The 243,793-nt window shown below is 33.8% G+C and overlaps 7 protein-coding genes across 8 annotated transcripts; 4 read left to right on the top strand and 3 right to left on the bottom strand.

Moving 5' to 3' along the window:
- Positions 1-705: 705 nt before the first annotated feature.
- LOC111050214 (WD repeat-containing protein 48) lies at positions 706-29,615 on the bottom strand. Its single transcript, XM_039430342.1, has 13 exons — positions 29,509-29,615; positions 22,639-22,729; positions 20,919-21,148; positions 15,681-15,826; positions 14,722-14,876; positions 13,287-13,472; positions 11,212-11,412; positions 8,816-8,923; positions 7,386-7,488; positions 6,170-6,314; positions 4,776-4,967; positions 4,046-4,229; positions 706-1,637 (listed from the first exon to the last, which is right to left on the bottom strand). Exons 2-13 carry the CDS (start codon positions 22,684-22,686, stop codon positions 1,518-1,520), a joined length of 1,818 nt encoding a protein of 605 aa, XP_039286276.1. The 5' UTR covers positions 22,687-22,729; positions 29,509-29,615; the 3' UTR covers positions 706-1,517.
- A 2,054-nt stretch (positions 29,616-31,669) lies between these two features.
- LOC111050211 (sialin) lies at positions 31,670-82,195 on the bottom strand. 2 transcript variants are annotated; one of them, XM_039422010.1, is made up of 11 exons: positions 82,024-82,195; positions 61,546-61,666; positions 57,434-57,654; positions 55,724-55,960; positions 55,029-55,113; positions 53,601-53,809; positions 49,572-49,721; positions 41,999-42,131; positions 37,502-37,657; positions 36,383-36,468; positions 31,670-34,611 (listed from the first exon to the last, which is right to left on the bottom strand). In XM_039422010.1, the coding sequence occupies exons 2-11, from the start codon at positions 61,622-61,624 to the stop codon at positions 34,396-34,398; spliced, it is 1,572 nt and encodes a 523-aa protein (XP_039277944.1). In that variant the 5' UTR covers positions 61,625-61,666; positions 82,024-82,195; the 3' UTR covers positions 31,670-34,395. The 2 variants fall into 2 exon arrangements, with proteins under 2 accessions (XP_039277944.1, XP_039277937.1); XM_039422003.1 differs by having other exon boundaries at positions 53,589-53,809; positions 82,024-82,190.
- A 3,782-nt stretch (positions 82,196-85,977) lies between these two features.
- LOC111050215 (protein bicaudal C homolog 1) lies at positions 85,978-104,777 on the bottom strand. Its single transcript, XM_039421995.1, has 15 exons — positions 104,688-104,777; positions 103,909-103,978; positions 102,971-103,050; positions 101,131-101,343; positions 98,213-98,452; positions 97,425-97,643; positions 96,912-97,074; positions 95,734-95,835; positions 94,624-94,818; positions 93,854-93,982; positions 92,985-93,056; positions 90,008-90,114; positions 87,973-88,141; positions 87,208-87,327; positions 85,978-86,744 (listed from the first exon to the last, which is right to left on the bottom strand). The coding sequence occupies exons 2-15, from the start codon at positions 103,973-103,975 to the stop codon at positions 86,650-86,652; spliced, it is 1,971 nt and encodes a 656-aa protein (XP_039277929.1). The 5' UTR covers positions 103,976-103,978; positions 104,688-104,777; the 3' UTR covers positions 85,978-86,649.
- A 4,381-nt stretch (positions 104,778-109,158) lies between these two features.
- Positions 109,159-132,518, top strand: LOC111049495. Its single transcript, XM_039429477.1, has 14 exons — positions 109,159-109,449; positions 110,332-110,496; positions 111,427-111,744; positions 113,010-113,186; positions 114,409-114,594; positions 115,071-115,235; positions 116,168-116,485; positions 117,749-117,925; positions 119,121-119,306; positions 119,930-120,151; positions 122,752-122,947; positions 124,527-124,660; positions 129,342-129,492; positions 130,034-132,518. Exons 1-14 carry the CDS (start codon positions 109,378-109,380, stop codon positions 130,183-130,185), a joined length of 2,619 nt encoding a protein of 872 aa, XP_039285411.1. The 5' UTR covers positions 109,159-109,377; the 3' UTR covers positions 130,186-132,518.
- A 20,894-nt stretch (positions 132,519-153,412) lies between these two features.
- LOC111049496 lies at positions 153,413-164,907 on the top strand. Its single transcript, XM_039421962.1, has 2 exons — positions 153,413-154,092; positions 163,758-164,907. Exons 1-2 carry the CDS (start codon positions 153,552-153,554, stop codon positions 164,147-164,149), a joined length of 933 nt encoding a protein of 310 aa, XP_039277896.1. The 5' UTR covers positions 153,413-153,551; the 3' UTR covers positions 164,150-164,907.
- A 10,284-nt stretch (positions 164,908-175,191) lies between these two features.
- LOC111043591 lies at positions 175,192-179,799 on the top strand. The gene is made up of 2 exons (XM_039421985.1): positions 175,192-175,444; positions 178,365-179,799. The coding sequence occupies exons 1-2, from the start codon at positions 175,258-175,260 to the stop codon at positions 178,655-178,657; spliced, it is 480 nt and encodes a 159-aa protein (XP_039277919.1). The 5' UTR covers positions 175,192-175,257; the 3' UTR covers positions 178,658-179,799.
- Positions 179,800-195,556: 15,757 nt separating this feature from the next.
- LOC111043593 lies at positions 195,557-203,600 on the top strand. The gene is made up of 2 exons (XM_022328579.2): positions 195,557-196,183; positions 203,165-203,600. The coding sequence occupies exons 1-2, from the start codon at positions 195,682-195,684 to the stop codon at positions 203,485-203,487; spliced, it is 825 nt and encodes a 274-aa protein (XP_022184271.2). The 5' UTR covers positions 195,557-195,681; the 3' UTR covers positions 203,488-203,600.
- Positions 203,601-243,793: the final 40,193 nt, after the last annotated feature.

Genomic DNA, 243,793 nt, shown 5'->3' with positions numbered 1-243,793 from the left:
CTTTCCTTATCTATACTTTCCTAAGCAGTTCTTTTCTTATCGTAATAGGGCAAGGAAAGTAAAATTGCTTTACACATGACCGCCAATGATTGCTCTCTTAATCTCTTGGTGTCTCACTGCTCACTGGCGACCCAGCCTGCTGGCCTAACTTAATACTACTCAATACTCGTAACTGAATTTAAAACAATTCAACAATTTAAAGTGAAAAGAAAAGCTAAACACAGTGCTTCAAGTCCTCTTTCATAATATGTACTTTTTACAATTTATTCTCCCCTTAACTGTTTTTGAAGTAGTTTTACAAGTGTTGGTAATTCCTCACCATTTCCAGTCAAAATAATAACCGAAATATACACCATTAACTACTTTAACAAATGTGCATTCACACTTACAACAGCAGATTGATTCCAAGAAATTTATTGAAATTGCCAAAACATTTGCTGCTACTATTCTTCCCTTCCACACCCTATTCTTTGTTTCATGACTGGACAAACCATTCGATTTCGAACAAAGAAAGCCGATGTTAGGCACCATGCCCCGCCCTGAATAAGTAAAATTCGCTGTAAAATTATACACAAAGTATGTTGGACAGATACAAATTGCCCTTAAAAATATAAATAATCATTTTTGCTAAATAAACCTAAAATTGTTCATAAGTATATTCTAGAAAACAAGCTGTATGATCCTTTTAAATGAAGAAGACATTGATACAGTTCATTACGATGATTTATTTTTCAGATTTTGATAAGAGTAATGTTGAAACAGAAATACAATAGTATCAGTCTTGTAAAAAGAAATCTGATTATGATAGAGCCTGGCCACACTGAAAAAGAGGTCAAGCTTTTTAAAAACAATAGTACATAAGACAATCAGACTTTTTGATACTTTTAAAGCACATAAAATCTGATTGATATTTAGAAAATACCATATTGATGGTTGAGCTATATAAAATATGGGTTTTCAATTTCAATTTGAAAATGAAAGTGAAAACCAAAACTTATAAATAGAAAATTTAATGTTTATTTACAAGTTCCAACAATCATTGAACGGAAGTTTCTACAAAGTCGATTCATTTTGATTTTATGCACATAATTAGAAAAGTTTTTTTTCGATTAGAGTACATTAAGCTGCGTTTACATAAAATCGTTATAGTTTCTATTAGATTGAACGGAACTCGACAAACACATATGTTTATCATGTGTATGATAAGTTATGTTCAATCTAATAGAATCTATAAGGATTAAGTTATTAAAATTTTGTTAATAACTTTGGAGTAAACGCAGCCTTACACGAAGTGGCAATCAAAATTAAACTTCTTGAATACAACTTCAATACAATTAATATAAAGTATCAAAATATTTTCATCTAAAAACTAATACATACATACAACCTGTATCACCTAGGGACACAGTTCTTGTCAAAGACAATTACATTTTACCAAAAAATATGATCACAGTACAAAAAAAAACACTTTATCGGAACACTAGCTTTCAATAACGAAAAAATACTCTTTGAGGTCATCAGGGTTTCTGCACTGAATTCTGGGAGCTTTTCAAGGGCCTGAAATGTAGTGTAAGGTCTGTAGGAGACTTCCAAATGAAATATTTAACAGTTCGCAAGTCCATATTCGAATCGAGGACCTGAAAGAGATAGAAAACACAATGAACGGTACGAGAATATCAAACATCAGTTTGGAAAATTTATGTCGAGTATCGATGAAAATCATTCATTATCTAATTCCTAAAAAAAGTGATATTCAATCCAAAAATTGACTTATTTAGTTTTAACAAGACTATAGTATTGTTTCCTATATTGGAATAGATTCCAATCATCATCCATAATGATGCTTGATTGAGTTTAAATTTAATCTAAATCTATTTTTAAAAACATCAGTGGAAATATAAAATCAATTTCTATCACAGATCACGTAGACGAGAAAATTAAAAAAAAAAAAAAACAGTTACAAATTAAATAACTGTTTACTTGATGAGATACGGTGAGATGCTGTATAGAGTGATTACCAGGTAGTGAACGTCTTTCAAAAAACACAAAACACTCGAACAGAAACACTTTCAATTTAAATGGTATTTTTTCACGTACATGAAATTTACAAGTAATACTACTCATGGAATTTAAAAACTAGTAGTTTGTGATAATTTTGATGTACGCCGTTGTACTTTTACGTAGACGTTCAAAACTATCTTGATCACTTACTGCCATGTCAGTCTTGCTCTGTCAAGGTATAAGCTTTCTGTAAACTTGTGATTTGAGGGACCAAAACAAAAAATTCACTAGTCCTTAAATCTGCTGATCTTAGGGTCACAAAATGTCTCAGAAGTGTGGTTGTGGATGCAACCTGTATCCTTTTTCAAAGGATACATACTTGCATAGAAGGAAATGAAAACAACCTTATTAATTTTTATTCCATTCTTAAGGCTAGCTTCACACACATTCGGTTTAATTCGGTTCGGCTCGTTGTCGAATATGACGAATGAGGCTTTCATACATATCAGGTTTTAATTAGGTATTTTCTTTTCAAACATAGCTGTGCTTGGTTTTTTACAATAATTCATGCTGGTATCAAAATAATATAAAAGTTGGTGTTCAAATAGTAAGATGTGATTTCTTGAAAAACAAAATTTTCAAGTTGATTAAAATTTGTGAAATATTTGAATAGTTTATTTCTGATTATATTATATTAATTTTGGATATTCAGAGTGATTATTTTTTTAAATCGAAAATTTGTTTCAATTTTGACAGATAGTACATAACGTTCATCTTTTCTCATTTCAGACGCCCTGAAATTGATCAGTTGTGACCTGAAAACTCTGACACCAGATCTGAGCCAGCCAGGTCACTCAATATTATTATTATCATCTCTTCTCTCCATTAATGAAATCATGTAATTTTCATGGAAAAATGAAAAAAAAATAAAAATTCTCCCTGAGTTTTAATTAATCCTTCATATTTTGTTTAGCAAACTATTCATTGAAAAAAAATGCTCTAGTGAACTAACAGAAATGGATTGACCAAATGATCTCGACATGGAAGATTTTTGACCGAGCGAAGTGAGGTCTAAGATTCAAGTTGACGGTTTGGCATTTCTCTTAATGTTTAAATGTTTGAATGTTTATATGTTGCGCATTTACGGCGAAACGCAGTAGTAGATTTTCATGAAATTTGACAGGTATGTTCCTTTTTTAATTGCGCGTCGACATAGGTTTTTGGAAATTTTGCATTTCAAGGATAATATAAAAGGAAAAATGAGCCTCCTTCCTACGCCAATATTAGAGTAAAAATCAGACTATATCATTTATTATTAATCATAAATCAGCTGACAAGTGATTACACAGATGAGTGGAGAAGCCAGTCTATTGCTGTATTTCCATAAGATCTATAGTTTCAATCAGGTACTTGTTGATGAGAATACTGCGTGAGGTCTACTGTTCACAGAACTACTAGTTAAACAGATAATCACGATATCAGGTTAAAATAAAAACAAGCGTGTGTAGAATACTTTGTTTTTATTTCCGGTTTCTTGGCAACAAATTCAAATATGATAAAGCCTATTTCTGTCCGGTGCTAAGCGGTTGCTATTCGGAACCGAATTCAAACCGAATCACCGTTTCACACTTATCCGAAATTGCCGAAAACGAAACGAACCGAATGTGTGTGAAAGTAGCCCTTCGCTAGAAACGAATTTGAACCTGATGGAATTTATTAGTCAAGTGGGTGTTCGGTTCTATGCGGTTTCTATTCGGTACCGAATTCAAACCGAATTACCGTTTCACACTTACCGGAATTTGCCGAAAACGAAATGAACCCGAACCGAAACGAATTTGTGTGAAAATTGCCTTACAATCCTCTTGAATTGTATTTGATCACAAACATTTCTAAGTAACGGATTTTTTTTTGTTGAAAAACTAGTAATCTATCTTCATTTAGAAACTCCCAGTTGCTAGTGTATATGAATAAATCTGAAATTATATAAAGCAGCACGTATATAGACTAATCGATTCTGGACAATGATTTGAATGACAAAAATTACCTCATCGCTACACAGCAACTCAACCTTGTCCTCAGCTAGAGAATTAGTTTCCTGGTCATCAGTTTGCTCCGCACCAGGAGAGCTAGAAACTGCAACAGTGCCACTTTCCGCTCCCAAAACCTTTTCAAATACGTGCTCAGCCACTTTGTTCATTTGGATGAAATCGTTTGCAATCAATCGGTCTCTGGAGATTAAGATAGAAAAGGTTCAGAATAATAATGACTGGGAAAATGATTAATGTAATAAATATTCCTAAGTCCCTTCCATTACATTTTTCTATAAAACTACGGACTCTCGAGTTTAAGTTAATGTTATAAAAAGTTACAAGCATAACCTACTTTTGAATTAATTCTATCAAAACTTGAAAAATGAATCATGCCTAACGCTCCGCTTTAAACATGATTTTCATATTCTCACAAGAAAATATATTATCTTATAAAAATGGTAGTCAATGCACAAAAATTATCAAATTGTCTGTACAGCTACTAAAGGATGAAACAGAAACAGGAATTTCAAACGGTTTGTAGTCGAGCTTGATATTAATAAATTTATACGAAAACAAATTTTTATACAATGATCAACAAAAACTACTATTGAATATAACTAGTTTCTAATTTCAGAATAAGTAACCATGAGAGCCCGTAGGTCACTGAAATGCTTCATGACAATAATTAACTCATTAATTTCTTCATGCATGTTGACAGGATAATTTTATATAAAACATACTCACTTCTTCAAAGTTTTGAAATTGCATGTACCATGTGGTTGAAGATAGAATGATATTTTTGTGAATTTTGGCATGTTCTTCTCGACAACTATATCTTTGACCCATTGAGGTACAGTCTCATTCAAAAGAGTGGCCTCATTATCACCGCCTACATCTTTCACAAGCAACCTGTACAATGTTCGCCCACCCACTTCACTGTAAAACACAATAAATTATATTAATAAAAAAACAGAGGTAAACGATAAAAATATAAGAAGCTCTCAAATAAAATATGTCTGCCTTACTACATGTACTAAATAATACTATATTACCTTACATTATGATGACTGATTACATACCTGTACTATGATTTACCTAGTACTAAATATTACTTTATTAACTTTGACTGACTACACAGGGCGATTTTAAAAGAAACCCTTCACTCTTTGATAGCTATGACTATGCTAACGACTCTGTAGAAGAGCGATAAGGTCTCATGCGTAATTCTAAATTAGGGTTCAGAGCAGTTTTGGGCGATTTCCTGCTGTTTTTACCTACGTATTGTCTATGAATCGATAAATAAATATGACAAAGTCAAGGCGATCGGTACTAGGACTCAGTCTACGACGGATTAAAAAAAACACAATTTTCAATCATTTAGATATTCTTAATGTGTATATATTTACGTGGGTACTTTATTACTTCATAGTATTTCAATGTAGTGCATTATTATTATTATTATCAGTAAGCACAAGTCCACTAAAAGTTGAAAAGGTACTAATAACACTTACGAAACATTGCTTTCCTAGCAGAAATTGAGTAAAAATAATTGAATGAAAAAGAGAAACTTCTATTTCTAGACATAATACATTTTTTAAGTTTCTAGAGAAGTATATGAGGAAAAAGATTTTTCAGTTTAGATTGAATGGAATTGTACGGTGTAAATTGAATGATAGTGTAAACCTGCACTGATGATTAACTTCGTAACATAACATACTTCGCAATGCAAGGCATATAGGAAAACACAAGTTGATGACCGAATTAAGAAACATTCTAATAATTAAAAACATTCTTAGCCAAGTACAAAACAGGAATCAATCCTGGTAACAGGAATTCTAGTAGCAGCTTGAGTGGTTCTAATTGGTTCTTAACCCTGTCTACAATGCAACCAAGTGATTGGCTGAAAACGTTCTTAAGAATCGTTAATCATTCACCAAGAAGCGGCTCTCACTTTCTTGGTGAAGACCTCCAAGTTTCCGATCTTCACTCTTGTTGAAGATTCATGAATGTGCTGCACAGTTATTGTATTGTGGACCAATGTAAAAAGAACAAAACTAAATACCAAACATTGGATTAGAATCAAACATTGGCACATCTCCTGAAAGGCTAACAGACTTCAATAAAAAAGTTGGACCTACCTGAATATCAGAGGAGTATGATCAGGAACTTTGAAATAGTCGTTATTTGTACGGCCATGTGGAACACTCTGATCATTTGTATCATTGGCTATTTTTATCCACCACTTTTCAAGCAGTGCTCTCAAAACCATGCTCCCATAATTGACTGGAACAGTAGAGAACAAACTTCTTAAATCACCAGTGGTACTTCAAAATTGAAGCCAGTTATCCAAACTAATAATCCCCGGACGGATTCAAGGCTGTGCAAAGGCTAAAAATGAACTTTCTACTGGTAATACTTTTCAAAGTTTTTCGATTTGTATATCATCAAGCTATCAAAATTGAAATGTTTTCTCAGGAAAAAATTTTTCCGATCATTAATTTTTGAGATAGGAGCACCTAGTTTAGATTTTTGGGACAGAGCATTTCAAATTCGGTAAGAGATAAATTCATCATGATTGAATTGTTGATGAATTGATTGTATTGTTGATTGAATAAAAAAAATTGGAAAAGCAATTTTTGAGAAAGTTATTCAATTTACCAAAAATGACCAAAAATAACTCAACTAAAACTTACTTTTAGTCATTTATGGTAAATTGAATAACTTTCTCAAAAATTGATATTTTCAGAAAATTTTTGTTTTTTTCAATCAACAATACCAATACCATGGAGAATTTACCCTAAGAGTCTCATGGATTTATCTCTTATAGAATTTAAAATATTCTGTCCCAAAATTTAAACTTTATGCGCCCATATCTCAAAAAGTAATGATCGGAAAAAATGTTTTCCTAAGAAAATATTTTCATCTTGATAGCTTGATGATATACAAATCGAAAAACTTTGAAAAATATTACCAGTAGGAAGTTTATTTTTAGCCTTTGCACAGTCCTAATCCATGGGGTAAATCTGAATAGCCGACAGAATAATTTTAAATTCTTTTTGTTTGTAAAGTATTAAACATCATATATAGGCATTCTCATTATTATACTTAATTATCATCATGATTATTATTGATCAAATTCATCACTCAAACATTTTCAAAGATCTATGAACAATCAACTCAATAGGAGATAAGGATTTCTAATCAAAGATTCTCTTCATACTAATTTCATAAAGGAAGTCTATTTAAAAAGAAGAATTATAATATTTGCAACTAGGAGTGATACTGCTGATTAAAATGTATATTAATCACTTCCATTCAGAAGCAGTTTATAAAAAAAAGATATATTTTAGTCACCTTTCTGCTCCATGTTTTCACTCATTATCAATTCAGCTTCTTTAGAGGAGACCCATGCTGAAAAGCAGTCCGTTTCATCTTGGCCCAAGTGTATTGTAAGCATCTGTGCGGTAAAAATTACAAGAATTATTATTTTTCATTCCCAGTTGAGGAATACATTGTGAGAAAACTCAATTGAAACTTCGGTAGAGTAAAATTTAAAAAAAATCGTAAGCTATTGAGATCTGAAAATAATTGAGCTAACACAATCTTGATAGTATTATATTTGATATCAATACAGATGTTAGCAAAAAAAATCTAAGAAAATTTAATAAAAATAATTAATAAAAGTTAGAACTTCAGACCAATTGAAAATTTTGAATTACGAGGGTAATTTTTCTCAACCTCCGATCACATATCATAAGACACATACAGTGGTAGAGGTGCGACTTTACAGAGATGAACAGTTTGTCATCCCCACCAAACGCCCTGTGATCGGCGCGGTCAGTTCGTCAATTGTTGTCCAGTTATACACCCACAAACATGGCCGCCAAGTGCTAGATACATAGCGTTATTCGTTTTTGCAAGCAAAAGGCAATAGGTCCGCATAAATGTAAGGAAGAATGATTCAATTTTATGCAGGAAACGTTATGAGTTATGATTTTGTTCGTGAATGGTCTCGGAAAATGAAAGACACGTCAGTTGGGATGATTATCGGAATCGTTGTGATGCATGTTAACTGGGAATCACAGTGCTGGTGCAACCAAATGGCTTCTCCAGCAGATCAAATAGGGTACATCACCAACCTAATTCACACAAACCTAACTTGGCCGCTAGTAACTTATACCATTCCCCCAAACTCGAGACATGACTTTGAGGGCAGAGTTTTCCAAACTAACAAAGAGCTCCAAAACAACGTCATAGCCCACTTAAACTAATTTGGCAGCAGCATTTTATGAAGAGGAGTTTGGTAGACTGGTTCACTGGTATGACAGATGTATCTACCTTCACGCCAATTAAGTTGTGGAATAATCATAAGTGAGAAAAACTTTTGGTAAAAAAAATTCTATATACATTCGTCTTCTATGTATGGCCAATCGGATGTTGAAAAAATGACCACCGTATTGTCATTATACTAACGTGTAGCGTCACTAACAATATCCAATCCAATATACAATATACTGTACGTTATTTTGAATAAATCTTATCAGTGATACGTGGAATAACAGTCTCCACGCAGCACGCCACCAAAACTATTTGGGACACGCTGAATTGGATTATACTCAATATTTACGTAAAATTGAAAAATAAAACATAAAAAGAGGTAACACCCTCATAAGACTCAAAAATTTAAAGCACATAAATATTTTTAAATTTACACCGCAATGGTCCTAGTGACTATGTAATATATATTATAATACGTATTAAATAATAAAGAAAGCATTACTTACTCCAGTTTTGAGATCAACACTGAACCAAGTAGGGACGTACACCTTTTTGAAGCGATTTTTTATTTCTGTTTCAAAATCAACTTGACCAAGATCTTTTTCTTTCCTAACCTACATAAGAAAGAGAAACTTAATTATCGATAAATTCGATGATTCATAAAAAAATACACTGTGAATAGTAAGTTTAGCCAAGTACATGCCAAATCACGGTTGTTTATTCTATTACAAAACAAAATCAACAGGGAAACTCGTGGAACCACAACCTTTCAATATGTAAAATACAGGATAACAATAATTATGAATTTTTATCCGATTAGTCGATGGACTCATTTCAATAAATAATTCTTATCAGTACTTGTGAACTTCTCATGCAGTTTCTAAATCCTTAAAATTTTAGGTTTTTATAAACATTCAATCCTCCTGAGAAAAAAACATTTATGCTAATATTAGAAAAATCCAGGTTTCTTTTCAAAATCTTTAATGCAATTTATCCAATATTTTTTAAATTTCATTCATTTTTTCATTCCAATAGAAGTTATTTTGTATAGTTTTGTAATTTCAATTAACTTGATTTCATCGTGGAATGATAAATACTACCAATTTAGAAAATAGATAATTCAGTATTTGTAATTGAAATCAATTCTAGTTTATGTTATTGAATTAACTGTTCCTTAGAATAATATTTGAGATGCGTGAGCTAACTTAGCCACCAAGGCATCAATAAATCATGGTAATGGTTTCAATGTGTTTGAATGACATCTTAGTTATAGCCATTAGTTTGTTACGAAAATAGCAGTTTAAACCATCTTTTGAAAAGTTGGTCATTATAGTAATATTTCGAGTTTTAATGTGTTTGAATTACATCTTGATAAGTCATTGGTATATGATACGGGTTGCCTCAGGGAACTGTACTTTCACCAATCCTTTTTATTATTTATGTGAATTATTTACTGAGCCTGAAACTGAAAAACTCAACAACTATATCATTCGCAGATGACACAGCAGCTGTTTTCTATGGAAAATCGTGGATCGAGGCTGATGAAATTGCAGAACAGAATTGTTTTCTCATTAAAAAATGGTTAGACAAAAACACTTTGAGCTTGAACATTGATAAAACCAATTACATCACCTTTGCACTCAATACAACTGGTAAACCCGACGAAAATATGAATCTGAGACTACATTCAAACTGCAACATGAACTTCAATAACTGCACTTGTCCCATAATAAAAAGAGTAACAAGCACAAAATATCTAGGCGTCATAATAGATGAATATTTGAAGTGGGACATCCATATCAAATTTTTATGCAAAATAATCAGATATCTTTCTTATAATTTCTACGAAGCAAAAAAAATTCTAAACTCAAGTCATCTTAAAATGGTATACTTTGCACTGGTACAGTCCATAATTTAGTATGGTATTTCAGTATGGGGGGGCTGTTATAATTCCCACTTGGAAGAGCTTTTCATAATTCAAAAATCAATCATTAAAACAATCTTAAATAAGCCTAGAATTTTCCCAATCAATCTGACTTTTGAAGAGTTTAACGTGTTGAAAGTTAGACAGTTGTATGTAATGAATGTAGTGAAGTATATATTTAAATATAAAAATAATTTCATTTGCACTAATAATACTATCAATAATCAATACAATTTAAGACCCACCTCGAATAAGTACCTAATCTATCATACTAACATTGAAAATATTAGAAGACAACTCATATATTTAAGCACTAAAATTATAAATAAAATTCTTGAACAAATTATTAGCTGTGCCAAGATAACAAAAAAAGTAAAAACAGATATCAATGCTTGGATCAAAATTAACTACTTTTTCTACCTTTGAGAACTATAATAAGTTAACAGAGAACTTTTCTGATTAGTGCGCTCACTTCCCCTACTTGTGCTCAATCACATCCCTTTCCCAATCCTTTCCAAAAATTTCCAAGGATCAAAAGCCTTCCTATGACATGGATAGCCATAGTTGGAAGAACTTTTGATTCTCTACCCTTCTTCACCACATAACATGTATAAATTGCCTTCTAATATTGTAATGTGTTCTCATATTTATGTTATTTATTTTATACTGTAATGTTTTTTTATTGATGTAATTAATTTTTATTTCATATTGATGTATCTTATGTGTGTGTGTGTGTGTGTGAATAAATAAATTGAATTGAATTGAAAATACATCACTCTCAATGAAATTGGTTTAAACCAACTTTTGGTTAATTATTTTCACATTTAAAGATTTATAGTGAAAATACTGGGAAATGAAAAACTGAATGCTACCGAGTAGAAACCATCAGTCTCTTCCCAATATTTGAATAGTTGACAATTGTTGGACGCGTTCACTAATTAACTTAATTATAGAGTGTACATGAAATAAGAAACATACCTGTAATACATCATATATAGCAACATTATTTTCAGTGTCGCAGGTTAGTATGTGCCTTTTGTCGTTCAATATGTGGAACTTGCGAACGGCAGGACCACCTTTGATGGTCGCCTCTGGTTTGCTATTCACTGGCTTCACGTTGCCACACTCTGTCTCATCACCGCTGCCTATTTCTGTCAGCGAATCTCGTTTTGGAATGCTCTGCAATCGAAATTACTTTCATTTTCTCAATCAAAAGGTTCCCTATATATGATGTATATGATTCAAATTCAATTTATTCACAGCCAACAATACAAATCGTAAAACAATATCAGTTATTAGAACTTGAAGACTGAGTGTGATACAAAGATATAAATAAGATGGTATAATAATAATAATATCGAGTGACCTGGCAGCTCAGGTCTGGTGTCAGTCGCAACTGATCAAATTTCAGGGATTCTGACATGACCTAACGGCTGCTTTTTAGGCAGCCGGGACCCACGGCTTAACGTGTCCATCAGAAACACGGGAGTGGCTCGAGAAAAATATCTTACCCGGGTTGGGATTCGAACCCGGACCTCTGGATTATAAAGCCAGCATCTAATCCACTCGACTACGGCCACTCCCAAGAAGATGGTGCTTTGAATGAACAAGATTATTCTAAACGCGACAGGCGTCATCGATTACAGTGTGAAATAATTTATGAGTGTACTCTATATTATTCTACAATTTTACTCGGGTACAAGAGTACCCGATCAGCACAGTGAAAAGTATTCAACAATAAATGCTACATCATACCAAGTTACAGCAATGTGAATGCTAGTTAGATTCTACAATAACATTTTTAAAATCTGATAGCCAACTTCGAACTAGAAATGAGTTATTCTAAACAATTTAGTAATTTCTCTTATTTTTTCTCTTCCGATCATTTTCATGTGATTTTTGTAAAAGTAAAGAATAAAGAATGAAATTGAACGTACTGAATATCGTGTGAAATATTGCTCTAAACTTTGTTGATGGAATAATTTGTTATACAGAAGATATAATGGAGGCTCAATAAAAACATTCAAGATTGATAAAAATTGAAATAATTTTATCAATGAAGACAAACATCCACTAATCATTAATGAAATAATTATTTATAAAAATTACCTAGACAACGCGACACAAGAACAATTATTGCATCTTATAATTTATTATTTTATTTCTTATTACGCACAGTAGAATAGTCCACATTGCCATTGAATGTGAAGAGTACACAATATATTTATAGAATAATTAACTCTAGCTATTGTAAAATTTGCAAAACGTATCCTCATTTCTTACTATCATTAGTGGCAAAAACGCAACTGGAATAAAGCTCACATCAACACTAAGGGCCGGTTTCCGAGCTCGAGATTTAGCTAAGTTCTACACTTTAACTGGCTTTATTCTCTGGAGTCAGAAAATTAGCTTTCCGAGTCAGAGCGTTAACGTAGTCGAGGATTCAAATAGACCCTGGAGTTTGGAGATCCCTTTAGACGCTTGAGTTTATAATTTCGTTTTTTGAGTGAAGGGCTTAAAAGTCCAGGACTTTAATTAAATTCTCGCCTCTTTCCAAGTCAAGGATTTATCTAAAAACGTTAAGTCCAGAGCTTAAAAAAGTGTGATTCTAAACCCTAGACTGAGGTAGGTTTTGAAACACATCTCAGTTATTGTTTTGGAGTAGATGAATAGCCAAATAAATGTCTTGGAATACGTAAATTATTTGGATTAGTACATCTAGATTCTTAATTTATAGTTTGCAAGTATATTTTAAAATATAGTTCTATTAGATTTATGCGTAAAACGAACCTTATTTTACGACTAGTGTGACATAACCTTAAAATTTTCAAGAAAAATAATACAAGGATTGCCTTGGAATTCTATCTTTCAATGTGAGTGTTACTAATCAAGTCGAGAACTTAATAGAGCCCTGAGTTTAGAAGATAAACCCGAGACTCAGAAAGTCGATTTAGACCCGAGTGCTTATTTCAGTCCTGGACTCTGTAAGTTCAGAACTTATAGATCCCGAGCTAGGAAACCGGCCCTTAATGTTAGACTAGAGCATATCTTACCCAGTAGTTGATGGTAGAATCGGACGTGGCAACCCAGAGCCCGCTGGGGTCGGGGGTAGCCACCATCTTCAGTATTGGTGCTTTTTCTTCGCAGATAACTACTTGTCTCTTTTGATTTTTCAAATCAGTCATGACTACTTTTTTGTCCCTACCCCCCGATATCACATGAGAGAATCCTTCGGTTGCCTGAAATATCATCAAAAACAATTTTCAATAAACTGACCCGGCCAAGAAAAATTATATTGTATTTATCAAATAGTGATAGTATAGTCAGAAATTTATTCATATGATACATAGAAAAGGCTCACAGACAAATTCCAGTACAAATCTTAATGACTTATCTAATAAACTATTAGATAAGTTTATTTAAAAAAAATAATTTATTATTTTTAATAAATAACATGACAGTACAAAAGGTAAACAAAAGAAATTACTTCATTGCTTCAAATGTTTCTACCGTTTGATACAAAACTATTTTCAACTTAATTCATGTAGTGAGTTTTAAAAGTGCATTTCAAATTTCAACTGTTTGTTTTATTCCGATTCATAGTTTCAGATTGATGTAGGTGTAGAAATTGAAATGAACATAACCTACATAATATTTGGACAATTTTAAACTAAATTGGGAAATTGAAGAAGTTTTGGACAATAGCCTGTGTTTTCTTTTCCGATCATTGTATTGTTTGTTCTATCTAATAAATAAATTCAATTAAATTTGTTTAAATAAAGAGGTTAAGTAAGAGCTGGGTAATAGCCGCACGATTTATAAATTTCAAACAATTTTTAAAATATATAAGCTATAAATTGTACCCCTGGCCGACAGAATGCAGCAAAAGACTTTCCAAAGATGCATAACAATAATACATCCAAGTATACTTTTATTGTTATGACATGAGATTTACAAATGGTTTCATGCTAAAAGCTAATAGCTGAAAACTCGGGTTTCACACTAAAATTTAAGATCGAAGCAAGCGTAGTAGATAATTTATTCTGTCAGACAATGGTGATGCTTCTACTATAACTAAAGAGAGATCCAAAAGCTGTATACAGTCTGACAATGAATATATTCATTTTTAACAGTTTTCATTTCAACACAAAAAACCATCACTTCGTATTTTCGTACATTTTTTTAAAATTTACCTCATTTTTTTTTATTGCAGATGCCCACATGAGCTTTTAGCTTGTGCCTGGGTAATGGGAAGTGCATAGATGATCAAACGTCCATATCTACCGGCGGGATACGAACCTTAATAATTGGAAATAAAATGTGTTTTCGAAATATCAAACTACGATACCAAGTAATATGTATGAATGTAACGTTATTCAAGTTCTGTTCACGTTCAATGTCAATTAGTGTATACTTTTGTACTCCTCATAAGTTATGAAAATAGAAGCATACTACATATTGAGTACAGTGAGTTGTGAGAATACTGACGAGAATGGCCCAGACACCCTCGTGGTGCGCACGTATCGTCTGAATGCACTGCTGCTGACCCAGCGACCACAACTTGATCGACCCATCCGAGCTGCCCGACAAGCACTGTGTTCCATCTCTATTTACAACTAAAGCTTTTACATTATCACTATGACCTGCAAAAAACAAATTTTTATTATTGTATATCATTGTGAAGCTATTAACCTAGAACACTAAGGGCCGGTTTCCGAGCTCGGGATTTAGCTAAGTCCTAGACGTTAAACAGCTGGAGTCAGAAAATTGGTTTTCCGAAACGGGGCGTAGTCGTAGTCATTGTCATAGTCACGTTCGATTTAAATTTCAAAGAACTAGAAAATTAAACACAAAATAAAATAGAGAGAAAATAATGTAAAGTTTCAGCTATTTTGAATTATTTAAAAATGTTTAATTTCGTCAAGGAAAAACGTTTCCAATTATAGAAATGAGAAAATAAAAACTGCGACTACTGTTATAAAAACTGCGACTACGCCCCGTTTTGGAAAGCTAATTTTCTGACTCCAGCTGTTTAATAAAGTTTAGAACTTAGCTAAATCCCGTGCTCGGAAAACGGCCCTAAACGTTTCACACTGAAGCAGCCTCAACACAGAAACAATATTAACTTCCACTATAGTGAGGTCCACGTTATAATGACAGTATTTGATCAACTTTGGTATTGCTATCCTTGTCTATCAACCGACAAAGGCAGTGGTACTATCCTTTTCGAGGTCCACAAGGATGACAATAATGTTTTTGACAGTGTAGAAATATAATTAATTAATGCAGAGAATCGGCATCGCTATTCTTCTATCTTTATCCACTGCCATTATAACGTGGACCACACTAAAGCTGCCGCGGGAACACGGGATTGGAAATGCCATGTACATTTGAGTATTATTGTATCATTTCTTAGCATCATATATTGAGTAAATTTGCGCTCTTACCAATTAATTTCATTTGTTTAGCGCAGGTCCTTGGATCCCAAACCCTCAGAATCTTTTCTGTACTTCCAGAGACAATCACAGTGCCAGCAGGATTCATTGCCAGGCTATAAATTGAGTTTTTACTGCCAGTCATAGACGACGCTGGAAAACAAAACACAAGTTGAATACATTATAAACGAAATAATTAACTTCAAAGAAGTTTTAGACTATCAGTGAGAATAGAATCATTATTATCTGCCTTCAAAATTTTAATGGACTTGGAATAGCATTGAAACGCCATAATATCAATGTAGGCTATTTTATTACTGGTTAAAATACAAAATGTTTTATGATTGATCAAAATATCAATACTGTCGACCCTCTCAAGAACGAAATCTGTCAAAAATTTAAAATGTTATATACTCATTAAAATTTCAATACTGTCGAATCTAACCTCTCAATAAATAAATCCTCTCAGAAACCTCTCAATAAATAAATCCTCTCAGAAACGGATTTTGTCACATAAAATTTTGGATTTTTTAGAGGAATTTGAACTTTATGTTTGATTTTTCTGTACATGAATTTTTTCAGGATAATGGACTTTGTTAAACAGAAGTTCAACCATATTTAATAAACTACTCCAAATGAAGCATTTTATATGTCATTTGAGGCTAATTAATTCTTAAAGTAATAACCGATTGAACAAATTTTTATGTATTTGAAGAAATGTATTTTCATTAACACTAGAGGGGCGTTGAGCGTCGTGACTGTAGATTGCTTGGAGCTGAAACCAACGCCCATGCTTGGAATGTGGACCATTTACGACACTTCTCACCAGCTTTGCTGGCCCACAAGAAGAGTGACACAACTCAAAATTAAATCTTTCAGGGGGGCCAGAGTGGAGTTTTCTTTTTTCAACATCTTGTAAATCTTACATTTTTTTATTATTTGTGAAATTTTTCCCTGAAGTTTGCTCTTAAAAAGTATAAAAATTAGAATTAGGCAAACATTTTTTCTCAGTAAATGTTTTTCAAACATTTCATTCTCAGGAAAACATTTTCTTCCGATTATTACTTTTCGAGATATGAGCGAATGAAGTTTGAATTTTTGGGACAGAACATTTCAAATTCGTTACGATATAAATCCATGAGATTTTAGAGGATGGTTTCTTCATGGTATTGTTGATCTAGTAAAACAAAAATTTTCTGAAAATATCAATTTTTGGAAAAGTTATTCAATTTACCAAAAATAACTCAACTGAAAGTTATTTTTAGTAAATTGAATAACTATCTTAAAAATTGATATTTCCAGAAAAGTTTTGTTTTACTAGATCAACAATACCATGAAGAACCTATCATTTAAATCTCATAGATTTATCTCTTACCAAATTTGAAATGTTCTGTCCCAAAAATTTAAACTTTAGGCGCTCATATCTCAAAAAGTAATAATCAGAAGAAAAATGTTTACTGAGAAAAATTTCTCATTTTGATAGCTTAATGATATACAAATAAAAAAACTTGAAAAATATCACGAGTAAAAAGTTTATTTTTAGCATTTGCACAGCCTTAACAACGCATAGCTGCGACCAATAAACATTACTAACTTGAAATGCTTATTCGTAGGAATGTCAATAGTAAAAAATGAATAGCTATTGATATTGATATCATTTCAGACTATTATTTCTTCTTATTTTCTTATTAAGAATTCTATAAACTTGAGTAAAAATAAGTACTAGGAAACATAAGTGTACAATGGAAAAACAAGTAATTACAAAATCTAGTACAGTCACCAGGTACTTTTTGCTGGAAAAAACTCTGAACATGCTAATTTTTTCGTGCAATTATTCTGGAGTATTGGACAGCTAAAATACAAAACGTTGACCTAGCTCTGGAGTATTTTACAGGGTGCCCCAAAAACCGCGGATTCTCAGTTTCTTTTCTAGTATTCTGTGTTTTTTGCCGAATCGAGTTTGAAATTATTATCCTTGAGGTGCCCTTATGCGCGCCTATCCACCAGGAAAAACTGAAATCAAGTGCTTCTAACGGGTGATTCTGATCGATGATGATCTCAGAAACCTATATTATTGTGAAAAATATGAATGTGAGAACAATTAATTTAATGATGGTTAAAGCTAAAATTTGGATGTTTTTAGAAATGCAAGAAAGATTGAGTACGATCTGGGAGGACCTGATCCACTGCCCCTGGTGCACCGGGGCAGGCAAACCGCGTTCCATGGGAGCTTTTGACAGTTCATAAACCGGTCGCCTACTTTGATTATCATGCACTGGTACAGAATTCATGAACCGGTCGGAAACAAATGATCCACAAAAGGCTAACCGGAACCGGAGTGCTACTATTGGTCGAAAGTTTTAGCGTCATTGAAGTGAACAGTAGATGCCTACGAAAAATGTAAAAGTTGAAATGGAGGAGCAAAGCAAATATTAGGTACTTCATTCTTTTGTAAATATATCCCATTATAGAGAACGAGGAAGTTAATTCATTGGCGGGTAAGTTTATTTTGTATTATATTATCGACAATTATTAACTTAGTTTGGTATGACTATCTTATTGAAATAAGTTATGTATGTGCTCATTACGGGATCTATCCAAAAATGTCTTGGCGTTGATTGGGAAATTGTAAATATTAACGCTTTGTCAATATTCCATAAGGACATGATCATAGAATAAATTTATTTGTTCACAGTAATTGTAGAATAGAAGAGAGCATAAGTTTGTTTGAGAGCATAAGCATGTTTGTGTTTTGTAAGACATAACCTACATTTGTGTGAAACTAAACAAGATCTGACAGTGTTTACACTGAATAAAATAGATTTCAAAAATGCGCGCCAAACTGCATGGATCAGTTCATGTCAGCCATCCCATGGGAACACTAGCGGTGCACCATAAAAAGCTGGTTTGGCAGCCATTTTGTGGTGCACCAGGGGCAGTGGATCTGGTCCTCCCAGAACCTACTCATTGTTATCAGGTGTACCTGGAAATCTATTAGGAGTAGAACGGTCTACTTGGTCTCAGGCTAGAGTACAAGATTACGCCCAGAGGGATTTTAAATCATGAATTTAAATTATAGAAATCGGAAGATATAGTTGATTAAAAACGGAAACTCCTCCAAATTTGGACTTTTTCGAAAATGTTGAAAAATTGTAACTGCACTCAATGCAGATAGAGAGCTCCGAATTATCTCATTTTATTCGAAATTTTATTATCTAAAAAGGCAAAAGTGATTTTTTTCTGTCCGATTTGGCAAAAATCACAGAACACTGAAAAAGAAACAAAGAATCCGAATTTTTTGGGCACTCTGTAAAACGTTTCAGGGCTTGAATGTCAACTTTTTGTAATTAAGCTGTTCAATACTCCAGAATAATTGCACGAAAAAATTGGTATGTTCGGAATTAGTCCCCCCAACAGCCCTTTTCACTAATTCGTATCTGGACTATTTCCAGGCCCCTCACAATAAAATACTAGAATCAGGAACTTGAAGCTACTTTTTAGTCTTAACAACGCATAGTTGTGACTACGTTCAGATTATCATTTTTATCTACGACAATGTTATAATGTGAACATTACAACATACAATCCCATAACAGGGGTCTTTTCGCAATAGATTTTCAAAACTAAACTATAATGTGAACATTATGCATCGACGTGAGCATTATAACACGATTTCTGATGCTGATGGCATCAACATTGAAACGCTGTTTCAATGTTGGCAGAAGGTTTCAGTTTATCAAGTTTTCATTTCGTTTTCAGTACGTCAAATTTTCAGTTCAAGTTTTTTAGTTTATCAAGTTTTCAGCAGGTACGTCAAAATTTTTCAGTACGTCAAATTTTCAGTTCAAGTTTTTTAGTTTATCAAGTTTTCATTTCGTTTTCAGTACGTCAAATTTTCAGTTCAAGTTTTTTAGTTTATCAAGTTTTCATTTCGTTTTCAGTACGTCAAATTTTCAGTTCAAGTTTTTTAGTTTATCAAGTTTTCATTTCGTTTTCAGTACGTCAAATTTTCAGTTCAAGTTTTTTAGTTTATCAAGTTTTCATTTCGTTTTCAGTACGTCAAATTTTCAGTTCAAGTTTTTTAGTTTATCAAGTTTTCATTTCGTTTTCAGTACGTCAAATTTTCAGTTCAAGTTTTTTAGTTTATCAAGTTTTCATTTCGTTTTCAGTACGTCAAATTTTCAGTTCAAGTTTTTTAGTTTATCAAGTTTTCAGCAGGTACGTCAAAATTTTTCAGTACGTCAAATTTTCAGTTCAAGTTTTTTAGTTTATCAAGTTTTCATTTCGTTTTCAGTACGTCAAATTTTCAGTTCAAGTTTTTTAGTTTATCAAGTTTTCATTTCGTTTTCAGTACGTCAAATTTTCAGTTCAAGTTTTTTAGTTTATCAAGTTTTCATTTCGTTTTCAGTACGTCAAATTTTCAGTTCAAGTTTTTTAGTTTATCAAGTTTTCAGCAGGTACGTCAAAATTTTTCAGTACGTCAAGTTCACAATTCTTCAAGTTTTCAGTTTGCCAAGTCTATGTTCGTCAAGGTTTCAGTTTAAATAGTAAGTTTTCAATTCGTCAAGTTTTCAAAAAGTCGATTTTTCAGTTTGTCTTATTTTCAGTATTTCAATTTTTTTATTTCAGCAAGTTTTCAGTTTGCTGTTCACTCTCTGAGTAGCTTTACACCTATTGTTATTTCAATCTCATATAGGCTCTAGTTGAAATTACTATATGAGGAAGTTACTACTTCTAGTTACAAGATGAAGTTGGTTGATTAACATTACAACAAGTAAACTCACTTTGCTTGAATGGTCGTATATAGAATATAAAACAGTTTTATATGGTCTTTAAAGCACACGTGAGATGTTTGAGATACGCGTTTGGTTGCTACGCTTACTCACTTGTGTTTCAACTCTACATCTAACTCGTGCGTTATAGATCCTCATTATAAATTTGTTGTTTAAACTAATATTACTGTATTAAAGAACATTAAAAAGCCTATTATGAATAGATAATTAGCATAAACCAGTACGAGAAGATTTCAGTGAACGAATGAATCATTTTTTCACTTAATAAGTTGATTTCATTCAATTGTATTCATCAGTAACAAGAAGTACTTGGTAGATCAACAACATAAAACATTACGAATAATCATAATTGAAACATAGACAGTCAGAAACAAACGCACACATATATACCTATGATCACCCAAGTGAATACACGCATACATTTTCATGAATGGAACACTAATGTTTTCGAGAAAACTCACAATTTTTGCCGCCACAGCAGAGAACAATGTCATTGACCCAGTCGGTGTGGTGCTCCATGGAGTGGATGTAGGGGTCTTTGCCCAGCTTGGCATCCTTGCAGTTCCATGTTCGAATGATGCTGTCTTGCCCGGCCGAGAACAGCCGATTGGTGGCCAGGTCCAGCTGCAGCGAGTTTACGCCTGCTCTGTGCTGCCTCTCCACCTCATCTCGGATCACAAATGATACCTACATCATAGATACATTTTTACAAGTGAATAAATGCATAAATGTTAAATTGAAACATTTATCTCCCTATTGATCAATGAAGGGAAACAGCAAGATTGGGTTCATTGAAATTATTATACACTCGTCAAGTGAATTGGAGCCATTAAGGTTTGGAAGCATGAATGCAGTTTGGTATCAGATATTGGAATTGAAGAATATATGCGTCATTGTATGCAAAAATGGCAACTATCCTATTTTGAAAAACGAGCCTTGTAACATCTAATCTTATATAATAATCTAGTTCTTTTATATCAATCTAGATTTACTGAAAAATAAATTCATAGAACATAAATTTAGATAGATAGATAGATATATTTCTCGATCCATGAAACATTTATAGATGCATAAGATCACGTCAAAATATAAGAACACATACATAATAGAGTACAAGTCAAATTATTATATACACTAGACACACTGGATGTATTTTCCCAGTTTTCTTCTTTCTTGGTTTGAAATCCAAAGAAATTGACTTATTAATTAATTATAAAAGTACTTTAAAATGAATTGGCGGACTTTTAGGGGCACCAAAAATTTCAAGAATGAAAAATGGCATCCAAAAAATCTGAAGTTTGTGAAACTGACTCTTCAGTTTGAGTTCTGTTTCGTATCATAATTGTATTTTGAGAACATTAAGAACACAATACGAATTACAAGGGCAACGTATCCAAAGAAAATTAAACTAGGTACATGAGGCTCAACTTACACTTACGCGAATCAGGTCGAGAAGAGACTCGACTCTAGTCGAGAGCATTTGTTTTCAAATGGTGACGTCCCGGAGACTAGAATCGACTGGTCTGAGTGTCACCATTTGAAAACACATGCTCTCGACCAGAGTCGAGTCTCTTCTCGACCTGAGTGGCGTAAGTGTGAGTTGAGCCTAAGAGGCAACAAAATGATGTATTGTATTGCACGTGTGTTGGGGTGAGCGCTGTGCCGTTTACACACTGAGGTCCGGTTGCACTAAAGCCTGTGAAAAGGTTTTTCTGATTAGTTCTCGTGGCATTTAATCACGATTAAAATTCAACAGGCTTTTATGCAACCGGGGCCAAGACTGAAATGGATATGGTAGATGTAGCTTCTATGCAGGTGCTATGCTCAGTGTGCAAACCTCAAAATTCAACGTTTCAGTTTTCAAACAGTTTGATAAACTTTAAGAGCTTTTATCCAATGGGTGTATGGATAGACTGAAAAGTTTACAAATTTATACATATTACCAGTCTTTAGTTCTAAAAAAATACAGTAGGGTAAGTCTTACCTACATTACACAGTAAATAATAACCATATTCTATATTCAATTTCAAATAGCAATGATAATCTGCATAATCCTACTCGAGTGAACAAATTCGGTTGTTATAAAGTGTATGAAAATAGGCAAATCTTTGGTAAATGAGAAAAATGTAACATGCAATGCTGATACAACTATAGCCTAATAATGTTTGAAAACATACCTGGACTTTCTTTCGTCCGGGCTGTCCTCCTGCTTTATGTGTGGTCATCGTGAAACCACTAACTAGACTCTATTCAACTGAGGAATCACATCTGAAAAAGACAGGTTAGTTCATTCATAAATTCAACTAGTTACAATATTCAGTACAACAAGTTAATCTGAAAACATGAATAAATGATCGGTTGTATTGTACTACTAATATTTTGAATCATAAGTTACAACCTAGAAATGAGGATAACACCATAAAAAAATGGGGCAATAATATGAACAGAATATAAATAAACTCCAAAATCAAACAATATTCCTGGGATATATGTTCATTTTTTTTCAACTTCAAGATTATTAACTCACTACCCAGTAGGCTGTTTTTAATGGATAATTGAGTTTAAATATTATGGCATTCATAAAAATATTAATCTTTTTAAACTGAAAAAGTGCATCCAAAGCATTTTACAGATATATTGCAATATTATCTGAATTAGTACTTGAGTCACACATCAAGATTTTCATTACCTAATTTCAAGGAAATAAAAGCAGGGTTCTGCAAGAAGTATTCTAGGACCAGTCCATTACCTACTTTATAGTATACTAACAATATTTCCAGCCTTGATGAAAATGCTGCAATATAATTTGCAGACTATACAGCCGAATAAGCATATTTTTTTCGTTTCTTCTTTTCCGGTGTCTTCGCCATACTCCATATATCGGGGGAACGTCATCTTTTTCGGAAGATGAACTTAATCATATCCTACAGTGTTTGAATGTATTTTTGTCAATGAATTCCGATGTGATGTAATATATCTCATCAAGGAATGAATTCCCCTATGGTGTATTATGGAAGTATAAAAAATACTGTTTCAGCTTTAAATTGCAACAGAAAAACTGCAGAGATTCATCATCAAAATTGATGATTGAACTAAAGTGGTGAATGAAACTAGATGAAGGTAAGTCGGTTCATATCGATTCCACCAACAAAAAACTTAATCAGTTGCGACCTAAAATCTCTAACACAAACCTGAGCCAGCCAGTTTACTCGATAATATTATTACCACAAAGACAAACGCACACAGCAGCATACGGACGTATACAGACAAACGGATAGTCCAGGCGCTAGCTTACATTGAGCATACATGAGAGAGGCAGAGAATTTGACTTCGGATTATTGTTAGGGGATCTTTAGTGTATATGAAACTCGATGTCGTCACGTCCCAGGGTGGTCGACAGCTTGGGGGGGAGGGGGGTAAGTTGTAAAAAACGCGCGCTTATAAAATCGCCTGCCCTGCAGTTACTATTCATAGTACATCTTTTAATTTTTTCTCAATATTATGTACACATAACTGGCTTTCAATGTGGTCCTCTACATTTTTGCGATAAACTGCATAGTTTTTCCGTAAAAAAATAAAATATCTCGAAAAATGTATTTTTTTATTATGGACTTTTTGTTATTTCTCAAATATTGAAGTCATTAGCCGACTTAGAGGAAAAGGCTTCCAATAAACGTTGTAGGCCGTTTCTTCCTGAATCCAATGATATATATAGTTTGGGGGTTACGATCATAGATGCGGCGTTGGGAGGGGGATAAGTAGCACTGTTACGCTGCGGCGCGGTCCTCCCCCATGATTGATGCTCGTAATGGCCTGTCGATCGCATCGCTCCTACTAGTCTGTGCATTCAAATTATGTATTTCAGGAACGCTATCTTATGTATTTTCGGTCGCTGAACACGATTTTTCAACTCTGAAGCTCAATAATTGATAATTTTCATCATAATATACTAATTATGGTCAAAATTACAAACTTCATCTCATTATTATTATTTATGATTACATTGTAATGATAAACCATCTTGTTAGGAATCCTGTATGTGTTTCTCAGTCAATAAAAAACTGATATTCCTTTAAGAGAGAATAATTATTCGATTCAGTTCAATGATCACTTTGGAATTACGAAAGTCAAGTAATGGAGTAAGTTAAACAAATAATATAGGCTACCCCATATAGAGCACCGTGTAACAGGAGTAAAATATTTTAGTAATATAAATTTACAGTTGAAGCACAAATAATGCCAATTACTCCCATGTGATATGACTAAATATTTTATTACAAAGGAAATACAACTCTAATGCAGCGTTTACACCAAAGTTATTAACGAGATGTTAATATAACTTAATCTTTATAGATTCTATGAGATTGAACATAACTTATCATATATACATGATGGACATATGTGTTTGCCAAGTTCCATAGAATCGAATAAAGATTCTAATACAGGGTGATTTTTTAGTCCTGTTACCCTATTTTTAATACATGGTAATTTTTCCCCAATAAAGGGAAATTCTGTTTTGTTGCACGAAGTTTGTAGCCCTACTCACTCAGTATACACAAGGCAGTGCGAGTTTATTATCCTTAAGCTGTGTAACATTTTGTGATGATTCTGGTCGTGTTATGAACAGAATGTCTTTTACCATAGAACAACAGGTTTTCATTCTGGAACAATATTTTGCTACGAAATCGTACGCGAGTGTAAAAGAAGCATTTCAAAATAAATTTGTTGGTGTACCTCCGTCAGAAAAAATGTCAATTTCTAGGTTAGCAATCAATTTCGAGAGACAGGTAGTGTTTGTGACAGAAAACGTAGTGGTCGACCAACTGTCTTGACAGATGACTTTTTAGAGGATGTAAAACAAGATTAGTCAATTCTCCACGGAAAAGTTTACGAAAACTTTCCTCACAAGTGTTGGTCTATCATATTCAAGTGTTCAGAAAGCTGCTAAAAAATTAAATATGTATCAGTATCGCGTACAATTAGTCCAAGAGCTTCAACCTCCGGATTTAAACAAGCGATTGCAATATTGCCATTGGTTTAGGTCATTCGTAAACGATAATGGAATCGAATCTTTGAACACAGTGTTCTTTAGTGACGAAGCTTGGGTTCATCTAGACGGTTATGTAAACAGTCAAAACCGTCGAATTTGGGCAACTGAAAATCCTAACGCTGTTCAGGTAAAATCTTTACATCCTGCAAAAATTGGTGTGTGGTGTGCGATATCTTGTCAGCATATAGTCAGACCCATATTGTTTGAACAGACTGTAAATGGTGAATTATACAGGAATATTGTGCGTCAATTTGTGGCTCTACTGGAACCTCAAGAAAGATATTGCTGGTTTCAAAAAGACGGCGCTACCTGCCACACGTCTCGAGAAACCATGGATTTTCTGCAAGAGTTCTTTGGTGATTGAATAATAAGCAAGGGTTTATGGCCTCCATGGTCTCCAGACCTCACATCCCCTGAATACTTTTTGTGGGGCTACATTAAGTCTAAGGCCTTCAAAAACAATCCTCACAATATTGATGAACTGAAAGCCAATATTACAGACTTAATCACGATTATTTCCAATATAACTCTGAAAAAGGCTTCTGCTAATATGGTGAAAAGAGTCCGAGCGTGTATAACCTCAATGGGTGGACATTTTGAGCATATGGTGTAATAATTTTGAGTAACTAAGAAATGTGAGTAATAAAATATCAATTTTCTTTTGTAAATAACAAATATTCTTTTTTTATTAATACCCAAGTTTCCGTTTATAAATTACATCAAAAATTGGGTAACAGGACTAAAAAATCATTTCCAAACAGGAAACATTAACTCTATACAGTCAATACATTGACTCTCTGTCAAATGAAACCTTGAAAATTTAATAAATGTGACAACCGATCATGCTTTGGAGCAAACCCTCATTCGATCATCCAAAACTGAGTGATTGGAATAGCTAGTTCTTCAAAGGCTTTCCTAAAATGACTGCTACTATATAAATAAATCTTCCATCAAAGATATTCTGTTCAATTATGTTGACATCATTATGGATATCACTGGAGATTGTGAAGAAAGTCATCGAATGAAGTAAAACAAGAATAATGAGAGATGTGAATGATTTCCAGAAGCATAACCTTCTCAAGGGAACATAACATTTTTCTTCAAGACTCTGATGGACAACAGAATCTGCATAATGTTATCAATGGTCTGGAAGCAAGTGAAGAAGTGTGTGATTCTCTTTTGAACGTATAGAAAGAAATAGTTATTCGGTCTCCAATGATTTTTATCTGAACATATTTGTGGCAAATTGTAAAAGTGTATTCTCACCTATAAAAAGAAACAGAGTTCTTTCATTCTCCACAATGCAATCAAACAAAAATCCTAGTCTTAGTTGATTCTAGAACAAAAAGATCTGATCTCTGTATTTTTACTAGGCTATTAAAGATAATTCAGCATTGAAGTTTTAGTGCAGCATGCATTTCTACAATAACCGCAATCTCTGTCAACATCTGATGGATATTTGAAAAAAAACTCTTAATCTCACTTGGCCCATGAAATTGTGAATTTGTTAGTTGTGGATTTGACTAAATCCCTAAATATCGTTGACAAATTCGCATAATGATGACATGGCTCTCCTGAATTCAACTCCTACTTCACTTTTCAAAACTTCAATACGCTGCAAGATTATGGAAACTTTGTGATGAGAAGAGTTATGAAAATTCTTAATAAAGATGGAGTGATACAGATGGACATAGCTTTTCATGTCTATGGTCTTAAATCAAACAAAGGTAGTGAACATATTAGAAGCAGCAGAGTAAAAGAATCACTCCAATAATATGCTCTCCAAACCATCGAGACTTGATTTCTAAATCTGTGGCAGAGATTTATTAATGTGACATGCAAGAATCTATAAAGGAATAATCCATACGTTATGTACGTGCAGGAATACATACATTCATTCATTCATTTGTGGATGAAATTACAAATCATATAAATATGTTTGGGAAAGAATAACAGGCATGGCAAACTATTCGAATCCCAAATTTTGATACTGAATAACTTGTTACCATTTCAAAACAGTCTGAACGGGAATACCATAATGGATGAATCAATCAAAAGTTAGTGAAATATCATTATAATAATACTGTTAGAAATAATATGAATGAATATTTAAGTTTTAATTTCATTTTGATTTGACACATATCAATTTCTCAAAAGTTCACGACAAACTGAAGATTCACGAAAGATTAACATTTTCATACTAAACATAATCATTATGATAATGAATGAATGATGAATTCCATTTCCACCATGAAGGACTAAGAAATTCCACAAATATTTCTTGGAAATTAACTGACCACTATATCAAGTAAGCGTGGCCAGAGTGCAATTTTAATAATATAATTTAGCCTGCAGTGCATCACAATAAATTAATTTGAGATACAAACAATAGAACATAAACACATATAAATATTATCATTATTCTATCCTAATATATTTCTTGAAACCCAAGTTTCGTTTATTTCAAACAGTCATTTCTTAGTTTCCTTGCAGAATAAGATGAAGTTTGTAATTTTGACCATAATTAGTATATTATGATGAAAATGATCAATTATTGAGACTTCAGAGTTGAAAAATCGTTTTCAGCGACCGAAAATACATAATTTGAATGCACAGACTAGTAGGAGCGATGCGATCGACAGGCCATTACGCGCATCAATCATGGGGGAGGACCGCGCCGCAGCGTAACAGTGCTACTTATCCCCCTCCCACCGCCGCATCTATGATCGTAACCCCCAAACTATATATATCATTGGATTCAGGAAGAAACGGCCTACAACGTTTATTGGAAGCCTTTTCCTCTAAGTCGGCTAATGACTTCAATATTTGAGAAATAACAAAAAGTCCATAATAAAAAAATACATTTTTCGAGATATTTTATTTTTTTACGGAAAAACTATGCAGTTTATCGCAAAAATGTAGAGGACCACATTGAAAGCCAGTTATGTGTACATAATATTGAGAAAAAATTAAAAGATGTACTATGAATAGTAACTGCAGGGCAGGCGATTTTATAAGCGCGCGTTTTTTACAACTTACCCCCCTCCCACCTAAGCTGTCGACCACCCTGGGACGTGACGACATCGAGTTTCATATACACTAAAGACCCCCTAACAATAATCCGAAGTCAAATTCTCTGCCTCTCTCATGTATGCTCAATGTAAGCCAGCGCCTGGACTAGGAGGAAAAATCCCTCCCCAGATGTTCGAATGTTGTAAATCACATAGACTTTCGTCTGTATTGCTGTGCTCGTTGGTCTTAGAAAAGATCAGCCGATATACCAATAACTATCAACAAAAAACGTATGCTATATGATGATAACGATGAGGACAGTTAGAACTTGCTATTTTTGCCTATTATGTTGTAATAAGACGGAATCACTGGAAAATCGAAAATTGGTAATGTAATGTATGGCAAATTTTAATAATAAGCCAACAACTTTAGGCAAAAAGAAAGAAAATGAGTAAGGTAAGGTTTTAACTATAGAATTGAAAAGACGAGAAAATTTAGAATGTATGGTTTCTTAAGGAGTAGGCCTAATATATTCTGCCCATATAGTTTTCAAGAGGTCATGCATCCTGTATAGCTGAAAAAATCAGCACGATTATTATGCTCGTATATTTGGAGTCTTGACAAAGTTGCTGGCTTATCATTCATAGTTGGGTCTAACAATAAATAATGAAGATAAATTTTATCAATATTACTTGAAGTAAAAAATACAATTTGGAAAGCGTTTGTACTTTTAAATTCATAATAAAATCACTTGAATCTATCTATCAATTGGAAATAATAATAGAGCTAAAAACAGAAAGTTAAATATGAGAATATTGACAAATTGTTAAACAAGCCAACTGTCAATAAGTTAGGTTAAGCTACCTAGTAAATATATATAAGTAAGAAATTAAGAACAATTATCCATTTTTATGATGAGTACTCAATGATAGAGCAACTAATCATCTCTTTAAACGCATAATTCACATGTATAAGAAAATCATACCTCAAAATGCCTCCTGATAAAAGAGAAACATAGTCCAATTTTAACAACGCCAGACATTTTGATTTTTATCTTGATGACTTGATCTTGATTTCTCAATTCAATTCCACAAATTGTAAACTCAAACTTCTCAATCGCAAAATTTTTGCGCATGCTCAGAAGGCTTGAAGTGTCTAATGAGGTTAGAATCTCGGAAAAGTCAAAATCTGTGTTTTTATGTGATAAAATAAATTATTTGACTACCGATCTGAATATTATTTTAAAAAATATATTTAATTAAGAATTAGGAATGCTGTCATTGTAGTTGATAAAACAATCACATGAAACGCTGAAACTTATCAGCACATGCGTATTATGATGCTATTTCCTTGAGAGAGAGAAACAATAATTATGAATCAACTATCAGCTTAGAGTATAAATTAAATAGAGTGCTTTCGGTTTTATCTTAGACCAGTTATAGAATAGACACGGCCAATTGTATATTCATACTAAAAGTTGATGAAGCCAACATCTACCGTTGTGACGTCAAGGTGGGCGAATTTGGCAGTAGATATTGGCTTTAGAGGCTAGACTTCCCAGTGTGTCTACTCTATAACTGGTCTAAGGGTTTTATCTTAGACCAGTTATAGAATAGACACGTTGGGAAGTCTAGCCTCTGTAGTCAACATCTACTGCCATATTGCCAAATCGTGACGTCATCATCGGATAGAAAACTTCCAGATTGTGTCTATTTCAGAAGGATGTGAATTATTATTCATTAAAATGGTTAACTCCCGCTGCGCTCCCGCTAAAATAGACACAATCTGCTATGGAAAACAATGTAAACAAACTCCACAGAAAAGTTTTCTATCTGATGCTGACGTCACGATTTGGAGATATGGCAGTAGATGTTGGCTTCATCGACTTTCAGTATGAATATACGATTGGCCGTGTTTATTCTATAACTGGTCTAAGGGTTTAATCTATGGATGCTAGTTTAAACCAATGCTGTCTAGAGGCATCAATTTTAAAAATGTCAATTCTACGTCGTTAAAGTGACAGAATATTAATGTCTCTGAAATTATACTCCTATTTCTATATTCCTTATATAAGATATGCAGAGCTACTTTTGTGATAAATAAAAGAATATAACCCTTACCATTCTGCGATTCAAAAAGCAACACAGATTCTTCTTGAAATAATTTTTAAAATTCAGTATTTTTTCTATCATTGACTTGAGATACCATTGCTGAGGCTGGCTTGAACTGGAAATGTAGTTGTTCTGCGAGTAGTAGTTGTTCTAGCTGATTGAACACGAAAATTTACACTGCAGATTTTTTTTCATCTGAAGCCATGAAAAAAAAGGCAAACTTTTAGAATGCAAGTCCATCTAGCAAAAATTAATACAATTCTATAAGAATTTTAATTGGCTTGATCGCGGTAAAACTTTATAGTTCTAGTGCAGAATAAAATATTCAGTGGTTTTAGTTCTAAGTAAGTCTGTCAACTGAAGATTATTTCACATTGCACTATTCTATTTTGTAGATTTACAAAGAGCTGCTATTTTGATCCAGTGAACAACCAAATCCTTTTCTTTAAATTGTTCATGACTGGCATTTCTTTTTGAAATGCGTAATTGTTCCATACCGTACTTATAAATGCGGATGCAATATGCTGCATATTCAACCATTCTAACAAACTGCAAAACTGTATTTCAATTGAATTTGTTTTTAGAACTTTTGGGCGCAATCGTAAAAAACGTCAATCTGTTTTGAACAATACCTCATCAATAAAAAAATGTGAAGAAACTAGATATACAGCATTTATAGAAATGATTTTATTGCTGTAATGTTAAACAAAAATCCAAATGAATAATTTCTGTCAACCCCTTCTAGCAAATCAAGATTTGTTGTTAAATTTTCCCCTGTCACTTTATTCTTCCAATTTAATTGCAGTTTGAACACTTTTTGTGTTCACTGTCAATGAGAGTACAAGCAACCACAGGTACTGAGAAAATGTACAGTATCCTAAGACTTTCTTCACAATAATATTTATTCACTTATTCTCACGAAAGAAACCAGTCGCCCAAGAAAATTCCGTCTAATTCGGTTTATAATTAGGTAACTGTAATATACGAAAAAATTTATTCGATTTGATAAAATCCTTGGTATTGAAATAACATGAATATAAAAATATTTGTTTATTGTTATATATATATGTAGTATACAAATATCATTGATAAAGTTTAACAATCATCCTGAGGATAAAACGTTTTTATATATTGTCTAGTATTATCAATCACTATTCTAATAAAATAAAGAACTCTTAGTTATGTAATTCCATATCAATTACTATATAATTTACATATTTGAATATGTATACTTATAACATTTCTGAATGGTGTAAATATTAATTATTTAGGATAAAATATAATCAGATAATGTTGGATTATAGAATGTGAATGGACCACACATAACATACAGCAAAACTATATTTTTTCCAATCCAAGTAGCTTCTCACTCCATTAAAAGCTGAATATATTATTACGTTTGAAAACAGGCTATAGGCCTATTGGTATCCAGATAAACTATTAAGTTAATGATGATTTTCTTACTGCTGAATCCAAGCAAAAAGTAAACTCCTAGTTCCAAAATTATGGTTTTGGATGAGATTTTAACACAACATTTGTAAAATATGTGTAAAGCTGGATGATAAATAGGTCAACAGCTTAAAGATAATTACCGGTATTGGATAACAAAATTCTTCACTTGAAAATGCTTTCCAATATGGGATCAAACACACATATTAGACTTATCATATTTTTCATACAATTTTAAGAAACGACCGTACTGTATTTCTGTATAGTAATGAGAAAAAAGTAAAAGATAAATTAAAAAACTATTTTGTACGGAATATAACAGTAATTTCATGATAAAACGTTTATTATGTAGATGGAATGTAATTCAATTTAATAGGACATTTTTGGAGACAATAGTGAATGTGACAGAATGTTTTGAATGTATTATTTAAGTTAGTGAGTGTTCAATTTTGAATTTTCCTATTCCAAGATTTACGAGCTCCATGTTTTTCACAATGAACATTTTTGTAAATGCTCCAGATTAAGCGATCTTCAAATACTGAAGTCTAACATGTTAAAATCCGAGGACCAAGAGAGAAGTATTTCTATTGCCGTAACCATTCCTTCTCAATTCAACAATAAATATCATATTATAGAGTAACAAATCAATGTTCACCATATGAAAAATTAATTTACAGTTAGCATATACAGTTCAAATAAACCAAGGTAATTGGAATACGAATACCGTACATGCATTCTAATTACCTTAGAATAATCTACAAAACACGGCTTTAAAGCTCAAGTCTATATTCAATAATTCGTCTACTAAGTACCGTAATTTATAGTAATCTTCCATAATTATGCTAATTACTTTTGAGAACATTACTTTGATTCTTCATTCTAAAATATATTTTTTATGGTTTACATACTGACAAATGTTTCTCAAATATTTTATTGTGTTACTGGAAAGGTATTTTGTTTTTTACACTGTTGATATCATAGCAATAGCATTCTATTACATTGTGTTATTACAATTCTAAACTACAGTATAATAGTATAATGTCTTGTGAAAATATTGTCAGAAGAGAAAAATTGTTTATTCCGATATTCCTAGTGTACGAGTAAGTTTATTTCAAGAGGAAATGAAATCGAGCAGAAACAGCTTGAACGGTTATCAAATCAACTCAACACCTACAGTACCAATAATAGTAGATGAATTCAACAATGATTCTTTATTTCCTGCGATGTGGGTACGGTAACATGGAAATACTTTCATAGACAGTTTCTCCTAAAAAATAAGACTTGCTATTAAAAGCATGCGGTGAATTACAGCTTGAACTATCAGGATAAAATTAACTTATTAGAGCAGAATGCAAAGACCCGCAAATATGCGTGATCACTAAAAAATTACGCCACAATATAATAATAATTATCAATATTAGTTTGATTATAGATAGATTAGTATAGAATAAAATGTTGGACTCAAATAAGATGATTAGTGATCTCCGAAGAACCGCATCACTAAAATAACATTATTTACTAAAAAGAAAATTCTGTACCCTGTTCACAAATCATATGGAAATGATAAAGTCTAGATACTATTCATTCTTTTAACAATGGAATTGTTCATTTGAAATGATGAAGCATTCTGTTAAAAATACGCTTATTTAATACTTTATAGTATTGTGCACAAACATCTAACCCACTATTAGAAAAATAGCCTATATATCAAGGCATAAAACATATTGCCTTTCATAATAAAGTTCAGGAAGGCTAATACAATCAATTCTTAATCTATCTCTAAAATTTACAATAGCATTATTTTGATTATCTCCTACTTATCGAAATACCAGAAATCACAGTAATAGCATCGCGCAGATGTATTAATATTTTGATAGTAAGAGCTGTTCATATCACCTAGATGCTTTGTAATATTTTCCTCAGTGGATAACTTCACTTAATTTTATTAAAAAATAACAAGATGAGTAAAAATAATAGAAAATTGCTCAACTACTTTCCAGTGTCATGAGGGCAATGTAAATCATTCAAACAGGCTGATTGACCCTAAAACAAAATTATCATCATTTTGATGTCTTTTTAACTAGTATCATAATAATAAAACACCATCAACACTTTCAATTTTTTTTATAAAACCCAAGTACTTATAATAAATATATTCTATTTTAATTTTTGAATACTGAAGCAAATATACTCTATAATCACGAATCATACAGTGTAAGTAATTGAGATCTTAATTGTCAAAGATCTAGTAAGACGACCTTTGTGATTTAATCGACAAATAAAATACTTAGTTGAAAATATACAGGTTGTGTTTATTCTTCAGCCGGATCTTCTTTGTCGTCCTTTTTGCCATTCTCCTTTGATTTGAGCGGATGCAGATCACTTTCAGTGTGAGGCGGAGGAATGTTGCCGTCTGGATAGTTCCAGCTCTGCACCTCCGCTGTTCCAAACGCCTGATAGAAGAAGTACGTGCCCACTGATATCATGGCAGTCACTGCGAACACCTTCCGCCATTGCTCCAACGAGGTCTGCAACCAACAAATTAGTGCCGATGCAAGATTTTATTCACAGAAAGAAAAAAATAAATAATGAAACTAAAAAAATCTACATTACTTACTAACTTACTGCCATGACCATACATATCTAAGTAGATATTCAGCCGCACCAACAAAGCCCCTCCACCTCTCTCGATTCTCCGCGTCCTCCTCGGTTGCTCCAAATCTCTCCATATCGGTCTTCACTTGACTCCACCATTTCCGACGTGGTCTTCCTCTCGGTCGTCGTCCTTCCGGATTGCTTTTCAACACTTGATTGAGATTGCTGTCATGTTTTCTTCTCAAAACATGCCCAGCCCATCTGTTCCTTCCACACTTGAACTCGCATACTATGTCTGGCTCCCTATAAAGGTCTCGAAGTTCTCTGTTGTGTCTCTTTCTCTACTCTCCTCCCTCATTTATTGGTCCATAGATTTTTCTAAGGATCTTGTTCTCGAATACAATTAATTTCCTTTCCTCCCTTCTATCTGACTTCCATGTCTCAGCACCGTAGAGCAATATTGGACTGATAATTGTTTTATAGATGTTAATTTTCGTAGATAGCAATTTTGAGGACATAAGTTTGTTGCATGCATAGAAACATCTGTTTGCAAGGTTTAGCCTATTCTGTATTTCTGTTACTTCGGTGTTTTGTTCAGAAATGACAACGCCTAAATACTTAAAAGTGTCTACCTACTTTTTCAAAGTACTGACCGTTCACTTGGAGAGGACCTTGGTTTTTGTTATTTCGATTTCTTGTGAAATGTACATATCAAGTAGTCATATAATATCTACAAATTATCCTACACCTTTTCATGAAGATTAATTTTATTTTAAAAGTTCAAAAAATAGAAATTTCACACTAATAACATTTTATTTGTTAGAAGGTCGAGGGCTGGAAAACCTAAGTAGTTTTATTTTCAGTTACCTTAGATCTAACATATAAAAATCGACATAAGTAGTCATAATAGAGAGTATAAAATATCCTTGGAGTTGAAGCTTTTTCCAATAAACTAGTAATTGTTATTAAAATAATGTTATGATATTGATGAAAGATACGGTATGGATAACTCTACTTATATTTGCGCTACTAATACAAATTTCCATTAATTTCGATTTTCATCTATTAAAATAAATTCTTGATGATATTACTCATGCTATTCATCCGTAACTGAAAGTAAAGTTACTTAGGTTTTCCAGCCCTCGACCTTCTACCAAATAAAATGCTATTAGTGTGAAATTACTATTTTGAACTTTTAAAATAAAATTAATCTTCTGAAAAGGTGTAGGATGATTTGAATGATTCATCCACTTTCCTATTTCTATTATTTTCCACAAAATTCTGGTTCAATTACTTGTACGGGAATAACCCTTTATAACATTAAACAACTCATCATTCACATCTTGAGTCGTACGGTGATATTTGAATTGAATATAATTTCATATTGCACTATCTTGAAGAGTGTTCTAATCAAAAAATTATAATCAAGGGGTGTGAAATAATTCCTATACAAAGGTTCGCATGTTCTAATTTTAATATTAAGTATTGGTAAATGGACAGAAATTCACTTGGCTATTTACCGATTGGCTACAAGATTTTTAATCTTGAGCTTTAAAATGAATATTTTTTTTATCAAGATGAACATCATCTGATAAAGGAGAAAATACACTGATTCAAGATTGACACTGAAAGATTTATTGTAGCCCACTTAATCGCAGTTCAAAAACGTCTTATAATTTTATTAGTCGTGTAATAGGTACTCACATTTTCTTGGAGGAAAATTCCAGCCACAAGGGGCGAGAGGAAGCTAGCTGTCATGTGGATTGTTTGCGCAAATGCCAGAATGGGACCTTGAAAAAATCACAAGCAAATGTAATTAATCAAAGTATTCAAGCTATAGGTGAATAAATTGCTGTTCTTTTAATATTGATTTTTAGTTCAACAGCTTCCATTGCAGTTGAAACTGACCATATTTTTACTATCTATTTTTGACTGTAGTATAAACTATAAACAGGGTAACTAAACTTTACTGCAGTACCTTCTAATAGATCAATTAAAATTCTCTGATTGAACCAAAAAACTAATGAAAAACAACGAAATAAACGCCTTTATTATTAAATGAGCTCATATCGAATTGAATGGCTCATATCGAATGGCTGTGTTTTCAACTCAATAATAGACAGTCACACACAAGATGAGTTCTGTTTGATAGGCTTACATTCGTGCGTGAATGCATTCCCATCCTTTATGGGGAGATTAAACTAATAAATAAAGGCCTAATTGTTATTGAGATTTGGTTAATTTGTCATTTCAATAGACTCCAACTAAACAAGAGAGAACTAACCGTAAGAAGTTTGTTCTTTGTACTCATAGAGGTCTCTTGAATAACTTTGTTGTAGTTCAGACACTGTGTTACTTGTAAATATTTGAAAAACACTTACTTTTCTTTGAGTATTGAGGAATGCATGATGAGTATTGAGTCTATGAGGCTGATGAAGCTCCTCCTCAGGAGTGAAATGCATTCCTCAATACTACAAGAAAAGTAAGTTTTTTCAAACAAGTAACACAGTGTCTGAACTACAACAAAGTTATTATATAGTGTTTCGTCATGGAAAGAAACATCAATCTCTTGTATAGTTGAGAAAGTATCTTCTTCCTACTTAGGATTCAAGATTCAAGATTTGTTTATTGTCAGAACATTAAAAACAATAATGCAAGACATCGTCAGAAAACATACAAGCAATCACAAATTTAACAATAAATCACAGGTCATAAAATTCTATCACATTATTAAATATTTCAAACTGTAAGGATAGCAGTCAATTAAAACAAATTTAACATCAATATGTCACAAGTTTGGTACCGTAGGGAAAGAGTCCTTACCAGCGAGATTGGGTCCAATATCAACAACATTGGCCATGGCTCCTCCATAAGACGCAGTGATGAGTGTAACGGCTAGGAACCACAGCACCAGCACGGAGACGATGTCGCAACCCAAGTAGCCGATTATCAGCACCAATATTCCCGGTATCACTTGAGCTGAAACCAAAATCACATTATTCATAATTCGGCATTTTTCAAAGTAGGTACTGTAAGTAGTTGTTCAATGAATATTAATGGATTAAGTTCGCATTCAGCCTACCAAAAATGCTGAGAAATTATTAGCCTACGGTAATCAATAGGCATAGTTGGCTTACCAATGGATGATCAGTTACTTCATTATTTATCAACTAGAATGCAAAGTCAATACTCCTCCTGTTATTTCAAATAAATCCCACTAGTCGATTTATTCAAGATACCCAGTAAAGATACAGTAATTATTTTATTTATTGACACTCACAAATAAATCACATAGTATTTCCCAGCCCCCGGGCTTAGGTGAATGGCGCCCTGGGCAAATGTTCTATTGGCGCCCCCCTTATTACTATAATGTAAAAGCAAATAATCTATGTCACTTATATCTTATATGAGGTGAATAACAAGAGATAACAAAATCTCGTATTTCAAACACAAAACTGTAGACCTCTTAACATTCTTCAGACGATTCAAAGCGGAAAATTCTCTCTCTGTAGAGCAGTTGGTGACTCTGCTCTGCTTAGAAAAATAGACTGTTGAGAAAAATGTTCTAACAGCTACTTCAAGATTTGAGAAAGTAAACGTCAATTCATGCTCTATAATTCATTCAAACACATCATGGATTCCACGAAAAGTTCTTCCTGTTCTCCATACATTTTGAAGTGCAGACATTCATTTTTTTCAAATTCACTTCTAATGTCATTAGGGCGTTGGAGGCATAAAGTTTGTTCGCAGCCTGTGGTATGTCCTCTTTCTGTGATACTTTTTGAACAAGAGCAGAGTATGGTATTCAAATCTTATCAGATAAATTTTCAAAAGCTGATAGTTCATAAGATATCAGCTTATAATTCTCATGTTTCTTTCTAGTATGGTACATTTTACATTTCCGGTAGCCTGTATTATATTATTTGCATGTTCTGTTCTATGTATTTTTGAAAATATTGTGTCAGATATTTTTAGTGGGTATTTTGATTCTCTAAATTATTTTTATAATATCTTATTTGCGCCCTCAAAAATTTGGCGCCCTCTGGGAAAATTCCCAGTCTGCCCATTTATAGCCCGGGGCCTGGTATTTCCTCTATAAGAGGGATATCGCTTTCCATTTTGCTACCCGTAAGTAGTAAAAAATGCATTGTAGCCTTTTGCATCAAATCAATCTGGATTAACAGTGAATTTACAATCTACATTTGTTTTGTAAATTAGAAATTTGTTCATTTCTAGATGAATGTATTTATTTTGCAAGATTCACAAGAGTAGCCCTATAAATATGATACTTTTTATAATTAGTAAGTGTTTAAACCTTTGAAACCCTTTTTTATTCATACGACTTTCACAAGATATGGAAGTATTACCATACTTGTATGCCGTAGCCATGAAATATACAATTTACCATATTTACAAGATCAAATATGTTGTAAGGAAGGCATGTTCTATAAAGATCAAGAAGTTTTCTTTTGTTCAATTCACTTGGTATCAAGTGGAATACGTGCTTTTCACACTGAAGATGTGTGCATCAAAGATGAACTTTTCACATCTATAGTGAACTTGTTGATGATTGCACCCTCTCATCCATCTGAACAAGGTAAAAGCACAGATAAAAGATAGCATAAAAATATATCCAATATCTATAGGTCGTGTAAGTTCCAAATTTCAAGCAGATTTTTTGTCAACTCAAGCTTATTACTGTCGATTATTATTGTTTTGGCTGCTGGGTAAGAGTGTAAGAACGGCGGCACAGTATGAGAGGCTACCAGCGTCACGAAGAAGAACTATAAGAGGACTTTCGGCTGGGAAATTTGGAACATAAACGACCTATATACAATGGAATATCTTCTTATGCTATATCTTCTCTATGCTATTACCTTGTTTAGATGGATGGGAAGGGTGCAATCATCAATATATGCTCTAGATTTGATACCAAGTGAACTGAACAAATAGAAACTCCTTAATCTTCATGGAATGTATCTTCTATCAGGATCTCCTATACACCTTAATAAGAGGTCCTGTTTCTATACTGTATATTTGATGTTGTAAATAGTATATGGTTTCTTGCAGGGCTTCGGTAATGGATATCTTGTGTAAATGTCGTGTGAATGAAAAGGGTTCTAAAAGTAATTATCATCAAACGAAAATCCCAATTAAATGGGATTATTCCCATCTGGTTCTAAAAGTGTTCAATCTTGTAGTAACATGAACATTACCGGTACTCTTTAAGGCTGTGCAAAGGCTAAAAATAAACTTTTCACTGATGATATTTTTCATTGTTTTTCGATTTGTATATCATCAAGCTATCAAAATGAAGAAGTTTTCTCAGGAAAACATTTTTTCCCATCATTACTTTTTCAGATATGAGCGCCTAAAGTTCAAATTTTTGGGGCAGAACATTTAAAATTCGGTAAGAGATAAATCCATGAGATTCAGTGGATAAATTCTTTATGGTATTGATGATTGAATAAAACAAAAAATTCCTGAAAATATCAATTTTTGATAAAGTTATTCAATTTACCAATAATGACCAAAAATGACTTTTTTGAGTTATTTTCGGTCATTTTTAGTAAATTGAATAACTTTCTCAAAATTTAATATTTTCAAAACATTTTTGTTTCATTAAATTAACAATACCATGAATAATTTATCCTCTGAATGTCATGGATTTATCTCTTACCGAATTTGAATTGTTCTGTCCCAAAAATTTGAACTTTAGGCGCTCATATCTCAAAAAGTAATGATCGGAAAAAAATGTTTTCCCAAGAAAACTTTTTCATTTTGATAGCTTGATGATACATAAATCGAAAAACTTTGAAAAATATTACCAGTAGAAAGTTTATTTTTAGCCTTTACACAGCCTTAAAGCCATGTTTTCCAATGAATTTTGGCTCTGATGGGCTGAATTATAGAACAATATTGGACCTTATATGAATTGGCCAACTGGAAATGTGTAAAAACTCCCATTGAAATTTATTGTTGGAGTCTATGGTATTAGCATAGAGAAAAGATAGCATAAGAAGATATCCCATGGTATAGGGCAATTAAGTTTCGAATTTCACTGTTAATTCAATCCCACAGCCCTAGTAGTTATTATTCGTGAAACTATGTGACGCTGGTAGTTTCTCATACTGTGCTGCTCTCAGGTCCGCCGCAAAGTAGACCCACGCTAATCCACGAAAAGCAACCCACGCCGTGGGATGTTTTGTAAACCATTGCTATAGAATGATTCATAATCGATCAGCTGACAAGTGAATTATTCATTGCATGTATTACACAGATGTTTGGAAAAGCTTAGCAATGGCGGTTTACAAAACATCCCACAGCGTGGGTTGCTTTTCGTGGATAAGTGTGGGTCCACTTTGCGGCAGGCCTTACTCTCTCACTCGGCCAAAAAGTAATAATAGACAGTAGTCGAGAATAATATTCTTGAGTTAACAAAAAATTGGCTTCAAATTTAGAACATTAACTACCTACCGTACCTATAACCAGGGGTCTCCAATCTATTTTATCCAAGGGAAACATTGTTAATTCTTGGGAGGCTTAGAGGGTCAATAACAATGATGTACGTGGAATTTGACTTGTGGGGACACACGCGACGGGAGTTTGGGGGTGTAAAATTATTATATTTTAACTAAAATAATATAAGAAGTTTTAAGAAGGTTTGATAAAAACAAAGGAAGAAACAAACCAATTCATTTCATTTTAATACAAAGTCAAATGGTCAAAGAGTAAAAAGTAAAAAGGCCATAAGAAAACTTTACAATTCATGAATCTAGCAAGATAAATAGAATAGTAATAACTTTTTAATAGTAATAAGACAACATGACAATACACTAATTTACAAAAAGTTACCAAGCTAAAAGAGAATACTTATTTTTAGTGAGAAGATTGCATTTGTTTTCCACTTAAAATGTCCGCCCATTTAGGATCTTTGTGGTTCCGATCATTAAAATTGTTTTCAAATGTTCATCTGACAAGGAAGATCTGTATTTGGATTTAACAAACTTCATTTTTGAAAATGTCTGCTCACACTAAGGTAGATCCAAAAAGCTGCTTGTTTACAGCTAATTTTACACTTATTAAGAAATGGAGTGGCTAGTGAGAGAAGAGTACTGAACTCACAGTGGTTGTTGTCAAAAATGTGTATAAATATATATTTTAAAAAATCTATTGCAATAAATCTCGGCGGGCCGGACAAAATCCATCCGCGGGCCGGATGTGGCCCGCGGGCCGTAGGTTGGAGAGCACTGACCTATACCATGGGATATCTTATGCTATGTTTTCTGTATGGTACCTATTAGAGATGTGAGTACTCACAGACAGCAGTGAAGAGCTTGCGCACATTGGTGAGCCCGATGAGGTTGTGGTTGACGAGGTAGTCGGCCAGCAGACAGAACACCACCGACGACAGGTAGCTGCAGAGGAAGGGCAGGCCGCTCATCACACCGTTCTGCACACAGACAACACAGCCTGCCGGAAACACGCATCACACACTACAAATCAACTCGACCCCAACACACACAACCCATCCCCCATCCCCCATCCCCAATCTGTTAGTATTCCTACAAAACTAAACAGCGCCTCGCCTTCAAATTGGTTGTATAATTTCTATCCCACACTGTTATTATTCCTAAACTCTTTTGTAAAACTAAACAGCGCCTCGCCTTTGAATTGGTTGTAAAATGTCTAGGATAAACTTTTAGCTGACTGAGTTGGATATTACTTTTGCACTCATCAAGGATTGCGATTGGAATGGGCCAATGTTTCATAAAGCAATTAGTATTAGAAAGTAAATAGAAATATAAATCTGAGTACCCTTATAAATTATTTCGTCACGGCATGTTTCGGCTATATAATGTCATTATCAAGTGATTGGAAATAGTTATTTGTGCAACTAGTGCGCAAAGTGACAGTTTGCTGCACCGAAAGAAACGTTTACGCCCGAGCCGTAGGCGAGGGCGGAATGGTTTCTTGAGTGCAGCAGAGGAACTTTGCGCACGTATTTCACATTAAGTTTTTCCTACAGTTACCATTGAATATGAAAAGTGGGTAATTATGGGTAAAATTGCCTTAAATCCATCAAATAACTTAGTAGTGTTTGAATGGCGGGGGGCAGCTGTGTGGTGTGTGCTGTGGTGGCACTGTGCTGTTGCTGTCCTCGATATAATATATAATAGTAATAATTAGCGCGTTGTGCTTCGTTGCACCTCTGCTCACTATAGCAGCCACAGCAGTCACTGTTACCAACTTCATTTTGATTTTGCTGCACTTTTGCTCCATATAACCTACTAAGTATTTTGCGTTGCCATGTTGCAAATCTGGAGTGCAGAAAAATTTTTCCCGCACTAGAGCGGAAAAGTGATTCTTTGCGTTCTGTAATCAATGGCCACTTTTCAACGTAACTGTAGGAAAAATAAATAAACACACTATTGCAAGATTTTTATTTTCCAAACACTTGATAATGGCATTATATAGCCGAAACATGTCGCGACAAAATAATTTAAAAAGGGTACTCAGATTTAAATTTTTATTTATATTGAAAAGTAGCCCTAAAGAAAAAAGACAGTATTAGAAAGGTTTTTATGCAAATCGTTACAGTAACAGTTTTGCAAAACTAAGTTCTAAGAAATATTTGACTTTCAACATGTTCCAAGTTTGAATGCATTAAATATCAGAATAGTTTCAATACCTACTCGTAAACTGTTTTGCAGAACTATATTCAAACAATTTTTAGAATATAGATTTAGATAAATATACCGACAATAAGAAAATTGTGTGGTTAAATTGCTTTTGTACTGGTGGCTTAAACTATGTATGGATCGAATTTAACTTGTAAACTTACTGTTCTGCTGAACCAAACTCAACAAGTTAAACTGAACACTACACCAAACCTTTCAAATTGGTTGTAGAGGATAATTTGGTGGTTTCTAGTTCAAGAATTTACATTAAAAGCCACTAAACTAAATAACGTTTACCATCAACTTTTCCTAAAAACTATAGCAATCCCATATTTTTGAAAAATTTGTTCTGTGAAAGGAGCATCTCAATGTTCATATAGTGAATAATACAAATGTGAAGGGCTCACAACTTGTGTCAAGATTATCCAAGAAATTCTTGCTTTAAAATAATATTTGCAGCCTCTTCTCAAGTATGAATAATATACGTAATGCACGACCCTTTCATTATTAAAGACTATTTTATTATGTCCACATAGTACGATACTTTAAAAAGATATGAACACATTGACTGATTTCTATATTGCCATCTTTGATGTTTTTTAAAAAGGTTTTGTTCTTGAGAAATGTTGAAAATTTCTTCCATTTCCCCTTCATTCGAATTCCACTCCTTTTTTGAAAAAATCAAAGTAGTTTCAATGTACTCCATATCTTGATATCCAATATACAATACCAATCATTATTGACAATCTATCATTCTATAGTTACTAACCATCCAGTAACTTGCAAATTCAATTTAGGTTTTATGAGGTTCAGAATGGAGAATGTTTATAGATTCGATAACTTTATCATATTGAATAAGATGAAAAATAATGGATGAAAATAATACTGAATATGGTGTAGGCATGAAGTTTCCAAGATGAAAAAGTACCTGACAGATTCTCCTTTTCATATTTCAAAAGTTGAAGTGCACAATTATCTGCATCAATATAGCTACCGTATATAAATGAAATAAATCAATTCAGTATCCCAACTATTTTTCCTCTGACAATAAATTATATTAAGTAGAATTATTAGGAGAAGATCAGCATGCGATGAGTACGGAGCCATAAAATTTGCATGTGCATTATTCGATAGTCTTATGACTAAGTTAGGTTATTATATGTTTGTAAGTGTATATTGTTAGTAAATTGCGGCTGTTTACGCTTATTTCCACCCGGATTGACCGAAGCCGTCAGTCATAACCAACGATAGGATCTGCAACACCCCAATTACTGAAATAAAGATTCAAAATGCATCTGGAATAGAATACATAAACCAGATTATCAAATTTGATAACGCATACTTATACAATCATGTGAAAAAATAATAATCAAGAACTCATACTGCAAAAAGCTGAAATTATGATATCGGTTAACACTTTTCAATATTGAGCTCCACACAACCTAGCATAGCGTGTAAATAATGTGAATAAATGAAATATAATTGAATGGCACAAGAAATAATTGGGCAAATTCAAGAATATAATGTACCGTATGTCATTCAGATATTACTAAAGAAGTTGTTTAGTCAGCTACAAGAGGTGCTTGAACGAAAGTTCACATAGGCCTATGATATAATGAAGAAAAAATGGCAAAAGATTTCTAAACTCTCTATGAAGAGCAATAAATGTTTATATTTACACTAGAGCCATTCTCACTAACGATACCGTACATAAAAAGTAATTGGATTAATATTATTGTTTCGATACCGTACCTGAAGTGAAGACAGTAAACAATATTATTGCTGTTCAAAAAGCCTCTAACTTAGATGCTTGGGGTAGATCATAGAACCATGATTATGTGTGCTGGAAGAGATCTAATATTTTATTCTTTCTGGTAGTACCGTAATAAAGTGTTTAATATCAGTGTGGATAAAACTGCATCTCATACTTCTTGTTCATAAAAAGTGTCAGTAAATGAAGGCTGATAATATCCCGTAGGAAAGAAACCTTAGTTATTTATTTATCAGGTTAGCAAAAACAATACAATGATCGGAAAAGAAAAAACAGGCTATTGCCCAAACTTTTTCAATTTCCTAATCTAGTTTAAAATTGTCCAAATATTACACAGGTTTTGTCCATTTCAATTTCTACACCAAATCACAATACCTAAATCATTAGCGAATAGATACAGTTTCAGAAAAAATATTTTTCCCAGTTTTAGTCAAGTGACAGCTCAATACAAAAAGTGCCAATAATTACAGTTTTCAATTTTTGCAGTATTTATTGAAAAGGAGAAAAAATTGGTTTAACCTGCTATAAGCGTCATTGATTCCATCCCAAATAAACCTACAACAATTTTCCCAAAATAGAAATAGTACAAAATGTGAGAGATTTTAGAGAAGAAATAATTTTGAATTGTTCACTTTTCAGATTAGATTTTATCATGCAACTTTTGAAAAAGGAATTGAGAAACTTTCAAGAAATAGTTTTGTAAATCTCAATTTTTTACAGGCTGTGGATTAATAGTTTCGAAAGAGCTGCTGTTTATTATTATAGTATTTTAGAATGTTTATTTCTTCAAATGTCAAATATTTTTCTCTATCCTTTTATGTTTGTGAAGTCGTCATTCATTGCTAACGTTGTAGAGTCATTCTAAGGCAGTAGTAAAAAATCGAATCTATAATTGTTTATAAGAGAACATTACAACGATTGTGAAAATCAAGAATTGTAGACAATATTATTTATAAAATTAGGTAGGTACCTAGTTTGAAAGTAGGCAACAGCAATTTAATTATCTTACTGTATATTGGAAATACTATTATAGGTACCATAAAATCAGAAAAAGGGTATTATTATTGCGTGAACAGCATTATTATACTTCAAGTTCGTAAAACAATAATTACTGTATTGCTTATTCTCCAGATTTCAGCCATTCAGAACTTTTATCCTCATTGAGTAAACTTCAACTGAGAGTTATAATAATTTCCGATTTCAAATAAAACAGCAATATTTGAAGGATCTATGATCATAGATGCTTACCCAATCGCTCAAGGTATTCTCTCTCACCCAGTCACTCAAGACATCTCCTTCCATAACATACACTCATTCTATTATAATCTAGTAAAGTAAATTAACTGATAAAGTTTACCCACAATACCGAAGATGTACATAGCCCTTGATTTCGTAGAGAAGATGATCTTTTGGCAAAATTGATTACCAAGGAGTAGAAGGAACGAAAGTTCTATGCTATTAATGGACGTTTATAAGTAAGCTACATAATTGGTACGAATCATTCAATTAGGATGGTGATTTCAGTTAGTCAATATTTAATACTTTCTAAGAAATTGATCTTCAAGTTTTGAAGGACACTAAGATTGATAGAAATTCCAAAATAGATTTGGATTTGTTGATTCACGACTGGTGTGGGTGTCTCGTTTGTACTGTACAGGCTTTTTGAATCATGAATAAACTGATACGGTTGTTATATTACTGTGATAGAAACTTTTCATTATGTCTGATACAGAAAAAGAAGCGATAGATTTGGGAATTTGAATTACATTTATTCAATTAATCTGAATTAAAATAAATAATGAGTGTATGAATGAACTTCTTTAAATTTTGCACAACGTGTTATTTATTTGAGATAAACATATCCAACCAACTAGAGAAAAATAGGTTCAACAAGGGAGTGAGAAGGCAAGCTGCTTGCTTGGTTATAGTCAACAGAAAAATCGATTAGAAATATTTCTTTCATTTGAGAAAAATTAAATTGACAAATTTAGGAGGTGACTGTGTGATTTTTGCATCTAAGAGAAAACTCCGTTAATGCTTAACAGATGTTCTCTGTTACATGAAGATGGAATTACATTGCGGATGAGTCCACAGCTAGACAGCAAACAATTCTGCTGCCTGGAAATAAGTGAAGACAACACACATTCAATACACAGCTCTTATCAGAGTCAGAGCACACCAAAAACATTCGTCAATCTAGTAAAGAAATAAATCGATGACTTTTCAGAACACACAGGTAACAGTTTCCTCTGATTTGAAATGATTATTAACTATACGATACTAGACAGTGTACGGTAGTGAACTCGTAAAAGCATTGTTTTGTTATTATGATTATCAGAATTGAGTATTCAATAAACCAATCCAATGACCTCTCAGAACTAAAGACAATATTGCTAGTGATTAAAGTAGAGTATGATTGAGTTGAAAAAAATTATCAAGTGAGACTTGTATTGATTGATAGAAATATCTCATTTGGTAAAATATGACTAATAGATATTGACTTTGTAAAATATAAGCTAGAAGTATATAAACTTCTCCAAATTTTCATATTACCCTATGAGAGACTAGGATGAGATGATTTGGGATGATTCTAATTTTATCATTTATATTTGTGTCCCTCTATACAAATTTAAAATATAAAAAAATTATAATTATAAGAAAATTTCTTATTTAATATCCACAAGTCATTAAAATCAGAATCGCGATTGTTCTTTGACAATTATTACTGAATGAAGAAAAAATCAACTTACCAAATAATTGAAATGTCTGCAATCTCTAATTTCTGCTTACACATTTTAGAACTTCATGTATAATTTCACCCTTTACAATGAATATAATGTCTGAGTCTCATTTTTTTTTGGAATTTTCAAAAGAGCGGTATATATAATAATTTAGCCGATTAGTGAAACACACAAGCATTAATGTAAGCTACATGTACAAAACACATGCGCATCCAAATTTTTATTGTACCGGGTTCAAATATTTTTATGGAGAGAAAATAATAGTTCTTGATTTATGAACTTTCAATTTATAGCCTAAATGGTTTTTGTCATAATTATCAAGTAGCTGTATGAGGACGAAATAGAGATATCGAATGTAGAAATGAATATCGAATGTCTGTAGTTTTGTTTCCTTATGCAAAAATGTTTATTTATCGAAAAAATCAACTCAACACTTTAAAATTCCTACTACCCCCAACGCAAGTGGGTCTGATTTCAGTACGGTATCGTAGGCCTACCGGTAGAGGGGTATATTTGGAAGCGTATCTCATTCACTATTCACTATACAGAAATGAACTCTCTGTCTCAAATACTCAAATCTGCATTGAAAATAATTTTTCAAATTCAACAGTTTCTCAATATTATTTATAAGTATAAATATATAAGAAGAAGTTGCTAGGTATTTTGCTTTTTAAATATATGGATAAGATGGATGTTATAGTTATTCCGTGAATTGACACAGTCACATAAATAAATAAGATGATTGGATTTACTTTTTGCCATTTCATAAAAGCAGACACCATGTTTGATATACAATTTGTAGATAGAGGCGTAATGAACTTAGGATTAAAGATATCGAGCGACAATCATACCAGGCTGAATTTTCCACCAGTAGAGTTTTGAATGTGATGAGAATTTTTCAAGGGAATGCACAATGTAAATCCCGAGAATATCAATGTAATAGAGCATTATTATCGTAGAAAAATTTCAACACAACATAAATTTTGATCTTGGAACAATTACACGAAGGTATTAATCCAAAATAAGAGCCATACTATTCATAATGAATTAATAATTTTCCAGAAAAACTTACTTCTATTCAACTCAACAATATTCTGAGTTACTCTGAGAAGACTATTTTATAATTTCTCCAATATCAATAATAAAAGTAAGCAAAAGTATCCCACATGTTTCTTCATTACCGAGGAAATTACTCAAATCATTCCAAGCTAATAAAATAGTAGGCTACAGTAGACCTAGCCTAGTAAATAGAATAATTGAATAACTTTTTCAATAATAAAGAATGATGATTGTTTCAACTTGGTGATGTTTTATCACAATGAAAATATGATTGATATGATATTTAACTCATTATACTGAAGCTAACAGGATAATGAATTGAATATACCGATTGAATGCATATATAGAAATAGCACACACGTTTTTAAAAGCAGGCTATCAATTTCCAAGTAAACAGAATATATTTAATACACCAAATGAATGTGAAGAAATAGCACATGATAGTAATTTATGTAGGCTATTAATTTTCTTGGGAAAGACTAATCGTTATTTTCGAGCAAACACATTTTTAACAAACTGAAGGAGTTTTGTGAAATTGAGACCAACATAGTGTACAACAAAGTATATTATCGATAAAAAGTTATACCAACCTCAATCAAATTCTAATGGATGAATAAGAGAGAGGCAGGAGGTTTTCGTACCTTTTGGATGCTGAAGCCGAGGACAGTTTTCATGTAGAGCGGGCCGGGAATGATGAAGGTGTAGTGCACCCAGATGCGACCAAACGTGGTGATGCCAATGGCCCAGGCAGGTAGTGACGTCATAATGGACCACCACGGCACGCGCATGCCCTGTCAAATCACAATGTCACATGCAGGGAGACACAGGACTAAATCAACATCACATCAATAGCATTTCTCAACCTTTTCACTAGCCTTCAAGAATGCACCAACTCAATGTTATATGAATTGCATAATTTTATTTGAACTTTAAGTGATTGTTCTGGATGCATTAAGTTGAGTGTTCTTAAAATGGATTTCATATTTTTGTACTTCGAATAATGATGTTTTGTTCTGAATGCATTTTGTTGAGTTACAATAATTGTAATAGATGAGTCGTATGAGTGTAAGAGAGGACTGACTGTTGTATACTGCCGCTCTTTCTCATAGAATGAAGGCAATCATTTCTGGGCCCGGCCTACTGTGAGTTGTGCCCTGTGCAACCTGGACTCATTTCCGTCTTTTTTCTTAATCCTATTAAATTGTTTCAATCAATTTCTTGTTCAAGTACAATATAGTTTTCTTCATTAAGGTAGTAGACTTTAGTATAGTACTTTTTCATATTTCACTCAAATGTTAAGCTACAACTCCTGAAAATACAAGAAAAAATTCCTTCAACTGAATAAAAAATCGCCCCTAGAAATTTTGCCCACTGGTCTCATTTATACACGGTGGGTGAAAAGTCCGAGAACGGCTTAATATCTCATAAACAAAGGTAATTTAACGGTGGGTGTGATTGGGGATCCTACTCAAATTAAAAAAAAAATGCTTTACTATGACTTTAAAAATCTGGTCCGCCATTTTGAATGCAACTTTATTTTTTAAATAGGAAGGTGGTCATGCGATACATGAATTCGATACGGAATTTCAAGAAAAAATGAATGGCGAAAGCCGCACATCGATATTTCAAACCGTTTAGAAGATATTCACATTATTAATCAATACCACTCATGTATTCCATTTCTGATTTGCATGGTATTGATTAATAATGTAAATATCGTCTAAACGGTTCGAGATATCGATGTGCGGTTTTCGCCATTCATTTTTTCTTGAAATTCCGTATCGAATTCATGTATCACATGACCACAATGTATCACAATGACCATAGTAAAGTGTTTTTTTTTTCAATTTGATTAGGATCCCCAATCACACTCACCATCAAATTTCCTTTGTGAATGAGATATTAAGCTGTTCTCGGACTTTTCACCCACTCTGTATACCGGGCCTGAGTAATTCTATTCTGATATTTGTTCAAAAGGTATTCTCATGGGACGATAATATTCAATACTTGAGTTTAAATAGAGTAAATTAATATATCCAATTTCACGGAGTATTTCCTATCAAAGTGTAAATGGATGTATTTGTTTTTAAGAGGAATTATTTCAAGATTTCTGCTAGTTTAACTGAAAAATTCAGTTTACAAATCACATTAAAGTGAATAGGAAATCCTCCTCCAATCTCTCATCATACTGAACCATAAAATAAATTAAATACAAAGCAATTATGTTGAGCAGCTATAATATGTGTTATTTTTTCCGTTTGCTTTGGCAAAAGAAATGTGATTTGCTATGTAAAATTTGTTTTTGCTATGCACAATGTTCTATTTTGAAAAATAGTTCTATAATAAAATGCCTTGTTCACCTGAGAATACTATTTTGGTGAGTATATAGCATATGTACTTGTCTGAGATAAAACCAAGAAATCACTCGATTTTCAACTAATTTCACTTCTCATTAATTTTCTTATTTTCATGTTAATAATTCTTCTAAAGTAGGCTACAAAAATGTTTTTTTTTCAGCGCAAGTTAGGTGTTTCCAAATGAAAAATCAACAAAATTGGAACGAAATATTTAAAAATCATCAACTGTTAAAAGGTGATCTTCAAATACTTTGAAAACAGTAAGTTAATGTACGGTAATTAAAAAATCTACACTTCCAACACAGTTGAAGGCGCTTTGTGTATTTCACGCGTCAGCCTGGTTCTTGCTTAATGAATCTTTCAATGACAAATTTCCAAAAAAATGACAGAATAAATAATTTATATTTTCTGAGAGCTATTTAAAAGTGCAAAGCAGCTTCCATGAATATCATGAGAATGAAGTGTAAAATTGTAGATCTGATCGACGCCAATTGTTTTCAATACAATTTTCAATAGTAGGCTATACTTGTGTAGTAGGTAGGCTACATGATTTTTAAGCCTTTGCAAATTCCAGATATTTTTTGGTTCAATGATTTGAAATCTTCAGATAAAGCAATTATAAGCTTCTTGAACAACTCTTCCCAAGCTAATGGTTGAGTCTGTTCTCATGCTTCTAAATCAATAAATTATTAAGCTATGAGTCAACTGTTCGCACAAATTGATTAAACTAGTTTTTTAAATGCAATACGGTACCAAGTTTAGCTCACTATTGATAATAATCATTCTACACTCCAATAAATTTGTCTAAAGGCTGAAAAATGCTAATGACTACTGAACCAAAATCATGCAAAAATAAACATAACTGTGGCAAGGAAGGGAAGGGATGACAACAATCAATTAGTTTCAATAGAAGATGAATATTTGCATTAATCAATAGCTGATAGCAACAATTATTATGCAAACTATATCACTACTGAAAAGCATTGTTGATTGAAAATGGGATAAGTTATAGACCTGGTGCAACTTTCAATTAATCTACACTAAGCTATTTGCACAATTGCATATTTTACCAGTCTAGTCCCATTTTAAACGCTATGACATTTTAGAGCATAACTCATGTATTCTATACTAACTATAGAGACTAGAGAATGAAAAAATTCTATGCTGACAGACGTTTCTATCAGTTGTTGAAATCTGATTGTCAATATTTAAATGAAGCTGATTAAATGATACAAATACTTCTTCACTTTTCAAAGGAAGAATTGATTTTTCATCACACTATAGCCTAAGTGAAATACAACTGAGTACAAACTTGAAACATTTTTTTTGCAGTTGAAGAACCAAACCCAATAAAATAAAATAATTTTTAACATTATAATGCTACAATTGGTGGTGAATGTGAGAGATGAATCATATTTGAAATATATTTTCACAAGATTATCAAAGCTCCAAGCGTAGATAGCTTTTTGAAATCAATATTTCCTTCTACATTTGCATTGTGAAATAAGCTATAGGTACTACTATACCAGAAACCGTAATCTATAATCACATGATATATTTATTATGCCAGTAGTGATATTGGAAATATACTAAAGCCTACCTACAAGACCTACTAGAGGTCAACTAAATTATAATCAGCTACTTAATTGCAGAAAAGTCATGATCAATCAACGTTCGAGATTTGATCTCTCAATGATGTTTGATGTTTCCGATGACGAAATACTAACTTCAAACTCTTTTACAGACTAATACAAGTTTTGTATTTCAAAAATTGATTGGCGTTTAAAATTCTACTTAGATTACAACTCTATTCATATGTATTCAATAACCGTAATAAATAAAAAAGAAAAATGCTAGTCTCAATCCATACACTAAATATTTAAACTTCTACTTATTTTACAATTGGTAATAAAATTTTAGCGTTCGATCAAATATCAAAATTTGATTGACGTCTGCTAAAGCGGTCGCACAACTGTTAAGGTCTCTTCACACTGAGACTCTACGCTATAAGATACGTCCTATCTTCCAATGTAATAAAAAATAAAATAAATACATTTTGAATCCAAGCTACGAATCTGTCCCGTTCACATTCATAGCTTGGATTGAGCATTGGGAAATAGGACGTATTTCAGCGTAGCGTAGCTGAATGTGAAGAGAGCCTTACAACAAGAGGGAGTGAAACTTTAGAAGGGAAAGGAAATTCGTAAGAGATGCAACCCTGTTTTGTAAGAGAGTGGAGCTCTCTGACCGCATAACTTCAGAACAAGGAGCGAGACATTTTTGGAAGGGAGAAGGACTTACCTTGCTGCCCACCATGGTGTTGCCGACATTGGACTGGATGTAGGAGAGCTCCTTCATGGAGATGCGCGGGTGCTTGTCGGGTGCGTCATAGGCCAGCAGCCACCAAAACACACACCAACACAGGCCGATCGAGCCCGTCGTGTAGAACACTATCGGCCAGCCGTAGCGCGCGATCAGAAAGCCACACAGCGGGTACGTCAAGCCGATACCAAAGCTGAACCCTGCAACAATTTATTTCTTTCATGGGTCCACAACTGCTAAAACAACCCCCATATACAAACCCATTCCATAATTTTACAAAACAAAAATTACCCATCAAGTTAATTAAATGCCATAAGAGGATAGTGCAAAATAGTTTTGTTGTCGTTCGATAATTACTACTTATAATTATTCTATTAAGTTGGATTTCCAGATATAAGTATCAAAGTCAGTGTCTGGTTCTTTAAGAATTCTTGAATCCCAATGGGACTCAGCCCAGTCGAGCGAGTTTTAGAATTCCTATTAGAACTCATGGGAAGAATATTTTCAGTGAACCGGACATGGACTCTGATACTGCTCCGATAAGTGAGAATCCAGCTAAGATAGGAATTGTATTTCTTAGTAAATGATACAAGAGGCTGACGAAGTTCCTTGTCAGGAGCAAAAAGCTTCCCAAAGCTTTGAAAATAGCAGAAAGCTTTGTAAATTTAAAAAAGTAAGGTACAAAGATTCTTCACTAAAAAATACAACTCGTGTCTAAAACTTGATAAAAGTGTCTATGTAGATAAAACTTGAGTTAAGTTTTAGTAAGCTTTCTAACTTTTGAAGTTTTATCCAAAACTAAACTTCAGTTTTATCTATAATAAATTATGCAGTACTAAATTTATAATACAACACAGTATAGACACTATGTGAGAAAATTAATTGGAATTAGTTATTCAGTCGTTTTTAAACACTACTGATTTCTTTTTGGGACCCCCCAAAAATTTCAATAACTCAGCCTGCGTATCCGCTCCCAAAACAAACAGCAATGAATAAGCGGGCACTGGAATTTATATGCTTTCACTTCTTGATTTTTTAATGTAAGATACAATAAATAGTTTGAAAGAGCTGCTAGAACTGTAACCAAGAGGAGAAAAAAGATAAAATTTTTAAAACTGTGAAAGAGCTAATAAAACTGTAAGAGGAGACCAAACATCTTAAGTTGGATCTCACAGGTTGGATCACACATAAAAGTGCGATGTATGTAAGAGATCAGAGTTAACAATAAATTTCTGAAGCAATAGGTGGAGTCACATCATAAACGAAAATTCCATTAATGATACTAAAGGCCTGCTTGATTTCTTATCATCCATAAATTATTTCGTTCATTGTTGATATAATGTGGTATAAAACTTAGATTATAAATTAACTAATATTACAGTTTTATTAGTCTATTAATTAGAAGCTGTGGTACCGTACCTTGGAATGAGGACATGAATCGACTTCTCTCAATGGCCGGAATCCAATGACCAACAATGGCGTACATCGCTGGCCAAGTTAGTCCCTGAAAGAACAGAAATAATTTAATAGATTAAACATATTAGATAGGTCTATCAAACCTTTTGTTGACATGAAACTTATATAGAGTTGGTGGACTTGGATTGATTGATTATCAATAATTGAAGTTGAAGGCACAATAGCAGATGTCTTGGATTTGAAAAGAATAGTTTTTAATCGAAGTTTAACACACTTTCCTACCTCAAAAAATGCTTATTCTAAGAATGATTGAGAATTTGGAAACATTTATTTGAGAAGAAATAAGAATAGTGTTCTAATAAAAAAGCATGCACAACAGTACCTACTACCTACGCTTATTATAGTGATTGTAGTGATTGAATGAGATCATGATTTAACTTTTTGTGTAGTTGAGAAGTTGATATTGTGGTAATTATTCATATTAAAGACTAAGAGTTTAGAAAAGACTATTGTTTTTGACAATTTCTTAGTCTTTTCATTTAGTCACGGTATAACAACATAATATTTGATGGAAGATTGTTTTTTATTCTTTAAGGAGGTATGATAATATTAATTTACTGAAGTTTTAAACTTCATGGATTGAGATTCTTGCGAAAAAGTTATGTGAAAGAATTCAGATGCTTTTGGAGAATACTTACTGAAGCAATTCCTTGGATAGAACGGAGAAAAATAAGAGCGGAGTAATGGAATACTGCAGCTTGAGGAATGAGGAGAGAGCAGATGGCAGTCAATAGCTGAGAAAATCCGAAAACTGCTTTTGTTCCAAACTTTTGCGTTAAAACTCCACCAATTACTTGAGACAGTATGTAACACCAGTAGAACGATCCCAAAATTGTTGATTGTATGGTTGGATTCCAGTCAAATTGCCCTTCTTCCTGAAATTTATAGTAAATATATCACGAAATATCTGATAATAAATTCATTTAGGTATACTAAGGCAAAAACTGAAACAAATTGCAAAAGAAACGTCTTTGTAATAGAGTATTTTTTAATATAGGAGGATATACTTAGCACAATTATAAAACTATCAACAGCAGAAACAATTTACAATTTATTATCTCACAATAAATAGGAAAACTTACAAACAAAAATATTAGTTCAAAACTGTTTTATATTCAATAGGAAAATCAGTTATGAACTCTTACAAAAGGTTTTCACAGATATTGCAAGCTTTTATCCAGTTAGTAGGTATCCATAAAAACTCCTCTACATTAGTCCAATATAAATGTTACGATCTTCATAACTTGTTGAACAATCTTGGTAATACAATGTACTTGCGTGATCAGTTACGACCTCTTGTACATGAAACAATTTAATCACATTAACAACTTGTACAAGGCGATCAATCCAGTTTTATTACGGAAAAAAGACCTAGTTAGAATAATTGAAAATTGTATGAATGTTCGATTAATTTATTGAAATCGATAAAACAACAGAATCAAGAACATTTAGGTTACTTATCCATTTTTTTGTGTCTCCCCTATTTTGGAATGAATGAAAAACCAATATATATTACGGGCAATTAGTTCAATGGTTTTACTTGAGTCACAAAAACAATATGAAGGAGTCAATAAATCCAAGGATATAGGGAGAATACTTTTGTCAACTTATTAGAATAACTTAGTGTGATTGATTTATTAATTATATATTAATTAAATTATATTATATTAATTAATATTATTATATATTATTAATTAAATTATATATTATTATTATTAATTATATTTAGAATATAATTCATTTATTAAAGTACTCCGTATGTCTCAGCATTGAACGCTTCTACTCCATCATTTATTATTTGAAAATACTGTTTCGAAATCACTTATATGGCTATGTGCATTGAATGTACTTCAATGTGCATTCAATTGAAGTACATTGAATTGCTGCTTCACATACTTTTATTTTTTAGAATAAGACTTATTCTAAAAAATAAATGCAATCAATTCAATTGAATGCACATTGAATTACATTCAATGTACATAGCCGTAAGTGATTTCGAAACAGTATTTTCAAATAATAAGTGATGGAGTAGAACAGTTGAAAGAAGAAAGTTTTCCGACCAGGTTAGCCGAGACGCCTTTAGGCGTTGCACCCTTCTGTCTGCTAAGGCAACCAGGGTAGGCCTGGACGTTTGATCATCTCATCAAATCACTCACGCAATAAATTTCCATCACCCACGCACAAGCTTAACGCTTGTGGGCTTCATTCGTTATAGAAAACTTACGGTTCCTCTTTTGGAGAAGCTAGGACTATATCTGATTTTATTGATCAAATATCTCGACGGGAATATTGTAAGAATTGTCTTGAATAAAATTCTAAGGAATTCTACAGTAGGATTGATAACTGACCAGCGATGTGTTGTTAGCGTCACTGTCTTCGGTTGAGTTGGGTGCGGGAGGCGTGTAGCATATGAGAGGCTCTTCAGTCTTGTTGAGCAGCTCAGCTGGAATGGGAGGTGGCAGCTTGACCATGGCCACTATTGCAATGTTGATGTCGGTTCTCATCATAAAGCTAACTAAGAAACCGGTGAACGACAATAGATAGAGCACTAGCCGAGCTGGAATCAAATCTGAAAAATAAATATGTCAGAAAATGCGCTTTTCAACATTTTTCAATATCTTACAGTAAGAATATGATGAAATAATTTGGTGCAAAAATACAGATAAGGTGTATAGAATGGTGTAGCCTATACACAACAAATTGTTATGTGTGAAGAAGTGCTTTGAAATAACGCAAATAATAAGCTTGAAATCGGTGTTTTTCAGCTTTTTTCTCAGTTTTCGAGAACAAATTGAAATAAGAAGTTCGTATTTGGTACAGCTGGGCTCAGCTACATGAATAAGGGCCGTTTGCACAGTGTAAGTTTAAGCTACAGCTTGCAAATCTAATCCAGAGTTAGATTTAAAACCGACCTTCAAAAATATTTTATAGACAAAGCCTACTACACGGTGCAGGAGTATTTGGAGGATCATTGAAGGAATCGCTACTATTTTAATTAGTAGACTATATTTATATTTGTAATAATTTGACGACGTTCAACTGTTTACTTGTGTAATAATGAGTACACTGTGTTGAATGGATTGAATATCTATCTATCTATCTATCTATCTTGAACCAAATCTGGATTTTTTTTTGGTTTAAACTAAAATTCCGTTTGCACAATATCAGTTCAAACTCTGTATTGAGTTTAAACTCTTGGAAAGTTTAAACCTCCAAAGCAGGAGGCTTAAACCAAATAATTTGGATTAACTGGACATCTGTAAAGATTTGATGGGGAAACAGCTGATAGTAAATTATTTATAAATGGTTGTTTTTAATGCTTCTGTAGACATATATAGATAATAGTTATTAAGATTTTAGTGAACGTGAAAATAATTATAAAAATAATAAGATATTTGAACGTGAAAATAATTATTATGAAGGAATTGATAGAAGTTTTTTATTCGATTGATAAAGATGACTGTGAAGAAATTTTGGAACTGAGAAAAATTGGGCAAAAAATGAAACATTTAAATTTCTGGGATGATAAAGAATTTGCTCAACGGTTTTGCTTGAGTTAAGCAACTGGCAATTTAGTATTTGATGAAATAAACCACTTGATAGAAAATAGCACAATTTTTAACAGTGGTCTTTCATTAGAAAACATGTTTTTAATAACACATAACTGAGATATTTTGCTTTTGAGAGATTTCTAAAAACGAGGAAGACAGTAGTAGATTTAAGAAGATCACCTTTTTATCTTACCTACCTTCTAAAATATATTCTTTGGTGCCAACTAAATATAAGTTTGTATTTAATAGTAATATAGCATTTAATTATTTTTTGAAGAATTTCTTGATAGCTTTTCTCTTCTGTTGCCGTACAGCTTACAGCTCTGTGGATTTTGATCAACGAAATTGTATAGCTATATAACCTCAATTTACTGATGGTTTGTGAGTAAACAAATAACAAATTTTCTGTAAAAATCAGCCTTCCAGATATTATAAACGATAACATTCTATTACCAACTTAACGCTAAACTAGTTTAACTTAAACTGGATTAGTAAATAATGCACTGAGAAAACCGATTCAAGTTTAAACTTTCAGAGTAACTTAAACTCGATTAACTTAATCGAGTTTAGCAATCTATACTGTGCAAACGGCCTTTAGACTACTATTTTGAAAGTTTTTCTGTTGTGAGAATGAATACCTTAGTGAATAAAAAATCATGAACATAAGTTACATAGCCTAATGGTGATAACGTGAATGAAGAGAATCATTATGAACTTAGGCTACATTGCATAATGGCGATAACGTACAGTAGGCCTATGCTACTTAATTATTGGGCTAGTCAGCATCAGCAATAGTGACACATACGGCTTCTCTTATGAGGTGAGTGACTTCCTATCACTCGAAACATAGTACTGTCGTGTATGAATAAGGAATACATTACTTTTCTTCAGTTTATATAGTTTATATTACCGTATTGTGTAATAATGTAAAAGAAAACACATTTCCTTGTTTTCGGGTAGCATAACGTCCTACACGTTATGTAGCTTTTCTCAAAACTAGTTAGTTCTCTGTCACACACAACACACATTAAAAATGTATTAATAATAAAAATATAATAATTCCAATTAGAGCATTTTTAGGAACTAAATTAAATGTGCAGTATAATTCAATTTTTCTAGCAACATTTAGACATGAGAAAAAAATGAATGGGGAAAGTATATATTGAGTTGGAAATATAAATATTGAATAAAAAATCACTTTTTTGGATTCAGGGGCCTTGAAACGTATAGAAATTTGAAAATTGGGGTACCTTAATTTTTTCGGATTGCAATACCTTCCTTACCTATGGTAATAGGGCAAGCAAAGTAAAAATTGAATATTAGATAGGTAATTGAGTCGAAAACAAGTTGAATATTGTTCAAAAGTAGATAAAATGATGAGTGAGTCTCATCTTGATTGCTTTACTGATAAGAATTTAATTGATAGTAACATGGGGGTATTGAGTGTGTTACTACTGAACGTTGAATTTTTCTCGAATGAGATTTACAGAATTTATCATAGATGGGTCATAGTGAGAAAATGTAATAGATTAGAATTGTCATTTCTAATCGGCTAGTGAAAGGAAAGAGGGTGAAACTAATCTTTCAGAATAATGAAACGTTTTCCCTGCTTTCATTCAGAGAATACACTACACAACCTAGACCACAGTAAGTGAAGCTTTTTTAGACTTATCAAAATAGAATCAAAGCTGTTTTGTAAGTAATTTAGTAGAATAGCAAGAGTGCAACAATTGGAATCGATGGCATATCATTATAGCTGCTCTAGTAGGATATTGTATTGTCAGAGTGAGGTACTCGTTTGCTTAACACTTCAATTTATTCATATCAAGTTCGAATATTGCTCATCAGTAATCAGTTTGTCCTCGTTGGAAAATTGATAGTGCTAACAACTAACAAAGTTTCTTAATGAATGAAAAGAAGATTTTCACCTTGCAGGGTTTCGAAATAGTTCTTATGATATCTCAATATGAGGGAACCTGGTTTAGTCTCTCCGCACCGAGACAAGACGTAAGTCTACATAAAGAATGGATTAACAACATCTTCAACTGATAGTTTCTTAGTCTAGAGGAAATAATTCCTTAAATTCAGCTGTTACCAAAATTAAAAGAAGAGAGGTACTTTGTATACTTTGTATATGCTTTAAACAGTAGGAACCATTTTGTGAACTATATGAGAGTGATTGCGTACTATAGGAAGAGTTGTTGTGATATTCCTCCACAGTAGAAAACAAAAAACATTGATGTCAATACCATCATATATTTGAAAACACTATTAAAACTTTTCAGTACCCAGGTTTTTTGAAAACCTGGTTTTTGCCAAACCTGACACATCCTCAGCAGGATGTATTTAAGACAATAACAATAAAAGATTAGTAGCCTACAGCTGAAGAGCTGAGGATGGGGCAGGTTTTTTCTACCGTACTGATAATGTAGTGTTTTCAAATAGTGTTATTAACGACATCAATGCTCTTTTATTTATATATGAGAGTGGAATATCATATTCCTTTAGGAAAAGTACTAGACTAGGCTTACTATTGGCTATTACTATTTAGTACTAAACTGTAAAGCTTATAAGACCAATTATTGGCATCAGAAAGTTGACTTGCTCTCTCGTTATTATATATATAAGGTTTGTAAACAAATCGACAAAAAAAAACAACTATGATTCATTTCTGCTTTTCCTGTTCCACATCAAAAGAATGTATATCTATACAATCTAATTGATCATTAGTAATCAGTTTATTATAATTGAAGTCGTTTATTAGGCTAATACAATGTAATTGCTTATCAATTATCAGTTGATCATCATTGGAGTCGATAGTAGATTAAATTCAAGGTTTTTAAAAGAATTCAAGATCATGGTAATTGTGAGTGCTAACAAGGTTAATGGATGAAAAAAATGCTCGTTACCTTGCAGGGTTTTGAAACAGTACTTGGGCTGTCGCAATGAGGGAACCGGGATTTCCTCCCGGAATCCTCCGTCGTCCATTATGCGGATGTTATTTCCTGATCTGGGAGCTGGTTTGGCCCCCTGCAAACACAAATAAAAATACAATTGTTATATTTTCTTCATATTTTAATATAGAAACTCCACTACGAAACTGAAAATTAAAAAATAAAAATACGGTACCCTTCTTCAAAACTTTGATGAGAAGTTTCTTCAAAACTTACTCATGACAAAAAGTGAGTTTGGAAGTTAAAAATAAGGAACTTTGATTTTTTCATTTCCAGTTTAATACGAGTAGCCCTCACCAAAAAGGTTAATTTACTACGAAACTACTACGAATCTAAAATAAAATCAGAATGCTGATTATACTGTCACTCTCATTGTATGTCAAACTAAGACGATATTGATTTTAGTAAATTATGTCAGAGAAAAGATAGAATGAGAGGAAATATAGCACAAGGTAGCATAGAGAAAAAAATGGCTTAATAATCTATTTTTCTCAATGATGATGTTTTATCTTGTTCTACCAGTTCTAAGTTTAATATTTGCGCGCGGAATCATTCATTCAAGACCGAACTAATTCTGCAAAAAAATGGTCTTCTATTGATTGTAAATGTACAAATCTATAAATAAGTTGACGTCTACTGCAAGAGTCAAATAACTGTGGCGCGTGAAAATTTTCAGAACTCTCGCCATAAATGGGTTGACCGAGTTATGTGAGGGTGCAAATATGAACATATAGAATGCATCTTATTTCTCTATTCTTCGCATCACAATTCTCTTCATTTATGCTTTTCTTAAGAATTGAAGTATGATTCATAGCACTTAACGTTATAACTTTATTTTTTGTACGAACAAATTATACAATTTATACGTAAAATAATTTGTACTAGTACTGCACTCTTATGAACCGTACAGAACACGGTTAATTTTATGAAATAAGGAATTAATAATTATTATCAAACGAAAATCTCAATTAAATGCTGTAAATCACCCTTAGACTTCTGCTACTGCAAATTATTATAGACAACAGGGTAAACATTGCTATCCAGAGATTGCCAGTCTGGTGTAAGCATTCCTGACCGGCAATTAGGAGGTACTGGGTTCGATTCCCGGGCTGATAAATAATTTTTGTATAGTAGTAATAGTTTTGTATAATTTCTAAAAATTTCCATCTAGCTGTTTACCCTGTTGTCAATATTTGCAGTGGCAGAAGTCTTCGGGGTGATTTACAGCATTTAATTGAGATTTTCGTTTAATAATAATTATTTATCAATCATCATTTGAACTAATGCAACTTCAAATTTGTTTCCATCTGAAAATATAAGGTAACCTAACCTATCTTCAAGTTAATTTATTATTCAACTGCTATCTAACCATTCTGCTGAGTGACTTATACACTTATTGTTGAAAATAATATCGTTCCCTACATTCATCATTGATTTCTTGGGAAAATAAAAGCACAATTTTGAGCCTATTGCAACATTACAAGTAATTGTGCTGGCTTTATTATGCAATGTCTGTTACAACATCGTGTATCGCCTGTGACAATGGAAATGTTTATGATAAACCGTTCATCGTTTCCCAACTTTCAGTAACAACACAAATCTGACAATAGTTACTGAGCTGAATTTTACCTGATAAAATAGGCTATCTATCTATCTATCTTAATGCAATATTTACGAAATAGACTTGGAGCTTACGAAAATAATTTCAAGTCCCTAATAGGACTTTAAAGCAAACACCTTCATTCCAATTCACATAAGTTCATTTCAACAGAGTTTAATACTGTAAGTGAATCCATCAATAATATTATTTCAAAATTTTGTATGCTTTCCTTCGATTTTTTGTTTTTCCTTTTCAACTTTTTTCTGCGCGATCGCACAAGAAAGATGTTCAAATATAAATTCTAGTAATGTAAATTCAATTCTAAAACCATAATTAGTATTCGAATAATCAATTATTGATATAATATTACGGTTCGAGTTGTCGAAGTTGAAAGGGGAAGAGGAGTGGATAAATCGCCTCCCAAATTTTCTAATTGTTTTGAGCAATACAAATAGCTTAGCAATAAAACATTTAAATAGCATATACAATGAATATTGTGTGTTCTTACTTACAAGTTTTCGCTTAAAAGGCATTATAAGATATATTCTAGTAATAATGCTATTCCAGTTTGGAGTATAATGATATGCATCATGTTGTTGAGAAAGGCCAGTTTTCCAGTTCAAATCAATGATAGTTGCTTTCATAATAATATGTAACTTGACAATAAATTATAAATTCTTACCCGAAACACTGAAGTACAAATAACAATCTGCTCAAACAATTGGCTACAGACTACGCTATCATTGAGAAAATATAGCATAAGAAGATATCCCATGGTATAGGTCTGTAAAGTTACAAATTTGATTGTCGGAACAGGCAATAGCCTAATTCTTGCAAGTAAGATTATGATGATGAATTTGAACGTTTGTAAACTCAAGCCGATTACTGTCGACTACAGTCTATTATTACTGGTTTGGCCGGGTGAGAGTGTAATAATGGCACAGTAAGAGAGATCAGGTACCAGCTTCACATAGCTTCACGAAAAATAACTACTAGGACTATCGGCTTGAGTTAACAGTGGAATTTGGAACATATACATGAATATATTTGGAATTCTACAACCCAGATTAGTTAGCAATTGCAATAGATTCAATAGTCATTACATATGCCACATTCTTTATAGAAATATACCCGCCTACATAAAGCAAATAGAACCCCTTAGCCTTAACATATACAAACGATTTTTAAATATGTGGTTATTTGAAACCGGCAGGGATGTCGCTGATCAGCTCATCTACTCCTCTTACCGATTTTGATACTATGTATATATCTTTCTTGTATTCATCATCATATATATCATCAATATATTGCTCATAACTTATAATTGTTCAAGTTCTAAATTTTATCTTGTGTGCCATGTTAAACTTTTATTTTTCAAGTTATATTGTAAATATTTATAATTTTCTTCTTAGTAACAAGTTGTTTTACATTAGAACTCTTCTCCACACACAGACTTGTCTATGTGGGGAAACTTCACAAGTATTTATATTATTTATACATGTGTACTGTATTTGTAATGATCTCTGTGAATAAACTCAATTTGAATTTGAATTTGAATACGCCTATACCACGGGATATCCTCTTATGCTATATTTTCTTTATGGTACGAGAAAAGATAGCATTTGCACCGGTAGCTTTTGTCCTACAGTCCTAGCTATATGTGAAATTTTGATGCCCTAGGTTCTCAGACCTAGTTTTTTCTATTTGCTTTTGTAATTTTACTATTATGTCACCGAATTCGAAATCAATTATATATTGTTGTATAATCCCTTCGGGATATTATTAGTAAATAGTTACCAGCAGTATTATCCCGTTTCGAACAGATACATGAAAGAAATCAAGATTTAAAAAATAATGCTTATTTTGAAAATCAAATGATGAGGAGATTGATGTTACTAAACTATTTCTATATTCTAGACAATTAGTACCAAAAGCGATATATTTATGCATACTGTAGGATTAAGGTTCAATGGCAAGGACCTTGAAACGACATGCTGTCTAAAGGCTACTGTGATGTACAGGCCACTGCTAAAGTAGCCTTTCCATCAAAATTGATTGTTTATTATTTCATAGTCATAGACAGATACATCAAGGAAATGCGAGAACGGCCATGACCCACTTTCAGTAGTTATCTGATATCTGTTACAGCCAATTGGACAACTTAATGCTGATAAAAGTTCGTTATTTAATTATGTTAAAACTGTTGCCAATGGAAAGTTTGCTTGAATCCTTGAACTCCAACTACGAAATAGACGAAGTTTAGCAACTGAATGACAGCTCATCTGCTACTCACAGCAACAACACTGTATTCTGTTAACGGCTCTAAAACCAGGAAAACCGATCGTATTTATCGCGGTTTCTCAAATATGGAGCAAGAATAGCTATCAGCAGTGAGTTAACTACATCATATGCTAAATACGCTGGGCGAGTTTCAAGATCAATCACTAGAGTTTCAGCTGACAATTTCATGAAATAATCACGGAGACGTAAGTAGCCTACAGGCGTAAATAACAGGTTTCTATTGTCGGACAAGAATTGATGGGTTGGTTTGGGAGATATTGGATAGAAAACAAGAGCCTGAGGCCATAGACACTCTTTTCATGCTTCAAATATAGATAACAATTTTACAATTGATTTGGAATTCAATTCGGATAATCGTTCGAATTTTGGCTATTCTACCTTATAATGCAAAGTAAAATAAGTTTTCATGCTTCAAATATAGATAACATTTTTACAATTGATTTGGATTTCAATTCGGATAATCGTTCGAATTTTGGCTAACCTACCTTATATGCAAAGTAAAATAATGAACTTTAATTAACGAAATACGAAGAGAAGAGGAAGTCTATAAATAAGAACGAAGCATTATTGTCTGTTATTGTTCGATGCAAGTTCAGGTGTCTCATTCATTTCGGAATATTCAAATTGTGTCGTTAATAGTAAAACATGTATTAAAACAATTAAGTATTTCTCATTTTATATCCTACACTCATTATAACATTGTCATTTAGAGTCACGAAGTATTTTCTCGATACTCAACGGAACTATAAAATTCGTGCTTTTCAAAAAATTACTGATTTTGTAATGTAGTTTCATTCATTCTCCAATTGATATAAAGCCTCCTATTGGTTTTTAATTCGATGTTCAATCCTACAATGGTGTTTTACAATGGTACAGTATTTCACAAACGATGTTTGATTCGAAGGCCAATTACAATGATTTGTATGCTCTATCATTAGAAATTGAAATTTTCCTGAACATTTCTTTAGATTTCCCGACCAACTAATAGGAAGGGAGCAAACGCTCTACACCCTATGCTCCCCTCAAGGCACGACAGCGCTCTTCAGTTCTGTCTCAAGTTGGTATGTGGGAGTGATCTGGGAGTGAATGAAAATTAGCCTATACCCTTACTGAGGTAATACATATTGAAAGTTGAAGCTTTTTTAGTATAATTCAATCAAACCGAGAGTGAATTATGTTAGTCTACACCCTTAATGAGGTGATAAATGTGGAATGATGACGTGTTTTTAGTGATTGAATCAATCCGGGAGTGAATTATATTAATCTACACCCGTACTGAGGTGATAAATGTGGAAAGATGAAGTGTTTTTAGTAATTAAATCAATCTGGGAGTGAATTATATTAATCTACACCCGTACTGAGGTGATAAATGTGGAAAGATGAAGTGTTTCTAGTAATTAAATCAATCTGGGAGTGAATTATATTAATCTACACCCGTACTGAGGTGATAAATGTGGAAAGATGAAGTGTTTCTAGTAATTAAATCAATCTGGGAGTGAATTATATTAATCTACACCCGTACTGAGGTGATAAATGTGGAAAGATGAAGTGTTTTTAGTAATTATTCAAATTCAATCAATGCTAGAAATGATTGACTCGACATAATTTACCTCTTACCTATAACACGCTCACATGAAATTGATTGTTCTAGTCGAAACAAGAGAAGAATGGATAAACACAGAATGCAGTGATGTGTATCGTTAATCAAGCACTGAGTGTTTTTTATTTATAGGGTTACGTAATAGAAACAACCAGAACTTCGCTGCTATTGACATAGGTCATTGAGTCAAATGTGATTACTGATAGTTGAGAGTTTTGGTTCGATGTGTTTATAATGTAATGTCGATAATTACACTTCCTGCAATGGAAATGAATCGGACAGGAAATAAGGTCTTTATGGGCGGATCTCGAATGAAAATGAACAATGCATTAGCATTAAGCTTTAAGCTCCATAGTACGATTCACTTCAGCTGTCAGCATTGATTTAATGGGAAGTATTGATTGTATTAATGAGGAATGCTGACAGTTTAAAGTGAATTTCACTATAGAGGGTAGGTTGCTCACAGATCAATTTGCCAATGACCTTAATCCTTGATAAGGCAGAAAAGGAATGGATGAATGTCTAGACGTCGTTCCTACATTGACTAATGGCTTCCAATAAGCCTCGCACACAGCACGACATAGTTGAAAAGACACTAATGGTGATGATAAAAAAGGAGGATGGAATAGTATAACTAATTCTAATTGGGGTAATGTGTGCAGATAACTAGATGATGTAGATGAATGCTGTAATAGAACAATAGTCTAGTTCAGGAGAAAAGAAGAATTATCTAGGTTCAAAAAAGAAAGCCTACTTTTATTTCACCACATTTATAAAATAGTTGAATTACTCTTCACGTTGTCTACTATAACTCAATAACAAAACATATTTCAATGCAAATAAACGAAAAAGATTCAGAACAGTTGGAATAAAGGTTTGACCCTTTAAGCGTTTTGCCGTTCAACCCTTCATACTGGGGGTTGTGGAGGGGGAGGTGAGTCAATTAACCCATTTGAAAAATCATCACTAGTAGTCCAAATCATTAAACATCAAAAGTAAAAGCAACTTGGTTGGTGGATAATGAAGGGTTCAACTGACAAGCATTATAATTAAGGTAACTTAAACATCTCCTGGTTTCACATGATATTATCAACTCAACTCACTTTTATTTATCACATTACTCAAGCTATTTGGATTGTTTTAGTTCATTCAGATTCTTCTTCAACAGTCAAACACCCCAAAAATAACCTCAAGTTTATCAGAAAAGCCGCAGAGGAACCGTTGTACCTACAGTATAACAAGGGAAGAGGTCAATGGTTTCGCTTTGAAATAGCTCCTGAACCATTTTAGAAATCGGGAAGTGGCTAATATGCATTGAGCACAGAATTTACACTTTCCAAACACGTAAATACTTTCCACGAACACTGAATTTCTTGCGGAACTTCACGAATTTACATAAGTAGAGAAGTTATTGAACTCGAACTTATTTGAACGTCAAAAATTAGCTGCTCACGAAATTCTAAACTCTCATGCGAAATATTGACCTACCAATGACTCACAATACATAACTTATTGAAACATTATTTAAAGTATGCGCAAAATTAATTGGATGAGGACTATATCAGACCATCGCTACGAATTTGAAACCTAACAAATTTTGAAATATGCTGAGTTTGATAGAATGCAATAAAAGCAAATTTATAATTTTATAAATAGCTTGCGCTAGTTTTTCCACAAGAAATTAGTTACAGTAAAATGTCACATGACAGTAGGTCAAAAGAGTGTTTGGTATTGCTTTTTAAGGTCGCTGACACTACTATTTGACTTTTACTTTTACTCTTCTATCCTAGAGGCAACTCCGCTATAACACTGATCTAGTTCCTATTGTTATGTCAAATTTACATCATAAAGCAAAAACACAAAGAGCAACGTTTTGAAATTTTACATGCTTCTTTCTACGAGAGCTGTCTAAAATTTAACTAATGAATAGTTTCCAAATGAATGTTTCCTATGTGATCCCACATTTTCTTTTCAAGTTTGTAAAATTTCAGAAATACCATGGATTTGGAAGTACCGGTAGCAATAGAAATAACCAGTGAGCCCCTGGCTGGAGAACTCGCTCGAAATGCCTCTGATATTCTGTCACCTGTTCTATTGAAAACAGTGGAAAGAGAAGAAAAGTTGAAATGTGAGTTATGCATTACTGTACTTGAAAGTTATGTATCAATTGTATTTTGATAATTCAGCTGACCGCTCATTTGCGATTATTTGTAACTAACAGGTAACCCGTGCTTTGCAGTGGAGTGTTGTAAAATGCAATCTCTTTATGTCCAGGAAATATAAATAAATAGAATAATTATTTATTATTTTGTTGAAAGTCACGTGGATAATCTTTATAAGAGTTGAAATTTCCAGCAGTCTCAAACCCGCAACACATTCATGAACCGCGTGCACTAACAATTAAGCAACGGATTCACTTGGAGCCGGATTCGGCCGAAAAGCTATATTTTCCCATTCGGCCGAAAAGCTATATTTTCCCATACAGCCGAAAACTACTTTTTCCCATTCGACAGAATTAAAGAAATATTGAAACTGCAACTCTCTCATTCAGCCGAATCCCAAATGACCGAGAACTTTTAAGAATTTCCCCAATCGACAGAAAACGTTGTTTTTCACATTGAGCTGAAAGTGTTGAGAGTCCCAACTGACCGAAAGTTTTTATAATTACGTAAACTTTGAATCACAAATTGGATAAATTTGTTTTAATAATAAAATGTCCATCCTCGGTAAATTCAGAATTTTTATGCAAAATTTCAAGTTAATCAGTTCAGTAGTTCATGCGACATTCATGTTTTTCCTACCCCGTACATGTATAAGACAATTCTATCCTTTATTATTACTATAGATGATATTCTTCTAATGCACTCAATGTTCACACATTAGCAGACTGAAAATTTTCGAACACTCCCATAATAGCAAATACTATTCATCTTCCATGAGTGAGAACTTCCCCGAAGCCCATGGGCGCAACCCCCTAAATTTAGAAAAAGAATCAACTTCCACCACCCCCCTAAAAAAAATCCGACAATAGTTATTTTACACAATCCCGACCTTTTTTGGGGCCTCCCCAAGCCATTTGGGAACCCCCGCTGGATTTTCAGCCATCCCCACCTCAAGAATTTCAAGAACGCGTCCAAATCCCCCCCCCCGCTGTGGGTACCCCTGCATTTCCTACATAAACACGAAAAGACAAAAATTCATTGGAAATCATGACTCCAAGCTCATTAACGAGTTTCATGGACTTTCTTGATTACACTTGAGATTGTTTATCAACAGACCGTGGAAAAATATTGCTAGAAAAATTGATATAATTTTTTCAGTTTCCAAATAGCTGTTTCCGTTTTATAGAGCTGCTAGATTTCTATCTTAGAGGCTTTAGAATTCATAATATGATAGCCTGATTGTTTCATTTCGCGTTACTTCCATAGACCGCCAGTTTCGTCAATGTATTCTAAGAACTAAACGAAATAAAAGTGATTAATGATTAATCCCACTATACCTTGAATCAAGCTAATTTTTCCAAAAGTCAGATTAAAGAATAATCTTTCAAGCTCTGATTGAGTAAATGATGATCTCTGTGCTGCATTGAAAAGCAATTAACTTAGGTACCGTCATAGCCACCTCTAATACATATATTGTATACATAATACAGTATACATAATACTGTATTAGAGGTGGCTATGGTACCGTACATAGTCTACAATACTGTACCATATTTCAAGATAAAAAAAGCATATTTATTCAAAGAAATTATAAAACCTTGAACTATTCAACATCAATATTAAAAAAAGTTGAAGAAAGATGAAAAATTAAATTTTTAACAACAAATACATGAGTTACGTAATAGAGAATTGAATCAGTAAGGTGCTGGTATACTGCAAATGAAATTTAAAACTTATCACAATCAGGTACGAAACCCTTTGAAACAAATCAACCAAGAAATTTTTCGTCATTTTCGTATGAAATAAAAAACTAATAATGTGTAGCGCAGAGACCCAGACCTTCACAACATTCGTACGCAATCGCCGATGAAAGTGAATTCATAGAACTGACAGCACCCTACGTTGCTACGTAGTAACTTGGTAGCTAGTAGGCCATTGATAAAGAGCGTGCGTTTCTCGAATCAACTGAACGCTATACTAAAAATACACACATGGCAAACTGTTCTCTACACCAAGATCTGCGTAAGGTTATGTAACGTGGTCCCAGTTTATTTCAAAAGGGATAACTCCTTCCAAGTGTAAGTACACTGTATGCCTTCGAAGTACAGAATTGAATGGGAGGAGGAGTATGGAAACAATATTAATCACAATTAAGTTGAGATATTACTAACGTTGAAAAACAAACTTACCATTCTGCTGATAAAAATGTAACCAAGATTACGTTCAGACTGCTTCAAATAATCATAGAAAGTTTATTTCTGTTAGTTCAAACACTAAAAGAGCAGCATGCTTTTTGGAAGCTATTTCTATTAGGATTCGAATAGCTAAACACTCATCAACAAAGAAAAGTCAACAGAGCTAAAAAACATTGACAGTGATAGCACGACACAGACACACTCCTTGGCTCCTGGCACGGCTCACTCGTTGCAACTGAATTCTAAACTGAACTGAGCCCCACCGCCTGTGCTTACCGAAGCGACGATCATTGCAACGCACGTGTTGACTAGGTCATGTGACCGATTGCAGCGCTGTCAGCTGTTTATTCTGCCGGCTCTTTATCAGTCTCTTTGTCGAACTCTTTTATTTAATTTCTTAACATTTTATGGGTGAAAAATTTGCTACGATAATCATACATTCTAAAAAAAAACGATTTTGGAAATAGACTACTTTTCTAAAGAAGGAATATGATTATTCAATGGAAATGGTTGACATTTTTATGGGTGAAAAATTTGTTACGATAATCATACATTCTAAAAAAGAAATGATTTTGGAAATAGACTACTTTTCTTAAGAAGGAATATGATTATTCAATGGAAATGGTTGATATCCATGTTTAAAACAGGGGTGCTAACCAAGCTCATGGATGAACCTCCCCCCCTAAATTTATATAAAAATCAGCTCCTCCTATAAAAAATGTTGTCTTATTTTTTTTGGACCCCCCCGCCGAGAATTTGAAGTTTGTTGTGTCCAAACCCCCCTCCCCTGGTGGGCACTCCCCCTGTCTAAAATATATTTATTTTAAAATACGGTAATCTTCAAGACTGACAATTAGAAACAAAACACACCAAAAAGATGAAAGAAAGAATTATCTAAAAATTTCTAAAGCTCCGTAAAAAAATATTCCTGTGTATGGAAAAACCTGTACAGTAGTTGAAAGAACATAACATATAGGTACCGTACGTTATAGAAGCTTCTTATTATTATTTATTTATCTCAATATTTATCTATTCAGTCATGTACAATATTATTACTTATGTGAGAAGGCACAACAGACTTATGTCCAAAACTGCCCCTTCTCAAATTTCTACTGCAGTCCAAATTAAATTGTAGGTTAAGCTACTATCACTTATTACATAGAAGCTAGATTCCTACATATAGGACAATATTCACACTCGCTCGACTCTGCTGAGTGGGAACAGTCCAATCAGAACTCAAGGAAATTATAATTTCACTGTGCTGGTCACTGATATGATATGTCACTTATGTTTTCCTATTTCTGGGATTGATTCATCAACTTCATTCCATATTTAAAAGTAACAGTCCGTAGTTGGAAGAATATATCCGTTGAGGAGAACTGTTATAGATAAAAATCCGGTAATCGTTCACACTTACATGATAATTATACAGAACTGGATGTGAAATTGTATCAACTGCATATATAATACGTATTGATAAGTAGCTAGAATAGTTTATTTCCAATCTACCTATTCTCATTATAATAATTGGAAAAGCATGATAGTACACGTGAGTTTAAGAATAGTTTTACAATATTAACTTCAGGTATTCTGCTTTGCAAGCTGCAATTAATACTGTAATAGCATATAAATTGCGATAAAAAAGCTTTGCATTTACCTATATAATACTGCACAGTGGAATTTTTCATTGTATAAGATTAACATCAACACTATTCAAGACTGATTATTAAAACACTAGAGATGCATAATTTATTGCCTAGGAAGACGTGATATGCTTGTGAGCATCTTAGCAGAGATCTGTTTATTTAGTCTATGATCTTATTTAGTCTCTGACAACTGCTTTTTTGAAAACATCACTCTTCTAGCTGATGATGCTGAAAAATTAGTCTATGTCTTTTGAGTGGATCGTGGCTGGGGTGATGAATCATACAAACCAATGCTAGAAAGAATGAAAATCGGAACCATGTGGCCAGTTTAGTGATAGCAGACTGAAATTGCGAGTGCGACGCTCTCAACTACGAAGCTAAGCCGACTCCAAAAACTACAAGAACACTTGCTATCTTGCTTGATTGTTATTATTTCAAATCAAATATTGTTTACTACTCTGATATTCTTATATTCAGACATTAGCCTCGTGTATCGACCAGAGAGCAACCATTGGCGGCCAGTGTAAAGCACGCTGGAAAATCAGAGAGATACCTACCAGGATTGGCTGCCGGGTTAGCGACACAATGTAATATGTTAGGCTTCTGAACAAGGATTTTGCAAAACACATTCTCTCTCCTCAACTTTAAATGCAAAATCTGACATTGGCACTATTTCAAATTCTCTACGAAGATTATCAAAATGGAAAATATGAAATAAATATTATTATGAGACTCATAAATAAGGAGTGTTTAGTGGGCTATAGGATACATACACAGTTGACACCTCAATCTAAAAGAGCCAATAGGATAATGATTTAATGAACAGCCTTGTAATGAACGTGAATATAATCAGCCTCAATATTCATTCACGTATCCGAGTTTTGGCGCCTTGGTGGATTTATTGTGAGTTATGACGTTACAACTCATGTACGAGTAATATAGGTCAGGCATTCTACTGGCCTTGCTAATGCTAATTCGCTTAGGCCACGCGTAACCGAACCTTATAGATTATGGAATTTATTTGAAGTTGGCCTACAATTTCAAATTTTGACTATCAATCACTCTTTCTGCACTGAACTCGATTGACAAAACTGAGTTGAAAAACTAGAATAAGCTAGGTTAAGCGTGAACTTCAGCGTCATTTTTGAGCTGGAGACTTTCGTGTTTCTCGATTCCCTCTTGTGAGTTTAAGAGCACGAATATCCAGTTTTATCGAATAAGTGAAACAGTCCTGTTATTTTTAGATGGTGGAATCATATTTATAGGATTTCATTTATTCTTTCACGCAATTGTCCTCCTTTTTACTGAGGGTGATGCCCCCATGAATCCTCAAGGCTTGCACGCACGTATGGGAAGATGGTGAGAAGGATCATTAATGGACCTTCGGATCCTAATGAAAGATGGAGGAGGAAAGAACAATGATTCCGTACAATAAGGAGAAACAAAATGAAAGAAAAATACATTATAATGTGATAAAAATGAACACTTTTCTAAATAACTTCATCTTGGATAATAAGTGAATAACTGAATAACTGAAGTGAATAATCGTATAAGTAAATAACTCAATATTGGTTTCTCATCTGTCAATATGAATTATTCTTCCAGCATTAGATAAATTGAATCAATCTTGGTAGATCAAAAACATGTCTCAACTTTGTTTTTGTAGGCTACATAAATGATTATCACTGTCAGACATACCGTAATAAATCAGACGTAAGACGTACTGTATACAATATTATCTGATAAAGGCAGTTATTGGCGTCTGGAGCTGAAAATATTGCGGAGAAGTCGTAACGTTTGGAAAGATTCATACGGGGAAATTTCAACGAACAATAAATTATGAACTTAGAAGAGAAGAACTATTGCAAACTTGAAAGTGAAAAATTCAATTAGGAACTCTTTGTTTCGGAATTGAACTCTCTCATAAATATAACCACAGATATGTTTACTTAGTCTATGATATAACGCATACATTGATATTAGTCACCAAATTGACCAGATGAGATGGTTGAAAGAAAATACTGTGAATGAAATTGGCAGTCTACCAAGGCTCCTTCCCATGTAATATTATAAAATTAGCGTGCAGAGTGTTCAAAAATTAGATGAAACTTTACTAAAACGAAAGTATAGAAAAATAAGGTTCACTCCAACTTCAAATTACTGGAAGTTCAAATATTTGAGAAGATTTTTGATTGTTGAAATATGTAATAAAATCTCTTTTCAGGACAAATTTATCACTTATTTTTACGCTAGATGATGTCCACGTAAATTTTCACTTGATCATGGGTAATGTGATGAACATACGCTTTTCGGGATTCGAACTCACGGCTTTCCCATCTAATCAATGGCTGATAACGAGCCATATCCAACTAAGTTCCGCCGTTACTAATATTAGCCTATTTGAAATGCATAATACTGTCCCTCTTCGCGAAATACGGTACTTCACCATCATTCCATCAAACTTCTTTCAATTTCGAGTAATTCTCAAACAATACTGTCTCAACTTTGGTACCTCTCTCCCACCAATAATTTTAACATCATGATAATCATAAATATTTATCATTGTCACGAATAGAATATTCATAGAGAAAACATTAGATTTTTTTGTAGGGACTACTCTTAATTATCAAGGAATAAAAATGAAAAATCCAAGTGCCCTTTTATTAAAAACAATTTGTGAGTAAATTAAAAAAAGGAGACTTGGATTTTTCATTTTTATTTCTTGAGAAAACATTGAGTATTTATAATATAACAGAGAAGATAATAGAGAAAATAGAGGAAATTTCCAATGCAATACATATAAAACAGCAATATTATGTGATGACACTGTGAAGCCCTTCTAGTTCATCAACGTCATGAATCTTGTTCATTAGAAAATAATTGGTATTCTAGTCTAGACCTTGCACTTCATTGTTGATTCTAATCTAGAATGACAAGGAGGAATGTTGATTTTTCAATTGATAATAGCACGCCCTTCAATAACAGAGATCTTGTTTGTACAACAAAAACACCGAAACACTCGAGTAATAATCAGATAAATTCATTCAAAAATAGAAATGTTGTGACTCTAAGATCCATAGATTGAACAGAGCTGTTAGATAGCAAGTGGTAAAATATGAATGAGTTGAGAAAATATGGTACCTACGGGGAGTACGAAAGCTAAAAATTCCTTGGTTTTCTCAAGTCAATAGTCAAATATAAATAAAATTTTATAAAACTTTTATTATAAATAAAAACATAAAACTCAGTACCCTTTTGAATTATTTTGTCACAATGTCCGAAACATGTTGTGACAAAATAATTTGAAAGGGTACTGAGATTTGTATTTTTTTTTATAGATAACTCTGTTCTACATATCTTGAGAAGAGAAGAGATTCATATTTCGTGAATACATTCATTAGAAAAGTAATCTGAAAGCGAAAAGACATTCAATTTGAAAGTACAGAAAACGGTTACCTACTTAATGAATCAAACCACACTTTGTGCAATAATCAATTTCCATTGAAAATTTAATTTGAATTATCATTCAAAATATTTTTTTTCATCGAGGTTATGAATAGGAAACTGAATCACAAAAATCAGTTGCAAATATCCTCTTCCGCAGGGATGTAGTGTCTTACTATGACGTCGTAAAAACTAACTTTGTCCCGGTTTCTAATCTTTGAAGATTTTCATGAGAACTGAATTGGTCTCCAATAATCTCGAATGAATCGATCTGCAAACGACGGTATCATCGTTGATGGAATGGCCTATCAAGTCTAGATTAATAGTGTTTCAGCTTGAATATTTCAGTGTTAACGACTATTCTGAAGAGTTATAAGTACGGAGCTACAGAGCGATTATCACGAATTTATATTTGGGATATCCGGAGCTTGATTGCAGCTATTCTGTAACTCTGGTGTTACGCAATCGTCAAAAAGAAGCAAATCATCCATAATGATAATAATTGGCATGTGTATCAATTCTACACAGATGGCTTGTACATTGAATACGTCAATCATGTAATGCAAATGAATGTCCGCGTCCAGCAAATTTCGCACGCCATCAAGTTTAATGCTTTGGAACTTGTTTGCGAATTTGCATAAACTTGTTTTTTCTATCTAAGCTCCTGTTGACTGTATGCTAATATCCGATGTTTCGCTTCAGATTTAACACACAATGACTGAATTATGTTCGATCTGCCCCTTCAAGTGCAGTCACAGTCAGGTCAAGATCTTCCACAAGGCGTTGTTTCTAGCGTCGCCTTATTTGGGTCAGTTTTCCTTGATAGTAGAAAACTTCGCGCTCGATAAACTTCCAATGGAGGTTGACTGTTCCAGTAGACATACTCTGACAATGCTGCAGCAACTTAATTTGTGATTTGTGACTCAATCTAGAGCGTTTGAGCGAAAACTAAAATTCATAAGTTGCCTTTATTCATGAAGAAAATTATTTGTTTCAGTAATCATACAGCCGGTGGATGAGTCATCAAATATTTAGAGTGAATTGTGAAAATAGCTTGTTGTCTCTAATAAGAGGAATTTTTCCACTAGAACGTCTCATCCTGCTACTAATCTTGCATTCCCAACACCCCTCCTCCGCAAATGATCACCAACTATGCCTGTAGCCCACTCCCTTTATTGATGACGAACAGAATTAAAAAGTAAATTAATAGCTACCGGTAAAATGCTTCTTCAGGAGATTATGCTATTCTGACATCAACAATTGAATGATAAATGTCGTCTATATTAATTCAGATATAGAGAATCAGTGAGCTCCTAACTAATAGCCTTTGATAAATTGGAAATACCATAATAAGGAATTCCATAATAGGAGTGTAAGAAACTCGATGCCAACAAGTACGAAAATATCCAGTAGAAATACTAGTGTTTTTTACTTTCCTTGCCCTATTACCATAGGTAAGGAAAGTATTGCTTTCAAAAAAAATTAAGGTACCCCAATTTCAAGTTTTCTATACGTTTCAAGGTCAATGTGTGTATGACTGTGAACACGATAACTCCATCCCTAATCAACCGATTGACTTGAAATTTCAAATTTAAGGTCCTTATACCATGAGGATCCGACAATAAGAAATTCAATGAAATTGAATTCAAAATGGCGGAGAAAATGGTGGATAATTACTAAAAAACCAAGTTTTTCACGGTTTTCTCGAAAATGGCTCTAACGATTTTCTTCAAATTTATACCATGGATAGCTATTTATAAGCCCTATCAACTGACATGAGTCTCATTTCTGGGAAAATTGCAGGAGCTCCGTAATATTCTTGAGAAAAATGGCGGATGATTACTAAAAAACTACGTTTTCCACGATTCTCTCAAAAATGACTTTACCGATTTTTTCAAATTCATACCCTGTATAGTTATTTATCAGCTCTATCAACTGGCATGCGTCTCCTTTCTGGGAAACTAATGGGGGGTCCACCCCATCCTTGAGAAATGGACTTTGTAACCTCCTTCTCGTGCATGAGGTAGGTAGGTAGGTAAAGCAGTTCATAAAAAGAACACATAGTCGATAGTCACATAGTCAAAAGAACACATAGTCATATTTCATCTGTAGAACAGCTGTTTTGACGACTTTTAAAAAAATCATCGAATTTCACAATTTACACAAAGGAAAAAGTACTCTGAAAACAATTATATATACACATATACAGAAGTCTGATCGTAGTTTCAAATATGTTGCCGCCAATCGTCATCATGTTATACCATTAAATTATTCTCGTTTAAGAATGGGGCTCACAGTTCAATGAGCAAGGAAAGTTGTGTGAGTGTACCACACCAGATTTTTTATAAATACTAGATGGTTTATTGTATGTATACAAAAGGTTTAATTTCATGGGTTGGCATTTCATGTCCAAGGTCCGGGCGGATGCTGACTGACGAATAAAAAAAAGAAGATAATGACTGTTTTTCACGTTTTCAATTAGTTTTATCTAGTCTGTTACGTCATGCCTGTCATTCAAATTATCCACAGAAGCGTTAATGATATGTTGTGCATTTTTTGATCAAGTGTATGAGTAGCAGACCCAATTAATTTTTACAATGTGTGTCGTTCATGCTTCAACTAGTGGAACGTTCATTGGCCGTCATCTTGTATTAAATATCTGTTCCACATGTCAGACCCGAAAAAGATTTTATCCAGAGGAAATTTCCTATGGTTAATCGAGGATACCGCCAGCTTTTCCAGCCGTTTATTTTGTAATCATTTTTATTTTTGTTTTTCAGTTCTTGCACGATCTTCAATCAATGTTGCTTGGGTTATATAATATGGTGAGGCTTCCACAGAGGAACTAGCTGGCTGGTTGCACAACTAAGCTTAGTTAAGAACAAATGGCAACATTTTTATCCTACTTTGTCTGAATATTGGGAGTTTTAGCAGATAGAATGGGTGTCACATATCTGCCGGTACTGAATGTTTCAAGTTTCCTTACTTCAAGATTCACTTCATGGTGGCGGGTGAAGCTGAAAGTGAATGAAAATAATTTCTCCTACAACTTGTTAACTATAGTTCCTGTTATGTTAGTTCTTCCCAAACTAGGGAAGCGTGAAATAAAAGAATCGAAACTGATAATCTGTTGACTGCCCTCAAAAACATGATAAAACGATTGGCTTTTTATTGTAGCAATATTGCACGCGATTGGAAATCCAATTGAGAAGCGATTGACCATGTGTTTGCGCTTCTAAGCTATCGATAAGATAAGTTAAGTATGCGCCTGCTATTCCCGTTGAAAGGGTGACTACTCTAAGAGCTAACTCCACTGAATATCATTTATGAGTTTAAAAATCGCTCCCTGGTGGTTCGAAACCCACTTAATGCTGTAGGTCCACTTATCTCTCATCATAATCCGTCTCATTACTCACTTAAGCCTGGAGCTCATGTGGGCATCACCATCCTCTGATAAAAATACCTTGGTTTAGAGTGGTCAATTTCTTATTTCTATGAGTTATTTTCTACAAGTAAAATCTATGAGCTATGTAAGTTTAACCACTGGTTTCCAAATCACGTATATTGATAGAAACATTTCATCTTCTAAGAAATAAAATTCAATAAAAATAGTCAGTCCTTCGAATAAAATCAATTCATATCAAATCAAGCTATTCTATTCTCTATAAGAGATACTTTCTAGTGAACTAGCATATTATTCAGTCAGATCGTAATCATCAAATAATGTAAATGAATACATACTCCAATCAATATATACATAAAAAAGGGGGTGTGCTTGCAATTTATATTGTAGTTCTGATTTTTATATATATTATTTGGGTACATGAGAGATGTCCAGAACCAATTTCTTCATGCAAAATTTCCTTGTGCTATATACAGGGTGGCCCAAAAACCTCGTGATGATGGTTGAAGCTGAAAATGAGGTGTTTTTCAGAATACAAGGAGCATTGTTGTCAGGTGTACCTGGAAATCTATATGAGATAGAGCGCTCTATCTGATCTCAGATTGTAGAGCACAAAAATACGCCCAGAGGGATTTTGAATTACAATTCTGAATGGTAACAATCGGAAGATATTGTTGATCAAAAACTAAAATTCATCAAAATTGATTTTTTTCTTCAAATTTCACTCATTTTTGAAAAATCATAACTCAGTACTCATTGGAGATTGAGAGTTCCGAATGATCTCATTTTATTCAGAATCTTATGGTCTAAAAAAGAGGCGGTAACAAATTTTTCTGTCCGATTACGATATTTGGCAGAAATAGCTGAAAACTGGAAAATGAGCCGAAAATACGAGGTTTTTGGGCCACTCTGTATATAGCACAAGGAAATTTTGCAAGAAATTGGTTCTGGACATCTCTCATGTACCCAAATTATTAAAAAATCAGAACTACAATATAAATTACATGCACCAATGTATATAGTGACTGGACTAACAATGTATTGTAACGAATACGTTATATACACAGAATCTGGTTAATCTTCACACTAGACTCTCTTATCCACACAAAAGAAACTAGTATCACCATCATCAGATTATGATAAATTATGTGATACTAATGTACTTAAAAAGAAACCCTTGATCTCTTCAGTAAATCATATTCATTCAATTCAATTCATAGAATCCATTAATTAATTTGAATCAATCGGTGTAATTTATTAATCAATTGAAACAATTGATCAAGAAGTTGTGGAGGAACTCTTTCAAACATCCAATATTAAAAAAATCGATGTGAAAAATTGATGTATAGGCTACTAATATTTCATGGATTTACATGTTAAGCGGGTTGCCTAATGGCTGGAAGAAGGGGCAGAAGGTACATAAGAATATTATACAGTACAATACATAAGAAAACTTAGGAACTTTCAGGAGTTGATAGGTTTTTTGCGACATGATTATAAATTAAGCTGTTACCTACAGAAAAAGACGAATGCAATATTGAATATTTGAGGAAGAACCGGTTAAAATTAATTTCATGAATTATAGATAATGGAGCCAGAAGATTTTTGTTACTGGCCTAATAACATGCAGTGGTTTGCAAAAATGTTGGCAAAAGATGAAACTTATGAAGAGGGTAGAGTTATAATTGAATCAAGGGTCGGATCGATTGAAGTAGCACTAGCACTAGTGGGCTAAGTTGACTGCTGTTGAAACGCTAGTAGGCCAATGAGTAGCCTACAATCTTGATAAAGATGGTGCGTAGTGTGTGAGAGTGTGAGTGCGGCGCGGCGTCAACCGGCAACCGATCAATCTGATTGTTCAAACTACGCAATTGCTATTTCATCTGAACAGACATATCAATCAGGTTTAACAAGTGCGCTGGTATTTTATGGAAGCTTACAAAGTGCCGGTCGGATGAATAAGCGTGCATGGCGTGTGTGTGGGGGGAGGGGGATTCCTACTCCTACGACCTCGGTCAACGACACAGGAGTTAAGCTAGTCAAACTAGTGTACATGCCAAGAAAAGCGGAGATGGTACTGACAGAGGAGCCTGCTCTGCTATGTCCAGTCGAGGGTTGTAGTCATCGACAATTGTCTGAGTGGCATTTCCATAGCCACAAACCACCAACAACGAAGTTTTCCACGTCGAAGCCCGGCAAAGACTGACTCGGTCTCTGACGTCACAAAGATGTGGCTGACAATCGATCTCATCTAGTTGGCAATTTGGCCGTCGCAGCGCCACCTCTCTGACGCACACTCGCACCTACGTTGCCTCATTCAGCTCACTAAACACTGGTCGGTGGTCGGTCCTACTCCACGGCGCATGAATTTATTATCGATAGGCCGTGATCCATTTTTCATTACCAACCTCAATAATGTCGTCTACAGTTAACATCAATCAATAGCCTATTTTTTCTCACTTGGAGGTCAATTATTCTTCCGGTATTTGTAGCCTTTTACGATTGTCGGATTATTTATGTGGATAAGCAATAAATGGTGAGAAGGATGGAAAGGAGAGTAGAAAGTAAGTGAAGACGACAAAGTCGGTGGATGTGGGGCATTTTCGAATTAGATGCGACACATGATTAAAAACCTCACACTCAGAAATAGATTGTAGCTCTATAATAGGGCTTACTATGAATGTTTTTTTTATCAAGCTAAATTTTCAACTTTGTCTGAATTGAAATCAATCAATGACATGAGTTCAATCGGAAACTGTTTTTTTTTGTTGAATTATTCCCATAAATAAGCTCTCACTTGTGCTTGGTAATGAGATAACGAGATGTTCTAACAACCATGCCTTTAGCGGGATAAGAATCTACGACCAGGGCTAGAGTCTGAAATTGCAACATTCCAGACCACTTGGCTACGCCGGCCGGCAATATAAAAAATAATTCAGTTGGAACAAATAATCGTATCTTCCAACTCCAACTAGGGCACACTGAGCAATCCAACTATTGCTGAGCAATAATTAGGCTATTCTAGCTATTTCTCCAATGTAAATACCATAAAATAGAATATTATGATAGTATGATAATGAAATCTGAAAACTAGTGCTATTTTCATCAACTGAGCTTTATCTGTGATATCTGGATTGCGCCCGCATCATATCATTTCAACCTCATATTCTACAGATTAGGTAACTTTATAGTATCCTACTTCCGGCAGGCTCGCTTCGCTTGCCTTATCCGTCTAGCACTAAAAAGAGGGAGCTCCTTCCCCTGAATAATCCAGAAATGAGACCAGCAGGCTAGCTTGCTCACCTGCACTTTTCATTTGAGCTTGTTTCGTTCTGAAATTTAAGATATGAATGATTTAGAGAACTTACGAAACGTAGGACCAACATATCTAACCCTTTGAAGTTTGAAATTTACTCGATAATATAGAAAAACGCCGGTTCCAGGCTTATTTCGCTTATTTCTGGTTTAATTCAGACACTATGGACACAAAACTTGTACACTTCAACTGAACCTGTTTACCAGATTAAAAAATTTCTGTTAATTGATTTTTCAAAAAGATGGGAAAACGCAGAAAAATGCAAGGAAATGTAGGTATAGTGTGGTCCACGTTATAATGGCAGTGGATAAAGATAGAAGAATTAATACGATGCCAATTCTCTGCATTAATTAATTATATTTCTACAACATCAAAAATATAATTGTCATCGTTGTGGACCTAGAAAAGGATAGTACCACCGGCTTTGTCGAATGACAGACAAGGATAGCAAAACCGAAGTTGATCAAATACTGTCATTATAACGTGGACCACACTATAGTAAAAACGCTGAAAACCCACAAATTCTAGACGTATCTTTGGCGTTATATCCAAGTTCTTCTAATACTATAAATCTTAACACCTTAGCTGAACTTTAGTACTATTTTTGAACATGTTCTGCTTATTTTTCTTCTCGCAAAAAGCTGAGGAAACACAGAACAATGGTGGAAAACGCGATTCTGGGGATATCTCTGGCGTTATCCCCATCAAGTCCTTCTAGAATAACATTTTTACACCTTAGCTGAGCTTCAGTACAAAATTTGAACATCTTCTGTTCATTTGTTCTCAGAAAAGCTGAGAAAAAGGAAACTTGAAAACGCAGGAGAAACTGAAAATCTCTAGTGTATCTTTGGCATTATTTCAAAGCTCTTGTAATAAAATATTTATACACCTTAGCTGAACCTGTGCCCTATTTGTCATTTTCTGTTTATTTTTTCTTGGAAATGCTGAGAAAACGCAGAAAAACATTAGTAGAACGCAGTTTTTTGGGCGTATCTTTGGAAAATCTACCAAATCTGTTCTTAATGCGCCTCCAAAGTGCCAACTGAATATATCTTCAAATTTTAAGCGTCTCTGGTCTTTAGTTCTCTTGATGAGCGAGTGAGTGCCATTTCGTTTTATATATCGATTCAGTTATTCTGAATTCAGACCTAATACTGTTCTATTCTGTATGAGATACTAACCAATTTTGCATAATCGGATTAATTTCTCAGGGATTTCATATATTTTTTGCACAATACCAGATGGATTTTAATTCACTTAACAGAATACAATATATTTGAAACATGGGAATTAACATGGATGAATTGATAATGGATATTGTTTTCTGATATCACACTGATGATCCACATAGATAAAACAGAACCGTAGTTGATCACTTTTATTTCAGTTCGTTGATCTATGATAGTCTACCTGGCAATTTTCACATGCAAAACGTCATGTGACAGAGCTATTTCAGTAAAAAGACTTTCATCACGCGATTGACTTCCAGGAAAAATTCGCCTGTTATCAGAACTACAATAATCATAAGTAGTGTTAGCATCATTACTGAGTTGAATGACTACAACATTAACTTATAAAAATTCTGGAATAAGTTCATTGTAGAAGTGGAAGAAAGTTAAATGGATGTACTTTTGCTGTAATAAGACTGTTTCCCTATTTCCTAATCTCACATAAATGTTAGAGCTTTAAATAGTTTTAATTGTATCCATCTTATTAATTAAGTACAATAGGCTATTTTAAAATACCTAAGAAATCTAAGGTATCTAAGAAATGACTCTATGAATGTTATTACAGTAGAATATAAGTTTTAACTCTATTAGTTGATAAATTATCAGTCCATTCTTCGTAAAACTTTCAGGTCTAAAAGTTTGAAAACGAGATCTTTTGGTTGGGTCACACCATCTTTAGGTTATTAATTTTTAGTATACGTTTTCTTACAGACGGATACCGGCATAATGTCTATTGGGTGATAGCAGATGTGGAATTTTGATCTTATCAGTATAATTTTTTGATCTTATTATAATTTCTTGAGCTTGAAGAGTAATTTAGTTCAACCCTTAGCAAGGAAACAATAATTGATCACGTGTGAGGATGATTCATGATGCAAACAATAATAATTATAATAGGCTACTTTAGGATCATCGGATAAATTCGAGATTGAAAGTAATATGCACAAAATATTTCAAAAGTTTGTTATTGTAACATTTTGAAAGCTACTGATAATCAGAGAATCGAAATCACTCCTAGTAGTGGCGTAGCCAGGATTTTTAAATAGAGGGGGTGGGGGTGTGCCAAAAATTTGGGCCCCCTACAGACTTCATCTAGTGAAGTTTGATGAGAGGGGGGCTGTTACCTTGGATTTTTGGGCCTCTTTTTAGGGCTCATGGGGGGTAACCTGAAAACCACCCCTTTGCTACGTCACTGCTACCTAGTTTATCAAATAAGGGGATGTCATTTTGAAATAATAGTTCGTCGTTGAAGATTTAACATCGAAAATAAGATACCACATTATAAATTACGACCTGATTATGTTTTGCAATATATTTACTTACTACTGTGAGTATATTCAGTAATCAGTGATGCCAATTCATTGATTAACTTATGGTTATTGAGCTAATGTAGGCCTACACAGCTCAATACTTAAACCCAATGTTAATAAATTAACTATTAATTATAAGATAAAACTGTAAACCATTGGAGTTGAAATGAAGCGACTTGTATAATATACTGTATTATATTTGTGATGCTTGATATTTTTATTTACTATGCCAGTCTGTATAAGTGACACTGCATATTAAATTTTCGTTTTATAGCCAATCTAGAATAATTTATAATATTTTACTATTCATATTTATAAGGTTATTAGTATAAGACAAACATAATACATAAACATTCACGATCTTTGCAATATGAAAGATGTTTTGAAACAGTGTTATCACCATATTAAATAAGAACATAGCTCATGACAATAAAGTTATAACAATTTTATAAAAATTCTCATACAAATTTCCATACAAAAATACATAGTATTTACATGCAATAATTATTATTAAAATGTTAATTATTCAATCAATTTTGAATGTTCTACATTGCAGCTTACAGCCGCTTTAAGAGTTGATTATTCACCTAACATAGGCCACTTACCCGATGATTGGATCCCAATCGCTAATCTTTGAATACAGCGTCTGTATTGAGTTAGTAATATTATAATGATGAGTATAAAATGAGTGCAAAGTTAAATGAATACAAAATATAAGTTCAATCGAACTTGTGGAATTGGAATTCCAGTAACACTTAGAGATTACCTAAGCAGTTTAGAGATAATCAACATATCTAAAATGACATACATCTTATAAGTTATAGAATCACAGTAATTATGACTAACAATACATTTATTCTAGACCATTCGAAGAAGCGTTGGAAGAGTTTGATCTCTCCATGTAATCCCAAAGACCAGGTGCCAAATTTGACTGAGAACGATTCAGTTCTGAAAAAGAGAAAATCATACTCTCATTCATCTTTTTAATTTAACTTCACTACATTTCGAACAGATAAGGACATTTTTCCATAAATTATATTTTCTTCAAGATTTGGAAGTTTTAACTTTTGTAGAATAGCTCTTTCTTTCTGCAAATAGCATACCGTATCCAATATTGGATAGAAAAACAAGAAAAAAACGGGCATACTGTAATACAAAATTGAATGACTTAGGTACAATATTTATATTGGAGCGCAAAAAAATTATGAAAACCTTGTAATGAGGAAGAATATTTTGTGCAAAAAATATTTTTTTATCATTGAATCAATAAAAGAATAGATACTATAAATGTGTAATTAACCATAGTACACTCATTTTTGACTATTTTTTTTTTAATTTGACATTTTTTTAAAATTTCTATTCTCACACAAAGGGGAAGACAAAATGAAATTAGTGAAAGAAATTAAATGACCTGCTATTGAAGCCAGAATCCTACGTCGAGCTCCTACCAGAGAAACGCCGATTTCTTTCAAGTCCTGTTCAGTTAATGTGCGAAACGTCGGCAGATCAATGTGATGCATATGGAAAAGAGCTGAAAAATAGAAACATATTCATAGAATTTTTACACAAACCACAAACGCAATAAATGTGAATAAAAATATGATTTCAACGTTTTCTTGATTTATGAGCTAAAAAATATTGAACAGTGTATATAAGCTGCTCTCGTTTACCATAAATAAGTTATCCATATTTCTTGAGTGAAATTTTAAATAAGAGCTTCCTCTATTTTTGCTTTGTGCCTATAAGTATGATGATACTGATTACATTTTACATCAATTACAAAAATTAACTAGGTATATAGTTAATGCCAAATTTGCGGGTTTCCAGTGTATTCACACATAAATATCTAAAAGAAATAAAAAAGATTGATTAGTCATTGAAGGCAAAGTGTACGTCTTATTGCTCATCAAACTATCAGCTTGATTTGTAGTAGGATGATTTTGGTAGAGTTATGAATCATAACTGATTGAATTTTCACAAAATCATCAATCAATATATATCATAAATTCTACCTCAATCAATTATATTTGAATCACACCATTTGATGTTTTTGTTTATTTAAAAATGAAATTTATTTATTTATTTACTCTTCACTTTCCTCCTGCTACAACGAGGAACAATAATTGAGAATCTACTAGAGGAGAAATAAAGTTACATAAAAATGTTAATTACTTACGAATATACATTTCGAGATTGAGAGACGCCAAGAGAGAAGGAATCGTATATGACTCAGAGCTGGTGATGACCTCCATGTGTTGACTGGAAACAGCTTCCAATATATTGCTGTTACCGTACTGGTTGCCCTGGCTTGCACCTCCCCATGCACCATCAACATCTGAAGAGTTCTGAAAATAACAACACAAAAATAATTGAATAGAGACTATATACACATTGTGGAATATTATTAGTAACAAGAAAGAGAATATCTTAAGATCATAAATCCCTCAATTATTGTTCAGAAAGAAACATTATTCTAATAATATATGCATTCCTATAACATTAATTAACTATATAAAAACCCAGAATAATCTAACTTGAAAAATTTATATTAGTGAATGATTGTAAATCCTGTTAAACTATAATTAATTAATATTTGATTTTGATGCACAGTTTGCAAGAATGTGGTTGATATCCCTCAAGGCTCTCCTAGCCATATTGATGGACGCATATAGATATTTCAAATATATTGTATCAAATGTAACAGTTAAAAAATGGCATGTTATGATGGGGTAAAAATGTTTACACCAATATCAATGTGGAAATTTATATATTGAAAATGAACTTTATTCTGCCTTTGAATAATACAACAGTTAAAACAACTCATCAACATCATAATTATGCGTATGATGAAAGGAGTGAAGTCAATTTTGTTTATATCTATTTTCTCTGTAAGGTCATAATAAATTGAATTGTTTCAAGAATGAAAATGACTGTTATAGGTACCTAATTATTGTTTATTAAATCTGTTCTTCAATAAAATTATACATTAAATAAAAACGGTCCACATCAAAATATGTTTGATGTATATATTTGTACTCTTTGAAGTGTACAGTAGTGTTGTTTGTTCTTGTCTTTCTTGTACTCTTCATCCAAACATGATGTCTTCTTCCAAACTCTGCCTTTCATCACAGGATATACTGTACAAGATCTTGTGGAAGGAATCAACTTTGATGAGCAAAATTGGCATACAATTATATTTATAATTGTGTGACGTACCGGACAGTAAGCTTTTACAATTGCATTACGTTAATAGAGAACAATTAATATGTATCACCATTTGTAACCAAGTTATAATTTTTTGTAAATATTGGGGGCTCCACCACTTCCCAGATGGGAAGAAGAGTTACAAAGGAGATACATAGCTGAAGATGGTAGAGCAGATTTTTTAAAGAAATAAAAAGAAGAAATCATTCTAAGAAATAGAAAATTTATTGGTTTACAATATTTTAAAAAGAAATAATTTGAAATGTATAAGTTAAAAGTTATATAATTTAGGCTATGAAGAAAAGGAAAACAGGTTATTATCGAACAAGTCTCAATTATCTTATTTAAAAATGAGTTTCTATTTATTTCAATTTGATTATTTTTTGAAAACTATTTAGGTACAGTATTTAATATTTTGAGGATTTTCCTCTTGGTTTGAATTCTCTACATTTTATTTATTATTTTTAAATTCCTATAAAAAAGAAAAATAACATGACATTATAACTAATAAAATGATGAAAAATTAATTGAGTACGATACCAATCCCCTTTATGATGACCATCTCGTCAGCTTGGCTGGAAGGTGAGGTCTAGAGGAAGGTCCAGGTCCTGGCCAGTCAGAGTCTTTGAGTGTTCGGAGGAGCGGCACAAAAAAGACTGATTCGAAAAAGTGGGAAAATTTAATATGAAAATGCCGGCTGGTGGGGAGACTGGAAAGTTCCACCACTCTGAAGCTCTGCGATTTTTCATTCAGTCAGCGCAATTTGGCTTTCTAGTGATCCTGATTTTACTATTGAAAATTAAAAAGGGAAATAAATTAAAAATTTGATGTGCTTGAGGAGCTGTCAAAACCCATGGTTTATGACAATTGTAGCCAGGAGATGGGCAGTAAATTTCGTAGTAGGCTACCATAATATTTATAGATTTTGGAAAAGTGATTAATTTCAATTACACAAACATAGATGAATGTGTCTTGGGAAAAATTTATAGATCTATGAAAACACTAACCTGCAGCTCATTCATGACAACGGCTGGGCCTGATCTGCTCAAGCCATAGCCGGCCCACGTTGACGTGGGCACTCTGGGGTCATCGGGATGTGGTTTCGTCTGAAGAGCTGCCAACCAAAAATAAATACTACATTTGAAAAGTTATAAAATATCATTCATTTTCATGATCTATTTATTGTATTGTGATCAAAAATACATATACACACTGTATTCAGTATCTTATATAGGGCCTACTTGATTACTTTAGTTTTGATTTATGCCTCTATCAATAAATGTAGGGATGAATACTAATTATAATACTAGTTCTAAAATACGAATTTTCATTTTCTGATTCATTATCTATGTTTCTTCTCATAAGGTAATATTGTAGCTTCTCCTGAGGAATTAAATTGCAATAGATTCAATGCTCTGGAATCTAAAACCCATCTACACTGATTATTATAGGTAATTTCGAATTTTCAATGAATGTCACATTTGAAAAAGATGTTCAATAAAAATGCACTCATATTTCCAATTGTAAACATTTGTATAAATTTCCATTTTTCTGTGAGTCTTCAAGAAATATGTGAAAGAATTCTTGATAGTATGGGAACAATTTATATATAAGCAACTGTATGAATAATGTATAATAATGAAATCTCTACATTACGTAGGCTACTTTTATTTTTGAAGATAATTTGCTAACTAAGTTATTGTGAATTATTTAAATTCAAAGCTCTGCTGCTACATATTATTCTAAATTGGGTACGGGAAAATAAATATTTAATTAAAATATTAGGGACCCGCTCTTTGTATTGCTTGTTATTACAGTTGAATTAATGTGTGTTACAGTTAGGCCTAAACATAAATCATTCTTTTCAAGTTCTACTAACATAATTATATTATCTACTGGATGTAGAAATATGATTTATTATGACTTTTGAAAAAATTAGTTAATCTTCTTCCCAATCCAATACTGTTTGCTAAAGAGTGAACTTTGTCTGCAAACAGGAGCATATCTCACAATTGAAAATAAAATAGGGAATTCGCTTAGCGTACACACATGAGATATTATAAACTGAAAATAATGGGAATAAAATAATAATGACAATGAACATGAATGATACCAAATAGTAAATATAATAAATAATTAAAACCACACACACACACACACACACACACACACACACACACACACACACTCATACAACATGGAGCTGATTTTGTTAAATCATAGCTTACACCTTCCAATGGTGTATCAAAAAAAAAGAAGAACGAGTGAATAAAGTTCAGATTAAAATTCCAAAAAGATCCTCAATCTCTCCCGGTGAACGATTCATCAACCACAATCTTAATCTAGATTTAAAAGAAGCAATACTAGCTACATTTTTGACTTCAGTGGGAAGACAGTTGAAAAATTTCGGGCCCAAAAAAACGAAGCTCTTCTGAAACAAAGTACAATGAGAACGAGGCAATGTTATGAACCCCCTCTCAGCATTCCTAGTGTAATAGGGTAGGCCTACATCAGGTCCATGGTTACCACTTTTCTTATAAAATAGTGCCAGAACCTTGAAGACATACAGATATCTCAACGGCAGGATGGATCTTGCTTTAAAAAGTGGGAATGAGTGGACTCGCCCACCCTCACCGCAAATAACACGGATAATTGCCTTCTGCAGCCTAATCAAAGGCAAGAAATGAGATATATAAGTGGATGCCCAGCACGAAATACCATACCCAAGTCTGGACTGCACAAATGCATAGTACATATTAGTGACAACATTACCGGGAAACAGATGCCTTATGTGATAGAATTTCCGCAGCATCAGAAAGAGAACCTGCTTCAGCTTCTTGATATGGAGCCTCCAAGTTAGAGTATCATCTAAAATTAACCCTAGGTACTTGATAGAATTGGTCCGGCAGACAACATCACAATTACAATTCCGCTGCCCCATCAAGCAATCCATATCATGATACCTGAGCGGGGTAGGGCGGTCAACCGAGGTAGACAAGGAAAAGCACATATACTTAGTTTTGTTCGAATTCAGAGCCAACCTGTTCATTCCAAACCACAAGCTAAGATCATTGAGATCTCTCTGCATCATATTGCACAAAATATGAGAATCCTTAGCAACATAAACCAGGGCTGTGTCATCAGCAAATGATGTAACACATCCCTTGAATTTATGGTTGAACAAGTCATTAATATAAACCAGAAATAGAACCGGGCCCAGTACAGATCCTTGGGGAACACCACAATTCAACAAAGTCAAAGTATTACTTTTTACTCCTTGCACTGTAACACATTGCTTTCTTCCACTCAGGTAAGAATGGAACCACTGGAGAATGTTTCCTCTAATTCCAGCCCTACGCAGTTTCTCCAGCAATATAGAGTGACAGACTGTGTCAAAGGCTTTTCTAATATCCAAGAAAAGGCCTGAGACCCTGCAGCCTTCTGGACTATTCAAACCTGTATAAATACCCTTCAAAAAGCAGTTCAATGCCATTTCGGTGCTTAAACCTTCCTGAAATCCAAACTGACATTCATGAATAAGTTTTGTCTTATCGAAAAATCTAATAAGGCGTTTCTTTACCAGTTTTTCAAAAATCTTTGAAAAAACTGAGAGAAGAGAGACTGGTCTAAAGTTACCTACATCATATTCATCACCACTTTTGTATATAGGTACTAACTTTACTCAAATAAATTGTTACACATCTACAGTAGACAACCACTCACCTTTTATTCACTGAGAGAATGTAAAAATTAACTTACCAAGGAAATGAATAGCTTGCATGATTTAATACATTGAGTAGTCTACTGTAATGAGGCAAATCATAAGGATTAATAAGGTTCCCCACAAAAAAATTAATTGATCCTATCCAAGTATCACAATAACATGTATACCTTCTACAATGCCATGTTATTGAAAGAATTATTTGACAATGATCAATTAATACACAAACAAATAATACCACAAATTATAATAATTATTATTACCAAGTAGAGCCTGCTGCTTCATCTCTTGGTATTCTATATGTGATTTCCTACCAAAGCCAGGAGCTCTCCAATCTTGATAATAAAAAAATGTTCATATGAAAAAGCGAAGAAAAATGACATGGTATATGGTAGCTCTAAAAAATCAACATTAACCATTTTATGGATTAAACATATTTATCCGATTTAATACTTTGATGACAGCAAGTTACTTGATGAAAATCTGAAGTTTTCTGTGAGTATCTTTAAGTCTGTTAAAGTCGAAATAAATTTTCTCGAATAGTTCTCAAGTTGCGGATAGAGTGGTGGATCCGGATTAAATAAATTGAAATAATTGACCCTATCATGGTATTTGTGCATGATTCAATCAATACTATATACTATTTATTGTTTCAAATATCTAATATGAGAAGATGAAAGATTTTTGTGTATAGGGGGATCAAGTCTTCTGGAAGATCTTAGAAAGTCAATGGAATTACTATGGACAGCCTTTCTGCTACAAGATGTGTGTACGTAGTTTATTTTGTAACATATGAATTGATGAGTATTCTCAATAAAATCCTCAACAAATCAAAATTTCAAATCTATACAGATCCTGTTAACATTGTCCTTCTTGTATTTTCAATGGTTTTTCGTGAAATTATAGCAATATATTCGTGCATTGAAATTTCAATTAAAATGAAATTATTGAATTAGACAAGTTCTCACTAAAATCACAACGTTTAGAACATATATGTTTGTGATGCACTTCTATTTCACAATCTTCAATGGCTAATATAATAACAATGATAATGAAACTAGAATAAAACAAAAAGTAAATGAACAATTAGAAAAAAAGAAAAAATGAAAATTTTAATAGATAAATGACATACCATTGCTATTGGCACTGAGGCTGAGATCACTGCTTATGTTCGGTATTTGTCCACTGCCGTGAGCTGACTTGGAATTAGGACTGAGCATTGGACTGCTGCATCTACTGTTCTGTGATGAATGTGTCTCCTCTGCAACATCCAATCAAGTACAATTAGTCTTCACTATTCAGTTTCCATTGAAAATTAATAAAGAGAAACAGATACGAGTAATATGGTAGGTAACAAAATAATGTGTATATAGTCCACAGGGGACAATATTGAAAAAACTAATAATAATTTCATAATTCTTGGGTTTACCCAATTGTGTGAATGAATGAAATGAGGTTGTAATAATAAATGTTTTTTTTTCAAATTGTACCAGACCTTTAATATTGATAATGATTGATTGTATTAATAAGACATTTTACAGTATTAAATAAACCAACAATAGTTATAGGCCTAATAATCAGGAATATATTGATGACTAAAAGAGCGTGAAATCATATTATATATTATTGGTCTTATCAAGTTACTAACTATATAGTCAAGCGGACAAAAATAGTCCGATTGAGATTGTAACGTCTGAGTAGGCCTACTCCCTCACCCCCTATCACCCGCTCTCAGACGTTGCCAATTCGTCTGGTGTATTATGAAAGATATTCAATTATTCTAATTTATAATCAGCAGTGGACAACGTTGATCAACTCTTATTTGGCAACGTTGCACTCAACTGTTCCAATTTCCATTGGACTAATTCTACATAAGTATTGAGGTAGCCTAATCTTACTCACTGAAAATATCAGGAAGCGATAGTGAAGAAACTTGTCCAAGAGCATTTTCGTTGAGACTTCCCTGCTGTTGATGTTGAGAGAAAAATTGTGATATTTGGTAGAATAGTTGATTAAGATCTGGTTCAGGCAGATTCCCTGGCAGCCCTGGTATGTTTTGGCACCCCATCGGTGGTTCATTCACTTTTACAGGCTTCACTAGAAAAACGAAAAAGAATGCTCAGAAAAAATAGGTTGGAAACGGAAATATATTTTTGTTAATTCCCGAACGTCTGATTTCATGTGTAATTTGAATAGAATACTAGTTTTATTTAAATCCGTTATCAATAACTTATTATGATTCATATCTCTGGTTGTGGGAAACAATAAATATCGCCACCAGAGAATAAGAACCTTACCACAAGACCTTTTAGAACATAAATAATATTATCTTAGCAATAATAATTTATTGCCTAGTTTTTTCAATATGAATAATTTACACAATTTTTACGGTAGTGTAATTTATTATTAATTGATCATTGGAATAGCCTATGTAAGAAAATAGTATGATAATATTCAATAAATTTGAGAATCCCAATAAAGAATCTCAATTCGGAGAATTGAACATCTCAAAAAGAGAAAGATAAAAATAAAGTTCATAAAAATTATTTGCTTTACTTTAATTGTTCAAATATACCAGTACCGTATTTTATTAATCCAGATTATTCCTAGACTATTATAGTCTAGAAATAATAAGTATATCTCAGACAAAACGTATCCTACGGTTTCAAAATAGGCTAGTTACAACGACATGATTTTAAATCAACAAGCTTACGTTGTCTTATAATCTTCCATACAGACAGTTAGTTCCCTCTCATTACTGAATTTATAATATACAATCATCCCCTTTTGTAATTAGCATTACTCATTCATCAAATATAAAGCAAAGACCAGTGGCCCACCTTGCAGTCATTCTTAGCTGAACAAAAATGAGCATTACAAAACTCAATTATATCAAGGTAACTAGTCACTCAATCATGTACCTAACTCATATAACATAATAAAAATAATACTTTTATTCACTTCTTGTCAAAAGTTGAGAGTCGAGAAAATAAATCACTAAATATTACTTACTTGGAGTTGGAAAGTTTGGAATGTTATACGTTGAAGGGATACTTGCAACAATTCTTTGTTCTTTCAGTCCCTTTAATTGTCGGTAAGCTTCATAAATATTGTCTGCAACAGAAATAGAATATTATTGAAGTCTAAATTCAATTACATTTTTCAGAAATCATTTGATTCCAAACTTTTAAACTGAGAGCAAAGTTGATCTGATTGAAAAATAAGGTAAAGACAAAAAATACATGCCATTCTTCCACAGTCTGAAAAAGTACAATTGAAATAATAATGCGTTGATGTTGTCAATAACACTTTATTTGTTCAAAATCGATTTAAATTACAAAACCAGGTTTCTAATTTAAATTAGTTTTGATCAAAAATAGTGGTAGGGACAATATCGACGTCTTATTATTACAATTATGAAGAAATGCCACAACATATCCTACCATACAATTAAAATATTATTAAGTAAAATTGAATTTTCTCCATTACCGTAGGCTACATCTAATCTAATTCACATTATATGTAAACTTGAGCTCTAGGAATATGCATTGAATGGGATATTTAGCATATAAAATTAATTTGAAACCAAAATAAAGATGTTGAAATTTACACTATGAACAGAGATATTGTGGAATTTCTAAATATTAAGGTGGAATAAATAATATAGGGTGAATGTGGAACTGACAATATTGCTTTTATTCCACCTCAATAAAGATTTTGATTTCTTGAATTCTTGATTTCTTGGAAATTTTAATTTGTGTTGAAACTCAAACACCTGAATAAGAAATGTGTGAATGAGTAAAGAATGAAAATACAACAGAATTAAGTCGATGACTATTGAAAGAAAACTCTTAAGATAATAGAACCTGCAATTTTCAAAGCCCTGTACTATTATGATTTTGATAAGAGTGGATAATATAAATGGGATAAAATCGTAAGTTTGCTGTGTTCACCACTGGGAGCCCGGAGATCAACTCTGAATGTTTCTGTGTAAATATAGAGAAACACTTCTTGAAATGTATTTAAAAGAAGCACATTAATTTTGTATTAAATTACGTTCTATTGTATGTATCATATAAGGTTCATTCACTGATTTGATTTTTCATTTGACTGGAATAAATAATATGGTGATTTTTATGAAATGAATAGGCTATATTTATATTCTCTGCAAATTAATGTTCGATTCTTACCTGCTTGTCTCTCAATGCCCTTGATGATGATTGAGATCGAATTTAGACGAGGTTTCTGTTTGACAATGATGGATAGTTGTAAGTTGTACATGATAGTGTTTATTTGGTCGGTGCTTGGAAATTTGTCCTCCAATTCAAACATTAATAATAGCGGTAAAGATCCCTAAAACACAAAAAATCCAGCAATTCAAGATTATGAATGGTGTATTGTATCCGAAATTTATATTGAATGTGGAAAGAAAATATTGAAAGTAAAAAGTAATGTTTCACTATCGATATTTCTGGAAATTTTTAGATTCAAAGCACAAGGTTAACTTGTAAAAAATAGAAATTGATTGTTGATCTGGAACATGTAAACTCATCAAAATTCTGCTGGCAAAAGTAATAAATGATCCTGCTCATAAGCAGGGATGCTTATAAAATAGAAAATTCTAAAAGATAGAATTCACGAGGTATATTATGAGAGATTTTCACAATATTAACCAAAATATGTATGAATTATTGAATTCTTACCATGAGCATTTGACGAGCTAAATAAACGTCATGAATTGCACCAGTAATAGAAACATTGCTCTTTTTAAGAGTCGGAACACAGGGGTTATCCACATCTGGGAATAAAATTTTAGTTTTTGTCAATCCCATTATCTTTAGTAGATTACTATCACCATTTCCACGAACAATTTGATGATGGTGCGGTGATATCTCCATGAACATTTGGATTTGAACACCAACCTATAAAGAAAATAATACTTGAGTTAAACGACAGTGAGTTAATAGATGAAGACGCAAGAATGAATGAACGAAATGAATAATATATAAATATAATTAAATCATGAAATAAAAATATAACGTATTAAGTATAAACGACACAAGAATGAAGATTAAGGTGTCATATTTCTAAAACAAAGATATTTTAGTTTTTTTTATGCACTGATAATTGTCATTAGAATTGATTCGGTGCAGTATCTCTAGAGTAGGCTATCTTCCATAAATCCTATTGTTATGTGAATAATTGTTTAATTAATAATACATACGAGACCTGAATGTGTAAAGTGATACGTCTGTATGTTTGTAAGAAAGAAATAAGTAGCCTATAGAAAAAGCTGTTGGTCAAAAGTTATTAATTATTACGAAGGGAGCCTGTTGATAATTAACCATAGGACAATTGTCTTATGCTATTATTTTTATAAATTTCCACAGTGTCATAATGATCCAAGCTACAATTTACAATCATCCAATCATTAGAATAAGTATGACTTAACAATAATATTTTTGGAAATAGTAGTAGGGTAGTTGCTCACCGCCATTGGTCCACAAAGACGATGGACCAGTTGAAGAGTGGCCTCCTCCACTTGTTTCACTTCTTGTTCACAGCCTTTGACCACAACTAGAGTCGAGTAGAGTTTCGATTGTGTTTGAAATTTGACATGAACGTTGTATCTCTCTTGTAAGCCAGTGATGTATGAAGACGCCAGCTCCGATGCTGAATGAACTGTTCCCATCACTGGAAGTTGGAATGTAAATGCTAACGATGAAAGTTCCTAAAAAAAAATGTTTGTAAATATTATGGGTGAAGGATGAAATAATAGATGAACTGGAATACTTCAATACCGTAGTTATACATTTTAAAACGTGAACTATCTAGAAGAATGTAATATACATTAAAAAATCTCTCTCTTCTGTACATAGGGCTACTTGTAATATAAATAGAAATAAAAATCTCAGTACCATTTTTTGGATTATTTTAAATAATGTTTTGTTGTTTCGATTTAGTACCATTTTTTTGAATTATTTCAAATAATTCAAAAAAAGGGTAGGCCTACTGATTTAAAAAAGGGTACCATTTTTTAATTATTTTAAATAATATTCAAAAAGGAGTACCTACTGAGATTTTTATTTCTATTTATATTAAAAAATCGGGTCGATGTCAAACGAGGCAAACGACAGAAGAGTCCTGCGACAGTCGAGACCAGCGACGGTAGAGACCTACGACATTCGAGGCCAGCGACGGTAGAGGACTCCTGAAAAAGAGGCTCAAATGTCGCCTGCGTTAGGCGACAGTTGAGGCCTCTCTGATTTTTGTACAGCCCCGACAATCGAGACCTGCGACGGTAGAGGACTCCTGAAAAAAGGCCTCAATTGTCGCCTGCGCTAAGCTCTCCAGAATGGCAGACAGCACCAAAAGAATTATCATTTAATTAGTATGGATACACCAGCAATTGAATAATAATAATATTAATATTATATATTATATCTTATTATTCCTTCCATAATTATTATGAATAAGTATTGCAACTTTACAACTGTAAATATACCTTTAAATTGTTTTGACGTTGACTATACATTGAAAAATTTTTATGTCAATAAATGAACTTTTATTTCTATTAAGTTCAGCATGTAAAATATAGAGACCCGCATCTTTCCACCCTTCAATTAAGTTTTGTCAACGAAGGTGGTCAAGTCTTATCAAATTGAAAAGAGCATTCAGTTCACCCGGTAGTATGTTTGATATTATATACATTCCATTTACTTGGATGATGGTCCCTAAACACATTATGCTGAATATTTATCTATCTTCTATCTATCTATAAGACGAGATGGTGTCTGTCTTTCTGTCTGTTTGTTTGTGAACTCATCACGCTTGAAATACTTGACTGATTAAGCTGTAATTCTTCACAAAGATGGCCTGTATACCGACAAGTGTCATGGGCCTATTTTCGTTTTGAAAATCCTTTAAAGATAAGCCCTACGATCCTTCAAAGTTCATATGCTTTTTTATGAAGGAAGTTTCCATTATTTGGTTTTCAAAAAATCAGATGTTATAATCATTACAAAATGTATTTCATAACATCTATTATACACTAGATAAAGATACACTATTGACCCATTAGTACAGGTACAGTCTGGTATCGCAGTAGGATGTGTCCTCAACTGTCGTCTGCTGCAGGCGACTCTCTAATTTTTGTACAAGCCCGACAGTCGAGACCTGCGACATTCGAGGCCAGCGACGGTAAAGGACTCCTGAAAAAATGGCCTCACATGTCGCCTGCGTTAGGCGACAGTTGAAGCCACTCTAATTTTTGTACAGCCCCGACAGTCGAGACCTGCGACGGTAGAGGACTCCTGAAAAAGAGGCCTCAAATGTCGCCTGCGTTAGGCGACAGTAGAGGACTCTTCAATTTTCGTACACTCCCGACAGTCGAGGCCTACGACCGTAGAGGACTGGGAAACAGTCGGTCTCGACTGTCGCGCCCCCAAAAAATCTATCTACGAGTTCCTGTGCTCCTAAAATTTATATCATTCAAAAAATTCATTAATAACGGAATAAGAATATGTTAGGCCTACTCCTTATTTTCCGTAGATTTTCCAAATTTCAATTATCTCCCAAATTTTGCCACATAGTGTAGTAAATACAAAGAAATAAATAAATATACATCACAAATTATTCTAAGAATATATTTTCAAACATCAGCCTGAACACAGAGGCCGAGTGTTTCAAAATGACAGAAAAATGAGAAGAAAATATTTTAATGTTTCAACGTAGAACGAGTACGGTACCTACAGTACGGCATTATAAACATAAAATGAGAAATATAATATTTTTTATATTGTTGAAAAATGAATAAAAATCATTAGTTGGTAGAAAAATGAAATTATAGAGAAAAACAGAAAAATATAGAATCAACAATAACTTAATTATTAAAATTTATAAACCCTGAGAAAATTCAAATTATAGCGTATATTATGCAATGTAAACAATGCAAAAAAGAGAGATTCACTGGATTCAAATTTTAAAATAAGTGTTGAAAGGCAAACTTTATTATTATGGATGTGCATGATACTGTAAGCAGTATTATAATTATGTTACTGATAATTGTTCCCAATTATTCATTAGGAGAAAACTATATTCTCATGAGTTATTGCTTGCTAAATTTATCGTGTAGGCCTATCTCATAGAATTCAAAACTTGAAAATTCACAAAAAATCCTGGAGTAGCCTACTGTAAGAGTCGCTCGCACTAGCTAATAGAACATTGGAGATGTTAGTCTTCATTTTTTGTGTGATATTTTATAAATAATCCATATAACATCTATATTTCATCTATTCTGAGTTCTATTCAATATAGCGAGTTCTTATAGTTAGATTATTCTGTTGAAGTTTGAGATTTTCGTACTACTTGCTAGTATCTAATCGATTGAATTGAGCCACATTCACCTACCCTTATCCTAGATCTTGCTTTCTCCACTTTGCTGATTTCGCCGGCTATCGACACCTGGTTGCTCTTCTCGTTGGGGTTGTTCCGGTTCGAGTCCGGAAAATGGATGTGGCATCCCGTCTCCTCCATCACCTCCTTTATCACTAGACCTCCTTTGCCAATGATGTGCGAGTGATCCGTGTAACTCACCTCCAGTTTCATCATCACTCGACTGCCCTGCAATAACAAAATGCTGCTTTTCAACTATGTATCGTCTCAATATTACTTCTCAACAAGATTAAAAAGAGGAACTATTTGAAAATATAATATTAATGTTTTGAAATTAAAAAAACTGGAAATATTTGAAAATATAATATGAATGTTTTGAAATTAAAGAAAGAGGAACTATTTGAAAATATGATATAAATGTTTTAAAATGTTAAAATCGAATGCAATTAGACGAGAATCCAAATAAGCATTCCTCTGATCACTTCTTCACCAAAAGCGATAGTTAAAAATTTTCCTTAAATTGATTATCGTCATTCAATATTATCATTGTTTATTTCATTATTATTGATTCATTTCAGGATATTAGCAACTAATAACATTTATATGATGGAATAGTGTTGATGTGGGATTCCCCATATTTATTTATTTTTTTATTTATACAATATCATTCTCTACTATGAATGATTGGGAAAGGAAAATTACGATAAGTAATAAATGATAAGTACTCTAGGCCTACAGTATTATATTTTCTGAGTTCAAGAGTTTAGGATTGTCAAGAATATATTACCAGAGACAATCAAATAACTGTATTCTATTCTCTCTGATAGTAGAGAGTTAGTAGAGAGATTTTTGGTAGAGAGTTAGTGTTAGATAGGTAGAGAGTTAGAGTTAGTTATACTTCGAATATTCTTTCCGAAGAATGGACTTTGATATGTCCAAAGCTCCGCCAATTTATGTAGATGCATAATAATATTATCTATTTTATCTATAGTTATTACAAATTGCTTTATTTCATATCATATACAGCTCAATAATTATTTTCTCAGTTTATATTTTGTAAATTCATCTATAATTTTGCTGTATTGTAAGCTATTGTATATAAGTGTACATAAATAAAGTACTCAATCAATCAATAGTACATAACTTAATCCTTTTCTCCATTAAAAACCTTTTCTGTTCTATGATAATGGTTGTAAAACTGTTAAAATTAATGAAGTCCATGAAAATATCAATTCACTAAAAAATTGATTCATTAAAAGTATCAAAACTTAGCCTCTATAGAAATTATTATTATTCTTGAGCTTCAATTCTTTATAAACCTATGAACCACTTTAAACTGTGATCCATTTTCTTAGAATGAAATAGCGACTTGGAATGTTAGTGACTGCTTCTCAATAAATAGCTGTTAAGTTATCCTACAATTTTTGAATTGACAACACATTGAACATTATCGACGAAAGCTGTTTCCCTCTGTTAAAGCATGTTTCAGTTTCTTCAGTCTGAATTTACTTGGTCTGATTAAATTGCAAGTTCAACCAACTAAAGACTAGGGTGGAAAAAAGCGTTTTAATCATATTGTCAATTAGGCCTTCTATAATCATTAAATACCCATTACAATCTACTGGGATAAATACTGGAAAACTGTAAATGTTCAAGTTATAGGGAGCCACAACTAAAAACATTTTCAATGTTCAATAGATACCGGTATATGTTATGACAATTATTTCTGTTTTAGATGGATACATTCCTTTGACGTAACAAAGTAAATAAGGTACGTAAAGTACAGTATTCAAGCAAGGACAATAAAATGGAATAAAAAGAGATAATTTGATTTTAAAAAATACAGAATACATACCCTAGTGTCAAGAACAGACATAATCTTGTTTTTCGCAATCTTAATATCGTCTAACCGTCCAAGAACTCTTATATAGGGGTCTGAAAAATAGAAAAAATAAAAACCAAAGTTTTATAAATAATATTAAATTTCAGTCTCATAATATTTACATTCTGTAAGCTTGTAGTGCAAGTAAAATGCATATCAACAAGTAAAACAAGAGAAAATATCAATGAAGAATCATCTACCGTACTATAGATGATTTGATCATTAATTAACAATGATAGTCATATCTCAGAATTCCTAACACTAGAGGTACGGTACTGAAGTAGGAACCAACAAACATTTTCATTCAAGTTTTGGTATTCAATAAGGCTGATACAGCGAACTGTAGTACGGTAGGCTATTACTTAAATAAGATAAAATTATTCAATTAAACTAAAAATGATGAATTCTGTCAAATATTAAATTCCATTTTTTATGAACAACATAAGATTCTTTGGTTAATAGTTGTATGATTGTTATACCACTTTCCGATATAAGAAGTGTTATATAGAATTATAAGATTTATATAGAATTTTTCGATTTATTTTATCCTATATGCAAGACAGATTTGTCAAAAATAGAATTAAATTCAAACGATACTGTTCGTTTATCGATACTAAATTCATTGGTATAGCTCCAATGATCAAGCATTCCAATTTGATTTTGGAACATTGGCTACAATAAAAAAATAAACTCATAATTATTTAAATTTTTGTTCATTGAAGAAATAAAGATAGAAAACGAAGGGAAACGATTGATGGTTTGTCCATTCACTTCCAATCCACTTTTATCAACTTGATTCCAGCATGAATTTTGTTTGAATATAATAATTTATGATATATATTAAATATATTATATTAAGTGAAAAATTAAATGATGTCTGTTTGATATGAGTCAAATAAAATTGGACTTACCTTTGTGTGACTTTGATCCTATTTTCAATCTGGATGGCCATAAGACATGCGTGTTTGTTTCAGTCATTATCTAAAAAAATGAGTGAATTTTATTCTAGATTTCTTACAATGATTTCATACTTTTTAGCTTCGAATTGCAATTAAAATATTCATAAATTGTCAATTCATACAAATAAGAGCATATTTTTTGTTAGAGTATTGGTTTGTGATTGGAGTTCATTATCAGGATATTCAAACGTAGTTATCATAATTACTGTATTTTGTAGCTTCAGTTGTAGATAGATATAGAAAAATAAGAGTTGGTGAAAAAAGAAACAGCTACCTTAAAAAACTGGACTATGAGAATGAATGAATGTCTCCTTCTCCAAACACAGACTTGTTCCATATTAGAGAAGAAATTTTCAAATAAATTCACCGAATCTGAATTTGGATTAATTTTGATCTCTCCAACTTCAACAAATCATCCATTCCATTCAACAACACTCTCATCTATTGAGACAAAGATTCAGGAAATTAGCGAAAAGAAGAATTTAAACAATGATAGAGGGTATTAATTAGGTGATGTATGAATTAGGAATTAGTAGTCCACTATAATCAATTACAATCAACATATATAGATCCTTAAAAAAGCGAGCCAGTTGCATGTTCTGATAATGTGATAATATAGTGCTGCATATATTCTTTGAATTTTTCTACCAAGTTGTAACCTACTTCAATTATCATTTAAGAGAAATGGTGGAAAAAATGAAAGAAGCAAGAAAACGAACACAAAAACTTACTTTTTGAAAGAAATCATTGGCTGATATGTCAATATCACTGGATCCTGTAAAACAGAACAAATATTACCAGATGAAAATAGAAATAAAAATAAAAATCTCAGTACCCTTTTCGAATTATTTAATCACAACATGTATTATTTTCTTTTTCTTTCTATTTTTATTACAAGTAGCCCTATACAGAAAAGAGATAAATTACCAGATGAGTATTGAATTGCCATTAGCTTGAGGTAGGAAAGGGTGGGGTCTTAAAAAATCTTGAATATACCGGAATAAGATAAATGAATTGAAAATGAATGATTGAATAGACGAACTACTAAATTGAATAATGAAAAAATATGAATTAGCACTATTTCTTTGGATTCTTTAACTATATGAGTACCGTAGGCTACATTATTCACCAGTACAGTATGGTGACTTTTCACAGAAACTTTTATTTTATTTTCATCTGCTCACAAGATTAACTTTCTTAATAAACGAATTGAATAATATTGTATGTTTTTAATAATACCGTGTTCGAAAGACGAAATTTTTTGCCTTCAGCTTATGCTATCCCAGTAACATTCTCCATTGTGAAGTGATCAAATTATCAGTTCTCTCAGCAAGAAGAAAATTGGATATGATAAGAAAATAGTTGATAAATGACAGCTCAGTTAATAATGAAGCTTTATTTTCAACTGTCAGATAACAAACCACCGTTAAATCCCAGACGGAACATGAATCTATGGTTTGAGTGTGAGCTGGTTTTGCTTTTATGATGATGATTTTATTTTACAAACTCGGAATGATATAACACATAAACAAGAATTCAAATGTAAAAATGAAAATCAGAAATATCATAGATTATTAATTTTTAGGTAATTAAAATAAGAATAATATAAAATTCAAAAAATATTGAAATTGAGATTTTTTTCATATATGTGTGATTCCAAAAGAAGCCCTAGAACCAAGATTCATGAGAAATCAGCTAAGAGAGAAAAAAAATATTCTAACAGTATCAAAGAATGTGCGGTATGTCCCGTTTTGAGATTCACGGTACGAGTATATTTTAACAAATCGGATTTCAATTGAGTCTCCAATTAGTAATTTTGTGCTGTTCCCTTGTAACATCGAGTAAAGAGCAACGATAGATTTTACGTAGACTCTAATTCAGCACTGGATTAGAAAAAATAAATTTATAGTGGAGAGTTAAAAAATAACTAAATCCTTCTTTTTTATGGTAGCTCATTCTACTAATTTATATTGAAGTGTATTCTAAGAGCTCTGGGGATATATTTTTAAAGTTTCTTTTTCCGCAAATATTTGATTACCAGAAACTGAGAAGTATACTATACATCTTCATCTTCTATTTTAGAATATCACTATATTCGCACAGTATTATTTCTATGGAGGAGGTAATTAATTAGGTAAGTAATTCTTGAATGAATTTTCATGATTAAATAGACTCAATTCAATTATATCAATGATAAGTTTCTATTGTAATGATCTTAAAAAATCCAAAATGTCTTAGCCTTAAAAAAGTTCCATAAACTCAAATTTAAGCTGTGAATTGAACAAATAATAATTGTACGGTAATCTCAATAAGAATGTGATCTCTTTGATCATTGATATCAAATTACAATGATATATTATTTTGATAATTACAAACACCCCTTTTGAGATTGAGTCTATAGTTGAATTATCATAATGTCCTCAATAAAAATTGCAAATTAAGAATTTTTTTGCCTCAAGTACAAAAAAAATAGTATAAAATTATAAGCAATAATAGCCCCTATATACTGTACTTTATGTCAAGACATTGGAATCAAATAATGAGTAAGGCGTATAACTCATTGGTTTTCTATTAATCGTTGCTCTTAGCTTAAAAATACAGTATAATAATTTTAGAAACGAAATAATTTAATATTTTATTAAAAAAGTTAATATTTTTAATTGGAAAATTTTATAGTATTGAATGAGATAAAATGATAGCCTATTTTTAAAACTAAGTTTATTCTCAGATAGAAAATAATTTATAAATTTGGATAATAATTAGGATCAGTTATTAGACCGGTTGAGATTATTCAATAGCAACTATTACTCACGAAAACCCATTACAACTAGAAATGTTTATGCATTTTCTTGTCAATGAGCTAACCGATTGATTGAATGTTCGATTCCAACATGGACGTCGATTTTTAGCCTACCAGCTTATGACATGACAATTAATTTTCTATGTTGAATTAAAGCTCTTTTCACATACGGTGACCAGAAATACACAATTTAACTTGATTTGAGTGATCATTTATCAACTGCTTAAAATCTACTTTTCATCAATCATCATCATCATCATCTTACTTGCAAGGATTGGGCAAGGATTGGCCTGTTCCGACTTACTTATATACAGTAGTTATTTGAATTCCAGTGAGTTATATAAATTTACATTCCATACATAACATTCCATTTATTGTCATCTCTTTCTTTTTATTAATATTTTGAATAATTCATGAAGGCTAAGGCACCATAAGCCAAACTAACTACAAAAAGTTGGTTTATGCCTCTGAAAATGAAGCCTAAATTAAGCGAGGGTATCGAATAAAATAAATACAATTTGAAGAAAAATTGCGGCAAAGATGATGCTGGGTGATGGCTGGAAAAACGTATTTAAATTTCTTTAGGGCTACTTTTGAATATAAATCTGGGTATCCTTTTCAAATAATTATCTAAAAATAATTTAAATAATTCAAAAAGTGTACCGTACTCAGGTTTATATTTTTATTTATAGCTTTGGTAAGCTGAAGAAAATTGATTATAAGAGATTTGTAGAGAAACGTAGGTATTCAAATATATAGACATTCCTCAATGGATAGCTTCCAGCCTATGTATCATTGAAAAATGTGCAATAAAATAAACATACAAAATACGATCATTACAACATCTACTACAACATTAAAATGTTGAAAATGATGAACTTAGAGGTCGATATATCAACATTGTTATATATAATACAATTTTTTACATTCAAGGCTCTGCAAAAGGCTACAAAATACTTTTTACTGGTGATATTTTTCAAGGTTTTTCGATTTGGATACTATATAGTTTTCAAAATGAAAAAGTTTCTCAGGAAAGAGCATTTTGATAATTACTTTTCGATATATGAGCGTCTAAGGTTTGAAATTATGAAACCTATCATTCCAAATTCGGTAGGGGATGAAATCATAAGTTCTTGAAGATAAATTTGTCACTGTTTTTTGATTACGGTACGGTACGTAAATAAAAAATAAGAGTATTAGTTTCTGAGAAAGTTATTCATTTTTCAAAAAAATGACTAATAATTACTTAGAGTTCACGTTATTTTGAGTCAATTTTTAGAAATGTATTTTTCAGAAAAAGATCTATTATTTTATCAACAATACAATGGATTCATCTCTCACCGAATTTGAAATTATCTGTTTCAAAAATTTAAACTTTATGCGCTCATATATCAAAAAGTAATGATCAGAAAAAATTTTACCTGTGAAACTTTTTCCTAAGAGTCTTTTATAATATCAAAATTAAAAAAATGAAAAACATTACCAGTGGAAAGTTTTTTTCAGCCTGTTGTAGGCCTACAGCTTTAATAAGAAAAGGATCCGCTATACACACTAGGTAAACTAGGTATTTCTTAGATAGTTTTCTGTGCCGTAGTACTCCCAATTAATATGAAAGTCACTTGCAATACCAAAAATGAATTGAAATTGTCTATCATCATTCAATCAATATATCTTAGTCATACTTTAGAATGATATTTCCATTACATAATTAAATTACCATTGGTAGAGTTGGCTTGCAGATAGAGTTGGTAGAGCAGAGTTAGTAGTGCAGATATTGGTAGAGTTGGCGAATTGTCTATCATCATTCAATCAATATAATCATAGTCATACTTTAGAATGATATTTCCATTACATAATATTGAATTATCATTGGTAGAGTTGGCGTGCAGTTCAAACACTCATCAGCATAAATGTTTCTATTCTTAAAGTTTGTAATGATTTAATTTATAAATTGAAAATAAATTGTGATCTATACAATAAGTTGAGAAAGTTATTTCCAGATTTCTGAAGTTATATTATAGTCATCTCAGATTGTTATCTTTGATGCGATAAAAATAGTGAATACTTTTTCCAGATTTCATCCTGTTTAATAAATTGATAAAGGTCATCAATTCCCACATTTTTGATCAGGTTTAGTATTTCATTAACAATGAATGCCCATAGCCTGTAAGGAATGATTCATTTCTAGTCTATGATGTTCAAACATTGAAAATCTTTCACATTATTATTTTGTGATTGATTTTCTTTATTTTTTTAGATGCGTCCAAGTATTTCCCACTCCCAGGACATGTAAGTGCAGCTTGCTAGTTTTATTAACAAATCGAAAACTTTCTTTTCCATTGAATTTTAGTTGGCTGTCAGGTGCTGTGGTATTTTTATCAGAAAGAGGAGTTGGGGGATTAGAAGTACGGTAGGGTACCTATATAGTCACCGTGGAGACCATTCGTGCATTATCAATAGCCGACACATTCTGAAGCAAAGGCGCTTCGGTGTCGGTAGTGATCAGTAGACAACCCTTACTTCAGTCAATGTCAATTACGTACCTTAACTATTCAAATAATTAACAACATAAACTAATAATAATTAGTGTTTATATATGTGTTTTAAATTAATACTCTGAAATGTCGCTGGTCAGTAATACTGGGTTACTCGCTAGTATTCAAAATCTACCTTATAGAAAGAGAAATAATGAGGTGAGCGAAATGGACTTATGGTAGAGATACGGTACTGGATACCGGCATCTATACAGTTTATTATGCACTCATTTATCGATTTCATAGGCTCAAGTAGAATAATTTATACGAAAGATGCACTGATTTATCGATTATATTGGCCCAAGTGGAATATTCATACGAATGATATGATTAGCTAATATCCTTTCCATTAGGTCTACTGCATGATTTGCTGTTATTTTCAATGTATGAATATGAAATGAACGATCTTTCATCAGATAATACAAACGACCTTTCTAATATCGAATATAGGAATAATTTATTTTTTAATAGCCTGTTCTAAAATGATAAAATAATTATTAGTATTTTAAACATATAAATTCTTATCCTAGATTTAGCTGAATCAATGTGAGAGTGAATCATTATCAATTTCTAATAGTTTTATAACGCGGGTTCTCAAATAATCAAACAATGCATGATTTTCGTGATATTTCAGCATTATTATCAATGTAAATCATCAGTTTTAGTGTCGGTTGCACTAAAGCCTGCTAAATTTTTATCGTACCTAATTGAATTTTACGAAAACCAATAAGAGAAGTCTTCTTATTTTTAAGAAAGCCTTTATTGGAAGAGCTAATCAGAGAAGTCTTGTTTCCAAGAAAGCCTTTATTTATTGGTTCTCGTTGCATTTATTCATTGAAATTAAGCAGGCTTTTGTACAACCGGGCCTCAGTCTTTCAATCATGATAATGAACATAGATAGAATAATTGCACACCATCTTCAATGCACAAAAATTTAAAATTGTTCATACTTACTATTTGTTTTTGATGTTCTCAATTTGAAAATATTGGTGTAAAAACTACTGTACTGTGAATGATTCGTGCTCCTGAAATCTATTACAGGAGCATCAATATCTGAGCTTCAGTAACATAACAGGCCCAGCACCTTACGCGTTGAGGCCATTTTCCGGCCTCTACAATCCATTTCCTTATGGATGCTCAATACTCTGCAATCATCCTGCCGACTGTGAGGTTAAGGACATCGTTAAAAAAGCCAAAGATGCATGGGTGAGAGATTATCAATTTCACTTTATTCGACCTGATTCAGCTGATTCTCAAGTATAACGTTTGAAAGATCCTTTGATGTTCCTTTTGAAAGTAATGCCCTGGTAGGTAAATTTCATCATAAATGGAGATATCAAAGTTGTCGAAAGAGATTTCAGAATTCGTTATCATAAAACTCTATTTTTTACATTATTTAATTGCACAATAACACTATATTATTGAACGATTATGGAAGTGTCATTTCCCACAGAACCAAGAACTCTACCATATTATTCTTAACTGTCACCTGGTGACGTGATTTAGTGGTGATTTCACACACGTATTTACTATTTCCAATAGAAACGATTGCATACAATTATATCCTGGTATTCACTCTTTTTTATAGGGTTACCGATTATAAGAACAAAATAATAGTTATCAAGCACTCTTAATTTTATTGCAACACAACCAGTTTCAACTCTTCAAGAACCGTTTTCAAGTGTAAAATGAATTAAGCTCTTGAAGAGTTGAAACTAATATTGTGGTGTAATAAGATAAAGGTTTCTTGATAATTTTTCTTGTGTTTCCATTAATATCTTGGGTTTAAACTGTTTACATGAATTGAATGAGTAATAGATTTCAAGAACTGTTGGTATGTTGGCAATTATGTAGCAACAACTTAATACGTGTTGTTCTTCCTCCGATAATAATCAGTCCCTTTTTCACGAGGCCTGTATATTTTTTGCAGCTTTAATATGTAAAAGATTCAAAACTCACTCACCTTCTCCTGTGTTGTTTTTCCATTAATGATCAACCTATTTTTCAATACATTCATCATTGCATTCAAAACTCACCCACAATCTTCCATGTTGTTATTTCTCCGTTAATGATCAACCCCTTTTTCAATAAATATTTCTTTGTAGTCATAACTCACCCACCTGGCTTTGTCTCCAGGGCAATGATTGCAAAACAACACTGCAAGAGGAGATAGCAGCCCTGAGAGCAACGGCGTTGAACAAACATGCTGACGACGGCGACGAAATAGTTCCCGAAGAGCTGTTCCGTCGCTACACGGAGACCGACTCAAGGCCGTTGACCCCGGCGCCCACCCTGGCCAGTGTGATGACCCACAGCTCCAATGTGAACAAGGGTGGTCGCCGCTGCTTCACCCCTGACCCCCTGCCATCACACGGCCGCCACACCAGCGAGCGCCCCTTGCTTGTGCTCGACCTCAGGAGGACTCAGAGTCAGGACACCATCTCCTGGCATGGGGTAAGCGATCAGATCATCCATATCTTTTATAATTCCTGGAAATGATATAGAACAAAACTAGCAATAATATTCCATGCATAGTGCAACATGAGGCTTTCAAGTTATACTGTACTTGAATGAATGTAACTTGAATGTATTGGAGAGGTGTGTGTGCTTGTTCCCTTTGAGTAACTCTCCGTCCATATCTTCGATGATTCCTGAAAGTGATATAGAACAAAATTGGATACTCGTGATAATACTCCATGATAGTATCATAGGACAACATGAGGCTTTCAAGTTATACTGTACTTGAATGGATGTAGCTTGTGTATTGGAGAGGCGTGTGTGATTGTTCCCTTTGAGTAATACTCTCCAAATAAAGTCGAATCTAGGTTTGTTTCTTGTATTGGAGAAAAGTGATGACGAGAGAGAGGGAGTGTCGCTTGACAGTAAGGCTAGCTACACACACATCGATTTTTGCTCGTACGATATTTTTTCGTCCTTATAAATTCTATTACATTAAACAGATGATTTCAAACAGATAATGTTTGTCAAGTTCCGTTTAATCTGATAGAATTCATAAGAACGGCAAAATATCGTAGGAACAAAAATTGATGTGTGTGTGCAGGGCTCAAGTCCTAATATGATAATGATGCTTTCCAGAAACGATTTACCATGATGGAAAGCTCTGAGCTGTCAAGTTAGCGAACTGTGTGTTAAGAAAACAGTCTCAGTCAACCAATTTAATATCTCGAAAATGGCTCAAAGAGTTAAAACTAGTTGTGATTTCATAAAAAAGGGTACTTGATAACTTTAGTTGTGTTTCAAACATATCTTGAACTATTTTACTGTATTTAGCGTCACTCAAAATTCCAATGTTTCAAAGTGGTTGTAGTAGAGCAGTACAGCATGTTTCAATTTTTTTTCCTGACTCTCCAGTACACTTCACCTATCCAGCATTTACGATTCAAAAGTTTTACAAACTCGAGTAGTAAACAGCTAACATACAAGTTTGACATAGCCTGCAACAAGGGGTTTGAATTTGAATCATGGAATCACTCTTATATTCACTCTATAATCTTCTCATATCTCTTTGAATGAATCAAATTACTAACTTTTAATGAAGCTAGCTTTTTTCTAAGTTTATTGTTGTATTTGTTTCACTACCCTATATAATTTCCTCCAGCTCTCTAGGCAATATTATCTCTGTGGAAGTCCTCGTGGTGGGTACTTGATGGTAATAATTTTGATTGCGTTCTATCAATGACTGTTTGATTTTTGTTGAGGGACCGGGAGGCCCAGTGCCGACAACAGTCCTGCAGCCACCCACCAGGTCCCCCACCCCCAACTCGACGTCGGCTGGCGCGGGCACGAGGCGAAGTAAGAAGTCCACTTCACCATCGAAGAAGTCCGCTGCTTCCGACGCCAAAGCCAACGACGACTCTAACAGCGATGGAAATAAGGTTATTTTTATTATCATTCAAAATTTATGTGATTTCGATCAATAGAATAGAATAGAATTATTGATTCTCATGAACAACAATACAATATTACAAGAAAAAACACAACAAAGATATTAAGTTATTAGCCAAATTTATCAAATGCTATGGCTCTAAAATATAAATATGAAAGAATGCAAAGAAATATTTCTCATTTACACATATACAATCAATACTATTAACACTTCTATTCTATTAAATACTAAAAATGTTATTAAAATGGAAAAGGAGTTCTTCATTAATTTATTAGAATAATATTCATCAACTCAATCTTTGTCAGAGATCATGGACAGCTTCAGACTTTCTGAAAGTTTAGGAGCTTCAGTTAAGAGTTTGGTACAGTTAAGAGTTTTTAGTTTAAGGTTTAGTTGAGAGTTCTGCGAGATATGAGTTCCAGTGAGTTCGTTCTACAGCTCTTGTGCTATGAATTTAAAAGGATTGCAATAATCAAAGTATACATTGAAAATATTATTATTATTATTATTATTATTATTATTATTATTATTATTATTATTAGCGTATGGCAAACACATAGACACACACACATACACACACATAAATTCACAAGAATATTCAGGTCTTTGACCTTTATCAGCTGGATAAAAAAATAAAATAAAACCATCTATCCAGGTTATAGCATACCAGCAAAAAAATATATGACGAAGGAAAGTGTATATATGCACAAGGAAATAATCAAGTCAAACTTGGATGTCCAGGTTGGTTATGTAAGCTATTGCTCGTGGAGAAGCTGCTATAAAATCTTCAGAGTCGCCCTGATAGGCTCGAATAGCACAATGGTGGATGATATGATTCATTGTTTGTCTAGCCTCTCCACATTCACAATCAGGGGAGGGCAATCTACCTCAGTCACTAAGAGATGCTCTACATTTTTTAATTTTTTCATACTCTACATTGAAAAAGAAACGTACCACCATAGTCAATATGAATAGTTAAAATTATTTCATTCCTCTACACTGTCACACAATGTTCACTCTATATTTCTCCTTCTGTTCAACTCATTCATATTACTCTTCGAATAACAAATTTTTAAGTATTGATGTAAATGATAAAATATCAATATGGCATGGAAGGAAAGGGGGGGGATAGGGTGTAGTAACTCCTCAGACCCTTGCCCTTCCAAAATGTTTTCTGTAATGAGATAAATGTGTTATTCATGTTCTTTCAGCTTGAACAACAAGTGATGAAAACATTGCCGGCGCCAAGTGCTGATGGAGGAGTTGACAGCAATGAGGCTGAAGAGATTCAACGTCGCAGAGGTCGTCAACGCAAGAAGAACAAGAAGCATTCGAGGGATCTTTCAAGTGGAGTGGAAAAAGAGTTCAAAGGCTTGCCTGAGCCTGGAGAGACACAGGTGAGTCAATTCAAACCATACGATTTTCTCAACTCTTGGGAGAATGGTGCAATCCGAAAATATTACAATCAATATAATGAGGTCCACGTTATAATGGCAGTAGATAAAGATAGGAGAACAACGCTGCCGATAATTTATTAAATTGATTTATTAAATTTCTACATTGTTAAAAGTCTTATTTTTAAGAAAGCCTTTATTGGAAGAGCTAATCAGAGAAGTCTTGTTTTCAAGAATGCCTTTATTTATTGGTTCTCGTTGCATTTAATCATCATTAAAATTAAACAGGCATCTGTGCGACCGGGCCTCAGTCTTTCAATCATGATAATGAACATAAAATGGAATAATTGCTCACTATCTTCAATGCACAAAAATTTAAAATCTTTCATACCTATTTGTTTTTGATGATCTCTATTTGAAAATATTGGTGTAAAAACTACTGTACTGTGAATGATTCGTGCTCCTGAAATCTATTACAGGAGCATCAATATCTGACGTTCAGTAAGATAACAGGCCCAGCACCTTACGCGTTGAGACCATTTTCCGGCCTCTACAATCCATTTCCTTATGGATGCTCAATACTCTGCAATCATCCTGCCGACTGTGAGGTTAAGGACATCGTTAAAAAAGCCAAAGATGCATGGGTGAGAGATTATCAATTTCACTTTATTCGACCTGATTCAGCTGATTCTCAAGTATAACGTTTGAAAGATCCTTTGATGTTCCTTTTGAAAGTAATGCCCTGGTAGGTAAATTTCATCATAAATGGAGATATCAAAGTTGTCGAAAGAGATTTCAGAATTCGTTATCATAAAACTCTATTTTTTACATTATTGAATTGTACAATAACACTATATTATTGAACGATTATGGAAGTGTCATTTCCCACAGAACCAAGAACTCTACCATATTATTCTCAACTGTCACCTGGTGTGACGTGATTTAGTGGTGATTTCTCACACGTATTTACTATTTCCAATAGAAACGATTGCATACAATTATATCCTGGTATTCACTCTTTTTTATAGGGTTACCGATTATAAGAACAAAATAATAGTTATCAAGCACTCTTCATTTTATTGCAACACAACCAGTTTCAACTCTTCAAGAACCGTTTTCAAGTGTAAAATGAATTAAGCTCTTGAAGAGTTGAAACTAATATTGTGGTGCAATAAGATAAAGGTTTCTTGATAATTTTTCTTGTGTTTCCATTAATATCTTGGGTTTAAACTGTTTACATGAATTGAATGAGTAATAGATTTCAAGAACTGTTGGTATGTTGGCAATTATGTAGCAACAACTTAATACGTGTTGTTCTTCCTCCGATAATAATCAGTCCCTTTTTCACGAGGCCTGTATATTTTTTGCAGCTTTAATATGTAAAAGATTCAAAACTCACTCACCTTCTCCTGTGTTGTTTTTCCATTAATGATCAACCTATTTTTCAATACATTCATCATTGCATTCAAAACTCACCCACAATCTTCCGTGTTGTTATTTCTCCGTTAATGATCAACCCCTTTTTCAATAAATATTTCTTTGTAGTCATAACTCACCCACCTGGCTTTGTCTCCAGGGCAATGATTGCAAAACAACACTGCAAGAGGAGATAGCAGCCCTGAGAGCAACGGCGTTGAACAAACATGCAGACGACGGCGACGAAATAGTTCCCGAAGAGCTGTTCCGTCGCTACACGGAGACCGACTCAAGGCCGTTGACCCCGGCGCCCACCCTGGCCAGTGTGATGACCCACAGCTCCAATGTGAACAAGGGTGGTCGCCGCTGCTTCACCCCTGACCCACTGCCATCACACGGCCGCCACACCAGCGAGCGCCCCTTGCTTGTGCTCGACCTCAGGAGGACTCAGAGTCAGGACACCATCTCCTGGCATGGGGTAAGCGATCAGATCATCCATATCTTTGATAATTCCTGGAAATGATATAGAACAAAACTAGCAATAATATTCCATGCATAGTGCAACATGAGGCTTTCAAGTTATACTGTACTTGAATGAATGTAACTTGAATGTATTGGAGAGGTGTGTGTGCTTGTTCCCTTTGAGTAACTCTCCGTCCATATCTTCGATAATTCCTGAAAGTGATATAGAACAAAATTGGATACTCGTGATAATACTCCATGATAGTATCATAGGACAACATGAGGCTTTCAAGTTATAGTGTACTTGAATGAATGTAACTTGCGTATTGGAGAGGCGTATGTGATTGGTCCCTTTGAGTAATACTTTCCAAATAAAGTCGAATCTAGGTTTGTTCTTGTATTGGAGAAAAGTGATGACGAGAGAGAGGGAGTGTCGCTTGATAGTAAGGCTAGCTACACACACATCGATTTTTGCTCGTACGATATTTTTTCGTCCTTATAAATTCTATTACATTAAACAGATGATTTCAAACAGATAATGTTTGTCAAGTTCCGTTTAATCTGATAGAATTCATAAGAACGGCAAAATATCGTAGGAACAAAAATTGATGTGTGTGTGCAGGGCTCAAGTCCTAATATGATAATGATGCTTTCCAGAAACGATTTACCATGATGGAAAGCTCTGAGCTGTCAAGTTAGCGAACTGTGTGTTAAGAAAACAGTCTCAGTCAACCAATTTAATATCTCGAAAATGGCTCAAAGAGTTAAAACTAGTTGTGATTTCATAAAAAAGGGTACTTGATAACTTTAGTTGTGTTTCAAACATATCTTGAACTATTTTACTGTATTTAGCGTCACTCAAAATTCCAATGTTTCAAAGTGGTTGTAGTAGAGCAGTACAGCATGTTTCAATTTTTTTTCCTGACTCTCCAGTACACTTCACCTATCCAGCATTTACGATTCAAAAGTTTTACAAACTCGAGTAGTAAACAGCTAACATACAAGTTTGACATAGCCTGCAACAAGGGTTTGAATTTGAATCATGGAATCACTCTTATATTCACTCTATAATCTTCTCATATCTCTTTGAATGAATCAAATTACTAACTTTTAATGAAGCTAGCTTTTTTCTAAGTTTATTGTTGTATTTGTTTCACTACCCTATATAATTTCCTCCAGCTCTCTAGGCAATATTATCTCTGTGGAAGTCCTCGTGGTGGGTACTTGATGGTAATAATTTTGATTGCGTTCTATCAATGACTGTTTGATTTTTGTTGAGGGCCCGGGAGGCCCAGTGCCGACAACAGTCCTGCAGCCACCCACCAGGTCCCCCACCCCCAACTCGACGTCGGCTGGCGCGGGCACGAGGCGAAGTAAGAAGTCCACTTCACCATCGAAGAAGTCCGCTGCTTCCGACGCCAAAGCCAACGACGACTCTAACAGCGATGGAAATAAGGTTATTTTTATTATCATTCAAAATTTATGTGATTTGATCAATAGAATAGAATAGAATTATTGTTTCTCATGAACAACAATACAATATTACAAGCAAAAACACAACAAAGATATTAAGTTATTAGACAAATATATCAAATGCTATGGCTCAAAAATATAAATATGAAAGAATGCAAAGAAATATTTCTCATTTACACATTGCCATATGCAATCAATACTATTAACACTTCTATTCTATTAAATACTATAAATTTTATTAAAAATGGAAAAGGAGTTCTTCATTAATTTATTTGAATAATATTCATCAACTCAATCTTTGTCAGAGATCATGGACAGCTTCAGAGTTTCTGAAAGTTTAGGAGCTTCAGTTAAGAGTTTGGTACAGTTAAGAGTTTTTAGTTTAAGGTTTAGTTGAGAGTTCTGCAAGCTATGAGTTCTAGTGAGTTCGTTCTACAGCTCTTGTGCTATGAATTTGAAAGGATTACAATAATCAAAGTGTACATTGAGAATATTATTATTATTAGCGTATGGCAAACACATAGACACACACACACACACATACACACACACATAAATTCACAAAAATATTCAGGTCTTTGACCTTTATCAGCTGGATAAAAAAAAATAAAACCATCTATCTAGGTTATAGCATACCAGCAAAAAATATATGACGAAAGAAAGTGTATATATGCACAAGGAAATAATGAAGTCAAACTTGGATGTCCAGGTTGGTTATGTAGGCTATTGCTCGTGAAGAAGCTGCTATAAAATCTTCAGAGTCGCCCTGATAGGCTCGAATAGCACAATGGTGGATGATATGATTCATTGTTTGTCTAGCCTCTCCACATTCACAATCAGGGGAGGGCAATCTACCTCAGTCACTAAGAGATGCTCTACATTTTTTAATTTTTTTTCATACTCTACATTGAAAAAGAAACGTACCACCATAGTCAATATAAATAGTTAAAATTATTCCATTCCTCTACAATGTCACACAATGTTCACTCTATATTTCTCCTTCTGTTCAACTCATTCATATTACTCTTTGAATTACTAATTTTTAAGTATTGATGTAAATGGTAAAATATCAATATGGCATGGAAGGAAAGGGGGGGGTAGGGTAGTATTTCCTCAGACCCTTGCCCTTCCAAAATGTTTCCTGTAATGAGATAAATGTGTTATTCATGTTCTTCCAGCTTGAACAACAAGTGATGAAAACATTGCCGGCGCCAAGTGCTGATGGAGGAGTTGACAGCAATGAGGCTGAAGAGATTCAACGTCGCAGAGGTCGTCAACGCAAGAAGAACAAGAAGCATTCGAGGGATCTTTCAAGTGGAGTGGAAAAAGAGTTCAAAGGCTTGCCTGAGCCTGGAGAGACACAGGTGAGTCAATTCAAACCATACGATTTTCTCAACTCTTGGGAGAATAGTGCAATCCGAAAATATTACAATCAATATAATGAGGTCCACGTTATAATGGCAGTAGATAAAGATAGGAGAACAGCGTTGCCGATAATTTATTAAATTTCTACATTGTTAAAAAAGGATTTGGAAACGTTGCGGAGCTATAGAGAAAGAAGATAGCGCTATCTTTCTACAGATGGAAATAAATTGGAAGTTACATTTGTTCAATGCTAATTAATGAAGACTCTGCTACTATACAACAAGCGCTACTATACAAAAATTATTTGTCAGCCCGGGAATCGAACCCAGTACCAGTACCTCCTAATTGCCGGTCAGGAATGCTTACCCTTACACCCTTAAGGTGTGGTCCTGAAAACTCTGACATCAGACCTGAAACAGCCTGGTCACTCGATATTATTATTACTCTACTTATGGGAAACTAGCTACAGAGAACCATAAAAAACGCTCCACATATCTTTAAAAAATAACTCACAATAATTGGCTATGTTCAAGTTTACTTTTATCTGACACCAATCTTATGAAAACACCCATTCAAGCAATGCTGACAATTTGAAGTGAATATCTCAGTACTCACCTGGCAGGTATCGGCGTTTGGGAACGAGTCGCGCGTGGGCAGTGCGCGCCAGTCGCTGACAGTGCAGGGCGCCGACGGCCAGATGACGCCTCACTCGCGGGCCAGCATGTCGGCGCGCGGCAGCCACGGCGCTGCCTCCCTTCAGCCCTCCTTCGTCGACCACCATGTTCTCAAACTGCTCAGTCGCGAACTCGACAGAGAGGTCATTGATAATGAGTTCGATGTCATGGTAAGGATGTGATAACATTGAATGCGAGTACAAGTCGAATCATGTATGAGCCGAAAAATAAATTTTGAAAAGTACCATCGAGTTGTTGATTGCATGTAGCTGCTCATAATGAACGCACCAGCAAGTGCAAGCGTTCAGTGTGAGTACAAAAATGTGTAAATAAAGAATTTGATTTGATTCCTATTGCTCTTTCCATATTTTTTGTCTCATCTGCGAGCTTTTTCATGTATAACCCAGCGTGCACTTGCACATATACGCACCTAATGTGATTACACACTAAGTTGGAAACACCATTTGCAGAAAGAGCAATTGCAAGTGCAAGCGTTCACTGTTAGTTTTCTTATTTTTCTTTTTTACATTTTGTTTCTCATCTGCAAGCTTGGTCATGCATAACCAAGCGTGCACTTGCAAATATACGCACGCATCCAATGTGATCACATACTTAGGGCCGTTTGCACAGTCAAAGCTTTAACTGAATTCAATCAGCTGGTGGCTTAAACTAGAAATGAACCACATTATAACGAAAGAGACTTGATATTGATTTAATCCAGTTTAAAAGGAAATTTAGTTTGAATTGATATTGTGCAAACGACCCTTAGTTGGAAATACTATTTGCTCTCGGCTAAGTGCCGTGTGCAGTCTGTGCTCAATCTTTGTTCAGAATAGAATAACATAGAATTCATTATTGTCATTAAACACATAGTGCAATAGACATACATCAGGAAACAAAATACATACAATAGTCCCATAGATAAATACAAAATGAAGAAATTTACTCAAGTCAATATGTAGTCTAGACACTAATCACAATAATCTTGAACTTGAGCGTAAATGGATTAAGAGTTGGTTTTAGCTCGAAAAGCAACAAGAAATGAGAAATAAAGAATTAAAAGAAATAATTTAAAAATATAGCAACGATATAACAACAATATATAAGCAGGATATCAGCATATGTAACATATAGAAATGTAAAATTTTAATTTTAGATCATGCTTCGTTCCGATCCGACTCATGTTCGATCACGGATGACAACGGCCAGGGATGCTGCATGCCACACATTAATAGTCATGTGATCTGTCCGATTACCACCCCTCCTTCACACAGAAATATCGGACATGAGTCGGATCCAGACAATATAGAATTTGAATTAATATGGATGTTGTGTAAAATGAGTGTCACACTAATAAAAACACTATATGTATTATTAACACACAATGACACTAATAGTTACACTCATAAAAATGAGTGTATATTTGTGTTATGAGAATTACATTAATTTGATACTCTCTGGTCGGATTGAACAGGTGTGGCCCTGACATTAATTTAGGTACACCGGCAGATCAGATCAGCGTTAAACATAGTTGCTGCATGTGGCCCGTGTGTTAGCATGCATGGGATTAAGCCGTTCAAATATTGAGTTAGGCCCTTGAAACAATCATGATAGTTTTCAATTCCATAGAAGTTGATGTGAAATAGAAATATTTTTATTCCAAGAACATCAGCCCATGGATGACGAGCTCATATCCTTGCATGGCCATGAATAAATGTCCTTATTTTAATAAACACGATGTCTTCAAAACCCAACGACCTGAGACTCAACGATGATTATCAAGTTGTACTTTACTCTTGCTCTTTGAATTAAAGTTCAACCGAATGTAGCAATTATTTCAAGAATCTTTTCTTCTCTTTGACTTGACATATGAAATCTACATCATTCTCTACCCATTGGTTTTCACATGAAGTTTCCAAAGTAATATAACTATGATGGTGAGGATTCTAATGAACTTCACTATTCACGACGAACTCTTGTGTATAAGATGTTGAAGCACATCAAGAAAATTTGCAATTGAGAAGTAGCAAACAAAGTCTTCTGTTTCTTACTTCTGAGACTCTTAATTTGAGAAAATATTGGACTTTATCAACCAGGAATCAAACCGACCTCAATCAATTTTTATTGTAACTGTTTATTCAAAGCTACTCCGTAATTTTGAAAGCGCAATCTTCATCTGATCATCACAATCATCATTATTCTATAGGAGGTTGATTATGATCCGGTGCTTCGAGAATATGATCTAATACTACGTTATGTTATCAAACAAGTCCGCGACAATACCTCGGCTCTGGTTTTGATTACTGTACTTACTGTCTAGAGGGAGCAGCATTCATACTATCTTCCCACCTGAAATTACCACAAGAAACAAGTTTCTCGAAACTGTGTCATCTAGTATAAATGCAAGGCTCAAACTTATTTAGAATTCACACTTAATAACATTCTTTAACAGTATTGAATTATCAGTAAACATTCTAATTTATTGTTATCAGTAATGATTATAATCGACATTCTTTAACAGTATTGTATTTCTTTAACAGTATTTTCTCATTGTTGAATGAGAAAGATATCACAAAATCTGTCTTCGGTGATGAATTATATTATATTGGGCCATTGTAACATTATTACTATTTTTCAAAGCATTTGTGCCATGCTTATTATCATAGCTTCATGGAATTGTGAGTGGAAATGATCAGAATTTGTATAGTGGAATCAATGAAAAAGTGCAAACATCTTGTGGAATTCTATTATTACTTTTATGTTGTTACAGCGTCGTATAGCCTTAGAAGAAGCATACCGAGTTTTTCCTCCAAATTCTCACCTGGGCCAAAGTGAGGAGGTGACCAAAGTGAAGAAGGAATTGCGCCTTCCTCCAACCGACATTGAGCTGTGGCTGTCTCTTCCTCGCACATTCTCCAGACAATCTGCTCGCTTTGAACTACCTCTCGATAGGGAAGTATTCAACAGTAAGTACTTGATCGATTATGGTGTTGAAGATCCATTTTTATTCCTAATCTATAATAAAATAAAGGAAATAATTGAATTGGCTTATACATGCACGGGATAGGAAATTGACGAATAACGCATCGTCACGTCTGAACTACTGAACTGATTAACTCAATTTTGCATATAGATTCTTTATTTACCGAGGATGGTTATAGGTCTATTTTCAATTCTTCAACATCTTAGTGAGTCCAGTTTGTTAAGTTTCGAATTAGACCCTTACGGAGCACAGGTAGAGTATTGAATAAAGTAAACAATTTTTTATTATTGAATTTAGAAAGCATACACCTGTCTGGTGACGATCTTTTTGTTATGGTGTGATAGCATTTCGTTCAACAATTATTTTAGCTGATGATGAGTTTATTTTTTGAGAATACAAATTTGAGATTAATTCTTTTGCGAAAAATGTAAGTCATTTTGAGAATAATTCATTTTTAATCAATCCTATTCCCTATTATTTGTAAAAATATGACTTCGCCTGGATATAAACACAACTAGAGTAGGCGTCTGTAACTATCTCTAACAAATTCCCACCCTTACTTCAATCTTTATTGATCTATTTACTGGCAATAGCTATTAAAGAAACAGTTCCAATCAATTCATTCGAATCGAAAACAAAAAACTGGCTCCTGTACAATAGAATCAATCATGGAGAACAATTAGTTCTATGAAAAATTTTCCATACTGTTTCATTCTTATTTTCTTCATTTTAATGATTTTTTTCTCATGAGTGTTATAAATATTTTTTATGTTAAATTTTTATAAAATTTCCACATCTTAGATTATCAATTCTCTTTTTTAAATTTGTGTATATAAATGTGGTTTTCATGAACTTCTAATGACTCGCAAGATGTATCTTTATTAGATTTATTTTACTTTTGGCATAAAATCTTAAACAATAGCAAAAATAGTGGCATCCCGACACATATTCATATATAGTGGGGGCCACATTTTCTTAGATCAGCAAGTAATCAACCAATTGTATTAATACTTTATAAATAATTGTACCTTATATGATTTTTGTAATCATGTCTATAATTTGAATAAACTCCTCTGGTCGTGTTGTACCTTCGACCAGAGACATTATTATTATTATTATTATTATTATTATTATTATTATTATTATTTATAGTTGTTCTTTCCTGTTATAAAATTTTGTATAATTTGAATCCTATTTCTCTTGGCATGCTCTCAATGAGTTTTTTGAGCTTCAAGTTTCATGCCCCGTAATAACAAAACACAAGATATTTTATATAAATTTAGTTTAGAATAGGAGAAAACAGTACTCCTGAATCAAATTGGCAAAATCTTCAAGTAATCTATAGTCACTTGACCAGACTTACTACCATAAGTAGTATGGAAATGAACTCGTACTGGAAAGTGATGTGTTGACTTTTTCAGATGTAAAAACTATTAGAAATACTTATTCATATAAAATTAATATGATACTGCAATTTATGGGATAATCATCACAAGCTTTATCTTGAATAGTTGAGAATCAATGATATTCATCGTATTCAATATAGGCCTCTTTTCTTCTAGAAATGACTCCATTGGAATATATAAGACAGCATGTGTCTATTACAAGTGGGAGAAGAATGCTGTATAATTTAGTGTTCAATAGGCATCGAGAGAATGCTGACATGGAGGTGGAGGATAGAAGAATCTCTGGAGAGGTAAGGGGGCAATTGACTTAAAAGCTCACAAAAGAGTCCATTCATGAGATTATTTCACTCTTCAGAGTTCTGGCTGCTGTCCTGATTAATGTGTAATGTATACGGTACGGTGCCTGTTGATTGCTTAGCATCCAGATTGAGTTTCAAACTGTAGTATAATCCTTGGTGTAATAGTTCCTGAAATAGGAATTCTCAAGTGATTATACAATTTATGGATTATTCAATTTATTGAGAGATAATAAATGAATATCAATCACTACTCGATACCGTACTTGATGAAGATCCGTCCATAAAAATGTATATTGGACAAATTGTACAAATTATACAAGTAGAATAGAAAATAATATCATGATGTGAGAGATTTCACGTTTTCGATTGATTTATTACACTCCAAATTAGTGAGTTTATGCCTTTTCATCTAAGTATAATAGTGTATAACTACACAAAAAGTGTGAGTATAATAGTTGTACATAATATAGCTGATAGGTTGCAGTGATAGTAGTTTTAATTTTTTTGCTCAAAATTTTCAAGTTTATTTCAATATTATTGAAACTTTCGGATTGTTTAGTGTTATTTCCGGCTCTTATCAACCCTTCGAAATTCAAAATCCATCAGTCATATCTCGAATACGTATTCTCTGAGTGTTAATCTTTGGTGAAAACAGAAATTTTAAACTTAACCTCACTTTGGACTATTTATGTGCCAAAATCAAGGAATTGAAGAAGTTTTGGGCAATTGCCTGTTTCTCTTTCCAAATATCGTGTTTGTGACTGTTCTAATAAATAAATAAATGAATAAAAAAAAAATAAATAAATAAAATAATTGAATGGATGAATTGGCGATAACACTATTAGTCCAGGCAACGAATGCTCAAATAAAGGTATAGAGGGAAAAGTTTGGAACACAATTTTCAACTCCACAGCTCTTTCAAGAGTAGTTAGAGGATTAACATATCAAAAGTCCTCATCCATACCCCCTGTGCTAGAGGGGTGGGGGTGGTTTGAAAGTACCATTTTTTCATTTTTCGCATATATCTCGTAAACTATGCATCTTATGAACATTTGTATTCTCTGTAAAATTGAAGCTTACAACATTACCAACAAGTTTTGTCTCTTACATTTTCTCCATATCTCTCATAGTTTCTGAGATATCTGCTCTTGAAGGTGAGACATTTTTTTGAAAAAACACTTCTGCCTTCAATTTTTTCATCCTTTCGGCCTTATAATTTTTGAACGATTAATGAAAAAAATCCGTGCTGATTATGAGCTGTTAGAGCATCAAAGTATCTTCAATTTGATGTATATTCTTTACTATTTACGCATTTCCATACGACTGTTGCAGCAATTTTAGTGTTGAGAGTGAAATTTTCTGTTCAACAACAATAGATCAGTTGACAATGAAATTTGAAGGGAATTTTTGGAACACAATTTTCGACTTTGCAGCTTTGTTGAGACTAATTTAAAGGTGAGCATAACAAAAATCCCAACCCCTACATCATGTGTTGAATGGATGAGGGTGGTTTGTAAGTTGAATTTTCCACTTATTACTTACTTGCTTATATCTTGGAAACAATGTGTTATATTGACATAATCAACTACATAAAAATGTAGCTTAATAAAATTTCCTACAAGTTTTGTCAGGTAGAGATTTTTGATAAATTCTATTTGTTCGAGATATTCATGTTCTAAAGCAGGGGTCTCCAACCTTTTTTATCCAAGGGCCACATTGTTAATTCTTGGGAGGCTAAGAGGGCCAATAATAAGTATGTACGTGGAATTTGACTTGTGGGGACACACACGACGGGGTATTTGGGGGGTGTACAATTTTTATATAATATGAGGGGTATTAAGTAATGTTTAAGTAGGAAGAAACAAACCAATTAATTTCATTTTAATACAAAGTCCAATTTATTGAGTGTAAAAAGCTCATAAGAAAACTTGACAATGCATAAAAAGTTACCATGCTAAAAGAGAATACTCATTTTTAGTGAGAATTTGTTTTCCACTTCAATTGTCCGCCCATTTAGGATCAAAACTTTGTGGTTCCGATCATTAAAATTGATTTCAAATGTTCATCTGACAAGGAAGTATTTTGATTCAACAATTCAACAAACTTCATTTTTGAAAATGTCTGGTCACACTTGTAGGTAGATCCAAAAAGAGAAAACATAGCTCAAGCATGGTTTTTTATATTTGAGTCTTTTTCTGGGAGAGAACTATAAAATGGAAGTAGGTTACCTTCTTTGTAGCGTTCAAACAGGAACATGTACAGTCCGTGCAGACCATTTGCTAATATCTCACAATGGTTGATCGCTGCTTGTTTACAGCTAATTTTACACTTATTAAGAAATGGAGTGGCTAGTAAGAGAAGAGTACTGAACTCACAGTTGTCAGAAATGTGTATAAATATATATTTTAAAAAATCTGTTGCAATAACTCTCGGCGGGCCGGACAAAATCCATCCGCGGGCCGTTGGTTGGAGAGCCCTGTTCTAAAGTGATGCATTTTCGAAAAACCAGTTTTTCTTCCATTTTTTCGCTCTTTCAAGTCTTATAACTTTTCAACAATTGATGAAACAAGAATGTGCTCAATACGAATTTTTAGAGCATAGAATTATCTTTCATTTCTTGTATAATTCGACTATTTCCCGCATTACCATACGACTGTTGCAGCAGTTTTAGTTTTGAGTGTCTTTGTTTGGTAGGAAGTATAGAAACAACCCCTGTGTTTAGTTCCGCAGACGTTCCAATAGTTACTCAATATGAATGTTCATACTGAAGCACACTGCCAATTCATGATGACAGAGTACTGTGATATTTGAAAAAATTCACTTGTTGCAAATCTTGAGATTTGACAAAACTAAAACTGCTGCAACAGTCGTATGGGATTGCGTGGAATAGTCGAATTATACATGAAATGGAAGATAATTCTATGCTATACAGTTTCGTATTCAGCACATTCTTGTTTCATCAATTGTTGAAAAGTTATAAGACTTGAAAGAGCGAAAAAATGGTTTTTCGAAAATGCATCACTCTAGAACATGAATATCTCAAAAAGTATAGAATTTATCGAAAATCTCTACCAGACAAAACTTGTAGGAAATTTATTAAGCTACATTTTTATGCAGTTGATTATGTCAATATAACACACTGTTTCCAAGATATAAGCATCTAAGTAATAAGTGGAAAACGCAACATTCAAATCACCCTCATCCCTTCAGCACATGATGAAGGGGTTGGGATTTTTGTTATGCTCACCTTCAAACTAGTCTCAACAAAGCTGCAAAGTCGAAAATTGTGTTCCAAACATTCCCTTCAAATTTCATTGTCAACTGATCTATTGTTGTTGAACAGAAAATTTCACTCTCAACCCTAAAATTGCTGCAACAGTCGTATGGAAATGCGTAAATAGTAAAGAATATACATCAAATTGAAGATACTTTGATGCTCTAACAGCTCATAATCAGCACGGATTTTTTTCATTAATCGTTCAAAAATTATAAGGCCGAAAGGATGAAAAAATTGAAGGCAGAAGTGTTTTTTCAAAAAAATGTCTCACCTTCAAGAGCAGATATCTCAGAAACTATGAGAGATATGGAGAAAATGTAAGAGAAAAAAACTTGTTGGTAATGTTGTAAGCTTCAATTTTACAGAGAATACAAATGTTCATAAGATGCATAGTTTACGAGATATATGCGAAAAATGAAAAAATGGTACTTTCAAACCACCCCCATCCCTTTAGCACAAGGGGTAGGGGTGAGGACTTTTGATATGTTAATCCTCCAACATAAAAGAGCTGTGTAGTTGAAAATTGTGTTCCAAACTTTTCCCTCTATAATCTTTCGTTGACTGGACTATATGACAAAGTATGATTTATCAGACATCTTATATTTAACAGACCGAAAAAATGTTTCATTAGACAATGTCCTTGAAGTTGATCACTCACATGTGATATTTGAGAAACTAATTTTCAGCAGGAGTATTTATATCTTAATCTGTGACTTATGTTTTGTTTACTAGTACAGTACTATAAAGTATATTCATCTTCTCTCTATGAATTTCCTACAAAAATCAACAATAATTTGTTTTTAACAAATAAACACATTTAAAATGAACAGACTCTCAATCAAATAAAGCTTTGTATATTGAATTTTTGAGAATATTATAACATTATAATTTAAAAAACAAAATACTAATTCTTATGTCATATTTAGGTTATTATTAATGACATAACAGTTTATATTTATTGCACACTTCCATTCAAATTCAAATTCAAATTTATTCATCAAAAAAAGACATATTGACAAAATAATAGTGTAACAATAATAAATAAAGAATATACTCCCTGCGTGGATGATTTGTCCGTGTGCAGGGAGGAGTCGAACTCTAAATCAGACAGTTAAAATACACTGTTTTGAATTAAGGAAATTATGATACTCAAACATAGTTTGGAATTGAAAGTAAGATATGAAAAAAAATATTTATATGATTGCAGTATAAACATGAAAATAATAATTTTCAGCTCAACGGCGCTTAAGGGTTTCACTGGGCAGTCTACATACTTTACCTACTTTAATTGTAGAGAGCGTGTGGTCTCTTACTGTATGTAATTTCTATTTTTCTCACTAAGTTCTCTCGAACAATGCTTTAAAAATAATAATATCATATTTATTTATTCTTTAGAAAATTATCGCAGCCCTGGGAGAAATGATGGGAAGACCAATGACGGAAGAAGAGAGCAATAAATTTCAAAATCTGGTTGGATGGACAGATGCCGATCTTCTTGACTTCAGAGTGTGGTGTGGTCTATGTGCACTCTGCGAAAGAATAATGGGTGAGTTTTATAGGTTCAATATAGACGAACTTCTCTATTGCTGAATAACGAAATTTCAGAAAAATTCAATCCAAGTTACTCAAATCTACACGTCATGAATTTATCAAGATGGCGCAAGGAAACAAGAATCACATCTTATTAGAATTCGTGTAATTAATAAAAACGCTTATCAGCGGCGGCAATGTATGAAAATGCTTTGCTACTGGTTGAAATAACAGTACAATAGATGTACTAAGTGGGTTTAATTCTGTAGGAATTGGAAAACTTTGAAGGTTTTGACTTGAAATTCTGAGATTCTAGATAGTTTGTCATTATTTTAGGAAATTCTTTCCGAATTCCTCTACAAAATGAACAACGTTCTCAACTTCAGCAAATTAGTTCTTTCATCACAACTTTCAATCATGAGTTCATCTTGAAGCGTCTCAAACTGATCTGTCCATTTGTTTGTTTATGGCATAACATTGAATGTTTTCATACATGCGATTCTCCATGTAATCACATTTAATATATTATCATGTCTTATCTATACTCATTTTTCTAGGTCCATCCTTCTCATCACAAGTTGTTTCCCAAGAGATTGATGCAAGGCATGAAGTGGAAAAGGCAGATTTTGATACATTGCCGAGGAGACTACTCAGTCTAAAACCGGACCCACGGCTATTAACTATACTAATGCAAATTAGAGACTGCTAAGTTGATGATATCTCTCAATATACGATGAATATTTCAGGAGTATTGTTACAGTACCTGAAAATTTCTTTCTCTTTTCTGGGTGCCATAAAATACCGTGGATATTAATGTTAGTAGGATGAATTACCAAGATATAATGCATGAAAAATATACTTCTAGGAAGGCTAAAATGCATTTCTAATGGATGTTTCCGAATAAATTTGAGAATCACGTTTGAAAAACACATCTCTCAAGTTATAGAAAAGAATAGGCAAATATTTCATTGATTTCTAATTGATATAAGCTGAGATTATCTAAAAACAAAACTGTAAAAAATAATATGAAACTTAATAATTCAACACTAGAGTCAATCCTATTAGAATGTTCCAACCTGGAATTAGTATTTTTTTGCGAGTATATTGAGGACTCTATGCAACTGTACAATGACATCAAGGTCAAGAGAAAATTTCAATTTAGTAGCAAACATGTACCGGTTTTTGAGTGCAGTTGGCAAGTTATTTCTGTAGTCATTCAACGGGTCTCATGTATTTTATGTCCTCAAGATTCCCTATCAACCTGCTTATGAAGACAGTCTGTGGATTGTTTTTCAACTACATCTATGGGTTGGACCATTTTCAACTTCACAATGAACTACCAATATATTGTAAGACGATTGATTAAAATGGGACTAGAGACAAATTTTCAAACTCCCATTTCGATTCAAATGTAAAAACAAAAAACAAGAAATGGGGTGTTCACCCCCGCCCCCCCAAAAGCCAATGGATGCCCCCCTCCCCAGAAAGTCAATGGATGTCCCCCCTCGAAAAAAATTCAAGGACAAATAGCATAAAGAAAGAAAAACCCCTCCTGAGGGCTCCCCTGCTTCAAACTATACTGACACCGTGCAGAGCGCACCTTGATTTGTAAAATAACACATCAGTTTTCAATTATCTTAGTTTAGAACGCAGTAGACATCATTGAATAGAGTTGTTGAATTAATTAACAACTGAAAATCTTGAAAATTGTTTGACTGTCTCCTAAAATCTAGTGCAAGTAGTAGCCTACATAGACTACAACATATGTAGTACCATCAAAGCCAACAGAAGGCATAAATAGAAATCAAACCCACTCTTTTTTAATTTTTGACCAAAACTAACATATTTTGAAAAATACAAACAAGAATTGATTAGAACTTAGGATTTATCTCACATGGTGGACTGATAGCTTCTATTTTATGGATGCTGCAAGGAATGTAATCCAATCACACAGTCACCGTAATTATTTTGCAGAAGTCATTTAGTAATAGATAAGGATTGATATCACAAAAATTTAAATTCTTCAGCATTCAACCCACATGACCAGCCCAAATCTCCACAATTCAGATCTTCAAATTATGATGAAATTGTTCAAAAGAATGGGAAATAAATGAAAATAAAAATAGTCAACACGGAGGTTGAAATTTTGTATTGAGAAATAAGTTATTAATTCCAAGTTGATAGCAATAGCCCTACTTCCAAATTACTATATTTTACTCACTCATGGGAGGAATGCATGCAATTCCTTAGTGGCTTCCTGGACGCATTGGAAACAAGGTGCTTCAGCTCACTTGTTCAGTGCTATTAACCTGCAATAATAGGAAACTGATTTAGTGGCGTGAGTGGACCCAACGCTATTCCCATCTGTTCAGTCTCACCGAGAAATTATCGTAGAGTTGCGATGAAACTGTCTCTCATGCATTGCCGTCCGGTTTATTTCTGTAAAGGAATTTGAGTAACCGACATTAAAGGGGAATCCAGTGTAGACAACACTTTCACAGTAATAGGGGCCGACTCAAATTGAATAACCGGCAGTTATTTACAAGTTTTGAAGAGATGTGAACTGAGTGATTCCGTATCTTAGTTCTCAGCTCTACTTCCACATGCCGCAGGGATCGGCCAAGCCTTGTTCGAGTTCCTCTCGTTTATAGGGCACTAGATGAATGCCTGCATCTCTGCCTTGCCAATGCCAAAGCCAATGCCTCCCAGGCTAACATAGCAAGCGCTCTCTGTTGATCAATTTTTTTCTCAGTTTTTTGTATGTTTGAGAATGATTGCAACGAAAGGCTGCTTTGATTCCTGTTATTATCTTGTAATTTCACTTTTTCCAGCCATTTAACAAGCAGCGTGACAGTTCTTCGTGATCACAATTCGAACTTGCGCTTAATTCAGGTCACTTGAAAAAGTGCAGATTTATGATAGATTCTTATCTATCAGTTTTTCATAAGATGATTGTGAACCGAAGCTAATAAATTGATTATTAGGCCTAGAAGTAACCCTTCCCATCATGCTGTTGGAAGAATGCTATCTATATAATTATAAGCAAGTTATTGTTCTAGTTGAAATTTTTGCAGATTGCAAAATGGAAATATAGCATTCAATAATCAATACAGCTGATCAATTATTGTTTTGAGAATGAGCAGTTGAGTATGCTATCAATTGATAACTGATGGATGCTTTCGATTCTCTCTCCTTAATATAAGGAATAAATAAAATTATATCATATCTTTTCTGTAAAGGGCTACTTGTAATAAAAATAGAAAGAAAAATAAAAAATCTCAGTACCCTTTTTGAATTATTTAATTGTTGTGATTAAATAATTCAAAAAATCTGGTGTGGCACACTCACATAACTTTCCTTGCCGTTATGAAAATTGGTCACCTGACGCTAGTGGTCCCGCGCATCTCAAGTCTACTATTCAAAGATTTAAGCCAGCTGGTGACAGGGCAATAACGCTGGAGACACACATGAGGTCTGCTATCTCTTCATAGTGAATGATTTAATAGAATCAACAATAATTTTCTCGAATCAATCTGTGAATCAATCACATTTTCTCGAATTTAAAGCTAATTTTCAATTTTAGGTGTTACTGAACATTAATTGTAGAGATTTTCATGATCAATCTACTCCACTTGATTTTTTTTGTTTCAATTGTATCTGAAGCCTGATAATTGGTAATCTATCTGCATTGATGGGGCGGAGCTCCTGAACTTTTTACAGATATGGGACTTGTGGCAGTTGATAGAGCTTATCGATGACTATTTTAGGTATGAATTTGATCAAAATCGTTGAAGCCGTTTCCGAGAAAATCACGAAAAACCCTGTTTTTTACAACATTTTCGCCATTTTAGCTGCCATCTTGAATTGCATTTGATTGAAATTGTTCGTGTCGGATCCTTATAGTGAAAGGACCTTAAGTTCCAAATTTCAAGTCATTCCGTTGATTGGGAGATGAGATAACGTGTACACAGACGCACATACACTCACACACACACACACACACACACACACACACACACACACACACACACACACACACACACAACACACACACACACACCACACACACACACACACACACACACACACAACACACACACACACACAACACACACACACACCACACACACACACATACAGACCAATACCCAAAAACCACTTTTTCGGACTCAGGGGACCTTGAAACGTATAGAAATAAGTTATTAATCCCAAGTTGATGGCAATAGACCTACTTCCAAATTACTATATTTTACTCACTCATGGGAGGAATGCATGCAATTCCTTAGTGGCTTCCTGGACGCATTGGAAACAAGGTGCTTCAGCTCACTTATTCAGTGCTATTAACCTGCAATAATAGGAAACTGATTTAGTGGAGTGAGTGGACCCAACGCTATTCCCATCTGTTCAGTCTCACCGAGAAATTATCGTAGAGTTGCGATGAAACTGTCTCTCATGCATTGCCGTCCGGTTTATTTCTGTAAAGGATTTGAGTAACCGACATTAAAGGGGAATCCAGTGTAGACAACACTTTCACAGTAATAGGGGCCGACTCAAATTGAATAACCGGCAGTTATTTACAAGTTTTGAAGAGATGTGAACTGAGTGATTCCGTATCTTAGTTCTCAGCTCTACTTCCACATGCCTCAGGGATCGGCCAAGCCTTGTTCGAGTTCCTCTCGTTTATAGGGCACTAGATGAATGCCTGCATCTCTGCCTTGCCAATGCCAAAGCCAATGCCTCCCAGGCTAACATAGCAAGCGCTCTCTGTTGATCAATTTTTTTTTCAGTTTTTTGTATGTTTGAGAATGATTGCAACGAAAGGCTGCTTTGATTCCTGTTATTATCTTGTAATTTCACTTTTTCCAGCCATTTAACAAGCAGCGTGACAGTTCTTCGTGATCACAATTCGAACTTGCGCTTAATTCAGGTCACTTGAAAAAGTGCAGATTTATGATAGATTCTTATCTATCAGTTTTTCATAAGAGGATTGTGAACCGAAGCTAATAAATTGATTATTAGGCCTAGAAGTAACCCTTCCCATCATGCTGTTGGAAGAATGCTATCTATATAATTATAAGCAAGTTATTGTTCTAGTTGAAATTTTTGCAGGTTACAAAGATTGGAAAATGGAAAAATAGCATTCAATCAATGCAGCTGATCAAGTACTGTTTTGAGAATGAGCAGTTGTATAGCCTACACTATAGATAGAGTAAGCCATGGCAGTTGAGTATGCTATCAATTAATAAATCTTCCCATTTCCCATACAACAAAGTGTATTTTAATCATTGTAGAACCATACTTCATGCTGGTGGATGCTTTCGATTCTCTCTCCTTAATAATTAAGGAATAAATGAAATCATTTTATTCGCAAGTCTATTGTCAGGTCCTTCGTTGCATACTCTTCTGTATAATTAATTATTGATTCTATCCGTGCATTTTCCTCTGCTTCTTTTCAGAGTTTATGTCATATCAATATGCTATCACTAAACACTAATAACTTATCTTATTTAATTCATTGTACCCGCAATATGTCAGGCTTAGCTTCATTCTCTTTCCTTTATCATTTTAACATTGTTTTTTATGCTTGTTTCAATTCTTATCCATGATTTTGATTTCTCTGTCATTTCATTCCTCTCTCTATTATAACTTTTCTAATCGACTTTATTATTATCTTGTCCATTATCATGAGAGCTCAGGCACAGAAAAGAGTAACAACGTCGTCCATTACTCCGTGGCTCAGATACTACAGAAACACAATAATTTAATGTTTTATAGTCATTCCTACAAATTTTAGGATTGTATAGACAGCTATACTCATTGAACATTGATCAATCTGTCGAAACCAATTTTAAAATAATCTGTATTTTCCCCCCAAGCTCTGTTTACCATATAATGCTTTTCGTAAATGTTTTGATGTAAGACTTTTTCAATTCTCTTATTCTTCTTTACTTACAGTAAAAATATTGTGAATATTGATAAATCATAACTATTGATTTATAAATATTCAATAACTATGCCACACTTCCATCTTTTTCATCTTCAGACTTTTCTCTTCTTCAATTCTCTTATTTCTTCAACTTGGATAAAATATGTTTTTCTGAGCCATTCTTTCAATAGGGAGTCACAAAACTCCCCAAAGATGTTTTTCTATAAAATCAGTTTGCTGATACATTGTTAAGTTTTGCTTTCACCTGGTTATAGAATTTGGATTATTTTTTAACGATATTACAGTATTTTGAATAAATTTTGTGCAATAAATGAAAATGTGATACTTACTCTGTATTTAATCTTTTCCCTTTCAATTAAACCCTTCAATTCCAATTGACATCAAGAACCAAATCAAAAGTCATTCTCATGACTGAATCTCAAACCGCTCTTCAAAACCAGTGAGAACTGCGATAGCACTCAACAGGAAATCATCAACATTGCAAGACCGATCGAGTTGAGCTTCCACTGATAAATAATAACAAGCAAATGTGACTACTTTTGATTACCACAAGAAATGCAAGCAAGCTATATCCTGGATAATTTCGCGGACAGCTTAGCGATGGACAGATCCATTCCAGTTGGTTTTCACTTGATGTGTGTCTTCGAGAGGCGGCTGTTGAAGGGATGGGCGGGGAGGGGGGTCGTAGTTAGCTCGTTATGCGCTGACCTTATCCAAGAAGCAAGACTTCTCCTTCGTTCAGCTACTCTTCTGCTGCTCCTTTGGCCTTCAGCCGCACCGCCGCTACCGCTGATCGGATTCTTGTTCGTGGCTCGATGATACACATGACTATCGCAGTTCTCACCCTACATCCTGCAGCAGCCACCGACATTGCCCGTCAAACGAAAGTTCAACTAATGAGCTGTGCCGCACTGGAACACTGCTCTTTGCTCTCTGCTCACTGCACTTCACCGGCACCTACACTTTCACCCGATCGCATACCTTCACACTCAATTCCTCTCATATTACTCTTGAAAAGTCTACAAGTCATTTTCTAACCTTTGCCATAAGCAATCGTATATGGTTTTCGCGATTCCCTCTTCTACTCTCTTGAAACACTGCAGGTTTCACACGAGCCATTTCCAACCTTTTTCACATATCTATCAATGTGGAATACTTTTCTTAGACTTCACATAGAAATAAACGGTTGCAAAAAGAATTATTGACATCTCTTTGTGCACTGCTGTGATACAATATAGAACAAGCCCACATTACGGAAATTAAAAGTTTTCAATCATTACTCACAGAAAATACGAAGGTGATGATAAAATTCATTTTTTGAATGTCATTGATAACTAAACACATTGATAACACTGGTTCCGAGATTGACGTTCTCCTGTATCTTCGGAACGATCTCAAGATTTGTAATCGGCTGAAAAATTCAGAAATGAATAGTAAATATTCACAGGTGAGTTGAAGAAGCCTCCTGGTTCTCATTGGGTCGACCCACATTACCAGATAGTACATCAACCACAAGTTGAGAGTGAAATTCTTGGAAAAAGTAATTGTTATCTATTTTATATTCTGTGGTATAAAGATGCTCATAAGAAAAAACAAATACGCTTGTGGCTTATCAGCTTGTAGTGAGTGAATTTCATACTCATCTCGGATAAAAATATGAAGCCGAATTTATTATTATCCTCCTTTCTTAAAGTATCTGTCGAACTTGAGCTCCAAGCAAATCTCTTTTTGAGCTTTGGGCTCAGCAATTAGACAAGAAATATGCTAGACGTCCCTCCTACCATCCTACCCACGCAGAGTGGAGCTTACGTTGAGAGTGACGAGCGAGGTCTTTACTGATGAGTGTGAACAGGGCTTGGCTTACTGATTTCACTCTTCCAGTTTACGAGATCAACAGTAACTAAAGCAAATGCACCTGCAACCCAACTTATCTGTACTTTCTTTGCTTATGCATTCTAAGTAATCTAACCTATGGCTAAAGAGTTTTCAATAGTCAAAATCTGTCAATAGTACTCAACCTTTTACTTAGATGATTGGCCTCATCAAGATTCGTTGCTCGATTTGAGTTCTAACTCTACCTCGTTATCTGATTCATTACATGAGGAGCATTTGAAATATATTCTCATCGAGCTCTGAGGCAACTAGTCAGTGATTGAATAGAATGATAGTGATCGGACAATAATCAATCCCGTATGAAGAGGATATAATGAAATAATCAAGCGGAATCAACATAGCCCTTTATTGAAGCAATTTAGTGATTGTTTTACATCTGAACGGTTACCATTGCTCTTAGTGACTCCTGGAGATGTCATTTGACAAAAACAACTTTGATGGAGAGTCCGGCTTCACTCCCATTAAGTAAGAAAGCTATAATGGATGAGTATAATCAATGTTGGAAAAAGTACTAATGCACAATGAAATAATGCAATCTGAAAAAGCTCAATATTAATACTACCTTATAATATATTAATTTAACCATTTTTCAAACAATGTTATCGATTTAAATAAAATTTTAGTTTCTCTTTTCTCGCATTCTATTATCATTTTGTTTCCCACAGTTACATATTTTAGTGTAGGACAGCTCTAGCTTACATATTTGGTCTTGGGGATGTGAGGAGAGAAACATTATAGAAATATTTATTTATAGTATATTCAAACATGGGTTCTGGCTGTGGAGAAATGAGACATTTAAGTTTATATAGAAATTATCTCAATTTTTAATAGGTGGAGACCGCAATTACATTAATATGAGCTGCTGTCGTTTTTGGAAAATCTATACTGCTACCTGAACTGACTCCGCCAACGCGAAAATGAATGCACTCATTCCATGAATTTGCGACTAAATCTATGCTATTACACCGTGTGTCGATCTGAGTCGCACCACACCAACTTTGGTGAAAGCTATAATACCGTCTCGTAAAATTTAATGATCACCGCATCCCATCTCCGAAAAAACTGCTCCGAGCTAATTCCTCGGCATTCAGAATTAAAAACTCAGAAACCATTCAAATTTACTCCTCTAATATTATCCTGTCAGTTTCATTTATTAATGGCGTTTAATAGCCCACTAAAAAGCTGTAACTGTATTTCACAAGTGAGAACATTATTCAAAATCATAGATGGCGTAGTTTAGTGTTTAGTCGAATAGACAAGCTTTCTGCAATTTCTGGAGAAAAATCGGTGTTACGAGCTTTCTTTATGCACTTCATTACTTTCCACTAAGCTTTAATATTGTATCTGCGAAATCAAGAATGAATACATTCAAATTTTCTACACATAGGAATAATATCTCCAACCAACATGTTTGAAATTTTTATGAGGATGCTGCTTGATACATAATTTTCTAGAGCTCAAATGTACGGAAATCGTGAAATATCTTTGAGAAAGATTTTAGAAAGGGAAGCAAAGGGGAATGAATGGACGTGTAAGAATGTAGGAATATAATGGTAAAAAAAACATGCAGAAATATCCACAATTTACGACTAAATAACACTGAAGATTCAACTTACGATTTTTTCTCTTAATCAGTAATGAGATTAGGATGTTGCGAAAAAATAATGCAACGGAAGAAACGTAAAGGGCAAAATACAAGGAAAGCATCTGAAAAAAGGAAAAGTCTTTATCTCGTGAGGAGATAAGTTCAGGTGAAGAAATCGAGGTTGCAGGAAAATAAGGAACGAGAAGGAAACAAACGATGCGGGAAAGTCTCAACAATATCATTGTGGAAACGATGCAGGGTCATATTGTTAAATATGGTAATGTCAAATTTGAAATACGACATTTAATATAGGATTCTTAGAGGATTCTAAGATCAAGCCACATTCCAAAGGGTGTAAAAAAACAAAAAAACTAATGAGAAGAGAAGAAAAATAATGAATGAGATGAAGGAAATTGAAAGTAAGGTTGAGGGAAGGAAAATTAATGGAATTGAAAAGAAATTTGGTATGGGAGACAGTTGAAGAACCGGGCTTGCATGCCTGGGAAAGTGGTCGGTCGTCTGGCCGGTAGACCCGATGTAGCTCAGAGGTCAGCTGCAAAAAATTCAGAACGCACATTTCTAAAAGATTCCTCAAGCAACTGAGTCGTCGACGCATGCGCACAAGCGCACATTTCACCCCGACACTGCGCATCCTTCAACCTTTCAACTTTTCTCCCTGTCACTGAACAGTATTGTTCCAGTGATCTTTCGGCCAGGCTCCGGTCCAACCGTTTGACGTGACATTTGGCGACACAAATTTGATAACAACAAAATTTAAAAAATGCGGCTCTCACAAAAAGGTTCCTACTAGCACAATGAACTTTGCTGACCTCTATACATATCCTACAAAAAAGTCAAATGACAATAGTGAAGGGTAAGGTCAGTGAAGAGTCAATAAAATATTACTGGAAAAATATATGCTTCTGTAGAAGTTTTATAGCAGTTATGAAAAACTTTATGTTGTTTGTATGAAGGAGCATACTGTGGATGTTTAAAAATATTTGATGATTGATAAGGAAATGGTCGATTATTTTTATGATCAAATAAAAGATGATTTACTAAAAAAGTCGTAACTTCTGACTCAATCAGATATCACATACTGGAATTTGAAAAATAATCATAAACGAATGATTCTAATGGCCTGGTTTAATGATGTAATTTTGGAAGAATCTGATTTTTTCTCAAAAAGGGCATTCATTTATTGCTTTTATCAAAAACCTTGAACTATTTATCGAATTCACTATCATAAGGATGCTAAATTAGTGACATATGATCAAATGAATTTGTTAATACTCTTCTGGAGAGGAATTCATGATAAAAATCATTCAAGATACTTAATACTTCTTAATCCCTCAACTTCATGATAACGGTACCTGATCTTAATTTTATGACAATTCGTGACCTCTATTAGGATTATGAAAACACATTGCAGAAGAAGCATATGTTCGGCTCATGTAACATAAAGTAGGCTATAAATCGGAGAAGAGTCATGAGAGGAGATTGAAGATTGAAGTTTGATGGAGTGTACAGCCTAAAGACCCTAGTCTGGAAAGTGACCACTTGTAGAGTGATTTAGAGATTATTCTAATATATATACATTATCCTAATACATACATTTGAAATTATAGATAAGAATCTATCGTTGACGTGATTGACAAAATTCAATAAATTATTCAATCAATTGACCAAAACTACTAAAAACTCAACGTTTCCCATCCAATTTGTACTAGATCAAGAACAAGGTTCAAATCTAATTAGCAGTTGGACAAGAGCTCCACGCCTGACGGAAGAGCAAATTGAATCTTCCTCTCCCGTTGGATTTCTTTCACTTTTCACTAGTGTTTGCTGATTGCTGGAGGATGGTCACTATCACCCGCTTCCTTATCCTGGGATCATTCTGCTTTCGTTTCGATTCGGACGGAGTGACCAGTGTTTTGCTCTTCGCTGTTATTGGCTTGCTTTCTGTGCCGATCGTTATCGATCATGATTCACAGCGGTCCCATCTCAAATTATCGATCCTTGACCGCCTCTGTCTGGACTGGCCTATTTTTAAGTGATCCTAGCCTTAGGACGATCAGATTCTCCTCTTTAATGTCTTATGATAGTTACAGTTACAATCACTCTCGAGTGTGGATTGCCAGCTTCAAAGTTTTGGGCTAATGTGTGACTCTTTGGGCTAATTTGTTCTTCTATTACCTCCAACGACAACTTCAAATACTATAGCCTACTCTGTACTTTGCTTGAAGTGAACAATCTGGTTTAAATATGGTTTGAATTCGTTGATGCTTCACACTTGTAAATAGGGACATAAATAAATAATTCGATTTAAATTGCAGTGAATATCGCATGGGTTACAGAAGTTCACCTGCTCCCTTCCAAGATGATGTAAAACAATAAAAGTACCGTAATATGATGCGTTCTTATTATTTTATCAGTTGTGAATTTGAGATTGGTGTGGATTACAAAATTATCTACTGCCCACAGTTAGCCAGCTGGCCAATTATATTAGTTTTTGTTGCCCTTTCTATCGTATTGGAGGCCTTCTCACTCAGTATAAAAGACCGGAACGGCACCAATAAAATTTCAAGAAATTCACAGTAAAAGCTTTAAATTTAAGGAGCCAAACTCCTCTAATAACCATTTATGAGTTTCAAAACCACTTCCTAGTGGTTCGAAACCCACTTAAAGATTTAGATCCAATCATCTCTCATTATCATCCACCCAATTACCACGCACAAGATTAGAGCACATCTGCTTCATGTTCAGATGTAGGCAACACGCCACAAAACACGCTTGTGTCTATGAGACTGTACTTGTCTGAGTGAAAACTTGCTTCTGTGAGACTGCCATCTATAGAATTACTAGTTTCTACGAAACATTGTCCCTATGAAACTACTTGTCTCTGTGAGAACTTCTTCCTGTGGGACTGTCATTCATAGAACTACTTGTTTCTACGAAACATTGTCTGTATGAGACTACTATCGTTTAAAAGCACTACTTGTCTCTGTAAAACATCCCCGCTTGAGTCCCGCTCACGGTTGAAATAGCTCGCAACATTTATTTGAATTATATTATAATGTATTTTGTCTGATATCCACTGTTCTGTTATTAAAGTAGCATTTCAGCTATGTATCGCTTGGGCTAGTTTGAAGTTACCGAACATGCCAGGACTATGGTATGCTCCTCTCAATTGGTGCGTGAGATTAACATGTTCATTACATCGGTAGAGCATCAATCCAGACATCGGTTGTTCGGATGACAGCTTGGTTATCCGAACGTCTCCTGGTTAATTGAATAAAATTATAAGATTTGAAAAAATAGAATTTGAGTTACTGTATCTTATTGAATCAAATGGTGTGTATTTCAACTAGAATGTAAATTAAAAATAAGTATTTTTACAATTCATATCATATACATCATTTACTACTAAATACTGTAGACCTAAATGCAAAATTTCAATAATTACGTCCACACTTTAGTGCTAGGGTGGAATTGAGTTAATCGATTATTTGGATTTAAGTTATCCATGCACTGTTATGAATCAATTAGTCCGAATAATCAATGCTCTATGTACTTCTTTCCATACAAATTGATTTATATGATTTAATATTTCTCATTACATTAAAAGCAATTATTGGTAGACTCTGTCACATCTGACCCAATGGATGCATGAGAAAGACCTTTGTACTGCATATTGAAATTCGATGGATCATGACTTCCAGTATTATCACTATTCAATTGTTAGTAAATCCATAAAAACACGATAATATAATTTCATTCAATCATTTTCGACACGAGTAGGATATAATATTTGTACAATATTATGGATGAATAACCAATACTAATATTTCCATTGATCTTGTTGGAATTAGGAACAGAGACAGTATGACGGTAAATGATTTAATGTGAAACATCTTACAAATCTGAGAATAATCCTATATAATATGATTGTTGAACTGTTAATAATAAGAAGAAGGAGGATCGAAGATGTAGAAGTGAAGATCAATTGATTGATTGATTTATTTATCACATGCTAGGTCTTGAAAAACCTATTGCATTTATAACATAACAACATTGCAAAATTACAAAATGATAATGGATTAAAAATATTATTATAAATGTACAAAAGAAGAAATGAAAAGTAAACTAAGTTAAAAATAACTGAAAAATATAAAACTAAAACAAAAAAGTATAACCTCATTACAATTGAAAAATAATAAGATACATATGATGAAGAAGGAAGAACATTGTTGTAACAAATTAAAGAAGAATAATAATAATAAAAAAGAAGAGGGAAAGAAATAGACAAGTCACTAGATGTGATCCTCATCCCACTACTGTCCTTCACCTCTAATTATTTTGTTGAACATATTAAGCTGTTACTTTGATAAATCGCAATCAATAAGACCATTACAAGTGAAAATAATTGCACTCTTGTTAATCCATCAACCTTGATTGGCATGGTACAACTTAACTTCACAGCTGACATGCCTTCATTAGTTGAGTATCTCCGTCCGATTGTTGCATTACAAGCAACATGTTGGAGCAAGATTGTTGCATTTTGCAGCATCGATGGTGGCATTGTTTGCAATTGCAAGGAGAGTGAAGCAGAACTGCGGCGCGTGCTGTTAGGGGAAAGTATGACCTTAAGCTCGTGACTACACGAGAACTTTTCCGATTCAGCCAGAAGCAGATAGTGTATATGGTAACCTTCTATAGGCTACTCTCCTTCCTATATAATATTCTATACCTATAGAGATTTCTTGATACTATAACTATAGAAGGTTATTCTCTATATTCTTTGGGCAGAAGCGAGAAGCGAGACTGGCCAGACAAACAACAATAGAAAGTACTCAATTTATTCTTATCGATTTCATTCATCGTTAATGTTTTCATCCTTCCCCACTTTAAAAAAGAACATGGTTAAGGAAACATTGATATTATTTCAAAATAGATTGAGTGAAAAAACTTTCTTTTTTAAATCAAGGATACTTATTTTATCTCTTCTTAATTTGAAACTCATTTCACTGTTCATAGTGAAGTTATTTCTAAAACACTTGGAGCACTGTGACGAGGAGTCAAGGGTTAAAAAATTGAGTGAAAAATAACCTTGTTTTGAAAATCAAGAATATTTATATATTTTCTTAACTTGAAACTCATTTCACTGTTTATAGATGAGGTTATTTCTAGAAGTCTTGAGAACAATCTTCTAGAACAATTGTTCTAATGAACAATTTAGGATTATTAGCTTACAGTAAGATCGTCGATCAAGAGTAATTTGTATAAATTCTTATTCTAGTTGATGAAGGTTTTAAATGATGTCAATGTAGCAGAACAATGGGTTTATCAATGCATAGTTACTCACATTGATGTATAATTCCATTTAAATTGTATAGTACAACTGAGACATTTGAGGTAATATTTGAAAAAATAACTGACTTGTAATTGTCATAGTAAAACAGTGTTATTCAACCAACAGGAGCTACTGATAAGAGAACATGATTCAATATGACACAAAATAGCTTGTCTTGATACTCATAACGTGAGTTTCAAATGTTTACACAGCATCATGTGCTATTCTTGTTTCTTGGACAGTCTGTAGTCAACTATGTGACTACAGCCTGTCACGAAATTGACATGAAATCCGAAAAGCATATTATCAAATAGTATAATAGAGAAACTTGGAATGAGTTCGATAATTAGTTTTAACGACGTCCATCATCTAACCAGTGAATTACCCTTCTAAATTTAAATTACCCTCTCTCCAGCTAATATCAAGACAGTGTGGATTCAGGATATACAGTTTTTCATTAATAGACTAATTCTTGTGGATGCATATAATGTATAAAGTAGGCCTATTATTGAATAAAAAGACTAAGAAATTGTCAAAAACCACAGATTTATTGATACTTAGAAAGACCGGTTTCGGTTATAACACCATTGTCAATCTCTGATAAACAGAGATTGTCAATTGTTTATCAGAGATTGACAATGGTGTAATAACCGAAACCGGTCTTTCTAAGTATCAATAAATCTGTGGTTTTTGATAATTTCATAGTCTTTTCCATTCAATATGAATAATTACCACAATATCAACTTCTCAACTACACAAAAAATAGGCCTATTATAGTATGATTCAAATTCTCACATTTCAAGATAGGAACACAGTTTTTTGGCTTGATCAAAAACAGATTTCGAAATCTTATAAAAACCAGCATGCAACCAAGAAAAATTCATTATCAATCCTATGTGAATGTGAATAACGTAAGCCTTTCCAGAGTGTTTTGAAAACAAAATAAACCTGGTTTATGTTTCAAGAAAACAGATTTTATCGCTTGTGATTGATGATTACTGTAATTGATCACAAACTGACTATATTCTTGTGCTGTTTACATAATGAATCACTCATAATCGTTATGATCTAATTGAATTAGTCAGATGAAGCACGCGTGAAATTGCGGTTGGTTTTCTGCATCCTCACGCTGTAACAGGAAGCTCAGTTAGCGGTAAGCTTCCGTTTGTTATTATTACCCAATGTCGGTGAATAAACAAGGCCAATGTCACTCACTGGCTGCAAGCTGCGATTCTTCAGTCGAGCGTGCCACGGCGGCCAACAAAAAGAGCTACAAGAGACAAGCAGCAAGAAAAGGTGAGTGAAGACAAGTGGAGAGTATTTTTCTCCGAGTCCAGGTGGCAAAAGCTTCCGCCGCACCTGAGATTCAGACAGGTTTATCTGACACACTTCCTCCTTTATTATTTGATTCGTCTTGTTGTCCATTTCCTCTTCGGTGCCGCTCACTCACTCACTTTCCCTCCTCACATACCCTTCACAAACACTATCGACATGTGTCGCATTTTTCTCTCTTCCAAACGATTTCAGAAATTGTTTCCGTTCGCCGAACTCTTTCTTGATCTTACCGTGCAATGATTGACAGTTTTTTCCACTAAGAGTGGTTGTTTAGCTTTTCCGACAGCTAATTCATAAAATGAAAGTCGAAATAAGACACTTTCTTCATATGAGAAGCAAAAAACGCTTGAACGAAAATGTGGAATTTGGTAATTCAATGTAGTAGCCAGTAAATTCATATACTCTGGAACTTCGAGGAAAGGAAAGTCCATACGATTATAATCAATCGTAAATTTCAACAGGATATTGTTTGGTGTAAATCAATCGGTAAACTTATTACAATATTTCACAGTTTGACTGACAAAAAGTCATTGATTATCTTATGCAGACTATACCTAGGCAATAATGACCGTGAGAAGGAAAAATAATTATTTACAAAGATATGTGTATCCATATTATGGCTTTTTCGTTAAGGGTGAATTTATTGCCCAATATTCATCCATGTTGAGAGTTTGATTATCCCACGAGATTGACTCATTCTACTACTAGATTGACAAAGGAGAAGATTTTCTTGGTTGAAAGAGAATACAATTGGTGAATTTCTCCACTTATTGTCTTATCTTATGTTTCTTTTCAAAAAAGTTATTATTCATATGAAGTGAGTGATCAATTATATTATATTATATTCTGATATAATATATTATATTCTACATCCGTGTGTGAAACATATTATTTGATACTTCTAGCATGTTATTCCGTGAATAGAATAGATGAACAGATGAAAAATGCAATATTGTTCAATTATTTGACGGTGCATTAACATCATCTTTATTATCCAATGTTAATTGATAGACAGCAGTCTATGATGGTAAATGAAAAGGAATTTTCCCTGTCATTGGATAATATATTTTCTCCAATGTAACGGTTGTGTGTTGGATGGAAACTTTTAGTCATCGGTCCCAGCTGCCTAGAAACAGTTGGTACGTCATGACAGAGGCTCTGAAATTGATGAGATATCAGAAACTCAGACACCAGTCCTGCCCCAGCCAGCCAGATCACTCGGCTCATCATCAAATTCATTCATCTATGATGACTTACCGTACATGATAACGATGACCAATAACGTAATTTTTCTAATAGTTAATTGGTGGTGAAGATTATATTAATGATAAGTGTTGCACAATCTGTTATGAACGGAGAATGATAATTTGATGACTCCGATGCATGAAACAGTTCATTGAAATCTACGATCTCATCCATGACAATACTAATATTCTTCCAATGATGACTAGGATATCAGACTATATTCAAAAACAGCATTAAGAATTTCGTCTTTTACAGAAGATGATCATTTGATGTTCCATCCCCGATATTTATCTACCTCACGAAAAACTTTTACACTTTCATCATTCCGGCAGAACGAGTCCAGTACATAAGTGAAGGGACTCCGAAGTGATGCTGGAGGAAAAAATTGTGTCCATTGTAGGAACTTTCACTCTCTCTGTATGTGGGTTACACCATATCAGCGAGAGTAGAGTGAATTCCGTTTTGGATTACAGTGCGAGGGGAACTATACTTCCTTTGCTGAACATGAGCATACCGGTCGCGGTCCAGGCGGAGAATCTTAACGAGCTTTGACCACCCGGGTCAATGACCCACTCAATGGAATTATCCTTATTCGTTACTGAAGAGAATAACGCAGATAAATAAACAAGTGAAAACCGCTGGGAAAGAGGCAAAGGTTAAGGGAATCGAAATGACCTACTATCTGACAGTTCTTTGCCGATGGACAACCAACACATGAGTGATGATAGCTGCAGCGGCGAGTCAAGTCATCCTCATCTCACAGATGATACTCTTCATCCAAGCTCTCAGACATGCCATTCTAATGACTGCGAACAATATTGCGATTGAAATTGATCACGCAGTACAGTTTTTTCTCAATCTTGCCCAATTCACGACTCGTCAATTTATGCCCATTAGAATATCGTTTTTCAAATCTGAATGTTTTCCTCATATTGCTTGAGAGCTTTAGAGATTTAATGATAAGCTTGTCCACATTTTCGCGAAACAGGTATATTTGAATCGCTAATAATACCAGAATTTTCGGAGAAATTCATAGCTGGGAGTTAATCCTTTCCTCTCAGATGAGGTGGTACAATTTCCTCAACACAGTGACCAAATTTTCTACATAACTTCACTGATTGTGTTGAAATCACTAGGAGACAGCTTCAATTCACATTCAGGTCGATTCTCTCAATTCAGGTCAATTAATGTTTATTTCTCCCAGTTTTCATTAAAAATTTCATTCATGATCCATCAGAGGCAGATATCATGAAAATAACTATAATTTATTCATTAATCAATGACTTATAAATTCTCAATAGAAGTTGGATACTTATATCCCACAGCAGTCAAATTAATTATAAAAAAAACTACGTATCCTTAAAATATTATTTCATTATTTACAAAAAACGGTTCTTTAATTCTATTTTATAAATAAAAATAAGTAGCCCTGGTTTCATACATTTTAAGAATATAATTTCCGACAAATTATCGTACACTTCTGTTAACATTCCATGAGAAGTTGAAAATACTTTATCTGAAACATTCTACATTCTGGAATTCGATTGATTCCGCATGAAATGTTTCACAGGAACAAATTTAAAGCTTCAATTTTAAAAATTATTATAATTTATGTGATTGTCATTTCAAATCATTGTACCTCTGTGCCTAATCCAGTCCAAATAAATGAAACTTTAGATAGAGATGACAAGAAAAGGAAAATGTACAAGGAAAGGAATGAGGATAAGAAGCATGAAAGACATTCAACCGTATTAGAAGTGAGATTTGAAAAAATTAAGATGGAAAATGAAAGTCGTATATGGGTGAAATATTATCACTCTCTCAATCTGAAAAATCGGATACAGAAGCGAATTAAGAACAAACACCAGGGTCTAAATTTGCACTGAATCGTCGCATCATACTTACTGGATGAAAAAAGCTGTCATCAGGTTGTCAGTGAGTGTAGCAGTAGTCAACCTGTGCCACCTGTCTCCATGATTAACGCTGCTCTGCCGCCATCCACTTTCTACCGAATAATATGGATCTTCCGTGACTCTTCTCAGCCATCAAATACAAATATATCACGCTGATGATAATTACCACGAGACAGAATCATTTGAGAAGTCATCTTTTAATTGGAGGATTGAAAATATAGTTGTGCTGTGTGTGCTACTTGAACTTGACCGGTTTCCCTTTTTTGTCACATTCATCAACAGGACGAAAGATCAAGAAGGCTGTGATCTAGTCCTAGATCCATCACTCTCTGCATCATAAAAAATAATCACTTTAGATTCATTGCTGTTGCGAGTGACACTTTTACTGTGTCTACATCCATTCATTATTATCACTGCCACTAGTAAAAGTTGTTCTATTCTTCTCACTATGTCTGTACGTGAATGATGTTGCCTGCGATTTACTTATTGTGATATTGAGGAATGAAAGAGAAAGCAATATTATTTTCACTACTATATTGGAAAGGTCCAAGGTCACCCTCAATAAATTCGTCCAGCTCTCGGACACCACGTGTTTTGGTACTTTCACATTGGTTCAATCTTCCAGTATACAGAAAATTTGAATTTGTTATCAACTTTTTTCTCAGCTTCGATAGGCTCACCTTCATATTTTCCAATCCTGTTATTTACATGATGATCTGTCACTCTAAACTAACGAGCTTTTTTTCAATCCTTCATGATAATATTGTATGATTGTATCAATGTATAAATAATTCATGGGAGAAATTAATTAGAGGATTATTTCAATTATATGTTAGTGTCTTCTTCAAGTGTCTGCCCGCTTCCAGACGTTGGCTACCATGGTGGTAAGCTTCACTTTTATCCACAGCTGCAAGGAACAATTCTTCAGTATTCATGGAGAAGCAGGCTCTCAAATATTTCAGCAATGGGATTCTCCTCCTGAAGACCTCTCTCCTTCCCTTGCCGTATGCACTGTAGGAGATCATAACGGTGTGGGTTTATCATATTTTTCCAAGTAGGCTACTGCAACTTTCTCGCTTCTATGATATTCAGCAACATCCTTTTTCACACATTCTTCTAGGAATTTCAGTATCAGTCACAGGATCCATCCATGAAACTTTGAAAATGAAAAACTTCTTTACAGTCACTTTTCATACGTCTTTAATATTTTAAAATTTGTATCTGTTCAATTTGAAATATCAAATTAGACCTAACTTTGATAAATGGAGTTTATCATAACTTAAGAACAATTTTATAAACAAACAGACAACACAATTATTGTGTATACTAGTAAGTAAAAAATAAAAATAAATATCCAGAGAGCAAAAAGCATTCCCAGGATCACTTACATTTCTTTAAAAATGTTATTCCATGAATTTTTTCTCATACCTTTGTATCACACTTACCAATCGTCTATATACAAACATGAAGAACCTTTATGAATTGGAAATCAATCAGAGACAAACCATCGTTACATAAGATATCTAGGCTAGCATTTTGAGTACACTATTAATATATTAATATCGGGGCACCGAGCTTCGCTCGTTATTTATTTATTGATAAACAAAACACAATTCTTCAAAATGATTGGGGAAGGACTAACAGGCACAGCCCAAAACTGTTTCTTCCCCGAATTTTGATTTATACACTATAAATAGACCAAAAGTAGGTTATGTTCCATACACTTGATTCCAGGTCCAATTTTCAGTCCAAACATTTGAAAACAGAAAAATTTTAATTTAGATTGTCTACAAACCAAATTGAATAACAAAATAACATTCACTAATCACTTATGTAAAGCTGTAAAATAATGATTAACTTTGGAAATTCTGATATACTTTAATTTTAATTATATACCATGTCATGTCAACAAATAAGATATTTTGATCAAGTTGATTAAAATTTCTAGATAATATTTCCCATGAATTATTTCCCATGAACATCTTATTGATTAAGAGCCACTCAGCTTGATGAATTTGGAAACATCGCGAAAATATGTTTTTCTTCTAAATATGATTATTATTTTTGATCAATTATGAATAATTTCACCTTTCAAACCCTTAAGGTTTCTGTATCTTTTAGGTCCTGTTTTATTTTACAGCTGGCTATACACCAGCTTATGAATTTCGGGGATGAGATATTTTGATTTCCATAGACGCACTCGTTCACTCACTTTTTCACTATCCACAGACGACGAAAGTCTCAGCTGTTTTTCCAAGGATGGATTATCCTTTTAATGTCGTTCAGCGAGTTTTCCCAGGGATGAGACCTAGTGCAATCGAATTTTTATATCATAAATCTACTATGTTCCAAATTTTGTGAAAATCGTTAGAGCCGTTTTCGAGATCCGTTGGACATAAGTAACCATATAGACAACCAGACAAATAACCATATAAGAAAAATATAAATAACCGAATATATACAGAAATTGCTCGCTTAATATAATAGGATTACTCCCGGTCATGATTAGTAAATTATCACTCTCCATTCAACTCCTCTGGATGATGAGTTCAGTTGTATGATTGATGATTGCCTCTATGAGAAAGATTAATGATCATTTCGCATCGCTTCTTAGAGGGAGTGAGCAGAAATTCACATCTGATTCACTATAGGGCGTCAAAGAAGAAAAATTGACACCTTTTTAAAAGCACAGTAAACCATTTTTATACAATTTTTACAGTGCAAAAAATTTGTTTCTATAATGTTTATGCCTGTTTGTTACAAGCTTGTTACAGGTTTGTTACAGGTTTATTGACATTCAATAAGGAGGAAGTATTGAGTTCCGATACAGCTATTACTTTAAAGCAAAAAGGAAGACGAAATTTACAGAGAATCATTTGATACCTACGATGATTGAACTTATTTGGAACGATTCACAGATAATTGGAAGGGAGGAAAACGAAAAAGATTTATGAATTCAAACTATTGTGCTAATTGGAAGTTTTGTCTCTCACATCTCACAACAATATCATGTAAGTGTAAACGATCACCTGGATAAGCTTTCCTGTTGGGTTTTGGAAAGGTAAGAAATGTATAATCTTGAAAAATAACTACTGTAATGAATTTAGTAAATGAGTAACGATCACTAAAAAACCACTCAAATCTCATGTTTTGAAAATAATTACTTGATGAGGTTTGGGTGTGGTTCCATTAATAGTAATAAGACTTTTCACAATTTTCTAAATACGGAGAACCAGCAAACATGTTAGAAGTCAGGGAGAGGAGTGCTTAACCCAAGTTAGTACATAGAAAGTACTCACCTGTTTGTGGTTCTTGCTAATACAGGAATAGCTTGGTCTAGATTTCATTCAGCCTTGATCTAGAGCTTCCTTATAAGACACTGGTCAGCTGATGCAATTCATGTAATTATGCAGTTAACGCCAAATACAGATGCACCTCATCACCATTTATCGAATAAAAGAATACAGACGAATAAAATCTACAGACAAACAAAATGCAGAGAATAAACAATTCTCCACTACTGCAACCGATTTACCACAATCACTCTGCTGAAGTCAGATGAATTTCCATTCATTATAATATCCAAATTTAACATTTGAATGAAGTATTATGCAGGTCATGAAACTAAAAATGATAGAAGAGAAAATACAAGCAGAGGATCATATCATTTGCTTGCTGTGGAAACGACGGGTTCATAACGACGCTGTTTGATGAATATAGTTACATTCTTTGTTGACTAAGGAGATACTTTCAAGTAAGTTAATACTCTCGGAAGGAGATAATATTTATACGTTTACAATACCGAAGACCCAGAAGAAAAAAAGGGAATGAGAGAAGTAGAATTTGTTGAATATACAGCAATTTGAAATAAGAAGAATAGTTGAAAAATCAACTATCAATGTAATAGAAGGAGTATGAAGAACAGTGTAGTGACAATCTGTTTTAATAAATATCTTTGTGAACCAGCCATAGATATTTTGTTTCCAATATTTTTTCTAATTCCATCATAGAATAGGAAAACAAATTATATAGAAAATTTTAAGTTGCCTGAGGAAACGAATGATAACAGAGCAAATGCAAAATACAGAGTGATGCATAGATTGTTAGGCTATTTGTAGTGATGATAAAACTTTTCTGATGAAGATAATTTCGTGTGAGCAGCCCTTTAAAATACCAATACCATGGAATATCATGGAAACTTCGATATGATATTGTTGTGCGTTATAAAAACATTTTTTTAAATTCTCATAGAAACCGACTACTTGGTCATTTCGAAATATGTTCACCTTCCCAAAAATTGAAAATCATACATTGATTTGAGAGTGGATTCGACTGCTGCAACAGTTAACTCTAAAAGGTTTGATTTAGAACGAAGTTGAGCTTTACTGTGAATCGGTAAGTTCAGTATTTGGAACGTTTTTCTAAGGAGAGTATCGTTAGTTCATCGAGGAATGATTCGGCTGTCATTGATTATCATGTTGAATATGAGAATTAGTTGTGCGATGGGCCGGTGATGACGATCAGGTGGGTCCGGCATGGAAGTAGAGGTGGCGGTGTTCATTCATGAGTTTCGAAGGATGGGAGGGGTGTGGTGGAGGACAGGGATGTGGATGTGACCCTGTTAGGACAGGAGTGGCAAACGGGGTTAGCTGTGCTGTGCGCTGAGGGAATGGCTGGCAAACCAGATCTTGGCGCGCGCCGGCCAGAGAGAGGGATCTCTTGTGAGAGAGGGGAAGGGGGGCTTATAAAGGACGACGCGCTCAAGTTCAAGGACTATTTTGACTAGGACCGTCACACGAGGATTATGGCAGTAGTATTGTGGTCTTTGATTTTCGCAGCGGCCACGCGGCATGCTCTGGCGGTGCCAGCCGCGTCGCTGGAGTCACACGCCTCTCGGCTGCAGGCCGACCCCATATCGAGGAACTCCATCCAGACCGGCTCCGACCTTATGGACAGCATCTACAGCGACTGTCTCAACAAGGGCTCGGTGTCATGTGTCAAGTACAAGCTTTTCACGTTCGTTGACAAAATGCTCAACAAGGACAGTTTCAGCCTGACCGAGGGCGTGACAGTGGTGAGGAACCCGGGTGCGGCCACACCGGTCGGTGACGGAGCCCCCAGGGCGCTGAGCGGCGAGGAGCAACCCGCCTCCGCCGACAGCCAGGACGTCGAGTCGATGGTCGTCGACCGCGTCGAGAGGTTCCTGCAGACTCACTCGGTCAAGATCGACCTGAAGGGCAGTGATGTGGTCAAGGCCGTCTCCAACGCCGGCAGGGCGTTCACTTACCAGTTCATGGGTGGCTTGGACGAGGAGGACGAAGGCGAGGAAGCCGGAAGAAAGAAAGGTTAGTGTTTAATCCAGAACCATCACTTTCGAACAACAGCAATAATCAACAATATCATAATCCAACAATACCAATTGAGTTCATATAATTGTAAACATTTATATAATTTATTCATCTACAAAGCGAATACGAACACATAATAAAATTAATGGGAGAGAATGAACAGGAGAACCGTAAAACTGTTCCTCTCCCAAATTTTGATACTTGATTGTGATCCAAATAGAATTCTGTTTCCAGTTCTTATAATCATCACGACATTTCACAGTCCAAACGTAACAAAAGAATGTATCAACTGTATCATTAAGAATTGTAACATTAAGAATGTATAACAACACTAGACCCTTAAATAGGGTTAGATTCTAGATCCATCACTCATCAGTATCACTAGATCCATCCTCAAACTTTTAATTATTATTGGTTCATTGCATGCTATTAATTATCCTGAATAGAAGGACTAAAAAAATAATAGTTAAAATAACTAGATGTGTTTTTTTTATATAGTTTGGCAAGCGTTCAAAAATAACAATGATTGGTGGGAATCGTAACCTGACTAAATCTCTGTTAAGTGGTTTTCTGATATAGGAAAATAACAATCCATAAATTCATTGACTTATCATTATATTTTCGCATCCCGATGTTAAATAAGTTCCCGATCCATAAATTTGACTTATCATTATATTTTCGCATCCCGATGTTAAATTCATGCATGTTCTGTTTCGGAGATTATATTCCTTGGTTATCAAATTTATCATCAAATTTGTATGTCGATATAAATATTTCTTGGTTTAGAGTGATTGATTACATGATTATTACAGCTTTATACGACCAGCACTTCTCTAATATTCTGCACTTCTTTTAGCACTATTCAATTCCATTTTTTCTACTTGTAACCAAAACAACATACAACTCTCTCTATATTCACTCAATATTTTCCTTCAATTACTAGATTTTGAAATCCTGGTTTCGAGTGGTATAATCGTTTTTTCAACCTAATAATGTATCGCTTTATCAAGTTTATACACTTGGTCTATCATGACCGCTTACTCCCAGTTCAGGTTCTAGTTTCATGATAGAATAACATTCTCTGAATCTACCTTTATATCCTGATCTATTGAGAGAGTAGGAATTCTGTAACAATATTACTGAATTTCAAAAGAAATTCTATCTAAATAATCGGCAAATCTAGTATCTCACATGCAAGCATGCATGCACTCACCTTCTTCATAAATGTAACACATTACGCTACTTGCATGGATGTCATTAGCATTTAAAGCTTCTTATCATTCATTCCCTAGCTTCTCTCCTTCCGTCATCATACTCAGAAGAATCAATAAAGAATCAATCAATCAATAAAGAAGGTCCTCACAGCTGCGCTTGACCACTCATGCATGTAATAAGCTCTAAACAAGATATCAACCAACCGGTCATTTCGAATAAAGTAAATACTAAATTAATACTCTCTATTTTTTAGCACCTCACTGTCAAATTTGAACTCTTTAGTTGAAAAACATTATATCTGTCATATATCTTCATTTCCACAGTTTTCTCTAACATTAGTTCTCTCAACAGTTCATTATACTATTGTATGCGTTATCAAACTCTGACATCGTCTTTCATAGATTTCTCTGAAATCCGATTACTCTAAATATTATACTTTTATTTTATCCTATTCCTACCAATATTTTCCCTTCTGACACGTTTTATTCTTGACTGCTCCAGGAATTCTCATAACATCTGCTCTCTTACAAAATTATTGAATATATATTATTTTGATCTCTTACAAATGTATACAGTTTGTCTTCCATTGTGCGATCAACTGATCTTGAAATAACATTTCAGTAGCTTGAATCTTGCTACACACTTTTTCATTTTAGGACTCCAAATTAGAGTGCAAAGTGCAAGGATTACCTTGACTTGATAAAACTACAATTACTCTTTATATTAATCATGAATCTAGTAATAATCATAAATCTAGTCCTGATTCTGAACGCTTGATCAATATCAATATTGATTGAAATGGAATCTTGAAAAGGAGAAAAATGTGTCTTATTGTGAAAATAGTGCATAATACGTGAGGTAAATCTGGCCCAATTTTGGTATGAACTTCCGTATGTTATTTATTTAACGAATTATTACGCTCCAATCACCTACTGGGGATTTAAGTCACATCTTATCATCATTCGGAATCTAATTAAATCAAATTAAATATTTAAATATTACAACTAAGACTAAGATTCCATAATTTGAGATTCAACACTAACACTCCCCCTAGTCGAATTCTTAATGTGGATATACATTAAATTTCCATACAATTTCCATAATACTCGTACCTATTTACGAAAATTATTCTGTCATCCTGAAAGACTGGATCTTGTAGGTTGCACTCTAATTGGAATGATTTAATTTGTGGATCACAATTCTTTAATTCACGCTACTCAACCTTCATTTCTCACTCATTCTCAATGCAGAAGGAGCCGTGATTTCAATTACGTATGCAGTAATACTTCCGATTATTATTCATAATTATTTCCAGTTATATCTGCAAATATTTCATAATGCTTAATGTAATTTATTGTGGGCACAACGAATTAATTGTAAACTCGTAGCTTCTCTTCAATTGAATGAAAAGAGTTGAGAAAATTAGGTTTCTTCAATAGTTTGCATCGACATACTTATAAACTATTCCATAAACTATTCTCCTATCAAAATATGGAGCATATTAGGAACCAGGCTCTCAACATCCATACATTAAAATCCAATTCTTCCTTGTTATACTGTCAATGATATTATTCACCATAATTATGATATAGAAAGTGGGAGAACTGCAAATAAAATGGATCAATTGTATTGAAAATTTCCAATAATAGTGACTATTTCATATCAGAGAAAGCCCATGTAAATTAAGGGAATCATCTCTTCTAACAAGTTCACGTAGAACTTATTCTTCAATATAATAATGCCAAAATAATGTAAAATTCCGATGAATAACTTTCTTTCTAAGTAGGATTCAACACATATTTTCCTTTCATTCTTCAATTTATTGTTTTTGTCTTCCTGAATAAAACTCAGATTCTAGTCCTACTTTGATGAGCTTTGAATGGGAACAAGCAGTTTGTGTCCTAAGCAGGGGAGGTCAGATCTCTAACCCAGATTCACTTTCACCAGCCGAAAGGCAGGTTGGCGTTGTTTACATTACTAGCGAGAGGATATCCATGTAATTCGATTTTATTTATTGCCATCTCCTGACAATGGTGGAGTCGAGAAAGTGTTTCGAGCGAAAGGAGAAGAATATTATTCATTTGAAGAGCACGCGCAGAGCACGAAGCTGATACATATATATCATGTATCTGGACTCTTCTCAAATGACCTTCCACTTCTTCACCCTTCGACATCATGCTATTCCACATTGAGTGGTGGTCGGGCGACTTCGCCTTTCTAAACCAGCTCGTGATGCAGAGAAACGCCTTTTCATATCATCTGACTTGACTGATCCTTGCTACTGTCACATTCTATTTTGATTCAGTGAAAGGATTCCTATAATGATATCCGATCTGTCAACAATGGTATCATATCAATTTTTCGGTGTAATATATTATCCAGTCTCATCGGTTGTAGAGCTCTTCTCAACTTCTATTCTAGTCTCCTCTTTTTCATTCTCATGAATTTTGACCTACATTTCATAAAGAAAATTTAATAATATTATTTCTCTTCTTCTGAAAGGTCATGTTCATAGTTTCTTCCAATAATGATAGTTGAACCATATCAAATATATAAATAAATTATAATTATCATAATATTTTCCCCTGGAATGATCGAGATATAGTGCTGACTCAACATAGATTTAGAAAATGATAAAAAAGATAAAATCTGAACTTATGCTCTGTGTACTTATATAGCCTAGGTACTGATGGTGTATTTCTGTCTAATCAATAATACCCAACTTTAATTGTTTTTGTAGTTCCCATTTATGAAATCGAGAAAGAACAACAATTTCCTGCTCTCATTAATCATTGTGTTTCTCCAGAATAAGACATTCAGTTAAGTTGAGTAATGTGCGTAGGCCTCTACAGATTTTACTTATGCGACAGTTTTATCCTGATTTAATGTAATTTATTAATAAAATTTTCATCACATTTCTCTCAAATCTTTAGAAGTCAAATACAGTTATAATTAACTGTCGTTTCATGAAAAGTGGGAAACTTGACCCCTCTAATCCATCTTATACATTGTAAAGTGTTCTCTGTCAATCGGATTAAAAAGTAGGATACTCCAAACAAGTTCCTAGCCGGAAACCTTATCCTCTCAAACGAATACGACATTTCAAATAGAAATCTGTTGGCATTAAGTGTAATCTTTCTGGCGAGAGATAAAGAAAGCCGCGACTTTCGCTGTTTGTGAATTCGATGAGATGATGTTGCGGTCACTAAAGTACACACACCGCCACATGTGGTCAAAGAGCGGCGGCGCTTACGTGTTTTAGCCGTCCTAGGCGCTGCGGTGCGGTGAGGGGCGCTACGCACGCCCTGGGCTGAGCGTCCGTCCGGTTGACAGGACGCCGCCAAGGAAGATTATCACGACCACTCCTAACCCACTGGCCCGATAAAAAAGACCGTGGCCTGTAGCCATTAACAGCTGGACATTCGTCTTCCGCTCATAATAATCTTCCAATTGCCGTTACACGACTTTTCATTTTCTAAACAGCGCCATTAACTCATTTTCTCCTCATTCGTGATACGTTCTCAACATATCCTCTCCAATGATTACGAACGCTAAGTGAAGATGCTTCATTATCACCGGAAGATGAAAGGAATGTGGCCCATTTGTTTACTGGAGTAGAACAAGCTTCAAGAACAAATACCGAAGTACTTTCAACCTTGATATATCAAAATAACTATTGATTATTTGTGATAAATAATATTAAAATTAAAAAAATTCAATGCTTCTACTTTAGAGTTTCAAATTTATAAATAGTTAGTTAAATGTGAATTGTTTGAAATATTAATTTTCAAATCTTGCCACGACACTACGATATTTTATTCCTGTTCCACATTTATCATCTAAACTCGAATAAGAACAATATAAAGCCCACAAATAGCAAATTCATACATACCATACAGTTCAGTAAATGAATTACCATCTCAACTTTTTTTGAAATATGCTACAAATTGCCAAGACAACAATGATTCAAGAGGCCTAGAATTTCTCAAGAATTTCTCATAGCAAAACGATTCTTAAAATCCTTTAATGATCACTGGGACTTAATGGATAATGTTATTGAGGTGCTTGGAATAGAATTGTATTATTCTCTTTGAATGGATAAATTGGTAGTGGTTAAAAGTCTTCAAAATAAAATTTGAAAATTCTAATTTGCATCATTGAAAAATTATTGGATTTAAGCCATATTTTTGAAAAAGCAAAGTGAAGTTCTGTTTCACAAGTTGAGTTTGCAGCAGAACATCATAAAAAAGTGCATATGAAGAATCAAATTTGTCGAGTACATTATTTCAACCACAGATTATAAAGCTAATGTTTATCGATTGATCGTAGCAGACAATTCAATTTTGTCATTTATGCGGAAATTATGGCATTCGATTTGTGAAGTTCCATTTGGCTCTACTGTGATATAACTCAGTCAACGTGAACAATGAAAGTAAACAGAACAATGATGGACTGTCGTTACAAGAATGACGTGATGATTACTAGTTAGCTAATAAGCTAGTGAAATTTATTATCCTTTTGTCTGTCTAGACCTCTTCTGAAACGCTTCACTGCCATGAAAAGCACTTCTTCTTAAAAGAAGCAGATAATCTGACTGAGTTGGAACGACTAATCTGATTGTTCAGCTTGCAACTGATGCTCAATAGCTCAATCAGGATTCGAATTGAACTAGAGTTTTTCTTATTCTCAATCTTGCTTCTGTTCAAAGTTGTATATTTGTTTTTTTTTTTGTTTTTTCCCCACATCCAAATAACACTCAAAATATCAATAAATTGACCAAAGTTTCTTTGCAGGATTAAAGTTATACATTTTCACTAACTATTTTTTCTGATTCATGATTATTCATATAGACCACTGTACTTGAGATAACAGCCATGATTAATTTTTCCAGACACGTACACAACTAACTAACGAGGTCATACACATGTACTATTTTGCATTACGGTAATAAATATATTACAATAATTTTTTAAAACATTGAGATAACGCATTCATAACACCAAACTTTTCACGCACAATTTCCTGCTTTTGAAAAGTAAAAAAAATTTGTTAGATCCTACTTGCTTGTTAGGCAACATAGTTGTCCTCAGCTAGTATTGTTCTAAAATGATACGGTCAATTTTGCTGCATAATAGAGACGCGCATTAGTACTAAAAAAAATCGTACAATTGATAGAATAAAGGAATGAGCTGTTAGTGTCCAGGAGGAGGAAGTAGTTCATTGCTCAATAAATAAGGAAACTAAACAGTATAATATTTACAATTGGCGGTATGTTGGAGCAAGGTGGAGTTGATTATTCATGATCCAGCTGAATCAAGAAAGTCAATTTGTTACGAAGAGAGACCGCATTCTCTCACGCGAGTAATGCATGGCTTGAGAGGTAATCATGGTCAGAGTCAAGTAGTGGAACAGGGTAGTCATATGCTGGCCGTGGTTTTTGGGTCAGTCGGCTTGGAAAGCTGAAGTTGCCCAGGGGCGGGTCCGCGCGGTTGGGTGTGATAGTGGAGATGGCTACTCGGCTACACCTCCGATGGACTGTGACCCGGCATACTCCGACCCACTTGCCTACAGGTTCAAGTTCCCGTCTCACGGGATTCAAGATCACGAGGTCATACCAGCAAACATGAATCCGGTTTTCGAAAATTTTAATTCGCGCATAATCACCCAAGTCCCTGTTACTCGGGTGCCGCCTAGCCCAAACGGATCTTGCTTACATAAGACAAATTGTTTTTGAAATATTGTGACGACTTGGGCTAGAAAGCCGTCGTCGGAGAAGCGGAATCATTAACGGGCAAACCGGTCATGCGGCTCTACTGTTTTGATCTCTAATCACCGTAGAGGCGTGCACTGTGCACCGGGTCTAATTAGGTCTCTCCCACCCCCTTCCCAAGCATTTGCAAGTGGGCGAGGCACTGTTTGCTCCTATTCTAATTTAATTTTTGAAAAATATGTTAGGGAAGGTTAAGATACTTCCTATTCATTAGATGAATTGTTGAAAAAACACTGGAAGAAAGTGCCATCACTTAGACTACTTAGTTCAATAAGGTTGACATTGACATTTGAGGGATTCTCACAGTGTGTTGACAGTCACACACTCATGAAAGGAATGTAAGTTCAAAATGAGTGTAACCATATTTCAAATTAGGAGAGGAATAGCACAAGGTTACTTTATTTTTCGTCTCCCTATCATTTCGATGATGTACTTATTGTATAAATGAATAAAGAATAAATAAAAAATCAATAAATATAAATAAATAGATGAAAGTGTCAATTGATCAATTACAATATTATTTAATGAGGAGTAGGTATTTACAGAACCTTTATAACTCATCACTAGCCCGTAGAACAAGTTATCCTACTTTTGAGATTTGGAACTGTATATGGTTTCTAAAAGAGAGAGTATTATTTGGGATGGATCAAGCCACAAAAAATGACGATAGACAAACTGTAGTTTCAATAAAAACTTCAAACTTCAACAGAAATTAATATTATTTCGCTAGTGCTAGCATTGATTGAAGTGAGCTAACTGGTCCGTGGATCAGTGAAGTACTTGTCATATTCTTTCACAGAACTGAAGCGTTTTCTATAGTTTAATCTGTCCTTAAAACTAGGACAATCTCGATGATCTCCTAATTCACTGTTAATGAGAATGAGAATAAAAATGAAGCTGAAATGGTTTATTTTAAAGAGAGTTAAACGTTCCTTTTTCTCTTACATTAATCCAAATGATATAAAATGCACCAATGATATGGAGTTTTTCAATAGAGTTAGTTGATGAATATCAATTCCAAGTACCCAAGTACAGCAAACTACATATTTATTGGATTCTCGTACGTTTATCGATTCTGTAAACTTTGATTCTGTTCAATTTCTATTAGAAAACTAGTCACATAGCGGAAATACGCGATCCACTTCTCAAAAGTGAGTTCCCAAAGCAATTTACCAAATTAGCCTTGAACTATTTAGTTTCATTCTGTCCTGTGTTGTTTCATTGTTTCACATAAGAGCTTCTGTAACAACACAAATACTATCTAACTATTATCGTATAAAAGGCGCAGCATTGCTCGACGTTTGATAAGAATCTGCTTTCAAAAAGACAATTCCCACAAACAATTTATGAAGTGTTTAATTTCCTTAATAGTTGAACACATTGTTGAGTGTTGGAAAATAAATTTCACACAATTAAGAATGCTTCCTGTGAGGAACGGCTTGTTTACTATCTGATTAATAGCGAAATCACGAATAATAGCGAAGTTAGTGCAGAACTTACTGAAGTGCTCTGAATCTTCGAACATATCAAATGACAGTGTATTTGATTTAATAAAAATGAATGACTTGGAAGAATGTGAAACTGTCAACATCGATCCTACAGAATTACCGGTGATTTTTCAAAAAAAGGACGATATACTTATTCCTTACCAACCATTCAGTTTTTACCAACCGTTCAGATATTTATTTTTTCATCACTCATTACACCACAATTATTATTATAACTCAAATATTAATCGAAGTTCTTTTGATTAAACTTCTCAATAAATCGAATCTAATAATACCATCTCATCGACATTCTTCCTATTAAATGACAATGAATAATTAAATTCAATTTAATAAATTCCACTGCCTCCTAATTTTACAAGTATAATTTTTTTAAGCTCTACTATAGCTTTCACTCAGTAACTATTGAACTGTACAGTAACAGAGTAATACCATTATAATAATATTATTCATTCAAATAATTAACTAAACGAGGTATCCAAACAGATGATTACCACTGATTGAACAAGAATATGCCATTTTTGAGTATTATTGTAGAATTTATCAGTTTATTAGTATTAGTATAAATAGCATGACGAACGTGATACCACATAGCATTACTTATCAACCGATCATATCAATACAACAGACCCTTCTCTAGTCTTTGGTGAATTTTTGAGTATTATTGTAGAATTTATCAGTTTATTAGTATTAGTATAAATAGCATGACGAACGTGATACCACATAGCATTACTTATCAACCGATCATATCAATACAACAGACCCTTCTCTAGTCTTTGGTGAATTTTTGAGTATTATTGTAGAATTTATCAGTTTATTAGTATTAGTATAAATAGCATGACGAACGTGATACCACATAGCATTACTTATCAACCGATCATATCAATACAACAGACCCTTTCTCTAGTATTTGGTGAATACTATCTAGCTATTAAAACTGCAACATTTTTACTACACTAGCTTTATATTTCTTGTACATTATCATAGTATCAATCTTTTTCTAGTTTACTCCATACTTGAGTTTGATTTATCTCACTGTAAAGAAACAGCTATATGTAGAATAGATTCCATATCATTCTAATCGATTCGATTAATTTTCATTTTAATGACACCACCTATAAAATTATCCAATTATACACTCTAACCAACGTTTTCTTCAATTCTGATTGCAGTGAAGAAAGGCGGCAAAGTCCTCCTGCCCCTGCTGTTGATGTTGAAGATGAAGGCTGCTGCCCTTCTGCCATTGGCCCTTGGAGCCATCGCCCTGATCGCCGGAAAGGCCCTGCTCATCGGTAAGATCGCTCTGCTCCTGGCATCCATCATCGGCCTCAAGAAACTGCTGAGCCAGCAGAAGACAGTGACCTACGAGATTGTCAGCCATCCGCACCACACTAGCAGTCACGAGCACCACGGACATGACTCGTTCAGCTCGGGAGGCAGCGACCTTGGAGGTGGCTACGGAGGCGGCGGTGGACACGGAGGCTGGGGACGCAGTGCTGACCCCAACGCCGCTCACGACCTCGCCTACAACGCATACGCTCCCGCCACCGACAACAAACAATAAATTATTACAAGTAAGTTCCATAATAACCTCACCCACTAATAATAGTCGAATCTGAAACAAATGTTATTCATACAGTCTTACAAATCAAGAACTCTCGCTATACACAACCCTACTTTGAACAATTTTTATTGAACTGAATACAGGAACATTTTGTTTTAGCATAGAAAAATAGAAACAACTCAAACTATTTATATAACAGACTATTATGTCCTCTATGGTTTTAGTTTCAAAAAAACACAAAATAATTAAAAAATGATTGGTAGTATGTCACATGTCAGGGATTTAAATATATACATATGAATAATACTAATAATAATTATGATCTACTAATAATCTATGTTTAGAGCGGCTGTGAACAAGGTAAAAATTGCCATGATGATTGCCAACCTCCGAAATTGAGACGGTACTTAGAGAAGAAGAATAGTCTATGAATCAGTGTATAATACTCATAGGTAAACAAATGAGAACGGAAGGAATTTTCTAGCCAGGACTGATCACACACTTGAATGGATAGAACGTGACTCCCAACAGCCAAAACCTTCATATCTATAAGTTTGTACTAGCACCTGTATTTTCATATAAAGAATCATATAAAGGAAATGATGAATGGAGTTTTCATTTCATGAAAGTCTGAGAGGCTCTTGTTTCTATGAGTAGATGATTAGATAAGAAAACAAAAATTGAGACAATGAAAGTTCACAATAAAATATCCACGCAAAGTACATAAGTTAGTCATTCTAATATTTTTATACACAAATAACAATAGTTATTTGTGCAACTAGTGCGCAAAGTGACAGTTTGCTGCACCGAAAGGAATGGTTTCTTGAGTGCAGCAGAGGAACTTTGCGCACGTATTTCACATTAAGTTTTTCCTACAGTTACCATTGAATATGAAAAGTGGGTAATTATGGGTAAAATTGCCTGAAATCCATCAAATGTTTTTCTGTGTAATTTTATTATTGATAAAAACCTTAATTTATTGTCAAATTGAATAAAAATGTTGTCCTTGGTTATAATATCTACTTAATAATTTGCTCGTTGTGCTTCGTTGCACCTCTGCTCACTATAGCAGCCCAGTCACTCTTACCAACTTCATTTTGATTTTGCTGCACTGTTGCTCCATATAACCTACTAAGTATTTTGTGTTGCCATGTTGCAAATCTGGATTACAGAAAAATTTTTCCCGCACTAGAGCGGAAAAGTGATTCTTTGCGTTCTGTAATCAGTGCAGCAATGGCCACTTTTCAACGTAACTGTAGGAAAAATATATTTTAGTTTGTGATAATCCAGCTATGCTAATGCATTAATATTGGTTCAAGAATACTCAATTGGTTAACGCATTATCTCAACGTTACAATCATTGAAAATGTATTCAGATCACAATAACGACCTCACTTGCAACTGTGATATGTAGAAACTGTTATAACTGAAGAGATGCAACTGTTACTACCTGAAGAGGTGAAGAAATTCTATATGATTGGGGTTTTTTCAAGAAACACAGAGTGTGCAGAGCGCAGAAGTCTACCAGTCCCTGGCTTCACTGATTACTTCCAACTATGTTGAGCTTTACCACACCGCAAGGTTAAAAAAAGACTCTGTTAACTTTAGAGTGAGCTGCGGCTTTCTAGCAATATAACACTTATCATAACAGAACGAGGTTTCAAAGAAATATCGAATTCCATGTTATACAGCCATTATTCTAAAGCTATGAAGCTCACGAATTTCTACTCTCATAAGGATGATTTTATACCTGAGAGTTGAGATAAACGGAGAACTACCAATTCATCAATTTCATTCACAATTTGATCAGCCTACAAATTCATACTCTACTCAATCATTTTATTCAGTAAAATGCATTACAAAATTGCAATAGAACTTCATCAATCATTCATTACAATAGAGTTTATGAAGAGAGTGAATGTTTCATGATTGGGCAAACCTGTCTCAATTCGAATTTGAGACAAGTGAATACTTCCAATTTATGAGAGTGCTAAGTTCATCATCATCCATCATAGACTAGGCTTGTAAAGCCTGTTCCGGTGTCCACCGCTTCCTCGGTCTTCCGTCATCTCTTTTTTCATCCAACTGCAACTTGCAAGCTTGTAGTGGAAGACGATTTGGTGGAATACGACGCAGGTGATTTGTCCACTTCAATCTGTATTTTGTATGACTTCTGTTAGTGGTTGCACATTATGTACTCAGTTATCATTGAACATAATGATATTATGTACATAGTTTTCAGGTGAGGTTGACAGTATTGATACCGCTAGTAAGACAGAATCAAGGAGAATGAATCAAGGAGTCTGTTGATGACAAAAATATGTTTTGAGCTGAATGATCATCATAATTACAAAATAAAATTTATTTCACATAATGGAACCCAATAATATTAGTTTTGATATAATATTGAGTGGGGTAAGTGTCAATTAAATGTATGTCCAACATGAGAGAAACGCCTTGAAAATATCATAAATTATTTTATTAAGCTGGATTTCACTTGTTGAAGATGGATTAAAATAATATGAATTCAGTAGGCCTTTAATATAGATACTATTTTTGTATGAAAGTACTGAAGAGAGAAATGTACCATTTGTGCTCGATATGATATTGCAGAATTAATTGCTCTCTCAAAGTTAGCGCAACTAGCTGCAAAGCTCTGCAAAGCAAGGGGAGAAAAGTGCCGCCCAGTAAATCTGGCTACCAAAATGAAAATATATGTTTATTGAACGAGCGTTAGCGAAGTTCTCACATTTGACTTACTAGAGCCCAAAGTCGTTCCCTGTCTGTATGTTCGATAAGAGCATCAGAGAGAATCGATCAATCAGCTTCAAATTTTGAACATGAATTCTTCGAACCTTTTTACAGGTCAAGTTCGTTGGACAACAAAATTGACTCTCTCCTTCGTCCTTTTTTAGGATATGGAAATAAAATTATTGAAAGTGTATGAGGAAAATATTCGTTTTGATCTATCATTTATCAGTTATCTGTAATTATTTAAATGCTATTTCTGTAATTTTCCCATTCATTTAAAGGAGCTGATGCTATTATTTGGCAGTTGTCATACAGACTGTCAGACAGACAGACTTTATGCGTCGGCACATGATTTCAGCTGAATAATACACAACATTAATTTATAAGTTCTATAATAACTCGCTTCCGTTCACGTCTGTCTGCCTGTCTGTAACATACACGTAATTAATACTACTTGTGATAGCTATGACACATTTTTTTTGTTCAAAGTGTTAAAGTGTGAGTAGAAGCTAATATTAGTGTTGACTAACACTTGATTATTCAATGTAAAGGTACCATACTCATTCATTTGATTTTTGTATCACTTATAGAACCTTTAAATGTTGAGATCATTGAAACGATTTGAGATATCGATGTGCGGGTTTCTCCATTAATTTTCCTTTGAAATTCTGTATCGAAATCATGTATCACATGACTACCTTCCTATTTGAAAAAATGAAGTTGGATTCAAAATGAAGCTGGATCCGAAATGAAGTTGGATCCACATGACGGACCCAAGATGGCGGACAAAAGTTTTGAATCGACAGAAAGTTTTTTCTCAAATGGAATAGGATTCCCATGGAACCTACTACTGTAATATCATACTTGTGGATTCTCCAACCCAGGGGGTCTCTAGTTTCAGGAACGAATACATCTAGTATTACACATACATATAGTATTGTAAAGAGGACACAGTTTATTAGAAAAATAATATATATATATATAAACTATTTTGATAATTTTACAACTTGAGATTTGTATTGAATATGTAGAGTGAAATATCAAATATATTACGTGGAGAATAATATTACAAAAGATTACCTTCAATTTGAAAAGAATTTTCGAAAAGAGAAACAATATTATGATCTGTGTGACGGTAATACTATGATTTGTGAGGCCTTTCCCTCGTCTTCAAATATTCAAATTGCACTGTTCCTATGCATGAATTCATTTTCTTGCAAAAAATTCCCCAAGTATTCTCCATAGTCCATACGTTTCAATTGTAACATGATTAAAATTTGACTTTGATTTTAAATTCTCGTACACAATGTTGTAGATGAAAATTTGATATGAAACTGGAAAACAAAATTTCAATTGATAAACTGATTGTGGAACAAGATGATAGTCGCTGAGAGCTGATTTGTAGTTTTAAATCTTTTTCGAAAGATTGAAACTGAATTTCACCATTATCATGTCCAGTCTAAAAATATCATCTAATAAATTGGTATTCTCAACTAAATATATTTGTAACATAAACTTTCTATGATGAATCATTGATTCATTGGTTTTGTGAGACATTTACAAAAAATCGAGAATGTACTGTCACAGTTTTTCTTTCAGTAGTTTCTATCAACTTTTTCAGAGTCAGAAGATAGATTATTGAAAGAATCCTACAAGAAATATTCTAGTGAATCAGTCCAGGTTTTTTCATGATCGATTGCTAGTAGTTATTCCACTTTTTCAAGTTTTCTCCGCATTAGTTTAATTTATCATTTATGAATATTATATTCCAAAGTACATAACGTAAGGCTACAAGCACGAATTTAAAATCTTAGAAAACTTTCTAAGATATCTTGGCTGATTGTTCGAGTTTATACTACAAAATTCATTTTCACCGAATGCCATTTTCCAATTTTAAATGACTTTATTAACATTCAACCTAATTTTCCAGATAGAGAAAAATCATCATCCTTTACAATCACAATAGAAATATATCTCTTCAATTTGAGAATTTTTCAAATTATTATACCCGTATACCATTTGTTGGGATGACAGATTATATTTTGGGGGATTTTCCGTTACAAGATTGAATTGAATTTCCATTTGGTGTTTCACTTTACACTGCAAGCCTTGGAAAAATATCTCCTGAATGCTGAAATCGTCCAAAAGTCGTTTTTATGGTTTCAATTATCCTTTATTTTGGCTAATCTACAGGTATTCATGGGATTTTCTTTGATCTTCTTTCAACTTATCATAAGTGAAGAATGATCCATATAAGACATAAAGGAATACACACGTGCACATATCTTTGAAAGTGAACTGATACTGAAATGGACAGCTGTCAATAGTGCATTATTCTCTATCCATTGTAATACACATGAACAGTCATTGAATTGATACTTTCCTGTAGAAGGTATACCCGTAAACAAAATTGCACTCTCACTATGTGACAATTGCTACGTGTTTTGTGAAGCTTTTCCAGAAGAGAAATACCATACGAGTGCTGTAGCAGTTGTAGGACTTGATGAAAGCTGTCATATTATCAGAGATATCACATCTATGTGAGGCATGACTGGAGTTGGAATGCATTGCTTTGTCGCACATCTCGCTCTGTCATGCATGATTAAATCTCAGATTCATTTATATCAGGCCACCAGGAATCTTCTAATGGAAAAGGAAGCTGTACGCATTTGACCGACTTGAATTAATGTTGCATGTACAGTTGTGAGCACTGAACAACTCAGGAAGTTCCAAGCTGATGATAAAATCTGGAACAGATCTTTGAAAGTACATATGCAGCGTCGGCGTCATCTCTCTGGCTATATCTGCTTTGAAAGTTGCTCCTGCACCCTATATCATGTGTCACTTTTCAGGCGTTTGTAAGAGTTGGTACTTCCCAATCAGATAGAGATAAGTAGACTAGTACTAGTTGATTGATTGAAGATTGAAACATTTGAAGATAACTAATATGTCAACTACAATTCTACTCTAATTGAATAACTGTCAAAACAGGTTGAACCACCTATCAAAATCATCTTCGAATCAATCAAAACCGTGACATAAAATAGCATGATTAATCTGAGCAGTTATAACTCGAATCGTCTTCAATAAAACAACTAATTCCTGTGAATAGATATTGTCAATCAATTTATTCTGAAATGATAGCTCATATTATTATATTACTCCCATCCAGATAATTTATCCTTCCTGTGAACCCACTTTTGAATAATTCAAACTTATTAGTTGTAAATTGCGTTGATTCACTCATTCCATCTTTAATATTAGTACAAGATACTCTAAAGAGAAATAGGCCTAATGATATCTAATGAGAAAGTACATTCAACGCTGATGAATAATATTATGTTGTTTTCATAAATATATCTTTCGAGAAGTACGATCATTCGTCGATAATGTTTTGTAAAATAGGAAAGGATTGACGGGAGAGATTGTTTATAGAACGATGAGAAGATACTCCAACTTTTAATGGTGTTACTAATATACTACATGTTTCTATGGAATATAGACATGCGAGATAAAAATGAAAAAGATCTGATTATTTATCAGAAGGCCTACAACGAATAATATCCTGAATCATTTGCAAAGCTTCAAACGTGAATTCCAATAGACAAATTCTTGGAATAGATTAAATTGGATGATCAAAACAATATTACGAGATCTATCAACAGTTCAACCGCTAGACTTTCAGAAAAGTAAATTGCTTACTGCAAGATTTACAGGGGAAATTTCTGCAACAGTGTCTGTAATCTGTATCTATCTTGTTGGAAATACATTGTGAGAAGAATTTTAATTCCGATAATAGTGGAAAAAGTTTTAAAAAGAAAGGACTGACTTCAAATACAGAGTATGTTTATACAAGAGCAGTTTTGTTAAGAGCCCAATTCGTTGAATCACATTCCATTGGAACATTTGATTACCATTTTTTTGTTGCATGCGATGGCACACAATAAGTCTATATCTGAGTTCTTCCCAAAAGTTATGAGTGTTTTCTTTAATTATTTTAGCAACAACTTTTCCAATTAAGCTTCTTGATTTAGCAAGATAAGCTGCAAGAATAGCTGTTGTGGAGACACTTACACACCAAACCTCATGAGATGAATACATGAATTCCCAAAGGTGTAAATCACATAGCCTTAGGTCAGGAGGACATGGAGGCCGTATCTATTGCAAGTCCTGTCATTACGGTAGAGCACTTGCGGTCTATTTAACGTTCAGGTACAGTGACGTTCAACCTATTCCAGCCCGAAATACTATCAATAGTATCACTAGAAACACTAGTAATAATACGAATTTGATTATGTGTTTGTTCTATGATCAGTAACTATTTAATATCCTTGACAGTAACAATGTAACATTAACTCTATCGGTAACAATGTAACGTATAATGCTTGAGTTGGGAGGAGACAATGTTTAGTTCGCTCCTCGAACAAAGTGTAGGCCTACTCTGAAACTTTGAGTACTCTGAAAGTACTCAAAATTAAAAGTACTTAGAGTACTATGATAGTGTACTCTCTACAGCTAAAGCAGCGCACGTCATCTATGCTTATCTCCAGCAACCACTTTCCAGTGCTTTGCGACTTTCTCTCATAGATGGCGTGGCCGTATCCAAGTATAAGTGACTATACAGCGTGACTATAGAATTAAACCTACTGTGTTCTTCCTTGAGTGCTATAATACAGTCACTTCTACTACAGTAACTTACCCATAATGTAGGTATCATGGTTACTGCAACTTCTATCACAAAAAAAAAAACAATTTGCTGCTCAGTACTCCATGCTTCCACAGTCACTTATACTGTCACTGTAGAAGTCACAACCTAATGATACTGTAGACCAGCATTATTAGAACCATGTTATATTACAGGAGATTTTTTTCTAATTGGCGTAGAAAGCACTTGAACTTTGGGGGAGACACCGAGGGTGTAGGGGGTATGGGACCCCCTGTATGAACTTGGATTCGAGATAATAATTGTGATGATTCTCAGAATGATCAAGCACCTTTTGTTCCACTGAATATGATGATAATCAGGGTTCATTCCTCTCCTAATAGTAGATGTAGCAATAATTATATTGGCATGTAGGAGCATTGGACGTTATTTTATTGTGGGGACTATCTTCCAGGAAAACTGGTGAAACTCCAAAATCCGGAACATACTAGATATAAAATAATAAACAGGCTAAATAGAAAATAATAAATGGTAACAATTTAAAAGTTGGCAAAGTTACAACATATAAGTGGAAAAGTTACCTATAAAGGAGTTACCTGACAAAGTTAGTAAGTCCAAAGTAGATAATAATACTGGCCAATCATTGAAGTGTTTTATTTCAGACAAACCCTGTGAGGCATGTAGGCCTGTAGGCCTGAAGAGGATACATCCAGAGAAGAAAAAGTATTAGAAGAAGATGCTACCTGCATTATTGCAACAATGTCTTCTCAAACTACAAGAATGAATCAAGGTTGAATGCAGTTCACAGGATATCTCATGTGTTGACGCTTGTTGTAGTTTACAGGAGCAAGATGACGTTGTCTGTAATTTATGTAAACCTCATTGTCCCTTTCCATAGAATTATTCTTCATTATGACTGAATATATGTATTAAATTTCTTCTTAAATTTCTTGTCTGTCTATCAAGATCAAAAATCAAACATAATGCGACATATGCGCAAAATCGACAAAGGCGCTTTTGATTTTACATCAACTTTTGTTTGAACGCTTTACTGCGTTATGTTTTATTTGACTTGAGTTTCTGTTCTTTCAGTGATGGAATTTGATAAGAAATGTGGAATTGATATTCTCACATAATTAATGATGCTTTAATCACATCAAGTTATTGAAATCGCCTATATAGAAGTGAAATGACATACACTCACTTATGAACAGAACTCAAAATCTACTGGATCAAAAACATTCAAATTTGATCAGTATGTTCAGTTGACGCTCTAGACTAGAGGCATTTTCCAGCATTTACTTGGCTTTTTCGAGAACAGTTAAACAGAAAGAATCAAAATTTGGTACAGAGGCTCAACTTGGCTCTATAAATTTTGAGAAAGGTTGTTGAAAGTTACCAAAGACCCATTAGTGAAAATGTGTTCGATTTTTGTATATTTTATCTGTGAGCCAATATTTTGGGCTATTTTATTTGTTATTTGTAAATTCATTTCATCAATCGATAATTCGAGAAATTCAAATTTAATTATTCCCTAATTATTTTGGTGAAGGAGACATTTAATTAAAATTCGACACATGCTGAGACCGAAGCCTGGACCGGCCACCGATCAAACAAATTTGATCTAAAGGAATCACAACCGCCAAGAGGATTCACGTGAGTTTTAAATTTTTGGGCCCCAATCTTCGCTTCGAAAGAAATAACAGTGAAGAAAATATAAAATTTTTCTTCGTTAAAGTAATAGCCACGCCGACAAGCGCTTATAATATATTATTAAGATCCTAGATTTTATCTGATATAGAATTTATAAGAACTTGTAGTTGATTAACTATCCTCCGTTGCCAGAACCACGACCCGAGCAATTTTAAAAATCTTTTATCATTTATTTTCACTATTTTTCACAAAACTGTTAAATTTGTCAATTATAAGATTCTGTTGAATCATGCTTGGCATCATGCAAGCACAAGCAAACTTCTAATCATTTTTGTTAATGTTAAACTATTTTCAATCTGTAATCCAAGCTTTATATCTGCACTGTCAAATTATATATTTTATTATATTATATTTCTACTTTATCAATTCGTCTTCTGAGCTCGATTATTTCTTGAGCCTGTCAATTATTGTGTCTGACACGTTCTATATTATCAAGAACCGATCGAGTACGATCATTGAAATAATTGGATCAACCTGGATATTGGAACAGATCTAAGTGGATGTAGTGTGTGGGGTCAGATCGAGATTGCCTATTCTCTGTCCTTACCTGCTCATATATCAGCTTTTATCTGTTACCAACTTCGACTTCGTCGAATTCGTCGACTGTATAGCAGATGCAGCTGGAGATCATATAATTTCCTACAATAGAGCATAAAACCCGACAAGACTCTGTTCTCGAAATATATTCCGAACGATATCTGGTCCTAGTACCCTATGTTAATCCTTCGGAACTTATTAGAGACGCAGTCCCGTAAATTATCTACATCGGGATTTTTGCTCGACCTGTATGATTTTGTATGCTGTTCCATCACAGGTAATAGTTTTAAGATATCCGTTTTCAGTGTTTAGCAACCGCTTCACTACCTTTAAAAATTTTTATCATTATACAATATGTCATAAGAAGAATCAAGGGTGAGCGAGTGTTTATGCCTCCTGCGATTCAGACAATTGTATCGAATCTTGTAGTGACTCAATCAGTCTGGTATTCACTCAGCGTCCACGCACACATTTTCAAAATTTCTAACCTCAATACTGGTGACTCAGTGCAAGATTCATTATACGTGTGTCGTCCTATCCTTGGAGGCGATAGTAATTCCCCCAGGAAGAGCACCACAGTATCCATGTGGGAAATGATGTTTCCATCAATCTTTTAGAAAAAGACATAGATTCTTGCAACCATGGGCTACATAGTTCAATGAAACAGTGAATGAATAAAGCTCGAGAGTCATAGTTGACTATTTGATGTAAGGAAGTAAGCTCAAAGCTGAGACTGTCAATTGGCTAGTATCTTATATCACTTCTCAGTCCCACAATGTTCATATCATAGAATCTACATTGAATTAATCATTTAACAAACTATCATAAAATAGTAAATTCTTCAAAAGAACAGCATTCCTCGTAGTAGTCCCATTTTCCACTGGATTGTGATGTAATGAGATTTTCTGAAAACCTTCATCTTCAATTGAGCAGATTGGAAAACTTTCTTCAATTGATCACCATTTTAAATTTTTAAATGACCTTCATAGAAAAGGAGATTTTTCGTAGAAAACGCGTTCTAAGTGATACAGGAGCAATTTCATTTTCCGGTTTCCTTGCAATGTGTGCCTTCCAAGATGCTGCAAAGCCCGGGCCAATTTGCAGTGGAGTTGGCGTTGCGGAACTGACGTATTGTATATTCTCCATCCGGTCACTTAATCTCTTCTGTCCCTGAAACGCCCGCACCAAAACTGACATGAGTGAGCACACCAAAAGCTCAAGACGAATTTCACGCCATCTTATTTCTATAGAGCGACACTTGCTCCACATTTCAACCGTGAAAACTCTGATTTTCATTTCTGCGGAATTTAATTAGCAGGGCAAACCAACTGAAAAGCTTGACTTTGTTTATAAATATTGGGAAGAACGTGGAATTGTCAGTACGCCTTGGTCTTCTCAGTGACGGTATACTCTCCTTAGTGCTCCAACTAAAATCCACTGCGATATGTTGCCATACTTCTACAAAGTTTTCTTCTCCTCTGTCATACTGGTGTGTTTTATTACTGTTTCAGTGTTGGCAGATAATTCTGAACAACAGAAAGACACAGATGTTGGGGAAATCACGATACCTCTACAAAGTTTCAAAAGTGTATTCGACAGTTTATTGAGACCATCGTACTCAATGGATGAGAGTGAGTAGCTTTTCCCTAGTCATCCTTATCTAGAGATTCAATCCGCTCTGTTTCAAAACTTGTTGATATAATTTTCTACTTCCGTAGAGTTATTTATTCTTCATTCATAGAATCATACTCTTTACTTTTATATACAATCATTGTGAGACTCGGTTGATAATATCTAGATTTTTCTTCTATCCGGACTCAAAAAATGAGACAGAATTAAGATCACGTTTGCTTTGCTCCATCAATTGTTTGCTCTATCAATTTTAGATTCTGAGACTATCATAGAATCATTGTTGAGGATCTCATTCACATCGTAAGTTCATTTCTACAAATAATAAACAATAATTACAATGATTTCACAAATTTGGAAAATACTCATCCATTCAATAATTTCCAAATGCTTTCATTAATCTGAGGTTAATTTTCATTGTTATTCTCGTTTCATGTGAGACAATAACAATATACAGAGAAAGTGATATTATTGACAATGATCGTGAATGTAGTGTCACATACGCATGATTCCCATACGAGTTTCACACAACCAATCCAACTAGTGAACCCAATATCATTTCAAAATCAATTCATGTGTTGCTTGAACACCTTCACTGGAAATCGTGTGACTCGCAATGTGTTCATTGTCCGCACATCCTCAATGCGTGTCGAGATATAATATCATCGACTCAGTAGCAGAGTAATGGATTTTAATTCGGATTCGAAATGAAAATCTTCTCAGTTGCAGAGAGCGTAGAATTCTAATTTATTTCAATATATTATTGGGTCGATAGTGTCGTATAATCGCAATACCATCAGTGACTGTAACGGTTCCATTGTGCTCATCATTCCACTTGTATTGCAGATGATTGACCAACCAATACCAGTTATAATAGAACGAATATACCACTGTATACCAGTAGTACAATATTCATCATACACATATTATACAATGTATAACAGAATACTCTTAATAATAATAGTCAACAATAGCTCGATCTTTTCAGTCAAGGATCTTCATCACCACTTTCATCTGGCATTCCAAATGACTCTCTAATCGTGATGAAAGATTGAAATTTCAATGTAGAAGAAAAAAAATTCGAATATGAACAAGAATAGAAAGCCAAAACAATTCTATTGCCTATGAAACACATAACAGATTCTTCATCAATATTGATAGCATAGACAACACGATAAACAAAACTATTACTACATATAACTATAAAATGAGAAGTAGACTAAGCACAGAGTAAGGAAAAACAGTATTTTATTATTTTGTAATATAATTCCATGCTGTTACTAAACTTAACACAAATCCTCCTACCTGATGATCATCAATAATTCAATTGGCTGACCATCAATTTATTTGGCTGATTTCTCATGAACCCAGATCAGGAATCATCAATACAGTATTGTTCTTCTGAAGTAATGGTCAAATAATATTGTCTTGTTGATTAAATAATGTGAGCATTGATATGCTCATGTTAATGTCTTAGAAGTTGTATACTGACCATTTTTATGATTCTTCAAAATTATTTCTTCACTTTTCTTCATCATACATGTTATTTAATTATCCACATGGGAGGATTATGTTGGCCTGATTCTCTGCAGGAAAATAAATGGACTCTTTTCTATCACATTTACCAAAACTCTATAACATTCCATGCCTTAACATAGGTCTAGTACATTAACAATAATAGAAAACAACTCTTGAAAACACTCTTTGAAAGTTGAAAATATGTTTTCAATCATTCACTTCCACTCAATCAATTATGAAAACAACAAATCTTGGAAACACTACAATTCTCATAATATTGAGATTAAATGTTTTGGTAGTTCATTATATTTCTACAATGTTTATGTGTGCATAGCCTATAAAAAAGTCGGCAACGGTGTGTAGTTGGAGAAGGATAGAGCTGCCTGATTTGTCTAATGACAGACAAGGATAGAAAACCAATGGTAAGACGAACGCATACAGGAACAGACAGACGCAGAGAAAATGAAACGTCTGAATGCATACAGTCGGACGTCTACAATATTCGAACACCTGGGGACTTCTCCTCCGTCAAATAGCATACCTCCTTCTATTAGTTTGCGTTTGCCTTAAAACTTGAATCTCTCAATAAGTTTGATTTGGTTTGAAATCGTAGATTTTAGAATAGAAATATTTAAGGTCGATTGAATAAAATCTCAAAATTAATAAATGTAAATCATTATCAAGCAAATGCTGAAAGGAATTTCCAATCAAATGTTAGAAATTGAGTCAGTTTTATATAGATAGGTAGATTCTAGTTATAACTAGAATAGACTAGATCTAGTCATTAGATTCTAGCTTCTACTCAATCGACTCATTGTGATCCATGATGTTTGATTATGGGCAATTAGGGCGTGTCAATATCAGGCGTTTTTGGACTAGTCGGCAGGGCAGGAAACTCTCCGATTGGCTGATTGGGTTGGCGTTCGGGAATCAGCTGATAATCAGCCAATCGGAGAGCTTTCTGCCCTGCCGACTCGTCTGAAAACGCCTGAAAAAACTCCAAATATCACTAACTCCGTAAACAAAGCCGTAGTTCATTCGTGTGACGTCAGCACAGGTAGGTCTTCTACAACAATAAAAATTCATTGATTTCAGCTGATCTATATCAGCTAGTGTTTTATTGTTGTAGGAGCCCTACCTGTATTGACGTCACACGAATGCACTATGGCTTTGTTTACGGAGGTAGTGCTAATATGCGTTTATGTTTCGCCCTTATTTATAATATATCTGATAAAATTGAATTTTGACTATCTCTAGAAATGAAATGTTTTAAATATAATTTTTTCTTCGGAGACAGAGGCTGTATGTTTATTTTATCATGAAACAATTACACATATCTGATAACAATACATTTTGACTTTGATTCTGCAAATGAAAAAACTCATCCTAATTTTTTATCGACAGGCAGAGGCTGGAAGAAGATGGCAATGCCGTTTCTGCTGGGAGTGACACTGAAAATGACCACTCTGATTCCGATGGTGACTTCGCTGATGACTATAATCGGCGGTGTGGCACTGCTCTCCAGCAAGCTGGCTCTGCTCATCTCACTAGGCCTGGCTCTGCATTACTACATTATTGCCAAGCAGCATCAATTACACAGTCAGGCGCATCTGCAGGGATTGGCCTATGATCACGGCGCTCACCCTGCCAGCGCCTACCCGTTGCCGGTCACTCACAGGTTCAGTGTTCAGGCGTGACCAGAGCTCGACTCCGCCTGTGGACAATAATGTTAGGCCATCTATGCATGTCACACATTTATTCCTGAACTGATTTCTCGCAGTCTGGCTGCATGTTTTTCAATTCCATAAAACGAAATCTTAATGTACGGACAGTGTTAAAAAGAATTGCTGTTCATAAAATGGAATATGATTATTTATGTATAGTGATGAACAAATAAACATTGAGGTTCATTGGAGAAACATGAGGTAATTAAATTGAATTTGAAAAAGTATATGTTCGAAATCTTCAAATAGGAATTTACGTAGGTCCCAAATTTTTAAATTTAGGTGAGTTAATGTTCTTATTCAACCCGTTTTCTACTAATCCCGAAAGTCATTGCTATGCAATCAAACAATGAAATGAGAAAATTCTTCATTAGGCGGAGTTGGGACTAAGTCCTATTAAGTGCTATAAGAATATTGTAAACTGTTATTGTTAGTGTGTTCAAATTTTCTCCAATATGATATTAATTCCATGATTTCATATAGGTTCCATGTTCAAGAGCTTTATTCATCGAAGGAAATTTTGAATCTGAGAATGAATTTGAGAGTTATTGTTGAATCTTTTCATAGATGATTCATTCCAAAAAAAACCTTGTATTGAGTTTAAAAGGAAATTTTATTGGAGGGAAATCATAATAAAATACAGTTTATACTTGGGAATAATAGATTTGATAAACGTGCTCAATTTCATCAAGTTTCAACCAATCCATAGTTTTGATCAACATAGCTCATAACTATGATGTCATAGATCATAGAATGATTCATATTTCTTGGTCAACTCCCAATAAATATAGTATTATTTCATTCCATTTCGTTTGACTCTATTCACCCCGTCGGCCTCCTGTATTGTGTTAATACCTGATGGTTTATGCAACATCATCACTGTTCATTTGTTACTAAACATAATGATGATCAGACCTGTGATATCGATTCCTGAGGGATTATAAGCCCCAATCTTATACATTAATATTATTCATTTATTTATTCATCGAGCTTTGTAAATAGTTATTTATTGATTCATGATGTTTAAATATTGTATGTTACTTGTAGAATGAAAACAAACCTATTTTGAAATCATAATTATTGTTTCATTTTCAGAATAAATTGAAGAAATTTATCGTGTTCGACTTTTAATTGTTCAGGATATAATTATTCTGAAAGATCTCATCTTCCTTAGTGAATTCCGTTCAGTCACTTTTTTCTAATTTCAGCATAATAATAAATTGAAGCCAAGCGTCTGTTATGATAATATCAAAACCCTTGATACATTATCGTCTTAGACGCAGATAGTGTAGAATGTAGCATTCACAATCAACATGTGTTACATTCACAATCAGTTACATATAGAATGCTACATTTTATCTCTACTCTCTGGGCGTTTGGTATGTTATGAACAAGATTATTATGAAGATAAGCTCTAAGGTATTTTACACGCCATACACGCCAACCTACTCCTTATTCCATACACACTATTATTGACTTCATATGACCTGCTATTCTCCTCCTAACATTCTTCGTATTCTTGAATTATTTATTTACTTCGCGGAGACACATCACATGTCTTCATATAGGTACTCCTTGCTTGAAAACATAAATAGAACATATAGTATGAATAGAGTTTGCTTTTTGAGAAATGCAACAATAACAGCTTCAATATATGGTAGATTAACAATGTGAATAGACCACCAGAATGTTAAAATCGATCATTAATCTCAAAATTGATTGAAGAGAAAGAGGAGGGATTAAGAACATATCATCTCAATTTGGAAAATTAATTGGATACAGAGGAAAATAAAAGTTGCACTTTGCGTTTTCCCTTCTTCCTATGTTTTGAATTTACCAGATTCAATAGATGATATTCATTCTGTGAATAGTTCCGTTGGTGAAGCAGGTAGCATAGAATAGCTGTCTTATCTGTAGCACGTGTCGGCGGGCAGAGAAAGTAAAACTAGAAATTGACTGTTGGAATCAAAATCAAGATGCGACTGTCTGGTGATAGAAGGGTCAGTGTGTCGCAAAATGGAAAGCCATTTCGCTGACAAAATTCTACGTGATCATCTTTTGACTTGTCACACCTCCAACATGTCTTCGTTTCGCGAATTGATCTCTTGCCATCTCCGTACGTGACCAGGTCTACTTCTTCTGTCACCACTTCCACTTCCTCGGTGTTCAGTCAATTCTCTTTGTGAAGAACAATGTGGCATCATATTAAGGTATTCGTAACTGGCGTATTTCCAGTTTCAACTGGAAATCATTGACATTGCGAAGGCTTGTACTCTCTCTTTTGATACGCTTCTTCAGTTATTGAAATCAAGTGCACAAACATTATAAATCTAAGAGATAGGTATTTTTGGAAATGTATTCATTTATTTCCTTTATTTATTTATTTAATGATACACTAACCATAATATTCATTTGAATTATTGCGGAAAGACCAACAGGCACAGCACAAACTGCTCCTTCTGCAAATTTCGATTCATACACCAGTTTATATTGAGCAATAGAAATGGAATGAGTCCACTGAGTATTTAGGGCATCTCTATAATTTTGTCTTCATTGTAAATCATTCATGTTTCAAGATAATATATATGAAATCAATGTATGATTTACTGTGTGATCCTAATTTCAAGTTATACTGTGATAAATCCACAACGTTTTCTTAAAAGCTTTTAAATGTAGCGTAATCAAATAATTTTGAAATTGAATGAATCATGAGTTGCAGTGTGTTCAGATCTCTAGTAATTTAGGATATGAATTAATTCTCCATGATGGATTTGGCTGTATTATATTTGAGAAAGTTTTGATATGATGTACTGAGAGAGAAATACCTCACTGATCTACAATTATTTGACAAAGCTGAATGATGGTTATGAATGAGAAACTTGTGATTAAACTTCGGCCAGCTTGATTTTATCAACTGGCCAGTGATCATATGCCTTGGAATGAACTACTTGTAGCTCCATGTCATCTTTTAGGAATCTAAAATATGTCTCTCCACCAGGAAGAAATGAAGTTACTATCGAATAATACAATCTTAGTACGTTTTCGTTACTAGATTCATCATGAGAGATTGTGTAATTAGATATTACACATACGTAAATGAAAATTAAAAAAATCACATGTGTTTTTTCTGAGGTTGATGCCTACATGAGCTCTATCTAGGCTTGTGCATAGGTAATGATGCGGATGATAATGCTAGATGAATGGACCTACCGATTTGGGTGGGTCCGAACTGAAAAGCTTTCTCCAATATCAAGTTATAGATCAATGTATCTTAGTGAGTTCGTGAGAACAAATGCTTGAAATACCGTACATTGATATATTTTAGTCTATGAGAGACAATTTCATATAAATAGTTCATACAATTTAGCTTGCTGCGTCAGCAACCCCAAGAAAAAGGAGGACTTGAATTTAATTGCTGTCAAATCTTTTCGATCGCACCACAGTAATGTATATTATATTATACTACTTGAAAATCATGGAATAATATTCATAATATTCTATTTTCAAATATTATACATATACTAGATGTCCCAGCTAGCTCATGTGAACTGTCTAGTCTATAAGAAGTGGCCTCTCATGGACCAGGATCATTTTACAGTAATTCATTTCGATAACGAATTATTATCATTGTAATCAAATGGTTTTCAGCGAGAGGTATAGTTACTGTACATCTCGTCGCATAACTCGACGTTCGAGGAAAATGTTGAACACATTGCTTTGAGGTTTTCCAATCATTGATTTCAAAACAAAAACATCTATCTTATCACAAAGAATGGATATGATTCTTCATCACCAAGAGAAGTATGATCGAAAAGATCTTCGTGTATCATAAAATTCCTGAGAGGAAAAGAGCAGTAACCGTGTTTAGCAAGTAGTGTCAGCATACGGTATCTATGTTTATTGTGATCAAAATAGTTTGAATCAATATAAGGAAGGTTAGTCAGCCTTATGAACTACTCTTGAATATCGGGGTGTTCAAGTTCAACACCTACAGTATTGATTGACATTTGGGACTTGTATATAACTAACTCAACGCTGTTGTAACCTAGAAACATTAAGCTTCACAATTTCCTCCATAGGATCCATTAGATCCATCAACTACACAAAAAGATCCATTAACGTTATTGCAGATATTTTACTAGCGATGAGGATGAGCTGTACCTTGTCAATCAGATCAGCGCTGAGATCAATAGATCAGCAGCAGCAGCAGAAGCAGCAGAAGCAGCAGCAAGTGGAAGTGTATGCTTTCTCTTTTCGGCAAGAAGAGGGTGGAGCGTGGGGCTTGATAATCGTGTGAATCAGTTGGCGTACAGTATGTTGAGTTGAACCAATGCAATGTTGATCGGCCGGGCAGGACCTTTCGATCACGTCAATTTTGTGATTAGCCCAGCAGTCTGACTCCCCGCTGAGCTCCATCAAACAGACTGACGTGAGAGTGCCAGCGCCGATGGCTTTGTGCTCAGGCTGATTTCCTGACAAGTTAGTTCTTCGCTTGCCGGCTCGTCGATTGATAAAAGTGCATGGGAAGAGGAGGAGAAGAAGGAGAATAGGAAAAGCGAAAATAACAGATCACTTTCAAGAAAATCAGGTCGACTGTGTCGTTTTTGACAGTTGTTGGTATTCTCACTTTGATTTGAAATCTAGCCAGAATCAATACAAATACGTATGGTTTCCTATTTTTCACTTTCCAATGAAGATTAATATTCTCATAAAAGTTGATTCGGGATTACTTTGCGAAAACCCCATCACATTTAACATTGGATTTGAACAGTCAAATTGATTTAGTAGTCATACCAGCGGATTTGACTGGAGATTATTCGCACTGGATAAGTTTGAAATTTATATGAATATTTCATAGTATTTTTGATCTTATAGTATTTTTTATCTGGAGGTATTTATAAGTAAGCGGTTGGCTCTGTTATTGCTCAGTTATGATTCATACGCCTGCTACTCCTGTTGGACGGTTGAACACTTGTGAAGCCGACTTTTTTAAATATGATTCTATAATTTACTAATAGTTCTGTGAGCAGTAGACCTCGCGCAGTTATAACGACGTCCCATACCATAAGCACATCCACACTGATACACTAACTATTTATTTGATCTGATCATGCTTACACAAGATTTAATTATCATTTATAACGCTTTCCGGAATTTAGCGCGAGAAAACCAGAAGACATCTAGGCGCCCAGACGAGCTGTTATAAGTTTTTTGCATCCTATTTAATAGTGCATAAAAACTGCATTCAATGAGGCATGCAATGAGGCATGCAATTTATAGACTACACAGCTGCTAATTTTTCACCAAGTTACATTGAGATATTGAATTGCATGCGTCATGGCATGCAATTTATAGTTAACTCGACAGCTGATTTATGATGAATAATTCTATAGTCTGATTTTCACTCTAATATTGACGTATGAAGGAGGCTCCTTTTTCCTTTTATATTATCCTTGAAATGCAAAATTTCCAAAAACCTTGTATATACGTCGACGCGCAATTTAAAAAGGAACATACCTGTCAATTTCATGAAAATCTATTTCCGCGTTTCGCCGTAAATGCGCAACATATAAACATTTAAACATTCAAACATTTAAACATTAAGAGAAATGTCGACTTGAATCTTAGACCTCACTTCGCTCGATCAATGAGATGAAAAATCGTTTCCCGATGGTTTGAAACCCACTAAAGTAGTAGGTTCACTTGTTTCAATCGTAGTCATCCTTTCCCACTTTCCCCAGTCACAAGCGTGAAGCCTGTATGGGCATAACCCACAGAAAAAATGAGTTGCAATAGAATAAGTAATTATCCATATCCATTTCATGCATTCATGAGTTTATTACTTGAAAGAGTATAGAGTACCCTTGAATAGCATTGTGGTAGTTGATACGTCAGAGCCACGTATTATTAAATTCCATTGAAGATTTTGAAACAAACAAAAAATACATACGCACTAGCCTATCTATATTGATCACATTTACAAACTTCAACACACATCAAAACTGGAAAGTTTGGTAGAGCTGAAAACATCCGTAGAGCAAGTAGCGAATGTGTCACAGCTCTCACCATACGAGTCCACATTCCTCTAGCCCACACAACAAATAAAAAAGGCAAATTGAACTGGAATAGTATCCTTAAAAAGCTGTCGGAATTGTGAGAATGAGTTTAGATCAGGTTTTCAACGGTTCTACTCAATTAGCTTATTTTAGACATTTTCTATACATTTTTCCTATTCACTGTATCATAATGGGATCATCAGGAGAATCACGGTTACTATCTCATTAGGCCAATGGTTCCACTACTTCGCATACAGATAGATCTATAAATGAAATAGAAAAATAAAAATGAATAAAAAACTAAAACATACATAATGATGCTGATTCCAATATTTCACTCAATTACTAAAAAATTACACTCTACACTAAAAAAATTACCTTTCGAGATATCTGTGTGACTTCTATTGGATTCATATATTATGTCCTGAAATAAATGACAGATCCCGGAATGCACTAAATGCCCTGGAGTTCGCTTAATAGTCACATATATGTGTCAGTACTAGAAGCAGAAAGAGAAGTAACCGTGTTTAGCAAGTAGTGTCAGCATACGGTATCTATGTTTATTGTGATCAAAATAGTTTGAATCAATATAAGGAAGGTTAGTCAGCCTTATGAACTACTCTTGAATATCGGGGAGTTCAACACCTACATTATTGATTGACATTTGGGACTTGCATATATAACTAACTCAACGTTGTAACCTAGAAACATTAAGCTTTAACATTTCCTCGATAGGATCCATTAGATCCATCAACGTTATTGCAGATATTTACTAGCGATGAGGATGAGCTGTACCTTGTCAATCAGATCAGCGCTGAGATCAATAGATCAGCAGCAGCAGCAGAAGCAGCAGAAGCAGCAGCAAGTGGAAGTGTATGCTTTCTCTTTTCGGCAAGAAGAGGGTGGAGCGTGGGGCTTGATAATCGTGTGAATCAGTTGGCGTACAGTATGTTGAGTTGAACCAATGCAATGTTGATCGGCCGGGCAGGACCTTTCGATCACGTCAATTTTGTGATTAGCCCAGCAGTCTGACTCCCCGCTGAGCTCCATCAAACAGACTGACGTGAGAGTGCCAGCGCCGATGGCTTTGTGCTCAGGCTGATTTCCTGACAAGTTAGTTCTTCGCTTGCCGGCTCGTCGATTGATAAAAGTGCATGGGAAGAGGAGGAGAAGAAGGAGAATAGGAAAAGCGAAAATAACAGATCACTTTCAAGAAAATCAGGTCGACTGTGTCGTTTTTGACAGTTGTTGGTATTCTCACTTTGATTTGAAATCTAGCCAGAATCAATACAAATACGTATGGTTTCCTATTTTTCACTTTCCAATGAAGATTAATATTCTCATAAAAGTTGATTCGGGATTACTTTGCGAAAACCCCATCACATTTAACATTGGATTTGAACAGTCAAATTGATTTAGTAGTCATACCAGCGGATTTGACTGGAGATTATTCGCACTGGATAAGTTTGAAATTTATATGAATATTTCATAGTATTTTTGATCTTATAGTATTTTTTATCTGGAGGTATTTATAAGTAAGCGGTTGGCTCTGTTATTGCTCAGTTATGATTCATACGCCTGCTACTCCTGTTGGACGGTTGAACACTTGTGAAGCCGACTTTTTTAAATATGATTCTATAATTTACTAATAGTTCTGTGAGCAGTAGACCTCGCGCAGTTATAACGACGTCCCATACCATAAGCACATCCACACTGATACACTAACTATTTATTTGATCTGATCATGCTTACACAAGATTTAATTATCATTTATAACGCTTTCCGGAATTTAGCGCGAGAAAACCAGAAGACATCTAGGCGCCCAGACGAGCTGTTATAAGTTTTTTGCATCCTATTTAATAGTGCATAAAAACTGCATTCAATGAGGCATGCAATGAGGCATGCAATTTATAGACTACACAGCTGCTAATTTTTCACCAAGTTACATTGAGATATTGAATTGCATGCGTCATGGCATGCAATTTATAGTTAACTCGACAACTGATATATGATGAATAATTCTATAGTCTGATTTTCACTCTAATATTGACGTATGAAGGAGTCTCCTTTTTCCTTTTATATTATCCTTGAAATTCTATAGTCTGATTTTCACTCTAATATTGACGTATGAAGGAGGCTCCTTTTTCCTTTTATATTATCCTTGAAATGCAAAATTTCCAAAAACCTTGTATATACGTCGACGCGCAATTTAAAAAGGAACATACCTGTCAAATTTCATGAAAATCTATTTCATGACATCCACACATATACACTAACAGCACATCCACACTGATACACTAACTATTCATTTGATCAGATCATGCTTACACAAGATTTAATTATCATTTATAACGCTTTCCGGAATTTAGCGCGAGAAAACCAGAAGACATCTAGGCGCCCAGACGAGCTGTTATAAGTTTTTTGCATCCTATTTAATAGTGCATAGAAATTGCATTCAATGAGGCATGCAATGAGGCATGCAATTTATAGACTACACAGCTGCTAATTTTTCACCAAGTTACATTGAGATATTGAATTGCATGCGTCATGGCATGCAATTTATAGTCAACTCGACAGCTGATTTATGATGAATAATTCTATAGTCTGATTTTCACTTTAATTTCAATTCAATTTCAATTTCAATTTTCAATTTTCAATTTATTAAAAACACACAAAACAAGACAAAACAAAATTACAAAGATTTACGAAACAAATAAAACACAATAAAATGTTACAAATATAAAAAAACAATGGGCTTAGTGTTTGGGTGTGTTGGAGAAGAGAAAAAAAAGAGAGGAAGGTACCTAGCCAACTATGGTTTCCCATGTAATAGGCAGGCAAAGAAGAGAAGAGAAGTAATGAGGAAAAAAAGGAAGGGAGAAATGGGGGAAAGGAAGAAAACAGAGGAATAGGTACTCAAAATAAAGGTAAGCGAGTCCACTGAAAAATGAAAAAACTAATGAAAAAACAATGCTGGAGCAGAAATCTCGAGTCATATATTATCTAAATGGAAGAAGAAATTACTGTATGTCCAGTTTTTTATATCCAGTTTAATTTTTCCGCTGATCTTATTGTCCATGAGAAAGTGATTTGGAATGAGGTTTATTATTTTAGTACCTATGTAAATTAATTGCCTCCTTATACATTCAATATTAGTGTTATAGGTTACATATTTGTTAGCAGTGGCCCTTAGATTATAATAATTGAGAGTAGAGTTTATTGTGAGAGGAAAATCGGATCTATATTTTATTAAGTACTCAATTACGGTTTTTATGTATAGTTGACGTATAGTCATGACCTCAAAATCACTGAAAACCATATCCGTTGGATAGAGCCTGGGTTTGCTTAATATAGTTTTAATTATCAGTTTTTGTGCTACAAATAATTCAGCAATATGACAGTTGAAACAGCCTCCCCAAACAACTATGCCATACTGCAGAATTGACTCGACTAGAGCATGATACATCATTTTCAGGTGGTTCTTATTAAGAAATCTGTTAACTTGGTAAAATTTAAAAAATAAATATCTAATTTTTCTACATATGTATTTAATATGAACATCCCATTTAAGGCTTCCATCAATTATAATTCCCAAATACCTTGTATATACGTCGACGCGCAATTTAAAAAGGAACATACCTGTCAAATTTCATGAAAATCTATTTCCGCGTTTCGCCGTAAATGCGCAACATATAGGTTAAACATTTAAACATTCAAACATTTAAACATTAAGAGAAATGCCAATGCCAAACCGTCGACTTGAATCTTAGACCTCACTTCGCTCGGTCAATGAGATGAAAAATCGTTTCCCGATGGTTTGAAACCCACTAAAGTAGTAGGTTCACTTGTTTCAATCGTAGTCATCCTTTCCCACTTTCCCCAGTCACAAGCGTGAAGCCTGTATGGGCATAACCCGCAGAAAAAATGAGTTGCAATAGAATAAGTAATTATCCATATCCATTTCATGCATACATGAGTTTATTACTTAAAGAAAGAAAGAAAGAAAGAAAGAAATATTTATTGCCAAAATCATTAAACACAACTTTACAAATGTGAAAAATATAAAAATTTTCATATACAATACATTACAAAAACTTAAAATTAAAATATTTTCCATTTAAACATCGATTATAATATTATCATTGGCGTTACCAGCAAAACTAAATAGTTTGAGCGATGGCAACGAGTAATCAGTCGGCTATAATTAGTGGCTTGAGATTCAGTCGAAAATAGAAAAAATATAATAAAGAAAAAAGAAACATATGGAATGTATGAAAAACTAGAAAAAAAAATAATAAAATTTCAATCCGAAAAGAAGAAGTACTAAGAGTGAAATACTAAGAGAGTAGAAAAACTAGAATGAATTCATAATAATTTAAAAACTCAAAAGAAAAAGAGATGATTCATGTAATTATTAATCTACAATTCACTGTACATATGTAATTATAGTAACATTTAGTAACATAATGTAATTCATTTGTAGCATATATGCAATTCCTTTTGTAAGCAAAAAGAGGAAAACAATACAATACAGTACACATGACACAAAAAATAAAACTTAAACTCAGAGAGAGAAAAATTAATCTGGGAGTATAGCCCTACTAATAATAAATTCAGAGGAACTGAGGAAGACAGTATATGTACATCAAATTAAAATATTTTAGGTATAATATCTTCTGTCTTTATCCAGCTTTCAATTTTTAATTTAAGTGCTTTTGTAGGTTTTCCTGCAATGAAATGTTCTGGCATAAAATTAATAAGCTTTTTTGTTGTATAGTTGAATTGTCTTCTGCATATAGTTAGATCTGTTCGAGGAACAAAGCATCTATTTACTGATCTAAAACTATAATTAGTTGAATGAGGTGTAAAAAGATGTATATGGTTGCTGATATATTTAACAAGATTTCTGATATACAGTTGCCTAACTGACAGAACTCCGAACTCCATAAAAAGTTGCTGGCTAGGGTACCTTCTATGCACTCCTAGTGCTGCCTTGAGTATACTCTTTTGAATAATATTTAGTTTATTGAAATGAGCATTAAAAGCACCACCCCAGACCCTAATTCCATACTGAAAAACTGATTGGGCGTATGCAAGATAGACCATTTTACTTAAAGATTTCTCTTTTAGTAAGCTCAGTTTATAGAATTTATGAATCATGAATTTCATCCTGCTACACATCTTATCTATATGCTTATTCCATCTTAGATTTGGGTCCAAAGTGACACCTAAATACTTTGTTTCAGTTACCCTCTCTAACACAGGACATGGACAACTCATATCATCATTGTTGGGGTCATTCAAGCAAGTCCTTTTATGTACTCTAACTGCATTTACATTATCTATTTTGTCAGTTGGCTGTGTACTCGAGTTCGGAGAAAATGTCATATAAACACTTTTTTTATAATTCAATGTCAAAACATTCTTCACAAGCCAAGACCTCACCCTGCAAAGTCCACTGTTAGCAAGAGATATAACACTGTCCCACGAGGATCCAGTAAAAGCTAATACAGTGTCATCCGCGTAAGACAATATCCTACACCCCTGAATAGGAAGACTCAATAAATCGTCTATGTAAGCTAGAAATAGAATCGGGGATAATACTGTTCCTTGAGGTAGGCCAAATCCTGACAAAGCTATTTTACTCTCCCTTCCATTCAAATTAATCACTTGTGTTCTGTTTTCCAAATAACTAGCAAATAGTCTTAATACTGGACCACGAAAGCCATTTCCTTCAAGTTTCTCAAGCAGGTTTGAATGAGGGATGGTGTCATACGCCTTAGCCAGGTCCAGGAATACAGCTAAAGTTTTTTTATTTGACTTATAGTTATTTGTTATTATATTTACAAGTTCAGCCATGGCATCCTCAGTGCATTTATTTTCTTGAAAACCATATTGATATTTGTTTATTAAATTGAATTTATTCAAGTATGGAACAACCTGTTGTTTTATAATTTTTTCAAAAACTTTGGATATATTACTTATAAGGCTAATTGGACGATAATTGGTTGGGTTTGTTTTATCTCCTGACTTGTGTAATGGAATTATGTTGGCAATTTTAAAATGACTTGGGAAATGCCCTGTTTCCATACATTTATTGAAGATTAAAGTTAGAGGTAGAGCTATGAAGTGGGCTATTTTTTTAAGACAAACGCTACTTAAATTATCGAAACCAGGAGCAGCACTATTTTTAAACTATTTATCTGATTTATAACTTCATCATAATTTGTGGGACGTATGAAAAATGAATTCAGAAATCGAAAGTTAGAATTATTACCAGTTCCTTGAGGAAAATTTTCATTTTCTTCAAATAGTTTTTCTGCATATGTCTTTCCCACCTGTGAGAAATAATTATTTAATAATTCAGGATCAATATCAGGGGGGAGCTTATGACGTTTAGTGTCTAAAATTTCCTGAATGCAGTTCCATACCTTTTTATTGTTTCCTTCACATGATTTCAGTTTGTTTTTATAGAATTCGAATTTAGCTGATTTAATAAGTTTATTTAATAAGTTTCTATAGGCTCTATACCTCTCTTTCAATGTGACATTAAAATGTTGTTTTTTCAAGGCATTATGCATTTTGTCTCTTGTTCTTATACAATTTACCAGGCCTGAGCTTATCCATTCTTTTAGGGGTCTATTCCTCCTTTTTAATTCTATTTGACTAGTTGATAATTTTATATAAGATAACAACTTATTTACGAAACGGTCAACTATATTATCTAAGTTAGTAGAGTTATCCAATTCTGAAATCTCATCTATCCAGGTTTCTTTTTTAAAAAATCCAAGAGTTTGTCAAAATTTATTTTTTCAATGAAATTATTGGAGTTATTCGATTTTTCAGATGCCTGTTTTTCTATTCTAATGTGAAAAGTTGTACAATAGTGATCAGTTATAGAAGTCTTTTGAATTACTCCTAGAATGTTTTCTTTACTAATTTTTGCACTTCTATAAAATATATGATCGATACAGGTTTTCGTATTATTCATTACTCTTGTTGGCTTGTTAATAAATGACTTGAGACCGTTTATCTGCATCAAACTTATATATTCATTTGATATTCTACTGTTTTGCAATAGATCTATATTCAAGTCGCCCACCAAGATAATTTTTTCCATTCTGTTAATATCTCTCAGTTGTATATCAAGATCAGATAAGAAGCCATCAATGTCAGCGGCAGGAGACCTATATACGGCAATCAAATTTATTATTGAACCATTCATTTTTAATTTTATTGTAAGAGTATCTGCTTCTTTGTTTACCCCAGTGACTTCGTTAAATTCTATATTATTCTTTATAAAAACGCATATACCATTACTGTTATTCAGTTGCCCTGGTTTGCTTATTGCAGTAAATCCATCCAAACTATAGTCAAAAAACCCATTAACGTTATTGCAGATATTTTACTAGCGATGAGGATGAGCTGTACCTTGTCAATCAGATCAGCGCTGAGATCAATAGATCAGCAGCAGCAGCAGAAGCAGCAGCAAGTGGAAGTGTATGCTTTCTCTTTTCGGCAAGAAGAGGGTGGAGCGTGGGGCTTGATAATCGTGTGAATCAGTTGGCGTACAGTATGTTGAGTTGAACCAATGCAATGTTGATCGGCCGGGCAGGACCTTTCGATCACGTCAATTTTGTGATTAGCCCAGCAGTCTGACTCCCCGCTGAGCTCCATCAAACAGACTGACGTGAGAGTGCCAGCGCCGATGGCTTTGTGCTCATGCTGATTTCCTGACAAGTTAGTTCTTCGCTTGCCGGCTCGTCGATTGATAAAAGTGCATGGGAAGAGGAGGAGAAGAAGGAGAATAGGAAAAGCGAAAATAACAGATCACTTTCAAGAAAATCAGGTCGACTGTGTCGTTTTTGACAGTTGTAGGTATTCTCACTTTGATTTGAAATCTAGCCAGAATCAATACAAATACGTATGGTTTCCTATTTTTCACTTTCCAATGAAGATTAATTCTCATAAAAGTTGATTCGGGATTACTTTGCGAAAAACCCATCACATTTAACATTGGATTTGAACAGTCAAATTGATTTAGTAGTCATACCAGCGGATTTGACTGGAGATTATTCGCACTGGATAAGTTTGAAATTTATATGAATATTTCATAGTTTCTTTGATCTTATAGTATTTTTTATCTGGAGGTATTTATAAGTAAGCGGTTGGTTCTGTTATTGCTCAGTTATGATTCATACGCGTGCTACTCCTGTTGGACGGTTGAACACTTGTGAAGCCGACTTTTTTAAATATGATTCTAATTTACTAGTAGTTCTGTGAGCAGTAGACCTCGCGCAGTTATAACGACGTCCCAAACCATAAGCACATCCACACTGATACACTAACTATTTATTTGATCAGATCATGCTTACACAAGATTTAATTATCATTCATAACGCTTTCCGGAATTTAGCGCGAGGAAACCAGAAGACATCTAGGCGCCCAGACGAGCTGTTATAAGTTTTTTGCATCCTATTTAATAGTGCATAAAAATTGCATTCAATGAGGCATGCAATGAGGCATGCAATTTATAGACTACACAGCTGCTAATTTTTCACCAAGTTACATTGAGATATTGAATTGCATGCGTCATGGCATGCAATTTATAGTCAACTCGACAGCTGATTTATGATGAATAATTCTATAGTCTGATTTTCACTCTAATATTGACGTATGAAGGAGGCTCCTTTTTCCTTTTATATTATCCTTGAAATGCAAAATTTCCAAAAACCTTGTATATACGTCGACGCGCAATTTAAAAAGGAACATACCTGTCAAATTTCATGAAAATCTATTTCCGCGTTTCGCCGTAAATGCGCAACATATAAACATTTAAACATTCAAACATTTAAACATTAAGAGAAATGTCGACTTGAATCTTAGACCTCACTTCGCTCGATCAATGAGATGAAAAATCGTTTCCCGATGGTTTGAAACCCACTAAAGTAGTAGGTTCACTTGTTTCAATCGTAGTCATCCTTTCCCACTTTCCCCAGTCACAAGCGTGAAGCCTGTATGGGCATAACCCACAGAAAAAATGAGTTGCAATAGAATAAGTAATTATCCATATCCATTTCATGCATTCATGAGTTTATTACTTGAAAGAGTATAGAGTACCCTTGAATAGCATTGTGGTAGTGGATACGTCAGAGCCACGTATTATTAAATTCCATTGAAGATTTTGAAACAAAGAAAAAATACATACGCACTAGCCTATCTATATTGATCACATTTACAAACTTCAACACACATCAAAACTGGAAAAGTTTGGTAGAGCTGAAAACATCCGTAGAGCAAGTAGCGAATGTGTCACAGCTCTCACCATACGAGTCCACATTCCTCTAGCCCACACAACAAATAAAAAAGGCAAATTGAACTGGAATAGTATCCTTAAAAAGCTGTCGGAATTGTGAGAATGAGTTTAGATCAGGTTTTCAACGGTTCTACTCAATTAGCTTATTTTGGACATTTTCTATACATTTTTCCTATTCACTGTATCATAATGGGATCATCAGGAGAATCACGGTTACTATCTCATTAGGCCAATGGTTCCACTACTTCGCATACAGATAGATCTATAAATGAAATAGAAAAATAAAAATGAATAAAAAACTAAAACATACATAATGATGCTGATTCTAATATTTCACTCAATTACTAAAAAATTACACTCTACACTAAAAAAAATTACCTTTCGAGATATCTGTGTGTCTTCTATTGAATTCATATATTATGTCCTGAAATAAATGACAGATCCCGGAATGCACTAAATGCCCTGGAGTTCGCTTAATAGTCACATATATGTGTCAGTACTAGAAGCAGAAAGAGAAGTATGTCTTTTTTTAAATATGTTTGTATGCTTCAAATTTTTTACGTAGTCCACAACTTGGAAATAGTGCGAAGTTAGAAAAGGATAGAGTTATCTGATTTATCTAATGGCAGAACAAGGAAAGCGAAACAATTTTATACGATCAGGTACTCAGAACGTGGATTCAATAATATAGTGGGATATAAGCTGAAGCAGGTATAAATCAGGTAAACCTAGGTTGAACCATAGAGAAAACATACCGTTGAGCTAAAGATATATAAGATACAATTTTTCATCTATAATTGAACATAGCAAGTAAAGTTCTCAAATAAGGTGGGATTCATCATTCTAAATATTGCCTTCATCTTCTGATTGGAACAATAAGTACAATCCAAATATTTTTAATTCAGTAAAAAAAGAGGATAACAACAGATTATTAAATGATTTTAATACTCGTGAATGGCCTAAAAAACGTCTAAGCAATATTATCAACTGTAACACATTGAAGCCTAGTTTTCTAATGACTTGAATATTTTCAATCAACCAACACCTGGAAGACTATCGACATCTATTGATAACCAGTCACTCAGAAATGATATATCACTTCTCAATAAGGAGCAATGTATTGAATCTGGTATCAAACCTAGTCAAACAGTTATTTGAACTTTGATGAAGATGATAACGAATGTGAGTTGATATGACAGTAGATATATTGTCTATCATTTGCATCGACAGCTGCTTATTAATCTTGTGAAACATTGAAGGAAGTGAAACTAGAAAGGAAGAAAAGCGGGAGAGGAAATGAAGTGAGGAGTAGAGGAATGGACAATGACACAAGAGCTGAGAGACGAGAGACGAGATTGGTCGTTTCACGGGCCGCTCCAGTTCTTTAGCTGCAGCTAACAAGTTGTTCGCATTTTTTCACATCCACCGTCGCGATGACATCCCCGCCACTGCCAACTCCCACCTCTCGATCCACAGATTATAATAATAGAAGCCAGAGTGATAACTAAAAGAAGTCAGTGACAGTGACATAGGATTCGATAACAGTGGAGGGGGTTGCTGCCGAATAAAAGACGAACATAGGCTCTGAAATCAAAGAGTCGTTCGGTTTTGGTCAAGGAGCAAGGATGTGGGCCTATTTGGGTTTGATAATTTTGGCAAGTGGCCTGACTCACGTGAGGACGGCCGTTGTTGTGGGTAAAGCGGACAACATCGTAGCCAACAACATCGAAACTGACAACATCGAATCCAGTAGGTCAGTGTCACCGGGACTCTTTTCGGACTTTCGTTATGTTTATCAAGTTTACGAGGAGTGCAAAAACGAAAATTTCGCCACCTGTTTGAAAATGAAACTGGTGACTACACTGGATTCTGCGGTGCGGTCGGTGCGTAGGATTTCGCTGTTGGAGGGTGTTGCCCTGGTTCGCGATGACGACCCCTCAGTGATGGCAGCCCCCCCTGTCACCCGGGAACAGCTCGACTCCTCCCTCCCCCGCGCACTCGACCAGCGTGATGACACCCTCGATGCGCTCATCTTCGACAAGCTCATGCAGGTGTTTCATACGCACAGCTTACAGTTCAAGCTGCTAGATGACAACAGTGCTCGTAGCTTTGGCTGGGAAGCTGAAGGTATGTGTTTGGTGATCGAAATTTGAGCATTCATAGTTAATTAATCTTATAGTCTTAATAACAACCACAGAAAAGAGGAAAATGTTCTCCTACTTTGTGTAACAACTCAAAATATGTTAGGAAGCTAGAAAATTGATTTATGGAATCTAGTCAAACAGAATAAAATAACGTGTGAATACCTATAATCAAACTGACATAAATTTTATTATTTTATACAATAAGTACATTATCAAATCTTTACTAACTTCAAATTACTCACATAACCTTTGATTTAGCAACGATTTTTGTTTTTGTCTTGAATTTTGCATGTTCTACCCTAAATAATATATCTGAAACAAATTCACTACATTAGACTGATATTTCTCTTAGAGTCATTAACATTTTCCAATCAGTGAGTCAGTAAGTGGATCGAACAAATAACCGCAGATTATCAGGGCTTATGACAACTGAAGGTTATTCCGAATTTTACTACTAACAGGATCATCTAATTCAGTAGTAAAGAATGTAGCATGAATTAGGATTAGCTGACGGACTATTTAGAATGACTGTTCAGCCAATAATGGAATTTCATCACAAGAATGTCATATTTGAAGTAACAAAAACTTTTTTATTAGATGGATTTAATTTGAGATTTATAAAATTGAAGCATTATCTCGTTAACTTGCATCCTTACCTATATCAGATCAATTTTCAACCAAACAGTAATTCAGCCTGATAAAAGATAGTATTGGAATTTGGATGGTTGTGTTTCTACTGTTAGGTTTGCCAACTTAGTAAAAAGTTATGCAATTCTAAAATACTTTAAGATGATCTCTTAAATGCTATCAGGGAATGGATTACTTGAACAATTTTTATCAATACGGTGTGAACGAGAATTTTCAATACTCCAGTGAAGTCTTGTTTTTCCTTGATCCTCCTACACTACAAACGCTTGATGTCAACTCAACCAAACAATAATTAGTGAATCAGTCCAATCAATGAAATATATTGTATCAACCGACCGATTCAGGTGGTTTTTCCAGTACTCTAGAACCAAGTTACGCTGACGAAAGCATGTTGATTAAAAATATGCAGGTAGTATATTGTTGATGAATTCAGATTATGATTTCTTGATACGTTGTTTGGTGTGTTGAAACTGAGCTGAAGCTTTTCTTTGGAAAAATGCCTCTATTCTCATAAGGATCTCCTCCCTTTAAAATTACTATTTCGCTTTTTTTCTAGGTGGGAGTATAGCTCAATATCTCAAAAATCATTGACCGAACGCAGTGAGGTCTATGTTTTAACTAAGATTTTCTTTCGTCTGTCTGTATGTCTGTATGTATGTAACGCATTGAAATGCATTGTATGTAACGGCCAAACGCGCTGAAAGAATTCTATGAGATTTGGCAGGAATATATCCTTTTTAAATTGCGCATCGATGTATCGACAAGTTTCTTTTTGAAATTTTGCATTTTATGGATAATATGAAAGGAAAAGGAATCTCCTCCATACTCTGATATCACTATATATATCATCTACTCTGTAGATAGGATTAATCAGACTATAGAATTATTCATAATCAATCAGCTGACAAGTGGATTATTCATTGCATGCATTACACAGATGTCTGGAGAAGCCGGTGAACAGGTGACACCAGATACTTGTGGATGAGAAAATTGCGTGAGGTCTACTCTTCACAGAAATACTAGTAGATCACACTCCAAGTTTTGTGATGTGAAGTCTTTAAGAAACTTTATTCTATAATCAAACTAGCCTAATCAAAATCTTTTCTGATTATTATCGTCTATCAAAAATGAGCAAAATTTGAAAATTAAGTGGAGAAACGCCACCTTTCGATGAATTTCAGAAAAATATTATCCACCACATTCAAAGAAATATGATCCACCACATACCATCAACTTCCATTTAAATGTAATAAGGTGATTAGAATCGATTCTAGGAGCTATTTTTATCTACTTGGTCTTCACTAAAAGCGATCAAGCAAGACTTATTGACTAGTTAACTCAGTCATGTCATGAGTTTGGTAAGAGTTGGTGGAGAGATATGGATAGAGGATTAGCTTACGAGTTTGCAAGTTGAGCATGAGAATTACGAATTTGGATGAAATTTCTATTCTCACGTTTTAAAATTTTATGGTTCATGAATACGATACTATGATAGGTGATGATTTTTCAAGTTTAATTGTTCATGATACTATGTGAGTATTCATGATTTCGTAATCATACATAACAGTTCAAATTCTGAGTGAATTTTGTGGAGCTATAGATTTTGAATACTGGAAACTATTGCTCATGTGGTAGAACTCTCTTGAACATAACATATATTTTCAACACTCAGAGCAATAGACAACACATAATTATCTTCTACACAAAGATTGTTCTGTTGAATGATAGACGTTTTTCCTTAGCGCTCCACCATGTGAGTAATATGATTACACGATTGTAAGATACTACAGATAACATTTTTCACTGAATCAGATAATCATTCACAAATCACTTAGTCCATTATCAAATTGGCATATACCGAGCAGCTAAACTGCTCTCAATGAAAACTGCAAGACATGGTGAATCTGTCGGTGCTTATCATCCTTCTTCCTCCAGCCAGTGTTCCAGCAATGACCTTATGAAATCCAAGAATTCATTATGAATTATTTTCTATAGTACAGAGCTTTCCAGATGATGAATCAATACCCACGCTCATCTTTTGATGCGGGGATAACGTGTCAGTGAAAGTCCTTTAAATTTTTACTCAAAATTATTTATACAATAACATTTTTATTTATAAAATAATTTCTCCCTTCACAATTTATTCAACAAGTGCAAAGAAGTGTATTACTATATTCAGTTACGAAATTCATCCATTATGTAAAGTTTGTAACAGTACTCTTCAATGTATGAGGGAAATATTGTGAGGTAGAAGGCATGTAAAATATCAAGTAATTGTTGATATAGCAGTAATATTATGAGTAAGGAGTCAGAAAGTTTCAGAACTGTCTTTCAAATGTTGAATTTTATTTCAATCATGTACTGAAATTATTTTTGAAGATACATTGTAGAAATTCATTGGTTTGAGCTTTGAAGCCACAGAAATCTAGCATAGATTACATACTCGTGTTATTATTTATTAGGTACACAAATTCTTCATTATTTTATCTCGGTTTTATTAGTTTGTGTACGAGCAAAGAAACGAGAAACGAGTAAAATTGGCAATTTTAACCACGAGGAGAGTACAAAAGTTCATTGCGAATTCTCCTCAAAATCTATAAATCTTATCCTACTTATTTTAAAGAGACTTAATATAATCTAAATCAAAGACGAAGGTACATTTTCCAATTACTCATTATATTCATTTTATTATATCCATTTATCATTCATCATTTTTTGAGAATATTCATAATTGCAATATCAATTTGATCAAAAAATTAACGATATGAATTTATAAATATTTTTTCAAATTTGGTACGAATGACCAAATCAGGTTCATGTAAATTACGTTTACATGAATAATGTAATATTTCAAGAGGAAACAGGAGTATTACGAGAAGGATGTAATGAAGGCTTGATAATTCGAATTATCAACAACACGAATTCCAACTAACCTGCTTGGATCTCCCAGAAAAATATTACTGCAACAAGAAAATACCGTATACAAGTATACAAGTGAAGGGAAGAGAGAGAAGTGGTTGGATTAGTGATGTAGGCCCAGAATGGAAATGGACAATGGGTCATGCCCAAAGATCGACAATGACAGTCAGTGGATTGCTTCCTATATTTGGGGGAATGTTTTGAGGAAAAGCAATGGAAAATAATACACAAGAGAGGTGAGAGTGAATCTGTGGGCGGAAATTGAGACAGTCCATTCTGAAATCAAGCCATAAAAGAAATAATTGCTCTAGTTTTGGACGCTGATATTCATTAAGGATCGCTCTACCGTTACAAGCGGTTAGAATCTGATTCTCACGAGCGGACTTCCTTACAATTGAATGATAACGAGCCATCGCCACCTCAATTAGGACTTCTGCAAAAATGGCCCAACAATAGACCAAGTACAGGGGCTGCAGTCCCAAATAATACCGACAAGGTCGGCTAACGAGTGAAAACAATAATTGGGTTACTTGAGAAATCAAGCAGTACCACTCAAACAACCGTCCATATTATCAAACTTATTAGATCTCGTGCTAACAAGCTGTTATTTTCATCTAACGAATAGATCCTCACCAAGTATTATGCTACTTGGTTCCAGACAAGAAATTGCATTGTAATAAACATTATTCTTATAGTATGCTGAAGATTTCATTGTTGGTTTCAACTACTCCGCTATTAGAGGATGACACACTGATTGCGAATGATTACAGCTTGCTTTGTAACTATCAAAATAATAATGTACCATCTATATAGTTATAGCCTGGCGTACTGCAACTCCTAGAACGATTCCACAATATTCTGTTCATTTGAACTACACTTATTCAGGGAGAGATTAAAATATAACAGTATGAATTAAATGTGATGTATAGATTTGCTTACGGTATCAGAATGAATTGAGTAATCTAGGATATGAAAATGTTCATTCATTCATTCAATGTACGACCTTTGAAGATATTTGAAAAATCGCTGTATCTTTCTATTCGTTTGAGTTATGAGCTCGCCAAAAATATATTTTTCTCAATCCAAGGGAGAAAGCACCAGTTGATCCACTTTTTCAGTCTGTTAATAGAATCACTTTTTCTATTAGATGAGGTCACAAATACACATCAGTGAGCCAATCTGGTTCCATGTTGATAGAGCAGCTTAGCGATACTTTTCCTGTTAAACTATAAAAAGATACCTCGCTCCACTGGTTTTTCTAATACAAATGGATCATTTACACTTGATAAATATTCTGGTTCTTCATTATCAATCACATAACTTTATGTTAATGAGGTTAAATATTTTTCGAGTGAAACGGAGGGTTTGGGACGCACGTTTAATTTAAATATGATTACTCTAATTTCTGGTCTTGGTCTCTTTTAGATTAAAATGTATTGAAGTCATGATATTTACACTAAATTCAGAGATGCTGCGGAATAAGAAACCTTCCAAATGGCCATCCTGTCAATGGGATTGAGCACCTCTTTTTACGAAATTGACAAAATCTGTGAATTTGATTTTATAGAATTATGAGAGCGACCCACCAAGTTTCATAGAAAGCACACCAAATCATTCTTATTTACCAAGTGAACTCATGTTTTCTAAAAACATATTATAGCATAATACCATAAAATACATGTAAAATAATACCACAGTACCCTTTTGAAATCTTTTAATATAAATAAACTAAAAAACAGGTTTTTTAAATAAGAGCTCCTGTAACAAGCTCGTGATTGTTACATACGTGATTGATAGACATACATGTTTATGTTCTTGAGATACTTTCTTGATCTTTTCAAAATTGATAGAAGCTATCCTATTGGGTGACAAAGATAAATTCTTATGGGTCAGACGCTCAACAAAATTTTTATTGGTGAACTGGAGCAATATAACGATGGCTGTCACATTGACTATCTTTGGGCTCTAATATCACTTTCTATCTATTTCACTGCTCTCGCACACAGAGATACGATACAGGGATTGATAATTAATCTCATTATTAATAATTAATATTAGTATTGATCCATTTATAAATTGTATTATTCCTGTAACTTAATATACAGAAACTGAATTGAATTTATGAGTCTACTAATTGAATATCTGCAGCATAAATGAAAGAGTTACGGAGAATCGGCATCAATGGAGTGAGCATGTTCAAAGAATGTCAGCTGAAAGAATACCATTTAAAGTCTATAATTATCAGCCAATTATAGGAAAAAGAGATGTTGGCAGACCACGCAAGCGGTGGCAATAGTAGGATTGTTTTATGTTTATTTGAATAATTGGCTAGATGTGAGTCGGAACAGGTTAAAGCCTAATCCTTGTTCGTAAAAAGAAGAAGAAGAAAACTAACTGATGATAATAACATGATAAAAATATGTCATGATTCTCTTGAAAACATATTGTACGATATTGATCAATTCCATCACTCATTATTATCCCTCTTCCACGCACAAGCCTCGAGCTTGTACAGCTATCAACCTCAATAAAAGCATTTTTGTATAGTGCGAGTTCAAAGGGGATCTCAGTTTAAACTAAATCAAATCAATATTAACTTCCTGTTATCATAGGGTCGTTTGCACAGTGGAAGCTTAGGCTATTTTATGATATCTGCTGGTGATTTGAGCTCAAAATCGAACCACATTATAACAAATAAGACTTAATAGAGACTTGGATTTAATCACGTTTTAAAGGAAAATCTGTTTAATCCGATACTAAGCAAACAGCACTTAATCTGAATTCAATCCAGACTGAGAATATTAGTTTGAACTGGCCGTATGCAAACGGCACAGAATGGATTTATTCATAATTAATTTTGAGATTGAACCACCAGGACCCTGTTGCATGAGAAAATACAAGCTGATTCTTGTAATTTCCTATTCTAATTACCAGCTTACTACTTGGTTTGTATTTTCTCATGCAACAGGCACAAGCTGAATCAGTTGAGTTCAAGTACAAACCCAACTTCTTCCACTGTCACAACTGCATCAAGTGTATCAATTATAGTGAAATTCAACAATTTATTCTCTTATTCTACCAAACACTATAATCATAATATAATTATGACCATGGAGGAAATACTTGTCTGAGTACCATTTCTCTCCCAATTTTAATGAAAAGTTAATGTTGTCCAATGTTGTTATGAAATAATGAGAATCAAAAGAAATTCATTCCTCTCTACAAAAGTATAGAGAATTACAATTCAAAAACAGGAACCAAGTTGACCACACTAGTTGTCAACTTCATAGTTATTAGGTTTTGAAATCACACATAACTGCTTCTTCACTCAATTTTAACAATTTGATTTTCTGATAACATCACAATCCCTAACTGCAATTGCCTCTGTTCTTTCCAGGTGCCAGAAAACGCAAGGGCCTGAACTCGTTGCTTCTGGTGGCGATGCTGCTGGGCGGAACAATGATCCCGCTCAAGTTCGGCGCCCTGGCTCTGCTGGCCGGCAAGGCGCTCATCATCAGCAAGCTGGCCCTCGCCCTGGCGCTCATCGTCGGACTCAAGAAGCTGGTGGGCGGCGGCGGAGGTCACGAGACGTCCTACCAAGTGGTCACGGTGCCCGGTCACGGTCACGGCGCCTCGCACTACAAGCGCAGCATCCACGAGACCCAGGCCGATGCCAGCGACATGGCCTACGCGTACTACGATCCCAAACTGCAACACTGACCTCATCCCTCCCTCATCCACCGATCACACATCAAGCCAAAGGACTGACTAATTTATTTGCCACTGCTATTATTTATTCTAATTTATTTACTATAAAGTACAAATTGAATTGATGTTTTTTTCATTTCCTTCAAAAGCCAGTTACAGACTCATCGATTTTTGGACGTTCGATTTTTCGCCGTCCTCATGAATTCTATCATATAGGAAACTTGTCAAAAATCATCTGTTTCAACTAAAAGAATTCATAAGGACGTAAAATATCGTACGGACAAAAATCGATGTGTGTGTAGCTAGAGTGACGTCCACGTTACAATGGCAGTCGAGGAAGAAGAGAGAAAAAAGTTGCCAAACCTCTGTCTTGTCAATGCTTTCTATAGACGGTAGCTGATACAGGTTTATTGATGTAATATTAACTGTTCATTCTCGTTCAAAATAATCAATTATATTTTATTAAGCAAGAAATTATATTTTTCAATAATGCCATAATGAATTTTTATAATTAAGACGAAATATTCTATTAATTTCAATTATTAATTCTACATTGTTAAGGGATTATCTGGCAACAGAGCAAAGCGAGAAAGAGATAGCGCTATCGGCATTGTTGAATGATAGACAAGAATAGCAATACCATTGCTGATCAAACACTGCCATTAAAACGTGGATCTCACTCTAGCCAAGGACCTCATTACACACTTATATCTCGTATGATGTAGTTTATGTTCATACATAACATCTATTATCTTAATAAAGCTGGGGCTGGACCAAACAAGCGAATGCTTGTACTGAGCAAAGATTAATAAAATATTGATCAAGCCAGTTTGAAAGCTCTATAGCTATGAGAACTAACATTGAATTCACTTTTGGAGACATAATTAATTAAGACATGCTTCCCTATGTCGAGTTGTTTCCGTGTGCATTATGTTGCAGAATTCATGCTCCAGCTCTATGCTCATTTTGTTCAATTCCAGGCTTACACGAGACAGATTGTGCCTTGGAAAAAATCAGAAAGAAATCACTTGTCTATTAAATATAAATAATAGATTTGAATGATAGACAAGGATATCAATACCATTGCTAATCAAACACTGCCATTATAACGTTATAATTATGAAAATTCATTATGACATTATTGAAGAATATAATTTCTTGCTTAATAACACAGTCATATGGTCAGAATTTTTCTAGGCTTTCTTCTAGTGTGATCAGGATTAACTTTAAGGCTTTGAGAAATAGACTACTTGAAATGGTATATTTTATCAATTAATTATGGTTCTTTTTGCCTTCAAGGATTATTTTCAGAGGTTAGACATAGTTAAAATTGTGAACACTGTACGTAGGCTATGATTCCACTAGTAGGGTCTCCTTTAGATCCACAGGTTTTCCTTCAACTACTTCTGATTTAGAGTAAGCTATTGATTTCTAAGGGCACTTATAGGATTCGATAAGGCTGTTTTCAACAGTTCTAATTTCTATAATCTATAATATAATAAAGGAATTACTGGCTTATACACGTACGGAATAGGAAATACACGAATGATGCATCATCACGTCTGAACTACCGGACTGATTGACTTGAGAATTTCGCATATTGTCTATTAATTTACTGAGGATGGTTATAGGTTTATTTTTGATTCTTCAATATTTCAGTAGATCAAGTTTTCAATTGTACCCTTGCGGAGCACGGGTTACCTGCTAGTATTTAATACTTTAATGTTGTTAAGTAAAACACTTCCTTTTTCTCACGTTCATGCACGAACAATCTACACTACTGATAGACAATCGTAATTAATTTACAATAAATCACCAGAACGCCTCATGACTCCTGAATGATCATATATTAATCTTTTCTTTCATATTCACGAAAAATGAGTATCAATTTGAAACTAAGAGGATTTTGTCAAGTTGGATAGTTTCCCACTTCTTTACAACAGAAAATCCACTACCTATTGCGATTAGACATAGGGATATTGGCCATATCAATATAAATAAGCTTGAGTTTCAAAAATATGCTTAGAAAATGACTATCGTGAGTGCATTAGAATCTGAATGAATAGCACAAATAGAGCGAGGTTATAATAGAATATAGCAGTTAGCTCAGTGCTGGTAGAGAAGCAGTATGATCGTGTTCATCTATAGTACGCATGTAGTAATGAAAGAGTATTCTTTCCAGTCGTTCATGGTAGTAGGCCTACGTGTCCAGAGTATGTGAAACTATGATGGATGTAGGTCATACAACTTCCCATCGCCAACTAACACAATTATCAACACAATGTGGAGAGATGGACCAGAACCAATATCCGAACAGTGACAACAAGAAGAAAAATGTGTGCTCCATACTAGGGTATGGTGACTGTAATATGATTTGATAATTATTGTAGAAGAACGAGAACTGCTGAATCCCTCTTCAGAAAAACTAGAAACTGCTAGAACTCTAAAGGCAATAGAATTCACAGATCAAGACTAAAGCCCCGCACACACACATCAATCTTTGTTGATACGGTATTTTTCCGTCCTTATGATTTCTATTAGATTAAACAGGTGATTTCAAACAGATGATGTTTGTCAAGTTCCGTTTAATCTGATTTATATTAATCTGAATTTATAAGGACGGCAAAATATCGTACGAACAAAAATCGATGTGTGTGTGCGGGTCTTAACAGGGAAGAGTTCGTTGTGAGGTATAATCATTAAAATGAATTGAAATAATATGGTATATGCGTATGTGCATAAAAATATGGAAATATGGTATGTGCGTTTTACCTCCAGTATTTCTTAATTATTTGGATCATAACGGTAAACAAGAATTATTATAATTATATTTCAAATGAAAATTTCACCAATCACAAGATTTCACATTTGAGAACAGTATTAATCAAACAACAAAGTATTTGACCTACTATATTGAGTTGTGAACTCTCTGATTATATAGCATAGTTTTGTAATTTGTTATAGAGAATCATGTGTAATTTCTTAACAGTGCAACTCCGATATCGCTTTTAGGACGGATGATAACTCAATGGATTGTTAATTGATGTTGATAAAGTGTGATCATTCCTATCAAAATTCTACCCATCGATTTGACCGAAAATATTGTAAGTGAAAATATGGGAGTGAAAGAGAAAATCATGGTTGACACTCGCTCTGAAAACATTAACAGTTTCAAGTGTAGAAAATGAGGTCCTGAGCTCTCGAAAAATGAAGAACGCTGAATACGGGTACAATAATAGTCAAATAGTACAGTAATTCCACTATAGTCAACCTACGAAAATAGTCTGATGGAAATTGAAACAGATGAGTGCAACGTTGTCGAATAAGGAATGATTCATGTAATCCACAGCTAACCAGAATTAACACAGTAAATAATGAGGATTAATTAATATTTTTATAATACACCTGACATATTGGCATTGTCTATGGCTGCGGGAGGGGGGTGGGAAGTTACCCAGTTCCAATTCCCATCGGACTATTTTCGTGCGGTTGACTATAGTTGTTGCGGGAACACGGAATAAGAAATGCACATATATTAAACAATTGAGTTCCGGACATTTCCAATTTCGCGTTCCCGCGACAGTTATAGTGTAAGCTGCCTATACTATTCAAATAATATTGTCCATGTGTGCAGGCAGCAAGGCTACCAACTGGAAATGAAAATTCTCAACAGGTAAGGAAAATGGGGGAAGCAACATTGACCTTGAAAAGTTTAGCCTGAATAAGGGTATGTCATTGCAGTTTCGTTAAAGATTCAATCCAGTATAGCCACTAATAAATCATTGTAGATGAATTAACAATTATGTTGATAAATCAACATCCATGAGAAATTGATTACAAGAGTGATTTATGATTGAGAAGAATTCTGACATTTCATTATATTCTTTTTCAACAAATTCTCAACACCAATAGAAGATAATGGAAATGAAGTTGTAAGCAATTTCCTTCTCTCTATTGAGTTTAGACAGAAATCGCAGATAACTTATGAAAACTTCAATAATTGTATTTTAAATGATGTAGGATCGTTTCAAATTATAAAGAGATTGATTTATAAATGAAATGGATGCACATGCTTCAACATGAAATCGCATGAGAAGGTATTAGATTTTTATCAGAATGAACTTTGAATCATATACGAATGTACTTTACTTATTCTGTTCTACATTGGAGATCATCGCTATCTCCAGGAAATTGAAATAATCATAATAAACCTATTTGGCATGATCACGATTCTAATTCCAATTGTTTGTTTTATTACAATAAGTTCATCAAATTTGAATTGAAACCAGAGCTTTTAGTTTTCTTCTAGAATATTGAGATATTCAAAAGAAGAATAATATACTGAATTTATTAAACATATTTTAGAGCAATCAATTTGTTATTATCATTTCAGGACGAAGAGTGCGACCTCATTTTTCTATTATACTATTTCAATGAGATAATTATTATTATTTATCATTATTATTTCATTGCAACCACTATTCACTCCAGCGTGAATTTACTGTAATTTCTTCCAGATACGGTACTCAATTACCTATCCTGGTTCAACACGAACTTAAATAGATTCGGAAAATTGTGAGAGCTCCACCAAGGATTAGACTATAGTCGGAATTTGAATTAGTGTGAGAAGAAGGCAGATATCTAAGACAAAGGATCTATTTCTGCAAACTATTAGTTATTCGTAATAGGTTTTGCTCGCAGCTATTCCTTGCTGATAGGCAGAAGGAATTGCTGCGAGTGACTATGTGGATCAATGAGGCCTTATTTATATGACCAGTAGTAGGGTCACAAGAGCGCATCAGGTTGATTGCATTCTAGAGGGGGAATTAGATTGGAGGTCACCGCTCACACAGGAGAGCAGAGTCCATCGAACTTGGCCCAGTGTTAACGGTGACCCACTCACACAGTCTGCCCCATTACTACTCTCATATCGCTTCAAATCATTCATTACTCAAGAAGACCTAATACAATATTTGGTATTGAAATGCAGAAAACTGATAAATTGGGAAAGTGAGATTCATGGTATAAAGTAAGTGAAAATGAGAAACTGGATTAGTTTCCAATTTTCTATTTTTCCACCGCTTTCTATGGTGGATAGCTTTGATTCAAGTCATCATCCTAGTATATCTGATATAATATTAATAGTTGATTCTTGTCGCTAATGATCAATATCATATATCTTGAATAATAAATATATTGTATTCATCAAGAAAAAAATTTTTTTTTATGATTCAATAATGAATTTCCATAATTTATTGAATCTAAACGTTCTAATAGTTCAATAGTTCATAATTCATCAACAATGCAGAGTTAGGAAAAGATGGATCTATATGATTTGTTGACAAGTATAGCAAACCAATGTTAATCGGGTGCTTTATTTATAATGCTAATTTCACTCTACACTATTCTGAAAATCGTAGTTAAAAGTACTTATTGACGTAGTCTTTTTAACAAAACTTATTGATCTAGGTTTCCTCTAGTTTTTAGGCTTTGTTCTGTGTTTGAAATTCCTACAAAATACACTTTTATCCTTGCTGTGATTTGTTTTGAATACTCAGTTGGTGTGAACACTTGTTATATCCAGAGAGACAATATTTCTCCAACTAATCATTCATGATCCGAGTTGAAGGAAGAAGATTGAGATGATAAAAGTTGTTCTAATGACATGAGTATCACGTAGATTGACGTTAGTGGTCAGTATCAAGTTGTCTATGGAACTCTTCAAAAATGTTTCCCATTTGGAACTAGTCTAAAGAGCCAGCGCAAAACCAGTTTGGCTGAAAACCGACTTGCTTTAATAGAAATAACTGTCGACTTTTTAAATATTGTATAAAAGTAATAATTCACACTACATTTACATTCATAAGTAAAATTTATACAGACAACGTTATTGGTACTTAATCTAGTGTTTCAGTTCCAACAGTTTTGTCAGAAATTTGACTGTTAGCCTGACCAAACAAGATCTCAACTTCTTTTCTTACATCCAAATCAATAACGAAATTCATTCAAGATACTAAAAAAGCCAGTTAATATAAGACTGCAGAACCTTCTTTTGAACCTAACTGTAATATGTATTTTGTCCCATCATGAAAATAATTCTCTATATGATAAATAAGAGTTATGTTTATATTATGAATGTAATGTTCAAAATGAAAATACAAATGTCAAACAATCGTATTAATTTTATAAACCATGCACACAAACCAATTTCACATCAAATTCCTCATCAAGTTCATGATGGTGTATTATAAGTGTTTTATGTGCCCTTCTTTTGGGGCTCGAACAACACTACAAAAAAGTAGGGTCCATATGCGATGGCTTATGAAAATGCTAAAAAACCGTTCAACTTAAGCGAATCTCGTTCATAGGTAGCATTGAGGCAAGGTCTCATGTAGATGGTGAAGTAAATCGACGTTAGTGTTCGTATACGGGGAACCAAAAACCCTCAGTGGAGCATGAACGAGATTCGCCTAGAAGCCTAAGTGAAAGTTTTTCGTGCATTTACACAAACCATGGTGTATGAACTCTACTTTTTTGTAGATGTCGCCCGAGCCTGAAAAGGAGGGCTCATATAAAATTTATAATAAACCATCATGAACTTGTTGCTTCTGTGAGCAATTTGAAATCTTTGAAAATGGTATCTGTGCATACTTCTTTTCGGATAAATATGCTCGTATTTGTTTGGGATTAGGACATTCATTTTGAATCATTTTGAATTTTCGTGCGTTTGACTATAATTGAGTATTCTAATATTTGAGGATATCGAAACCGAAACGTGAAAATCAATGTTAAATCTACATGTAGGCTAACCATTTGACTTGAGAATAATCAGTTGAGATATTTTGCCATCCTCAATAAGGGAATGAATGCATGCGTATAGCATCAAAGAGTTTCAAATTGTTCTTAGTGGAAATAAGAACTCCAGAAGAACTTCAAAAAAACACACATCCTTTTGAAGGCAGAATATATAATAATATAATATGACAGGGGAGATAATGTGCTTTGCACTCTACCCCCAAACCCAAAGGAAGCATCTCCATGAAATTTGGAAAAAATCAGCTGCTCCCCCCTTGCATGGATTGTAAAACCAAAGAATGTCGTCAGTAGTAATTTTAACACTGCTCACTTTTTTTGGGGGACCCCAGAGATTTAAAATCTTGAGCCCCATCCTCCAAGAGATTCATTTCAAAGTATAACACCCCTGGATTTGAGAGGAAGTATATTCTCCACTGCTTGTAATTATTGTAGAGACACGGTCTTGAACTTATTTTGTAATTGAAAAGCTAGACTGATGCTCTAACAAAACCAATAATTCTAAACTAGTTGAATATGAATGACTAGCCGTCAGGCTCGCTTCGCTCGCCATATCTGTCTAGCCAGGAGGCTCCGCCCCCTGGACCCCTGAATGGATCGTCCGAGAATGAGATCAGTAGGCTCGCTTCGCTTGCCAGCATTTTTCATTTTTTTATCATATGTTAGGACGATCCAGTCGGGGGTCCAGACTAAACGTCTGGCTAAACGGATATGGCGAACGAAGCGAGCCTGACGGCTAAATATTATAATATTCCCAGGAATAGCTCTGATTGAAGTAGCAGTGCCCAATCAATTTTTCCGCGATAAATGCATTTCAATCTTCAACTTGGTACCAACCTAACACAGTCAATTCAACTTAATGCCGACCTGACAAAATTATTAATTTAGTTACCAGTTAACAACTATTTCGAAGAGGTGTTCTCTGTAGATTATAGTTCTATATTAACATATGGCATGGACATTTTTCAATTATAATTAAGAGATTGGGATAAGAAGAATATACATGCTAAAAGACGAAATTTAAACCCTTAAAAACCACCCTTAGAGTTAGAATATTGCCAAAAGATTTCTCAGTGCGCATCTAAAGGGCCAACTGAACATACCTACCAAATTTGAACGTTTTTGGTCCGGTAGATTTTTAGTTCTCCGAGTGAGTGAGTGAATCAGTCAGTCAGACAGTGAGTGAGTGAGCGCCATTTCGCTTTTATATATTATATAGATTAAGTTGATATTATGGAATTCCTGATAATTGAGATAATTACCTCCATAATTGAGAAAACACAGTTTTGTTTATGTTACATCCAAATTTATTCAATTATCCATAAATAAATATGAGTGTGACAAAAATAAGAAATTGGAGTTCCTCCAATAAATTCTTAATTTATTTAACATCAGAGACATATTGGATTGGGGTTGATCACCTGGGTAGGTTCTTCAAAGTCTCCCCACATATCAATTGAGCCATAACCATAATCATCATAATAGAACCATAACCATCATCATAATAGTAAATGTGTAGATGGTGAGAGTGCGATGCAGTCCTACGATCAGCGTACCATGTAATGTCAACAAATCAGATTATTTTGATCGAGTCTATTCAAATTTTTAGATTTTTTTGCGAGATACGGTGAGCTGATTGATTACACAGCTGATCTCCCACACAGGCACACGCATCTTCAGTTTTCGACAAACGACGAAAATTATCATCTGTTTTCCCAAGGATGAATTATCCTTTTCATGTCCTTCAGTGAGTTTTCCCAGAACTAGTGCAATCGAATTTTTATATCATAAACCTACTGTTCCAAATTTTGTGGAAATCGTTAGAGCCGTTTTCGAGATCCGTTGGACATAAATAAACAAATATAAAGATATAAGAATATAAACAGATATACAGAAATTGCTCGCTTAATATAATAGGAATTATTTTTAAAAAGTACCGATTTTTCTGATTTTTCCCGACTCAATCCATTTCCCATTCCAGTCAATTGACACTCAATATTGACAAACGTTGAGTATCTCCTCTCCTAGAATATTTATTTTATAGAGCAGCTTCATCCTTGTTTTAGTCTTCTAACAGAGAGAGCACTCGTAGTTTCTCGAGAGTTCTACAGATGGCGGCTCTTCACTTTCTAGATCTTTTCTTCTCAATGACTGTTTCATTTAGGTCTAGGCTATTCAGTATTTCTCATAATAATATATCATCAATAAGACTCAAGTAATGCAATTCAATTTTTCACTCTTGTATAGATTATTGAATATCTTTGAGTATTGAATAGCAAGTCCGAATCGTTTTTCATCGATTCGTGTCTGTGTCAGGTGAGAGGTGATTCGAAGACTCGTGTCGAAGAATCGATTCGTGTTCGCTTGTTATGAGCATTTGTCAGTTACATTATCCTTGAAAATTTTGAATTATATCAATAATGATTAGTGGGAAAATCATCATTTTCAGTTTTGTGGAAATTGTAGAATAGCATTTACCCTACCGCCTACCCTTTGGTAGTGTTTGTAAGCTGACTTTCAATCTAGGAGATGATAGGATTTGAAATTCCAACCTCTCAAAATTAATTCGGTTTAAACATTTCTCATATCCTCATTTTATTGGTCAGGATTGAATACGGTATGGGTATATGTCAGTTTTCTCTGCTTTATGCTTTATTTCTAATTGTAAAAATTTGTTGATTTCACAGCTATTTCCTCGAAGCTCGGTTCCCCGATATTATAGATGCAGTGTACATACTCTGCGAATTTAAAGAGGAATTCCTGTAAATAATTCGACAAGTGTGAATTTTTTTAGGAATTCATATATGGACTCAAAGCTGGGAGCCACATATCAAATATATCAGCTCAAAGCTCAACAGAGTAATTTATTTGCTGAGAAGTCTATCCGGTTTAGTACCTATGCAATATTTTAAGAACGGCCTATTTTTCTTTCTTTCATACTATAATGTCGTATGGCCTCATTCTTTGGGGTAATACCTCTCAGATCAATGATGTTCTACTCATCCATAAAAAAGCTTCAATAATTATAATTAACTCATCATATCGACTCACAACTCATCATAATAGAGAGTATAGACTATATTATAGAGTGTATCTGACAAAACACCGCGTGCAATGTATGCTGAAACGAAAAAAATGTATGCTGGCTTATGTAACGAAAAACAAAAAGAAGCAACTATTTTTGATGAAAAATCGAGGTGGAGTAGCTTAAGTTACACTTTATGAAAATTGTTGAGTTCAGTAAAATCTTTTAAATTTTTCGTTACATAAGCCTTTCCATCAGCATACATTGCACGCGGTGTTTTGTCAGATACACTCTATAATATAGTCTATATTATATAGAATATTATATTATACTCCTCTATGATAATCATATATAGCGAACGATGTTGATTCAAAGGTCTTTTTACATTGATTTGTGCCTGATTTGACCCAACCAACAATGCTTTACTTCCAAACAAGGATCACTACTGACCCACTTTTATAACTCTAAGATTGTCTAAAACTAAGTAGTCTACCTAGTGCCAAACAGGATCACGAAGAAATCATTGGCAATGAAATTTTAGTAGCCTGGAGCCATTACCAAGTTCCGGCCTATATCAAATTTCAATCTGCATTTCTAAACTGAATGCTCTGCATTAATTGCAGATAAAGTCATGAGACAACCGAAAGGGAATGGTTCTCACTTTCGTCCAGTGAGCAGAAAAAGTTGTAGATTGAATTTTATGTATCTGGATTCAGGTTGGAACACTGACCAACTCTCACTTATGTTATCTTGTTGGAGTGTGTCGTTTTTTGTCGCGCAGGTCTCGATCCGGTTCATTCAAATGCGATATTGAACAGCTCTCAATACATTCGAGCTCTAGACCTTTCAGTATATTGAAATGATCATGAATGGAGAATCAAACTTTATCCATAATAACAATAATACAGAGCTGGAATTATTACTGCTTATATATGGACTTTTAGAATAATGAGGATTATGATTGTTATCTCTCTACATTGAGAATATAAACTATAAGAGGACATCAATAAAATTGTACTTTTTAGAGTTTATTCTTTGTTGATTTAATCATTGCTATGATACTTGACATTGATACTGTTCAAGCAAGAATTGAGAGTTTTGAAATAATTTTGCACACATTCTTTTACTGAAAATCATTCTAACTTTAAAGATTATTCACAAGTATATTTAGTAGACCTGTTGTAGAATCTTGCACATGGAATTATAACTTCAAGAATTTTCAAGAGAATTCCTCATGGAGATAAGGAATTCCTTCCAAAAATGTGGTTCCTAAGAGAAAACAATCGATATTTTGCTTTCAGTGTAAGTCGTGATCGGGATCGACCGCGACTCGTTCTGTTAGCACACTTAAAACGCTTGAAACCATGTAGCTATGGATGCTACGTTATGCTAATGATTATTGAAGAATATGTTCAAAATTTCCATACATTGAGTTTAAAAACACATTGACTCTTTACCCCGTAATATTCATGTTCTATGTAAAAACTCTGTTCATTCAGCCGTGTCCATACTGAACAAATGTTCGATATATATGTTCGGCAAACATGTTTGTTGAGGAGCTCAGGGACAAATATTTTAAAAAGTTCGGACAATCATTGTTCGTCAAACAAAAAATTACTGTTTTTCCAAACATTTTCAGTATTGACTGCTGTAAAGCATGAAACCTGTACTTCCCACTTACAAATATTTTGATTAGTGATTGACAAAACATTGTTTGTTAAACATAATAAAATTTGCCCAAAGTTTTTCAAGAAACATGTTTGTCGAACATTTGTTCAGTGTGGACACGGCTCAAAACGACCGGAATACACACAGGATATGTTACATAGGTCGAGAATAATCAACTCCCACTGTCGTGTGTATACCGATTGAGTACAGCTACTAACTTCGTGCAACATAACAAAGTTTGCCATTATTATAAAAAATCACTACACTTTTACAATAGGGTAACAGGACTAAAAAATCAATCTGTACTACCACGATAACCCATATTGATATTTCCATTCATTGATTGACTTCGTGCTAGGTGGACTAGGTGGTGCGAATGTGGAATACTGACCAAATAAGAATTTGTGCGTACGCTAGGAATGTATGATGATTGTCAATGTCGTCTTGAATGGCCTCAACAATGAAAGGTCACGAGCTGCAGAGATAGCGGTATAGTGTTGAGTGTTGAGGATGTTGCGTCACTAAATGCCGTGGACTTGTCTGGAAATGTTTTTTAAGTAGGCTTTCTATGGCCATGGCCCTGATTCTCTAGCTTCCTTCATCCTTCCGACACGCGTTCATTCAATTATCTTTCTCACGAGTGCTCTTCCCTCATTCTCCAACCATTCACTCTTTCTTCTACAACTAGTGTAATCGAGAAGAGCTTGTTCCCAACTAATGATGTTACCAATCTGCTGGTAACTAGTACTCCACTTTACGTTCTTCTTCCAACATTGAAAGCAAAAATTGAAGCATCTTAGATTGAATTTCGTTGATTCGTATTGTTATCTGTTATCACAATAAATAAATTCAGGAATCCATTTTTCTACATCATGAACTTGTATTACCCTCCATTCAGAGTACAATAGATGGTGATATCAACTCCATAATATTAGACTATCCCTATAAACAAAATCAGTACAATGTTCAGAAGTTTGAATGTAATTGATAATTATCAACTTTATCATCAATTGTTAGTGAAATTGATTGTAAGTGAAATGTGGACTGTAAAAATTATCACAATTAGTAAATTGCTGATATCAGTGTAAAGTTAAGTGAGATTTGCTGAGAGATGTGATGGAGAGATTTGCTGATATTTTTGACTTGATTGCTGTGATAGTTGGATTCTATAGTGAGATACACTTCAAACTGTCAGCATTTCTTATAAATAATGCTAGTGCTGAAAGTTTGAAGCAAATTTCACTACAGTTTTGGTGAAGAGGAAACCCTTATACCATACTGAAATATGGATTGGGCATAAGCCGAATAGACCATCATCAATAACTTTAAATCTCCAACACTGCTTAATCTGTAGAATTTATGAACAGTAATTCCATTCTTTTACACATATTATCAATATGTACATTCCACTTCAGATGTTGATCTATTAAAACACCTAGATATTTAACTTCTCTCACGTTTGTCAGTGATTGACATATACAGTCCCTAACAACAAAATCTGAGTTTTACGGACAACTCCTTTCAGCACAGTCAAACGAATCTTAAATCATTTTGAATGATGTTTGATAACCAATAAAGGTTTAGTTATTGATATGATTTTGGCAGAAGCTGAATGAAACACTATTCCTATTTTTTTTCAATTTTGGAAACTATAATTGCTAAACACATAATTGCCTTCTCTTTCACAGGTCAACAAGTTGTAGTTTCCAATTCAAAGTTTGAACTATTCTGCAATCGTTATTGTGTTTCAAATTTTTTTCTTTAGTTCCCAATTATATTTGATAATAATTGAACCTATACTAATCATGAACATACTAATAGGATTGCTGTTCATTGACTATTATCTACTTGTAGTTCTGTGAACAGTAGACCTCACTCATCCACAAGTATCTGGTTTCACCTGTTCACCGGCTTCTCCAGACATCTGTGTAATGCATGCAATGAATAATTCAATTGTCAGATGATTGATTATGACTAATTCTACAGTCTAATTAACTCTATCTTCAGAGTAGATGATAGTGATATTGGAGTATGGAGGAGATTCCTTTTTCTTCCCTATTATCCTTAAAATAGAAAATTTCAAAAAACCTTGTGTATACATTGACGCGCAGTTAAAAAAGGAATATTCCTGCCAAATCTCATAGAATTCTATCAACGCGTTTGGCCGTGAATGTGTTACATACATACAGACGAAAGAAAATCTGAGTTCAAACATGAACTGCACTACGTTCGTTCAATTAAAGCATTTATCTATATGCTGTGAACTGAATTCACTATTGCTGTTTCTTTATTAAGCTTGATCATTTCATTTAAATATTATCACTCACATCATAATAAACACTGAAATCTTATTTATGATAGAAACGTGGTCATCAACATAAGAAACAGCTAAAAAACCTCGTCAAGAATCAAGATGAATCTGGAGATAACTATGACAGCTTAGCATTGCAATAAAATGCGTTGGGTGCGGCAGCAAGTTCTCTCCAATTGACGACATGGTTGCAATTTTCTCATAAGATCGGCCAGTGGTTCAAATGATCTTATTCTAGAGTCACTTTTATGATGAACTATTTAAAAATCAAATTCACAAGTCGACTTTCAAATCGGAGCGAACGCTTTTTAATTGAAATGAGTTACGTGCCATCATCAGCGATCGAGACCAGCCCGAAAGTTTAACGGAGTTTTTCTTCGGCTTTTTTGTTAGTTAGCCGCATCGGAACCTGTCTGACCAACGTGAGCTGCTTTACCTCATAGGTCAAGGTCACATTCACCTGGCCCACGGTCAATTTCTCCGCTCCAGGCCTATCCTCATAATAAAACAAGCAAAAGTCCTCTCAGCGCACGATTACACCTCTGTTCAACCCCAAAAACTAAAACGGCTAGAGTACAACGCTATTCAGTGCTATATGCATACACCACAGTTGCATCATGAGGAAACCTGTTACATCCGATCCCACATCGTGACACTCTCACCTGCGATTTGTTGCAGATAATGTTGTGCAATAGAAAAATAACATATTCATGTGATTCAATCGTCAGAGCCCTCAAAGATGCAATTAACTCAATAGCAACAATAATGATTATAATTATTATGTGAGTTGCTTGTTGGAACTGTAACTTATATTGAATCTTTTCAATTGCATTGTTGAACCTTTTGAAAGTTAAAAGTTGTAACAGCCACATATTCGAATAATGTTCACTTGATAAGAATGTTTTTTGTTAAGAATGACATTGATATGAAGTTAACTTTGACTCAGAAAGTAAACTGGATACGGTATAGACTTTTGATTCTACATAATTTCACAGGAGAAAAGGAACTGAATGAGAACGCTATCTTCGAGTTTGGATGAAGAATAAACACACGGAAACTACTAGACCACACTTCGATTCATTGATTCTCATTCTTCAATAATTATTTGAGCGATGAATAATCATATTCAATATGATAAATGTGTTTGCTCCAGTGTTTGGAACACCAAATTGTCAAATTTGATCGACATTGGAGTTGACCTCAAATTATACTAAAAGCTCACATTAATCCAAACTGCAGTTCACGTCGACCCGTCGCATATCGTTTCACAATGTACAAGTAGTATCAAATATCGCAAAAGTAAAGTGCAAAATCCGCTCATTACAGTTGATCTGTTATTTCTATATTCACTCTTGGAATATAATGCAAGTTTTTGAGTGGTCAGTATTCATAGTTCCTATTTATACAATTTTGATTCAAATGGAACAGAACATAAAAATTATTATGTAACAATATGTTGTTCTATAGGATTCAATGTACTCATGCGAATATCTTCTCAATAATGTTGATCTGTTAACTCTATTTTAAGAATATAATACAAGTTCCTGAGGAGTCGATATTTTTATAGTTCTATTCTTGATTTTAATGTGACACTACATGTAACAATATGATATACTCTGGAATAACCTTATTCCCAGAATGGGAATGCAATTTGTATCCTCATTCTACTCCTATTCTTAAAATTAATGGGATGTATCACATGAATTTATTGAGAATGCTAGTTCTGAAAATCAGATTTTCGAAACAAAACCTCCTGTTTGGGAAGCTCCAAATAATTCCACTGACACTTGACTTTAGCATTGATTAAAGGTTTCAGGGCAAGAGAAGAAGAATGTGACAGGATATGAAACTTGAAACTTCTTGATTTGAACCGATTTCAAATTGAAGGTGCCGTTTAATTATCACTGGACTCTGATGTGGACACACAGCATTCAGATGCAAATTTCCGCTATGATTTGCCGACTCGTGTAAAATCTGCACAGATATAATGATACACTCATGACTCAGTTGTAAACTAGCTCTCAATACTGGAGCGTAATTGCCGTGCCCGACTGTAATCACTGATTGCTACTTCATATCCAGGAGAGCTGGAAAGGCATGATTCTGATATCCAAGTTCCATACAAGTCTCCAGGTCTAGGTTAACACTTGCAGGTATCAATTTTAGCAGGAAGCAGCCTGTTCCTGGAGTACGTTATCGTTTATTAGTACCGGCCAATAAGGAGAGGCGGTCGAGTATTCCAATTCTCATGATTAACGCATTTTTCTTTCAGTGAAGTCTCCACGTTAATTCAATTAATGTGTGAAGTTCGCATCATTATATGGAATTCAGAAGGAAGGATGTGATTGTGTAAATTGGTGACGTATAGAGTATTGTTACTTGTATACAATTCTATGAAGAGCCAAGATCGTATCATCCCCTCGAGATGTTTTCAAATAGTCTTTGAAATGAGTCATCAATCCTTGTTGATTCTTGGAAATTGAACAAGTTTGTTTTTGGGGTTTTTGGATGATATTTTCATTATTGATTCAAGAAATAAATGATTATTAAGGGCGAGACCATACGCACGTTCCATTAAATAAGACTATGTTAAGCGTTTTTTCAGGCGATTTCAGAGGTGGCAGCGCAAGAAGCTCTCCGATTGGCTGATTGGGTTGGCGCCTGATAAAACGCCTTATATGGTTACGAAAATTCTACTGATTTTCCAGCGATGTTTTAGCAGCATGGTTTTGGAATCTGAATCAATAATTGCAACATAGTTGTAATGCAGACTATACATAGTTTATAAGCAATCAAAATTATCATCAATTTTCATGTTTTTGTCTCCTTTGCAATCAGATTTTATATAATGTTAAATAATTATTTCGTCAACCTACATTAGTAAAGCTCATCAACATGAATTGATATATAAAACATAATTCATATTCGATTTCTATAGTTCACATTTTCTTTATTTTCACTTTCTCTATTTTTCATTTACTCATACATGGGATTGAGAAGGCATCAAAACGCAAGGATTTCCTCGATGAAATACAACTATGGAATGCGAATCACTTGACCTCTATATGCGGCATTAAACTTTCTAGACGCGAGTGGAATTTGCAGAATGGAAAAATTAAAGTCGTTCCTATGGCTCACTTTGCAACATCTTTATGTAAATTTCAATGCTACTCGTCTGCAACTCTCAAAACAAGACTATCAATGATCGCGAAAACGCTGTTTTCTATACAAAGTCATAAATTTATTAATATATTCAATGATATTGTACCATTCATTTTGATGATATCGTTGACTTTCTTTTAGAGAGATAAACTACTTAGACTATACTGCAGTAGAAAATGACAGGAATATTTTAATGATAAAGGTAGACGTACAATGGATCTCCAGACTTTTGAAGGCAATACAAGCAACTTGCCTCACTCTCAACGGAAGTCGGAGAGGACGACAATCTTGAACACAATTCTCTGTATTCTAAGTAAATGATAGTCAAAAATATCAAATCAAATTTATTGCCAAATCAATAAAAATTTACAAACATAAAGAAAAATCCAGTTTCATACTTTGAAAAGTTCACGAACAAAATTGCAAAGCTTTCATTTACTTCAATGTTGTTTTCCATCATGAACTGCTTATTATTAAATCACTTTTTGCTATTAAAAAGAACGACTAGTAGTCAGAATTTTTTACAATAGATGAATAGATCACTCACTGTGACAACGAGATTTTTCGGCAGGCTCGCCATCTTCCATTTAAAGTGAATAATTGTCATTGTCGATTGTCAGCAAAACTGAGTTTGTGCGCTAGCAACGTGCATTCAGTAAGTTTTATATTAGTGATTAGTCAAATAATCAGAAAAATGTTCTCCGGGAAAGCTTGAATTACTATCAAGACTTCTAATATCACAGGGGTATGAATGGGTACTACAGGGATGCATTCCTCAAGGGAATCTGGATGCATTGATGATAAGGAAATTTACACAAAAAAATGATCGGTTCTTAATTAATATTCTTGATAAACTTGTATACCATGGGATAAATACCTTCCATCCTATTGAGAGTGTCTAACTTCCAAAAGCTCTCATAATGATATTCATGGAATCGTGTTATAGATTGAATATAGACAAAATATTATCATTTGAAGTGATTACAAGTTTCAGTTGACTCTTATAATAAGAAAAATATGAAATTTCGTCTAGCAGTGACCCATTACTTTCAGTAAGTACCTGCTTCTCAAAAACATACTGATACTACATCATGGCCAATACCTTATCCAGTATTTCATCATAGAGAAACAATAGCGTAATTAGATATCTCATGATATTGTTTCTCTATGCTAATATCCAGAATTTTATCCAATTATCATCTATCATCACCCGTCAATCGCTTTTTGTTAATTAGATCAATGAATTCAATAGCTAACCTTCCAAGTCTTGAAAGTACTTAGTTTAAACATTAGTGGCTATATGCACTTCATTTAGTATAAAAACAACACATCTATGTTTCTTTTTGGAACGACTAAGTATAGGCCAAGCTTGCGACGGGATTTTTCACACTCAGCACTCACATTAACCGTACTTCCTGCATAATTTTTGCGAGAAATGATCAATTTGGCCCGTTGGAGACGGGCGTTGACCACTTGGAGGCGATTTGCCTGAAGGCTGGCCTGCTTCACTTTCGACAAACAGTGGGTTTGTTTGCTGCCAAAGTATTATTTGGATCACGCAACGCGCACAAAATAGCAGCGCCAAAATTGAAGCAGCTAACGGGTGTCACTACCGGTCACCTCTGCCTCTATTAATTGAGCATTCCAGTAGGCTACCGAGTAGACTCAGTGTCCTGAAATATATTAATTCATGAAATATATTCTTCATTCATTGAGTTTATTTCAGGCTTCAATGTCCCATATTCACTTCAGAAAATAATATGTATGACAGTGTATAAAGCCAGCTATAACTTCCACATTCAACATAATTATTATTATTTCAATGGGGAGCATACGTGTTAGAGGTTTCAAGTTCATTTTTGAAATGCAACTTAAGCATAAAACGGAAAACCAATCAAGAGAAGATATTTTTTGTGTGAATTCCTAGTGATTGGTGATAGATTTGATAGTAGTGATGTGAATTTTTACATTGTCTATATGTTAGTATTCACGAAACTTAATCCATCAGTCTTAAAATTATGCGAAAGAAAAGTGGATTGAACTAAAAGTTATGAATCAAAGAGTAAATGAACTGAGAGTCAATGGATTCATGACCATTCAATTATTGGAGAGTGGTTGTACTTACAAGCAGATTGATATAATGTATTTATGTAATTGTACAGATAAGATAGTACAGACCACGCTGCTCTTCCATTGGAAGGGATTTGTTTAATGACATTAGGTACCTACTGAAAACAGACAGAGTTTCAAAATTACTTTTCACTGGAGAGTTAAATTTTCTGTGGTTCCAAACCCACCTATCGTCTCACAAACCATTACTTTTTCTCTCATAATTTCTTACCACTTCTCCGATCACCCATGCATCTGTAATCTGCATCATTGTATTGAAGTCTGAATAAATAAAGGAATCTTGACTATACTGTCTGTCCTGAGACAAATTAGTGTGATTACATTTTCCATCAATGTTGATGAGTTATGCAATCATCTTCTCGTGATATTTTCATCATTTATTTCAAAAGTTGAAGTTCATTGGAGTTTTTATGAACAAAATCATATCAATTTACATAAGAAGAGCTCCCTATGAAAATTAATGACAAGATACTTTTCAAACACTTATAATATCCTTATTCGGAGAAAAAACCGTATTTGATGCAAGGAGAGGAATTGAAAGTGAATTAAAAAGAAATCGAAAATTTAATGGGACTAATTTTATGTGTCCTGCTGTATTGAATATGTGAGTGGAGTACATCACAAGTCAAGTTCAAATCTCAAAGTCAATTCCAGACCACTAATTATGCCTATTACTGAATGAAGTCTATATTTTTGGACATGTGAAACAAGATTTAATCGTTCCACCAAATACAGCACATGCGAATGTGATGTGAGCCTGTTTGAAAACGAAAGCTCTCTCCATTGAAACACGTTTCTCTCCAGTCCAGCATCCATTGTTCCTTACAATATCAATACGTAAGCCTACGCAAGCGAGCTGATTATTATGATTGAACAATTACGTCGATAGCTGTCTGTACTTCTACGGAGATGATGTTTCAACGATTCAACCTTTTGAACTTGATCCTCTGATGGATAGAGTTAATGGATAACATTGAAATCTCAAATTTTCGCATTGAACAATGCGTGGGCGAGACTGATACTGCGAATAATATAAGTGTTCGGAGGTCCCTTGGGGAGAATTTTCACCGACAGGGCCGCTTTCATGCTGCATCAGCCCCAGTCAGCCGGTATTACTTTCACCAGGTCCGGCATCATCTGGGTCAAAGCCTAGGGCCCGGGCCCGCTCCCATGCATACGCCCGCTGCCGCCTTCCATTATAATTATTGTAATTCAACCGTACCGAGAAAAGCCCCGAATGTGGTAGCCCACAGACGCCAAATAAATCCATGCTCCTCTTACACCAACTGCTGAAATAATTGCGGATGTTGTTGCTCTTATCAAACTATGAGATAATAAATTATTTCACCAAGCAAACTATCAATAAACGACGAATGTCATGTTAGGCGAACCGAGATTTATTCTTGATGGATGATGAATATGATTTCAATTGGTTTAAATTTATGGATAATAAATCAAATCAAAGATTAAAATTGATTCACTTCAATTCAATACCAATTCATTCACAAGTGGAATTGAAAATGTTAATTCAACGACTCATAATTCAAAGTTTCATTACAATGTCAAAATTCTCAATTCATTTGGAACGTTTTCCATTGTTGATGATCTCTATTCAATTGATCCATGGTAATGTCAAAGTTATAAATCTATTTGAACGTATTACAAAAAAATACCTATTCAAGTGTGACTTGTACGAGGGTGAGGAATGAAATAATGCTAGAAGTATTGAGAATCAAATCCATGACTGAGTAGCAATTTAGCAGACACAAATTTAAAGCTTTTTCTGTTAAAAGGTAAATAAATATTATGATGATTGAGGCAGATGAATTGTAATTGAAGTTTTTCAATGTTTGATTAATATTGAGTACTGAAACGCTCCTTGCGGGGTTTCTGACAATACTTGAGAAATGCCCCAGATGGAGACGTCACACATATAAAAAAAATCTTATATTGAGTCCTCGGTGTTATAGCCTCAAATTTGTAAGTGTGTGAATGAACACTATAAAACACCAGATTGAGTGAGTCAGTACAAGATTCAATACAATTATTTAACCTGTAAAAATTTAAGTAATTTCTGCACTTTTCGAAGCGAAGGGTGGGGCCCCATAAAATAAAAGGAGAACTCACGTGATCCTTCTTGGCGTAGTGGTTTCTTTAAATTAATTTATAATTGGTGGCTCGTCCAAACTTCAGTCTTCAGCACATGGGGATTTTCGAAATTAATTATTTTTTACACCAATTAAATAATTAACAATTAAAATTTAGATTTATAGAAGCGATCGATTGACAGAATTATTTTAAAATATAACAAATAATATCGCCTTGAGTATAGGCTAACAATCAAAATACATAAATTGAAAGAACAAGAATATCACTAGAAAAATGGTAACTTTTTAAAATAAAGGTCTTTACGGTGAAGGCATCAAAAGGGAAGTAGTGCCTCTCTTCTCTAAACATTTGGCTAAACAATTCTGTCTTACTTAATTTGCATAGAAATTCTGCTATTGGAAGAATTAGTATGACGTATACATTACGTCAGAGATGAGTGGGAAAATAGTTCATGTTTTACAATAAATAAACTTAAATTATCTGCCTTTATGAGTAAATAAATTTTCTTCATATTTCTCCTTATACAATGTACAATGTGTTACCACATATGATAAGACCATTCTAGTCGCTGATAACAAATTAGAATACCATGTTTGAATGTCATCCCTTTTTAGTGTTATTTTTCTGACCTATGATTGGCCTGAACGGATCACAGAGTGCTCTTACATCAGTCCATTCGGTTGATTTTATATAAATAATTATTATATAATATTAATATTTCATACAAAAGATTCTTATTACAATCATAAATAACAAAAATGAATATTACTATTCTTATTATAATGCTTGTATCATGATCTTGCTCGCTTTTATAATATTTAACATGTTGTACATTTCCATTAATAAATTATTTTAACAATAATAAATATATTTTTTATTTTGAAACTCTTATCCTTTTTACAATAATAATTATTAGTTTTAGGAGTAATTATATCTTCGTTTTGTCTCAAACGTATAGTCAGTAGTAGAGAGAATAATTTTAACTAATTTCTTGAGTGCATTCAAAACAGCTGTTCAATAATGTAAACAAAGTTGAAACCTCTAAATTTAATGATTGACTACAAACAAGTTACAAATTATTTGCAATAAAGTTATAATTTTCAATGAATAATTCTTCCAAAATATTCCGTATAGAACGGTGCTCTTATCTCAGTCTCAGCTGTTGATAAGTAAGCTTTATTGCTATCAGGTAACATTACATTTGATATTCTTTCTAGCCTTCGACAATAATAATATCTCCTATTTCTTTGATTTATTACATTTCATGGTTTCAACAAATTTAGAATGTCACAGTACATATAATGTAATTGACTTCATTTGTCAAAATTAATTCATAGAAAGACCTTTCTCCACATTCTTGATGATGTACATTACTATAATACTGATCTATCAAGGTTTTTTCCAGACTCAGACCAAACATAAATTTCCAGGCAAAGGATTACTATCAGTAGGCTTATTAATGATCAATAAAATCTCTTAAGTAGTATTGATGGAATTCGAGAGAATATTATAAAAATGTAATGACTGATCGGTTTTAAAACATGATTCTTCGTCGCCCTCAAAAAATTAGTACGATTACTATAAAATTACTCTTACCGTTCAGCCGCTAATGCAAACTACAAACAAATCCGTATTATTACTGAATTTTGCAACAAATACATTAAATGAGTCAATAATCAATATTACTCTATCAAACTTAGAGAATTCAGTTCCAATTTATGAGCAAAAACAATGAGCATATCCCAATAAAATAATGAAAAACATGAAGGTTCCTTTAAATTTTAGAAACCTGCTCAATGCTAAAGATATTGGACTCTCAGACTCAGGATAAGTAACCACAACCAATGATCAATATCGACTTGGAGATGGATCTCCGGAACACGTATCTCCTGTCATAGACTGATCGGTTCCAAGACATGATTCTACGCCGCCCACAAAAAAATTAATACGTTGCAGTCATTCTCCCAAAATACTCTCACCGTTCGGCTATCTACTATTGCTGGCCACAAACAAATCCGTATTATTATTCTTGAGCTTTCGCTTTCTCCCGTCTCCAGTCGCTAACGAACACTGCTCGCCCACATCAACAATGTACCATGATCATCTCATTCTATATGTCGTCTGATAGCCGCATGTGAACTCTCTTTCTGAGAGTTTCAAAATTTGACTCATCATTCAACTGCTTCAGATCGCTTGGAATTGGCCAAATGTCACCATTCTGGATAGCAAGAGATCATGATGTGTGCTATCATGAATCTTTGATACAAGTTATAATACATAATATTGGATAATGAGAAATATTTAATGAAAAATTTGCAAATGATAGAGTCTTGATATTGCTAGACTCAATCACTGGAGTATAATGTATGTTTTTTGATGATAATTATGATGAAGTAGGTTTCCTCCAAACCTATGTGCCCTAATTATGTATTGTGATGACCGTATACTATTGCGAGTTATTGAAACGTTTATATCATTATTATATATATTCTATATTCTAATTCTCATTGGTTTTAATTATTGTTGAGAACTGTATCAAGCTTGAGCTTATTAAGGTTGAAGCTGTTTCAAGCTACCATTTCATTTCTCTTTGTGCTTGATGTTCGGTGACGATTTGGCTTTTTACACCATGATTTATTTTGCGGATTAATTCAATTCCAGTATTATTCTGTGAATTTTTATTTGGAGTAGCCTACTGTATTCCATCGAGAATGGTGTTGGTGAAATATTGATTTTAACGGAAATTAAGATTCAAAAAAATATTTTGCTGATGTGAGATCATTATTTGGAAATATTATAATAATTTTCAATAGAGCCTTAATATCCAAGAAAAGACCAGTTTGAGTAATTTGTGTTATGAATTACCACAATTAACACAATCACTCTGCTTCCTCGATTCTGATAGTCATAGTGCCGGTTGCACAAATGCCGGTAAAATTTTAACCGTGATTAAGTCCACGAGAATCAATCAGAGAAGTCGTCTTTTCAAAAATGCCTTCTCTGATTGATTCTCGTGAAATTAATCACGGTTAAAATTTAACCGGCTTTTGTGCAACCGGGCCATTAGCGGCTAATGAGTTTTGCACTCATTTTTTCCCTATATGCATCCACTTATCAGGAATGAAGAGTCAATTCTACAGATTTGATTTTGTTTTCATTAATATTGTACTAAAGCCAACCAAATCAATAAGATTCTTTCCATTTCACAAATCTTTCATTTCAATCTCCTTATCTTCCAGGTAAGATACAGAAGTTTCTTCTAGCAATCTGAGTGTTCCGATCCGAAACGAAATTTTGATTGTAGTGTTTCCAATAGCATAGATAAAAATAGGTAGCAACACAGCCACCTCTTTTTAGAGGTGTAAAAGCATTTACACGGATTTTCTCGATTGGTAGTTGTTAGAATGATTGAATTGCATCAATGTATCCCCCTGATGTTTGAAGATTTGTTCCAATATTCCAATTGAAACAAATGGAAGAAGTATACGAATGCCACTTGATGCCACCTTGTCTCATCATGCCTCTAACAAACTATTCATCACAGACATGATTCATGATGAGTAACGACTCACTTCTATGATTTATGAGAAGGCTTGACAACCTATGCCAAAAGAGTTGAGCTTTATGAGCATGAAGCTGCATCCGTTTACGTTTGTCCTCTTTACCTTAAACTAGTATAGACATCAATAATTCGTTGCTTGAACAAAGTTGGCTACATAATATTTCGATGAAATTTACTCGTTTGAAATTTGCAGAGAATAGAAATGGAGACAAGATAGAGGGGAGTAAGGCGGTTCGGTACACGTTTTTTTAAAATGGATAATCTTTTTCAATATAATTGTCAAGATCAGTCAAATAAGATAAGAGTGATAATATGAGTGATAAGTGATAATAAGAGTGATAAATATGATAAGAGTGATAAAATAAGATTTTCAGTCAAGAAAATCATAAGAGTGAGAAAAAGTGGCAACTGAAATTTTTAAGTGGTCTAATGGGTTATGGATTGTTGAAGTGCTCCGTTCTATTTCCAGTTCATAAACGGTTTCGAATTTTCCATTGGAGTTTTTTTAATACATTCAGTATATCATTGCATGGCTTTGTTCTAATATGCGTTTTTCGCGATTTATGCCAAAATAAACAAGTTATCGAATTTACAAAAAATGTTACTCTTTTATTTATGAACGATATAGGTTATGAAATGTTTCAGTTTGGAAAGATACATTTTTGGAATTTTTATGAGAAGTTCTGTTAATATAGTCGAAACCGTTTATGATCTGGAAAGAAAACGGATTTAGCACTTCAACGACTCATAAATCCCATAACTCGCTAATTGGACCACTTAAAAATTTCAGTGGCCATTTTTTCTCACTCTTATAATGATCTTAACAAATTATATTGAGAAAGATTATCCAATTCAAATAAAAGTGTACCAAACAGCCTTAATGATAATCTAAATGTAATTATTTCCTATCTTATCCCACAAAAATATTGAAATAGTGGAGAAAAGTTCCTATAATTATAATGATTGGGTTGTTGAGAATTGGATTAGTGTGTTATTTTTTGGAGTTGTAGCTCCTATAAACATTTTTATTATCATCAGAATTCTTTCAAAGAAGAAAAGTACCGTAGCCTATGAGCCGTACCACTCAGCCTCCTCCCAGTTCACCTCTTCACCTTTTCACATTCCACCTTTGAATGTCAGGTTGGTCAAAAGAGGTTTACCACGGAGATTATTCAAGGAGGATTGTCCACATTGGTATTGTTTGATCTGAGTAAAGAATAATTCAATATTAGGAATCAGTAGAACATTGAAGTGGCTACTAGCGGCATCTTTTTGCTGATGCTTTTTCGTGTTTATTTGTGTTATAACTTGAATTAACCTATAATCCAACTTACCATATCTCATAATATAACCTCATATTTCACTGTATATTATGACTTTACTCCTACTTACTTTCCTGACCTTACTTTCTGACTTTACTCCTGTAGAGGAAAAGTCACAATGTTTCAAACATCACACATCTCATTTACTCCAATGCACAGGACTTGAAAATGTTTGTTTAATATGCCGGGTGCTAGAACCAAATAACAAGAGTTTCCTGACCGTGGGATGTCCCATATAGAAAACAGGATTGTTGAGAAGGAATTGTTTGTAACATTTAAAGAAGCAAGCAAGCACAGACAAGTCCGATAAACAAACGCCCAAAACAAGATCTAAGGATGCTTGGCGTGAAAGTAACAGTTACAGTAACCGGCTGGTCAAAAGCAGTTGGTAGTTTATGTATATGTATTAATATATACATGAGGATAAGTGCAGCCGGTAAGGCACTGCACTGGGGGACACCTGACGCGGTGGCCGCCGTCGTAACAGGATCTCATCCCATCAACACTGCAATCAGCATCGTCGTCATAGGACGACCCAATTATGGAAGGTGGCCAGCCACATGCTTCTTCTTCAGAGAAAGTTCCAGTATCGAATCATCTTCTTCTCCAGGGCTGGTCGGGCTGGATCTGTTGCATGTGGAGTTATTCGAAAATTAACATTATTCAACTTTCTCATCTGTTCGAAAATGTAACAAATTTATTTCTTATTCGATCTTCACGTGTCTTGATTCAATAAAAATTATCATAAAACCAGAGAAAACAAGAGCTATGTTGTCCTGCTCAAATTTGATTAAGAATCATGATGTTAACATAGTATTGGTATAGTACTACTATAGTATTGATTGATGACAGGTTAGAACCTGAGAAGTATTGTTAGTATGGGAGTGATTAGTATGCATGAGAGTGGTGAGTATAAAAATTATGTGAAAGGCTGTGTACATGATTAAAGATTAATAAAAACATGTATAGTACCCTTTTTGTTTAAAACATTTTAAAACTTTAAAACATTTCAACGACTAGTTTAGGCCTACTTTGACCATTTTCATGTTGACATATTTTTAAGATGTTTTAAATAAAAATTGTACTACTTTTTTCATATTGTTTTCATTAATTTTAATAAAGTAACCCACAGAAGTGAAGTGATTTCATGATAAAAGATGTATTCAATGTATTTATTTGGAGAAAATGGATAACCAATTCCTTAATCAGTTGGGAGTAATTGTCAACGATTAGATGTCTAAATTCAATTTTGAGAAAATAAATTAGAAACATTTTTTCTATTGATTGGAAGAAATTGTTTACGATTTCATTACATACCATGTAAATTATCCGTATAGGATTCTCAATTACGGGGTCTACTTGGATCACAAAAATTTGTAACTTTCCAGCAGGAATGAAGTTTAGGTTATCAGAGTGTTAGAGAAACACTCGTCTGAATCATGTAATCTGTTGAGTTTATAATGAGTATGACTTCATATCGTTTTATGAACACTTATGAATGGGAATAAAATATTTTCTAAAATTATGCTAGAAATAATGAATTATCAACAATTTTATTTTATTGAGGCGTATGATACTCAAAATTACTATAAAACGATTTGTTAGTAGATGGATAGTTATTTCAGGATTGAACAAAAATTATTATGAGAGTGAAGATAAATTAGCATTGATAAGCCAACTTGAAGAGTAATAAGAGAATTTGATGACATACTCACATCATTGGAATCAGAAATCATTGTAGAAGCATGCTGATTCAACTGATAGAATACTCTAAAACCCTTTGCAGTACTTTTCTCAGCAGAGCCAACTTGAAGAGTAATAAGAGAATTTGATGTCATACTCACATCATTTGAATTAGTTAATTAGCCAACTTGGCTAATTAACTAGACCAACGTGCTAATTAACTTAGTAAAAAGAGCCAACTTGAAGAGTGATAAGAGAATTTGATGACATATTCACATAATTTGAATTAGTGATTATTTGAATTAGTGAATCAGTGATTAGTAATTTGAATTAATTATTCAAAACATGTGAGTATGTCATCAAATTCTGTTATCACTCTTCAAGTTTGCTCTGCTGAGAAAAGTACTGCAAAGGGTTTTAGAGTATTCTTACAGTTGAATCAGCATGGTTCTACAATGATTATAATTCGTTATAGATACGTGCTGATTCATCTGATACAGCTGATTCAGCTGATTCAACCCTTTACAGTACTTTTCTCTGCACAGCTCTTACATCATGGGATTGTTGTCAAGAAGTGTTGTCCATACCTGTGGTTGGCACGGCAGCCAACCTGTTAAAATGAAATCAAAATCTTCAAAAACTTGCGTGATTATCATTATTATAAATTTCTTCTCTATGGTAAGATGAATGAGCATCAGTGAATAAGCATGACTATAAGTTCCACGTGCTAATGTGGCGTCCATCATAGCTGTCAATGAATAAGCAACACACACGCCTTTCCTATCAAATCATAACACTGATATTGATCTGATATATCATGTCAACAAATAAGTTGAACTTTGTGATGGATTGTACAGTATTAGCTGACAAAAGCCATGACGGATCAAGTTCGACTGTTCATGACTTATCCTATTGTAAGCTGGAGAGATCCGTTATACTCTTCGGAAACAAGCTCCAAAAATGGTTGGAGTTGTCTACAGTACTTGGAGCAGAGCAGCATAGGGCGAAGCCTTGGCCTACAAATACCTATCCCAGTTTTCTTGTCAGTGCCACAACAAATTCATTAGACTCTCTTCTCTTATCCCATATCCATCTTATTTTCTCTATCATATGGGCTACTCACTCGATCCGCCTCGATAGCTGTATCGAATTCGTTTATTCATTTAATATGGCATAACGGTATCTTCTCCAGTAGGATACAATGAGGCCACACTTAACCAGATATCGTTTGAAAACAATACGAATTTGTTCATTGCGGTGGGCTTGTAATGGACTCTACAAATCGTGATCGGTTTTTTTATTGAGTGTGTGGGTTATTCTTGGTAAGATACAAGCATTCATTCAGTCCACTCATCATGAACACCAAATTCAAATGATTCATCAATTGAACGGCTGTAGGTCAGAAATATTATTGATATTCCATTTCTTAAACTGAAATGTTCAGACATCCTCTTATGTTTGCTAAATCAAATCCCTCACATGAAACGTAAAAGAGCTCCCAAGCTTTTGAGCAAAACTATTCATTGCCATAAATGATATCCATTGAATTATATAGTCGATTAAAGAAATATAGAAAGGGTTTGAAAGCTGTTTACAGCTGAATTAAGACAAAGTTTTCAGGCTGTATTGTTGACACAAGCACATCAAGCTTGATCCGTTAATTATCAAGATATTTAAAAATTGAGAGATCGAGAGCATTCTCTGGGTAAAGACACCATGACCTAACTGGATTCAAAGAGAATCTTTCCATCAGTTTTCACTGGGAATTTATTTTCTCCATTTCAAATGATTCATTATTGAAATAGATTATTTCGTACATGTAGTGATGTTATGTACAAGTGTACAAGAAAATTTACAATGGAAGTTATTATTAAATCGATTTTTTTTGTTTGAAGTTTTATCTTATCAATTTTCAACCCAGTCGCAATTGGTATTTGAAGATTTTAATTGGAAAACATTTTTTTTTCAGACAAGTGAAAGATGTGCTCAACTGACCACAAAAAACGTCAACACAAACTTGCGCTGTGTTGCATACAATTAATTATAATAGATCAGTTCCAGAATTATTTCACAAAAATCGCTATCAGTATAGAAAAAATAAGAAGATGATGAAGAAGAAGAAGAAGAAGAAGAAGAAGAAGAAAAGAAGAAGAAAAGAAGAAGAAGAAGAAGAAGAAAAGAAGAAGAAGAAGAAGAAGAAGAAGACCAACAACAACAACTGAGTTAGGAGAAGGGTTCTTCCCAAAGAGGATTAATTTGGAGTTCAAACACACGATATTGAAGAGCAACTTCTGATAACACTGAAAGAAGATAACGGAATTTGAATAATATATTATGAGCAGCTTTTGATCGGGAGAGACGTGCAATCAGGATATCCACAATCTTGTGATTTCTCTTCCACAACCCAGTAATTTAGAATGTTATGATCAACGCGAACAAGGAAAAATACTCCAAAATTAATGTAAAATATGCTTATCTGATCAACTCATCGCCACTTTTATTAAAATTCTATAACTCAATTCTATCAAGGCGATCACTAGAGAATCTGAGAGAATATTTTCTATTTTTGAGAACACTGGTCTGAGAAAGACCACTTTAACTTGAAATATATTACAAGAGAAATTTATGTTCTTCTGAAATGAACAGAGCGGATTTTCAGCTGGAGTACTACACCGAATGTTTCTTTCTAAAAGAGGAGGCTTTCTGTAATCCGTTCCAAGGTTGAGGAAGGATATACTGCTAACATCCACTATGTCACACACAATAAGAATATATTGTTACAAGGGATGATAATGTTTCAATTTAATCATCGAAAGATTTCCTAGGACATATCGTATTCATGCAATGAATCACGGAGTATTCTATTATTTTCAAGTAAAGCGAGTATATTGTATGTAAATATTTAAAAATCATAATTAATACAGTGATGTACAGTATTACAGTATCGTTATTGTGATTGTCATCATGGACTAAGACATTGACCATATGATTATTAAATTCTTGTCCCTGTAACATTGGACAGAAAGAGTATAAGATGCAGATGATGAAAAGTAAAATGCGAGTGTTCGTGACGCATAAGTCTGTATGCCCTTTATTACATGGTTTTAAAACAAGATTTGTAACCTATTGACAGTTAGAAATAAATTTATTGAATGAATATTTTGTATCTTATTGAATAATATTAACAATACAAATGAGAATTTGTGTGTATTTTTGGCTTCAAAATTCATAAAATAACTTAATTAATACAATGTGCAGTGATAATTAAGTGTAATATTTAACTATAATTTGGTGTTTTATTTTTTCTAAATTTAAAATTTGCATCTCATATTTACTTTTGGACGAAAGTTGAGCTTGAACTTCTTACAGAAGAAACATAACCTATTTTTTGGACATGTAATCAAAATTTGGGAATGGAATAGTTTTGGGCCAAGCCTGTTGTTCCTTCCCAATCATATTTATATGATTTGTTATTGTATCCACTTATGAATAAATAAATGAATAAAATAAATAAATAAAAATATAACCTGAATTGTATAATTAACTGTTTTAATGGCGCCGCCACTGGTCTGCAAGTAACACACATTGAAAATGATTGAGAATACTAATATTGACAAGTTGTATCTGAACTGTAATATTGATATGCGACTATGAGTATCTCATTATCATCATAACGATTCATTTTGTCATACGAGTATCATAATGACTGGTTTGATGGAATCACTTAACAGGCTCTCCAGCTTCTCAATAGAAGAATCATCCATTCATATACGTCTGCTTACCTACCCTTGCAATTGAAAACAGTAATCATTACTAACAATAATCATTCTAGTCTTATAATTTATGCTAATCTCAAATTCATAGATGATGATTCCGAATAGTTACTCTCACTATGATCATGACAAAATCATGATGACTCTATTTTTTGAGTCACAAATGCAAGGGAAGACTTCCTCTACAATGACATAACATTAGCCTATTGTCGTAGCGTATATTTTTTATAGATCGATTACCGAACGTAATGAGGCGCCATGAGATTAAAAAAAGACAGCATGACTCAAGATTGCGGCGAAGAAAGTGATTTCCTATTTCCCGTCAAACTGAAAATTCGCTACGGTTTTTGTGGCATTTGACATGCAAATGTTTCATACTTCAATAGTCTACTACCTCTCAATAGGCATTTCTTATAACATGATAAGTTTAAAAATATCCATGATGTATTATTGAATAATAAATTGTAGTTAAGGGATATTTACATCACTCACACGTCGGAAATTATAGATTTAAAAACATTATAGAACTTAAGGAATCTGTTAGAGAATTTCAACACCATCATTCAATAATTATTTCGTAATACTGTATTTTTAGTATAATACCATTTTTGACTTGGCTTGTACATTTCATGTATCTTTTGTGTTTCTGGAAAGGTGACTACAGCTTCTTCTTTACTTCAGTAGGTTATTGCCAAGGATAGTATATAGGATCATTTATACTATCCTTGGGCTATTCTCAATCCCAATCATTAATAACAAGTTCGATTCAAGTTCAAATTATTTGGTATATTTTCGTATTTTGCATAGTTGCAAAAAAATGGATGTTGTAGTGTAATTCTCATTTTTAATATCCATAATAATTCCAGTGCACTCGAGTACAATCGTTCTCGGCTTGATCATGCTCAAAAGTCTTAAACAGCTTGATGGGACTAGGCTTTAATTTATTATATTTTTCAATTTATAAATGGATGTTGTAGTGAAATACTTATTTTTTTATATTTATTACTAATCCAAATTCAAAATTGTTATTGTTTATATAATATTTTGACCGTAAATGTTTGTGAAATATTATAAGAAGTGATACCATACATTATTCAGATCTGCTCATCAACTATCTAAATTCTGGGGAGAAATAGTATAGGATTAATTCTGTTGTTTCTTTCCGAATCATTGTTTTGATTTTGTGCATGTGTAAATGAAATGAATAAATAAATAAATATTTCCATGAAACAATTTCTTTATTCATTTATACAATAAGTACATCATCAAAATGATCAGGAGAGTATATATTCAATTCAGATTCAGATTCAGATTCCTTTATTCATGTGTTTGACAAAACGAAATTCAACTTACGTTCTAGCGTTAAAATAATTGCTAGTAAGGGTAAAATAACATGATGAATCATACACAGACTGAAGAGTTTTACAATGATATTGAGCAAAGAGAAATGATGAAAAATGCGAATATTGAGGTATTACTGTAAAGTTTGGACCTTTAGGTGTCCATTCTCAGAAAGGGTATCGAGGATATCCTTCCCTTCAGCACTTGACCCTGAATAAAGAAGGTTGGAAATTTTAGCGAAATATTATGCCTAAGCGTGGAAAATTAAGACTAAAAATAATCTAGAAGTAAAAACAAAAGCAATAAATCACAAAGAGTTGAGTTGATTGACATAGTAGAGTCAATAATAATAAGATTGTGAATGTGAGAAGATTGAGAAGAAATAAAGTAGCTGTTTCAATTTCCAGAGCGATATTCTGCATACATAATTCAATAATTTTATTAACAATTTTGATCAATAATGCTGAAATTTTGATCTCACAAACAATATTATTGATTTTTTATTATTTGAGAATACTACCAATTATATTGTGAAGCTAATTTTTGGAATTCATCTGGGACTTGAAACTAAATTCTCTATAAAGCCAGTTACACGCACATCGATTTTTGTACGTTCGATTCTTTGCCATCCTAAAGGTGCGTACAGATTTACGCACCGCCAACACGACCAATTCACCTTCCATCAGTTGATTATATCTACTAATTAATATTCGTACAGAAACGGTAAGATACAGATATAAAAAGCTTGGCATCAGCTTTTAAAAAATGAATTGCTCGTGTTCGCAGCGCGTAGATCTGTACGCACCTTTATGAATTCTACCAGATTGAACCGAGCTTGACTAACATCATCAGTTTGATCTAATAGACTTTATAAGGACGGCAAAATATCGTACGAATAAAAATCTATGTGTATGTAGCTAGCCTTTATGTATGTAGCTGGCTTTACTCTACAATATTGATGATTTGTATGAATATTTTCCTCAACTTGAATTCAGCCTATCGACTACGTGCCTACCTTCTTCTATCGGTATGAATCATGAAGTACGGTATACTAACCAGAGTATATACTTCTTTCCCATATGTGCGTTATGCGTGATAACATTTATCGCTTTCGCCTTTCGCATACTTCCCAGGAAAGGTTGAGTTGTCTTTCTATTCCGTGATTTGCGCTTGTACCATCAATCAATCAGGCTGCACTGGGTCATGTTCGCATATAGTCGACCTAGGCTGAGAGCAATATTCTCTGCGGCAAGAAATTAATCAACTTCAGCTAATGATGTACATTTTGCACTGGACTAGAACTATTTCCAAGTGTTCTTCATGATTGATAGAGCATAAACGAACGATGTCCATCACCAGTGTAATCTATATGAAATCCAGTAGAAATAGAACATTTTCATGTACGATTTTAGTAAATTTAGTGAGATTGAAAACGAATTCAGAAGTCATCAAATCCATTGGTCTTCGTTTCGTCCATGCTATTCTTTATAATAATGAGGGATCAATAAATTACCCATCCCAAACTTTCTCGCAATCCCAACCAAAAATTCCTCATTACCGTTGTCATTCATGTGTTCTTAGTCCGTTAAACCATCAATTCCAATAAAAGAACACACAAATCCACAATATTAGACAATTTGCATTAATACTGTTTTTACTGTCTGCTCTGAGCTGCGTTTAAAATAATATTGACGATGAAAGCTGCAAGAATCAAACTTACATCAGAGATCGGAGACTATTCAAATGCAATCGATATGCGACTTTCATTGAGATAGTTCTCTCGTTGATAGTTCAAATGTGATCAGATCAAACATTTCAAATACAAAGCTCTTCTGCGGTCTGATTATGATCCCACATTCAAGAAAACTCAACTTCTCTCCCCCATATTTTCTCGAAAATGTATTTTCTGTGGTCCGATTATGATCCTAAATTCAAGAAAATTCATGGCCTCACCATGAATATCAAGGCATCAACCTCCCTCCCCCATATTTCTCGAAAGGAGTAAACAAATAATATTGTTCATCATTTTACTTAATCACTGCCAAGACATAAACTGTTTTGAGAGAGGTCACAAAGTCATCCCCTAGAATCACCTTTCACTTCTCTACATCCTGACCCTTAACTCTATCCTCATTTTGAAGAGCTCAAAAGATAAAGTGTGGACCATCGCCAGTAGCGAATGGCATTAACATTCATCGTCTTTCTTCAGCTTCACTCCATCTCTCCCATATTTCTCGTTAAAAGCACACAAACATTGCTCATCGTTTTACCTTCCGTGTCAATTTTCTAATGTGCGATACTCACTGACTCTTCCACTTGTTTTCTCGCCTATTTGCCATCTACTTTCTTCGATTTCGGCTCGTCAGACTTCTAGTTGCACGTACTTAGTTGCATGCTAGGCGCGTTACAATCTCTTTCACAACTTTCTCTCATTCGTTGGTATCATTGATAATATTATATCCACGTATCCGCTTTTCACCCGGAGCTTTACCGTCGTTCGGACTTGGGCTGACAGACAAGATTTCAGTGCAGGCCAAAAGACAACACCGCCTGCTCTGAAAGAAATCGAAAGTTGGTTGCATCAAGTTGCCTATCTTGCGCTATGTTATGTTTTCATCTATTCGAGTCGTCCTTTGATATCACTATCATTATCGTCCCTGACATCATGTTAACGAAATTTTTCGTGCTGCTCTTTTGTCTCTCACACATTCGAGTGTCTATTGGTTTTTTAAATAAGAAGAAGAATGTATCAAGAATTATTAATCTTTTAAAAATATAAATCTTGTGAATTCGATACGAATGTGATAAGTTGTCACGTTATTTTTTATATTTAAATAACGATTAGCCTCCTGCTTGGCATCAGTCGGTAGAGCATGAAATATTTTAATAATTATAAAAATTAGGTCGTGGTTTTTCATAGGATACAGTCTCATAAAAATCTTTATAGGCCCAGATATGAGCTTCCACTATAATTCTGATAATTCATTAAAAAAAATATATATGGTACTTATCCTACAGTATTGAGGAATAAAAAATAAATCGCACACCATAAACAATTTGATACATATATTAACAAATATTGCAAAAAATAAATCAGAGCAAAAAATATATAGAGCGACAAAAATATATAATATAAAATAGAACAATAATCGAAATCAATAAAATATCACAGGCTAAATACTATTCTCTAAATTCTACTCTAAATTCACGTTACCATGTGCTTTCATTTTTATGATCATATGCATCCATTTGCATGTAGCTGCGATATCAGCCTGCTAATACTTGTCGACTTGGACAATTCTATTTAAATTAGATTCTTAAAAACAGCTTGATAAATTGACAACTAGTAATCCAAATATATATATTAAATTCTAGGGTATCTAATAGATTTCTTTGTAATGAATATATATTTTATCTCAGGGTACGAGATTCGGCACCTGACGGAATAAATAGAGCAATTCATCTAGTGAATCAGAGCTACAACAAACTATCGCAAATTATATTGCAGAAATTAATGATCATATGAATGTGTATTAACAGCCTAGATTTTATACTTCTTTGATTTATAGAACTTCTGATATGTAGATTGACTCGTTACTTTCCAATAAAATACCTTTAATACTACATTTACTTGCGCAAGTATTTTTTACCAAATTCTTAATTTATAAGAAAACCCTTTCGACGAGCTAGCTTTGATTCTTATGTAATTTCGAAGCACTGAGGGCGCCCTATCACTATTTCAATATTTTCCACTCACGTGTCGGAATTTTCTTATGAGCTGCTGATGTCGATCCAACTCCCGGTGGTCCTGGATTATTGTAGCCGGAGTCGTCTCTTCCAAGGGGTTACAAATTATTTAAAAATGAAAATGACTTTTGCTTTATAAGAGCATCACAAAGTCTTATAAGAAATTTAGTAATTCAATTTAATTTTAAATTATTACAAGGTATAGCAAGGTATTACGCTCTATAATTTTTAGTGACCTCTCATGGTGGCAGTTGGCAGGCGAGTGTGGTTCTCGTTTCTCAATTTTACAATTCTCATTTCCGATTTTCAAATTTGCATAAAATTTGAATATTCTAGTCCTCCGCCATTCAAGGCTCAAATGTACCGTGCCAAAATATTAAACTATTACTTATGTTATATATATAATAATTTCTTTGCCTTCGGGCCATATCCAAAACATAGACTATACAACAATTTTTTCATAAACTCTATTTATTTGTAGAAATATATACAAATATTTTTGAATCGGCTCACTATTGCCGCCTATCAATTGCCATTATGTGATTGGTGCATGCAAATTATTACAGTATTCATGCGCCTGGTAACCTCCTACTTCCTTAATACATTTAATTATTTTTATTGGGTTTTTAAATATGCTCTCTACATGCTAATTAATTTTTTATATGTTATTATCCGTTTCATACATCATAATAATTAGCCACGTGAGACCTTTAGTTCCCCCACAAATTGCATACCGTTCAGCCACCATAAATTTCTGCCAAGGTGTTTGGTCAGATTCTACGTTGTATGGCTCGGTCGATCGTTAGGTCGCCGATCACTAAATGTTTATGCCTAACCTCAATTTTCAATATTTTATATAATATTATATATTAGCAAAATTTATTTCCATTCCTCTTAGGCTGTTGTACAGTTTAGCCAGGACGTCTGATATTATCTAATCTTTATGTTATCTCTTTGGCGATATTAGCCAATTACTTCACTTAGACCTATAAATATTTCAGCTAGGGATTTTTATTTATCTATCCAAATTACAATATGTTACAAAGTGTAGGAAACATTTTTGAAGGATATGGTCAAATTGTATTTTTTTGCAAAAGGAGATGCAGAGAGGTTAAGACTATATTGATGAATATGATGATGGTGATGTGAATGATGGCATATTTATAAAGAAACTGTAAATACGGACTGGAAGTGATAGTGATTATTGGTTTCTTCTGCAGAAATGAATGATAGTGGAGCAGAGAGGGGGAAAAATTCACTTACTTCACGGGATCGGAAATGTTTCTTATCAGTTTCTGATTGTCATATGGAGTTCAATCATTCTATGTCTGAATGATTCATCACAAACAAAAGAATGCTTGGTATGAGATTAAACTATCAAAAATACAATAGTAGAATTGAATTATGCTAATTATGATTTTGGAATCCTAAAAAATATAAAAAAATTCACCCACCTAAACCCGAAACTACAAATGTCCCACCGTGAATCGAAATTCCCATGAACGAAGAGAATTGATCTCAATGGCCTGTATTTTATAAAATGTTTAAAAGCATTATCTCAACTCAACAGAAAGTTGCAGAAGTATCCAAATTGTCTGGAGATGCGGTGAACGTTCGCAAACTAATGGCCATTTGAAATAAATTTTCGAATTCACTAATCTCAAATATGAATCTAGAGCTGGTTAAGTTTTCATAGTCGATCAGTTCTGTAGTTCAATTACCTACTGCTCTACTGCTACATACGACAGTTGTATACTGCTCTACAACACCTACGTGGTGAAGATGTATCTGATGCAATATTTCTATTCCAAGCATTGGATATTTTGGATCCTTTTTTTTTGAAAAGTATTTGAAGATTTAGTATAGCCTATACTGAGGACTTATATTATAAGGATTTTTTGTCGTTTATCTAGAAGCAAATCAAATCATTATCCTATGAAGTGCCCACTTACTGATATTGGGTGGAACAAATCTCAAAATCTAAGGTGTTGGTTGTTCAAACGAAATGGTTGTAGTTTGTTCAGCTACTATCGCCTTTACGTATTCCCAATAGTGCTGTCTTACAGAATTCGTATCAAAAGAGTAAGGTAAAAGCTATCCACACGTCTAAAAGCTATTCACAAGTTTAGATCCCCAAAGTGGCTAAAGATTTCGATAGTTATTATTATTAAACGAAAATCCAAATTAAATGCTGTAATTCACCCCGAAGACTTCTGCTACTGCAAATATTGACAACAGGGTGAACAGTAAGATAAAAATTCGATGAATTACAGCATTCGATTTGAATTTTCATTCAATAATAATAATTAATTAATTAGCATTTGAATAATTGCAATATTTCAGTAATTTCCATCTGTAGATTTCGATAGTATTTTCACATCATTTTATTCATCCAGTATTCCAAAGTTTTCTATAAATGTAAATAATGGCAGCCAGTCAGAGACAAAATAGAAAAACTTTAATAGCATTACTTGACAGTTGAAAATTGTATTATGGCTATCTCTCAAGCAGTTTTTTATATAGAGATTAGAGTTTTAAGAGAGATGATGAGATTAGAGTTTCATGTTTTGATTTTCTCACCTTTATCTCGTTACCCTCTCATCTCAAGTGTGAAAAGGACACAATGTCATGATGACGACTCAACTGGGGAATTCTGGGAGGGGTTCGAAATTACTTATGCCCAAAAGTTATGGTGGAGAAATGAATGGTCCTGTGTCAGCTGGCAGCTGGCAGGTGGGAGCGGTTGCTCTAATTGTTGGCACACTTTTACCGGGTTTCGCATATTCGTGTCTGTATTATTCTCTTTTTTATAGTCCACACTTGAACATTCTTCAACCAGTTGACTGTCACTGCGGTAGTCACAGTCACAGATCGCATTCGCATTCCGAGTGAGCAGAGCGAGCGCAGCGTGGAGCAACAGAGAGGAGGTCATTCAACTCACAGCAGTCATCAACAAACCTTGACACCTTGACTCACAGACGGCAAACGACAGGCCAATAGCAAGGCCAACACTGAACCTTGACCATCGAATTTCCGCATTTTTCTTTGTATTTACTCTTTTCATCCAATTTACAAATAAGTACCGGAAGCAGACGACATTTTGTGGCTTAATTTGGGATAATCTTGTACGCTTTTTTCAACAATTTATTGATTGAATCAAGCCAGGTACCATCACCCCTCGATACTCGAGAATAATGTAGAGAGACTTCCACCCGCACCACTGGTTCTGGAAAATGCTTACGGGGGAGTTTTGAATCTCCCAAACTTCCAAATCTCTAGTTGGAAATATTATGGACATATGAAAAACCATATAAAAAACCATATTTATACTGAATAATGATAACTACTATGGAATGAGACACAGTTCATGTGTTATGTGATAAAATGTTAACTATGATAACAACCTGTAATAATATGATATTATTACAGGTATAAGGTACTGATTTGATATTTCAGAGACGGACGTGATCCTTTCTTGAAAAAACTTTAATTCATTGGTTTATGCAAACGAATTTTACGTAAGAAAATTGTATTTTGACTCAAAATTTCCAGTCATATATCAATATATCACCATTCATTTTGTATTATCATTTCAAATTGCATTGACGAGATATGGTGATAATTAGTCGAACCATGGGCATATCAAACAATTCTGTATACTTATTCTGTTGT

This window comes from Nilaparvata lugens, chromosome 1 (genome assembly GCF_014356525.2).
Source record: "Nilaparvata lugens isolate BPH chromosome 1, ASM1435652v1, whole genome shotgun sequence".
NCBI classification, from domain to species: domain Eukaryota; kingdom Metazoa; phylum Arthropoda; class Insecta; order Hemiptera; family Delphacidae; genus Nilaparvata; species Nilaparvata lugens.
This window is presented reverse-complemented; position numbering and strand designations above follow the sequence as displayed.

Excerpts from the sequence above, each read along its gene's own strand:
- LOC111050211 (XM_039422003.1), bottom strand. The coding sequence starts at position 61,624 with ATGGACGACGGAGGATTCCGGGAGGAAATCCCGGTTCCCTCATTGCGA. Across the intron at positions 55,114-55,723 it reads CTATCCAAGGAATTGCTTCA|GGACTAACTTGGCCAGCGAT; the intron begins GTAAGTATTCTC and ends CTGTTCTTTCAG. Across the intron at positions 37,658-41,998 it reads CAAGCTCTTCACTGCTGTCT|CTCAAGTGATACCGGGAATA; the intron begins GTGAGTACTCAC and ends TTTTGGTTTCAG.
- LOC111050215 (XM_039421995.1), bottom strand. The coding sequence starts at position 103,975 with ATGACTGAAACAAACACGCATGTCTTATGGCCATCCAGATTGAAAATA. Across the intron at positions 95,836-96,911 it reads GGGCATTGAGAGACAAGCAG|ACAATATTTATGAAGCTTAC; the intron begins GTAAGAATCGAA and ends TTTCTGTTGCAG. Across the intron at positions 94,819-95,733 it reads TCCAAACTTTCCAACTCCAA|TGAAGCCTGTAAAAGTGAAT; the intron begins GTAAGTAATATT and ends TCGTTTTTCTAG.
- LOC111043593 (XM_022328579.2), top strand. The coding sequence starts at position 195,682 with ATGTGGGCCTATTTGGGTTTGATAATTTTGGCAAGTGGCCTGACTCAC. Across the intron at positions 196,184-203,164 it reads CTTTGGCTGGGAAGCTGAAG|GTGCCAGAAAACGCAAGGGC; the intron begins GTATGTGTTTGG and ends TGTTCTTTCCAG.
- LOC111043591 (XM_039421985.1), top strand. The coding sequence starts at position 175,258 with ATGTTGCCATACTTCTACAAAGTTTTCTTCTCCTCTGTCATACTGGTG. Across the intron at positions 175,445-178,364 it reads ATCGTACTCAATGGATGAGA|GCAGAGGCTGGAAGAAGATG; the intron begins GTGAGTAGCTTT and ends TTTTATCGACAG.
- LOC111049495 (XM_039429477.1), top strand. The coding sequence starts at position 109,378 with ATGTCGCTGGTCAGTAATACTGGGTTACTCGCTAGTATTCAAAATCTA. Across the intron at positions 116,486-117,748 it reads ACACCATCTCCTGGCATGGG|GGCCCGGGAGGCCCAGTGCC; the intron begins GTAAGCGATCAG and ends ATTTTTGTTGAG. Across the intron at positions 124,661-129,341 it reads ATAGAAGAATCTCTGGAGAG|AAAATTATCGCAGCCCTGGG; the intron begins GTAAGGGGGCAA and ends TTTATTCTTTAG.
- LOC111049496 (XM_039421962.1), top strand. The coding sequence starts at position 153,552 with ATGGCAGTAGTATTGTGGTCTTTGATTTTCGCAGCGGCCACGCGGCAT. Across the intron at positions 154,093-163,757 it reads GGAAGCCGGAAGAAAGAAAG|TGAAGAAAGGCGGCAAAGTC; the intron begins GTTAGTGTTTAA and ends TTCTGATTGCAG.
- LOC111050214 (XM_039430342.1), bottom strand. The coding sequence starts at position 22,686 with ATGACCACACATAAAGCAGGAGGACAGCCCGGACGAAAGAAAGTCCAG. Across the intron at positions 21,149-22,638 it reads CCGGACGAAAGAAAGTCCAG|GTATCATTTGTGATCCGAGA; the intron begins GTATGTTTTCAA and ends TCTATGATGTAG. Across the intron at positions 4,230-4,775 it reads AATTTCAAAACTTTGAAGAA|AGACCGATTGATTGCAAACG; the intron begins GTGAGTATGTTT and ends CTTAATCTCCAG.